The sequence below is a fragment of the Phalacrocorax aristotelis genome, chromosome 17 (assembly GCF_949628215.1).
Source record: "Phalacrocorax aristotelis chromosome 17, bGulAri2.1, whole genome shotgun sequence".
NCBI classification, from domain to species: domain Eukaryota; kingdom Metazoa; phylum Chordata; class Aves; order Suliformes; family Phalacrocoracidae; genus Phalacrocorax; species Phalacrocorax aristotelis.
The window spans coordinates 5508355-5752147 of NC_134292.1; the positions used below are offsets into that span (position 1 = coordinate 5508355).

Below are 243793 nucleotides of genomic sequence, written 5' to 3' on the forward strand. Positions count from 1 at the left end.
TCAATGGCATCTGGTTCTGTGTGCTGAAGTGCTTTGCTGAATTGACGTGCTTGTCTTGAGTCTTGAAGTTACTCATCTCTCTGGACCTGGCGCTGTTAGTAATGAGTCCTGCTCCTGGCTTGGAGACGAGCTCCAGGCTCTTGGGAGACTGGCAAGGCTGTAACAAGGCTGATCTCATTAAAGGGTTAAAAAATAGAGCACACTTCCCAAGGTTATTGGATTATCCTTGGTTGGACTCGTGTAAGCAAAGGGCAGGACATTCCTCATCAATTGTTTTCTGCTGTAACCAAGAAAATATGATTGTCCATATATATACCCCCTACAAAACCTCCTTGCTGAGAGGGAGGTAGAAGCCTTTGGGGATCAGAGACCTTACCCTGCGTGTGCTGTTTTCCAGGAAAGCGTTTCATTACTGAAGTAATGTCTGCTTGAGTAGAGCGCTGAAAAACACACTGCGCCTCTAACATCACAGCTCTGCAAGTTAGCTTGCTCCTGAACGTTATAGGTTTTCCCACCATATCATCTAGACAATGTCTTCCTTCTGTGATAATTGGGAAAACTGGCAGTTGTGGGTCTGTCAAAAAAGGAAACCAGCCTCACGGTCCCCACCCCAACCCACTGCTGAGTCAAGAAGAGTTTACACTAGACAAGATTAATCTCACCAGCTCTTTGAAGACTTTACTGAAGTCTTTCATTTCACTGCTCGCTCAGGCTGTTCAGGAAGATTAGAGTGATTGCTGATGGCTTTGCAAACTGCTCCAGTGGACACTGAGTAAATATTTTTAGGAAGCACAGCTGAGCTGAAAAACACTCCAAATCCAACCTTTTCAATGACGAGCCTTACCTAACCAGCCCAGTCAGAAGGGGAAACACCAAACCCTTGACCACAAATCTTCCTTGTTATCCTTCTAAGGACTAGATTCATGCTTAGATACCTCTCAGCAGCATACCCTCATTTGCTGGTGTCTTCTGTACTGTGCTTCTGGGCAAAATTGGGCAAACATGAGGTCAGAAGCTACGCATGTACATGGGCCTCCACCTTGCTTGGTGTCAGTTTGGGATTAACCCCTCTGGCATGCTGAAGACTCTTAATTAATCAGTGGAAATATTTGGAGATGCCTCTGCTGCTTTTTCTTTCTGATTATTGGAAATTTATTGAGTGATAAGTCTTTAGAGTTAATCTTGTGTACATTAAATGAGCTACCAACCAACCAGCTACATGTTTCTGCCCAGCAGCCATGATATTCAGGATATACCAGAAGGGATGGATATCCCAGTCCAATTTTGGGTTTTTTCAGGATCTGGGTTGTAAGTATGGAAGGGTTCTTGAATTGTTACCTACCCAACTGAGTTTGAGCTTTGTATTCAAACTAAATCTTGCAAATCTTAATTTAGTATGGACTGTCTTAACAGCAAAGCTAGTAGAAGCTTTGCTGTTGGGGCCAAAGCTCTGGGCAGAAATTCAGAGAAAGCAGCCCTCAAGGATAGCAGGCAGTTTCTAGGCTTTGGGAAATAAAGTATTGCCTGATAGTCCAAGGGAGATCCTACCCTTGTGTATCTTCCCTGCTTTCTCAAAGGAATTCAGATATGACAGACATATAATTTTAAACATTCTGAAGGAAATCCAACTTCTTTGTAAACTCTGGTAGCTTCCACAAAACTAGCTGGCATCTATGATGTTTTCCAAACAGATCTCAGATTTGTCCAAAAGTAAAAAATTAGGATTTTTTCCATATGAATATTGGACTGTACTGAAAAATAAACTCATTCCTTCTCAGACTTTGTCAGAGCTTTGTATAATTTCTGTATGTCTAAAAGGGCTGTACCACCCTTCAGTTAAGGTGGCTGCTCACCTCTTTCCATTGCACAGGTGAAAAGATGGGTTTATAGTCTAGCTCTGAGGTCTGAATAAAATGACCTGACTCCTGGTATGCTACACCTCCCGAAGTCAGCTCTGCTTATTTCTCCTCACATCTTTCACTTCCTCAATCGCACACACTAATGATACGAGTAATGGCAAGAACGTTATGCTCATTTTGTATTTACCTCTGGCTATCTTTCCAGCCTGAAAGGTCCCACTAAAAAAAAAAAAAATAAAAGCTGTTATGTCTGAACTGATTATAGGCCATCAGACTTGATGTCCCTTTCAAATTATGACCAGTCTTCAGAGATGGACAGATCTGTGCTCCTGTCTGGTGCTGATGGGTCATGCATTCCTACAAGAGAAAACAGGGGGAGGGCAGGCTCTGGAGCTTGCTTTTTTTCCTTGGGTGAAGGGGACATTTTCTAAATGGGATTTTATTACAGTGACAGTTCTGAGTGTGAATCACCCCATTTATGTGATATTTCCAGCAGCTCCACCAATTATGGCCACCCTTGCCATGAAGAACAAGGAAATTAACAGCAGCTAATGGACTGACAAAGCTTTCAGTGCCAAGTTGCTAGCATATGACAAGGCAGATCAGTCCCCGCCTGCCTCTTTTCTTATTTTCTTCACTGTCAGATATTTATTGTAATAGTTGAAAGGCAGCATTTAGCTAGCGTAGCACTTTCTATTTAAGGTGCTGTGCAGAACAGGCCATTCCACAGATAAAGGGAAAAGTATGTTTGAGGATGATATTGGGACTGAAATGGAAATTGCCTTAAATTGGGTTGGCGAGCATCCTTATTATTCATTGGGATGATTTAAGTACCTGTTTTAGAAAAGAGAAAAGAGAGTAAAGGTGGTGGTGGTGTGGGGAATATTCTAAAACTGAAACTGTTCTCTGCTCTCTCATTAAATAAATTCATAACCCAGCAATGCCTCAGGGAGTTTTTCTCACAGCAACCTCCAGCCCAGCCAAGTTGCAGAAGGACTTTAGGGGTGGTCTGTCTGAGAGCAGGTCTGTTTGGATTAATTCTCAGAGGGCTTCTGCAGCGGGCATCCTTAGGGGGAATATTTGCTGAAATTGAGGACTGCTAATGGCTAAAGAAGAGATCCTTTGCCTCAACCTCTATGTGCAAGTGCTCCAAGAAGCAGGAGAACTCCCTCGTATAGGATTCATGCGGGACCGTCCTGTATTTATGGAGGATATAACAGGCTCTTTGTACATGCTCTTGTGTGATTCACTTTTGTGGAGCAATCTGTAAGCCACATAGGAAGCTACTAAAAATATGAGCAGCCCAGGAGGAAGTATCCCGGACTGATTAATCCCTCTGCTCACTGCAGGGTTCCCAAGAGATGACCATATCCTTTCCCTTTCCAGTCGTTGATGGTGTTTTTATTGTGGGTGCTTCAGGATTTTCATGACAGTACCAGAAAGGTCTATCACAGCAGATGCTGGCTTTTTCTGTGGTCTGGATTGTAGGATTTTACTTGGTGAGTCCACAGCATGCCTTTGGTAGTATCAGACTCCTAAACACTGGCATCTCATGCCCATATTTAGAACCTAAGCCTCCTAAAGCGCTTTTTCAGGTGTACATGCCAGAATTACATGTCATGCATTTGAACTGCAACCAGTTTGGAGAAGTGCATTATTGCAGGTGCTGTGGGGCAGTAATGCTGTCCCAATATTCAGAGCAGAAAATGAGGAACCACAATATCTAACTGCAAATGAACAAGGACTGTGCTTATCAGAGTGTAATTACCCTGATCTGTGACCTTGAGGGAGCTGAGGCTCTGATAAGAAGCCCCTGGGAAGGGTACTCTCCTGTCAGACTGAGAACATACACAGAGATTAGTTCTGCTGTTATCCTAGTTTCTCCTTTATTTCTTCTTCCTTTTTTTCTTTTTCCTACAGAAAAATCTTTGAGGTTTTGTGCCTTTTAAGCTTACTGGGCAGGAGTCTGAAGACAATCACTTTCACATCCTTTTTCTGGCAGGGTCTTGGACATTTTTGGGTTCCTCTCTGATAAACTGCGGGCAGCTGTAGTGTCCTAGTGTCACCTGTGGTGGTCTGCTCTTGACAAGACTTTATAGTTCAACATACTCATATACCCAGTTGCGATTAGCTCTCCAGCCTGAGCATCATTTGATGGGCTGATTGTGTTTAGGGGCCTGAACATACCGTGTATGAAGAGCACGGAAGGCAAAACTGAGATGGTGGTTTCCCCTTGGGCATGTGGATCTTCACACCCTGCTGGAAGCCGTTTAATGTTAGTTCAGACATAGGTTTAATGATACCCTTTCCATCTCCAAACAAAACAAGATAAAATATTTGCATTCTGGGCCATACAACGTAAGATACCTCCTCAGCTGCCCAGCTTCTCCACAGCAAGCTAGAGCTGTGTCCCACCTATCCTATATCATTTTACACTTCGGATATTCCCTTCCATCTCAAAGCATGCTTACAAAAGGTATCCTGTCAGTCTCACAAGGGTGGACAGAATAATGCAGAGCAGAGGCAGTATCTATGCTTGGCAAGTAGTATGGCCCTATAGGAACACCTGCAGAGGGCAGAACAGTTGATGCAAAGGACCGGTGTCCATGCTATAATCATTCAAAGGGCATTACTTTAGGTTACCTCTGGTCGGGTCCCAAAGTCTGATGGCTCAGCAGTGTTTGGGGAGCATGCTTTATCCAAAAGCAGTTCAGTTCATGTGCACCAAGGCTGCCTCACCATGTGAGCTGAAGTGTAGTAAAGAGGAAGAGCTGATATTCAAAAAGACACTTCTGGTCTGAACAAAAACACTGATGTAGGTACATGCATGTAATTGCCTAAAACTGCAGAGCAAATTTTGCTAGAGCCATGAACAGGACCAGGCAGCCTGGTCTTCTGCTCTTCTCTCTCAAGTGGCAGATAATACTCCATGCACCCTCAGAAGGGACAGTACTTCATGGTTCACATATGTTCCCTTCCAATCGGGTCTAAAATATCTAAATGTCTAGCTGGGTCTAAACAAAATTAACTGTATGGATTGGGCCCATGATGGGGGGCTAGAGATGAGCTAGGAAAAAGCAGTTAGGATTTCATATAAGAATATACCATATGAAGAGTAAATAGAAAGCCTTCCATTACAGCTTTTGCTGGGAATGTCACTTATAAGCATTTGTCATAGGATTACTTTTTATTTTGTGTCTACAAACTGTTCATTATAAAAAAAAAAAAAAAGCTATGAAAAGTATTGGACCTGAGACAGATCCAGATAACCCTGAAGCTGAGCAAAATTCAAGTCCGTAGTTTCAGTTTTGAAATGAGAGTATATAGATGGGGTCCTGGATCTTCCTATCATTGTAACATATGGTGTTGCCCAAAAAGAACTCAAGTTACTGGAAAAAGAATTAGCAAGTATATCACAAGAAGCTGTGCAGAACTGCTTTTTTGTGTGTATTTCTTCTAGCGTCTCTGACTATGTGGAAACCACATGGGTACAATTCAGTTTCAAATAACCATGCCTGCTAACCATATATAAACCAACAAAGCCTAGATACAGATGCACACTGCTCACATAAGTTGGCTTCTGTATTAAGAAACAGATGTGTTCCTCGTAGGCTTCCTAGGTTATTTAAATACCCAGTGCCACTGTATTACATATAGCCCTGACATGGTTATTTAACACTACGTTATTGCTTCTCTAAAATGCTAATAACAGTGCTGTGGCCTCCCACATTAAGATCAGCGTGTACGTGGTATTTCCAACATGATAACAATTTAATACCCCATTGGAGCAGTTCAAGAAGGGCTTTTCTAGGAAAGGAGAGGGTGGAAGCTTATTCTTTCTTACCTGCATCACCTTGTGTATGTGGCTTCAGTTACACTTGATCGCTTGTACTTCCCAAAGGCTAGCACTGATTTGTTCCAGGGATCCTGCATTCATTTATAGAAAACTTCTGGAAAGGTGAAACCAGAGAAGACTCTTTCCACAAAGACTATCTGCATTTGGGGTCCTCAGCTGAGAACCCTTCCTTTCTGTGGGCTCATGCTTATAGGGAACAAGCTCAGAGCTGCTTCCTTGAGGGTTGTTTATCAGTCTCAAGAGACTCACTTGCTTTAGGGCCTTTGGGAATCATCTCTCCTTTCTCTGAGGCTTGTATGCAGAGCTTTAGGGATGTAGGCTTAGTAAGCCAACACATGCCCTGAGGGTCCTGAGCTCATCCTGGCCACTGCCACACTGAGGATATTGCCACAAGTCGTGTGCTGGCTGCTCTCGAAACCAACGTTAGCAACGTGAATTGATAATGTCCTGGTAAATCTCAAACTGAAACTGCAACTTTCATTTTGCTGCTAATTGTTTGGAGTTCTTTGAACTCACGTCTGTGGATGGCACTTAAAACTGCCTCTGCCTGGTACTCCTCATAAACAGATGGAGCGTTTGTTGACGTTTCTGTGACAGCTTGAAAACTTGTCTCCTACCTCTGAGCTGAGCCCTTTCTGCCTTGTCCTCCATCTGCCATCTCATTTTAAAACTAGCAGAACAACTCGAGTGAAGCAATTCCGACTTTTTCCATCTGTGCACAGTTAATTAAGAGGGTAATGAGAGCTCCGAATGAACAAGCCCTGCATTAATTCAAGATATGATTAAGGGAAACATCCAAAAATGAAAAATATATATGTGCCTACGTACATACATTTAAATAAAAGTCTGAGTCCCTTTTGTCTGTCCCTGTACTTGCCAGGATTATGGCTATGGATGATTAAAAAAATAAGAAAGATGACTATGGAAAACTGAGTCCATATTCTGAACATGAAATCTGTGTATAAGCATCTCAAAGGTGTAGGGACTATTGTAGCCGAGGCTCTGACTGTTGGGTTCCCTTCCTCCAACATCTGTGTGCGAAGGTGGGTGCTTGATAGTGGGAGAAGTAAATGCTGTTTGCTTTTTCTTTGGGTTTGAAAGGTAATCTACAGAACCAAAGGCACGGAGACCTGCACAAGTCAAAGAATTGCCCCAGCTGAAATTAACTTAAAACCTATGGTTGCCCATGATACCTGCTCCTGCGGCCATCTCTGTGTGTGTTTTCAGCCAGGCAATATGTGATCATATGAATCTACCTTGGGAAATTTTACATCAAGCCAAGACTGTCTTGGCAGTTACTCAATTAGTAATTCCAGCCTAGGCTGAAGGAAGGGGTCAACTGCTTAATTTTCTCTAGGTAGACTGAAGAGCCAGCAAGAAGCCCCGTCAGGGACACAGGAGTATAAATAATACAGGGAGTGAGGCAATCTCAGGTCCTGCAGAATTTAAAATCAGGAGAAGCTCAGTGGTTGGAGGAGGATGAGGATGTGATAATACAGCAGGTGAAACAGGACAGGCAAGAAAAGAGGGCATGAAGACTTCAGAGTGAGGAAGAGGAGAGAGCTGCAGAGAAAGCAGCAGCCAATGAAGACTTTAAGATTTTCCTGTGTACCTCATGGCTCCCTCCAGTTTTACAGCTTGAATTTTGCTTTACTGGGGGTGGAAAAATGAGTGGCACTGAAGAGGCTGAGTGAATTCCTGTTTGGGTTTTTTCTCCCTCCTTGGTTTCTTGCAGCAGCAGGAAACACAGAAAATATTTCTAAACAAAGCCTGAAATTGGCTGTTTGCATTTTGCCTGTGAAATTTCCTGTGGCTCACAAATTGGACTCTCATCCCTTCTCTGCCGGAGAATGCAGACACATTAGCACCGACTCGGCAGAAATCTTGGATGCAGCCAGCAGAAAGGGGCTCAGTTTCACCTGCTAAAGGCTTTATTAATTTTAAAAATGTTTTCTGTGACTCCTGGTGCTCACTCGTTGTGAAGCCTGTTGCCAGACAGGTGCCACTGAGCATAACCCTTTAAAGCCTGCCCCGTGTGCTGTTTGCCAAAGGAGGGTTTGCCCAGCAGCCTGGGAGGCGGTAGATTTGAAGAGCTAATGGCATTTACACACAGATCCCAAGGAGACAGGCAGAGCATAGTGTCCCAGTCCGAATAATTACACAGAGGAACGCAGGGTAGGACATAAGCCATCAAAATACATATTTTTTTCTTATTTCGAAAGGATTTATGGAGCGCTGTGGGAAACAGGGCTGGAAGGGAAATCAAGATATAATCCCCTGCCCCAAAGGAACATCAAAATTGTCACTTCTGTCAGGCATTTGTCTAATCGGTACTCAAAACCTCCCAGAGTGGGGATTTCATGCCCTCCCTGGGCCATCTTTTCTGATGTTTAACTACCCTTGCTGTTAGAAAGTTTATCTTAATGTCTGGTCTGAATCTCCCTGGCTGTAATTTAAGTCCATTACTCCGTGTTCTACCCGACACGGAGACCAAATTTATTCTCCGTTCTGCACAACTGTTTCTGAAAATGGATATCTCCCAAAAGATGTATGTAGAGTTCAGCCTGCAAGGAGGAGCAGGGGCACAAACACTTGCTCCAGAGCACGCTGGTGATGCACTTGCATATCAGGACTCTGCCTGTTCTTCAAGGTGGCCAGTATTTGTACCCCAGCGCCAGAGCTGGCCTGATTCTTGCACTGGTTTGGTGAAGCTGACTGACGCAGTGTAAACCAGATCTGGAAAGTGAATTGCCCAGAGAAGTGGGCTGTCATCCTGGGGCTGCAAAACAAAATTCAGCTGTTCTACAGTACGTATCCGTACTGCCTGCAACGGGACTTGGGTTTTACAGGCTGGCCTTTGGGAACACCTGGTCGTTAGGGCTTCTTGCATTGGGACTTTCAGCAGTTATCCCTGGGAATAACGATGTGCCCTGTGCAGGTATCCAGAGCTGTCACCTTACCCTAGTGACCCAAATGCCGTTTCTGAGGAGAAGATGCCAAACTTAACAGGATTCTAGGACAGTGCATTGCCTCTGTATTGAATGTGCTTGTGTACGTGCACAGAGTACACACACTAAGTGAAATTGAATTTGTATTCTGAGGCATGATTTATTATATTACTGAAGACTTATACTAAATAATCGTATAATTATCTCTCTGTGTGTCTGTATATGTAGGCCAGGTAATGAAAACTTCAGGGTTCTGCTCCCTGGAAGTCCTAGACAAAACCTCTGCTTGGGCAGGCCAAACGCAGGATGGAGTGATGAGCCGGTCCAGCCTCGCGGGGTTTCTAAGCACACAGGCACAGGTAAACATGGATCCAAACACAGCAAATTCCTGGGGTACCTGATCTCCCCACACACAAAGCGACCTGTCCCACTGATCAGAGCTTCAGTCAGACTACAGCTGGTCTAATTCCATAACAATTTATTTTCCATAAATGGATTTCATTTTTCCAGTGCAGTGTGTGCCGTGCTCGGAGATCTAAACCTCCACCACAAACTGCTCCAGTGAAACTTCCCAGCTGCATTTCAGCATTTGAGAGATATCTTTCATACGGCTTCTGCTTAATGTTCAAACTTCTGGAGGGTTAATCTTCTCATTGCATGTGAACAATAAAATGGACAAGTAGTTTTTGGTCAAATCTGAGGAAAACTAAATTCTTCCCCAGGCTGGGAATTTGATATAAGTTTCCATTTTAAAAATAAATAAGTAAATCCCCCACCTTTCTACCAACTAAGTCTCAAACTCCTTGAAATAAGGGCTAGTAATGGAAGTGCTGACAGTATCTTAACTAGAGCAGCGTGAAAGGAGTGATATAATAGTTTATTTCAGGTAATGCCATGGTGATTTTTAATTTACATAATGTCAAAAATGCAATATGTGAACTTTCTGAAAGCAAAAAAGTGGTGATAAAAACATCTATTTATTCCTCCTGCCTCCTTGCAGAAATGAGAGAATGAACAAAGCCACAAGGAAAAACCTCAAGGCCATGGTATTTGCATGAAGCATGCTACACATAATGTACCCTAGAAGTGTTTGAAAGAGAAGCTGACCCCGTACACTCACTCTTGTCTCAAATCATTTGCTAGTTTAATAGCTTAACATTTGCAAAATGATGTTTAGATTCTTTTTCCTTCCCAGCATTAAAATATAACTGTATATAGTGAATGTGAGTGATCTGTGGAGGACTTCCATGTCCCAGAGTCAATCCTCATAACAGTTCAGCATGTCCTAGCTGTGGATGCACAAAGTGTGTTGCACATGGAGAAGCCTGGGGGAGTCTGAGAGTTTTACTAGAGTTTGGGGGTTTATAGATTTGCAGGATTTCTAGGGACTTAAAAAGAGATCTGCTTTTTTCTGAGAATAAATGGTCCTTGTTCCTGGAACAAGGCACCCAAGTGGTATCTTCCAGTCCCCAGCTGTGCCACCGTGGTGAGCTCTGGGTCCAGAGCTGTTGCATGTGTTCCTTAACAGGCTTCTTTCTGGCCACGGGCAGGAGGACAGATTTTGCCCTGGGAGCTCAGCCATGCCATGTGCTGGTACGTGAAGGCTTTGCCTGAGTGAGTGGCCAGGGGGCACTTGCCCCCGTCCCTTCAGCCAGTGGCTGTTTGGAGGACCCTGGCTATCTTAATCACAGACTTGTTCTGAGATGATCCTGGAGGTCAGTAGTAAGTCAACTGTCCATCCCAAACTCTGAAATAATTGCACTGGAGTTACTAAGAGGTGCTGTGAACAGAGAAGGTTCAACCAGCTCCTTCCTGAAGAAACTAAACAGCACTTTGCTATAGTACACTTACTGCTCAGAGAAAGTCCTTTTTATTTCAGAGTAACTGTTTAACCATTATTCTAGAAAAAAAAAATGCTGTTTGGTATAACCCGATGGGTATAAAAACCCAGTTCAGAGTTCCTAATATTGAACCAGTCTGAGTGTCTTCTGGGACTGGAGTTGACTTCTATGGCCCCTTCTGTTTGCAGAGCCCCATTAGACACTGCTTGCATATAGATTATTTTATTATCTCTAGGAAATAGGGCTTAAAGATTAGTGTGGCAGGCGTTGTATAAACACAAGAGAAAGACCGTGTCCTGTGCCAATGACTTCACATGGGGGGGAGGAACAGGGAATGTGGGGAAATCGGTCACCAGCCTCTCACAGGAGCAATGCAGAAGTCTTCCAGTTGGTATCAAGCCCTCAAAACAGAATTTTATCAGACTTTCAACATGTTGAGCCCTTGTACTATCCCTCCACACAAAGGGTAAACTCCATCTTGAGCTATTAACACAACCCAGTGTGACACAATAGAGCTTGCAGCCACTAACGCAGCCTAGTGTGACAAAAATTTTCTGAGAGAAGCTAATAGAAATCCTGGATGATAAAAGAATCCACAGAGTAAGAGAATTCCTTGTGACAATATTATACTTTGAATATCATTCATAAAAATAAAACAAAAGTCAATTGTAAGGTCCAGAACACCATAAAATATGAGTTTGGATAGAAACACTTAGAAGGAAAATTTGCTTTAAATCTGTGTAACCACCTTGAAGCCTCACACATTTACAGTTTTAATCTAGCGCATTAGTGAGACTAGTACATGGGATTTTTGCAATTAGACTGCATATTTTATCACTTCTTCTACTTTCATGCTATATAAACTTCCAGGAAATTACAGGCCTATAAATGTTGCCAGAGCCCTGCCACTGTGGGAGACAGAAAAACAGAGAGACAGAAGCAGTGTGGGTGGTTGCTTCCTTCTTTTTTCTCCCCTAATTGTGTCATTAGTCAATAAAACCAAACCTTTGTAGAGGCAGTTGTAGGATTAGGATACACACGCAGGGAAATTCAGAGCTTGGGTTCCTGCAGAGGGCTCTGTACCTGTAGTCACAAATGCTTTCCAAAGAAGTGCAGAATGAGTCTTCTGCTTTGTTGAAGAGGAAATGGAGATGGCGATGGTAGCATTGACACTGTTTCCCAATGGACTACGTATTGGCTAAATCCTCGCCTTTTGTTAGGCTAGGTCACTGTCTGAGGAAGGAGAACTCTATTCCTCAGCCCTTATGCTTGCTAAGTGCAAAGATGTTCTTCCCCTTTCTGCCCATGTCCTCACATGCTTCTTTGTCTCTCTCCTCCTGTGCTGAGCACCAGTTTATCCAGGCACATCTTCTGTTATCTCCTTTTACATTGCCTGTGAGTTTTCAGTCTTCCTCAGACATTCACTCCTACTGACCCACCAGTTTAAAACTGAGGTGGGCCTTTCTGTATTGCAAAGACATGTTGGCATCAACGTTTGCAGTTCTTTTTAGAGTTTGAGAAAGCTATGCCTTGGTCATGTCAACTGCAGCTCAGCCTTTCCCGCTTGGACTACAGAGCAGGTGAATGTGCTTGTTTCCCATTTTGCATCGGGCACCAATGTTTTAGAGGGTCGATGAGTCCAGGCATGTCCCCAGGTCAGCCTTTTCCTAGTTATTAACGGAGTGTTGTTCCTGACCACACCTCTGTGTGTCCTGGAGAGAAGAGCAACCCTGGAACTCGTTCGCCATTTTGATCTGTGGGGCCTAAACTCCAGGCACTGTGTCAGAGGAACCTTCCACCTCATCCAAAGTGCTTTCAGGCATGTAAGGGGGATTCGGGCAGTTCTACCAAGTCATACGCTGTAAAAAGACAGATAATGCTCTCAGCACAAAGGGATGCAAACAAGAAAAGGGCAGATGCCAGCATTTCTGGAGATCAAGGCACCTCTGTTGTAGGAAAACAAATAAATAAGAGCTGAGCTTTAGGCAAGGTTTGAGTAGCTTTAGAGTCAGTCTGGAATCTGATCCAGTCAATCCAGTGCTGCTGATGCCTCTGGCATTGTAAACTCAGCTCCTTTAAATGTCACTTTGGAAGGTGAACAGATGGGAAGTGGAGTTAGAAATATATAATCGTGTTAGATTTCTTTTAAGAAAAATTCTTTTTTCTTCTTAAAAATAAAAAAATTCTTCCTCGCAAGCCCATATCTGCCCTGTGTTCTCTTCCTTCTGCTCTTTTAAAACTAACAGAATTCTAATCTGGTGCCCTTAAGCAGATCTTTGTCAATTCAAGCCAACAGCTGAAAGAAAGACCCAACTTGATGACCCCTGGGCACTTCACTGAGATAACAGGAGCATTTCACCAGGTGCAGTCACCTGGAGCTCTCAAGTCCCTTCCCGAGTGAAACTTTTAAGGCTGACCCAGTAGTAACCGGACTTCAGACACGGTCATGTCTCTGACGCAGTCAGCAGCCTGGGAAGTGAGAAAGCACCAAGAACTGAAAGCAGAGCATTCCTCAGTGAACCAAAGATGATTTGCTGAAGCATCTCCAAATAATGTGCAAAAAACCTCTCTGTGCACTTGTGTGTGTAGCCAGGAGGTGGCTTGCTTTTAAAACTCCTGGCAAAGCTGTTGCATATAGATTATGAGCCTGCAGATTTTAGAAAATAATGGGCAGAATGCAAAGGCTCTTGCTTCCCGACAGAGGCAATAACCAAATTCCTTCATCTTATCAACCTACATTTTCAAAACTGACAAGTGATTTGGGATGCTAATGCTTCAACAAACTCACAGTTATATAGCCTAAAGAGAGTAGTTTCTCAAAGACAAACCTATTAAACACACTGCACAGGAGCTCCTCCTCTCATGTTCTCAGCTAGCAGCAGTTGTGCCTCCTCCAGAGCTCCTTGCAGATGCAGTGGCACCTGCTGCAGTAGGTGCCTGTGTGATAGAGAGGGGGAAGGACTGGGGAAATGGTGTTCAGTAATTTACATATCATCACTCAAGGGTCACATCCTGGCTTTGGCTTTGTACTGTAGTTGCTCTGCTATAGCAAGATTTGCTATGCAAGCACATGCCTATCACAGGAGTCAGGCACCCATCAATTTCTCATGCATGCCAGACACATGCTCCTCTCAGCCAACGCAGGAGCCTTGGGAACAGAGTGAGTGTCTCTGAGTGCACATCCCTCCCGTGTAGCAGCCTTTATCAGAACTAACCTGCTGACGCTGCTAGGCTCAAAGAGAGGTGAAGATGCACCAGGTAGATGTAAAACCAACATCCTTAAATACTTTTTTAGGTATTTAACTCCTAGTGCTTTATCTGGGACAAGGGGAGCCTTATGTACCAGATGCCAGTTAGCACTATGAAGTCCTGCTCTGCAGCTGCCGCCCTGAGCTGGCACTGCTGCAGGACATCAGCAAATTACCAGTGGTGAAAGACTCGGTAACTCTGCAGTGACACTCGTGATGTTTATTTCCCTTCTAGTTTCTGACTATAAACTGGTGGACATGCCAAAGGATCTGCTGGGAATACAAACTTCCCACTGTCTGGCTGAATAGATAACGCAAACCCTTCCACCCCATCACAGATTTATCCTCCTGTGACGCCCAAGACCGCCCCCCCCCCCCCCCCCCCCGCCCCGATCCTCCTGTCTCCTGTCATTGAAGCTACCTGGGGAGAGAATTGAAGAGGGGAATAAATATAGAATGTGAATTGTATAGTCTAGTCTCATTTGCAGTTTGAATAGCACTCTCATCTCTCACAAACCTACCCATGTCCAGAAAACTTGGTTCTGTGGGGGAAGGTTGGTTGTGGGGGAAGGTGGGTTTGGGTTTTGGTCTTTGGGGTTTTTTTTCCCACTGATTTGTGTCTCCGGAGAAATGAGTAAAGCATTACAGATGAACGTGGCATAGAAGAAAGAACATATGCTGTACATGCATTTAAATAGCATTTATCTTACTTTTCACTGACGTAGTGGTGAAATATGTTCTCTTTGCTTTCAAATTTTAGGGACGAACAGATGGTAGAAAGCTTAGTTTTGGGTATTATGTCCATCAAAATAACCTGTATTGCAAGTACCTCTTACTATAATTGGGGATTTTAGCTGCAGTAGAATCTGGACTCTAGGAAAAGCCTCCTGCAGAAGCAGCGTGCCAAAAAAAGGAAGACTGAATATTGTCCTATTTATATCTTTTTCTTTTCCAAAAAATACAGTCTTTCAATGGTGTGATAAGAAAGATATTCACCTGTTTGGCCCTGCGTTTCCTATGGATGGGATAAAGCCTGAAGAACCCAGTTTCTGATCTGACTCCTACCTCTCCCCATCCCCAAACGCTCTAGCTTACCTCCAAGTGTATTCAGCCTGCGCCACAGGGATGTATGAATAAAGAAAACAAAAGATTTTCTGAAGCTTCTCTTTCAAAAAAAAAAAAAAAAGTCCAACAGGCCCAAGAGTTTCTCACCTATTTTAACACTGTTTGGATATTCCTAAATATTTTGGAATTCCCAAGGCAAGATTAGTTTGGATGCACGCTCTGCCCAGCCACCCTGCTCCAAATAACGTGTTGTGCTAAACCTGTAAGAAGCGAGGGATTCTGGTATTGTACGAAAATTTGTAGTCAAACACCCCAAAGTAAGCCCAGTCCTTTGCTTAAAGCACTGCAGAAAGGGAAAACTTGGCCCTGGAGTTAAGTAAGTTTTTGGGGAGGAGGATCATGTGAAATGTATGTTTATACCATATCCAGCGTGATGGGAACCTCATCTGATGTGTGCCTCTAGGAAGGAAATGCTTATGTACTGCTGTGTTTGTATAGACATGTGAGAGATCTCATTATGGGTTTATATATAGACAGGCAAATTCTGAAACATTCAAAAGCTGTCTTTCACAGTTTTAGAGGATTTTAGTTTTGGGGTGGATTTTTCTCTGAGGTTTTTTTGGGTTAGTATTTTTTTTGTTGGTTTTGTTTTGGTTTTGGCTCTGATCTGCCTGTTCTGCTCCTCAGCACTTTTCCTGGTTCACTGACTCAATTTCTAATCTTTTTGGTCTGTGTTTTTTTCATGAATTTAATACCTGGTCAGCATTATCCCAGCTTCATGGAGGAGGGTATCTTACGCTGCCATTTAATTCTTGCAGCTCAGATACAGGTTAGTTAATTGTGCAGAGGGGATCTTGCAGTGTGTTTAGGGACTTAAAAAAATAAACTAAATCAAAAAATCCCAAGAGGGAAATGTTTAACTCCAGCCACCCTGCTGGAAGGGTGCCCGACACAGCAGCAACATTTTAAAAGTCGCAGTTTGCCAGTAATAGCTGCAGAGTGGCAACAGTGGTTGGGTCCCTTCTCCCTGTGCTTAGGAAAGAAATAACTGCCTCAAGGATGCTGAAAAACAATTATGGGAAGCATACTTCAGACACATCCCTCATTTTTAGAGGTGTCAATCATTTTAGTCCCAAAATTACAAGGTACAATCAATGTTCCTCCCATTATTTTTCCTTCAGGATTGTTTATCTCAGAACCAAAAAAATAAAATTAAAAAAAAGTGGCGAATAGCTATCAGCATACAGAGAAGGAATCCAACCATATTTTATTTACCTACATAAATAATTCTTTTATTTAGTGTAGATTGTATCTCACATTTGGTCCCTGTCAGAATGAGAGCTATCGTTCTGATTTTATTTATCTACATACACTGAAGTGTGCATTTGTTTAAATTAAAACCGGGGGCTCAGAGACCCGTAAAATGTTTAAACATGAGCATAGTTACAAATTGTCTGGTGTGTATTTACCATGGCCCCCTGCTGCTTGATACGAACTTACTTAATTGTGCTTGTTTGCATCATCTGTTCTATAACGCTAACAGCATTTTAGTCGTGTCGTAGGAGCCTATGTTTTTGCATGAGGAGGAGATTGGTTTTTGTCTGTGCTGGAGCAGGTTTAAAATACTGGGTTTGGTTTTTGTTTGTTTGTTTTTTTTTCTTTTCAAAAGAAGGAAACTTTTCTTCAACTTTTTTATAATTAAATACTGAAAATGTTTTTATAGGGATATTTTTCTGAAAAAAATAAAATTTTGAAATAAATAGTATCAATTTTCATCCTTTTTTTTCTCCACTGTAGTTCTGATACCATGAATATCTGTTTTAATCTAAGGTGCTGCCCCTTCATGGTGTTTTAGGTGGCAATAAATGACACCACACCAGATATAATCTCATTTAAGGGGGAGAGGGCAGGAACTACACTTCAGGTGTAGTTCAGTAAGGAGGGTGTTACATGGGTCCCTGATTTAAACTTGGCCAAAAGGCAAGGATACCAGCTTTAGTGTTTCCCTGGGCCAGGAGATGTCATTAACTAGACCAAGGGGGAAACACGTCTTTGTGCTGTGTATGATATGCATATATATATATGATATTCAGTGAATAACGTGGTTATCCTGCTATTCAAGCCACAGAATTTGGCACGGTTTGGCTCAGATTTGGCCGCATGCGCTTGCGCCAGCAGCGGCTCTCACCAAGCACACCACCTCTTTTAAGAACATACAGGTCGAGCACGCTGTGGTGTATGCTCAAAGGATAGAAGGATGAAAGCTGAAGCTGTTTTCAAAAGTCTTTGGCAGTAAGATTCAAAGTTCAGGGAAACGGTAACGTGCTTCCAAGTTCTAATCCCCCATCCACACTAGATTTGCTAGTCTGGAGCATGTGTAGCTAGGCTAGCATTCAAGCAAATCGGGGAGCGTAAGGGCATAAAACCAGCCAAACCAAGAGCCCAGTTGCCAGCTGGTTGGTCTCGGTCACAGACATGGGCCAGGCAGGGCACCTGCCCTCCTGCGATCTCCCACCTACAAGAAATCCTCATTAAAGCATCTCTTTCTGTTTGTGTTTAGTAGTCTCCAAATTTGTTTTCTCCTTTATCAGACCTGTCTGCCTCCACTTGTCTTAGAGAACAACAGGAGGCTGATCCCAGGTGTGTTACCCCAGCAACTAGTCATGACACCACCCAAACAGGCCTTTGTATCTCTGTATACACGTGCGGATCTACATGTGGCTGCAAAAGACCTCCCACAAGTCCCTGGAGATGTTTACCAACCCAACTGATAGCCAGACCTCTGCCGTCTCCCAAAATCCACCTCTCCCTCCCTTCCTCCTCTGCACAAGGGTGGCTGGGCAGCCACAGTCTTTGTTCTCCAGCTCCAGTATGACCTTTTGACCTGAAATTTTTGGAAATTATTCAGTCTCTTTCTTTCCAGTCTATGGAGGTTAAGGGTGGAGGTTTCAGCCGTAAAGGGCTTTATAGCAAACACAGCCTTGTGTGGTCTTTGTAACCCCATTGCTCATCGTAGCAGAAGTAGGTTGGGCCAAGCATTCTAGATGTGAAAGCCACGAAGACTGAGCAGCTCAACTCCCTGTAGTTCATGAGGACCTAGTGTAAATCTACCCTGCTCCACAGAAGTTTTGCTCTTTCGCATCTTCTGAGAACAAAACAACGCTGGAAACAGGAGTTTTCACTACTGCCTGTTAGTACAAGTGCACGCGGTGTTACCCATTACTGCCACTCCCTCCGATCTCTGGGATAAGCAGAACTATGTTCAAATACTTCTGGATGGGTTTTGCAAGAAGCACAAGAGTTGTTAGTCACATCTGAATGAAATGGGGAATGCAGTGAAAACATGCCTATCACTGGTGAAATGTATCGGTCTGAGATGATACCGACATTTCCCTAGTGGCAAACCAGACTTTAAGCCTAAACAAAGTGACATTGTTCCTTTAAAGAATTCTTATCACTTTCCTAACTTGAAATATCTGAAAAACCCTTCTCCTTAACAATTCCAACTGCATAACTTCGACATGTCAAGGTTATCTATAATTTCTTCATTTCCTTTCAGAAGGGCTTCCTACCTACACACTACATCATGCATCTTTTATTACCACCTTAACGTATTTATAAAATATTGATAATTCTTTCCAAATGGCTTTGCAAATGAAGCCATGTGGCATGGTATTCCCTTCAATTAGCTGCGTGTTTACTGAAATGACCCCATATTCAGAAGCTGTTCCTGAAAATGAACCTTCAAAATAAGCTTTTGCACATTTTCAGTTCTTGTGCCAATTTTTGCCTCCAGTTATATTCAACATACACCCTGAGTAATTCTTTCTTCATTCTGTGAAGTTGCTCTCAAATTACACTGCACTAACTGGGGACAGAATGGGGTTAGTGGAGCTACTCTGCTTTTGGGTTTTTTTGGTTTTTTCCCCTGCAGCAGCAGAGTGCAGGGTAGATTTAGCAGAGGCTTGCATTGCAGTAACTGAGAGCGGCAGAGGGTTGCTCTGGATTTGTTCTGGAGAACTGAAGATGCAGTGATGTTAGTCTCCACTGACATCAGCAGAGCTGAGTTTTGAATTGAGCATCCAATGTGTAAATTAACACCTGGAATTAATTTAGCATCGCACTTGCTAATGAGAAAATAGAAATGATAGTTTATAAAACAAAGAAACGCACAATTCAGGGGAAAAAATAAGTGATAAGGGGGGCTTGTTGAAAGGCTCGGCTGCAACCTCCTTCATAAGGCAAGTTTGTTGTTAAATTTAATGGGCTATAGGTGTTGATTGGTAGAGTTGTAAAATGAACTGTTAATTTGCTATTCTAAGAGGGGAGAAGCTAAATTATGCAAATTGCTTTTAAAACTAGTGTGTTCCCAGCATACAGTATAACAAGGTAACATGGCCCTTTCCACACCATTATTTTTAGGACTCTTCCCCGTCGCCATCATTGGTAAATCTTAATGCTTTGAAGTGCTGCAAGGCTTTGATTCCCTCTGGTCTGCACTCCCACCAGCGCAGCTCTGTTAGGCGCTGCTGTGCTGTGTCAGCTCAGAAAAGGGCTCCCTTTTGTCACCTGTGTTTGAGCACCTGCCGGAGTGAGATTTTAAGCTGACAGCCCAAAAGAGGCAGCGACACTTGTTGCTTTCGGAACGACATGCAGGGAGAGAGACCGCGCTGGGAGAATGAGCGCGCCCCTGGTGAGCGTGCAGGCTTCAGGCATCCGCTTCACCGCTGCAGCCGCGCGCTCGAAGACCGGGCTGCGAAGGTGTCAGCGTTTACACTTTATGAAGAATGAAAGGTATCCTGCCAGATCGGGTGTTTCCAGTGCAGCTATGGAAATGTCAGCCCCGGTGAGCTCAAAACGAGCACCTGAAACACACGGCCCGTTAGAATCGGCATACACAGGGCAACGGGTAGAGCTTTTGCTGAGCGCGATATGATAAATAACAAGCGCGTGCCGTGGATGCACAAAGAGGGGTGTCTCAGGGTGATGCTGAAACATATCAGATCTGTTGCGTCGCTTGTCCTGGGCTTTTCGTGCCACAGACGTGGTGTCAGCACCGACCACAGTACTGCAAACTTTGAGACTCTGTCCACTACGATATCCAATTTGCTCATGCTCAAAGTGGGGATCAGGGGACCACATTTCAGTTGAGTTAGCCAGAGTTCATCCTGAGGCCATCTTCTACTTCGTGAGATTGGTAAAGGTAGTGTCCCGACCAACATCTTGGACTTTCTTAGCTGGTTCCTCACATTTATCTAGTGGCCAAGACCATAAACTATCCCTCATCTTCCCAGGTCCCCTACCAGTTTCTGGGACACGCACGGCTCAAAAAACGCTTATGTTGCAGAGCTCTGGGAGCACTATCTGGCAGGGCTGGAGAGGGGCCTCGACATTCACCCGCATCATCCCCCAAAATGAAGGAAACAGGTCTCTCAGGCTGCAACCACTGTCCCAGGGCTCTCTGCAGGCTCCCTTGGCACATTTTTGAGACTTCTTTTGGAACCATAGCACTTAGAGCTGTAATTTATTTTTTAAGAAATGTGAACATCTGGATTCTTCAGGGAGAAACTAGATATACCACATTGACCGTAGACTAGATTTTCTAGCTGTTTCAAACTGGAAGTCTTTGTAGGCTGGGAGATTGCAGCCTAGATGAAGACTTTTTCAATATCCATAAAAAATAACTTCCAAGTGAACAATATTTCTACCAAAATGGCTTTTATTCTTTTCAGTGAGTTAGAGTAATTTGTGCTGGTAGGCGAGCAGAATTCTGCATCTAATATTGACACTGAGGAGAGGTATAAAAGCTATTACACCCAGTGCCAATAGCTTCTCCTTTCTAATCAAAACAATGTCAAATAAGTAAGAGAATAGGAATGAAATAAGCCAGCTCTTTCCAACTCGCCCATCTCTATAAACCAAGCAGAAAAGTGTGATGGCATTTCAGATACTTGGAGCAACCAGCTATGAGGTCTTGCAAAACCCTGTGGTTTTCTTGTGTGCTGTTTGTTTAGGGTTTTTTATTATTGCTATTACCATACTCGCAACTGTTAAGTGAATTGCTGAGGAGGTTTCAGCTGAACATCCAGCAGAAACACGCCTAGGGCAAGAACAAGGTTTATTTATTTAACTTCAGAAACAAGGAAGGGAGGGGGAAATCTCTCTCATACATGTCTGTCTTCAGCTAAGCATTGCTCATCTGTTTGTCTAGCCAACATCCTCAGCACATCTGTGCCTGGCTCATCGGCCCCTGCAAGACCTTCTGCCCTCCTGCCTCGTGCACCTGGGGGCGAGCGGCTTCTGCCAAAATGCATCAGGCACTGCTGAGGGGGCAGCACGGCTCGCGTCTCCCCGTGCAGGGAAAGGAGCTGCTTGGTTTGGAGGAGAGCAGTGGGTCATGCACCCCTGCCCCTCTCCCCATCCCCTCAGCTCTGCTACGAAGAGCCAAGTGCTTGCAGCCCCCCATCCTTAACCCCTGGCTTTTGAAGGCACCCCCCCGCTGCCTCTGCAAGCTCTTCTCCACGACTTGGGCATCCCTTCCCAGCCCTGGTGGAGGGGTTTGCTTCCCAGCCAGCACTGGCGTTTCTGTTTGTGTTGGAGAGGGCAACCGTGCAGGGGAAGGGAAGAAGCTCTGGACTACACCTCAGGAATACTTTAAATTAGGGGTTCCTAAACTTTTTTTTGCAAACTGCTGTTGAAGAGAAAACTGAGCTATAAAGCATTTACTGTCACAACCCAGTTCTGTGCTGTGTTGCACATGTTGGGTAGAGGCACAGGCAAATCCTTCCTCATCTCCTTGTCCTCGTGCGTGGAAATGAGAGCTCAGAGCAGGAGAGAGATGTTGGGCTGCTCCAGAGGAGACAGCACAGGAGGTTTTTTTTATTGTTGTTTTCTTTTCCGTATCGGTTATGAAGGAGTCTGTGTATGCAGTGTGTTAGATGACTCATTTCAACTAGTTAAAACCAAAGCACCTAGAGTGCAGCCATCCTTAGTAAAACTGCAGCTATCTCCACTGAGGCAAAGACTCTTTATATTGCTAAGAAACCATCTGTGAGAGTTGCAGGTACTTTACCAGTTACATCTGCAATAAGATGATATCTATGCAGAAATAACTAAAACCTCAGCTTCTTTCCTCAGCCGTGTCTTGGGCTCACTGTGAGTCCATGGTGGCCCCTCAAGGGCTGCACAAGGAGCCTGATCATCCCATGGCCAGGCCAAGAGCCTGTTCAGGATGCAGACCTCTCTTCTTGATGTTATCCCTTACCAGGGACAGGACTCATGCAGGAGCTGACAGGAGCCCCCACGTTAGCACAGGGGAGATCAGCCACGTGTGCACCTGGCATCACCTGGTGCTGAAGGGGTTAACTCCAAGCGCAGGAGGGTTATAGCCCCCCACACCGCAGATCTGGTATCGGAGCACACCAAGCTGTGTCCCAGAGCAGTGTCCCACTACCTCTGTAGGACCAAGTGCGATCCTGGCTCACAGAGCTCTGCAGCTCCACTTCCCAGCTGGGTTTGAGGCTGCTCTGCTCTCATTCAGACCTGCTGCAGTCTCTTCTCCCTTCATTTTTGACCACCTTCTGTTCCCTCGTCCCTCCCTTCCCAGGGTAGGAGGTGGCACAGGTGGCTTTGGCTCCCCAGTGGAAAAGGAGAGGGGGGTGAATCTGCTTGCCAAGGTGGCTCCTTGTGAGAGGTGCTCTGTACTGCCCAGCTATCGGCATTCACATCCACTTATTCTCCATATCAAGGGGTCGGACTCTCGCAACTCATTTTTTTTATTACATCTTTGATTAAACAATTCCCTTTAAGTACTCCTGCTGATATCAGTGGTTCCAAGTAGCAGGCTCACTGTCAATATTCTGGCATCGTTGCTCTGAGAAGCACCTTATATCTAATACCTAATATTCATTAGGTTCCTCCCAACATGAGTGGAGGACACCAGAGTTCAGCCATCAGCAATAGGCCTGAACTGGAATACCCCAGACTTTCTGGAGACATAATACCTTCATTGACATTTCATTGATTATTAAATACATAATTAATTTTTTTTAAAAATAATCGTTGCCCTGTTATATTTTATATGCTGGTACATCACTATAGTAACAGTATTATGTTATCCTATTTTAAATTATTTTAAATTAATCTATGTATAAAACAGAGGGAAGATAGAATAAATCCCCAATTAGCACCCTAACGAAGCCAGAGCTGGCTACCCTCTACAAGGGAGGCGGTGCAATGGGGAGCTGGGGGGTGCAGGCTCTTCCCTGCTGCACCGCTGAGCGGTCAGGCCACGGTGCCGGGAGCTGTTCAAACTGCTTTCTGTGGTCCCTAAAACAAAGCTATCCACCAAGCATGTCATCGCTCAAAGGGGGTTATAAGCGATTCGAGCTGGTTTACTGTCCAAAGGCGATGCACTTTGCTGTAAAGGAGAAGGAGCACATTTAGCTGCTTAAATTAGGAGCCAGGAGTCCTCCAATACGTTCCTCGCTCTCTCAGCCCTACACCCTTTGCAGGTATGTAGGCGCATCCCTCAGTGGGACGCAGCAGAAATAAGGGGTCTTGGCTTCCCCCGTCCCCAGGGAGGAGTGGGACCAGACAGGGAGTCAGGGACGGCTTTGAGCGGCACCAGCGCCACAGCACGCTTCGCTGTGAAGCAGCCCACTCTCCCCTGCAGTGTGAATATTTCCCTCCTGCACAACACGGGGACGATCCTCACCACTGGAGAGCGTCTGTGGCAGAAGAGAAAGAACATTAATGAATCTCTGCTGATAGCACTATTTACCTGTTTTGCCTGACCTCAACTACTAAACCAGAAGCACAAAATGGCACGTGCTGATGTCTCTTGCTGCTCTGTTCTGCTTGAAGAGGGCGTTTTTCCTCCGCTCAGGTGTATTTGCATGTTTTTCCTCCCCTAGTTTAGTTCCATGTCACTAAAAACATTTCACACAGCAGTGGTGAAATGAGTTTGTGCTGTCTCACTGCCTGCCCTGGCTCCGTCTTAAGGTGATATTTCCTCTTCCGTCACAGTGTGTCCTCGCTGTTGATGGTCTCTGCATACGCGGATTAAGCTGTGAAGAAGTTGGAGGAGGCTACCTGCTTTTTTTTTTTTTTTGGTATATATTATCAAATCCTAGATTAGCCAGACCTGGAGATGGAAGATCAGCCCAAGTGAACTTGATTAGCGGGTGCTCGGGAGATCTGAATTTCGCATACAGTGCTGTGCAGTCACTTGGACTATAATCCCAGCCCAGTGCTTAATGATATAAACAGTGCTAATAACTCTGGGTCACCTGTCTGGGGAAGACAGATAAGGAATTGAAAATTATGCACATTACCATAGGTAATCTACTACCAAATACTGTTGAGTAGAGACCTCAATTTTTATTTTATTCCCCTTATGTTCTTGCCCTGATTGCACAGCAAATAAATTGGAAATTCAGAATTAAAGGGTCTGCTAATTCAAATTGATCTGCAGCCTCTGGCACCCCGTTCCCCACAGAAGGTGTAAATGGATCCTGGTATCCGCCCTATGACAGCAAATCTTGAGTCTTCTCTGCTGCATTATCAGAAATAGGGGAGAAAAGATTATTTTCAGTGGCACCAGGAAAAAGAAAAGTTTGCAGAGGGAGCAGGTGATGTTCTGCTTTATTGTATCAGGCAATTATTTGCTAGCAGTTAATATCCACACTCCTATTTCTGTCCTTACAATCCAAACAGTAGCTTCAGCTTGAAAGTCATGCTTAACTTTTAGGACAAAATGCAACCCATTCTGGCCTTTGGAGGGAGCTGGACCTGCAACAACCTCTGCTGCCAAGCAATGGGCAGAGACTCAACACCGTAGGGCAACTGACAGCCCTTCCCATCACTTTTCAGACCAAGGATTGGTAGGGGTGCACAGCAAGGTGGAGGATGATTTATTTAAAATCTGACCTGGTAAGAAAATCAGCCCCAGCGCCCTAGGGTGAGCTTCGCGGGCATATCTCTGGCCTCTTTCCTATGAGAAGAGAGGGAATAATAAATAAATTAAATAGAGGGAATAAATTAACAAATTTAAATTTCCAGGACTAGAAATTATCTGCCCTTACAATGTTGTAGGCAAGATGTTAACTCTGGGGCAATGCCACAGGCCATCTGGGTTCATGGGACAGTCCCTCCCGTGTAGCCACACAACAGCTTGCGGGAGGTCTCATATGGAAGAGCCCGGGTTGTAGCAGCCCAGCCCTGGCACGTGACCATCTCATTACAGGGATGATATTTGTTTTGCTTTTGTTTTTTTAATTATTATTCCTCCTTACATGGATGTCAATTGCTCTGGGTCGGGTGGAGTCACCTGCCACTTCTTAAGTGAGCCTAGGTCCTGCAGGGTGAGATTGGGATGGAATGCATTATATTTGGGTCTGACTTCTAAGCCCGTGTTCCATCTGCCTCCCACCAGGCTGGAAACTGCAGATGAAAAGTGCCCTTTGAGCAAAGTGAAAATAAAGAGAAAGCAATGCTGTTACTGTAGATTACATTTCTCTCTGCTGCTAGCCATGTGACAGACAGACTGTGTTTCTCTATTTGTACCTGGAATGCTCCAATTTCTCCCGATAGTCTTAAAACCTTATTTTTAAATCTTTCTTTTGACACTTACACAGTGTGACTTGATTCGATAAATAAAACCTTCTGGTGCTGTTGTTCACGTCTGAGATTAAACACTTGATGCTCTACATAAGGAAATGCTTTTGATGGGTGAATTTAATAGCTGGTGGTTACTAGCAGGGCTGAGTTAATTGCAGATGGTTCAATTCACAGGTGAATTGTGGTAGGACCACATAGCCAAGCCTGTGAACACAAAAAGACGCCTCACTTTGGATTGTCTCTGCTGAACATCATGTTTCATGCTGTTCGTGATAATTTGATGGCATTTTATTTACAAGAACAGGAGAAGCAAAGTTACTTTTTCAGTAACTCAGAAATGACACAAACTAATTTTTAAAATTTACTGTGGAAGATGTTTTTTATTGCTCTGGAGCAATGAGAGCCATATCTGAGTCATCCTTCTTGCTGATTATGTCTAGCTGGTGAATAATACTGCAGTCTACCGTACAAATTTTACATCTCAAAGCTCTTAATACTTCTATCTCAAAGTATTTAAGGCACGCTGGTTGGTATAGTTATCTCCTCCTGGCAGATGTGGAAACTGAGGCAGCCGGAGGAGTGGTGTGCACGGCATCACCCAGTGGATCTGCAGCAGAGTGAGGGCAGGGTTGGAACACTTCCCATTTCAGCTTGCTACGCGAGTTTGTTGCTTTATTCATGGTATTAGTAATTATTTACATGGCAGTAACCACTAGGGGCCCCAAAATGGACCCATCTCTCTGGATCCTTCACATAGTCCTGTCTGAGCACAGTCTGTGTCCCAAGAGGTTTCTGATGCCGTAGGAAAGGTAGATAAGGGAAAGCAGGGAATGACTCACCAGCTTTGTCTCTTGAGAGCTGGCTATATAGTCCTGTGTTCCTATATCCCGCTACCGTAATCAAGCTAATAGACCATATATTCCAGCTCTTGGTCTTCTTGTTTAATGTAAGAATAGTGGGTTTAATTTAACTTCGTTATGTGAATCTAACGTTAGGTTTTCAACTGTTCATTTACCAAATTTCTGTGCATGGTGGCTCGAGTTGTCCTTTGTACACTGACTCTGCAGTCACTTTCTGTGGAAGATCTGCCCTGTCCCTATGAGGCTAGTTGGAGAAGTAGAAATTATCCATAGCCCGGAAATGCAGAAACACACGTGCATGCACAACCCCATTTAAAGTTAGGCTGGGAAGGTTAAATGCTGTGCAGTCTGTATCACTGAGATATAATAAATTCCTTTGCAGAAGTATGAGCTTGTCTGAATCTGCAAAAAAAAAAAGTAACAGCATCAAAAACATGACACACAAAGGTCAAGGCAACATTGATCCATGAGAACTATCTGCTACAGTCAGCTCTCTCCTTACGCCAGTTTTGATGAAGAGACTTTATATTTTTAAATGTACATACATATGCATATTTAAACATCTATACAGTTTTAAGGCTTGATTTGTTACATACTGCAGTTGTAGCTTTTGGTGTAAGTTGGTGATACAGATCTTTAAATCCCTACATGTTTTGATTTTAACTGCTTCAGATATTGAATCTCACCCTAGATAAGATCAGCTTGATGCAACTGCACCGGTGCAGGTCATCTAATTTCTAAAATCAACTTTGAAAGTGGGTAAACTGAGGGTAAGAGGAGAGAGGTGACCTGTCCCGTCACGTGAAGAATAGGTGCGGTGGATCCGAGGAGTCCCAACTCTTGTTGAGCTTTTGATCATTTTGCATCTCACCTTTTCTAAGTTCCACTATGAACTTAGAAGAGTTTCACTTTCGTATTGATTTTCCTGGACTCGGTCCCTTAGTTTTAAAACTACTGAAGTGGTAAAACACCTCCTGGCATTAAGGACAAACAAACTCACTGTTGTCATGAATGCTATTGATCAAAGATCACTTAAACTAACAACATTACATCATGTGACCCCTGTTAACCAATTTGCTTAAACTGTCCATGTGCACCTGCACCAATTCCTCTTTGCAAAGACAGGGCAGGATGATACTCATGGAAATTCCTGCAATATAAATAATATGGGTATATTATAACCGTATAGATCTTGGCAAAAAGTCTTGCTTAAGAAAGCTCACACTCAGTCAATTCCTGGAGATTTTCAACACAAATAATAGCTTACAGTATGCAGCCGGCTTCCTGGCCCCCTGCCTGAACCCTTCGCGGTTTCTTTTCTGCTCATGGACTTCTGCATTTATAAGCACTTTCTTTTATCTAACCCTGAAAGTCCATCACGTTTTATTTACCCTTCTTTTAGCTCTACCTATACATTTCCAGCTACACAAAAATCAATAAGTATGTTGCTAATTTTACCTGGAAAAAAAAAAAAAAGAAAATTTACTAGAGATTAAACACAGTTGTTTTCAAAGGCTGGTTTTTGAGGGTTTCTTTTTGTCTGGGGTGGAGGGAGGGTTTAGTCATCCAAACTCACTTGCTTCTTTTTTTTCTTGGCAATCAATGATTGGCACAAGCATGGATTTTATATATCTATGTACTTAATTATGCTACAGAGCCAATATTTTTTGGTAACCATTTTGATTTGTACCTACATTTTATAACAGACAAAAAATTAAAAGATAGTTTGGTTTTCTAGAGCAATTTGTCAATGGAGCCCTGGAAGAGGCTCCCAGGCTGGGCATAGGGGAGTTTCAGAGGGCCTAATCACAGCCTCTAATGGAGGGGGGAAAGAACCCCAAGGTCTTGATACTAGGGCACCACTTTGGACCAGGGACCACTTGGCGATGCTCTGAACATTGCTCCAAAAGCTCAGAGGTGTTGGGTGGGTTGCAGCCATACCCTGTGTCTCTATTTCCCCATACGTAATGGCTGGTTTTTTATATTGACCCCATCTGCCAAGCAATGAGAAGATCTGAGCATTGCTGTGCTTATGTCCCAGCCTTTCCTTCCAGCATACTTTCTACATTTCTTTTACTCTTGTTTCCCTAGATCTGCAATATGGTGTATTTCAAAAAAGATATATATATTTTTTCATTGTCTGTGTACCCAAAGGACAGTAAACGAACATGCAGCATAAATTTAAAAAATAAGTAAGTAAATGAAATAAATATTCCAGAGCAATCAGTCTGCTAGCAGAATCTTTCAAAAGCACAAAAAATATTCAGGGACAAAATAACTCTCAGTCCATTTATTTGATTCGTTCATAAGAAAAAGGAGGAAAAAAAAAATCACTTGCTCTTAATTCTGGATGGAAATGCACTTTGGACCAGATCCTGAAAGATGCTGAGCTCTGAACGTTAGCCTTTGAACACCTCCTGCAATGCAATAAGCACCTTCATCCTTGAGCGAATTCAGTGGAATTGAGCATCCTCAGCATTCCACAGGATTGTGCCTTTTGCCAGGAGACTACCAGCAGGGCTTGGGTGCTCATTTGGAAGGACATACTTCAAATGCTGGCATGATAATAACTAGATCTAGGAGTGTCCCCCTGGAAGTAGGTATTTGCTTTAGATCTCATAGACATTGACTTAATTGTACACTAAATCAGCACTGGATGGAAGGCAGTTCAGCCACAGGCAGACTGCACTGGTCTCTGCTGATACTGTGTATTATCAGCCCCAACCAAATGCTTTCTAAATAAGGTTCATGTTTTGGGCCATAAACTCTGCTGGGTTGTTACTCGGAGTGATCTGTTAACGCATCTCTGAGCTAGATTTCCTTTATTTACTTTCTTCTTTTTTTTTTTTTTGGTGGATAACAATTAACTTGGCAAGGGTTTTTAAAGGGAGAAAAGGTTATTTTACTGGCATTAGATTTTGCATTATATGTGCACTTGGTCAAACACCAAAATATTTAATATCTTTGCCATCTGCCCCAGCTGAATACAATTTATAATTTATTTATTTGCTTTTTAATTTTGCGTTGAGACAAGGTTAAGGGTTTAAAAAAAAAAAGCATCTTTTTTCTTCCAATGGCATCATAATCTTTGGCTAAGACCAAACTGCCTTTGGACATGTAGCTGGTGCCAACTGTCTGGGGTTATAAATTACCTTTTTGGAAACGCTTTCTCCCCTGGACACTTCTGACTGGGCACATCGTGTTTGCAGGTATCAGGAAGAGAGGTTGTGTGGGGGGGGTTGTTCCTTTCGGTCACCGGGAGACCTCGCTAGAGGAGTTCATTAACGTGTCAGGGGTTGCAGTCTGTGCTGATTTCAAACAGATCCAGGGCTTTCCAGGCAGCCGCCGCCTCCAAGGAGAGAACAGCACCGGGCAGGCCGTTCAGGAGCACAAGAAGATATCGGTTGAGGTGTTCTGCCGACTGTCAGCTCTTCAGAGGAAGAACTGAGGGTTTTTAGTGTGTAACACACCAAGAAACCTGTTCCTGGGTGGTGACGGGGGTGTCTGGGCAGGAGCCCAACAGTGCTAGTGACAAACACTTAGGCAGTTGCTTGAAAGCTTCCTTCTGAGTGGTTAGAGGAAGAGGAAGGTGGCATTCCCTGATGAAGAAAAAGGCAACCCCAGGGCAGCCTCTGCTGAGCACGGGGCTGATGGCCAGGCTTGCATGCCGTGGCTGCAAACCTGTGCTATGTAATTTAGCAAGTGTGTTCAGACTCTGCCACTTTTCTGCATCACCTTTTCAGCAAATCCTTACCAAGGGACAGAGAGAGAGAGAAAAAAAACCTATTGTCTTAATCCACCGTAGTGATCAAGGTTCGGTCAAGGGCCAGTCCCTCTCATTTTATCCTAGCTCACTGTTTTAATGACCTCCTGCTTTAGCAAGTTCTACAGCTTGTGTTCAGCCACAGAAATTAATGGGAGTATTCGGAGGAGTTTGGTTAGCTCCAGTTTTATTCACATAACCCTGAGCGTCACCTAAGGAAAACACTAAGTATGTTTGCGAGCAATTATTTGTATAGTATTCGCTCCCCTTCCCATCTCCATAATGTAACCTGATTCACTTCCATGGGAACTCATATTATTCAGCTAAAGTGCTCTTCCAGGAGTCGAACCAGTGCTGACGGTGCTGCGCTATGGTGTGTTATGTTCTTGTACCGTTTCATTATTGTTTTAACCTTATTATGTTATGAGAACCTTTGCGTGGTTTAGTGCACTGGGTAAGTGGTGCAGGTCACTAATGTACCTCTAATCTGGTAATAGAAAATTAATAATGATTACAGCTTCACCATATGATCCCACTTCCCTTTCTGAACACTCCGAGTCACTTCACACCCTATTGCCAACCACCTGTTTAGAGGCTGTACTGTAAATGATACCTTTCCCACATCACCCACCAAAGAGGCATCGCACCCCACTGACCTTCACTTCTACTGATCGTATGATGCGCCTGTCGGTCCGTCATGGGGATTGCACAGGCCTAGTGTGGTCTGTGCTGGTGTTACTAAAGGGAAGTCGTGAGACTAATCTACAGTTCATCATTTCTTGAAGCATACGCCGTTCAGATTGTGTGAACAGAAAGGGCCAGCTTGCCGGCTTTGTAAATGAAGTCAGAAGCTTGTTTGCAGTAGTTATCCCTCTTTTGACTTCAACTGAGCTGTGCTAGTCTGCGTACACTGATCTGGCTCTGACGACTGTTCTTCCACCAGGCTGAAACCATCAGCCTGCAGGAGTGGCTCTTTCCCACATATTTGAAAACTCAGTAAGGTCATCTGCAGCATAGATCCTTGCACAAGAGCAAGTAAGATTTTCCATCAGCATAAATGTGTGTAGCACTAATACTAACAAACTTATCAAGCTGTGCATTGACAACCCAATCCCCTGTGGCAAACAACACGTGGCAGTGTTTCCCTGGACAGAACTGAGCCAGGTTTGTTTTTCAACATTACTGCAACAGGAGGATTTCTTTAAAACAATATTTATTTTCTATCTTCTTCCCACCACCCCAAAAACATTTCCCTAGGCAGAAAATGAAAATAACTGTGGTGTTCTCTGATTGTTAGGAGAACTCTGAGCCTTTATTGCAAGGCGAGACATTCACTTTTGGACAGTCAGAAAAGGGCAATTTCTCCCTGAAAACTACATATATACTGCCTGCCCAGCTCTCCCGGAGAGCTCTAGATTTACTGAGCATGCAGAGCATATTAACTCTGCTCTTGCATGTACATCCAGCAATTTGCAGGCATGTAGCTCTTCACTCAGGGGAATCCCCTTGAAGGGGCATGGCTGGAAGCAGGCTGTCATCACTATAAGATTTAGTGCCTAGCTAGGGGAGCCGAGCTGCCCCCCTCGCTCCGTGCATGGCTCCAGCAGCAGTGCTGCCTGCCAAATCGCCCAACAGCTCCTGGCCTGGCCGGTGGTGGGTGCACGTTAGTGGCCCGGTAGGGAAGGTGCTGGTAACCGGGCTAGGAAAGAAGGGAATGGACTCAAGGCCAGGTGAGTTATCCTGGCAGGTTGCTTTCCTTCTCCTCCATCACCATATTTGTGCCAGTCCCAGGTGCAGTGAGAGCGAAAGGGCCTGAGCAGAATGTGCTACAAAGCTGCGTCAGCAGAGCAGTTCGTCCACCCTACAAGGCACGCAGGCGCGCTGGGAGCATCTCCCAGACCCACACAGCCAGGCTTCCACCAGTGAAGCATCTGGGCATATGAAACGCACCTCTGGCTTTCAGGCTTTTAGCCCCAAATGACTATAGTAGATGCAGAAAAAGCAACGCGTTGCAGCCTCCCAAAGCTTTGTCCATCCAGTGATGATGCTGTATTTCTCTCTTGCAACCATAGAAGAAGACACCCCTTTATTTATAAATTCCCAGACGAACATAATGCTAATTTTAAGTATCCACCAGAATTTCTTTGGACCAAGTGCTGAGACACCGTGGATTGCATTTGATGTGTTAGTTCAGACAGCCTATTGCCAAGTTAGTCAGTCCTTAAATAACAAATGGTCAAAGTTGCTATGAAGAAGGATTCTTCACCTGCCCAACAGACAGGAGCAGCCCATACAGTAGCAGTGCAGGTTATTCCTCTGCTTGCTGTCGCAGGAGAGACTGGTTCTAAGGCCGTTTTTCTTCGGTCTATGTAATCATGGGCTTTTCAATTTAGGACACTACGCTAAGCCAGTGCTTTGGTGTGGAAAGGACTTTTGGACACTGGAATAGGGCCGCCTATCCAACCTTTCAAGATCTGGATTTTTCAGTGCCAAGTCTGTGCATTTAGTTTATCACATGGGGTTTAGTCCCTGCAATTCGGGAGGGGGCAGGAAGAGGGAGAGATTTGAAATTTTGTATTGATTTCAACCAGAAGGTAAATACAGTGGGCTGGATTCTCTGCTGGTTTACACCTCCTCAATGCAATCTCCTGGAGGTCCAATAGGATTGCTTGGGATGTCACTCAGGCTAGAATATGGCCCTTTAATATTTGTACAAAATAAAAAAGGAAAAAAAACTTTTCATTATTTAATATCCATTCTGGAGTTTGCTTTTCTAAATGTGCAAATACAAATCAATAAATGCTCTTTACAGATGTTCTGAGCCATCTCTGAGTCAGAAGCTCCACAGGCTCCCCACAGAGGGAGAACTGCCTCCATCTTTGGCAGCAGCCATAGGCAGGCAGAGGGGGAGAGGAGTTCTTTGTTCTCCTTTCTGCTTGCAAGCATTGTCTATAAAGCATCAGCAGGATATTCTAGGGAGATTTTGTAAAGTAATCCAACACGGAGAGTTCCATTTAGTTTTGATAGAAAGTCTGTAGGAAATGTTCTAGGAAAACCCGTTGAGATTGCTGAGGGTAATGTATCACAGCAAACAGCCTGTTTAGAGTTTAGCAGGCGGGCAAGAGAGCGTGTATTCCTTATGTTACAAATGAGGGCAGGGTCGTATGTGTAGACAAATCAGCCCTTTATTAAAATCCTCTTTAATAGGGCTTTCCTTAGCACAGGTCCCATGAGATTAACAGACCTGGACATGAGAGGCAGTGGCAACAGCAGCCCATTATCTTACTGCTTCGGTGACTCTTGTTGAGTCTGGAGAGACCGACTTCCACTGGCAGTTATGAGCCAAGCAGGAGGGCTTCTTCCCCAGTACTGCTCTAATGTATTGGTGACCACATTGATCCTGTCTTGGCTCAAATTAAAACACACTGTTATTAAAAGCTCTAATTTGAAACATCAAGATAAGGTCAAGGACGTGAGGGCCAGGCTGTGGACTCTCACCATTGGCTCTTATTGAGTGTGTTTAGATGTCACATAGACTGTGTCTTCAGAAAGTACAGGCTTTGCCTCAGGTCCCAACTCTTACCAAGCTGCAGCCTCTTTTTTTTTCCTGCCCCTGGAGATCTGAGACCAAGGTCCTTGGTCTGCATCCCTGCTTGCAGAGCGCACTGCCATTGACTCTGGTTTCTCTGCATGAGCTGAGCGGTAGTAGGTCGCTCCTAAGAGCCTGACCCTTTCACCTGCAGAAGGAGAAAAATTAGCCCCCAATTAATGCTTTTATTCCAGAAGAGCACCAGGGAAGGTGGCCCAGTCAGGAGACCTGGTTTTGCTCCCCATATCATCCAGGAGGACGTATGGTTAAAGGCATATCATCCTGCCATGCCTAAGTTGTGAAACAGTTAATGACACTGACCTCGCAGAGGAAGTGCTGTGAGAGCTGCTTGCCAGCAGTATCCAAGACCTGGCAGGTTCTTCACGTTTGTGATTGTTTAAACTGTGTCAACCTCATAGCTGTCATCTAGGGAGCATGGGAGGCACCGGCTGCTGCCAGCATGACTATAGGTTGGCATTCAGTGAATGAGGAGGCCACCCATGTTAGCACAATCCAACTCATACGCCCTCACACTCACCCTCATTTAGCAGCCTATAAATTATTCCCTGCTCTGCTACCTTTGTGCTTGGCTCGCCAAGACTCGGGAGCGATGTGTCTCACAAGAGTGTAAAACTACACAAAAGCAGCTCACTGCCCCTGCTTGCATTTACACCCGTGGCTTTTGGACATATATTTGTACAAGTCCCACTGCCCATCAGCTTGTGCTTTGCTGAGTGGATGTGCAGGGTCTAAGGCAGATGTCATCTGCACCACACCAGTACCTGGCCCCACATATCCACCTGCTCAGCTCAGCCTTGGGGTAAGGTGGGGCAGTTCCCATCGAAGCCAATGGCAAATAGCCACTCTGTGCCCAGGGATGAATTTGGCCCATTATTTACAAATAATTTAAACCAATTCTGTAAATGTTTGTGTGCCCGAAGGTCTGGGGATGATTTACAGCTCTCTCAAATTGTGTAGACCCTTGATCCGGCAGTGTCATTCACGGTAATGGGATGTCTCAGCTGTCCAAACAGAGACATGTTTTAAATGTTAAAAATGTTCCATGATCGATTTTCTCTGTTTATAGTAAATGCCTTGATTAGATTCTCTTGTAGGTGCTTCAAAGGCAGACTCCAACTCACAGTCTTCCCATATTATGAAATCTAGTTCTTTCTTTGCACTACTTTTTATTTTTCGCTCCCTTAAATGAATTTAGTGCTTCAGAAAGGTGACTGATTGATGGCCTTGTGGACTGAGGCTTTTTTGAAGCAGCATCTAGGAACATCCTTCTGCTGCCTGACCTCCAGGCAAAGGGATGATCTCTGAAGGAAGAGGGGCACGTGAGACATGGATCCCCTTGAGATGTAAGGGGTACCCAGGCCTGCCACATCCTGGCCTCCACATCAAGGTCTCTAGCTTTATGCCTTAATAAAAGGCAGTCAAATGTCTCTGTTTTACATAAAGAGAACCAAGTCTGTGAGAACCAGGTGATTTGCTGGAGCTGGGAGAAATTGCAGAGCAGAGGTAGGAATGAACAAAAGATGCCCCAGTTGAGTACTTTAATCTCAGTTTATTCCTTCCTCAGATCTCTGCATTTCTATTTAAAAAAAAATGCAAGACGGGTTAAGGTATTTTCGTGAAGCCTGCTCTGAACTGGATTGAGACCATCAATTTATTTCACATCCATCACTAACCAGCCATTAAACACAATGGCTTTCATTCTCCCTATTGACCTGATCTGTAATCAGACCTGAGACCTTGAAATGCGAACAACGCTCTATCCTATTAACAGACCCCTGAGCTGTCCAATCCCCCTGATAGTCGTGTCCTTTTCTTTCTTCTTCTTTTTTTTTTTTTTTTTTTTAAATTTTTAATGGAAATAGCTCCACTTTAATCCATGTCTCTCTATTGATCAGGAGATCAAGTCTACTTGATGTGCACTGTGTAAGGTAGTATGACGCTAAGAACAGCTTGTGACTTAGTATGAAAGAGTCAGTCTAACTTTCAGTAATGAACCTCTCTTCTTTAATATTAGTTAATTTTCAACTTTCCCTTCTGAATTATACCTCTGTTCCCCCTCGTCAGTCGATATTATCAGCCTTCCTTCCCCACCTCACAAACTCACTGGCATATGCGGATATTTCATCTAAAATGCCATAATGTCACAGATGTTAAAACAAATAACATGAGCCCTCTGTTTCTCTTGAGAATATCACAGATATGTGTAGCACACAGCGGCAGGACAGAGCCTCACAGACAGAAATAAAATTTCAATAAATTTTTATTCTCCAGATTTGGATGGTTAATTGGCGACAAGATAAAATTTCTCCCAGAACGATGTGATACAGGAGAGGGCAATGGTCTTGTCAGAAGATGCTCTTGTAGTCAAGGGGGTTAAAGGAGCTGTGTTATGCTCAGAGAAGATAATTTCACACCAGAGATCAGATCCCACGGAGAAGTCACAGCACTCTACTCTGTCCCGTTTTCTTTTCATGGACATCAGTTTGCACATTGGTCTGCCAATACCATATTGCTCTAGGCCCTCCATGAGAGGAGGCCCAGGCCTTTTCACTGGCCAATGTGTTAACGTTACATTTTTGTTCATTGCTGTGGTGTATTTTGCAGCTTCTTTCTAGCGAAGTTCGGCTCAGAGATGCCTATCACAGCTGTCCTGCAGAACTGACAGTTTTCTGTATTAGACCGGAGATGTTCTCCTGGTTGAGCTCCGGTGTTTCCTACCACATTAGGGGATCAAGTTGTTTCTACCCATGTCTCTGACTATAGAAATCACTCTGCTTCTCTACTAAATGCTGGCTAATGTCCTTTCGTATCCTTAAAAATAAATATGAGACATCACTGATCCTCATTATTTAATTTCCAAGGACTGTACATTGATTGTTGAATAAAGCTGTCAAGGGTGAATTAACAACTCATCTCTACTGTTACAAACCGACAAATTAAGTTGAAAGGGACCTTAGCTTTTGGATAGTGTTCCAGCATCAACTGCCTTCCAAAGCAAAGCTCTCCGTACAACCAGTGAGTTCTGCATCTTTCTTTTGTTTGGATCATGTCTAGCCCCAGTTTGTGCTGAAACAGAGCCAGGCAGGAGGCGTTCTGGCTGTTTGCATTTCTCTGGGCACAGTGATGGACACACCCAGATGGTAATTTCAGGCCTGGAGAAGGGTCAGGAAGCATATAATAAGCCCTGGTCAGCCAGGTGCAAAACTTTTAAGAGCCTAGACTAGTTATAAAGAAGAGCATTGTTAATGTAAGAATTGATTAAGAATCATGATGAAGCAGAAGGAAGCTACTGCATGTTTGAGTGCATCTGTGTGTGTGCCTGGAAGCACTGCTCATATTCTGTAATATCTCTTCGCAATATGTATTTTGGATACTGCATTTTAAACCCATTAAGTGTGAGAAGCAGTTATACGTGATAGTGAAACCAAGAAATTAACTCCTGTTGCACAACCTCCTTCCATTAATTTATTTATTTTGTAAATTTGGACTAATGAAAGGACTCAAGTTGGCCATCATTTTTTAAGGAACTTCAATCAGGTAAAAATATGCAGCATAGTTTCTTTTTTTGATACTTGCCTCCCTTTATGTTTTTGTGCTGTCCTGGGCTAGCAATGTTTCAGAAAGAATTCACTCCACTTTTTCTTGAGACTTGGTTTGTTTATTGCAACTATCCACAGGGAAGCAGCTATGACTGTGGTTTCTTTGACAAGGGTAATAGAGACCTCAGAAACCAAAAGAAAGCAGCATTAACTCACCGCTGTCTGGAACCATACTGCAGTCTCCTATGTGATAACAAACTCTCTACATCTCATTGCTGTGTCAGACCTTTGTTAATGTGTTCTATGATGTTCCTCTCTGCTTCTCCCCAGCATACATCATCTCTCCTTGTTTCATTTGCTAAACACCATCATGACTATATTTCATTTGTAGACCATGGAGTGTGGCATTATACATGCCAGCATCACCAGCACTGTCTTTACAGAGGGGGAAAAAGAGAGGCAAAATGATACTAAAGTTACACAGTGCCACTCAGCAAGGTCATAGGAGATGTGGAAGTGGAAATAGGTCTTTGTTTCACTGTGACCAGGTGGAGGTGAGATGAAGGAAATGCATTTTGACCAGAATAAAATCAGAACGTATGGGCGGATTTCCCTGCAGGAACAGCTGGGGGTTCACCTGCATCTTTCCCCAGTAGTCAAGCCACACATTGGCTGAGCAGGAAAAGCAAGTCACGTCATCACTCAACTGCACTTGCAGTCATTTGCTGCCAATTTTTTTTCAAGCCTGAGCACAGCGCACTTGGCTTATCTTACTGCCTGGTCAAGCACAAGGAGCCGGAATAATCGGAGAAGGGGAAAGCACAGGTAGCGTCTCCAAATGGCAAATAGCTTCTGATCTGCTGAACGCACTGTCACTCAGGAGTCTCATCATGACAGCTGCCTCGGGCCCTTGTACTGCCTGCAGGGCTGTGCTGAGAGCCCACGGGGGCTCAGCAATGTGTCTTCCCACTGCGGGCAGGAAGGAGGTTTGGGTTTACAAGTGGTACTGAGGTGGGAGAATAAGTTGGCTAATAGTAAACAGAGACAAAAATGTTGCTTTAAAGGAGCACTCTGGAATTGGAAGGGTAGTGGTTGTCTATGGGACCTTTCACTAGTGCTGTGCTGGGACACAAAAACAGAGGGTGCTTGTACAGTCAGATATAACACCTCACCTGAGAAGGTCCATAGCTGTTTTTAATTACCCTAATTTAACTGCTGCTGAAGGTCTGTCCAGCTTCTTAGGGCAGAACTAGGGCATGGCAGTCCAGCACAGCAGGGTCACAGGAGGACGCTACCTCTGAATCAGCTGCAGGTGGGACGTAGGGTGTGCCTTACCCTTACGTACAGGGAGTTTGATTGTGTAAGTGCTCTGAACCTTGGGTTTATTCAGTTTGATTAGAAATCTTGTGACAACAGGCTTTCTTTGTGAGATGCTGAGCAGCACTCCCATCCCTGGCTGCACGATGTCTTTTTAAGCACAACATCCTACGGTGCCAGGACAAGATTTGAAGGGCGTGCTTCCAAATGGCCTCGCAACTGGGAAATGTTCATGTAGCAGGGGTACGTTACGAGCCAGTCATTCTCCTCCAACAGGAGCTTTCTGCCTGAAATCAGTTCCCTCTGTGTTCTGTACCTGTCCCGCTACATGCCAGTGTTATGCAATGGTCCTCATCGCTATTTATTGTCTGTAACTGAACATCTTTTGGGTGTGGCTGGGCTGGAATTTGGGTTTTTGCTGATGCTAGGAAACCATGATGCTTTGTTCTAGTATCTTATTTCTCAGCCTGTATCATTGCTTGGGCTGCCCTTTACTGCGTATCCCCCTTTGTTCCCTAAGGGTCACCAAGGCACGGTGAGGCGGCCAGGAGTTTTGCACAATTTAAAATGTCACATCAAAATAAGGAATTTGTCCTAGCCCAGAGACACAGGCTTGAGATTGCTTATGCTTCACTCTTGATTATCTCTTAGGTCAAGGTCCCTGCTAGCAGGAATAGCATTTAGAAAGCTCCTTGGGCTCTGCCTCTGCCACTGACCTTCTCTGCAGCCTGAGGCAAGTCACTTCATTCTTCAGGATTTCTGCTTCGCCTTCCACCTTTCCACCATTTGCTTGAACGTGTGTGCTTGAGGCCAGGCAGTATTTCTAAGCATGTATATCTTGCCTAGAGTGACAGAGCCCCAAATTCATTTGGGGCCTGAGCTACTGTAGCACAGGAGAATGCATTCATTCCCACCTCTGTGTCTCCCACAAAGTGTTTTGGTGCCAGAATGAAGTGGCATTTAATGAGCAAGTGACTGTCTTGCAGTCAGTGTCAAGGGAGAATGAGGGGCACGAAGCGTCTGCTTACCAGGTATGCCTTCCAGTTCCCGAGCATCAGCTCTGTATTTTCAGAAATAAAGGAGCAAGATTCTTGTCTGGAGTCCCAAGGTGTTCATATAGCAGCAGAGCCTGTAGTCCATGGATCTGTTTGAGCACCTTGCAATAACAGTTGGAGCAGTAATAGGCACCAAAGTGTGCTGGGGGAAGCAGGATTAATAGAACCCAGTGGGAGAAAAGTTGCATCATTATCTGCTGATGACATGATTAGGACTTTTCAACAGAAGCATAGGTGTGTTCGGGGGGGGGTCTCATCGTCTGGCTTAGGCTCTAACCATCATTCAATCATAAAATATTTTCAGGTGTTGGCAGGTGGAAAATCGAATTTCTTTAAGGAAAGATTTTAAGATAATTTGAGCACACTTAGAGGACAGTCAATTCAGAGGGAGGTCATACTAATTTTTAAATCAAGGTGATCTAAAGTCCTGGACTGCAGTCCGTTTTATCACAGCAAGACCCAGAAGTCCTGCTCACAAAGCATCAGACCATGTACCAGACCATGCAGCCGTCTCTGAAAAGGACGCTTCAAGACATACAGTGAATTATAAATTGATGCCCACATGAACATGCATTCCCACGCCCTGCAGTAAATGTAGACCCTGCTTTGCCAAGAATTCCTATTAAGATTCTCTTGTTTCCTTCCTGAAACCAAACAAGAAGTCAGGGGACTTATAGCAGTGGAAAAAAAAAAATTACATTCAGCCTTATTTCAACAGTCTTTCCCAAACTCACATGCTCTGTATCCCCTAATGTTGAGAGGAAGAATAATACCTAATGCGATCAGGGTAGTTACCCATTTTAATAGACAGTGAAGTGTGAACAGGAATTGTGCAAAGGCAGAACTACATTTTGAAGAGGTTAAATATTGTGATAGCTTAACCAAAATAATGCTGACAAAACCCAGACTTCTGACTTGCAACCTGTGACTGAAGTAACTCAGCAGGCTGGAACAAGTCTAGGTTGTGGGGTTTGATTTTATTTATGTTTTTTTTGTCTTGGAGCAGTACAATTTGTAAGTAAAAACCAGAGCTGTTCTCTGGAAGAGTAGCTGCTCCTTTCCCTCCATGGAAGCTAATGGCTCATCTACCAATTCAGCAGGAGTCAGGAGATAGTCATCTTACTGTAATATCTTTTGCCTTTCTCCACTGGCACCTCATTGATGGGCAATTTTTCTAAACAACAGCAAAACTGCAGTGCCTGCTTCTCTGTCAATAAATTCCATTATTTCACATGGAGGTTGGTAGCATAGCTAGAAAATGTCGAAGTGATTACATTGAGGAGCTACAGATCTGTGGTCTGAGCACTCTATAAATCTATGGACAAAGTTTGATAAAGAGCATTGATACTTCATCTGACAAGAACCTGTCTAGATTTATGGGGCTCAAAGCTGTTCGCACTGTCATCCTTGATTCAATTAATGCAAAAGCACTTCCCATCTTCACACTTCGTTCTTGTTGGGCAAAATGTGATCTTGACATTCTTCCCCCACTTTAATGAGCAAAATATAAAGTGATGGAATCAGCCAAAGAATAATAGCATGGCTCTGGAGCTGGTAGGATAATGCAATCAAGCGCTTTCAGGTTAATGTGCTGTGATCCATGGAGGATTTGCTTCAGTGTGGGGTGCCATCAGTTTTTCCCTTAATCTTTTGTAGTCCTAATGATGAGCAGCAAAATCAGATGAAACTGTGGCAGGTTGAAAAAATGTTGTACTTTGCTTTTTCATTTGTTTTAAAGTTGCTCGGATTGAGGCATTGAGAGGCACGGAGAAAGAGTAAGTTTATACTTTTGTACAACTGGGGTGTAGCTTGTGGGAGATGGTCTTTGGTTACAATACCAGGGGCAAATTATGTTGCTATCCTGCTTTTGTTTTGTGGAAGTGACAATGCGATGGGAGAACAGATTTGGTGCAAGGACTGTACTTGTTAAATTATTGTTAAATTATTGTTAAATTATTGTTAAAACCTTGATTTTTTGAGGACTAAGGGTTTTTGTGTGATGAGGGTGTCACAGCGTGGTTTGACGCAGCGTAGGGTTATAGCAGCCTCTGCCTCCTGCTCGCTCTTTACCACAAACAGTTGCAATAATGTCCTCTTGTAACTTGCTCTGGCTTTGTCTTGATTTGTTTTACTGCAAGACAAGTGGCTTTTTAATGCTTGCTGTTGCACTGATGTCTCAGGCCCACTTTTACATCCCTTAAAGTCCCAAAATCCTGCTGGTGTGAGGATTCAGGACAGTTTTCCTGTTGGGATGCAGCTAAAGGAGGGTTAGAGTTGGATATAATATCTGGCATTGGTGTGCATTGCAGTGTTGTGTAGAGGTAGTATCGTGCCATGGAGAAATCATGTAAAGCAATTGACCTGCTAGATTAGGATGGTTTGCTGTGATTTCTGCCCAAGAAGCGGGATTTTCTCCTGACCGTGCCTCACTGAAGTACTGCCATGGCACTTGAGAAGTGCACAGGCTTCATGATGACCCCTGGGGCAGGGACAGAGTCACCCTATAGCGTCGTTGCCGTACCGTGGAGATTGCTTGCTTTCCTCTGACATCATGTAACTCCTCTCTGCTCCCTGACAGGAATACAATTTACTGCAATTTACTATAAATCCTCATAAAAGCCCTTTTCTTGTGACACACTCAGTCAGAAACCCTAAAAATGAGTGACAGGCTCTTCATAAATATTTATGATCTCTAAAAAAAGAGTGAAAGAAAGAAAAGTTAAATTCTTCCTTTAGTGAAGTTTGACAGTGGAGACTTTTCTGCAGTGGCCAGGTCTACCCTTCCTCTGGCACGAGCTGGGGGTGGCACAGGAGAAATGGCCTCGCCCTGCCCAGCAGAGCTGGCCCTGCTCGGGGTAACCCTCATCCCCAAATGCACATAGCTGTAGAGAGCCCAAACCAGCCAGCTCACCTGTGGAGACAGAGCTGTGTCCCATGCACAGCCCTCGAGAAGGCAGCACTGCTCCTTTTTTTGCTCATGGCATGAAATCCAGAGGAAGTGTGGCGAGCCTAGAAGTGCAGGAGGCCTTTAAAGCCCTAAAAAAATGCCCAAAGTAAACAAAGCTGCTTTTCTGACTGCCTTTGCACAAGGCTGCTGCGCTTGGTTGTCTCTGCTGTTCACCATGGGGAAGACAATCACGATCCAAAGAGGGTCCGTCAAGGCCACGTCTCCCAAGAGAAATTAGCCAAGGGCATTTGAGCCCAGCCGTTAAATCCTGTGGGGCTGATTAAGAGTTTATATCCATTTTATTTCACTACTTTGACTTCTGTTCTTGTTCAGTTTATAAATAGTTATGACATTTACTGCTTTTAGTTTGGGAGGAAAAGCAGAATAGGTTTGAACCAAGCAAAGTATCAGTCTTTGCGATGCAGAGTCAAGCCAGGAGAGGAAATTTGAATGCGGTAAATTAAGAGAATGTTCCTCAGATGAAACTGTCTCCCAATCATAAGTCATGTGACAATAAATTTCAGTTGAGTGACAACAATATTAACAAACTGAAAAAAAGATTGATGTGCATCACAGGTCCATGAATGCAAAATAAAAGGGAAAGGCTTGCTAGCCTGTGATAGGCAAAGTATAAATATGTATCACTTGCTTCTAAAGTGAGTTATGATTACATTTTCCTACTTGTACCTGAAATCTGTAGAGGTTATTCATCTTATCCCTATATCAGCCGTGACAGTTATAGCCATGCGGTGCATACGGCATAGATACCTGTTCAGCAGATAAATCAGCAGGCATGAAGGGACCTGTTGTTATCAATTTGATCTTCAGAATAAATATACAAATATGTGTACAGCATTGTTGTCACCGAGAACAATTTCCCTTCTTCTTGCCGATACATTTTTAAGAGGTTGTTCCAAGAGCCACTTTCCGACAATGCCGGAGGGAGATGGAGGGAAGCAATGATCAGGCAGGAGAACTAGATTTATGGACTGTTGCCGATCTTTTTTTTTTTAAAAAAAAAACACAAACAACCCAACACTTCCTTCCAGCATCACTTGTCCTCAGAGTACAATGCTGGCTGGATGCAGCAAGTGAGGGTGGGGAAGAGAGGCGACGGGGACGGTTACGGTCAGTGAACATTTGTAAAAGGAAACCATTCCTGATGAGGCTGAGTGGTATTGCCTCTCAACTGGTGTTAAAGAGCTAAAGGTTTTATGGTGCAGCACAGGCTGTAGTTTAATCCTGATTTACCACGGCAGTTCAGTGAGGAGGAGAGACTCATAGAGGACTCAGCCAGGCAACTCAAGTGCCACCAGGACTGGCTCGCTGTACACAGAGCAGAGGGGCTGGGGAGAGGAAGCCAGGGGAGATTTCTTCCCCTTCACCTGCAAGTCAGATCACGGCGACAGACACAAGGATGTGGCAACACGGGGACCACGCCACTGCATCACACTGAGCAGCACCTGAGCCGAGGGGACATCAGGTCATGTTTGGAGCTGAATGCAGGAGTTAGAGGAGCACTGCCCCGGAGGAGTCCTCCCTCACCGGGCAATGTCTTGGCCAGGCCACTCATCTCAATCATTCCAGGTGCCCGTCCTGAGGATGGGGCGGGAGACAGCGCTTCACAGCCCCAGCTTCTGTCAGCTGGAACATCCTTGCAGAGGTACCGAGTGAGGCAGCACGGTGCACAGACAGCAGCTTCTCCCGGCGTCAGGGTACTGGAAGATCCCAGCAGAATGGGAAGGCAGTGAGAGTGACTCCGGTGCTATAAAAAGGCATCTGCATGTGTGCACTGAGCTGAGTCCTATGGCCCAGGCTATAAAGGCTCACCCAGCTAGAAATGCTGATGGGTTCTAAAATTATGATGTTGAAGTCACTCTCTGCCTCCCATGTGGTGATCGCTGTGTGCATTAAACAGTTTTACAGATGAGGAATTGGAGGCTCTTTACCTTCACCTGCTCAAAATCTCAGCAAGATGCAAGAGCAGTAGCAGCCACGGAGCCAGTCCCTTGCCCTCACTTCATACATGGTACCAAATATCCATGAATATGATGACAATATGAAATAGTTACCATCCTTGACAGCTACATTCTGCCCTCTTACTTTTTTTAAGTCTAGAGGGAAGGAGAGTTTCTCTATATAGTTACAGTTTCCAGGTAAGGCTGGAATGCAATCGCCCGGTGACGTCTGCCTCGGTAGCCCAGGGGAGAAGTCTTATGCCTGAACTGTTTTGTTTTTTAAATGCTGTCTCTTCTGGGGAGGTTTTTGTTACTTAATTAGTACCATTTATTTAGCTCACATCACAACTGTGCTCAAGGTTCCCAGCAAGGATGGAGTCCCAGATTTGCCAAGAGGTAAAAAATACTGTTTCCAAATAAACTGTTACTTGGATAGGTCTTTGATAGTTATAAATCATAACCTTCAGGCTCCCTCCTATCTTAGAGAACTTCTCATCTCCACTTCCCTGTCAGGGAGCCCTGTATTATCAGGCTGTAGCACTCGTAGCTAGACCCCAGGCTGTTACCTCGGATACACTGTGGCTTGGTACCCACCCAGGGTATAAAGTTTTCTAACCCTCTCTCCTTGAGCTACAAAACCAAGATTGCGCCTTCATTTTTACCAGCTGCAAATATTTCTTGAAGTATGGCAAGGCTTTGGTTTTTTATTTCCTTGAGGAAACCTCAGGATTTACTCAGGAAAGTCAGAGGTCAATAGAGATGTGTTTGATTTGGAAATGAGAAGGCAACATGGAAGTGCTGGGGTGGCAGGAGCCTGAGAGACGAGGGAAGCAGCAAATCTGACTCTGAAGACAGCTGAGGACGCCGCCTGCGAGGCACCCGAGATGCTGCATGCTGAGTGTGTTTAACGACTCATAGGGAGAGTAGATGAATCGGGTTGTTTTTTCTAAACTATGATACTTTCATGAAAAACAACTTCTGTCCTTCAGCCGTAAGAGCTATTCCTATTCTTGAACTGTGAAGGAGGAGGAGTGAGCAGGAAAATGCCATATGAAATTGTTAAGCTAAATTCAGAGACAGTACGTTCTGGCCAACAAGGAAGATGTAACTGTGTATCACAGCGTTCTGTTAATGAGGATTCATTTTTAGCCCAACTTGTCTGTAATGAAAACCCCTAACATTTAAATTCCATGAAGCTGGAACTAAGGCTGACTTTAACCTCAGTGTTCTGTACACATTAGCTTTTTGCTATGATGCAAATCGCTCTGTTCAAACAGCAGTAGAGGAGCCTTCCCCTTACCATAATAAGCGGGTAATGCTGACTCATAACTCATTATACCGCGTAATTCCAGACCTCAAATGTGCAGCTTCCCTTGTTGGGAATAGTGTCGCTACAAAGGTACTGTTGTTTTAGTAAAAGATTTGTGAGAAGAGACAACTTGTCACAAATCAAGACTTCCACGTTTGTTATAAAGTGAGGGTAAAAAGGACGTAGGTAGATACACTTGGTTTGTATCCATAAAAATTGGAAAAATTCTATTTTCCCCTGAATTTATTTCCAACTATATTAGTGACTTACATTGCCATGGCAATTTAGGCACCTATTTTGTGTTCTCCAGTACCAAAATACCTTTGAAAATTCAGATCTTAGACATTACAGTGATCATTCTGCAGTTAAAGCTAAAGCAATCCACTGCCCAGTGAGATACAAAGGACAAATCTTGTATCCCCGTGACACTCGAGCATGCTCTAAATCGCCACTTTCACTCACCTGCAGAGTTTTTTGCATCAGTGTAAAACAGGGCTCAAAACAATTGCAAATGGAAAGGGCAGAAGCTGACATGCACATTGGTATAAATGAGTGAAAGTTGCAGAAAAGCACATTATTGGATGTGTCTCCATTCCATCCCCTGCCAAATGAATTCAGTCTCCTTCAAAGGAGGGTTTACCCCCTGAATGTCTGGAAAGTGCTCAGAGGGTCTCGGATGGAAAATGCAGAGGAATCATAAAGTATCGTTGCACTAGGGCTGCCTGGAGAAATTAGGAATCCTAGTGTTAATTAGAGCTGTGTGAATAATTCATAACAGCCGTTTATTAAAAGAATGCTTCTGCTTTTTTCTGTTTGCAAATTGTCCGTAAGCAGATGGTGATTTTTCTGGATTGCGTTCATTATTCAAACCTATTTGCTAAATTATTTGGGGGAGTAAGCTCTGCTATGTGTCTCGCTCAGGAGGAGTTAGCTGGGCGTATTTAATGGTCAGAATTCACCACGACAGTCTTCGTTTTCATTGGGCATATTGATCACCTGGTGTGTTTCTGCTCCTGACTGGATGTGTTAACATTTAGAACAGGGACTCCAGCACGAATACTCATACATTGTATAATGGCTCCTTGCGCTCCCCCATCTGTATGCCACATCAGCCCGCTGCCTCTCTGTTAGGAACTTGCCTTTGCATAGAATTATTCAGAAATGTTTAAATCAGAATAATTATTCCTGAATAGCTCTCTCTGTGAGCACTTATTCTATAATAAGAGTGCTGTGTACCAGTTTAGTCTAATCTGCTTGAAAGTGAGCTAAACTAAACAGGAATAAGGCATGCCAACTGCAAAAGAAGAGGTGCCACAGAATTTAAATTCACAGCTATCTCTTGCTTTTAAACACAAAATACCTTTTTCTGGGTCAAAGAGTGTTGCAGCAGGGGAGGGAGTGCTCTGTAAATATCCCATTCAATGCGCCCACTGTTAGAGAGGAGGTACTCAAAGGGACTTTGAGTCTGACCCCAAACAGTTGGTCTTTCAATATCCAAATTAATTCCCATGTGTATACAAACCCTTTGGCTCAAGTACTCTCTCTGTTTTGGGGGTGCACACGTCCTAGCCCAGCAGCGCCCGGCCCTGGCGCGCGGTGGGGTTAACGAAGCAGCTAGCATCACACCGCACGGGCAGAATTAGGATTAGACACCAGCATCCCACGACCACCTCCAGAGCCCCATTTCTAACCTCTGAATAATATTACCTCTCAGCGAAAGCAAACAGATAGAAATAGAAAGGCTATCAAAACATCGGTGGATAAATATTCCTTCTGCACTGCAAACTGTTGCTTACAGCTAGTATTTTTTGGGTAATGATCTGCTTTTAGATTTTCTCTGAGATGTATATTCCATCTCTTTGACGCTGTCTCAGCCTTATCTCTCCTCATTTTTTTCCTTCCTTAAATCTCTTTACCTTTAAAATGCTCTTTCCCCAGCGGTTACAGACATATCATTGCTGTTGCGCTCTTAGCATGCAGCTGAACAGCTTGGGAAGCAGAGGGAGGCTGCTCGTAGCACGCTCTGCACCCTGGATGCAGCTGAAGGACTGGCTGCAGCTGACCCTCTTCCTTAAGCACCACCAGGTGCGGTGGCACGGCGTCCACCCACCGTGGAGGTAGAATTAGAGCAGAAACTAGCAGCAGGACTCTGCTTTTTAAAAGGAGCTTAAAAATAATAATAATAAATTTTAAAAAAAGAGGAAACTTATCCAAAAATGTCTTTAAAGTCAAAAGTATGGATATAATTTTCTCAGACTCAGCGGGAAGGCTCCCTGTGCAATCACAGATGAGATTTTCACAAGTGCTTAAAGGAGTTGCATTTCAGCAAGAGCCAGGCATCTGCCTGCCGCGGCGATGTTGGGTGGGGTATTTCTCGCCAGACTAGAGCTGCTTAGGTTTGGTGCCCGGCTTTTCCTGGTGAGCTAAGGTTTGCCTACAGCCAAAGGAGGGAGCGCGGCATTACCCGGCAGGCACCTCAGCTACAAGAGATTAGTTGCCCTCTCCTGCAGCAACAAATCTACATTAGATTCCCTAGTGAGGCCAAGAGGAAAGATGTGATGAAAACAGGAAAAGCTGCCTAGAAATGTGTAGAAAAAGTGCTGGACATACAGGTACATAACAGAAGATTAATTTAGTGCATTAAGAGCAGTCCATCCCTGCTGAGCTTCTCACAGGCCGCAAGGAGGGGGAGCAATTAAGAAGATTATGGAAAGCACAGAGTAACTCGCCAATACTTCTGTATCAGTCTTTACTGGAGACAAAATTGTGTAGATACTGGAGGGGGGGCGAGGGGAGTCGTGTTGCAGGAAGTAAAATATGTTCTTAGACATAAGATGTCGTAAGTGATGTTTGAACTAATAAACTTGACAGCAACAAATTGCCAAGAAACCAGGGGGACACTGGCAGTTAGAGAACGTGCATTTTAATGTGTGGCGGCAGCGATATTACGTGCAAAACAAGCCATGCTGCTCTGACCGACAGCTCGGTCAAGGGCTACGCTCCAGCACTGGCATCTGACCCTTTCCCGTCCCATCACTGGCATCTTCTTCCCTCACTCCACACCATCCGTCTTCATCCTTCAGCCGTGCCTCTGTACAGGCTTGACAGAACTTCCCCAGCACTCGCTGGTTGCGTTAGTTCTTCTGACAGCTTTGCACTCTAGCAAAGGCTTAACAAGAGTTTAATTCAGTGTCTTTGGTATGTCCCAATGCCCTGATCCTCTCGCCTCAGTTTCCCTGGAGAAACGCAGTGCCAGGCCAGGCTTTGGGGCCAGACACAGGAGCATGGTCCTCACTCGGTGAAGAATGAAGCAGCAAGGATCCTCGGCTTGGATATACCCTTGGATATACCCTCAGCATCCCGTTCCCTCTATTCCCACCCCTTCTCTTTCTGTGCAGCGGGTGACTGACTCTGACACGCTGAAGCCCCACGAAGGTGTCGCTGTAAAGCATCAACGTGATGCAAAGCTTCGTGCCGGCTCTCCGGACAGAGAGGAAATATTCCAGCCAGAGGCACCGTGCACGGTTGAGAAAATGCCTCCCCAGAGACAGCTGCAAGCCGAGCAGAGCCATGGCTCTCCCCGTCCACGTATTTTCATCAAGACGTTTCCAGACTGCAACAGGGAGTTAAAATCGCAGCTCTGCAGGTCACTCGCCAACCTTCCCACAACCAAGTCTATAAAGAATAGCAGCTAATGTTTCTTCTGTGCTTGTGTTTCCTGGGAAGGGTATGTTAATATAGCCTGTCTTTATTATCCTATCTGAAAAGATATTTCATTTTACCAGTTTTTACTACACAATCTCAATAACTGGAACTTGTTTAAAGGCTCAGTGCTCCAGGAAAATGCATTACATCTTGGCTTTTAAATCCGCCAGCTCCCATTTATTGGTATTAATAATACATCGGGAAAGCTGTTCTTTTTATTTTATTTTGGTCCTCTGAATTTTTTTTTTTTTGGTAGCTCTAAAATCAAATATTTAAAAAAGAAAATGTTTTCAAACAGCATTTCTGTATCCAAGAGGTAACCACACTGCATGCTATTAAGGAGTCATTTGCCGTGCTTAGAAAGGGGGAAAGGCGAAGGAAAGCATAAAATAGAAAGCCGCAAAACTCTTTCATAATCATTTATTAGCCCAAAGTATCCAGGGAAAAAGTTTTTTAATAATAAACAAGATACCTAAATTAGTTTCCATTTAAAGTTTTGGTGTCTTTAATTTATAAACGCTATTTAAGCAGAGAAATGTTGATGAGGGCTAGAGTAATTATTCGCATAAGTGGAAATGCAAAACTTTGGTGCTTCTGCACTGTTCATTCTACTTCTGCTAACTCCACTGAGCTTTTTTTAAGCTCAGCTCACCCGGGGAATTGCTGCCTGCATGTTTATGTATTTACTGTAGAAGACACTTTTTTTTTTTTTTGCCAAGCTAGCATAGGCTTTTTAATCTTTCTCTCGTTTCAGCATCACTATTGTGAAGGAGGAGATTAATGGTCAGCCACTTCTCTCAGGAACACCGGTGTAAAATCAGAGTAAATGGGCTGCAGTCAGTAGAATTCCTCCACTTCTTAAGCATAGCCAAATCCGAATACAACCCCCAGTGCTGAAAGGATCTGGTAACCTAGGATCACCTCGTGTTTACCTTCATCTCTCTCCTACTGCGCTAATCAAAATGGGAGAGAGGAAGTTTGGCCAATAACAATTTTTTTTCCTATGCTGCGTGCTGTATAAATGCAATCCCTGCATTATTATATTGAAGCTGAGAACCTCTAAGCAATTACTTCCCAGCACATTAGTGTCCATGTACTAAATGCTAAAGTGTTTATTCAGTGCATTGCAGGATCAGGTTATTGCTGAGTCTGTCCATCATGCCAAGAAATTATTGCTATAAGTGCTTTAAGAGCGTGGCCGGTACAATGGAGATATAACCAAGCTGAAGGACTGCGGTGCTCCTGCTTGATGTAGGGAGGTCAGGCATGTCTTTATTTAGAGAAAAAAAAAAAAAAAAGAGGCTGCAGAAGTGTTCAGATGCACAAAATCTCATCATCAACCACACGCTGCTGTAGGAACCAAAAAAAAAAACCCTAACCCACAAACAACTTTATACTGAAATTGAGTGGAAATTGGAATAGTGAAGGAAATATGCTTTCTTTTTCAATTCCAGATGCTCATGCAGTCTTTTGCCTGGGATTAAGAGGTCACTTATTGCAGCCTTAAAGGATAAGGACTGGGCTAGATAGGAGAATCAGCAGCTGTTTATTCTGTAAATGTTTGAATATGAATCAAGTCTTCTTTTTCAGAGCTTCACTTATTACTTTTATTTACCAGGATAATATCATAATATCAGAAGTCTAATTAATTCTCCCCACCTCTTTCAATGCTCAGTGTCTCAGTGCTTCAGCAAAGCTGGAACCCTTTAGAGCTTTCTATCTACTGAATGAAATATCCTTGTTTATAGGGATGGCTATGTCTTTATCTTTTCAGCTGAGATTGCCTTAAAATGTACCAGTGCAGAGCACACCGATAATGCCGGGGGAATAATAATTTCTCCATTTTGGGGGTTTTTTTTTTTGCATTTGGTTATCAACTGGTTGTTTAATTCTGTAATCGCCTTTATCATAGTCCTTGCTACACAGTGGTTAATATTCAGGAATGATTCTTCTCTCTTTCAAAAGTTAGAAATATCAGCCTCAGTGAGACAAACTGAGGTCTGAGGCTATTAAGTGACTTCTCCAAAATCACGCAGGGAAGGATTTTAAGGCTCGGATTCAACAGACCTAAATGTGATGTTCAAAAACTGGTGTCTAGTCTTCTCAAGTACTTCTGCAGACCATTTCTGGGGGGAGTTGCTACTCTCTGGAGGTATTTCTGGAGACAACTCTTAGACTAAACACAGCCCTAAAAGGGCTAAAGTTGGCCATAATAAGTCCCAGTCTATGTATCTGGGCTTCTACTGCAGTGACTAAGCCAGAGGACCTGATCTGGGCTAAAATGCAGGCCTGCTCTAACAGGCCTTCGCAGTTGCCTTATTTTGCACTATTTCAGCTCATTTCCAACCACCACCTTCCAGAGGCAAGATGGGAGGAGGGCAGTTTTCTACGGCAAAGGTTCCACCGGCATTTCACTAAGCCTGCAGCTGACACCAGGGACTCCCGCGCCACGCTGGGATGGCTGCGCGCATCCCCAGGAGGAAGAGGACGGTGCAGTTAGTGCTCACAGTGAGGCACCCTGAGTTCCCAGATCAGACGCCGGTGCCACTGTAACCTTGAGCTTCCCCGCGCCGAGATAACAGTCCCTCCTCCAAGCCTTGTCTGTTTTGACTGTAAGCTCTTTAAGTTGGGTCTCTCTTGTAATACTTGCACATCCTGTCCTAGAAAGCTGCCACAGTAACGGCCCTTATCTTGATGAAGGACTCAATGTGCTGCTCTAGTGCGTTGTAATAATAATATCATTAGAAAAGTTCCTTCATATCATCCAGCCCAAGGACAAATGAGATCTCCCTCTGTGCTAATTCAACAAGGATTTTGTTTATTTGTGATTATTTCTGTTGGTGACGCTTGTATTACCGGAATTCATTGTGTTTGCTCACAGCACACACAATTCTTTTTGCATTTGACCTAAATATTTCCAGCTTTTACAATGTTTAGGTAATTCCTAGTAACTCCTCTTAGCTTTTAATCAAAGCTTCTTCCTTGTTATGTCTCTGGTACCCCCAAAATACTTGTTCAGTAAAAATAGCTTGTAATAATATTGCAGCCAAAGAAGGTGTACGAGGGGACTGGCCTTTCCTATATGTATCACGAGAAGTTCTTTGTTGATTATGTATTTGTTATTGGTAATTATTAATTATATGCTGGTTGTTACAGTGCTGTCTTGTTCTATTGGCATGCTATGCATTTTACAGAGGCAAAAGCCATTCTAAGCTAAATGGATGACATTAGCTCAGCACAATGATTAATAACTTTATGATAATGATTTATATCTACTTATCATTGAGCTCTGAGATACACAAGGAAGTCCTATGCACGCTCATTCACACCCTGCTTGGTATGGGAAGGGGTGACTTTGTCACGGAGATTGGGCCACTTCTAGAGCCAAAAGAGGGAGATGACAATTAGTCCCCGTTAATTCGTGGAGGTTGGCTGACCTTGGGCCTCTTGGATTTTTGCAATGTGATTTTACACTTGGATTTTTGAGGAACTCTAAAGATATGCTAAGCATACACAGCCAGCTGGGCTTCCTTGAGCAGGCTGGCTGTCCAAGAAACACAAAGGAGGGAAAATCATGTCCCTTCCTTGGTGTCTGAAGGTCGACAACTAAACAGGAGTCGGCTCTGAAAATCTTGACCCCGCTGCGTCACATCCCTTTGAGCACTTCCGTGCTGGAAACCCTGTGGGAGCACAGCCTCAGCTGTCGGCGCTGCCTCGCTTTAGCGCAGCGGCTTCTCCTCCTTCCGTCCAGGGCACTGGGGGCACGGAGGTGACCCACATGCACTTCGGTGAGTGGAGTCACTCAGGATTTACACCAGCATCCAAACCTTCCTCCTCATGTTCCTTTAACTTTGGCTCTGCTGAGCCAGTATCTGTTTTGGTTTGCAACCTCGGTGTTATTTGAGTGTACGGTAAGTAGCCGCTTGCTGGCAAATATGAGATGCTGATAGCTTCTGAAATCTATATTCCATCCTTGAGATAACAAGACAACAAATTTTTTACATCTTGGGGAAAAAAAAGTGACAGGCTGTTAGGGGAGGAGATCAAGATATGTGCAAGCACGTGACCCCGTCCCTCCACTCAGGATTCAATCATTTCCCCAAGCAGCGTGATAGAGATGTCCCATTTCTCAGAGAGGGGACAGGAGGGAGGGGGACCTCAGTATTGGGACTGGATTGATTTCCCTGTGCTAGAGCAATTACACTTCCAAAGTGGCAAAAAAAATAAATAATAATAAATGAGTAATAAACACCCCGTTTGAATCTTTAAATGAATATCGTATTTTAATTATAAAGGTTTAATTTTCAGAATGGAAAAGCTACTTTTGCACAATTACTGCGTGGAACTTTTAATTAACTTTCAAGAACTTTCTTTTACTTGAAAAAAAATCTAATTAATAATACTTAGGGAACTATTAGCATAAAATAAGCCATGGAAAGGGGGAGAGAAATATAAAACATATATTGTACAAAATTACTTAGGAGAAAGAGAATTGCTAATTCTGAAAACAAACCCAGAGCTTCCAGCTTTCCTAATTCTGGCCTATAAGGAGCTTTTTCCTGAATGAAAGCATGAGAAAGACATGGGAATCACAGGATTTCGAACAGAAAATACTGTTATGTTAATCAGCTGTTGCAGAGACCTGTAAGACTAGGAGAGATGATCTGTTTCACTCGCCAAATGTTCCTTTATTTGGGGGGAATATGACACCGGTAGATAACATGGTTCCAGGGAGACGGTGAATGAAGGGGTAAAGAATGGGATGGGAACCCACACGATGGCTCTCCAAAGACCCCTAAACCCAGCTGCAAAGAGAGGAGAGCGAGCCAAGCCTCCTCGGCTGGGCAGGGAAGCGTGGGTGAAGAGGCAGTATGCTTGTTTGCAACCCGCTGGGAGGACGGGGATGGAGGGGAGCTGCAAAACCGCAAGCAAGAGTGGAGGAAAGAAAGCCTTTCCAAGCCATTGCTCAGCCCTCCAGAAGGAAGGCTGGAGGGGCTACGAGGGTCTGTATATGCAAAATGGCCCAAGCAGAGCCGGCTCGGAGCAGGAGGGGGACAGCGGTATGATGTCGCGGAGCAGAAGTGTATTACTGTGGAACTAAGAGGGCAATTAAGTCAGGGGTCAAGGACACGGGGGGCAGCTTGTGGTAGAACTTGTTGCTTCAGTAATGGAGCAAGAGCAAATGAGAGTCACTTCACAACAATATTTTGCCCAGGCATTTTTTCCACCTGGGTTTTAAATGAACCAGTAGATACAGCTGTCAGCAATTCTTTGAGATTGCTCCAACACAAGAAATCGTCCATGGTCTGACAGTGTTTGTATAAAGGAGGTTGAAACTGTCTAATGTAGCACCTGCCAACGTGGCTTTGACTCAGCTAAATGCACCCTGAATTAAACTGAAACCTAAAACTCCTGGACATAGTGTCCTTTACGGCCAGTTCAGCCAGAGCAAGCTTCCACCTCCATCTCCTATTGAGAGAGGGGAGGGAGGATACAAACCAAAGATCTGAAGCATTCCTTTTTACAGAGGCTGGGGGGGAAGACTGATGTTTGCAGCCCCTTCTCCTAATGAGCTCTCTGGCCAATATAGCTGAAAAATAACTCAGTGAGCAGGAACAAAGTTTGTGGAACAGAAACAGAACAACTTTGGACTGGGGACCTGCCCAAAGACCCCAAAGGCAGAAGCATCCTAAGTTGTGCCTAGGCTGCTCCTGGACAGAAGCTGAGAGCAGAGCATGTGCTGAACCCACCAGCCTTCCTCCTCCTCTTTGCCTAGCCAGCAGGCAGGCAGCCTCCGGGCAGACCGCTGATGTGCCTGAGCCAAGCCTAATGCTGCCACACCAAGCTCAGGTAGGCCAGGTCCCGTATCACCTGGATGGTGCCGTTTGGGTTTCTCTGAAGCAGGGCTGGCACATCTGCTGGCAGGACTAGGCCATGCCAGTCACTGTTGGTACGGGCTGTATTGTTGGGGCTCCATGGTCTTTGGCTAAGGGTTTTCTTTACTGCGGTGGTGTCCACTAAGTGTTGCTACCCTCATTCCTGTAATGCATCCCACATGCCTCAAATATTTAGACAAAACATTTGTGGTAGTGTCAGGGTCCCAGATTTCCCTTCTTTGTTCTTCTCTCCTCTTGTATTTTTGAGGGTCTGTCTTTGATGTCCAGTAGAACAGAGCTGTAAGCTTGAGGGTCTCTTGTGCTATACAGTCACAGGAGGTCCACAGGGTGCCTGGCAGCCTGTGCTCAGACCAGAGGAGCAGCCTGTTCCCCAGAAAGCTAAACATGCAGCAAGCCCGAAGGGCTCACCCGCAGCCCCGGTAGCTTGTCTGAACTGACTTTAAACCACTTACCTCAGGTTTTGTTGGCAGCTTCTTGGATTGTTTCACCACCTGTATTGAGGAGGAATAACCTCAATACGTCATAAACTGAGCTGAAATAACCCAAAGGATATAATCTGGAGGTCACTTAGGTATATCAGCCCCTTTCCATGCAAGCCTCAGTCAAGAGAAGTGAGTGCCGTGTGTGGATGCCCTACGGCCAGAAAGGGGAGAAAGATAAGGGAGGCAAAGAGAGGAAAACATTTACTTGATCGAGTTTACATTTAAATCAGTATAAAAAATAGAGTGGACCAGAGCCCCCACGTGCCTGGGGCATGTGCTGGACCCCACTTATCTCTGCTCCTCTAGTGGACTAGGAACTAGAAGATACGCTTTTCTCTGGAGCTATGAAAACATGTCACAAAATCTGTTCCTTTTGTATTCCAAATAATTTTACTTTGCAAGAAAAAACACCCTGAGCTCTTGAAAAACAACTGCCACAACAACAACAAAAAAAAAAAAAAAGAGAAAAGAAAAAAAACATAACACCCAAATGAGTTTAGATTCTCACATCCCTGCTAGGATGTTCCAAATATAACCACAAAACACAGTTCTTAAGCCCATATTTATTACTATACAAATCTAGTTTAAAAACAGCTCTACAGGGGTTTGTGTTCAGCTGTAGCACTAGATCAGAGTAAAAAGGACATCTTGTTCCAGGCGGAACTGTAATGCTGCACTGACCTCCAGTGGAATTTGAAGAAATACTCCAGCTGCGGAGGTTTCTCTGCAGCCCTCTGGAGCCAAAACTTGCCTTGTTTTGGAGCGTCATGGGGGCATCAATTCGTATCGGGATCAGGGAATTTATTGCAGATTAATGTATACTTAGGATAAATATGTTAAAACGCTATAAGGGGATTTGTTTGGAATAAGGTTTCCAGCCTAAGTCTAGCCTCATCAAATTTAAACTTAAATATGCAGGTATTAAATAAAGCTTTCCAAAATCACTCGGCTTGAGGGGTTTTTAACTGATGGAGGTGCAATTTTCCTCTGCTTTTCCATTGGAGAGTATTTTTAAAGATTATTCGTTTCAGTTTTCCTATCAGAAAACCTTCTCTTTCGGTTTGGTCACCTAACCAAGAAACTCTAATGATAGTCGCTATGTGACCTTTTTTTCTCAGCACTTAGTAGGAGATTTTCAAGGTCAGGCAAAGGTGAGCAAACAACAGAGTGGCACTTCTTAATCTGTATGTGAATGATTGATTGCCCCAATCAGATATTAGACACCCCTTGACATTGTGTCCTTTGATGTCCTGATCAAAGAAAAAGAAGTACATAGTATGCCCAGGATAGTCTCCAGAGTGCCTTAATTTAACCATCCCAAGGTCAACTGAAGGAAAATGTGGCATCTTTTTCTCTGGCCCCACCGCTGTTGTGCTAGGAGCTGTATGTAGGCAGAATAAAAAGGCTGTCACTGACACAAATAGCTCACAGTCTGAATATTAGAAAAACAGTTCAGCTTCAGTTTTAAAAGACAACCTTTTCAGAAAAAAAGGTCCCTTTCCCCTGAAACAGCTAGAGGGCCCTTCCAGGTTGTTCACAAGTTTTCTCTGAAGAGCAATTAGAGAACTATTGTTCAAAGTGTGCTCAACAAGGAGGCAATGAGGACTTCAAAGAAAAGAGGCAGAGATTGATAAAGCCGCTCTAGAAACAAGCAGGGGGGAGTCAGACAGGCAAGGGGACCTGAAAGGAGAAAGAGAACAAGAGAAAGGAAGGCAGTGCTCTGGGGTTCTTTTTCTTGTTGTTGCTTTTTTAAAGCAAGATTAAAAAAATTTCCACCCAAGATATTCAAATAAAGTGAAATAAAATGTTTTGGCTTTGGGTTGTTTAACCTTATTTAACCTTTTTCTAAGTCCTTCGCTCCAACCTTCCTTTAATCTTAGGCCCAATTTTAAATGAAAACTGCAGCTGGACAAGTTGGAGATTTTGATTTCCTACATAGCCTCATGGCATTTGCTCTGCACCTGTCTGCATACTCTATGTGTGATGAGAGGTAAGCAGCAGGCAAGGGGCAGAAAGGCAGGGTATCATTCACCATCTTATACCCTGCTCTGCCAGCAAGCTTTGCCAAAGTTTGGCGAAATTATAATCAGCTGACAGCATTGTTTTTATAGTGAGAGGTGTCAGGCAAGTTCAATAAGTACAAACGCCAACCCCCTGTTTAACATATTGTGAATATGATTTAAGACATGTGTCCAACTATTGTAATACATAGTGATTTTGGTTTTGCCGAGGACTCGCATCCACCTGTAATGAAGCCTTGAAGGGATTTGGGTTTTGTCCCCCTCTGGTATTACACAAGCAATAAAAAATTTCATATGAGATTTCTTGATATTAGTAATACCACAGAGCAAGAGAGTAACGCACACCAGGTGGAGAGACGCTGCGTATGCAATATACTGCGTGCTTACTGGGATATTTCTGTTCAACAGGCAGTTTTTGTTATTGCAATAGGGTCAGTCCAGCTGTGACTTTTCACAGAAATTCTCCCCATATGGCTAGAGCAGTCTGAAACACCTTCTCTTTCACTCTGGGTATAAAACCAGCTGGGTATAAAACTAGAAAGGCCCCGTCACTGGGTGAAGTCCCATTGAATGCTGTAAAAGGGAGGTACTTGTGAACCTCTTTGGAAGCTGCCAAGTTTTAATGCCTGTGTTGTGTTACTTCCTTGGGAATGCATGAAAAATGTCAGTTGGTGAAGCAAAGAAATGGGATCTTTAAAAAAGAAAAGACATAAAATGGAAGAAAAATACTTAATTTACCTTCTAATGATGATACTTTGTGAGGATCAAGGGATCCACAATTTCTAATTGAAGCTAGAAATGCATAAACAGTGTGATTTGGGGTAAAATTTACCTCCACGCCGAGCGGTGGTGTAAGGTAGAGGCAATCTTTCTGTTTTGAGCACTGGCATGGGTTTCAGGAGAGCCAAGTGCCGAGCACGGCGGGTCCGTAACGTGACTTTGCTCCGGGCGCTGCTTCTCCCACCCGCTGCACGTAGAGCCGCTGCCGCGCCGGGGCTGCTCGTCTCGGGAGGGAGCTCGATTCAAAGGCACCACCTCGACTTCTACTTGCTTCTCAGAAAGGAAAATGTTTCTGTGTTTAATGTGTTGCCAGCCTTTGAGCTTCTACTTGCACACTAATTGTAATGCAGGAAGTGTAGCAGGTTTATATAATCTATCATATCTTAATTAAAAGGTCTGCAGCTTCCGCTCGGACGTTGCTCATTTTGGTTTAGCATTACCAAACCAAAGCGGTTGGACATTATTGAAGAAACGTGTCTTGACGGCGCTGAACCAAGACTTCTGACAAAAAAGTTGGCAGAAAACGTCACAAGAGTGACTGTTCATCATGCTTTGCAATAGTTATTTATTTCAAAATGTCAGAATTTTCCACAGACCAGAAATTCCCATTCCTTTCTGCCTCTATTACAAAGTACCTCAGCCTACACTCCCCTACACCCAAATGCTCAGGCGCTGAGTCTGTAGGAGTGCATAGATCAGCAAGATGTGCCAAGAGCTAATGAAAGGATAAACAAAGTTACTCAAATTATTCTTACAAAGCTGAAAAATATGGATGTAATTTTATAAAATTATTTGCTGAGTATTGAACAATGAGATGAGCCCTCCAGCCCAAGTATATAACGTCTCGGTTATGCAGACCCTGGATTCATTTTCCCCACTTTGATGTCATGCTGCATACAAGTATATTGCTGTAATTCCTCCCATCACACGGCATTACTTTTTAGTTCGTTATGGAAAACACTATCTTGGGGGGATATATTTAACCTATTAATTAGTAGGACATGTATGTTGTGAAAAGGTGGCGGAAGATTAAGTTAGAGAAATACCTTCTCACTCTCAAAAGGCATGTGAATTTTTTATTTAAATATTTCTTGATCTGCTTTACTGCTTTAAAATCCAAATTATGTTTATTTCCAGGGCCCCAGTTATCACTACCAGATTGGGTAGCAAAATATACTCTGTTCTCCACCAGTTCATGGTCTTCAAATCCAAGGGTGGGCTTTTTTTTTTAAGCACTCTCTTGTTAAAGTTTCAGTGTTGTTGCAGCTGCATGGTGTTCCTGTGGTCGGTGTTACGTGGGCAGACTGGACTATCAAGACAGCTCTGTGCAGTCGTAAGAGCAGTGCTGGGAACTAGTAGAAGGGTTCACAGCTTCAGTGACCTATAGGCAAACAGCAAAGGCTATTTGTAGGAAACCAATTTCACTTGCATTCACATCAGAGATTTAATTCAAACGATTAGATCACCCTGTCAGACCTAAAACAATATCCTGCCACGTATGCCCAATCAAGAGCAATCAACACAGCCCTGAATTTTGTGACTGTTTATTACAAACTGCCCATAAACAAGCCGCAGACCTAGGCAGGAACTTCAGATAACAAATTAATTTGAGCAAATCTCAGCAACAGCTCCTGGACAACTTGTGAACAGAGAGGAAACTAAATTAATCAGATAAATTATTTGCTCAGCTCTGGTAGAAAATGTCAAACACTTCAGAACTAACCTTTTGGCAGCAGGATTGCTCTTCCTGGATCTATTTAAGATTTCTGCCTTTTGCATTTGTCAACAGAACTGGGAAGCAAGTGTATTTCAATAAGGGTAATGTGTCTTTCTTAACACGTAGGCACAGACCCTCTAACTACCTGCAGCCAGCGTGCAGACTCCTCCGCACCGACGGCACTGGCTAGGAAGCCCAACGCTGTTCCCTGGGCTAAGGGGAAACACTTCTCAGCAGCTTGTAGCTACGCCTGAGCAGAATATTTCTACTGGAACCGATTTTTCTCCAAAGAGCTTTGACTGCTGTTTTTCTAAGGGATATTTCAATGAGATTTATCTGTTCTATGAAAATATTAATTTTGTATTTAGAAATTAGGCGCAAAATTAATTTTTCTTGCTAGAAGTTAAAGTATTTTTATTCTGAGAGGTTGCCACAGTGCCAAGAAGAGTGATAGCTCTGCTGGCTTGCATTACCTTTCCCTTCAGCAGCAGCAGGGCTCCCCAGCCAAGCCTTGGCTCCTGCACCGGTGTGTGCTGGACCCCGTGTCCCTCCCATCCCTGGCACGCAGCACCGGGGGGGCCCAGTAGGGCTGGTTGCCCAACCAGAAAGTTTTTCTTTTGGTGGTTGTTATTTTCCACCAGAGCCAAACCACACCTGCTGTAAACAAGCATAGCACCGCTTTCACCTGGAATGATTGTGGCTTTCAGCCAAAACAAAAAAAATACCAGGAAAAAAAAACACCAGAAAACCTTTCTGTATTGACACAGACATTATTTAAAAAAACCCACAAAGTTTTACAGAAGGAGAAGGAGCATTTATTAGTACGGCATAGTTGCACATCCTGCTTCGTCTGAATCCTCCTGATCACCAGGAGCAATATTCCTCCTCTTGCAGCGGACCCGCATAAGGTCCACGCAGCAGGCAGGTCCCGTCCCTCCCTTGTGCCCCGGGGAGAGCCAAGCGCGGGAGCGCGCGCTGTATTTCATGCACATGCTCACGTTGCACTGAAGCAAGTGCTTTGCCTGAATCGAAGCATCAGTTCTCACCCGTACGTAGCCTTTTACCCTGGATTCCCCGCGACCACAGGTGAGGACACCTTGTTATACACTGCACTCTGCCAGCTCTGTGGCGTATTGATTCCTCATGGGTACATTTGGAGCAGAGTTGTCTCTTTACTGGTTGAAGTAGAGGGTGTTCAATGTTTATTGTGTTCTTGACAAAGTCTGTTATCAGCAAGTTTGAAGTTTGTTGCTATCTTCCAGCGTCTTAGACTAATCACAGTAATGAAGGCATTGAACGGAGCCCTTCTCAGGTGGCATTCACCATTGTTTGCTGCAGATAACATAAAGCTTTCTGATTACAGTCGGCTTTTATCACTTCAGAGCAAATCTACTCCACTGAAATGTGCTAATAAAACCCACGGAAGCAACAAACTGGAAAGAAGTGTTACAGCAATAAAGGAACATGAGGGAAAATGTACAGCTTTTGCCGCTGTTATCATTTTCAATTTATTAAGATCTAACCATTTTTGTAATATGGAGCTATTGCTGGGGGTTAATTTAATCTTCTCTAATACCAGGCTCAGGTCAGTTTTCAGTGTCAATTTAGATGTAATGCATATTTCTGCGTTAGAATCAGAGAAACACCCTCCGTGGCCCCTTGACCATATGCTCTCAACAATCCAAGTGTAAATGTCCAGCACTTTACACATCCATTTTACGAGATTAGCTCCAGCCTTTAAACACGCAAGTCCCAGTAAAAACGATTGGCGTCGTGGCTCCGAGGACAGAGCGGGCTGCCGGCTGCAGTAGAGAAGCACTGAGTTATGACCTGTAGCAACCCATCCACCTGCCACCTGTGCCCCACTCAGCTAACCACCCCATATTTATCTGCTGCCTTTCACTGTAAAGGGTCCCAGAAGCAGATTAGGAAACCGCTGGGCTAAATCCTGAGAACTTCATTCAATCTTTGCTGAAGACAGCAGTTGTTTTTCGTGTATAAGGGTAACATAAAATCCAGTAAAGATTTTATGCTGCCACTGGGGAGGCTAAAGACAGCAGCCAGGAGAGCAACCCACATAAAACATAGAAAGGGGAAAACTGGATCCAAGTATTTGGGCCAAGGCAGGAGAAGGACAATCAGTGTCCTCCATAGCTACACGTAGAAGACAGGACATTAACTGTTGAGACCTCATCTCTGTACTCACACAAAATAAATACTATCAAACTCTGTGCCTGCTTTGGGTGAGATACACTGAACTGGCTACACTGCCAATACGTGTCTGTGTTCAAGTTATCTCCTGCAAATCAAGGACACCAAACCTCCTCCATATCCCACCTCCCCGACGGATACCTGGTTCCATTCAGTCCTGCTGTCCTGTGATCTCTTTTGTTGTTGTCTTTTCTGAAGGATTCAGCTCCTGCTTTTCCTCGTTTGATGTGCTTCCGTGCAGTTAATGCATTCATCTCACAATAGGAGCTGGAGTGGAAAAGCAAGTTACTAGAATACGCTTCCCTTTTTTGGAGCCTTGTAGGCCTCTAGATTTCATTGAGCATTGTTCAGCCTCCGTGGTTAGAGACTGCGTGTGCTCGGACCCATTAACATCTACATGCCCATCGTGGGGCACATGTTTCACCACCTACCTCCTGATTCTTTATAGCCTCCTGGCTGTTTTTCCAGCCTTCATTTTGTTCCCACAGAGGGATGCTTTTAAGAAGGGAGAAGGAATGGGGATTAAAGAGGAGGCAACAGATTTAATACAGGTATGGGACCATCTGAGAACCTCTTGAGACTTACAGGAGGCTTAAGAAGAGGGCTGAGCAAGAAGTGCCATTTGGTAGGAAACACTGAGCCCAGAGACTTGATCTGTCACAGCACTGCCCCGTGTGTCTGCAGATATTCAAAGGACAGAGTGATCACATTGTCCCAGCCCTTATTCAGCCCCCGCCCTGCCTGTGTACAAGTAGCTCATAAGCTCTGCTGTGCTCAGCCTGACATAACTGGCTCCCCCTCCTCTAATGGAGCAGACGGAGAAATTGAATCTTCAAAGAATCAAGTGATTTAACAAGGTCATGTAAGATAGAAGGGGCAGAGATTGAATTTAAGTCTAAAGAAGTCACATTCTTCTCCTATCGCTGGACTCTAATGAGAGCCCCAAATGTGGAGCCAGGGATGACAAAGTTACTAAACAGAAAGGCAACATATAAGCAGTATTTTGTTAAAAACCTTGCACAGACATCATACGTAGTCCCAGTACCTCTGAGAGAGGCCATACAAGATCTAGCAGGCAATTAATGAGACGTTCAAGTCGGTGGGTAAATTAGGTGCCAGCAGAGAGGCTTCAAGCTTCGTATAGGGCTTGGGTGAATGGGAAGGGTGGATGCAGAATTGCAACACAGCAGGGAGGGATGAAAAGTATGCTGCCCCCTCCCTCACCACCACAGCTCCTGGCACAAGCATCTACGTCCCTGTGCTGTTTAATCCCAGGAAATGCTGCAAGATGCTGTTTGTGTGGCCAGTGCGATAACGAATGATGCACTGTGCAGGCCTGAACGGAGTTAACATTGGATTGTATTACACTGAAGTAGAGTGAGGAAAATACCAATCATCTATGAATCTCAATGATTGAGGCTGGGAGAGCGCGTGGAATGGCAGAGCCTTTGAATGCTCTGCCTGTGAGGTTGTGTGTCTTGTTTAGAGCACGCTAAAAGGCATTGCTTGTTGCTGAATCAAGATTTCTTCTTAAACTCACTCCAGTAGCTTTCCTGCATTTGCCTCAAGCCACCGGGCAGAGATCAGGGGTTGCTCCTGACAGAACAGCTTTGTTCTTCCTGTTGCAAGAGCCTCAATACTGAGGATGAGACTGTGTGGGGTGGGAAGGGCTGCAAATGGTCAAGCTGTCCCACAAGAGGCACCCCAGGTACAGACTGAGTGTAGGCAAAAAGCCAGAGATGGACTTAATTAACTCATCCTCTGCTTGTGTTACAGAACACAAAGCCCAGGAAGGCGCATGGGGACCGGGCACAGAGCGCAGAGCAGGCGGGGCAGGTGTGTCCCTTCACTTCTGCACCCTCCCAGTTCCCCAAGCACGAAGCAGTTCAGGAGTTGCATTATAAGCAACTAATGAGATTAATGCAAATGGGTATACTGAGTTATACAACATATATATGCCCTTCACACAATGACGGACACCTTCTGCTACGGTTTATTTTTCTAGTAATCATCAGTAGCACTAATAATTAAATCTCAGAGGCTGTAATGAATAATACATAGCAGCATTCTGTCAGCAAAACAAAAACACTTTAAAAGATTTTCTCCTAAGCTAACATCAGTGCTTATTTCTTGCAATGATTTATTTTTTCTAATGTATTAAGCACCTTTAAAGTTTCCAGTATTGAAACACAGATAGTACCGAGTCACTGAGGCATAAAAAATGTTGGAAACAATTTCAAGAAAAGCAGATGCCACTAAGCTGATCATTTCTATTTGTGCGTTACGGGCAGAGATGAGCAGCAGTCACAGCTAAGCAGGAGCAATGGACAGGAATGTAGGGGCCTGCGAGGAGGCTGAGGTGGAAGGGTTTGAATCCTTCTGTCTGACCTTGGACACATGGATTAGGGATGAAATTAATCTCTTGCTGAAGTTAGGCATCCAGCTGAGGCTAATCAGTGAGGCTTCTCAAAGCAAAGGAGAGGACAGCACCACAGAGCAGCGCCTTCCAGGAGAGCTTTGGTGGCTTTCGGTGGCCGAGGTTAGGTGAAGTGATTTGGGCTGGTGTTATCTGTGTAGGTATCTAACGGCATCGGTCAGGCACAAGCATCTGCTGCTCTGCGCAAGCCCTACTGCAGCTGCAGTCCCACAAGCAAATGAAAGGCCTTTTGCCAAGAGAACATCGGCTGTTCCTGGAACTGCAGATGACAGCGTGTTCCCTCTTACTGCTGCGTTTGCAGGGCTGGGGGAGAAAAATGACCATGTCAGATGCCCCTACTTACGCTAGCCTGTAACAACTGGGTCACGCTCAGAGGGGCTCGTCACTTACGAAGTGGGGCTGTAATGGAGTCACTTCTCAAGGTGTAGAGTGTCTGAAGGCTAAGAACATGGTAGATCTGGCCCTGAAAGAGTATGAGCATTTTCCCCCAGCTGCACTGGACAGTCAGGCAGTGCAAAACCATGTGACAATGTGCATGTTACGGCTGGAGTCACTCAGATGTAAATACCTCGTCTCTGGGGTGCAATGTAAGCAGGCAGTATGGGGCGTCAGACACCTGGTAAACGAAGGGGTGAAAAGCCCTGGCCATGTTTCCTTTTCAAGTACTGAAGATCTAGATGCATCACATAGTTCAGTTGCATGTGGATGTCCTGCTACTTTATAAGTTGAAATTATCCCAGTTCTAAGCAACCATTTGGATTCAAGTCCCACAAGGGCAACAAGTCTGCTTGTGTTATGCACCGTACCAGTTGCCAAAAGGCTAACCAGCAAGGTCCAGGAGCAATTGGTTTTCTCATTGGACTCTACCAAATGAGTAAACCAACTGCAGAAGACAGTAACACCACTCAGATCAAAAGGGACGGATTTAGAGCTAGCAGCAAATGAATTGCAAAAATAGATGACCTTACATAGTATATTCAGAAATTTCTAAGAAGAGAACAGCTCGCAGGAGTCCTGGTGCCAAAGAACAGCAGAATGAAGGCAAATCCCATGCAGGACTCAGGATACCAGTGAGACCGAGCTCATAGCCTCCATCATGCGGCTATAGAAATGCCAATTCAGAGATGGAGCTGGTACAAGAGAGGGCAGCCTCGACAGCGCTGGCATCTTCACTGCATGTGCAACCACTTAGAGACTCTGCATCCACGTTCGCTGGTGGAGTTACATGGCCAGGAGGTTTTGCAGAGAGTCAACCAAAAGAAAGCATTGATGTGAACTCGATCTGAAAAGCAGAGAGGGGACGATTTTCCTCTCTGATACTAGATCAGACAATGGAATCGCCTACCAAAAGCAGCAACTTGTTTAATCAGATATCACAGGGATAAGCTCAAGATAAATAACCCGATACCACAGCTACGAGCACGGCATGAATAACACAATACCCTAGCAATGAGCTCAACATAAATAACCCAATACCACAGCAGTGAGCTCAGTATAAATAATCCAATACCATGGTGATTAGCTTAGCATGAACACTGCGATACCACAGCAATTAGCCTGGCATAAATAACCCAAAATCCCAGCAATCAGCATGGCATGAATAATCGTATCCCATACCAACAACCACAGCATAACGAAGGCAAAAAGAAGACAGGTAGAAGAGTGCTGATATGTGTTCGTTAATACAGTTAGAGGTTAATACAGCAGTATCAGCTTTGGAGCACTCCCAGTTCTTCCCCATGCAGACAGCAAGATTAACCCCTGCAGCCACCCACAAAATCAGATTTGTGGTCTGTGCACACAGTATTTCTGGAGGGGATGAAAACCAGTGGAGGAAATTAGGTGGGTTTGGTGTATTTTTAAGCAGGTGGGATGGACCCAGTCCTGCAGACAGTATTCTCAAAAGCACTCACTATTCCTCTAATTCTGCTCCCCACAGAGTCAGTGCAACTGAAAAACTCCTGCGAGAGCAACTGTACCAGAGCCGCGCATCCTCCAGCTCCCCCAGCAGCCCACACCGCCGGTGCTGCTCCCCGACGCCCTGAGCTGAAGCTCAGTTTTTCCTTCTGGGAGTCCCTACTACGATGCTGCCATGGATCCTCCTCCCTGGCCCTGCCGGCAGTCCCAAGTCCTCCGCTGATGATGAATTTTGCAGTTACCACCCGGAGTCCACCTGACGTATGAGTGCTGGATTTATATGTGAGTCACAAACACATCTTTTTATCCACTCTTAAAAACCAGAAGCGTAATTACTAAGGTAAATATATAATGTTTATTTCCTTTATAATAGCCATTATAATTTCACTTTAGGGAAAAGAAACTGTATGCATAAAAATAATGACAAATATTAAAGTCACCAAAATAATGGAACCAGATCACTCTACTAATCCTAAATTTAAATGCATTAACGATCCTTGTAACATTAAAGGTCTGATAAGCCAAATTAGGTTTCTTGTAAGCATAATTAATCTTCTTTTTCAATGAAGATATTACAAGGGAGTTAATTTGAATCCCAAAGGCATTTTAAAAATTGAATTATATAGATAAAGCAAATATTTGACCTTTTACTGATAATTACTATAAAAAAATCAACATGCAAATGAAGCTTATGAAAACCTCTCCTGAAAATGGTATTACTGGGGTAATAAAAGCCTCCTTAACCAAATGCAATAATTTAATGACTTAAAAGACAGGTAGCCTCCACCTTCATCTATAATTTGGGAGTACTAAATTACAATAGTAGGACCTGCGTTTATTAACAAATAATTGAATGGAATAAAACATAGATGATTATGTCAAATGCACAGATTATCCGGTTTCATTCGTAGGTCATTAAATTTAAAAGACTGCTAGTTTTGGTTCACCTTCTCTTCTGAAATGATTCTTTAGTGTCATTAAATGAGGGTAATATTTATTGATTTAACTTGCCCTCTGATTGGAAGGTACTTTTCCATGGCACTGAATCAGGATATTTTTTAAGATTACTATTCGATTCAGTGGAAACAGTATTCACTCCTTTATCATAAACTGAAGCTCCTAAAATCTCAGCCAGCTGGAGACTCATTGCTGGATGAGTTTAGGAAGGATTCAGGCTCTTCCAAGGTGCCAACGGGTCTCTGATCCCCACAGGCTGGTGGGATTTGTAGAGTAAGACAGGCTGGTGAGGATCTGCAGGATTAAAGTCTGGGTCATCAAACAAGTAACGAGATCACACAGGGAAAGCTTTTTTTTGCCAAGGTTTTGAGCTAAAATGGAGGTTGGTAATAACCAAGACAACATTTTCATGTGTTTGCGCAGCACTTTGCGCAGGGGGAGTGGCTGCCAGGTGCTGTGCTGGTCTATCGATTATTGTTGTCTATGCCACACGTACCTGCACGGACTCGTAGGGCAACTGGATAAACCTGGGGCAGTTTCTCTGAGATCCCTGGCACTGGTCTGAATTCTTGTCTCCTTGTGACAGCTCTAGAGTCTAGCTGCTACTTGCCAAAAGGAACACTTTCGTGCAAGGACCAAGTTCTCATCACATGAGCCATCTAAACGCTTCAACTTGACTGTCATCACACAGGTGTGACGGCTTCATCCTTTTGTCCTTGCAGTCGTCTGAGCAAGATGGCCTTCCCTGTTGAGGTTCCTCAGCCTTGGTGCTTGGTAAGCAAGCAGCTGCGAGCAAAGCCAGACCGAGAGGAGCAGTAAGTGGGCTTTGTTTTGTAGGCGTAGAGAAAAAACACTGAACTTCTCACAGCTGGGTCACTATTGTCGGCCAGGGTTTTTAGTAGCTGGAAAAAGAAAGTAAAAGAACAGCTCTTTGTCACTAAAGTTGCAGCTGATATAACAACTAGGTTGAAATCAACCCTCAGTGTCACCCATAAAAACAGCAAGTCTCCTATTAGCCAACTTTTTGGCATGTGGATAGGCCAGGAAGTAAAGGAAAATTTTTCTCATACGTTGCGTTGCTCCATTCAGTCCAAATCTGAGGCCCAACAAAACGCTAGAACAGAACTAGAGCTCATATTGTAACCATTCTTCCCCTGCTTTCCTGCTAAATTAAGGACTTCAGTCTCCAGGCCTGTCAATCAAGTACCTCTCACAAGCAGAAAATTCACTTTTAAAAAGTATAAAGAAAAAGAAGAGCTCTGCTGACCCTGGCTGCGCACCGGCTCAAGACAATGCATATTGTTATGAGCACGGGAGCATTTCCCTTCGGCACCACGGCGCGGTGTGATGAGACCGCTCTGAAGCGGTGCTGGCCCATTTGGGCTGCATGTGCAGTGAGAAAATGAGCTGCTGTTTCTGAGGACAACAAAAGGAATTTTATAGCTCTAACAGTAAACCGTGTCACATCAAGGAAAGAACGGTTGTACAGCCAAGACTCCTAGCGTTCATTTCCAGCTGTGCCACTGATTCATTGGCCAGCTCTGAGTCACTTAAATGTTGAGTTTCTCAAATGTGATCTTGTAATTTGGCCTCTCCTTGATTTTTATTGTTGTTGAGTCAAGCACAAGTACCAAGTGAGAGAGTTCAACAGTTTTCAAAATAGGTGCTGCTCTGCTGACATGGTATTTGGTGGGAATTTCTTTCCAGGAGAGCAGCTAGACCAAATGGGTTGCTTTTGTGAACTTTTACCTCCAGATATATCCTACTTATGCTTGTGCAGCTTCAAGAGCCCTCAGTATGCTTTGAATGTCCATCCTTAAACTTCTTGAACTGCTCAGTATTAGGATTGTGTTGTCAAGAAAATCAAAGAAGCAAGCAAAGCTTATGTAGATAGGCCTAAGCTCATTTTAAACTAACTTGCTCAGGTGTCTGCAGCCGTCTATCAGCACAGCTTGGGTCTCAGTTCAAGGTATAAAAGCCACCTGTGATATAATCAGTACCAAATAGGATAGTCAACAGCAAGTCAAGAGGTGGTGCAGTCCCTCTGGGGCTGCTGGCTGGCCATGCTGTCAAGCACTTCAGAGCCTGGGAGCCAACAAAGGTCCTCAGTCCTCTAGGCTTTTTTGAAATATCTACCTAGGAACACATAATAACTTGCTTTTGTTCTGTCTGGTTTTGACTTAAATAGTGCTGATGGAAGATGCTCTCCACTACCAATTTTAATCTGTTCAAGGTCATCAGAAGCCTGCAGAGAAGCATCATTCCTTTATTGAGACTTTTCTGAGACAACATTAGCCAGTCTACTCTGTCTCAAGCCCCTAGCCTTTAGATATAATTGCTTTATTAAATGTCACAAATGCACATTTGACTTAGATGATGTCTCTCTCTCTCTCTCTCAAAAAGAGAGAATGTTAATTTAGACACAGAAAATGGCCCATTTGCTGTTGAATTCAAAGCAAATACCCTGTCTCTGACTCTAAACACAGCCCCTTCTGTTGGAGTGTTTGCAGTAAGGGACATTTAAATGGCCTGAAACAAAGTCATTTTCTTTGTCATTATTACACTGGAGTTTTCTATCTCTCTGATTAGATTAGAATTGAATCTGGTTGAAAGAAATTGAATTTGTACATTTCCCTAATCATACAATCTTCAAACACTGAACTTTCTAGTACCAATTAGTCTGTCCTGATCAGAACGAACCTTCAGAGATGTCCCTATTGATGGGAACAAGGAATGAAAAGCTGTTGATGAAAGCGATGATCGATTGATAAACTGCCACCTGCATAAACACTCTCATGCTCTTTTCAGGTGATTGCATTCATGGTATCTTCAGAGCTTCTCTGGAGCTGGTGAGTACTGCAAAGCCTGCTGTTCTGCTCTGTGCTTGCAGAAAATTCACATTCTTCATTCTCGTGGTCATGATGGATGTGCTGTGTCATGATATCCCTGACTTGCACTTGGTTGAATTCTGGTATTTTCACCTGGGCGGACTGGGCAGCAGGAAGCTGCTTTAGCACGCTGGGTCTCGTAAATCCCTTCTGCAAGCAGCTAACTGTCCTTGTGCCCTGCGTGCCTCTAGAAACTTCATCCGGGATTCTCTTGGACGCTCATATTTAAGCACTGCAATAACACTTTATTTTCTGGACACAGAACTGTTACTATCTGTCCTGTTTCTGAACTGAAAAAAACGACCTTTTGTAGCCCTGTGTATGCCAGCTGCCTGCCTTTCTGCGATAGGAACCATCTCTAACCTCAGACTTAAACAACCCAGCTAAAGGTGGCAAAGGGCAGCTCGGGGACATAGCCTCCAGCAAGAAGCAGTTGGGTATGTGGGCACGTGTAAGCATGTCAGCAGCACACACACGATAAAAAATTACCTTAAAAGATCAGTGCCACTTCTCAGCCTGTAGCCCCTGTCAGCTGTGACCCCGCTATGGTGAGCATCACCGAGAGCAGGAGAAGGGACCGGGGAGGGCTGATGAAAGGAGCAGGGGGGAGAAGTGCAGGATTGTTACAGATTAGGGAGTTATCGATGGGAAGTTAATGGCAAGTATTCAAGGCAGAGGAGATGGTTTCTGACAGCCAACCAGAGTTAAATGATTGCTGAAGTGACATTAAATTAGGCTGGTTTTGACACAGATGTATTTACCTCTATGTAAGAAGAGAATCACCTCGCTGGGGCTGGGGTTTTTCTTCAAGTGAAGAGTAGAGACATTAAGACAGTTTTAGTGACTGCTCAAATGGAATGTGTTTTTATATTGAGAAGGGTTGTTTCAAGGAAACATCTATCAAAAGGGGGAAAAAAGGTTTTGGCAAGCAGAAGCACCGTTAGATCAGAACCCAAGAGATGAAGTGCAGGATCATTGCTAGTGGAAGAATGAAAATAAAATAGGAGAACTCCAACTTTGAAACATTTGGCTTCATTACTCTTCATTTCTCAAACAATCAGAAGTGCCTCAGGTCATCTTCGCACAGGTTTGGGTTTTTTTCACCATGTTTTGAACACTATTCCGCAGGGGCACTCTCTGCACTAGCTCAGGTTTGAGCTGCCTTGTAAGCTGACAAGCTGGCTCTCCTTTCCCCAGAGATGAGATGTAGCCCTGTCTGGCCTGGCCCTTTGGCAATGTATAGTACACCTGTAGTATTTAAAAAAAAATAAAATTAACCGTCCCACATAAAATGAGCAGCTAGGCTCCATTTATAATCAACAGAGACCAGGGAAGGTATTTCAAGGGGGCGACTCACCGTGAGCTATGTCTAAGATAAGAGTGCTCAATGGACTTGTCCTCATCTCCACAGACCACAGAGGAACACAGATGAGTGGCAGAGTGGTAGATGGCAATAATCAGATAAAGTGGATCCCTTCAAAGTGGCTAATTCTTTCCAGAAGGCTTGGGAGATGAACAGAAGCCCACAAAGTTGGAGTTTGAGCAAGAAGTCAGTGAGACTGCTGAACACCCTTCAGCTTTCCAGACCATGGAGGAACAGGGGCACTTTTAGCAAAGCAATGTGATGTGGTCTTTGCAGTGCCTTGGAGGGCAGGATGTGTCTCTGACCCTCTGGGAAGCCCAAGCACAGGCTGGGACAGCTCAGGTCTCACCAAAGACTGCTAAAGGAGGCAGTACCAGAGCATCTAGTGGCAAAGTTCCTGGTTTCCATTTGTATATCCAGGCTTTCCACCACCCCGAGGGTCCATTCCATAGACTCTACACAGAGGGTCAAAGTTTGCAGGCTATACTCTGCCTGATGCAGCGACCCGGTTTTTCACAGACACCACAAGGAATTCTGCTCAGCTCCCTGCATAGTGGCTTCTGCAACAGTGCCCTTCAGAGGGAAGTCAAGGGCGGCTTGTCCTACATCATACCCCAGTGATATGTATCAAATGATCTTCATGAACAGTGACTCCCCCTCATGAGAGAATTACAGTGACATTCATTTTTAGCATCAAACAGTGGCTTTGCAGAGGCTCCAGCTCAGAAGCTAATGAATGGAAGTTATTTTTTGCCAGCTGTTGGCAGTAGTTATTTTGCCTTTAATTGTGCGTTTACATGCCTAGGTCTGATAACGGTGGCTGCTGTGGAAAAATGCAGTTTCATGAATAATAAACGGTCCCTTAAAAAAAACCCCACTGTTTTAAATACCAGGAACCCCCTGATCCACTGTTGTCAGCTTTGCAAAGTCTGGCATTCACGAACACACTCAGCATCCTCCTGAATAACGATAATTCATCTGTGCTCACTTCACTAAACTATCATATTTTATGGAAGAAGTTAATTAAATGGTGATTTGCACTTCCGCTGAACATTAAACATTTAATGCAGATGCTCCAGTCATTGCCTGAGCTCTAAAGTGGGAAATGGCTTCAAAACTTCATATTTCCTTAAGAGGTTTAATGATGCTAGATCAGGCTATTTGCATACATACATATACGGGCATATTTTATACCAGCATTTATTGCAAACAAACCCAGCTTTCTTCTTACCATGTTCTCAAGACTATGAGGTGGGACATACAGATTGCAACTGAAGGGTTCTCTCTGGATGATTTGCCCCTGCCACCATTAAATTAATGGGCTCATTAATGAAAGATATTCTAGGAAGGCATTAGAAAGGAACAGTTATCTACAGCAGGTCGCCTCTCCTATAATTTAGAAGAAATTAATTGGTAATAAATTAAGAATTCAAAAAATTAATTCTTGTATAGCAGGAGTGGGGCTTATACACATTGCCTTCAGCTGAAGTGTCACAGTAAATCCTTTGCAAAGTAAATAATTGTTGGGATGGGGAGGAAGAAGAGATTAATATTAATGTGTGTTGGAGGGGCTGACACAGAGGTGAAACGTAAGGCAGCCTTTGGATGGTGTGCAGTGAGTGTTCTTGCTTTCTGAAATACGAATCTCCCTATAAGGTAGTAACATAAAACAGGAGACACTGCTGGGTGTCTTCCATCCTTCATGCTCTGGGTGGCCCTGACAGATTACACCGCTCTTGCCCAAATGGCCCCGTCTGTGAGCAGGTCACACTGACGGGCAGGCTTTCACTTGCTAAGCAAGGGGATGGCTGTCAAACCTTATCTGGGCTTGTTTTTGCAGGACTGCAGTGACCATTTTTGTGCAGAAGGAGTGTAGAAGTGGGCCCTCACTTTTACAGAACTTAGCACTTTTTTTCCTCTTATCCCTCAAGAAAAAAGATGGAATTGCTTCAGTTTTGGAATGCAAGGCATAGAAGTGGAATGATTTCTGGGTTTGGGGTTTGTTTGTTTTTGGTTTGTTTTTCTTTTTGGAAGTCACATGCTTTCAAGTGGGGGAGAGATGGGGAGAGTGTGGAGATGTTTCAACACATCTTCAAAAGCAAAGAATTTTCAATCTCTCCACCCCCAGTAACCATTTAAACAAGCAAAAGGAAAACTTTAAGTTGTTCCATTAATAACACTGCATCTTCTAAGTGCCAAATTGCTTGGGTCTTTCCCTCCTCCCGAATTTGCACAACCTCAGTTTGAAATATAAGAAGCTCTGATTTGTCATTCCACCCCAGGATTTTCAGATCTAAACTTCTTTAGCTATTACACAATAATATCTTTCTCAAAAAGAAGGGCTTAAAGCAGTTATTGTTGCATATAACAAATGCACTTAGAGTACCGGTTATGCTTTAATGTACATTAATTTTAGATTTGCTGGCCTTTTTCCAACTAAGCCTGTGCCTAGAATCTTTTTAGACTATGAAAAATTATTCACAGATATGCCATGCATTAAGTTAGTAAATGAATATAGGTTTGAATTCAATTTGTTTTAGCAAACTACTGTTATAAAGGGTCTACTGTAGCATGAATTATTATCCAGATTTATGCTTAGCATCTGACAAAATGTTAAGCTAGTTTTTCAAGTATCCACTAATTCTAAATAAGGGCGGAACCATGCCATTCCTGCACGGCAGTTCCCAATGCCAGCTTCATGCTCCATCACCTTTTTAACTTGATGCTGTTCCTGCCATTGATATCTTCCATTTTCAGGTGCTTCAGCACAGGCAGGATTTATTCAGAGCCCGATCCATGCTGGCTAGCCTGTTTGGACAGAGGTATGTCACTTTTCAATATCAAATCAACTCAAAAGTGTGTTCTCCTCTGGTCCTCCCATGCCCTACACACGCTTCAGGGCAAAGGTCCTGATCCTGGGTGATTGTGGGCACGCAAACATAACTAAAGGATTTGTATTTCTCAGGATAAAAGGCTCTGCAGCATTTTTGGCTGGGGGAGTAGATCAGTTCCTGCCATGCGACAGCCCACAGTGATCGTATCAGACCGGACCGAGAGCCATTTCCCCCAAAAGACACAGGGGGAAGCAAAGGAACCGATGGGTGCTCCTAGGCACGTAGGGAGGGAAGGAGAGAGGGATATAACAGCTACCTCCCCTTCAGGGACGTTATCCAGTGTGAGAAGCATTGTGCCTTACCAGACCCTTCCTCCTCCGCAGGCAACAAAAGGAAAATGTGGGAGGACAGTCCCTTCTTAGCAAGGGAGGATGCTTCTGCCTCCTAGCCTCCGTCTGGCATCACTCAAAATCCAGGGGGTCTTAGGTGAGCTTTGCTTTGAATACAGACTTTTTTACCCCAACACATGGTGTCTCTGCACTATTTCCACACTTCCAATAAAGGTGAACTTTAAGCTTGCCAAAACTGGGATGGGATGTGTCAGATGCAGGGCTATGGGATGGGGACAGAGTTCCTGTCCATCACAGCCTTCGGGAGGAGTGACAAGACTCTAACACTTCATTGCCACATGAAAAGGAGGCAGCTGACAGAAGGTATCCAAAGGACTTCAAAAATTATGGCTAAGGTCTATATCCTCTTCCAGAGGTCAAGCTATATGAGCAAAGCTGGCTTACTGTCCTACCAGTCATGGCAGCTCAGGCAGTAGAAGACAGCCTAGCAGTCTAGACGGGTTAGCAGCTTCACTGCCTGCTTGAGACCTACGAGGAGGAAAATGGTGGATTTACAATAGAGTTGTACTCAGGCCCTACGCACAGGACTATATCTTCATCTCCAGAAGGGAGCCAGGCAGCAGCATAACGCAACCCACGCACCATTCACACCATTAAACTGCTCTTATAGAGGCCTGAGCATCTGATTAAACATGCACCAGGCTGAGCTCCAGCCTCACCCTGGAAAGAAGCCACCAGCATATCACACGAGCATTGCAAGATTTACAAGGAGCAGATGAAGTCGAGTTCTACAATAGTTCATTATAATTAACAAAGCTGGAATTGCACTGGGCTTTGAGCTGTATATCAATGCTAAATATCTCATTACCAGTGTAAAATATTTATGTCTCATGGTCTTTATCACAAATGCAGTCTCGCAGTTAGTGCGTCATGGTCCAGAAGATGGATTCCAAGGAGAAAATGAACTGCTTGGATTAAAAGGCTGGCAGCCCTGCAGGATAAAATTCCTTACTGCACATGACCCCAGTGATGGAGGGAGAAAAGACAGCAATGAACGCACAGCCTGGGGCTGCAGAATTATGGTCCATGTAGGTTAACACTCTCCACCTTGCCCTCTCGCTGTCCCCTTAGGGCAAGATCAATCCCTGGGCAGTCACAGCTGATGGTGATTTGTGCTTTTACTTCGTCAAGGGCTGACAGGTGCTTCTGGGTCCAGCTCGAGCAGCGGTGGCAATTGCTGGTACACACATGTCCGTGAGTGTGAAGGCTTGCTCTGCAGCACAACCTGCTCACCCTCCAACCTGAGCGTCCTGGGGGATTTCCAAGTGTTGAGGAGGGAAATAGGATGGAACTGCTTTTTTTCCCAGACCCCAGAGGGGTGGGGGTGGGGGCTGCTGGTCCCAAGAGCCTTGGTGAGCTCCCTTTGGGTCTCCTTTTCTCTCTCCACTGGGAAGGATGCACCTCTGCGAGCACAGCCTTCCTCTGGTCACATCAGCACCCCGTGCGCCCATCCCCAGCGAGGGCGAGGCTTCACAGCCACGGCAGACACATGTAAAGGAGAAGTAAAGGTTAATCTTTGTTACTCTTTTTAATCTTTCCTTTGGAGAACAAGGGTCAAGTCCTGGGCGAAGGCTGTAATTCATTTTTGCTGGCTCAGCTGTGCTTCACTGAGGACTTGAATAATTTGGAGGTGTGAATCCTCTGCTGGGACTTGGAAGAGCTGCTTCCCTCCCTGCCACAGGCTATCTGTGCATCTAGGCAAGTCCCTTGATTCCCTTCTCCAAATGGAGGCAAATAAACGTCCTTGTTTCTTGCCTTTGCCTGGCCTGTTGGTGTGGGGCCGAGCAGGTACTGCCTTGTACTCTGCATGTGTTCAGTGACAGGAGCAGGCGAGCCCTGGGCTCCGCTGGGACCTCTGGGCTCCACTCTAGTATGAATAAACAATTTTCCCCTCTGCTGCCTGTTAGTCCAAGTTTGTAAGTAATTCCTAGACTCACTGTGAAGCTCAGGCATGAAGGCTGAGCCACCCCAGAGACCCAGCAGAAATGCAGCATGCTGGTGCAGGTCTTAATACGGGGAAGGAGCAGAGAAGCTCCTGCACCTCCAGTTGCCCACCCACCCAACGGGCAGAGGTGTGCTGGGCTGGTGTCACACTGGCCCCAGCCCCTCCAGCCTGCAGGTCCCCCTGCACCTTGTTAATGGCTAAACCCACGGCCTTGCAGGGAACTGACGTGCTGGCTGGGAGAGGGTCCACGCTGGGAATCGGCCAAGGAGGGAGGAAACAGGGTCGCTAGCTTTTTTCAGCCACATCAACTCCTGCTAGTGGGCGTAGCGGTGCAGTGGATCCCGACCCAGCTGGAAGAGGGCGAGGGGGATGGACTGCTTTGCCCACACCAGCTTTCACAAGCGAGGTGCTAAACTGTTCGCCTCAGCAGCATTTAGTTCCCAAATGCTGGTGTAGCTGTTGCCAACACACTCCAAAAAATGGGGCAGGTTTTTAAATTCCAATCAGCAGCTGAACAGTTTTTGACAGAAGGAAGCTGGGAGCATGGAGGCACATTTCGTATACTTGGGACATTTATTTGGGACATTAGCACCTCCTAGTAAATAGGTATGAACTAAAATCTGTCTGAATGATGCTTCTGATTATTATTTCTTTGGTAGTGGTGCTGTATTTATTACAGTAAATTTCTTGTGTATTTATTGTGTTACGTATTGGAGTGAGACTCTGGGTGCTGAATGTACATGCTAAATGTGATGGCTAATAAGCATTACAGTCAGTATAACTGCAAAACCCTTGATAGGGAGCGAGTAATTTTATTCAAACCTTGGAACCTTTCTCTTGTATTAAATGCAAGAAATATCCCAGGTCCCCACCTTCATTCCCATCTTTACACAGTATTGCTCCATCATCTTTGTTTATTATTTCTTTATTTTTTTAGCATATTGCCCAAAATGCCAATCCTAACTTTTTTCCCGATGATAGCTCTCTCTGTTGGAGATGTGGTTAGTACTTAGATCACTCTGTGCTTTTGCTGGAAGCCTTGGAGTTGTCACTTTGCTGCTGTTTTTAGAGGTGGATGTTCCCTGCCATTTTCAGCAGGTGCAGATAGGCTGCACCGATCCACGTTTCTGAGCTTGGATGCTGTTTATGGTGATGGCAACCTCCAAAGTGACCTAAGAAACAGACGTGGATGGAGATCGAGCTCTAAGGAGCCCATTCCACATTTCATACTATAATATATTGAGTCTTTACGCAAACTCCACAGAGCCAGGATGGCTATAAATCGCAGTTAGACGATTGTGCATTTAATGTTTCTCATAAACGTATAAAGTTTGTCTCCAGAAAGCTATAATGAAGGAAAGCAGATTGAAGCCAGGAAGTGTCTCGTTAGCATGTGATGGAAATGTTAACCAGGAGCCTTTAAGGAGGATGTAATTAATTCCCCACACACTGCTGTGTGAGGTTCTTGGGGCCGATCTAGAAGCAAAGGGCAAATCAGTTGGAGGGGGAGGTTATTCTGCTGTGGGAGAGGGGCTGCTTGGGACTGCTCTGGGTGCTTGCCCCGGTTTTATGGGTGTTGTGGTTGGCCTGGAGTAAGGACCTGCCTGAAACCTGGACTCAGTTCATGGAAACAGGCAAGTCATGTTATTGCTTTCTGCTTCCTCATCAGAGAGCTGAAGGTATCCATGTGCGTTCTGCGAAACTGGGCAGCAGATACTGACGAAACAGGTACATCGTTTGACATCTCTTACTAAGCCAGGTTCTGCTGAACGGCTAGTCCTCCCTCTTCTCTTCTCTTCTGAGTCTCTTTCCCTGCTGCTCTGACACCTGTATTCTGTTTTGCTTGTGTGTTCTGCCCTAATACTGACTAGAGCCTGTCTGGGTCAGGTGGAGTCTCTGATCTTGTTTGTGAAATGTAAATAAACTCATAGTGCTATAAAAATGTCTTATAATAGTAATAATTGTCTGCGACATTGACTCCTATTCTTACGGTGCATTCTCTGAGCTCTGATCATAACGAATGCCAAGCTCCCCGTGCTACAGGCAGTGTGGTGCCTCTGATGCATGGCTGTGGGTAAGAGCTGTGCGCGCGTGCCTCTGCAGGGATACCCGTAACTGCCTCTGGAAAGCAGCTCTGCCGCACGCACGGAAAGCGGAATGAGGGTTTGGTTCCTCCTCGGGAGCGGGCAGAGCAGCGCTCTCTGGTTTTGGTGTGGTCCTGGAGGAACGCTGCAAACGCACGCAGCTGCTCCAGAGACCTCAGCTACGGCTTGTCTTGGTCTGGGCAGCCTCCTTCGGAGCCTGAGCTAAAAGGATGCTGTGTTTTTCTTCAAATGAGCTTCACTTGTTTCTATTTCTACTCCAATCAAAGCAGAGCTTCAATTTTTATGCTGTGTTTTAAACACCTCTCCGTGTGGAACATTGCATTTTTCCAGTGCGAAGGGCTTTCCATCTGAATGGAAATAAAAGTTTGAGTTTACTCCCTTGGACTTAAAGCACCTCTGTTAGTTATCACCTCTGGTTTGGATCCAAGTTTTATCCTCGTTATTGCACTCTTTGCACTCTGCCTGAGGCCTCAGCATTACAACGGAACCAAAATTCCAAGTCCCTGGGAATCTCTATTGACTGTGACTCTTACAACATCTGGGACTCTCCAACCCCAACAGGTTTGCAAGTACAGAGAGACTTTATTTTACTGGCTAATATTGCAGAAAATAATAAAACATGCAAACCAGTGAGACTGTAAACCAAACCCATTAAGCCTGATTACTGTCAATTTGTGCCTAGTACCTGCAGCTTGTAGAAAGTTCTCGCCTGTGGTTAACTAGTAATTGTTGTTTATGTGTTTATTAGCTTGTACCCAACATATGCTTAACGGCCCTTCTGCTCATTTTTTTTTTTAGCTGTGGTTTTAATCTGTTTTTGTAAGACATTGTGGCCACAGCAGTCGCAAACTCTCTTCCCTGCGAGGTCTACCGACCTTGTCCTAAGAGGTCCCTTTTGTGACAGGCTTTGAACTTTTGCCCTCTCCTCTAGCACTGCTTTTGGCTGATGAACTGCAAGGAAGGATACAACAGTGAGGAAAATGGCTACGACAAGAAGTCCTAGCTCAGGGCTGGTCAAGGCGAGATCAAGGCCAGACCCATTAGAGAGGGCTGCTGGACCCAAGCATGGTCTGGCCAGCAGGAGGAAACATTCCCGAGCCAGCTGGGACGTTACTGCTCTTCCCGTGGGAGAAGACAAATTTGGGTTTGTTTTTAAACTGGATCTTCTAGCACCTGAAATGATCTGTATGATGACTCTGGGTGTAGGACCTCACATAGGAAGATGCACCCCTCAAGGATGATTTGGGAGGACTTCAGAAACCGTTTCCTCGAAGTAATTGCCTGAAACTCCTCTTCAGCTGCCACCTATGCCTAGAGCTGCCTGAACCCTTTGGTTTGGGGTCCTGGTGTTTCCTGGGATCCCTTTCAGTCGAGAAATACTGCTGTGCTTACGCTGTCTCTACCCCCAGTTGTATCCAGAAACTAACCCTTTACTTAAGTCTCTGAGGAGGCGGGCATTTTTATCGCATGCATAATAAGACTCTAGAAAATTTGGTATTCCCACAAAATGCTGTCTCTGTAGTCAGAGGGAAAAGTTGATGGTGTAGCTTTTCTGGGAGAATCGGTGCCCTAGTGCAAGGGAGGAGTCCAGGATTTGTTGTGCAAAGAAAGCAAAGGACCTGGCACGCACAAACTAGACCTGGGCACTCGGGTGTAAGGCCTTGCCAGTAGCTGTCTGGTTTCTGACAACTCTGATATTGGGAATACCCTAATTTCAGCATATGGGCTGTCTCTCAGCTCTGCTCTGAAGTCGGGGATCGGTGGTCCTCCCCTGGCCCGCCCAGCCAAACCAGGGAGGTCCCAAAGCTCTCCTGTAGCAAGCCTTTCATGGCAATTGCAGTAGCTGCTCTCTTCTTAACTAAAAAACAAGTGGTTTTGTTCATGTGTTAAATTGAGTCAGTAAGAAATGCAAACTATTACTTCAGTGCCTGCATTTCTCTTATGGGGCTGGAGGAGTGTTACCTTTGCTTAGCTGGTGGAATAGATAGATTCCATAACTCTTCAGGGAATTGATATTCATGTTATTAACTTTAACATATTGGTCTCAGTTCTACATCTTTTTGGTTTAACAAGCAATTGCAGACTCAAAATATGAGCTTGGTTGAAAATGCTGCACCTCTCTTTGGGGTCTGGGGACAGAGTTTTACCAATTAAAGTAGAAGTATGTTTGAACTGCACTGTAGAAAATCAACATCCAAATTAGTAGCGTATAAGATTAAAAATACTAAGGTAGGAGGACCTCACTGGAGACCAGTGTAACCCCACCTCAACAAGGCTGGCTGGGGGAGGTGGTTTTGCTCCCTTTGCATAATGTTTGCCCTTGGGGAAGCTCGAGGCTCTGGCAGAGCATCATCCCTGGGCAGTGCTGCAGCCGGTGTGACTGTGGAGGAGAAACCTCCTATGGGTCCAGTGCAATGGGGCCACAGTGGGCCTCTGCAGAGGGTCGGGTGCAGCATCTATTGCCAATATCTGCAGCCAATCCTGATTTGGGGTGTTTGAGATTTTTTTTTCCAAGCAAGAATGTCTCGGGAGAGAGGTCCCTCAGATGTGAGTCCCGTGGCTCCGGGAGGCTCAAAGGTCCAGCCCCTCACTTTTGTTATGGGGTAGCTGAAGGTTTCTGCCAAAGGCATTCCCAAAAACCCCACTTCTGGGCTTTCTTTTTAGCTTTCCAATTTAACTGGTGTCTTCATGCCTGCTGTCCGCTGCTGAAATACGATGTGTGATGTGCTGGGGATAGTCTTTAAACCAATGAAGCCGTGATTAGAAAAATCTCTCCCACGCTTATGCTGGAAGGTACCAAGGTTCAGGTGCTCCTTTCCTGCCAGCTCAACTATTCTCCCGCCCCAGGAATGACTGTCTCTTTGGAAGGCTCTTCTACCCAGCAGGTACAAAAATATACCTCTCTCACCTTCCTTCTCTGTGGTTATTTTCTGATGTGTTTGCATTTTTCAGCCCTCTGTCCCTCTGTGGAGTTCTTTTCACGAACACAGTACAAAGTTAAGCTTGTCAGGGAGAGCTGCAGTAACATCAGGTTATTTATTAGAATGGGCAGCAATAATCAATAATAGATTATTTGGAAGAAGTTTAAAGCTTTTTTAATGAGCAACTTATCAGGAACCTGCTTCTGGAACATATTTGTTTAGATTTTCTACCTTAATCCCAAGCAGTGGCTGATAATTTTTTTTCTTTTTCTGCTCTCTGGAAAGCACTCACTGATTTGAATGAGAGAGTATTTTTTCATTTCAACTTCAAAAAAAAAATCAACCTTTGAATGAAGCACCCTGTTAGCCTTTGCAGTAAAGGTGGGTTTGCTGTGTTGTTGTGTGGCACTGAATTTCACAGCTGAAGTTCATGTGGCATTTCTAAAACGTTTTCCCATCTGTGAGCGTGGAGGTGTTACTCCTTCCATACCCAGGCGCCAGCGTTGCTGCGAGCTCTTCCGTCCTGCTTTTGCTAACCTTGAACAACGTTCACTTCTGAAGCTGATATACTCGGTCCCTTCCATCTCACCACCCGTATGCATGCAACTGCAGAAATAAAGAAATAATAAGCCTCCACACCATTAAATTCAGGGAACTGGTGTATTTCAAATGCAGAAAACAGAAGCAACTGAAAGTCTTGCTAATTTTTACACTAATTTACACCAGAGGGAATAAGAAGTCTCTTAAATCAGATGCTAATTTTGTTTACTTAACTTCCTAGTCAGCACAGCGACCTTTCATCCATGAGCAGGAACAAATTAGTGCAGAAGTTCTTTGTGGGAGACGGGAGAACTTGCCTCAACCTGATCCTGAATAATACCCAATTAAATGTACTTCTAAACAACTCTGCCTTCCCTCCTAGAAGGCAGTTTCAGATAAAAGAACAAAATGATACACCTTTTATTTGCCACTTTACAAAATCTCTTCATGTAATGCAAACAACCCTAACCCTAGTGTGTCTGATACAGGATTTGCAATGCTCTCAGTTACTGGTGAGAGGATAAGAAGATTATTACCATTTATCGGGGGAGGATAAAAGATCTCCTGTTCCCCTTGCTAGGAGGGGAACGGATTTCCATGTTTATCAACAATTGGGAGAAGGTGGGTGGGAGGGAGATATTTGGGTAACAAAGCTGTAAATACACCAAAAAATAAATCTTTTTGGTAGGTGGAGGAAGGGGAGTTGTTCGTATCTGGTAATGGGATAAGAGATATCGAGCGCACTCTTTGGTGAGATAAGGAGCTTACTCTGCAGTGGAAATGCTTTTTTTTCCATTGATCACAACGGAACGGCAGATGCCAGTTGTGCCTTCAGTCACCGCGGAGGTGACGTAGTGCTGGGGACGGCGCCTGCGGTCTCAGGGCGTACAGGGCTTGAAAGGTATTTGAGATAGATGCATCTCCAGCATCCTCCCTCCTGCCCCCTCATGCTCTGGCCAGACCACAAGGTCTCTCCTGCAAGGAAACTCAAGCTGCTGGGAGATGGCGCCGAGGCAGGAGGAAAAGCAGAAACCCAGACCCGCGCTGTGCATTCCCAGGGGCGCCTGTCCTTCCCTCGCTCTGGAGGCAATGTTCCATTTCCCTAGCCGTGCTCTCGTTGTTGGGTTGATGTAATTTTAATATCTTTGGGCCGTAAGGACGGAAAACTGAACAATTTCCCGGCATTTGTCACACAGTAAATGAAACGGACAGCGCAGCGGCGGGCAGGTTCGCTGAGGTGTAAAGGCAGCTGCCTGCAACACCGTGTTCAAGCACTTGCCGGGAAGAGAAGCGAGGGACGCGGCCGGTGGGAGGAGGAGAGTGCCGCGGCGGGCCCGACACTGCCCGCTGCATCGAGTGCTGAGACGCTGCAGGGGCTGGGTCGCCGTCGGAGGAGGTTAAAAGTCAAACGTATCTAAACATTAAGTCTGTGGCACAAGCCCTGTTTAAAACAGGCTCCTTCCACAGCTGAAGGCTGGCAGCATATTTTAGATATAAAAGGCTTTCCGCTGCAGCTGGAGTGGCGGAGGGGTGACCTCTAAGCCAGCAGCTGCCCTGTGCCGGTGGCACGCGATGTCGAGCATCTCCTGCTGCAGCCGCTGCTCCCCGTGCGCGTCACGGCGCGCCCCTGGCTCGCAGGGAGCCCTGGAACAGCGTCGGGGTGCCCGCGAGCCAGCCTGCCTGCCGCACTGGCCTCAGCGGGACGTCTTCGGGTGGTCTTCCCCAAGTGCAGCCTGGGGGACATCGCTCAGGCTGGGCCAGATGTGGGGTCAGCAGCACCTCCTCTGCTCGGCTGCGGCTCGTGCTGATGTGTCGAGGCCCAGCTGCAGCAGAACCCCATCAGACTGCTCTTCCCCGCACCTTGCATGTGGCAAATGAAATAGGAACTGCTGACACTGGCTAGAAGCAATAATGTAGATTTACACACACCCACACCCCCAAAGAAACTGAGGATATTAGCTACACGGTCCTAGGGATGCTTAAGAGCAGACATCTAACTCCTGTCCTTGCTCTCCTGTACATCGCCACCAAGGAGCACAGCTGCTGTTGCATCTATCTCTGACAACCGAAGCATCTTCCGTGGGTCTCCTCTCCTCCCCGGAGCCATGAGAGGACCCTGGTCACAGCAGCAGCCTGGGCTCGTGAGGGCCCCAAGCACAGCTCCAGTAGTCACGACAGCTCCTACCTTCCCTTCGGAGTGACTTTGTCTGTAAACACGGGTATCTTTATAGCCGTGTAATTCCTGTATGACATTATAGCAGTACAACTCCTGTAGCTGGGGTTTTCTAAAGACAGAAATAAGGAAGCCTTGTGAGGAAGTTGGGGCAGTTTTTTTAACCTGTTAATGCCACTGAGGGAAAGGAAAAGCAGCTCTCCAGCACGCAAAGCTTTCTTCAAACATGTACAGCCATGCAGACGAGACTGTGCCACCTACCCCCCAGATCTTCCTGGTTTTAGTGCTTTGTATCAATCTTGCGCGTTACCGCTCTGTGCCAATGTGTCTGCCTCCAGCTAAAACATCCCAGGCAACTTCAGAGAAGAAGAGTGAGAGAAAGAGATCCTTTCTTTACTTTGGGTTTTTTTTAATCAGCTGCCTAACCTAGTAATTCTAATATTTCTTTTTGTTACTTTGAGTAAGGACTTTCAATGTAGCAGTGGCTCTCTGTGGAAGAAAAACAGCCAGAATGCCATTTTACTTTTAAAGTCAGTTTTCACATGCTTGTTAATTTTTGGCAGCTTCACAGTCTGTCACTTAAATTAATTTTTCAGAGGTAGCCACTAATTGTCTTTATTTTCTGGAGACCCTGGGGTGCAGTGCTCAGAGCTGAGCACTCGGTGACTGAAAGAAACTTGCATTTTCTAACAAAGTAGGTTTCTGCTGACTTGCGGCTTAGGAAGAAGAAACTAGAGACACAAGTGCAGCGTGGAGGCCGGTTTCAGCTTTTGGGTAGTCCCATCACTTCCTGCAAAACAAAAGTGGTGAGGAGGGGTGAACTCGCCTGTAAGCTTGTGGCAGGGACGTGTGAACAGGCTGTAGGATCTTGTCCTAAGTACGTTTTCCTATCGATGTCATGCTGCGTGGCTCCTTTTAGGTCCCAGACATGAAGTCCCACTGCCAGGGGGTCTGTTGTCCTCTCTGGAAGCTGCTTCTCCCTTTAGGACCTGGAGACCATGTATTAAGATACGGCAGGAGATTATTTTGCAACCAGCACTAGCTAATCCTCTTGCATTTCTATCTCCTTCCTCCGGTGTCTGGATGAAGAGTTTGGGAGCCGTCTGCCCGTGCACCCCACAGGTCACTAGGTTTCTTCCTTGGGGAAATGTGCACTTAATCCTCTCTATTGCAGTAGGGCCAAGAAGCCAGCACAGCCCAGGACTGCTGCTGCCGTGTGGTATGTGGCAGTCCTCAGCCCAAAGGGTTCAGACTGGAGGGTTAAATCCATATTCATAGGTCTCCCTCCTACCACGCTGCGGATCCGGGGCTTGGGCTGCCTCCCTCGCAGATGGGAAGGCCAGCAGGATGTTCCTTGGATCCAGATCCAGAGCTCAGGTCTTTTCAGATAAGGATTTAGGTTTGGGCTTCTCTCCAGTTGGGTACAGGCAACAGATTCATGCCTTGCTTATCCTCCCCTTGACAAACCCTCCAGCTCGGAGGATAAGCTCCAAGTCTAACTAGTTATCAAAGGGATCCAGATGCCAGCTAGCCGAGTGTGCTTGCTGGCAAGGACCAGCATTGCGCTTTGGCCTCTCCAAAGGATTGCGGAGTGGAGTGGCAGTTGTGAAACTGCTCCGGGGGGGCTGGCAGCAGACCAGGCTGCCAGTGCATTTATTTATCGGTGACAGAAACTCGTGCACTAAGTCTATTGAGATGCACGAGTTATCTTCTTCATGGATATTGCTCTGTGAATTGGGTGGGGTTGTTTATTTTGTAGAGCTGCGAAATGTATGTTGGCTTTAGGTAGGAGCAGAGAAAGAGGATGGAAATGTGTCCCCTCTGAGCTCCGTTCCCTGTTGCTGCGTGCCAAAGTTCTGTAGTAAAACTCCCCCAAATATCTAGGCTTTTGGTATCCGCACCAGTGCCTGAGGACCTGTGGTGGGCTCTGTGCTGGTCTGGCAGGAGCTCAGTGAAGGTGAAACAGGATGGCAAAACCAGCTGCCCCAACCAAGAGTGGGAGAGGGGAAGCACACTATTGCTTTTCACAAGAAATAAGAGCGATGTTTTGTGTCTTATTTTTTTTTCCCCACCCAGAAACCCTTGCAGGGGCCGTGGCTCAGCCCAGCCTCTGTGCTTGCAGCTCCCTCACCACCCAGCCGGGAGCGTGACCAGCTGCGGGTGCGACCCCTGCTCACCCAGGGGACCCAGGCACGTGGTGCCCACCCAAAAATAAATCACCGCGAGCCCCCTTAGGCGGCTGCTGCCCCGACCACGCGCCCGGCGATGAGAGGCTGCTGGCGAGGCTCTCCCTGCCCTTGCGCCCACAGACAGCAGGGGAGTTCCTGCAGCCCCTTTCCAGATGAATTTTTCTCTCTTGAGCTTAACTCCAGCAAAGGAATGATTTGCTCTTACAGCCTGTTAATGAATTTCTGAAATAAGGAATTAATTACCGTCTGTCTAAATTAGAGTTGTCCTATCCTTTGAGATCCATCTTTTTGATTCTAATTAATTTTAAAAATTACTTTTAGAGTCTTCAGTAGAGATTCTAATTTATTTTACTCTAATATTATTTCTCTGATAAGCAATTTAATTTTTAGATCGGAATCTGCCTAATCTCAAATTTGTCACACAAACTCTGCTCTCTGAGATACTGTTTACAGCTTTTTGGAGATGACGGGTCAGGATGCACAAATCATTCTTCTTTTTCCTTTTTAAACACCTGAATGCATGTGTTCAAAGGAGATTAATTGAAACCCTTTACTGTGCTATGTTTAGGAAAGATCCTTAATATTTTAGAACCAAAACCAAATATTAGTTATAAAGCTTCTCTAATTGCACTTTTTCATGGAGAAAAATGCACGTCTAGTTTGCTTTTCTTAAAAGAACATTTGCTTTATGGGTATTTGCTAGAGGCTGGCAGTTATTTAGCTGGCTGTTTTTATTGACTCGTGTTCTCAGCATCAAGTGCAATGGCAGCTAGGGAAAATTCAAATATCTATTTTATGTTCTTATCAAAGCCACCATCCCACAGGCCGCAATAAACTGCGTAGCAAACGTAATTCTGACTCCTGAATTTGTCCTGCTTGAGTTCGGGGCTTCAGATCATGGTTTATTTTTTATTGTGGGGATTGCAACACCCCAGCTGAGGCTGAGCTCCTGCCCTGCCGAGCCCTTCCTCCCCTGTCTTCGGGCCAAAAAGGCCACGGAGGGCGAGTGCTCGGCCAGAGGGAGCTTCTCACCCTCTGCTGGGGGGCAGTCCCGACGTGGGACCACGGCCAGGACAGACGTGGTGCGTGTGCGAGGCCTGGAGATGAGGGGAGGGCAGCTGGTATAAAAGAGTGGGTCCCCATCACGAAGGGGGTGTCGGCACGCAGCCCTCTCCTCAGCAGAGGAAAGGATGGACCGGAGGAAAGGGTTGAGCACAGCCTTTCCCTCACTACGGGCGTTCCTTTTTTTTCTTTTTCTCTTTTTTTATTTTTCTGTGAAACATACTTGAAATTTGGTAGAATGTTTAAAAATCTATTAGCAAGGGGCAGAGGCATAACTTGAAGTCTTACATTGTCTACCCAAATTATAGCAAGCAAAGCCCTAGAGTGTCCTGGAAGTCTTTCTGGTGCCCTCAGGGGAATTTGGCGTCTCCTAGTGTGTCTCATTTGTGGAGACCACTGCTGCCGCGCACCCTGCCCGGCTGCCCCTCCGCAGCCCCGCCAAGCCCCACACCGGGCTGTGCTACAGACCGTTGCTGGCCCTGGCGCTTGTTGGAGAGCGCTAGTGCACGGAGCGGGCGCCGTTGCTTGGCCAGGCATCCGCTCGGTGTGCAGGGCAGCCGGTAAGACCCTACCTTCCCGCATTTGTATGCAAGCTGGGAGAGAAACTCCTTAGTCATTTTGGACAATTTTATATTATAGTTTGTTTGGGTTCTTAAGCTCCTTCTATTTGTATTTTTTAATTCCCACCTGTGTGCGGTATGGATCTTGGATTCTAAGAATCCCAGATGCTTAGCAGATGGTTAGCTCGAAAAAATAATCAAAGAGGCAGCAAAATTCTGTGTTCATGAGCTCCTATTTATTTCAATCTGGTGTTTTGCCTCACAACAAGACTAATAAGCAATTACTCTAGCATCTCAAATGCTTATGCAGTGTAAATGCATCTGTCAACCAGATTCAACATCATCAATAAAGCTGCCAAAGCTGTTCATAATTCAATGATATATGCTTTGAGCATCTTTTTTGAATATAATTTAAAGATTGCAGTCCTATGATTCCGACATTATTTTCTATGTGTTTAAAATACCTCCAGCTGGAAAGATCCGTGTATGCAGCCCATAATCACCTCTGCCTGTGTGGACCGCTGGAAACCGTGCCATTTGGCTTGCGTGCCGACTAGCTTGTCTGGCTAGTCTCTGACAGGGCTCCCACAAGGACTGCTGGGGCTGCAAGGGTCTTTTGGGGATTTGCAGTATTTCTTTCCTCCTTTCTCTTCTGGTGAAATTCACCCCTGTGCAGAACTTCACCGAAGTGCTGTAAGCCTTACGTGCTGCGCATGAAGGGAATTTGTTAACAGGGACCATGTACTTCGCAATACCCGGGGGGAATTTTTTTTCAGTATCTTTTAAGCCAGATGTTGTCAGGAAACAGGCTGACGTGATCAGTCTCTACATGTATGTACACACATCTTAACTGCTGTTCTGGATTTCAATCCAATTCGACAGAGGTGTCCCAAACATGTTTTCATTAGTGCCAATCATTGTGTGTCTCTGCAAACTGGTACCTTGCCTTCCTTTTAAAATTACTTAGCCCTAGAATCCTGCACGGGCACTGAGAGGCCCCCGCACTGCTCTCCCGCCGCCTTATACCTCCCTCTTCTCCCCTCTCCCTACCACTGCAACTCCTTCCTTCGCTCTGCACCTTGCTGTGCAAACATTGTGTATCGGTTTATCTTAATGCTTGTGGAAACGGAGTCATGCTGCAGAAAAACATAATTTTCATGCCTCAGCTAAAGAAAGAGCAGCCCCACAGGCTCAGCCGTTCATTAGATCCCATCATGTCCATGTGGGAAAGGTGTTTATGGATGTCCCAGCTGTGGGAAAAGCTTCAAACAGATCTTGCGGTTTGCCCTAAGACACAAATCCATGGGAGATGGGCCTTTATTAGTGTCAGTGCTGGTGGGGTGATGCTTTCAACCTAGGGCATCACGTTGAGAAAACAAGGAGTGTTCTGCATGGTAAATGTCAGTTGGTCCCCACAGGTCGCTGGGCTGGTGGGGGGAGGGACATCAAGACCAGCCTGGGGTCCCAGCTCTGACGCCATCAGCTGCCGCAGCAGGTGAATTTGTAATTAGCCATTGGCCGTGCCCAGAGACCTCGGCGATGCTGAGCTCCTGTTGTGCCAAGCACCACGCGGACCCAGGCTAAGATAAGCATCGTCCTCCTCTGCGCTAATGCTTGTACCAGCATGAACTAACAGGTGGAGAAATGCGGGGGGCAGAGGGGGGCCCTTTGCTGCCGGCAGGCTTTCGGGCAGGCTGGCTGGCAGCACAACTGGTAGCCGTGCACAGCCAAATCATGAGCAATTGTCCTGGTTTGCCACCTGCCTATCTGTTATTTTCTGGTTGTGCACATCCAGTTGGGGGGTTTCAGCACCCAGAGGATGGTAGGCTCTCGTTCCTGCGTGAAATAAGCAGGGGACATCAATTTAGCTTTGCCAAAAGGCCTCCCTGGGAAGGGCCGTGCTCCGCTCGCTGCGTGAAGGATTTCGCACGCGGCTCGTGCCGTGTCCGGAGGAGCCGGAGAGCCGCAGCTTAACTCCCCGGTCCCAGCGGTGCTCCGTGCCCGCTGCTGGGCGCGATGCCCAGCAGCTCTTGGGGGCTGGTGCCAGCGCGGCTGGTAATTACCGCTGAGCAGGGTTTGTCACGTTTGTGTCTTGGGGCTGCTCCTGCAGCCCCTCCTGCTGCTGAGCTTTCCAGCCCCCATAACGGGAGCCGCAGGTCCGGACTGACCCGGCTCCGCTTTCCACGTGGGTCTTCCCTCAGAGGGACAGAAACAAACTTTTTGTCGCTGTATAATGGGATTATTGTCACTTTCTTGTTCACCAGCTTTCCGTCAGATGTCTGTGCATGGTGGGTTGCTGTCAGGGTGCTCGCGACTCTTATTTTTCCAAGTGTGTACCCATGTTTTCCAGCTTCAAGTGGAACAGCTAATCAATTGCAAGAAAGTGATGCTAACTGGAGTTTGGCTCCTTCTTATCTCTGCTACCAAATTCACACAGACCCTCTTGGCTGTAGGCTTTTATTGCAGCCCTGAGGAGGGCTTGACTGTTCTTCCCATCAGGATCTCTTTATATGAGTCGAAGTCCTCTGGTCGCTTTGCACATTGACTATGCTAATTTACTCTGCCTCTGTTTTCCAGCTACCCACCAGTGAGTCTCTTTTTTTCTGTTTTGGTTTGCATTGTGCCTTATGCCAGAGTTAATGGAATACAGAGTTCTGAGCAAGAGAGATCCCAGTGTTTTTGGGGTTTTTTTGAAATTTTATTTTAAGTCTGTGTGAATAAGGATCCGAGTCTATCGATGCAGGAGGCAATCCTGCACAACTTTATTTCTCTGCTCTCTCAACTGTGTCAGTTCCTGAAGGGACAAAAAAAAAAAAAAAGAAAAAAAGAAAAAAAAAGAAAGTTAAAGCAACAACGCCAGGAGCAGGAGTCCAAGGTCAGAAAAAGGAAGTGTTTTGAAATTGTTTTTTTCGGAAAGATATGAAGATATGTCTCAACTTCAGGCAAGATAGACCAGGGAGGGTGTGACAGTCCGAAGGGGGAAAGCTGGGTACCGGACACCAGCATCACTCACACCTGCAGGTGACGCCCGGTGCAGCCCTCGGCGTGTCACACCTGCGCTACAGGACGTGATAGGTGTCCGTGTGTCTGTCCTCCTGACCAGAAACCTCAGGCAAGGGCTGAGCCTGTTGGACTCTAGTCCCTGACCTGTGTATTCAACAGCTTTCCGGGGAGGGCCATGTCTCTCCTTGGCCCTCTGCCCTGCCAAAAGCCTGCAGGCAAAGGTGAGGAGGCCGGCGCAGGCTTTCACGTCACCCCCTCTGCGGAGGTGGTGGTGGCTTTACCCGGGAAGGATAGGGGCTGCCTAACGCACAGCTGCGTTATCCTCAGCGCCAGCCCTGTGAAGATTCCCTGTTTTGAGAGGTTTTGGGGTGACCACACGCTAATCTTTTCCCACATCAACAGAAGAACATCCTGGCTGAGGTTTATGCTAAAGTGAACATCTTTTGGCCTAATGTTAGTTCTTTCATTGGCCCTCAGGAACAAGCCAGATTGCTCTGACTCACCTTGGGTTGGGTCTGGGGTTTTTCATTCCTAGAGTCTCTAAAAATTAAAAGTGCTCACCTGATGAATGCTGGGAAGAGGTCAGCTGGCCTGTGTGTGTGTCTCAGCACCGGGCTGGTTTCTGGGGGGGTGTTTTTCAGTGTGTTTCCCTGAGATTCTGTAAATAGTTCCCATCGCTGCTGGAGCCGCGTCCTGCTGTTCCTATGTGCACGCGCGTTCGAATCGGTCCTTTGGAGCCCTTAGTAAAAACAGACTTACAATCCAAGTTTGCCAGGAGCATCCTCTGCCTCGCCCTGTGAAACCAGTGAAGTCGAAGGCTTACCGAAACACCAGCCATAAACGGTGAATCTGGACTTTTATCATTAGGCTTAGGAGAAATTACAAGATCACTTTGGATTCCTTATTTTTACACAGGAGATCGTGTTGCATAATTTTACTCCATTTCATGCTTTCAGAGCAAAGAATTTTTTTTAAGACCATGAAGTAAGCGACAAAGTGAGGGTGGCTCCCCCCTCCCAGCAATCTCTGTTCAGCTGAGCTCTCAGCTGGTAAAGCCAGTGCTTTTACAGCCAAAAGGTACAAGGAAAAAAGACAACAGAAAAATTTAGAACAATTTATGAAGTATTTTACAGAAGAGTGATGTGGCATATATAGGCTGGTTAATAGCGTGGTGTAAGTGTTTTACTGGCACTTGTAAGCGATGCAATCACCACACAAGCTCACGCTAATAAAACCTTTAATCGATGCCTTATTGCTACGGTGTCCTGAGCCAAGCCCTGTTGCCGTCGCTCACCCAACCGATCCCTGGGGAGCCGGTGGGGCTGCCCGGGGACGGAGCCAAGCCGAGGTCCCCAGAGGCTTCCACAGCTACGCGCTGGCGCTGGGCGAGCTCAGGGGCGCAGCGGCCGGAGCGGGTCCCCCGACCCATAACTGGTGCAGCTGTAAAGCTTTGGTTTCCCAAAGCTGGAATAGGCTCTTGCTCTCCTTCACAAGGCGGCGGTTCTTTGCTTTTTGCACCGAGGCAGAGTGCGTGGTTTCTGTAGAAATATGAAGTAGGCCTGGAGGCTGCAGCCTCTGGTGGAGGAGCTGCGGCCACGCAATGCCCGGGGTGGCCACTCGCTGCAGCGCAGGGTGGCCCAGGCCTTTGAAGGGCAGAAGGAGTGTTTAGCCTAGAGAAGCTCCAGGGTCCGACTCTCCAGGCAGGAGAGCATGGAGGTGGCCGGTGAGACTCCGCTCCCGGCCCCGCTGAGGTTGCTGCTGGGAGGCCTCCCAGGGGACGCGCCGGCAGCCGGAGCGCTGCTGACAACTCCGGCAGGAGCTGCAAAATCGCTCCTGAAAAGCGGAGCCTGGAGGGAAAACCAGCCCAATGCCAGAGACCCTGAGGGTCCCCGGACAGCAGAGCATTACAAAGCTGCTCTGGCTGCATAAAATATTCATGATGTTTCTCAGTTTCCCTGTGTCAAGTCTCAGTGTAAATTCCACACTGTTTGTGGAGGTTACCAGGCCAACTCACTTCATATTGATCTTTCTCTCTGCATTATTATCAGATGTAACTAAAAGCAATCAAGGAGCGGGTGCACGCAAGCCTGCATTCAAACGGACACAAATACAAATATTATTCCTGTTCTGCAGGCTGAATTCCATCAGACAAATTGGTTTTGGGGTGGAAGTTAGCCCTGTTTCTGCTTCGTGTCACATTTTTTCAGCAGAAGAGGTAGAAACGTCAGGTTTCAGGGCCATAAGCATCTCTACCTTTACCCCACCAAAAAACAATCAGGCTCCAATCAAAACTTGTCCCCTGTTATCTTGACAGTTGCTGACGATGATGGATGGAGACAGGATTAGAAGTTCAAATGCAAGGCAATCTGTACGGCATTTCAAACCACCTTAGGCTTTTAAGTGCCAATATGACATCTGGTGGACTCAATAACACGAACCGCACTTCAAAACACCTCCACTGTCCCCATCAACCCTTATTTACCATTGTAATAAATTAATAGCTTTCTCCAAGATATTTTAACTTATTATCCCACATGTGCATGTTGTGTGCTGCTCCGTCAGGGATAGGCCATTGAGGGAAATTATAACCGCATGGTTCTTCTTTTTTGTAACCAGCAGTCGCTTGCTATTTTTTATTATCTTTTCTGCCTGGAGGAGTTTTAGAACAAAGTAACTTTTAAAATCACAGTATTTCTGTAATGCAATGTCTGGAGATAAGTTTATTGTGCTTTTACAGCATATAAGTAAACACATTTCTTAAGTATATTCCCATAAAAAAAACCAAAAAGCAAATCCTGCCATGGATTTAGGCAAGCAGAATATTGGTGGAGACTGTCAGAGCATCAGTGCAACCACAGGCAAGGCTGGTGGGAGCTGGTGGGACGGTACAACCTCTTTCTCCCTTTTTTCCCATGCCTTGAGGGCAGGACAGTATGGGGAGGGCTGCCGGACCTGGGAGTTTAACACTGAGCTGCACCGGGATGCTGTTGTGCCAAACGGTACGTCGGGATCACAATGTGGACTTTGCAGCAAGTGACACTGGAGGGAAATCACGAGCGAACGGGCTCAAATTATGCTCAGGGGAAGCCGAGAACGCGCCTCTCCCATTTGCAGCAAGGTTGGTGCACAATGGAGGTATTTAATTTCATATTACATGGCTGCTGGAGAATGCGTAATTTGCTCTGATGACTTGAGGCAAAGCAGGTTGGTTTTTCACATCTCTGACATCATTTTTCAAGGCTGCCAACATCACTTGCTGCCTTGAGGGCTAGCGCGGTCCAGAGCAGAGCACGCGGATAGCTGCCCATGCCCCGGCTGCATCTCGCGGGCGCCGTGGGGAGCTCACGCCAGGTCAGCCTGCAGCCGGGGCAGGAGGAGGGGGCAGAGGATGGACACGGCACCCCTGAGCTTGGTCCAGAATCGGACAAAGTGTCAGGGCGTGGGCTCTCCGAGTCGCGCTGGCCCCGCATAGTGCAGATAGCTTAACGAAGCCTTAACGAACTGCTGCTTCAGTGTTTTTTGCTTTTGCAATTCCTGTTTGAGAATGCACACGGTGCAGTGCAAAAATAAAGATTGCATCTCATGCATAATGCATGCTCCAGCAACCCGCTTCAACAAATTACCCAAGTAAATTCTTCCAATGGGGCTGGAGGGAAGAAGGAGGAAAAAAAAAATCATACAAGTATCTTTCTAAAGAAATTACAAGATAAACACATAAAAAATAGGCACGCAGGCCTTTTCTAAAGAGGGTTCAGTTCAAAACTTAAAGGTTACGTGGTTGCCGAGTGCGGAGCAGCAGGTCTGACCACATGATGGGGCAGGGAGGCAGCGGGTCCTGCAGCCCCTGGATGGACGGGGAGAGCCCGGAGTGTCCAAGGGCTTGATCTGGTGGTGCTGGGAACTTCTTAGCGGAGTGACTTCCTGGGTGGGTAGGTGGGAAAAGGGGTTACTTGTTGGTTATTTATCACTCTTGATTTGCTGGTTTGTAAAGCCGTGTTGCAATTCTACATTGATGCTCAAAGCTAGATTTTTGTGCTGCTTCTCTGGAGACAGGAGTGAGCTGGGCCAAGTACGGATTTTGTGCGGCAGGACGGAGAGGAGGGGGCCAGAAAGGGGGTGGGGGGGCCACTGAAGTGACTTGAAATCTTTGTCACCAGCCCCGGAGCAATCTGGGTTTCCCGCACCGTTGCCAGTTGCTGCTCTACAGCCTGGAGAAGCTGGAGGCTGCAGCCTCTCCTCCCTGCAAGGGACTTTTTCCTGCAAACAGATGCCACAGCCTTTCCCTCTGCAAAAAGGCATACGGTAAGTGACTGAGCTGTGTGTGCACGCTTCGCCCCCTGCTAGATCGGAATTATTCACTGCAGGATGGCAGGAGGCAGCATCCCGCTGTCCTTCTCTGCGAGCTCTTCCCTCGGGAGCGACGTGCCGCGGTCGGTGCCTCGTGTGAAACCGGGATGCCGAACTGTGGGTCCAGTGTCAGAGTTTGTGGTGCAGAGAAACGGCGTTTTAGGAGAAGACGGGGTTTGGTGTGCTTCTGCTTCGCCCTGGAAGGTGAAGGTTGGCCCATCACCCCAGCAGGGTTGCTGAAGCGAGCAGAGGCAGGGGTTTGGTGCTGGGCTGCCTGCCCCAGCCTCGGCAGGGTGCCGCACCTTGGAGCGGTTTCTCCTCTGGAAGGCAAAGCCCCTGAAGAGGGCCTGGGGGGGCTTTGCCTCGAGGGCGGCGTTACTGCAGGCAAAGAGCCGCACCAGAACTTCAGCAGGCGCTCAACGTGCTGATAACGGCACCTTGGCCGTAACGCCAGTGGCTTCCGGATCGTTCTGTTTCAATGTAGGGCACGTCTTAAGACTGTTTGGGATTGGGCTTTTTTTCATTTGAGTAATAAAAAGTCAGTAAGCCCTGGCTCCAAATCTCATCTTTCTAATGTCATTCACACTAATGAGCTCAGGCCCGATCCAGCGAGGTGTGTTTGGATTTATTTCAGCTTCCCGCAAGCAGGAGACGTGTGAGACGGGCAGCAGCACAAACCCGGAGCGGCGGCTTTGTGCTGGAGGATTTGCGGCCGCAGGAACGTGCTGGGCTCTGCACAGCTTCGCCCAACACCAGCTCCCAGAGCTGCGGCCCCACGTCTCTGCGAGCACAACTTGCTTTTGCCATCTAGTGGCTATCCCAGAAAGGCTCAAAAAAGGACCTGGGGAGCCAAGGTGGAGATGGAAGAGGTCAGGAATGGAAAAGCCAGGGAGAAATGTATGGGGGGAGGTGTCTGTGCTGTCCAAGCCGCTTTTTTTTCCAAGTTACAGACACGAACATGAGACCGGCGTGCCAGGCTTTGCAGAGCACCCTGCTGGTACAGAAAGGCTAGCGTCGGGGTTCTTCAGCCTGCGCGGCCTGGCCAGAGCGTGGCCTCCCCGGTGCGACACCGCCAGCGACGCGGCCGCGCTCGGCTGGGCGTTTGCACCGTCCGGCGGCCGAACGCCCGCCACGGGCCGCAGAACCCGCACCCGGAGGTGCGAATGGCTGCGCGCAGCCGCCTGGAAGCCGTCGCCGGGGTGTGTCGGGGGCTTTAATACCCACGGTAGCACGGGCGCCTTGGCACTGGCGCGGTTCGCCCTTGCACGTGCGCCTGCTCCCAGCGAAGCCATGCCTCTGCTTCTACGGTCATGCTTTAACCCGCAGCCCACACCTGCCCGGGGTGGAAAAAGCTCTGGGTACCCACGGCTTTGCACAGCTTGTGTCCACGGAGGGGCCGGGGGCTGGCTTTGGCTGCTTCTACATCAGGCTTTTGGTGGCAGTAGATGTCTCAAAAGTGCTGCCGCTTTCTTTTTCTATCTTTCTTTCCATATTGTCATTCCTGCTGAATTTGGAAGCGATGACAGGATTCGCCCTCTGCCTAGTTCAGGAGTGTTTAAAATAAACCCAGTGTGTAAAGAGGGCACGTTCCTCTGCTCGGCTTTTCATGCCAGCACCCTGCCCCTTTCCCAGGAGCCGCCGCGGAGCCGGCCCTCTCTGCCCCGGCAGAGGGCACCCCGCAAGGCCCCACCGGCCCCCTGGCCAAAAGGGAACTGGCAGCTTTTGTTGCGATTAAAATACCACACGGATCTGCTGCACTTTTGTTTTGAAATGCTTGAATGCATTAGCATTGATTTATTTTTAATACAACCAACCACCTGTGATTTTTTTGAATACCGTTTCTATTCGTCCTCTTTGGCAGAGGTAATTCTAACGCTGCTGTTGCGCTGCCCCGGAGCGGGTCGGCGGCACCGGGTACTGGTGTGTGTCTGAAATGCACTGCTCTGCCCCAGCGGCACGAAATACGGCCTGTATTAGGTGCTCCTACATAGCTGCGCATGTGGTGGGGCGCCTGAGGCGATGGAAAAGCCTTTTCTTTTCTCTTTTTTCCCCTTAATTTCACCTGGCCTTAGCACCCGAGAGGAGCGAGGCCGCGGCCTGCCTACTGCCCGCAGGGCTGCAACGGGAGCCGAGCGGGCCAAGGTCGCCGGCCCCGCAGGTCGCCCCTTCCCTGCTCGGCTGCCCGCAGGAGGGCCGCAGCTCGCCCGGCTCCCGCACCCACGGCACGGGCAGGATCGCACCAGGCGACCGAGCCCCTCCTTTAAGTCCATTTGCTTACGCGGCTTATTTTTCTCCTGAATAATTATTTTTAAAGGAAAATTTAATTTTGTTTAATGGGAACACAGTTTAACACTCCATAAGCTTTGTCTTCCGCCGCCCTCCATCTGGTAAGCTTTTTCTTTTTCTTTTTTTTTTTTTTAATTATTTTTAAACCGGCCCAGTAAATCGTGTGTGTTTAAGAGGCACTTCTCGTTCAGATGAAGTACTTTGATCTCACAGGATCATCTGTTTTTAAAGAGCTAATGCTCTGCTACCTCCCACCCACCCCGCCACCTCCCAGGAGTGACTGTGCCCCCCGACCTGCCCCGGCGCCGGCTCTGCTCTGACCCGCACGGGGCAATCGGAGCCCCTCGGAAGGGAAAAGGGGTCGGGAGCAGCGCTCTGAGAGGGCACAGCAGGGACTGTTAAGAAGTAAGTGACAAATCATCTCAGGAAAGGGAACCATTTCATGTATTTATTTATTTATTTTTAAGTACAGATGGTGTGGGGGGAAAAAAAAGGCCGTGGGAAGACCAAGAGACGGGGTGTACTATATATAGCCGTACAGCTGCTTCCTTCAGGTGTTGTAACTCAAAAACGTAGGATGATTAATTTTGAAAGTCGAAATGTATAGCAGATTCTGATTACATCTGAGTGTCTATAATTTAGCTACTTAGTAAAATTAACTTGACGTTTTTAGTGAGCTGCGAGGACAATAATGTGTGAAGAGACTGAAGAACAGGTTCGCCTGCATGCTCTTCCCTTACCTCCCCCCTTTTTCTTCCACTTTGCAAAGTTTATTTTTAACTTCTCCAATTTTTCTGGCACCTTTCCTCGACCTGGGCAACCGCGTCTACCTCCCGGCGGCGCAAGGGCTCGCCCGCCACGGCATGAGCTGCGGGCTCAGGTCCGGGCTGCAGGCTGGGGTCCCCGAGGCGTGCAGCCCCTCGGCGCCTGACCCCTCCAGGAAGGCTTGGGACAGCCGGGACAGCCACTTCCATGCTTCAGAGAAGGCCCGTTGCTGTGGCCGTGTGACGAAAAGCAGGTCACAGCAGGCAGCGCAGCGACGAGCGGCTGAAGGCGCTCGGCTTTACGGTGCTTCGCGTTACTAAACGCGCGCGGGCACCGCGGTGGTTGGGGGCCCGGGCTGGGAGCGGGGCAGCCGCGAGCTGCGCCGTACCCGCCCGGGGCTCGGCCCGCGGGGATGCTGCAACACCTCTGACCGGTTCATACCAAGCTGCGGGTTAGAGCCGCTTGGCGGTATTCAGTGTTAACATCCAAACTGTTGGGAAACTAATTTGAACAACCAAGGGGAGCTAGTCGGACTCGCCTCAGCCTCTACAGGCGCTGCACGCGCTACTCGCCCAGCCGCCTAACAGCCGCACCTCGCCCCAGCCCTGTTTCAACGAGCACGAAGCCGTGTTTTCCGTGAAAGCCATCACACGTTGGTCGCCTTCTAGGGCGCAACAGCCAAGGACCCAGTACAACCACAACTCGGTGAGACGTCCCAGGCCCGGCGCTAACCTTCTTGGATGAGGGGGGCAAGTTGTCTCATGTAACGGGGACCATCCTCAGCCTTGGGAAGGAAAAAATCACGCTGTGTGAACCTCATTTAGTTCAATAGAGCTGGTGCACCATAAAGTCTACTTTAGTAACCAACAATTACTTTAAATTATGGTCTTGTTAGGGTTCAACGAAACTATTTTCGCCGTCCAGCCGCGCCTGCGGGAGCTGCGGGTCAGCCGGGCTGCTGCGAACGGCAGCGCTCGGGCAGCTCCAGCTGGAGGCCGACCAGCAACGGCACCGGGCAGGACGAGCGGAGCACAACTAGGCGGGCGTTGTGCTGGTGTTCCCTGGCCTTGCCAAAATGCCGCTACTGCAAGTGTCAGCATGGGAGGCAAAAAGCCACAGTGAAAGATTTATTTAAATGTAAGAAATCTTTCTCAGCAGAAAAATGGATTTCAAAACCGTCTGGCTGCGTCCCTCGGGGCCTTCTGTGCTCTGCCCGGGGCTCGGGCGAGGGGGCACGGGGGTGACGTGAACGTTTTGCCAACAGCGAGGTGTTTTTCCATCGGGGCTTCTCAAAAGCAGGTTCCCAACCGCCCCCCTTAGCGGCGACAAGTGCTTGTACCCCGCCCCACAGACGCTGCTGGGAAGGACGGGATTAATTTGAGCTGAGCTCTGCTGTGGAGGCTTTGCTCAAGAAGGGCTCAAAGTCTGATGGTTCAAACAAAACACAAGCAGATTTGTGATTATTTTTCATTTTAATTGTCTGATTCTAAGTAATATTTTCAGACCTAGCATCAATCTAAGTTTCTAACAGGGCAATAAGCTGCCTGACGCTGAGCTTTCTTCCAAAAGAATCTTCCAGATACATTTAAAATGCTTTAAAATATCGAACATTTCTCATATTGCTACAAAACAGTGACAACTGGCAGAGGTTGGGTTTTTTAACCTACATTCTTTTAGCAGCAGAGAAACGGGTTGGAAGGTGGAGCACGTTCTGGGTTCCTTCAGGACCTGTTTGGCTCTAACAACAGGTTTATAACATGACAAGTACAAATATAAAATTTCAAATGAGCCACCTTTAAAAAAAATCTGGATTTTTCTTCAATACCTCCAGTACCTTGCTTCTGTAATAAATATTAAAAAATGTCTTTTACATTACAGAAAACGTTAAATAAGTTATTTACCAAAAGATTTCTTTTTTTTTTTTTTTTTCTTTTCTGCTTTTTGGTGAAAGGCTGATTCCAGTAAGAGCTGAACAAACATTTTTACATCAATAAATAGTAAGGCATAAAGAAGCAAACAACGGTCACAGGACCGGTCCTTATTAGCGGAACTTTCTCCTTCAGAGAATCCTTTTTTTGCTGGTGCAGGAAGGTGATTTTTGATTCTCCGCTGGTGAGACCTGGTTAGAAAAGCAGTCATTATAACGCTGCAAAAGGATCTGCAAATAGGAGCTTCTGTGTTCAGCAAATCTTCAAATTAAAGTCATAAGACTTCTGTAAGCAGAAAGACTTCTTTATGTCATCACTTTCCAGCTCAGGTGGGCTGAGACGACAGCGCCGCAGCTGCAGAGGGGGGTGTTCGGGGCGGCACTGCTCTGAGGGCAAGGGAGGGGAGGTTCAGGGGAACGGTTAGAGGGAATTTTAAGGAGGGGCTGGGAAATGTACAATCACTCAGAGTGAAGCGGTGAGAGCAGAAGGGTGGGATTTAGGAATCAAGATGTGTATCTCGTCCTTCTGGGAGTAAAGGCTGAACCTTCTGGGAGAAATCAAATCTGAACAGTGATTACTTAAACACTCAAACTAATTTAATACGCTGCATTAGCACGGAGCTGTTTGCAAAAGCTTTGCCTGTTGGGTCTGTATTTTTTAAAAAAAACGGCACCGCCAGTTACTAGCACATACACAAGCTTTAAATTCGGGTTCCTTTTGTGAACTTATTCAGTAGGCAGGTTATTGGACTGTGATCTGCGGAAGATAAACTACTGGAGGAAGATGACAGACACGTACATTAACTTAGGGAAGGCATCAGAAAGGAGAGGGTTTAGCTGTTTATGTGGTTAGTCACAAAACTCTAATTTAAACATCAAACACGAATATTTATCATACTAAACTGCTGTCGCCCAGACGTGATTAGGCAGCAAACCTAATGCAGGTCAGACTAATCCTGCAAAATGCTACCGACACAGCAACGCATACTTCTAATGAGTATATACCAAGGAATTAAATGCAAGCAAAAATTTCACTTACTTCCAGGTTTCCTCTAGCCTTCTTCAAGACATCATGAGTTAAAACCACTGGAAAGAAAGAGGAGATTAAAAAGAATATTGCACAGTCTTTCTATAGTCTTAAGACCAAATATGAAATAATGTATGACCTCCCATGTACACGACGGGCAGCGACGAGGCAGTGGCGCACAGCCCCCTGCCACCACTTCAGCTTCCTTACCACAATCCAGAACTGCTGCTCCCTCCCCAGCCCTGCTCAGAAGCTGAGGCTGACGTACAAGCAACGCCAAGCTCAGGGCAACGCTGTACGAGCAGATGGAGCTCGGGCAGAGAGGACGAGTCACTCAGGACCACCAGGCCGGTCCAAAGCAGTGCCAGCACCAGAACGCCGTTTCCTACCCCCAGCCTATGTTCCGTCTAGCCCATAATCTGCTTTAGAGATCAAAACGTCAGGGAAGCGTTGTTGAAGTTTTTCTACCGTAACAGGACCGACACATGTGAAAACACACAGAGCTCGTCACTACATTTAACGTGATGGGCATGAACAGCCCCCTGCGGTACTGACGACCTGGTGCCCTCGATCTAAGTCATCGAGGGAAGACTTTCTGTTAAGTGTGAGAGGAGACGGTGCATGAGCTAAGCACCATTTGATCTCTTAGGAAGCCTCCCTGGGCTGGGGAGGGGGCGGTCAGCAGGAGCGGGGGAGAACGGTGCAGTGGAGAGGTTACGGGGGACGATGGGCTGGGAAGAGGACAGATGGCAAAAGATGTCAGCCAGCTCCTCCAGCAGTTCAAGGGCAAAGCAACCTACATAGGCTTAGGGGAGATCGTGCCAGTGGCTTGCTCTGAAGGGTTCCAAGTCCCCTCCATTCATCCAGCTGGTTTGCCTGTGCGGGGACAGCACGAGACCTGTGAACGGAGGAGGGGATGCTTCCAAACAAACCTGATATTTAGAAATGTCAGGTTAAATATGTGATTCTCTAATCTGTGTCAGCTCCGTAACTGCTGAAAAACACCATTCGCAAGAACCAATTTAATATTCCAGTCTCAAAAATAAACAATTTAGCCATAATAAAGATTTTTCATTACAATAATAAGAACCCAGCAACTCCAAGGGTATAGCTGTCATGAGATAATTATACCCTTGGCAGATTACTGCAATTTGGCACTGCATTGTTACATGTTCAGAGGTTCAGATGAGGTTTATAAGCAATGAGTTCTCTCACCAGAGAAAGCACACAGACGACTAGGAGCCACAAGAATGTTCCAGTCTCTGCCTCTAAATATATTTAGGAATGCTCAACCAAATAACGGAGGGAACGTGAATATCCTCAGCGGAGGGGCGAGCTAACAGGGTGTTTGGAGAATGAAGGCAGGCAAGGTCACCTACTGCAATGCCTTCACTCTCTTACTAGCAAAAGGAGGAAGGAAGAAATAACAAAAACAAGTGTAAGCATCCTAAAAAAATCCAGCCGCTTCGTACGATCTACCGGCTTTGTCGTATGCTTGGTCAGGAATTTGTGTACAGATGCAATTTAGAAACATTTCTGAAATTGCTCTTTAAGGCAAAGGTAACCTGACATCCGTTAATTCCCATAATCAAGGAAACTTACAGAAAATCTTATCTAGGTCTTTCTGTGTAGCAGAGTGCTCTCTGCTCATAAAGAACTCTGCTAGTAAATTCATTTCACCTGGCAAACCAGATTTTTTCTAAATCAAAAATATTAAATTCAGTACATGAAGAGAATTTAGAGGATGTGACACTAATAGCAAAGCTGCCGCTAGTCAGGTAGCACTTTGCGTTATGGATTTCAGAAAATGCAGGCTTCATTTTATTAGGACCTAGTTCAGATGAGGTTGAATGCCCTGAAAAGGAGTGAGCAAACTAAAGGGGAAATGTACTGTATTCTTTCTGAAAGTATGGCTGGGTGGGGTGGCCATGGGGATAACATTCTGGCCATAAGGGTAAAATCTCTGCCGATTTACACTCTGCTCAGCCCTACTGAAATTACCCACTGCATCTGAGATGTCACTGGAACTAGGAACCAAGCAAAGTAAGCCAGTAAATCTACCCTAGGGATATTATTTGGACAGACATAGTAGCATAGCTTTGATTTTTATATGACAACGCCAGACTGAACTATTTAATGTTAAAACCTGAACAAAACGTAATTTTGGATTGAATGTAAGTAACTTGTGCATCACTTAATACAACAGGTCTGGAAAAACTAACCAAAAACCAGCCTATAAATGCTTAAAAAAATCTGCAGGCAGAAGATACATGTACCTTAGATAGAAAAGTTGCAGGCTACGGAGCAAGGTAACATTTATTCCTCTACACTGCATTTAAATGATCTGAGTAACTTAAAGTATTACGGCCATTCTCATAACTTTGGTATGACATGTAACAGTCTAGAGGAATTACAGATAATACAAGTGCCATCCCAGCACAGACGGAGTCATTTAGCCCCACCTCTTAGGAGAAAGTAAGGCTAGATTTTTTTCTTAAGAAGAAAATTGAGTCCTCCTCCCGCAATACACATACTGCCATAGCATGAAGGTAGAGGAGAGGTTACCTCCCTTCAAATCTCTTCTGATGAGTGATTAGATCTCTTATTAAAAGTCACCTGCCTTACACAGCTACAACACAGCCCACCTCCCACTTGTTTTCATGTTTCCACGTAATCTTCTAGATATGGCTGCTAAAGGTAAAATATTATTTCACAGCATGTCCTAATTTTTTCTTTAAAAAATGCCTCATAGTAAGCTTTTGTTTCCCTTGTTCTAAGACTTCTGTTCTCTTGCACATCTCAGTCTGGTGTAGAGCATTGACAAATCTCCTTTGTTGCTGCCTCCTTCGGCTTCTCCCAGTATTCAGCTACCCAGTGCAATACACGCGACAGACAGGAGCCTCAGAAAATCTAAAAGCCTAATTCCGCATTTGTCAAGACTGAGGCAAAATCACAATTTTGAGAAGGACAATGTCAAAAACTGCGCCTGGAATGGTCTAACAGCAACAGAAACTGTGCCCCTGTCAGGAACTGTTGTAGGATAGAAAACTTGGGGAATGGCAGTACCTGAAAGGGAATAACTCAAGTAATTAGTGGCAATTAGTGGCAGCTGCATGGATTGGCAGATCGTCAGCGGGTTGTGTAAAACCATGAACTGCTTCTCATGTTATTCTATGCAGCCTTTTGTAGTTGGGCAGCTTCCTCCCATCTGAATGAGGCTCCACCAGTTCTGTACAGTCTGAACCTCACCAACTGTTTGCACCAGCAAGCGAGTGCACGCAAGGAAACGCCACTCAGAGCAACTGCATAAGAACAGGTGCCCAGATTCCTTTTGTTGCTTCTCCAATTTTAGAGGTAGCTACAGGTTACGGAAACAAAAAAAGAACCAGTAAGAAAGCACACACTTACAATGGTCAAAGATGACCTTCTCCATGTTTTCCTTCAGCTGGTTTGTGGAGTGCAAGCGTTTCACCGTGCTGTGTAACTTCTTCTCTTGCTCAGACAGTTTCTTACGTAATCTAAGTATTTCTGCTTTCATTCCTTCATCCTAAATTGATGTAAGAAAATATTATATTCAAGCATTATATAAAAGTACTTTGTACATTGTTAATTGCTAAGTACTTTTGTACAAGAGGCCTCAAGCTTCCTTAGAGTATGAGCAACCTGAAGGAGTGAAACCTCACTGAGTGCCTCTCCTTCCACATTCGTGTCCCCAGTGGCATGATTCTGTGACACCTGCCAAGAGACAACGACAATTCTTCGCTGGCTTTTAGTGCAATTAATTTTTCTGCTAGTCTGAGAGAAGTCTTAACACCAGCACCTTTTCTTGTTTTTAAACTTCCATTCCTCTCTTTTTTTGGTTCCCCCCCCCAAACTGGAAAATATAATGAAGGCCAGTGCCATGGGACCAGCAAGCCCTGTCTGCCCGGTTCAGAACCTCCAGCTTCCTTCTCCAGCATCCTCTTAATAGGTGATAACTGCCTTTTGCTGAAGGGCTGAAAAGCATTGTACAAATGACCGGATGCTTTTATTGCAAAATCATTTGACAGCATCATTACTCAAGGTTCAGTTTTCAGCCCCAATTCTGACTAAGCTATGGTTAGTATCTTAAAACAGGACTAGGAGTAGCCCTGACACAGCCTGCTGGTATCGCTGATCTGGATCCTCGTGAAAACTTAAGCTTGGATGTTTTTCTTCTTGTTGTGCCACTTGTTAAATAATAGTATCATCTGGAATTTGCCCCTAGCATTTAGCTCTTCAGAAGAACTGATTACTCACAACTCCTATGGGGCTGAAGAGAAAGCAGTGAATCCTCAGCATCTTTTAGAATCGAGCTTCAAGAGATACTCTTTCATATACTGCATTTAAGACATCAGAAGTATTCTAATATCCTTAAGATCGCTCAGGATGCTGGGTAACAAACTCCAGAAAAGGTTCTGTTGGACTCTAATTAAGTGCAGTCCTGGGAACTCAGATCCCACACAGACTAAGGTCAGGTTTTAAGTGGCTGATCAGATCAAGCAGGTTTAGATCAGTGCGAGAGCAAAGCATTCGATGCATCGCACATACACTGAAAGACCTGTGTGTGTACCTGTGTATGGTATGTCCAGATACTGCAATCCAGGCCAGCATATAGCTATGTAGAATATACACATAAGGATAAAAATGGAAGTGTACACGCTTGCCAAGACATCCCAAACAGGGAGCTGAAACATCAGCGAAGTATATAGACAGCACAGTTCATTCTTACTGCTTTTGGATTTTACACATTTAAGAACGCGAGAGAACAACAACAAAAATGTTATTAAAATTATATATAAAAATTTACTTTCCTAAAGTTGGGGTTTTTTTCCAGCAATACCCTGCCTCCCTTAAGAAACACATACAAAAACCGCAGTGAAAACACGTTAGATTTATTTTAAAGCCAGAGTTTGAAACAGTTTCATTACTGAGTGGTGGTACCATGACAGTATAGATAATTCATTCCTCATTCCATTTACTTCCATTCATTTGCATAGTGCAATCCTTTTTAGTTAAAATGTCATAAAACTTGTCTCAGGGTTTTGTCACACTTTTAAAAAAGCATCCTATTTTACAGCTTAGGCATCAAAAACGTAAAAGGAAAGTGTAGCTCAGATTACATCAAAGTTGCTTAAGTTTCTGTTGTTACCAGTATATGCACAATCACATTGAACTTGGCTCTATAACAGGGAGTCCAAACCTTTTCTTGTTGAAATGGAATGTTTGCCACCTGCCTAGGTTCCCTGAATATCATGTAACAGGGTTAGAGATTACATCTTTGATATAAAGTATTCTGTAACTAAACACCCCGGTGTACAATATGGTCAGGATAGAAAGCCAGCACACGTTCAGCCTTTGCCTTCAGAGACGAGAACTAACTAAATCCATGTGTCCAGAGGCTGGGCATCCTGGGCTCATGATTTTCAACAGATTTTGCCAAATGACATGTTCCTAACTCGTGTGTCTTCCTTGACAGGTGACAATATTAAAAACAAACAAACAAAAAACCTAAAAAGAAAAACACACACACACACAAAAAAAAAAACAACCCAGAATGAAACATAATATTACCTGAGTGCCATGGGTAGTACCGTGTACAGCTTTCAGTGGAAGGGAAACCCTCCAGAGAAGTTTCAGTAAACGTGCAGCCTCTTCTAAAATCTGCTGTACCGTGTGAGTATTTGCAGATAAGCTGTGCAGTGATGCCTGGTCTGGTACCTACATTATGGGATTAGAGACGTAATATTTTATGCTTAAAACTTTATGAAAATGTAATCCTAATTAATGGTTTAAACCCAGTTGGTGTGATTTCATACTGAAGATGACGTACACAGCTACTGCGTGCCACAAAAGGTACCTTGCTAGTTTGTTAGACTGCTGAATTATGCATTATCTGAGAATTTCAGGAAGGGAGGGGATTCATCCTAATCAATAGCCATGATTAATAATAAATAATAGATTATATTTACTAGGCTTACTATGCCACATGGTAATAGTTGGCAACTCTCTTCTTTCTCCATTTGCATTCCGCATCACATTATTTGAAAGTCAAATGATTACAGACATCAATTTAAGCAATATAGATGTTTCTTCTTTAGCAGACCCTTTAAACTGTTCCATTTAATGCTAAAATAACTATCAGGACACACATAAAATGTTTTCCTCTGCTGACAGATGAGAAAACCAAATTGAGGAAATTGCATAAATGTCAAATAAAGGAGGGAAAGAATGCAAGGGAGCAAATGAATTGCCAAAGCAATGGTGATACAGAAGGGGGAAGGGTAATGAAAGAAAAGCATTCACAGTTCCTGCCCCGTGCAGCATATCTTTTCAATACTTATTTAGCATTGTTATCTAACCAGAATCCTCCTGTCACATAAAATATCCCATTTGCTAAGTAGTTTGAAATGTCAGTGATGTAAAGCTTGATAGGAAACTGCAAATTGTGAAACTTACTGCTTTTATCTTTACACCAACAAAACAAGTTAAAAACTTACAGAGAGATTACTTTTTCAGTCATTATCAGTATCTTAACTAGGTCATTTGAAAATATATGATACTTCACAGAGTCTTAAGTGTCATTCAGCCATCATTTTACTGTGTGAGCACACATGAGATACTGCAAAAACAGTTTCAGAATTGTTGAAGACTGCATCTTCAATAGCTTTACTAATTATAACTAGAATTTATCCATGCAGTAAAGACCTTCTGGTTTTTGAAGAGCAGTGAGCATGTTTTTTACATCATCTATATTATCATAAAACCATAGGGGTGAAAAGGACCTTTATTAATCACCTAGTTTACTTTCCCACTCCAAGGCAGGAAAGCATAACATGTAATTTTTCAAACATTTGTGTAATCTGTTCTTAAAAGCGCCTCCAGGAACAGTGTCTCTATGCAGCCTCCATTCCAGTGTTTCGCTGTTTTTACCACTGACATGTTGTTTTAAATGCCCGATCCAAGCCTCTCCTGCTGTGGCTTAAGTTTCTTGGTTCCTTATTAGCTGCCACAGACATGTACAGATTGTTCCTTCCCTTTTGCTGACACTTGTAGGTAGATCTGTCTTACTGAATCCACCCCACATACACTATCAGTAACTGTATCCAGAAATTAACAATATTAAATAAGAAAAAATTAACATAAGTAACCACTAGTTGTTCTCCTGATTCTAGAGGAAAAGAATTCGTATTATTCAATACAAGGCAAATATTTTACTGGTATAAGAACTATTATGTCTAAGACTACAGCAAGAGCACCATGACCATATCACTGTGTCACACGTGACACGGAAAGGATGAAACACTACGTCTTAGAAGACGACGACAGTATTTGATCATTAATGAGATATTTATGTTTCTAGACTAGCTGATATTGCTGAAGTGTCCAACTGATACCAGGAAGTGGAAAAATATTAAAAACCTCCCTACTATGAAACAACCCTCATTAGCATACATCAATCATTAACGTACAGATATCACCTGGTGTTACTAAAGGGCTGAATACAGGTAAGTGGGGAACTTTATCTCCCATATATCAGATTTCTTTTAACTGTCTCATATTTCCTGGGTTTATCCCAAGCCTTCATTACAAGAAAATCTCCTTAATTATTTTAATCTTGAGGTGACTGACACGTACCCCTAGTTTAAGTCCTTTCTAAAGCATTTTGGAGTTTTATCTGGGGATTTTGTTGTTGGTTTTGTTTGGCTTTTTTATCGTTTCCAGTGTAACAGTCACCAATTCCCATAGTAAAAGCAAGTAGTTTCACCTTGTTTCAAGTTGCAAGTAAAAGCGAGATTGCTTATTAAAGGACCGGAACTAACTAATTTATCCGTAGCCTCATTAACCCAGAATCACAAATAGGTGCCTGCATCTAGATGAGACTTGGACCATCAAGGTTGAGGTGTCCTGACAGTGTTATGCAGTTAATGGTGCCTGCTGCACCATTAACCTAGTTCTTCGCTTTTGTAACCCATGCGTTTCACACCTCTAGGTAAAATCCACCATCCTCTAACAGCTTTCACTGTTTACCTTTATTCCATGCTCCTGCAGTTTCGTACCAGTGACCTCTCTTAAAGAAATCTCCATTTCTGCTAAAACCTGTTGACCTTCTGAAATCTGTTTCCGCAGAGCATTATAATCCTCAATCAAGCCAAGAACGTGGCGCCCATTTCTGTCTGCCCACATACGATGTCCAGGCACAAGGCGAGGGGTACATGCCGTGCTGGAAGATGAAGTGCTGCTGCAGTGTGAAGTGCTGTCTAAATCATCTTTAGAGGCTGAGTGCGTACCTGGGACAGAAAAATAGCTTCTTTTTTTTATCCTTACATGTAAAACTAATCGACACTAGACTTCTCTTAAACAGCAAGTCTGAGGTACTGACAACATGCACATTTAAGATACTTTTGGACGTACCTGTTTTCGCTAATGAAATGCAATGTCCCTGCTTCTGCAGCTCACAGATGTTTCTGCTGGCAGTAGGGCATTTGCAAAGATTTTCTACACACAAAAACGGGACAAGGAGGAATATATCAGTAGAAGTTAACATGCATTTAAAAAACTTCATAGTTCTACTTCTGTTCCTTTTTTTTTTTTTGCTGATGCTGCACTCAGATTCAAGAAGCAGGAGAAGACAGATGATTTTCTAGTACCACGCTATGTATCTTCCGGTCTTTACCTACATTAATCATTTAGCATCTATCCAAAGTTCTAGATATCTCCCAAAATCAAGTCATAGTCAGAAAATCTAAATACAACCTGAGGAAGATACTTTAATCAGCAAGTGTTAGCTTCCCATGTACTCCACCAGAACTATGACACTCTTCACGGCTATACCATACTTAAGACCATACCTGTATCCCCGCTCTTCACACCTTCCAAATTCCCGAAGTACCTATGAGTAAAGACTAATCACAGTACATCTAGAAAGCTAAAAAAATTCAGCTGTTGACATTCCAAGGAGTCTTTCTGGTCCATATCCAACCAAGCTATTATAACTCTATTCACCATTGTCTTAAAGAAATAACGAGCTTCTCCAGCTCCTACCTACTCTACCTCAAGCAGGTCAAAAGCACCATCTAGGATTCTATCTAGCAACTAACCAGGAACAAATGCAGCTTGGAGGCGGTGGTGGTACGGGTTCCCCACAATAGCTGTTCCCCACCTACCTGATCATGACTGGCCCTAAGGAACCATCCCCATACGGAGCACACGGCTGTAATTTAGTGTTCAAGTATAAACTGCACAGAGAACAGCAGCAACCCATGAATGTTATCTGCTACGTTCCACATCTTTCTTTCACGTACAGAGTAGTGTAGAGTTATGCTTGTTATGTATTTCATCTGAAGTATGACCTGATTGGACCCGATGGACCCACAAAAGAACTAAGGTAGTAAAAACCCCTGTGGTGTCTCAGGAGCTCTCACACTAATCCTCTGACTGGTGCTGTGGCTCCGTGTGGTGCATAAGATTTAGTTAGGCATGTTCAGGTGACCCAAACAGCCCCATTATTATTGCTTCCCAAAACACAAGGTGTACTGGACAGGGAGTAGGAGAGGTGGCTTTATGTTGGATGTATGGAAAGCTGCTACTACGCAGAGTGCTTTAGCAGCAAGGAGGAACATTCTTGTGCCCTCTGTATCCTGTGTACCTCTATACTGGGACAATAAACTAACCCTGAGTGTAAACACTACCTTTTCCCTGATTTGCTAAAACATATCACTTAACAGTGATTGGAATAAAGGTAAAATATTCCTCAAGGGCAAAAAGGGGACAACTGATTTATACAAAGACCATTTACTGCACTTATTGATCATTCTGGAGTAATACAGTCACTCCTAGCAAACACTATAGAGGTCTGCATTAAAAAAAGGAACCCCAGGTAAGCAAAATTTATGGCAATCTAACGTAGGCATCCTTCCATCCCGCAGACTCTCTGCAAATGCTTTTCTTGGAGAAGCAAGTGACAGTTGGGGGCTATAAGACAGCGCAGTGTGCATTTCACCTCCCCATGCACTAATAGCTCTAACTGGAAAGGGCTTTGAAAGGCCGATGGGCAGCTCCCAAATGTACAGTTGATGATGTATAAGGCTTTAAGAGCATCTTTAAAGGACAAGGCACAGGTTCCACAGTATAACAAAAGCATGTATGGCACAGTACCATTCATTCCCGCATAATGCTGAGATTCTTGTTTGAAAAGATAGTTGATATTCACAGCTGACACTGATCCCACTTCCTCTTTCTTTTCTTTTGAAAGCTGTTCCTCTAATTTTTCATGCAAAGACTTGTTTGTCTCTATGCTTCTTTCAAGCTGCACTCGCAAACTCTGTATTTCAGTCAATAGTTCATGTAAGTCAAGTGGATTATTCTGATCTTTTTGTAGTTCTTCTGATGCATCACATCTAGGATCTGAGACAATTTCAAAATAAACACTTAACATCTTTAACAATTAAAATAATATTAGCCATTATCAGAATGCTCAGCAAGTAAATTATAGCCAGCTTTATCCTCAATATTAAGAATTAACTACGAACAGCATTAAGATAATGGTTTGACAAAAAAGCATGTCTTAATTGCTTCTACCCTCGAAAGATTTAAAGAGCCGAAAATTATTTTTCACTTTGTCCATAAAAGCTAATAAGTCTCACGCCAAAAGCAAAAAAATGTAATAAAAAGAGAATGAAGAGGATTTACAAAGGTTGAAGTGCATTAATGCACAGGCTGGGGAACGTAACGGGAATGGAGGGATGGAGCAGAATTGGGAGTTTAATTTTATACACAGAAGAAAAAAGAAAAGAGTGATCACCTGGCAACCAGAGGAACAAATCTGAACCTGAATAAAGCTGTTTGTGTTTTCATGGAAGGAGGTCAGTACACACACAGTTCCATGTATTCTTTCATGCTGGAATCAAACTGTTCTCCAGACAGTGGGAAGGGGCTCAGCTGCATGAGGAGGGTGCTGCTACTCTCTAATTACATTGCCAGTTCTGTGAGGAGGCTTACTTCCACCCCTGAGCCAACCCTGGCTTAAAGCCGTATGCTAACAGGGCTCTTCTGCAGCAGCTAGGCATGAAGTACAGCGACAGCAGGGCATACTATTTAAAGTAGCAGGGAGAAAAAAAAATATCAACTTTTATGAGAACTTCCAATGGCAAATTTGCTGGATCCTGTAATGAGTATGCAGCTGTGAACAGCACTCCACTTCTTTACCTAACCATACAAGAAGCTATGTGGTCGTAGAGCTTCTTCAAAAGGGTCAGGAAGAACTCATGCAAGTCCCATTCCTACCCCTCACCTTTAGTGACAGAAAAGTGGACAGGAAATTACTAAAGGTCTCATTCAGAAAACAGTGCCAGCGCTTCTCCCCAGCCATAGGGAGAAGACACTATCCTCATATTCAGACAAGAGAAAGCACAAGCTACCTGAATAAGCACTGCCTGTGAGGATGCAGCAGCATGTATTTAGATGGCAAGTAAATATTTAAGATCTCCATGAAGCTTATCCAGCCTGAGCCACTGAATCGTCAATATTTGTTTTCAGCTTAGCTAAAAAGATAAAGGAAATTTGGGTGTGCCTAGTCAGAACATAGCACACATCTCAACCTCACAGTTGCACTCCTAAGTAAAAAGCAGCATGTTATCACCAAGCCGTCAGTTCTACTTTGCATAGCAGACACAAGAAGAAACAAAGAAATAGTGACCTGGCCCCAGTGCCCTTTGACAAGATCGTATTCAGAGAGGGAAGGGTTGCAAAGGTCAAGGGTATAGAAACAATTGTGCATTTATACCTGCCCTCTTCCTTCTTGCTTCTTCCAACTTCTCATAAACCTTGATCTCAGTTCGGAGCGACTGCAGTAACTTCTCGTTCTCAGACAGCTGACATTGCTTTATATTAATTTCTGTTTGCAACCTGTTACATGCCAATAAATGGCAAAGTTAAGTGTTAAATTCTTATCTTTTGTTTCAAAATATAAAATCCATTCCCCTTTCCTCCATAATTCTTCCCTTGCCTTTTGAATATATCTATGCACCTCATTAATGGTAATGGCTATGCTATGCACATGCTTGTCACATTGACAATTTTCTTCTCTAAACGAATGTCTAAATGCGGACAGAATCAATACCTGTTTAATTCATTACGACTGCTGTAAATCTGACATGTCAGATATCTGGTTTCATCCTCCTTTTGGCCAATTTGTTTTTGCAACCTTTCATTTTCTTTCTTGATGCATTCATAATCCTCATGAAGATGCTCAATGATTGCATTCTTTTTAGAAAGAGATTCTCTTAACTTTTCATTTTCCTTTTGTTTATCTGAAACAAGAAGAAACACCAGGTATTTGCAATGCCCATAACCCACTAAAGCTATGCTTTTTAACACAACCAGCTTTTTCAGAGACTGTCAGAAAATAACAGCTGTTCTTGTGAGCTTTAGGATTTCAGTATTTCAATTTTCTAATGACTTTTTCTAGATGCATTTTTCTGTAACGTGCAACATTTAACTCCCAGGACTCACAAAGGCTTGATAAAAACCTGTTTACAGCCTTTACATGCCAAATGCCCGCAACACCTCTTGGAATTTGGTCAGAAGGATCGTATTCAACAACTAGTGTCAGCAGGGTCCCAAAGCAGGCAAAGGAATTTTGCCAATCCTCACAAAATAATGGATTTGACTTCTCTTTAGGAAGAAAAGAACTCAGTAGGATTGTTCTAGGGCATGTTGCATCCATGTTCCTCCTTGTCTCACAGAAATCCCTCTGTCCTCTCCTTCCCAGCCCTACCCATCACGCGAATGTATCGTATCAGTCCTTCCTTCTCAGCACAAGCTATTACCCCAGACCCATTCTGTGACAAAGAACTGCTGGCAGGGGCAACTGAGCATTCCCTGGCTTCTGGGGACCCCAAGTTTTTTGTGACCCTATATTTAGCATTGGAAAAGGGGGAAGCAACCTTGGCAAAGACTCAGCAGGGAGGAATCATTCCTTCTCCCAGTAATCAACAAATCATTCCCACATCTTCAGTAGTCCTGTTGAAAATGTATGAAAATGGTAATCCTCATGTGCTGTTAAAAATGTGCATCATCAGTCTTTCACTACTGAAAACTTAAGACTAGACAGAAAGCACCTGAGACTAAAACATGCAGGAGGTATCTAAGAGGCTTTTCTTTCTCTAGTACATCCAGGAATAAAAGGAAAAGAAGATCACGAACTCCAGAGATACTAACATTATTTTAAAACAGAAGGGCAGCAAATGCTGTGTTCATCATGGTGCTTATAAAAAAGAAACCCTGATATTATCAGATCATATTGTCAAATGTGGAAACAAACAAAAGCAGGGACATATTAATTAAAAAAGCAGAACTTGAATGAACTGATAAGCACGAAGAGGCACTAAAACAGATAACAGAATACATGACTCGGGAAGAAGCACCAGTGCTTTCACACAAACGGTCTGAAAATGTGAAGACTTATAACCTAATTGTAGCTTACACTGCTTTTAAGAACCTAGTTGGTGAATTGTTGGTTTTCTTGGGGGGAAAGAAAGAAGGAAGACTTTTAATATTCTCTCTTCACAGGTGTGAAAATGAGAAAAGTTTAAAATTAATCTCAGAGATCACAAAGACTCCCAAATGGATTCCCTCAGTTCTGCTCTAAATTGTTTCCAGAAAAAATGACTTGGCCTGTCCAGTCAACCCTCTGCAGCAGATTTTTGAACCTTCTGAACGCCTCTGTAGTGAACAGTTTCATTTGCAGCAAAAATGCTACATGCGGGGAAAAATGAGCAAGAAAATGGTACTAAAAGGCACAGGGGGAAAAGGATAAAGAATGTATAAAAAGAATGGAATGCAAAAAAAGAATGGAGAAACTAAAGTTAATATCATATGGAAAATGCTACAAATAAACAGAAAGAAGGAGCATTACTGCTACTCCTTTATCGTTGTTAGCCCCAGTTTTAATGTTTATGGCTGAACATGGAATTTCAGGGGTGGAAAGAACGGTTAAGTCAGTTTAATGAATGGGCTCTTAATATATTTTATTGTTCTCTGATCTGAAATGAGTTGCAGTCTACTCCTGTAAAGCACAGTGTTACAGTTTTACCTCTGGATCCTTTTGCTAGCATCGCATTCAGAACTTGATTTTGCTTCCTCAGGAAATGTATTTCAGAAGTCAGGGAATTATGCTGCTCTGAGCCATGGATAAAAATGTTTGCAGAACCTATAAATATATACACAAAAGATGATTTATGAGTCATCTCTAGGTCATTAAAGATTAAATAGTTATTATTAAACAGCAATTTAAAAAATTGCAGAAAAACATGTTATGAAAGATATTTCTCCCCTGTATATTTTGAAGGTTATTCCTACAGACTGAAAGGCAGTTCAGGTTAATGCCAAGCAATCCAAAGCCCTGCATCACAAGTACCTCTCATTGCTGGGCAACCATTCCCAAAACTGCAAAATTATCCTTGGCAGTCTTTACCTACAAGCTAAAATCCCAACAGGACAAAGTGCAGGAGTATTTTGTGACATTGGTATTTTTTTAAAATAATGCAAACGGCGTGAAGGTTTACAATGTATTTCAGTCTTGCTCTGTTCATACTCTGTTGTATTTAATGACACGATTGCAGAGGACCACCAAATTCTACAAACTCATCCACAGTGGGTAATGCAGTCTGGTAATACATGGTAATAGAGTCAATACATTTGTTACCACGCCAGTCTAGAGCATAAGGCTGGAGTCACTGTCTTTGCCTCCGCTTACGAACTCAGAACCCATTTATGACCACAGGGATGAAGACTCATCCCTCTTAAATTCGTGTATTTAACATTTAGATGTCTGAGCCAGTGTTGACCAACCTACTGCTTCCATCAATAGTCATGGGGAGAAACAGGCACCTCCAGAGAGAGACTCATCCGATGCATCTTCTACACACCTCTCTGTGGATGAGATGCCCTGTCCTCTGAAGAGACATACTTCTCTCCAGTGCCTCCACGAGAAGCTCTGGGTAACAGGCACAGATTTAGATGCCTGACTTTTAGAAACCTTAAGGCTGATGAATCCTACTCTGAGGATCTTACTGCGCTAGTCATATGAATATAAGCGGTAAATTGTGTACCAGTCAGTCGAATTCCAGCCTAGGTAATCCTCATAACGTCCTGTATTTATGCTACTCATCCCACAGCGATGTGTAATGTTACAATACAGTCTGAGAAGTGCCACATTCCACTCTCAAGGTGGCTGCCTCTGAAATGCAAGTCAAGTAATTACTGCCCTTTATAACCTCCTTATAGTCAGTAAAACACTTCAGGACCCACCAGAATTAACATTACTATTAAAAGTATTTTTCAGCTGATTAGTTATCCTAGTATCTCCTACGCTTTAAAGCTTGAGATAACTGTATGAGTGTCAACTATTTGGTTAATAGAGAAATAACCAGCTGGCAAAAAAATTATCTGAATGTATGAAGAGGGTGCCTTTCAGCTCTGGCAGTTCAATTCAATTTTATGTGCTGCACTTCCTCTGAGTAATCTCATTTTATTGTAATCCCAATTGAAGCTTTTACCTACTACCTAACTGGGATGTAGTGTGCCATGGTACGCACCTCTTGTCGTTACTGAGACTCAAAGGCTCTAGAAGCCTGGCACTAATGGCATTTTACTATCTATATGTTAAAGAGTTGAGGTAACTATGTGAACTCAAAAGGCTTTTGCCTTTCAGATTTTAACAAAGCAATTCAACTTGAAGTGGCAAGGCTTGATGGGCTCATCTTGATTCTAATTTAATTTATTGCCCATCACCCAGCTTTATCCTATTTGAAAAGTTATGCTATCACAGTTCTACTGAAAGGCTTTAGAATATAACTATTAGTTATCTTACATAATAAGGGATAATGTAGAGCCAGTGGTAATAAGGCCACAATCGCGCAATTTGACCCACTACTGAGACTACTACTTCTGTGCAGAGCCCTGCTGACATCAATTACGCTCTCCATAGATGCAAAGGTCCATCTAACCAGAGTAAAGTGGAGCATCAGGGCTACAATTGCAATACACTTGAGTTTTCATTATGTTTTGTGCTGAAAAAGTGAGCGCTAAGGAAGCATACCTTGAAGGTTTCAAAGGAAACACTGACTGAAAGACAGGCACTATTGAAAATCACAGCGAAGTGGAAGGAAATAGTCATAAATAAAGGCATACTAAAGCCAAAGATAAGTCTGAGTAGATACATTAGTTTCTTATGGGTTAAAAAAAAAAGGCAAACAAAAGCCCCTTTTAATGTTAACTGCCATTAATAACATTTGAAATCTAGGAAACTCAAAATTAAACCACTGATTTTATTTTGAAGCCTAACATTTGAAATGATTGAAGCAATTAGTTTAGTTCTACTTGCACTGCAAACCTCAGCTCTATAGTAACGATGTACTCATTACCGGCACTTGAGTCATTTATAGAATACTACAAGCCCAGAGGCATTTAAATACTTAGAAAATCTAAGTATTAAAAATATCATGGCAAAAATAGTGGGCAGATGGGTGTATATACATCATGTAATATTTATCAGACAAGTAATATACAGACATGTAATATTATCAGACAAAAATAATTCTGTGCATTAGCTTTGGTTGCACAAACAACTCAATATCACATGAATTTAACAGGCTCATCAACCATTAGGTATGTTACTACTTGGTTTTGCTTTTTAAAGGAAAACAAACTAAGGATATTAAGTTGAAAGTAAAACGTTGTTTTGAATTATGATGTCCCAAAGCTAAAATCTGCTTCAACTTCACTTAGGAACTTCTTACACTGAAAGTCAAAAAAAGCCCATCCCTTAGGAAAAAAAGTAGCATCGTTACTGGCAGAGAGAATATGCGTATTTGACAATACGAAAGAGATCTTCAAAATGGAGAGAAAGAGGAAGCACTGAAAGACCATAGTAATAAAAAGGAGCTGTTCTAACAGGTAGCTGCTTTTTTCCTTTCTTTTCCAAATTTCCCCTCCATGCCTTGGTAGATGCACTAAGGCAGCAAGAAGACAGATGGAAGGCATAAGACAGTTTATAAAGAAAATATACTTTCACTGCATTAATGGATGCCCTTGCCAGAATCTTTATGAAGCTGTAAAAGAGTTGGAAGTGTTTCAGTGTGGTTATTTCATGAGAACAGTATGCCTTTCCAGCAGCGTAAATACTTCATGAATGAAACGGATGCTTTTTATACACCTTTCCATCACTGTAAATTATTCCTGAAAGCGAACTGCCATTTGCAGGTAGTCTCCATTTAAACAACAACAGAAATGGATCATGGGGATGATGTAAAACATAATGAATCTAATGTCAATATTAGTGAAACTGAGTAAAAGGAAAGCATGTAGGTATTTATTGCCTGCTTCCACCCTGAGTAATATTGCATATTAATCAATTGTCCTACCGGGGGAAATGTGGAAAGGAGAGCAAGAACAGAGTAAAGTGTGGGAAAGTATGCCTGGTATGGTGTGCTTGAAAAGGTGCTACAAAAGCATCCTTAGTGAAAGCCTGGCTACCCTCTTGTTGAAGTTTTAAATGCACCACAGAGCTTGGCTTTCAAAGATGCTGAACACTAGCAACAGCGAGCAGTGACTCTGAATTTGCATACCTATTTTTAGTATTTTTCATCCGCTGCTTTATATTAGATTGGAATGAAAACCAACTTTACGTTGAAATTTCCATCAGCTTCTGTCAGGTGGTTCTCATTAAAAACTTACGATGTCATTTTGTGTAGGACACGTTTATCACACCAATCAATTCAAATGACAAGCTGAACACCATGGCCTAGGCTCTGTCTTACAGATGTTTTGTCCCTGTATGTAAACACAAGCTGGCTTTAGAGCAGTCACAAAGTTCCAGAGAAGGCAACTTCAGCAGTCCTGTTAGCTGCGCTGCGCTGACCGCCCCAGGCACACACAGAGGGCGGGACAGGAAAGCTAATTCCACAGCATTCCTGCTTTGGATCAGTAGCAGCAATGTCATTTAGAGCAAAGCACCTCCTGCTCTATTCATACCGGGTCCAGGCCCCAGTGAAATTATGTTGATAAAATGGGCTTCCTCTCCTGCAACTGCCCCTGGCTGGACATGGCAGAGAATTAAAAGAGGATGGCATCCTATCCAAGACCATTACAACAGTAACTGTGTCCCAAAGGCACCAAAAAAACACCCAAACAAAAAACCACCACACCCCAAAAAAAACCCCAGGCTGTTTGCTGGTAACAGAGCTAAAAGGGTCTTACAATTCTCTGTATGAAATTCACCCACAGCATCATCAAATGTCATAAAACTACCTGGTAGTCTTGTTCTCTACAACACGTGCAATTGCAGGTTTGAGGCTGTGTGGGTGCACCTGCACCCCACAGATCTGCGCATCGGTACCAGGCATGCTTCAAGCAATGGAGTCAAGGAAGAGGCACGTTAGATCTGTATTTATGCCACTCTACAGGCAGCGTGGAAAAGCTACGTCTGCTGATGGAGCTCAAGATGCAGCCGTACTCAGAGAAAGGCACATCGTTTTCCAGCTGTAAAGGGGTGGGGCTTATTAAAAAAAAACAAACCACAAAACACTTCCAGCAGCATTTGATCCCTCAGGCTTTAAGCAGGAAAGGTAGATTTAATTTGTCATGAAATAAATTCTTACCTTGATCTAGTTCCTTGTCTGTTACTTGTCTCTCAAGCTGTGTCCTCAGTCTCTCATTAGTTTTTATGGAGTATTCTAAACGCTGTCTCAGGATTCGGATTTCTTGCAGATGCTCCATTAATAACTCTAAATAAACCAAGAGACCACTTCTTATTTAGAGTAAACGATTGTATTCCTTTACACCATGTACTCCTGCCAAATCTAATGTGTGTTAATACTAAAAAATGATACAGAGCTGTTCAAAAGGGCAGACATTAAATATCTGAATCCACGCCAGTCTTTTTCCATATAGTACCCAAACCGTGCATTCAGTGAAAACTCCTACTCTTACCCTTTTACGTTTAACTTAAACAATGGTCCAGTTCTAAGGCTCTTTAAATTTTCTCTTCCTACAAAACTGTAGTAGATAACAATTTTATCTAGTTAAAAGGTTCCCCATACCGGGAAATGAATCCGAAGTTCTGCAATGCAGTTTCCCATTCAGGCTCGATGCACCAATAGTATACATTTTTCCTTATAACAATAGGAGGCTTACCAGAGTAACTCAGATATAAATTTTACTTTGACTTACACAATGCATACTGTAATAAATAAATCTGTTCCATCAAGTTTCATTACCGTACCTTTTCCTTCTTGCTTTGCCATTCTACAATTTTTCTTCCATTGGCTGTAAGTTTCAGCTCTCCTCAGGAACTTATCTGTTCTAACTGTCACTATCTCATTTGTCAGTTTATCCATGTCATACACTCCTGGTTTACTCTGCAATATTTTTCTCCTGAACAGTACGTGCTCCCTCAGCTGTTAAATTTTCATCGCTGCCTATAACAAACTACTGCAAGCATCACTTGTGCTTAGTGAAACTATCCAGGTCAAACATGACACCACTTATTAATTATGCAGCACTTACAATTCTCAAGGAAACACAACACTGGCTTTTATAAAATTAGAAAATCTCTCTTTTTCAATGTAATAATCTCTTGACAATTGTCTATTTTCCCCTTATAACTTGTCTATTTAAAAACCGTCTGGAGTACTGTAAAAGATGATAGTCTAAAACAACAAAGACACAAAATATCATAGTTAATTTTGTTTCAAACAGGAGGTAGTTCAAATCGTTGCCATCTCTGTATGCCTTATTACTGAAATTGCAATGATTATGCAAGATACTGGAAAGCTGAAGCAGACAAACATTCTTCATTATTTCTTAATTAGTTCCCTTGTGTCTTATTTATCACATTTTCCCAATATCTCGTGAATCTTCAGTGGGGAAAAAATTACCTGGGGGAAACTTGTTTGGCAGAAGCGCCAGTGTGCCATGCTGTCCCTCCAGGTCATGCCTGTGCTCAGGTGATCCGAGAGATGACTTTTCTGACAAATCAAAGTCAGACAAGCTCTGAAGAGCAGATGGTACAGGTGATTCATCCTTCAGTTGCTGGTACATTGTGGTGTTCTTCTCCTTATCCCTTTTGTGCCAAACAATATGTTTTAAAATATAAAAACTATTTTATTACTTTGGAAGCATGACAGAGCGCACGGTGCCAGATTTACAGGACACAGGTAAAGCAAGTGAACTTATGCGACAGAACGTGACAAAACACTACACATCGGAGGTATATATCAAGACTGAAATTCGGACCTCCCTGAAGACAGCAGGAATAATCAAGGGACCTCCAGCCTAGCGTTCATGCTCCAGCACTAGGTAGTCACCTTCGCATTAGGGGACCTCATGCTGCCTTGAACAGGCAGCTGAGGATTTCTGTAGCACAGAAGAATCCCAGGCTGGCATAAAACCAACATATGCAGCACAACACCACCTGCTGTCTTCACCTTCAGCAAAAGGGTGTTTTGAGAATGAAGTTCAACAGTGTTGTAACTTCAGTGATCCCGAGCCAGCCCCAAGGTCACGGAAACCGAGAGTTAGCTGGCTATCCCTCCTAGCACTGCTGTCAGGATAACGTCCGGACACACACAACAGCGTATTATGGCACGTTTCGCTTGTTCATGAAAGGAACGAATCCTGGTAGCATGATGCTTCCTCTGAGCATCTCAGCGGTTTGCTGAGAAGTGGGGAAAAAAGCCTTAGTTTGTTTTCTGTGGATATTTTATTAACAAAATGGATATTAATGAAGCAGGCAACATAAGCAAAGCCCTCCCAAAGCCAAAACACTGGAAGTTGTGCTCTGTAAACTTCACAAACAACCATATGTTTGATAAACATTCAATTGCACTCTTACCTTTGAGCTAATTCATGAAGCATAGTAACTCCTGTACCTATTGATTCTCCTGCAAAGCAGAAATATCTGATTAAAAATGGTATTGAGAATTATACTTTTTGCCCTTCCATCTTATACTATTTAAATACAGAATGGTAAATTAATGAGAATTTAGAGATACTCAACACTGTGTATTAATGTCAAATGCTGTACATGAGCAAAACTATTTATAGCCCAGCAACAAAGCAATAGCTCTCTCAGGAGTTTGAAAAAAATTACCAGGTACCACCGGTGCCAGATTTTACAGCTTTGGTGTTTCAGTTAGCATACCGATGTAAAATATTCTGCTATATGGTGAAAGGATTAGGGGTACATGCCACTACTTCTTCAGTAAAAGTTATATAAAAACAATTCCATCTCACTTGGATTTTGCCCACCCAGGGTCAGGCTCGCCAGTTACCCTCAATAAAGGGGCAGCGCAGCATTCCCAGTGGGGTAGTGTGTGAGCACAAGCACAATTCAGTGCAAGAGATCTGGACTCAGACACTGATTTGAATAAGGAAATAAGAGTTTTGTGGTGTCACCTTGGTTCCCCATATTTTAAAATTTTTGTGCAATTAAGCCAAAGTGGCAGGCAAGAGTTGCACAGCTGAAATTTCAGGGGAATGAACTGAAGGTCAGGATGGAAATGCAGAGACAGACGGTTGTTTATGCTGCTTCTTTACAGTCAATTCGTAGTACGCTGGGTGTTCTTTATAACCCTACAAACATCATTTTATTTTAATGTGTGATTCAATGCAACACCATTGTGTTAGATATATTGAATTGTTTCGGTTGTCAGTGACTTTTCATAGTATATAGGATACCATCTGTTGGTTTGGGGATATTTTTTAAAGGCATTTAATGTTTATTCACTACACAGTCTTCTCATTTGTAATGCAAGGAATCTCTGCAGCCACTGAAATCATTGAATACACTCAATCTTTTATTACACTGCTATGACACACTAGCCATAATACCTTTTCCTTATATACAACTCCTTTTTCGAGCAATCGAAATGGCAACATGCTGCCACTATCTTTAATGAAAGGCAGGATACAGATCATTGTATGGCTGGGCCTGAATGTTTCTGAACAAAGTGATCTTCTAAAGCCAATTTCAGGGAGACGTAGGGGTCAGGGTCCCTACTGCAGCCCACCTCAAGCGTCTCGCTGAAAATGACAGTTTTGAGGCTGACATCTGCTGAAGTATTGCTAGTTGCTTGGCTCAGAAAGAGCAACACTGTGCGGACAGGAAAAGGTCTGTCCTGCTGAATTTCACTCATGTTAGCATCCTTTTTCCAACACTTTCTTCAAACTACAGACCGAAGGCAATACGTATATGATATACTCTTCCTTCAGATGACAAATGTCAATGTTGATGCTCAGTTTACAAAACGTGGTTGCATTTTAGCTCTCTGTTATGAAAGATAGCATGCTTTTCTTAGGCAGCTAGACTATTTGGCAGCAAGGTGAAGGTCTCTCAGGAAAATAATTAGAAATGTCAGGAATAATACACCTCCTGATATGGTCCCACTTCTTAGACATTTAAGGCTTTGCTTTTCCAGCTTAATGCTTTGCCAAACAATAGATGGGGGAACTGGGATGAACAGTCAAAGGACAAGAGCATTTTCAGGTGTGTAAGCTCCCATTTTTCAGACAATATGCCAGTTCTCACTGATAATTAAAAGGGCGTTACTTACTGGTACACATTACAATGTCCTTTCCTGGGTATACACTCCATTCAGCACTCAGCTTCCTCTAACACCAGAACAATACTCTGGTTGACTTGGCCTAGGACCCCTGCTGCGGAGGCCCTTGTTCTATTACGCCCTACAGAAACCCTGAAATACACGCTGATTTGCAATAGCGCAGTTTCTTAAATTCAGGAGCTACTCAAAATTCTGGAAGGAATTGCTCTTCTCTGCCTTCTAACCAAATAGATTCTTCTTCTCTGCTCCCTTACTTTAGTTTTCTACATGCACCATTTGAGTGGGTTTCTCCATAAAGTCTATGGCTTTTTTTCTTGGTGCATCCAGCGACAGATGAGTTTACACCTGAATACAATTTAACTTGGGTTATTTCTACGGGAATATCAATAATGTGCCAATCAGCATGATATTACCTTCAAAGTGTCCAATGCAGGGTTCCTTGCAGTTTCTTTAAAGGCATTGGCCATAGAAGATTGCCTAAATGGACTACTATACAATAATGTCTTTTCTCACTCTAACACAGCCCAGATCTCTGCACTGCATTCACCTTTCTTGCAAGTGACTACACTTTAGGGAAAAAACTTCACGAACCTGTAATTTTTCTTTTTAGTTAAACATAGATTGCGTTAAAAACTGACTGCAAACCGTGCCCGTGAGAACGCTTCAATGGAGATATCTGGTGCTTAGGCTCAACAAAGCCAGCCAGGCTGTTTCCTGAAATAGAAGATCCTGAGCCTATTGGTAACTAAACTTTTACTAAAATATAACCACTATATTTTGACCAGTTAAAATATGCATGCGCTAAGATAAACAACTCAAAATGGAAGGTGCCAATACAGAGGACAACTACAAAAGTAAAATCCAGTTTTGTTGGAGCACTGAAATTTTGTTTTCCAAGACAGTCCTCCCTATAAATAATTTAAAAGCAACCAAGAGGAAGTAAGGCTTCCTTTTCACTAAAAAGAAAAACAAACCAAAACCCTTCAAATTCTGAGAACTTTAATATATCTCAGACAATAAGCACAAAATACTGCTACTTACCATACAGGAATTTCCTTTCCAGCTTCTCAAACAACAGTACACTTTGATTCAGTTGTTCACGGAAGCCTTCAGCAACATAATAATCTACATCACTGGCTTGAAGCAGTTCCTCAAAAGCTTTAATAAGGCTCGTCAGATGTTGATAGTAAGCGACACAACCACTGCGAATCTCTCTAATTTGTTGGCGTTGAAAGGAGAGTTCTCGAGCTTGTGAATGAACTAATGAATCATATCTGAGAAAATGAAATTATCTTTAGAGTAATTTTCTGACCATAAATAACATTTAAATATAAATAAAAACTGAATTAAACTTATATTTCAAAGCTATAATTTTGTATGACTCAATTTTCTTTTAAAACGCTTTTAAAGCCACAGTAAGAAATGAATTGTCTCTAACTGTTGAGTTTTGTATTTTGGGCATAACTTGTGGTTTATTATCCTTCACTTAACTGCTTCATTTATAAAATGGGCAGAAACTGAAGTGAAGACTTTTTTGTCTGCTTGGAAATAACCCGGATGGCATGCAAAGGTGTCAAACTAAGTAAGAGTGAATGCATGAAAAGAATTTTTAAGAACACACATATTTTTCCTGACTGCTTCGTTGTTTTTCTTTTTAATTCACTACAGAAGAACAGATGGAGCTGTCCCTTCTTCTGAAACTTTCCTGCCAGGAGCACGATATTGGACTTTCCGAACTGATGGTTTCACCCAAGCTGAAAATTCTCCATGCCTCTGTATGTTTATTACCAGAGACGTGATCATGACAACCCTGTAGTGTCCAAACTCTTGTACTCCACAAGCCAGGATATAAATTTAAACTAAGATCAATAGACTTTATTCTGCACTTGCAAATATAGGCATCCCCTATACACTGCCACTGTCTGTATCACAGACAGACTTCCTTCTACAGAACCATACATTAGGGGGGAGAAAAAAGGAGACTGAAAAGATGCAGGGAATCAAGCAAAATGTGGGGCATAAACAAAATCTACAATAGTATGGGTTGTTACAGAATTTTTATTGTCGTTTGTATAGGAATAGATGTGTAACTCATTTTTGGGTCTGTCACTTGTGACTCATGTAGTTGTCCTAGCAGGCGGCCGTAAAAGCCTTACAGCGACCCATACTGTCTCATTCCTTAATTTACACAGTTAGATCCTCCTCTGTAAAATGGATGAGATATATTTTCAAGGTATGTAAATTTATATGTACTATGTAGCACAATTGTATTTTATGATAGTAATCCTAAGAGATATACAATAGTCCATGCTAGTAGTTGCTCAGTGTCTCCAAATGTTTCTACTCAAGCATTCTGAAGAAAGCCAACAGGCTGAATACCTTCCTTTGCTATACTTCCTGCCATCCTATGGGCTCTCAGGACAGTAACGATATTAAAGAAGGGAAAAAAAAAAACAACGAGGGGTGGGAAGTTAAAAAAGGTTTGGTCTTATGGGACGCCATTTTATGTCTGTGATTTGTGTACATGCTAGCCAAAATGCCGCCCCCAGTCTTATCATATAAAAGCCAAGACTGCTACTTTCCAGCCCCTGTGAATGACTGTCCAGCTTATGAGCTTATGCTATAAACTTTCATTGATTGATGTCTATATTTATCTACTTTCACATCCTTCAAAAGAAGGCATTAACGGCACTCAACTGCAAAATAAATTAAAACTAGAGCACATACTTCTTATTTTATACATAAATTGGGGTCACACCAACAGAAGGGCTAGCATGCATCTGTCAGCCAATTGCCCACAGAAACATTGCTGTCTTAAATGGGGTGTTCCACTTTCTTACACTTGTCACCTGAAAAAACCCGAGTGATGCAAATGTAATACTTTGATTACAGAGTCAGCCCTTCTCACAGAGTAACCTGAGGAGATCTGAGACTGCTCAAGAGAAGATGTCTTGCAGCAAGGCAAGTTGTGGACCTGAGGTATGGGGAGAGACACGGGCGTCTGGCATAGAGTCGTTCCAGAGGATGACACGAGCTTATCAGGAGCAGTTCTGTTTTAAGAGACATACTGGTTTGTACTTCAAAGTGTCTTTTAACTAAACGTTTCGGTTGCTTTATGTTAATGTTAGTGAAATTTAGCCTTTAGTATAACAACAGGCACCTATGTGAATAAAATTATCATATCACCTCCGTATGTTATTTGGTATTGCTGTTTACAAAAAAGGGAACCTGAAACAGTAATAGCTTTACTCACTTGGATGGTGAGGTTTCTCTCAGTTTGTTCTGAAGATGACACACTTCATCAAGATGCATATTTGCAATTTGCTCTTTTTCAAGTTCTGCCTCATTTACTGATAGTAATTTCTTAAGGTTTTGTGTTGTCCATGTATCAGGTGCTTCTGAAGACTCTGAATTCCTGTTTTCAGCGTGTATCTCGTAATCCATCAGCTGAGGTACGCTAGAAAATGTTTTGATTTCTTGCATAGCTGTATCTTGCACTTGTGTATCATTTCCTTCCATGGGCAAGGCTGTGTCACTCAAAACTATTTTGGAAATACCACTCGATAAAAACTGGTCAGAGGTCTGTAAATGAAACATGAACATTTTGTACTTTTCAAGCTCAGACTTCATATTCTCAATTCTTCGTTTCAATTCTTCTATATCATCTACGACTTCACAGTCATCAAGTGCATCTCTATTTGTTACACTCAATTTGAGAGAACGCCAGCACTTGGAACCTGAATATGTGGTGGCTGAGTCGATGTCCTCATGTTCCACAGAATAAAGCTCTTCGTTTATCTCCTTTAATGAACGCTGGATATTCACGTTGCTAATGTTATGATGATTTTGCATTTCTGAAAAACAGGAGGTTTGCGTGTGAATATTAATATTTCTTTATCTGACATTCTGTACTTAACAGCACTGGAATGAATGCATTTATTTCTGTAATAACAGAATAAAAATGCAGAATAATTACAAACTATACAATATTAGTTTTGGACCTTTGACCTCTTTGTAAGATTTGACCATTAATTCACCTTGCACATCAAATATTTCAAGCCCCTTATCACCTTTCAAATAAACAATACTCAAATCTGCTTTCTTCTCCCAAATGGTTCAACATTACTTTTGCTACATGCAATCGCGAATCAGACACCGATGAAGCCCAGGCCTTTCCAGCCACAAAGATGTTAACCTCAAACATAAGGCACTGAGATCGAAAAGTAGACTCTATGACTTTAAATGGTTCTTCCTAAAACTTCTAATTAAATATTCTTTTTCTCCTCACTTCAAAAATCTATACAAAACCAATCGGAGCATAAAGTCAGTGGAATTTTAAAAAGATTATCAACAAAATAGTAAAATTTGAAAAAGGGGCTTTAATAACTTCTTTTTAAAATGTGTTCTAAACAAAATCCGTAAAAATGTTCAGTGTTAAAGGTTTTACTGGCACTCATTTGGCATGCACAGCACATCCTTAGTTGACTTTGCCATTCACAAGTAATGCAATCACCCCAGGTTCAGACCAATAAAAGCTATATATTCCTACATATATTCCACATTTATAGTTCTGTGTACGTTGAGGGCTGTATGTCTAAGTATCTAAGAAAATGGTTATTTTCTGGTTACCAGTAAATTAAATTTTCCCCTTCTATTAGCTCTGCTGAAGATCACTAAGAATTAGAAACTCGCTTTTGGGACTCATTCATTGATCTTGCAGAGGTCTTAATACTTTCTCATTGGTTTCCATGGAGAATTCGAAAGCCCAGGTTCAAGCTCTAAATCAGTACAAAATCTCAGAGAGGGGGACATGGGGTGGTGCAGCTGTATATGAAGGCCCAGGTGAAGCCCAAGAACAACAGAATAAAACCAAATATAACCTAAAAGGTGGGAAAAAATTGAAGCTGCAATACTGGGATATCAAGATATTTGAAATTAAGACCAGGTGTTGTTCTCTCCAGTACACAGGTTGCTGCACACCGTTATGTATGGCATTCCAAAAGCGACAGAATCACAGGACAGAAACTCTTCCAGGGAAACGCCTGTGTATGAATTCAGGAAGACACATTGAATAAGGGAATGCAACACTTAAGTTCATTAGCTTTCCTCCTCCTCTACCAGTTGGTGGCTGCAGTAACACAGATGTCAGAGAAGGTTGCGCACTGAGAGCAAAAAAAACCCAGATACTGGATGAACTCTTAAACTCTGCAATCCTGATTTCATGCAAACACTCCAGAAAACAAAAACAGGAAATAAGAAAAGATATTAGGGAAGAAATATTTCTGATTAGAATACTGGTTATAGTTTTTAATGAAACACTGCCCTTTAATTAAAGGGGAGCTAATAAGCTCGCTGTGCATATACGTGTCCACACACACGAAGGGCACACAGAGAGCACGATCCTGAAAACCAACCGAGCGGCTTCAATTAAACTACTTACACAAATAAAATTAATGATGTGACAAAGGACTACAAAATTGGCCATATGCTCTGTATTCTATACACAACATATTAACCAGGTTATTCAAGCCCTCACGAAAAAGACTAATGGATGATGCAGAAACAGGTAATACACAGTATTAAGCCTATTTACATTTTCATTAAACGATTCCATTAAGTTTCAACCTAGTTGAATGCCTTCAAATAATTCAGATAAGCAAAACTCTATCACTCAATTGCTTCATTCCAGTAGTTCATAACTAGATGCAGAAGCAATAAGTAACAAACATTTAATTCAGAGAAGAGTTCAGAAGCGAGGACATTAGCAACAGAGATCAGAGTTAGGCATACAACTCATTATTTTTACTGGAAACCAGACTCATAAATCCCTGTGGCCCTTCTGAAAGCATAACCCTTAAAAGACCAGGTTGGATTCTTAAAGCAATTAAACCATGCTAGCTAAGAAAAAGAGACTTAAAACCCACAAATAATGGCAAGGGAGACAATTACCTGCAGTAATTTACAATTTTGCACAATTCAGAAGGAACCAGAGTCTTAACATTTCCTGTTTGTAATATTATGCCATATAAATGCTTTACCGTGATAGTTTTGCTGGCTTTTGTCCATCGCATATTCATTCGTGTCCCCTGTACCCAGATCAACACCTTGCAACTCCACCTGGACCTCCCTATTATCCAGTTCGAGCAATGAGTCAACTGGAGAACAGTGGGGGAAGATAAAACAGAAGTCAGTGACTGCAAAAAAAAATTAAGTGGGGACAGTTTAAAACAAACAAACAAACCAAACCAACCCTGGTTCTCTGACAATTTGGAACAGGCAAATCATCTAAGGGAGAGGAGCTATTGAAAATGCAGTACAAACATTACTGGTCATATGAAGCAGTGTTTGCACTTATTTTTGTGCAAATACTTGAACTAATTATAAGGATAACTGCAACGAATGTGAACTGCAAAGGCTTCCTACCAGCAAATGAAGACAAACATTCACAAGTCCCCTCATAATGTAACAGTTAATCAATTTTTTAGTGCATTTTTAAATGTTTTATGTTAAGCTTAGAAAAAAAGGCTAAAAAGTTTCTCCAATATCAGCGTTCATCATAAAGTAATCTTCTGCAATCTCCCGTTGCATCAAGTCTCAGAGTCACTGAGCGTGCAGTACGGCTGTTACCCAGAACAAAGAAGTCAGTGTGGAAAGGAAATCACAGGACTGCAGTCCTAACAGGTTCTGATTTATTTCAGGATCCAATTCAAAAGTACTTCCCTTCTCAGAATTCTCCATGGATTTTGTACCTACCAAAACTAATTACAGAGTCGTATCAACTTGAGTATTTACAGTAAAGTTGTGCCGTATCTGTCCCTTACCACAATAACGTTATCATTAACAACAAAGCCTCTGCAGCCTCTGTATTTGACAGCGGCTCACTTGCTGCTTGATTGAATCTCATTTCTTATATTTACACCCCATCTCTCCCTCACCTATCCTTTACACCCCTACTCAGTTTTTAATCTGCTAAACACATTTTTATTTTTCAAACCCTCCAAATCTTTATATAACACCCACTGTTCTCTACCTTACAATTTGTTATACTTTGCTGATCCAGATACTTTGTCAACAATCGAGTTTAAATTAACCTAGCCACGCTGGAAACAGACACTGATGATTGACTGATCAGTGGAATAATGGAAAAACTTATTTATGCAGCATAAACAAATACAGTATTTTTATACTCTCCTGTCTCCCTTACAGACAGCTTTCATTAGATTTGGCATCATGTAAAGGAAATTTTTCATTTACCGAAACATTAACATATATGTGTGCATGTGTGGGCACCCTGTGAAACTGCCATTCTTTATATACTTTATGCCATGTATACTAAGCACTTTCTATTCCATACAAAGCTGTTTTACATTCTAGTGGCAAAGATAAAAGAAAAAAGAAAGGTTGTTTTCAAGATCTATATATATTTGCCTACCCGAGAAAATCATAAGAGTAAGCAGCATTGTACGTATGTAAAAATGATCTGGTTTTACTTCCCGCTACAAGAAAAGAAGCCACTATTTCAAGCAGCATTACAAGTCATTACGTCTGCTCTTTATTTACCTCTCACTGGTGTGCTTTCCTGTGCAGGCTCTTCTTGAAGGTTTGCAGTTACAGACTCATTCAATAACAACTCTCCATTTGTTTGTGGCTGAAATTGTTTGTTTTGTGCTTCACCTGCTTTCAGACCTTCATAAGGTACCCTGGTATGACGCTGTATTTTTGATTCTGACTTCTGCATACAGGAGTTCAAAGCCGCATTCCCTAATGGTCTGGATGATTTTAAGAGCACGGGCAGACGGGACTTCTTGGGCAGGTAAGCAGAATCAGTCTGAAAAAGGCATGGAATAAAATGGGGCGTTGGTAGCTCGCAGGTAACGGTCAAGTAAAGGAAGTATAAACAAATATTTGAGGAAAAATAAAAATCTTCCAGTAAGATTAGTAAGCTGTCACATTAAACAGTTTTGGAAATAAGATTGCAATACCCTTGCAATGTGGGAAACAAACCTTCAGAGAGGGGAAAGAAAAAAAACCTATCTCACTGGTTCAATTTTTCTGTAAGTGCTGCTTATGTATCCACAGCCACACAGTGAATGACTTCTAGTTCATGAAGCGAGACAGCAAATTCAGCATTGACTAGCAAAGGCTTTTAATCAGTAGGTGTATTAGTTAACCCTGAATTTGTGTGTGCCCTAGGAAAATAGTTTCTCACCCAAACTGACCTCTCTAGCTGCCACTTCCCAGTCGCCTGATTTATATCATAAATGTCTGACAGCCCAGTAACTGTTTCCCTTAAATACTGGGTTGTTTTTTTTTTAAATTGAGGATCCACCTAATTTTTCACAAATTCCTGAATGTATTTTCCTTTCTTTCTTTTGCCTCCGTCCAACAGGCCCTACTCTGTACCAGCCTTCTTTCATACCTTTGAGCAAATCAACATAGCTTTGCATCAGCCACGGCGGAAATTTATTCTGCCGTAAAGAAATTCTTTATGAACAAGAACAGCGTCTTCACCCATCCACTCCATACGCTGCTTCCACAGGATTCCGTTTCCTATTGTGACGGACATTCCGTCACTGGAGTTGGGGGAAGAAGTTAAATTTCTGAAGTCACTACATTTTAGCCTCTCACCTTTTGAAAACTGCATAAAATGTGCCTTTGTTTAAACCAGAGAGCATAAAAGATCTCCAGAAAGATAAAAACATGCTATATGTTGATGAGAGTTATGGAATTGTGTGTAATAATAATAAAAATCAATAATGGCATGTTCAGACAGATTTAGTTTATTTTTTTGCTGTTCATTTGCTCCACCAGTGTCATAAGTTCCATAATTTCTTTTACCACCCAACGTATTCTGAAATACCTTTCCACATTCGTTTCTTAGCAATTATAGTCCTTACACAATTTAAAATAATAAAAAGCAAGTTCTATTTTCCTAATGACATACTCAATTCCTTTCGTACATACATGAATACAATATCATTTGGATGCTGAAAAATAAATCCAGCCAGGGTGAACTTCCTGCTAGTTTTAAACTGCACTAATAATGTCGAACAATTTCCAGCTATCTCAGGGCTGCCGTACAGACATATACGTCACCCAGATTACCCAAAGTCCAGTTCAGCTGGCTACAGGAAATTATTCACAAAAGCCATTCAGAAGCAAAAGATACACTGCATTAGTCCAAACAAGAAAGCTTTTAAAGAGACTGACTCGGGGATTGCATTGAGGTTGCAGCCGATTAAACTAGTGAGGAATCTGGAAAACGATGACTCAAAACCACGTACTGAAACTCAGTGAAAACAGGAACTTGAAAAAAAGAGAATTGCAGAAAACTCTAGGTATTCCCTGAGGAGGGCAAACAGGCCTTTACGTGCCTTCAGAGGGAGCGCCCTTCATTCCTGAGAAGTAAGACCAGCAACCCCAAAGACATCAGTAGTGTCCTTAGGCATCACAAGCAGACCTTCATTAACAGAACCAGCTAGGTCCTCGAACCCCTTCCCCCTCTGCTACCCATCTTTACTCTTCCTAACTTCCAGCTGCCCGCATCTCTTCAACTGTTCCTGAAGTCAGCTCTCCTGGATAGCACCACGCGGGTGAGAAAGCACATCCTCCCCTTTCTGCCTCAGACTAGCCAAGGCGTCCCAAAGATGCAGGAACAGCTACCACAGCAGGCAACCTGCCAAACACGACCGACCACATGCCAAACAGACTAAGAACATTAACAATAGCCCAAGAACATTTCCATTATTATCCTCTTTCCTCCCCAAGCATAATTTTTTTTAAAGGTAGAGAATTTACTCCCAATGAGGAAAGCTTACAATACTAGGACCGTACCTGAAAATACCTGTAGCTATGTAACTTGTTCGGTGAAACAAGACTTAGTTTTTGCAAGTTAGTTACGTTTTGATTTTTCAGGGGTATCATAAGCTATTGCTAAGACTGGCATGAATTTCCTAGGGTGTTTGCCAGGGACCAGCCATGTGTGCCAAAACCATTTCTTTAAAATCCCAAACTACACTGAAATGTTTATACCTGTGCAGAACAAAGTCTTATCGCCATCTCTTGATTTACAACCTCTTCCTTCAGTGAAATGAATCCAACAAGAACAAGCCACAATAAAAATGAGTTGCTTCCTCATTCCTAGCTCACAGAAATCTCTTGATCACTAAAGTCATGGAAACCATTCTTTGCAGAAGGTGCTACAACATTTTCTATTAGCAGTGCACAAAATCAAAAGCAATACTCTCCTTTGTCTGCTCTGCAAGAGTGAAGATCTTCAAAGACTTTTCAACTTCACTTCTATAACTGCTACTGAAACAATACACATGAGCTCTTTAGTAGACACTTTTCCCACCTCTTTGTTTGGGATTACAGAGTGCCTACATACAAAAGACTTGAAAGCTTATCTGGCACAAGCAAATTACGTCTGTACTCACGGAACAGACTCTGTGCACTTAGGTTCCGAACAACCATGAAGAACTGCACCCACAGTTTTACAGAGTACTACTGGTTGTGCTTCTCTAAAAGGATGACACGATGATAAGATGTTAATAAAAACCTAAAATTAAGATTTGAGTTTGTTGGCATCTACCACAAGCTCCTCACCGGCGTGCTCTCAGACAGCGTGCAAGTCTTCAATTTTCTAGAACGCATCTTCCATTTAGACTTAATAAACTATCAGTTCAGAATGCTCTGGTTCTGCACGTTATGAACATCTGTGCAGAGATATAAGGTAGTACAGAATCAGGCCATTATGCTATAAACCGTCTCTTTTTCCAACAGCTCTAGTATTTACTAGTATCTGGTCCCGGTGAGGATTGAAATTCAATTAATTAATGTTCTAAAGCACACTGAAGTATGCGATGAAAAGCTCTGAACATTAAGAACAATTATCTAAAATATATTTGGCTTACATCTCTTTTTTCCAATTTTAAAAATTACACAAAAGCAAGATTTAATATTAGAAATGAAACATAATTTTTCTCTTTTATACATCTATTCCCTAAGCACCAAAAAGAGAATCTTAAATAAACTTACTTCATTTGTTCTCCTTGTAAAAAAAACTCTTTCATGCTGTTCGCCCTTCTTATACACATTTTCTTGCTGATGTTCTCTTTCTGCATTTAATCTTGAATATTTTGTTTTTTCTTCTGAGGCTCCTTTTTTGCCTTCATGTTTGAATCTCATGACATTACTCTCTAAAGTCATTGTTTGTGTAGCTGCATCTTTCAATTCCACTTGCAACAACTCAATATCCTTATTAATCTGTGGCATTGCGTCTGGATAAAGCTTCTCTTTCCCATCAAAATTTGATTTCAATTCTACTTGCTGCTTTAAGAATTTATTGACCTGCTTAAAATGTTTGAGTTCAGCTCTTAGTTGAATAATCATTTGCCTAAGATCTTTTTCATCCTTATTCTCTATGTCTTCACTTGAAGATTCTCCCTCAGTTGTGTTCAGATGATCTAACAGTTCATTTACAATTTTCATTTGTTCTTCTCTGCTATATTCAGGGAAGAGGAAAGAAAAGGTAATAATTTAGATTTTTATTTAAGCAAACAAGAATACCTTCTAAGAAACTCTTTTGCAGTGTCCCGACATATTTGAGATTCCCAGGAGATTCTGTCTTACTAATGAATTACTAACAAAGAAAATTTTTGAAACCTTTTCACAACATTAGTTATATCATAAATTATCTCATCAATGCTTTTCTCCTATTTATCACCATATATGCTCTACCACCCCCTCCCCATTCGTGAACAGATACTAAACCTCTGGTAGATAAATCAATTGCTTACATAACACAGCAATTTAAGAAATATTAATTGATTTTAAAAAAAGTTTACACTCTGGTTTAACTACCTTAACAATAAAACTCTACTAAAACCACAGGAGACTCTAGATGTCGGGTTTTTCTGAAAAATCATGTATTTCTAATGTAACAGGGAAGATGGAAACTGAGAAAGCAGCCAAAAGCCTGCAAAAACAGCTCACTGCAGGCCACCAAACTGCCCCACAGATCATTAGTGGTCCGTAGACACAGTTTGGAAAGCAATGTTTTAAGTGAAACTGAAGGCAAGTAAGAGACATTTAAAGCATAAGCAAGCCCTCAAATTCTACAAATGATTTCATGCATCCAATAGAGAGCTGTTTGTGCCACTAAACATATAAACGAGCATTTAAAACAACTGCATTTGTACAGCTCGCATTTGAAATGGTAGAAGCTAACTAGGCTTTTTATGTCTTTCTCTGGCATCTAATGTCATTAGTGAGAATTAAGTTATGCAAAGTACAGGCTCATCACCAGTCAATCTAGTCATTTATACTTGAACACAGAAAAGATTACACACTAGAGTGGTAAAGATGATGGCGCTGGAATCACTCATTAGCAGACTTTTAAGTAAAGTTAACAAATAAAACAATGTTATCTATTCTTCTTCTAAGAGAGTAGTATCTCCTCATTTACCACTAACTACTGCTTTGACAACTAAGACCATTTATGCATGTTGGAGGGTTTTAAATAGTATTGTAAAAATATAGAATTGCTTGAGTAACGTCAAGCACGGTGCATGCTGAACACAGAGAACAGGATTTGACCTGTGTAATTCCACAGGATGTTCTGCTACCAGCATCGCTGAGCACAACGTACATGGAAGGTTGTTCCCATGACTCTCCAGAAACTACTACGGCTAGCTGAAGGAGCAGCACTGATGAGCACTGGAAAAGTCCCGTGATGCTGTACAGTCATTACAGTGTGGAGAGAACTAGGAAAGGAAAATGAAAATGGTCTCCAGCAAAGCTCTAATTCGGTTTTCAACCAGGAGGTTAAGTAGCATAAGCGTGACATTGAGGGAAACTAGTCAGGGTGTGGTTTCTCTAGACATGCTTTTCTTGCTTGTTATTGTTCAGTTTCTATGGTAATGAGCATTTCAGCTGGGCATTGATCAAACCATACTGTAACCCACACACACTTGAAAAATGCTGGTTACACTAGGGCTTATACGGATTTAGTTACACAAATATTTTCTCCTAAGTACTTACAAGATGGTTCGTCTCAACACAGTCCTACAAGCGATTACAGCGGAATAACCCATTAGCCCACTGCAGGGCATGGGCACAGACTCCCTGAGCTGCTGACAGAGAGCGACCCTCCACCCAAGCGGTTCAGATGAAGAAGAAAAGGCCACAAAGCATACAGTAATGTCCGTCCAACGCTGTCAGGCAGTCATTGTAAATCAATTTCCTCCACCCTCCGTTCCTTACACGTACAATTTTTGGAGCAGCACGGCGTCGTCCCCTCCCCCACACCACCTTCCACTGCCCTGTGCGCCCAGGTTGGTTTTTTTGTTTTTTTGGTTGTTTTTTTTTTTTTGAGAAAAAAGTACTACCTATTATCATCTGAGCCCTTTAACACTGCTAGACCCTCTCCTGAAAACAATCAGTCCCTACAGTAAATCTCTGTATATCGGTAACTTTGGAGAGTTTTTTTTTCTTGTAATGGATTTTTCATAAGGATTTCTACTGATAGTGTGTTTCCTAATTACCTAATTGCATGATAGACTAAAATGGCTCTGAAGGCGCCTTGCCAATCTCTCAGGTAAATTAGACAGTGCCATTATCTAAATTCACTTTAGCAAAATTACTTTATTCTCTTCTGAAATAGAAATAATGTCAAAAGCAGTGCATATCCCTCATACTTACGTAGATTCCAGTACAGATGTTCTATTTTCTCCTAAAAGAGATGTGAGCAAGTTCTCTTCTGTTTCATGTTCACTCATTCCTATTCTGCCGAAGTGTTTGCCAGTTGTATCATGTTCAAACTGCGGCTTATTTGGACTCCTATAACGCCTATCTTTGCAGAAACTCTCTGAAAAGCCTGATGGAGTTATCTGTTAAAAAATTGCAAACATTTTCTTATTACACAAGTATGCAACGTTCTACTAAATTCAGGGCTGTAATCTTCTTGTAAGTGGGTTTTTTAATTCCTGATGCTTTTTATCTACATTAAGAAGCATCCACAGACATTTCACTTACTATTTATTAATAAAAAACTAATTAACATCTATTTCATATGATTAATTCATAGTGATAGTAGTTAAGTAGATTTCCCTGAAGGTCTTTCTCTACGAAGAGGTAGGAAACTTCTGGAATGTGGCCTGCAGATTGCAGCTAACTTTTTAGTAGTTCACCTGTCTTTACAGTAGCAAATTCTGTCCTGGGGTCTGCAGATGTAAGCCCTGATGGCTTGGTCAGGATGCAACTTGAAGCATTTACAAACTCTCTACCTTTTGTATGTAACACCAATAGACACGTCCCAGGACATTTCTACATGGGTGTCTCCAGTAATTCAACCCCCGTTTAAATCTTCTGTATCAATTACACAAGAATTTACACTGGGCTCATTTGGATATAGTTTCCATCAGCAGACATCAGCAGTGAGAGATTAAGATGCTTAAGAGTCAAGAACACCTTTACAATACACCACTTACCTGTTTATTCAGCTCAGAAGGAAAATCCAAAGATACCTGAAGGCATACCTAGTAAACAGGAAACATAGAAATTACAAATTTCCAAGAACACATCATCATTATTCTTCAACATTACCAATCAAAATGCTCCCTTTCGTGTCATATTTTAGCATGTTATAATTTTTAAACCAGAAAGGTTCAACTTTAATTACACTCTGTGATCCTCTAAGGTCTCTTATAACCTGGAGTATTTCACGATTCCATGATGCTTCATATTACATCGCTTTTGAATGACAGAATAAGAGGACAGCAGATTCCTGTATGTATGAAAACGCAGTCAACAAGTTACCAAGACATCAAGTATTTCAACCCTGAAGAAGGATCTACAGTATCTTTTCCTCAATCATAGCAGCAAGTGGATCTTATACAATCTGTACCATAGGCCTGACTGCAATGGAGGCTGAAGATCAGTGCGCGCGTATGTAGAGAAACACAATTTCAAGGGACTTTCTGTCATCCCCATTAAGGAAGATTATGAGCACTCAAACAAGAGAAAACAAGGACCAGAACAAAAGCTATCCTGATTGCAAAACCCTAGGAGCAGAAAAATATAGGAAAAAGCTTTCAGAAACTCTTTAGGGTAACAATTAGTTGAAAGCAAAATCAGACACCAAGAAAAGTATGCTTTGTCTGCAAAGGACTTTGTGTTCTAAGAAAATAAGAATTTTTAAAAAGCATGCAGAGAAAAGAGTACGCTAACATAATGCACCCAGAGCAGAGGCCTACCTGACTGACCTTCTCAGAAAATTGACTGTTCTGCATCTTCCTGTCATTGTCACCGTCTTCAGTCTGCAGCACAGGCTCCTCTGTTATTTCAAGACACTACACAAAGTATGGAATGATGTGAAAATGTAGCACAAAAAAAATACTGTGATATGAAACATGCATAAATAAGTCAGTGACATGTCTTAAAAGAAAAATAAAAAACGCCTGTAATACAAAGTAACAAACACTGAATTAGATTTCTTCAACAAGATCAAAGGAAATTAACATAAAAACCAGGAATAACTCATATTAAATACAGTGAAACTTTATCTTATACATTCCTTCAGTTTTATTTAACCTTTTCTCCTCAGAATTTACAAAAAAATATTAAAAAAACTTAACCTCATCTGGCAAGGGCCCTCTGGATCTTCAGTCATGTTCTCATTGTGCCTATTTTATTTTCCAATTTCCAAAATTTATTTTCATTTAGGCTCTTCTGCAGCATCCAGGAAATAGATGCTTTTGAAACAAAGCACAAGTAAGCTTGCTATACACGGAAAAGATTTACTGTAACACCGCAGGTTACAATCTGCTTTGTCTTGCCTAAATTTGCCAATTTGTAGCAAATGGTGCCAAATCATCTTTTCTCCTTATTTCCCACAGAACCCAACCCATCTCCCATCACTAATATTTCCTGAGCAAAGAGGAAGAGGAGGATGAGGAGGAAGACTCTGCTTTTTCAGTAGCAGAACCCAAGTTCCTGACATCACCGTAACTGACAGCAAGACCCTTTGGTTTGCTGGATGTTCCACCTCAGCCACAGATCTGCGAGCAAGGGACGAGATGCACACGCTGCTCCTCTCTGAAGACCACCACTGAGCCGCCTTCACTTACACACACCTCATGGACGTATCTTCATCTCACAACTCACCTCCTTTACTCAGTTTCCTCTGGCGACAGAGGACAGAATTTAGCCTTGCTTCTGTCAGTCTAATACTGATCATAAGAAAAACTCATCTTTACAAAGAATTATTATACCCAGTAGCCGCATCCTGGCGCAGCCTGACAGACAACAACCCGAGCACAAGAGAAGTCTTTCACGCCACTTTGGGATCCACCATGTGTGACCTGCTGTTACCACGTTCCACCACCCTCCCGTGGTAAGACCAGATTAGACATTTATATCATCCTGTTTTATAGCAACATTTCCCAGAAAAAAAGATAGATGTATAGGATCTTAGCTGCTAGAATCTCATTTAATAGTGGAAACGTGCAAGAGTGATGGTAAATACCAACGATGCGATGCCCAGTGTGCCTAAACCACAGGCAGGATACAGCACAGTGGATTCAAACTTGCGTCAGATAAAAATTTTAGTCTTAAAGCACTTATGGCAATAATACAGCGCTGCTGTGTGTAACAGCCATATTTTGGTGTAACTTGGGCTAAAGGAAAATAACCTTAAGAGAAGAAAAGCTGAATCTTGAGCATAGTTAGAGAAAATTAATATTTTACGTACAGAGACTCAGATAACAGACCGGAAGGAAAGAAACTGGCATCTAGGGGTCGTGGGTGTGGTATTTATAGCTTCGATGGATATACAGCCCACTGCTGAAACTTATGGCATGAAAAGAGAAACCTGTTTCCCCAGTATCACATGCTGGAAAGGCTTGACTCACAGCTTGTCAGTCCCATTGCAGACAAACAGGATTCTGCAGGGAGCGTTATTTTTGCTTCCTAAGAACACCAGGAATCGAATGCATGCGTGGGCTTTGATTTTTTTAATTGAGTATGCACAGAATGTATGCTTTTATGTGTATATATATATTTGAAATAAATGAGAAAAGCCTTTTTATCTTCCAATCCCTAACAGTATAAGCAACATTAATGGTTTTAAGTATGACTTTTAAAAGGTAGCAACCAGATGGCTCAGCGTATCAATATATTTGCCTTTTACTATTAGAACTCTATATTGAAAACTAACCTCTGAGTCATGATTGAATTATTTTGGTATTTTCATTCAGACTTTGTTTTCTAGGACAACACAAAGTAAAGACAATCTGAAAACTAGAAGACGACACACATAGGATTGTGACATATAGCAAGGGCATGCATCGTGAAAAAAAATCTTTCTATTGTAATCACAGGACGCCAAAAGTCCAATAATGTTAGCTATTACAAAAAAATCTGTTAAGGTTTAATCTTCCATGTGTAGATTCCAGTCAAACCACGTTTGTGCATTTGTGTCTTAAAATTAAACTTATTTGCACATATAACTTATCCACCTAAAGCAACTACCTTTTATGACTCAATGTTTTTTAGTATTTGCTTTTCCCAGGCCAGTATTTGGCTTATGAAGTGACGCTTCTTAGAATGGAACTATTACATAAGACCAACACACACTATTACAGCAAATTACTGCAGTCTGAGGCTGGTCCTATGGTCCTGTGTCTGAGAGGCTGAAAAGAAACTTTCTGTGCTCCGAGGAATACAACCTAATGTTCAACAAGATATTAAAAGAAAATAAGTGTCTTAAGGCCAGAAAAAAAAGTCTATCAAGAATAAGCTGCCTGTTTAAAGTATTTCCTTGGAGACTGAAAACCTCAAGAATGTTTTTCCTAAATGAATCTGTGATATGCTTGGTTTGCAAAGATCCCTGGAGCCCTGAAGGCTGAAATCACTGAGGCTGCTTCTCTCAGAGAAAGCAGATGTTCAGAGGACAGTACAAAAACAACCTTTTTCACTCCTCCTCCTCCCTCCCTTCCAAACATGAAGCCAAGAAACAGAGTACTAGGGGCTGTCAGACCTTTGGGAGATGCCCTGCAGAGGCACCGACATGCAGATGCGTCTTATTTGTGAAGGAAAAGAAAGATGGGTTCATTTTAAGAACCTGAGAAGGACACATCTTCCCGTGTCTGTCCAAATTCCTCTTATAGCACATATGTTAGTGTCATCTCAGCACTACCTGACAATAAATTCTAGCCCAAAATACACACAAGAAAAGAGAACTTAGGTTTTTTGACAATGGTTATTAGTATGCAAAACACACGGTTGTCACAATCCATAACCCGAAATCCAGGCTGTCATTTATTGTCAAGACTGATAAAATGGTACCTTTTAAATTAAAAACTTTTAGTTACAGATCCTTTCACTTTTGAGCTCCATATACTATTATCATTTGGCACAGGTTAAAATACAATATTTTACTTTCCTATTTCCTCCACCAGAATTTTGAGGCTTATTTATATTTTACAAGCTTCACTCTTTGTCACTCCACATCTAATTTAATGTAGACAGCTTCTTAAGTAAGTAGCCCGATATGTACTTTTCATGCCAAGACAAATGCAGGAGCGCACAGTGTCTTGTCATGATAATTTTAGCACAGGACATTAACTCCTTTGGAATTAACTGTGGCATCAGTGGGGGTGCAGCACCCTCTGCAGGACGACGGGGCAAATTGCTAAAAATATGGACCTACAGAAGGTGCATGCACTCTGAAAGAGATTGCCCACAAGCTTTTCATGCAAACCTAGTTCAGTAGCATGTAAATTCATTATTTTAATAAAAAGCCATGGCACACCTAAAGGTCGATCTATAATTTAAACATACTTCAATTAAAGGTAACATGAGTATGTCTTAAAACTGAAAAAGCACTAATATTTCATGGCTTCTGATGATTGCTTCCAGTGCATCTGCAGCACATACGGTAAAAGACATGACCCTTTTTCTAGAGTCCTGCAGAATAAACTGTCCTGCAGAAAAATCAATACCACAGTTCCAGAATTAGGCAATCCCTACACATAAATGACTCAAACTGTTGTAATTTTTTGTTCAAGTTTAATTCAGAAATTCAAGACACAAAATACCAGCACCATCATGATTCCTTTTATATTTTTACCTTCCTATTCAATATGTGGTGCACAAGAACAATGTAACTGAAAGCAAAAACCACAACACAACATAAAGAGAAGTACTACTGGCCACATTTCAAGTAATACTTCACAACAAGCTAGAAGGCTTCCTAGAATCTAGGAGAGCATCGTGAACATCCTTTGTCATTCACACATAATAAGACACACAGCGACTGGGCGCCCAAAATGCTTCTCAGTGGAAGTATTTTGCCAAGACCTCTTCTTCCCCACAGCTAAAAACAGTCTTGGCTTTGGGCAAAAGAAAGAAACACCCACCAGTGATTACTTCCTTGCACCTACCTACCACAACACTGGCCACTTCATATAGTTCTATATTCTATGTGAAGGAACAACCATGCAGTTAAGCGACCCAAGGTGTTATTCTTTCTTTTTTTGGCTATAGTGAACCCTGGTTGTTTTGCAGATGCAGAGGAGATATGAGCTAAGCTCTTACAGAATTAGACACAGCAAGAGAATGACTCTTGAACAGTAGGCAAGCAGACGTTCACTAATAGCTAAAATGTTACATAAGACATTGCTTGCTTTGTAAAATTAACTATTTCCTCCCCTTTCAATTGGCAAAACAAATATATCACAGACCCAATTAATATTTTAATGTGTAAGTTGTTTCCTTAAAATCAACTTGACACATCACTGAACACAACCCTTGCATTGAGCCGAGTCTCTGTTGTGCTAACATCTTAAAGTTGTTTACATCATTAATTTAAAAAGTTATTATAAGGAATTAGCAACCTAAGCCCCGAGGGTTTTACACTCATTCTGCACTGATGTGAATGACTCCAAAAGGTATAACAGAAAGTCAGATTCACTACTTTAACACAGAAAACCTACCTCACTGTGGTTTAATATTTTTAGTGCTTCCTTCCCTTGAGAATCTGTTGTAGAAAATCCAAACTGTTTTTTCTTAAGTTCTTGATTAATTGACTGCAGATCCTTCACCATCAAGAGAAGGTCAGTAACCTAAAGAACCAAAGGAAGAACAAGCAAAACCAGTAACATCCATACTGGTATGAAAACAAATGATGATACGTAAATCTCCTGCTAAATCTAAACTGCAGAGCTGGAAAGCCTGGGCTACAACATCTGCTCATGAGGCAATCTCTCTATGTAGGAAAAACAGAATTATCTATTTGTGAGTTAGTGTTCAAGAAATTTTAACTTGTAAGACCATCTTATTAAGTTGAGGTATCAAGTTTCACAAGAAGAAACCTGAGTGCACCTCACACCAACAGGCTGATTTGAGAAGAAACACTTTAGTGCAAGGGAAAACAGCACTACAGGGGAATAGTAGCATTCAGAAACAACCTGTCCTTCTGTCTCAAACACCCTTTACAAGTCGCTATCATTCTGAGGAGTTTCAGATACAAAATCTGAATGGACTATCGCGTTCAAGACTCCTGAACAGACATTACTGTTACAAAGTTGAGTACATCAAGAAGGCAATGTTTGAAGAAGAAAGTGAAATCTTTTTATTAGACTAATTAATATATTTGGAAAAGACAGATCAGTCTTCAGGCAAGAAATGGCATATAAACATCTTTTGCTAATGAGTGTGTCCCTGAACGTACTGAAGGGAATGTGTTCAAAGATAAAAGTGGTATAACCCCAGAACGGGACTGGGTCACAATCTGGGGCTTTTTTTTATTTAAACCTGTTCAGTGTGAGGCAAAATTCTTCCCTTCAGATTACCCACCTCCAGACTTTGAACACCTGCCTACAATTCGGCTGGCCATGAGAAGTATAAAACTTTACTTATGTTCACTCCCAAACAACCATATTCAAAATAACTCCTTACCAGAAATTGGCGCATGGATCAGCAGTCGCTGCACAGGATAAGGACTCAGAAGAACAAGTTCTGAACTCTGATACTGATTTATTTATGAGAATGGTCTGCACGTTTAATGTCTGTGAATTTCAGTTCTCATGTAGAATGGTGACAACATTAACTAACCTCAGGGCATTTTGTAACAGGCTATACGTACCAAAAGAATTGTAAATCCTGGGATGGAGTGCGGTATACAGAAGTATAAATTATAGACACCACTATTATGTTCATGATTAATAAAAGTGTATGGAATACTTGCTGTAGGATACTTAATGCAAGTACTTTTCTTTGGAGTTGGTACACTACAAGATGACTAAAATATGGTACTGAGTCTGAAACTTGAATCCAGGTGTCTAACTATCCTAAAATCTTTGCAGCAAGCCACCTATCTTTCAGCTGAGTCTGAAGCTCATGTGGCATAACAAAGAATAAAGAGTTCATAAAAGGTGGATCACAAACCACAGAGATGAGAACTTCAAATCCTTTTAGAGTTGCCCAACTGTACCTAAATAAACCTTTTTGTGAGATGCACAAACTATAAACAAAGCAGAATTAAGCCATTAGAAACAGTAAATAATAAAAAGCCAATACCTTTTTCTTAAGTTCTTCAACAGACAGATGGTCTATCTGTAGGTTGAAATGATCTTGCTCTCCTAAACAGATACTCATGTAAGATGTTTGATCTCCACAGAAAGACAGTGTTTCATCTGTCAAAATAATCAAGGACAGGAATTATTTCAGAAACTCTATTTGCAGGAAAACCCAGCACAAAATGCAAAGACAGGCCTTTTCAAATAAGAACCTACTAGTAAGTCTGTGGGAGGCCAGTTAAAATGTTTCATGCCCCAACATAAGCTTTCTGTTTAAATGAACAAATTTTGTCCTCACATTTCTTTGTCCTTGTGACGCATAGACATGCTGTATTTTCTGTGGTTATCAGCGTGAGTTGTGAATGTAATGCTGAGTTATAATTTGCATGTTTAGCATTAAAATCAGAAATAATTTTTAGGAAGGATAAGTAAGGCATGAACAGTCATTCTGTTTTAACTATATTTTTATGAACATGAACTCAAGGTCTCCAGGCAAAAAGCCGGGTTAGACAAAGTTATTGAATTCATTTTGCTTTTGGGTCAAAAGATTGCGTTAATTGAATTGAAAATAGCTACTTATTCATTTCCTCTGTCATTGCAGGAGCAATTTGTTATGTTTCAATAAACACCTGTTCATTTACAATATAGATGACAGTTAATTCTATAAATATACCTCATCAGATAGGGAGAAAGCATATCTAAATTAGGACAAAGAAGAGACATCCAAATCCTATTCCCAGCTCTGACACTATCCCATGGCTGCTGCAAGTACCCAAAGCTTCCCAGATGTACTAATTTTCAGAGCTTTCATTCCTAGCAGCCTCACCCTCAGCACAGCTGCTCCTGAACACCCAGGAGTATCCACAAGACCCTTTGGCCTACCCTCGTTGCTCATCATCTCTGTGCTTTTGAGGTTGGAAACCTCAAAAACCTTTTGTCAATTATCATAGTTGTCAAGGGAGTGATGCTAAAATTGAAAATCTAAGTTTAAAGGGGTAAGTGAGCAGACTTTTTGTTATTTATATATCCCCTATAGAATACAACAGATACATCTGTATATATGCAGTAAACTATATTTAACAATGTCCACTTACATTATTCTTTTCTATATCTAAGTATATACTAAAAGCATCTCCAAAGAAGTACAATAAAAAAGCTAGAAGATAAGTTATATTTAAAACCTCTACTATTTCAGAATTACATAATAACAAAACCTCTAGCTATTTTTTCTGTCTCTGGAAATACTACTTCTGTTAGGAGGTGTCTGGCCATTTCCTGAGACACAAACTCTTTACCAAAGTATTGTGAAATAATTACATTCCATGGTCAGAAAGAGATCCCATGGCCACAGATTTATTCAAAGCCAGGAATCTCTGACTTCTGCAGAAAACGGTAAATTCTATGGGTACAAAATTGTAGGCAGCTTGAAATGATCACTGCAGTAGAATTGCTATAGAATTACTAACATTTGCTGCATGGAAAGAGAAAAAGCTCTCCGTCTGTATATGCCCTGATTGCGCAAAGACACTCTGTTACAAATCCCCCAAATAATTTCCAGTATAGAAAGCTGAAAAGAAGTTTTTCACACCTTCTTCTACTCTCAAACATTTCTTCTCCATCCCAGCAAACTGACTGTAATAAAACCAGTTTTCTTTTGTGCAAGATCATCAAGAAAAGGGATGGGCTGCACATGTATACAGACCTTGTCGGTTTTTCATGTCCTTAATCTGATCTTCTAAGACCTTCTGCAGATTCCGATTAGCTAAAATGTCTTCTTCTAGTTGTTTTCGCAACATGAAAATGTTGTTTAGTTCCGTTTGCAAGCTATTTATACTGAAAAAAAAGGAGAAAAAAAAATCGTCAAGCTTCGATGCAAAGCATTTTGTTGTGCACTTCACCATCTTTTATACATCCAGGCTTCCACAAAGAGCCAGTTTCACATTAGCCATGGCTGTTTTTCATCACACAGTTACATCATTTTGATGCACAAGAATAAAAAAATCCCTACATAGAAAGATGAGACTAAACCTTTACATATATGTCCTTTTCTTGCTGTTTTGAGCTGTGCTGCTTGTAAGTCAGCTTAAATACGACAGCTCTGTTCTACCAGCCAACTTCTGTGTAATTCTTTTTACGGAAAATCAAAATTACTAACTTCTGAAAAGTATGCCAGAAAAATATTATCACATATTGCTGATGGCTCTGGCTATTCCATTATCCGGTGACCATGGAAACTTTGCTCCCGTGCTACAGAACTATAGTATATAATCTAATGCTCCACTTCAGAAAAGAATTAAAAATCGTGTTTCATTGAAAATATGATCCAGACACAACTGTTATATTTCTTCATTTATCCGACAGTCTGTAAAAAGACCTTTTAAGGTCTAAATCGTCCCAATTATCTCCAATGTGGTGTAAATGCCAAAACTTACACATGATAACTTGCCAACATGAACTAATTCTTTAGGCAGCTTTCTTCCAAGATGACCACTAAAGCTCTTACTTTAGCATCAGTTGCTGTCCCTCAGGCCCTACGGTGTCAGCCCCTATAGCTGTCCCTTGCTAGATCTTCCCCATACCCTCCAACAACATCGACAAGACTATTCTGATCAGTCTATAAAAAGACTTAAGTATACTAAAAACTGAAATTGTGATAAAATTAAATAAATTGGATTTTGTAACAAATAAATAACAAGGTGTTACTGAACACATTGTATTATTTATTTTCACATTTACTTCGCTCAGAACCACAGGGTTTTAAGATAAATTAAGCCGCTGTAGAATTTCCAATCCACTGCACTAAATGCTAGAGAATTCAGGAATTTTGAAAAAAAAATTAAATCCATCCTACAGGAGACTATAAGGAACATACAGCACATCACACTTGCATGAAAATAACAGCATACTGTAGAAACACATTAATTAAAAGACAGCATGTATGAAAAGACTCTCAGTCTGTCTTCTGACAAGTGTGCTGTTGTCAGTGTTTTCGGCACAAAAAGCTATTGCTTTAACCAATTCTCCCTCGCTCAAGAGTATCTTTGAAGAAAGAGCTCTTAACTGCTCAGCAAAAAAATTAAGAATAGAAACAAACTGACATATTACCAGAAGCTAAGTAAGCACATTTTCTACTTTTCATGAGTTAAAGGTTTTATAAGAAAAAGCATTGATTCCCTGCCTGGAGAGACAGGAAATGTCTTGGTCCTGACATCCAGTAGCTTATTTTGAAAAATAACCATCCAGGTTGTTTAAAATAAATAATGCCTAAAAGAAGATATGTCAGCAAGAAAACAGATGTTTGCCTAAAATCCATGTCACTGCTGATGGCAATTACACCAATGAGGAAGCTGAATTTATCTGCAGGGCTCGTTTATCAGCTCCCCAGATCTTTGGGGGTTCAAGCCTTCCTTGATGAGATTTACAGCGCGTCTCAGCCCACAGAACTAGGAGGAGAAGAAACGAGAAGACCTGCCTCCAACTTCCAGCTCTGTTGTTGAAACACGGCACGTCCTCTGCAAATCAGCGTGTTACATGCACTACTCTGTGCGTCCTGTAACTCCAGATCAAGAAAAAAGAACTAATGATTCTGCTCCCGATTCTTCTACAGAAGTGGAAAACTCCTATTACCCTAACGATTACAACAACTGTTATAATTTTCCTCATTTGAAAGATATTCTAAGGAAAAATAGTATCAGAGCTACATCGCTTTGTTGTCATTACTAGGTAAGAGTGTTGACAATCGCCATACCCACAGAATGTGTTTCAATGGCAGGTCACACCCTCCATATGAAATATTAAAACAAACTGGCTTCTTCTTTCATTTGGTGATTGTTCAACAGAGAAGTCACAAAAGCCATTGCTCTTTTCCCAGAGATAAGAAATAATCTCCATAATCTGACTTCTATCACTACTTCTAATGAAAAATATTCCAGTATCTAAAAGAGCTTCTGAGCTGTGGCCAAGCACAAGATGGCATTACTACTAATGGGCTTAATTCAAACACCAGTTCTCACCTACTTCAGTGCTACTCACTTTATGGTTTCCAAACTACAATGGTCTATAAACCAACTGCAAAATACAAACACACCTTCCCACAAAGTTGGCAGGTACGAGCCATTGTCTTCAGGCAAGAAGAGCCAGAAGCTAGCTCTCAAATGCTGCCAATGCCTAATGAAGATATTTGTAATCATAACCGTAAATTCTTTATAAAACATTTAGATTTGTTTTACCTAAAGGCTAAGAATTTCCTTCATTTTATCATAACATCTCCTCTTCAACTGCCAAGCAATGATAGAATACAAAGTAGGCCACAGATTTCTTTCGAAAATATTGTGTTCTTTGATGTTAAAAGGTTAAAACACACTTGCTCCTGCCATATTTCTGAATGCTTTACATCAAAAGCATACTATGCAAACTTCAATTATTCTGTTTTGTTTAACCTTCTCCAAAGTCTTACTGGCTTATATTCTCATCAAAAGTCTCACAGTGCCACTTTTAAGATAAGCGTTATCTGTATTTTAGGAGTAAACCATGGCAAATTGTCCAGCACCCAGTAGTTCACTGCAGTTTGACTTTTCCCCTATACTCCAGCACAGGACACGTACCTCCTGAAAACCGAGCTGCCTGCTTTGGTACCTAAATGGAAATCTGGCTCATATGAGATTCCAATCCAAACAGAAATATTTTCAGAAACATTTAAGCAATTTAGATAATACTACCACACTTACAGAAACAGTTCTCTTTTACGGAGGCTGCTACAGCTAGTTTATGCCTTACGAACAACTGGCCTGTACAAAAATCACCACTCCAGTTAAGCCGCACCTTTTTTCATAACTCCTGACTTTTGCCCTTTGAATTTAGCTTATCCACCAAAATAGAAGTAGTACTTACCTGTCTGATTCTTTGAAGGTCCTCACTAGGGTAGAATAAATATTTTGCTCCTTTCTTAAAGCAAGAATCAGCTTTTCATATTCAGCTTCTTTATTTTCCTAAATTAAAACAAAACATAATAAGCTTACAGTGTAATTTTTAAGTTCGCACGTCTACAACTACATGTATATTTGTGTCCTGAAGAAAACGTGAAAGAAGTAGAAATCCAAATTTGCTGAACAGGACTGCCCACCTCTAATGCCTCAGATGAATCTGGAAACTATTCATGATACTCATAAAGAGCTATTATTAAAGGAGGCAAATAGTGTTTCACTATTTTCCTACCATAAGTGAGTCACACATCTAAACAGGGGTTCATCATTTTCATCACAGTCTAAAAAGCTTTTCCCCCCCACCCCCAGCATCCTTACTTCCAAAGTGTACAACCCAACGAGCCAGGACCAACCTGGCAGGTACCCATTCAGGAGCAGGGGAAGGGGAAGGGAGAAGGGAAAGGGAAATAGAGAAGTCCAAGCCCAAAGCACACATTTCAGAAGATCGCCCTAACAGTCCTCTCTGTATCCTGGACAAAGCTGGCTTTCTTTGGGGGAGGGGTTTCAGGAAATTCTGTCCCATTTCTGAACGAAAAGGACCGTATCGAGCTGACAAATAAAGGACAAACATGTCAGATACACACTCATTAAGTCAGCTTTCTGCACACTCAGCTGGGTCACTACAAGCTGATGCTTTACTTGTGTAAAGAAAAGAATATCGTTTACCTGCAGTCTTGCTCACGGGAGGTATATCATCAGTATTATGATAATAAATCCAGTCTCTTATGCTACATGGTCAGTTAGGATCCACAAAGTTCCCAAGACTTTTTTCACTCCAAAACAACCACACAGCCACTTTTTCAGCAGGAGTATTTAAAGGAGTATTTGCTTGCATTTATTACATAAAAATATCTAAGATATCAGCTGTCTCAGAAGAGAGAATAACTGGGATATCTATAGGTGAATTTAGATGTACTAATGTCAAACACATATATTGTGCCTCTGTTTGAGAAGAGCAGTAGGCCTTGTTGCTTCTCTCAGTTTTCTTTTTCAACTGAAAACTGAAAGGAAGAGCAAAGAAAGCACCACAGCTAAGGGGGAATGTTTATGGCTCTAGCAAGACAAGGCAACTCTGGAGAGCAAGAATGAAAGGTAATTCTATTTTCTCCATATTATAACCTCAAGATTGGTAACTAAACTCTCAAGAGATACTACATCATTAGTGAACAGATCATTAACAAGGAAGAAGTCTACACACAGGAGTTTTAAGCAGCTGTTATTACTCCAACTGCAATTCTTAAGGAAGGAATTGCAACAGAAATTCAGCTACAGTAGAATCTCGTTACTTCACACTAACGATGCAAAGACACTGTTAACAGTACAAAAGCAAGGACAACTGTTGTTTACTTTTAATTATTTACTCTCATACTTCACAGTATGCTAGCAAATGTTAAATAATATTTTGCAAGTGTAATCAAGTTTTGATCAAATTACTCCTGTGAAGGTAATCTGCACGTCAGACCTTACTGCAGGAAAAGCAGCTTCTACCACCTAATGCTACAGATCATTCGAAGAAGTGACCTTGCCTTTGTACGCGTGCATCATGTTCATCTGCCATCGTTCCTAACGGTAGCTGTATTCTAACAAATGGTTCCAGGTTCTAGTGCAATTTATACATTAAATACTGCTCTGTATATGAAGTGCAAAATACTGAGCTTCATATCAAGTTTATTATCTAGATAAGCAGAGGAGGAACACACAGCAATGGCTTCTGCTGACTGAGTACTGAGGAACACAAAGGCAAACAGATGGAGGTGGGTGATCCAGAGTCCAGTAAAAAAAAAAAACAAACACACACACACACACACACACACACACACACACACAAAAGTACATCTTACAGCCTGAAGAAGGAGTCTTATCAATGTGTTGGAATCTCAGCGTTTCAAGAACTGCCACTAAACATAAAATACACAGATTGCGATTTAACTTGGAAAATGTTTGATCACAATGACATTGATCAATTATACGGAAAGCAATAGGAAGAAAAAAAATCTTCTGACTTAATTTAGTCAGTTAACAGTCTGTTAAAAGTTCTAGTGAACTCTTCCATATGTCTGATACAAGCCTTGCAATTATTACTGAAGACACTACAGAACTATATCCTAATTAAAAGCTCTTTCTGAAGCACTGGCAAAGTAATGTCACTCTGAAGAGTTTACGGTACAGAAATTAGATAACAGTTGTTACCAATTGTTCAGGGTCTATCGCTGCTGTATTAACAAAGCAGCGTCATACACAGAACCATGCTCCCCCTTCCTAAGTTTCTTTACGAATTCACATATTAGTTTAGTTCTACATTTGCACCAGAATCTCAGTAAGCTCATGAAATCCTCCCAACTCTTTTCTTTTCTGCAAAACAGGAGACGTGAGCTGTTTCTTAATTTCAAATGTCACAGACTATACACAGATTATTTTGAACTCTGAATTCAAGTAGCTACCTAGGCAGAGGTTAGCAAAATCATGAAGAAATGTTCTTGATTTTTCAAAATCTTTAATGAATAATAAGGATGAGAAGATACAGCATGAACATCTCTTCTTTTTTCTACATTATTACTGTCTTTTCTAAATAAAGCGTAGGAGTGAATTATTCCAATCAACTCCCCAATGGTACACAAAACATAAGGCAGCTCTGTAACTTAAATAGACCATAATGCTGTGGGAGTTAATGAAACATTAAACCTCTTGACACATGGTGTGAGGGAAAATGTGTTACAGGAGATAGCTGCAAGACATCCAGGACCATATTGCAGTGAAGGATTTATATTCCCATGAAAGGAGGCAATCTAATACATTAAAGTCTATATTTAAGTCTGAAATACTATTGCTAAACAGCAGTGGTGGAAAACATAACTTACGTTCATTAAAGGTTTCTCAAATTGTAAGCAATGAAAGTAAAAGGTTTATACCTCCACAATAAGTAACTTATCAGCAAAGTCACAAGAATATCCAGTTGCCTCAGCGAACACTCTTTTGCTTACAGCAACCATCAGGATCATTTCAAAATCTCTGAAGGTTAAAGGATGAAGGCCATAACCTATACCTTCTCACTGATCCATCCATCCGTCCGTCCATCCATCCATCCCATCCATCAGCCCCAGAACTTGGTAATTTCTTCTAACATTGCAGTAAGCTTTATGTATGGTCTACCATAAATGAAGCAATCACTAATAAGATTAAAATTGTTAGGGACCACTGAGTCACATCTCTAAAGATGAAAATTACTATGGCAAAAGACTTTGTTGATGACTTTTAGAAGTCGTCATCTCAACCACAGAAAATGTCACAAAGCTGCTGGTTCTGAGGAACTTATGGCCCTTCTTGGAGATATGCAAGAGGCAAGACTACTGGACTATATACTCCAAGTATCACTTCATCAGGCTAACTCCTTTGAGATTAAATTTCCGCTAATATGGAAATGGCGAGCTACACCAACCACATCCGTTCCCGTCACCAGGCCATGCTCAGTGTCACAGGTAAAAAGCATCACGTAGAAGAGTGTGAGGACATGGATATTGACAAAAAACATTGCTGTTTTCAGCTACAAGCAAATCTCATCACATCAGAAATTGAACTACCACCTTGTTTCTGTGTTCACAACATCAATTTCAAGAGACTGAGAGCAACAACTACAACGCACTGATCACTATTTAATAGAGAGGACACTTGTATTTAAAAAAAAAAAAATCAACTACATCACTTTCCGTAATCATGGCGACTCAGCAACAATGTGCAGACTGCATCAATGTCAACAGCTAAGACACCTCTGCAGTACTGCAACAATTGCACCAATTCCAATTCTCACAACACCCCCCAACTGCAATGCTCTGGCTACATCAATAACTTTCATGCATTGCCTGGGATGTCTCCAGCTGCAACAAATTAGACATCACAACTGTATGCACACACTATTCTTCAGTTCCCTGACTGCACAGTATTAACTCCCTAAATACAGGAGTAATTATAATCAAAGTCAAATAATGTGCTGATCATACAGGAATTAGAAAGTGCCTTGTGTCTGCAGAAACATCATATTTGCCTTGCAGTGTATCAGCTAACTACATTTCCTACTCCACCCTCAAGTGGTATATAAGCTCCTTCTCCCAAAAACAGACATCACGGAAAGGCTACATTACAGCAAATCCAAGAATTTTTTTTACACATAGAGAAATCAGTTTAAGAGAATTAAAACTCCTATCACTGTGGCCCCTTCCTGCAGTATACGCTATGGCAAGATTACACGTGCATCACAAGGGAACCCAGAAACACAGCTCAAGGACTGAACAAGAGCCACTTTTCTCAATTTTGCTGCTTTTCTCAGTAAGAAAATGAACCACAAAGGTCTAAAAATCTGTGTTAGAAATATATTTACCTAACAAGTGCTCCAACAAAAAGAGCTTTGTAACTATAGGAGTATTGGTTGCAAGACAAGAGCATTAAGCACAAAACCAACTAAAGTTTCCAAAATTATATGGAGTCCATTGCACTCCTAAATTCCTTGGCTGTAAAACATATTTCATTCTGAGACTTCATAGATACCAGACTCAGCAGTTGCATGACTAACCTAATTATCAGTGCCCTCGCACACTCTCTCTCTAGCCCATGACAGTGGCTCAAGGATCCAAAGTCTAATTAGAAACTGTCATTTATCTTCCCTGGCCTGGCCAAAGCACCCAGCAGAGCTTTGGATGTTGGTTGCTTTAAAATTTATCGTTACATTAAAATAAAGTAAAAACGTATGATGAAAGAGAGAAAGTTCTGCATGTCTCAATTCAGTTTCTTCAACTTTAAAGATCAGTGAGGCTCGAAGAGCTTGGTTTCTGTACTCTCTGGTGGGGAGGATCCAGCTGTGCATTTGTTGAGAGTTGGTGCAGCACTGTAAAGTCATCAAAGAGCCCAAGGCAGCCAGTGAGAGCAGAGCTCTGGATAATCTGTGTCCAAAAACTTATGATTAATATGCCAAAGTGGGTTCTTACAGGAGATATCTTACACAGAGGTTAGGCTGAGAGGACAATGGGTTGTGATTAGGTATTGTTCACAACCACTAAGTGAACCAGCAATAGAGAATAGATTGTGATTAGAAGGTGGGTACTGGGTTATTACCATGCATGGCTTCGCTTGCCACTGTTCTCTCTCCTGGTTATACACCTGTATTGGAAGTGGGGCGTAGAGAGGAAGGTTACTGTTTGATTTTCATTAGTTCTGTATGATTTTCCATCACTCTTAGGTCCCTTTGTGACAGAAGCTACGTGCATGCACTGCAGTTTGTTTTACAGAGGTAGAATTTCTACTCAACCTTTCACAGACTTTATTTTCTCTGCATGTATATTCATATATACTTTGCTACACTCTGCACTGACACCCTGGCAAACAGTGACGCAGGTCCTATACTTTGAGCTTGTCATATCACCCAGACCCAACGTGTGCTTGCATCTACCTTGTTTAATAGTAGTGCTCATACCACATTAAGCATCTCATCACTAGTGTGCTCAGAATGTGACACAGTGCTCATGTTTCCTTTGCCATCAGCTCACTTTATTTTAAACTTCCTTGAGAAAAATCTCATCAATGACTGATATTAAAGTTACAAAATTGCTTTCTCCATCATTAGTACATACTAGTCTAATTCTTTTTACTTTGCCTGATGCTTTTGGAGACGTTAACATACCAGGCTGCAACAACACAAAAAAAGACAAGAATCGTACCTTCAAAAGCAGCTTGCTTGTTCAATAATCTGTACACAATAATAAAAAAGCACTGATGGAGTTAGCAAGTGATTCAAAAACTTCTTAACAGTACCAGTTGTGTGAGGTTTAACAAGGCCCAGTGCCGGGTCCTGCCCTTGGGTCACACCAACCCCAGGCAACGCTGCAGGCCTGGGGCAGAGGGGCTGGGAAGTGCCCGGCAGAGAAGGCCCTGGGGGTGCTGGCTGACAGCCGGCTGGGCATGAGCCAGCAGTGCCCAGGTGGCCAAGGAGGCCACCAGCCCCCGGGCTTGTGTCAGCACTGGTGTGGCCAGCAGGAGCCGGGCAGGGATGGGGCCCCTGTGCTCGGCCCTGGGGAGGCCCCACCTCGAATGCTGGGCTCAGGTTTGGGCCCCTCGGGACAAGAAGGGCCTTGAGGGGCTGGAGCGTGTCCAGAGAAGGGCAGCGGGGCTGGGGCAGGGTCTGGAGCACAAGTGTGCTGGGGGGCGGCTGAGGGGGCTGGGGGGGTTTAGCCTGGAGAAGAGGGGGCTGAGGGGAGCCCTTCTCGCTCTCTGCAGCTGCCTGAGAGGGGCTGGAGTGAGGGGGGGGCTGGTCTCTTCTCCCAGGTAACAAGTGATAGAACGAGAGAAACGGCCTCAAGCTGTGTCAGGGGAGGTTTAGATTGGGTATTAGGAAAAACTTCTTTAATGAAAGAGTGGTCAGGCACTGGAACAGGCTGCCCAGAGAGGTGGGGGAGTCACCATCCCTGGGGTTATTTAAAAGATGTGCAGACATGGCACGTCAGGGCATGGTTTAGGAGACATGGTCATGTTGGGGTGATGGTTGGTCTTGATGATCCTAGAGGTCCTTTCCAACCTTAATGATTCTATGATTCTATTCCTGTATTATTTCCTTTATTCTTTACTTTAAAATAGTTTTTTTCTTGCCCTAGATATATCTTCACTCCTACTTATATTTTTTATCCTCACACTCCATTTAGCTCCTGTGGTCACTAGCTCTGTGCAATCTCTCCCCGTATTTACCAGAAGTACACAAACTCTCCTCTGCTCCTCACTTCAGAAACGCATATCTCCTCCCACTCAGGAAATGTGTATACCCTAACGACCACAAAAATCTACCTCTTTATGGCAGGCAAAACATTTCATACACTTTCTGAGCATAGAGAGTTTAGTGATACCATATAAATTCATCAGAGTACATACAGTATTATGTACTCCTACGATGCCAGATCAATACCACCACAATCACGCAACTCATATGACACAACTATTAATAAATCCATTGTTATCTTTTTAATAATACAGAACATTTTGACGTGGTACTGATATGAAGGAAATACAGCCCCTCGCTACATGGGTGAATCACAGCGCGTATGAGTCCACACCTTTGAACCCAAAGTCAAAATTCTCTTCAATTTGAAGTCAAGATATTTATCTGCAAATGATCAGAGTTACGAAAAACTCACCTCCAACTCTCTAACTATCTTGATGATTGACTGTTGAGACTGTGCAGCACATTTTTCCTTTACTAAGCGCTCATTTTTCAGTTCAAGCTCTTCATTGGCTCTTAGAAGGTTCTTGTACTTATTCAGGAGCTCCTGCAATTCTGCATCCTTTTCTTTAGCTGTTCCATCAAGTTTCTAACAAACGAAAACAACGAGACAGTCTTACAAAATTTACTCTAGTTTTATATTGCAAAGTGGACACACAAACAAAATTCATGAGAATATCCAAGGCATATGTTCTTTACATACCTCACAAAAGAAGAGCGCGATTTAACATTATACAAGCAAAAAAAGGTTGAACAGAAGCTTTCCCCAGCTATCTAATCGTTTAAGTATTAAAAAAGAAGTCGAGGCATGCACCTTGGTCTCCAGGTACAGAGCAACCCCAACTATTACTCGTTGCATGGCTGGCTGAATACCATCAGTACTTTCCAGGGTTATACCTCCAGCTATAAAGAAACCTGAGCAGGGGTCTGTTAACATTCAGGCTGCTCCCTTCTCACATACGTCATTTTGAATGAGCTCCAAAAAAAGATAAAATACTTCAGTATCTACACCTATTCCTCAACTTCTAGTTTCTGCACAATAAACTGAAAATCATAGGCACTTCAGAGCTTTTAAAGTATCTTACCACAACAGTGAAAATTCTACGGAAGTATTAGTAAAGCTTTCTTCCTCCTCTGTCCACACGCTTCATAAAACCCTAACAAGAAATCCTGTTGAATGCTACACGCTCTATAATTATATGTCTGTTCTGCAAATACAGTATTACAAAAAGTGAAGGATTATCATCAAAACCAACAGTAGCTCCAAATACAAATGTGATTTTGTAATAATTCATCATACATAATCAAATGATAACTTTCCTTTTTTCTTTTCAACTTAAGTCTACTTACCTGAAGCAGTAGATCCTTTTGATTGACATCGTCTGTTAGCTGCTTGAGAACTAGCTCTTGGCTCTGCAACTTCTGATTGCTTTCACTCAAAAGAATATTGTAATGATGTTCCACTGCTTTTTCTTTCTCAGTCATTTCACCATGTAATTTCTCTAGTTGATTTCTAAGGTCCTACAAAAAAAATGAAACTGAATATTTAGCAAATTAACTTTAAAAAGTTTAAGACTAACAACCCACGTTATTAGCTGAACTTTCCATTGCTTTAAATCACTCATATCATTGAATAGTCTAGAGAATGTATTTAAGCAAGTACCTTTCTCTTGGCATCAATGAACACTATTAAAGAAAGAAAACTTTTCGATGAGGTGTCAGTACTGTATTCTAAAAATCTAGGTTGTTATTGTTTAAATGCTTTTCAGACAGAACAACTGGACTCCAAGGCTGTTGGGAACATCATGCACGTAGATGTTGTCGCTACCAGAATGAACACTCACTTCTGTGTCAATTTACTCCCTTGCTAGAAATAGGAGAAAATTGGTTACGGGTAATTCAGTTTGTCATTTACTCTTTTTCTCATCACACCATGAAAATTCTAGCACTAACATCGTATTACTAGTTACTTTGGCATCAAACAAAGGTCAGAAATGTCAAAAGAAAATATTTTAACAAGAGCACAAACTTCAAGTGACGCATCAGGTCAGTCTCATGATCAGAAGTTGTGAACAGAACTTGGTCTTGATTCTGACTCTGTTAATTACTTCCTGCAGCTCCAAGATAACTTGTGTGATCTCCACATCTGAGCTCCCCATCAGAGAAACATATACTTCTTGTTTGTTTTGCTTCTAACACAGAAACAATCGCTTTCAATAGCCTTATGCAGTAGCAAGTCCAAAAGACTCTGAGATTTATTAGGATCAGCGCAGACTACTGCAATGTAAAAAGCAGTACCTCCTAGTTTGCAGGTCACACACTTGACACACACCAGTTATAGCTGGCTCCTCTGCATCCTACACAGATCCTCTTCCACTTCACTTGAAAGTTACATTTTCAGATGGTGGATTATCTATGGGGTTCCAAAGTCTGACCACCTGATAAAGCCTTGGGTTCCAAGCAGTAACACCAAGCAATCCCTATTCCTCACATTTTGCTATGAACTGGGACAATCACTCGATGAAAATATACATGAAATTATTAGCATGTAATTAATAGCCAGTTCCATTTACAGAGTGGAAAATATGCAAGAGCACAGGGCAGTAGAAAAATCCATAACATGGCTTCCACCTTCCCTCCCACCACCAGTGTCTGTGTCTCTTCAAACAGTTTTGCTGATTTGTTGGAAGTTTCAACACTGTCAGCTAAAGGAGGCACAGCGTGCATACACACTAGCCTCATTTTATAAGCTTTTACTCTGTAAGAAGATCTAGAGTATTTACTGCCTGGATCGTGTGGAGAAAGAGAAGTAGAAATTTGTAACAAAGGAGCTGTTGTCTAAAATTAAACAATTAAAACTGACAGAAGACTCTCTACTATCTAAACTTCTCTTCAGACCCAAAGAAGCAGGTAACACAGCCTACATCTTAACATACAAGCTTTCCATTTATTCCAAAAAGGGGCCCATTTGTGAGGTATCATAAGCCCTTTAAATAGTTTGCACATATGGCAGTCACCTATAAATTTTACATTTACCTCCACTAGGATTTAAAATTCAATAGTTGTTTCTTATTCTAAGTACAAAGAAATAGTACTAGTGACACTTTAATTGCAATCTCTTTACAAACTGTTTTACGTCCCTTCCCTGACTTAATTACTTTACTTCATGCAGGTTCACATCAAATCCTTAACATCATTTTACTACTTCGGTGTTTTACTTCTGTTTATTTTGCACATTAAAAACAATTTGTCATTCACAATGCCTTTTGGTTTACTTGCTTAATTTTAGCTTCGTTACCAGTATTCAGCTAAGAAATCCCTAATAGCTTCCAAAAAACCTCATATGTTATTCAGTTTCAAAGAACAGTTAAGCTTAGACCTTCAGCTCTGCAAACTAAGAGAGTTAATTTTTTCAGGACCAAAAGGACTTCTTGCTTGACTAAGAAAACTGAAAAATTACAGAATCAGGCCAAAGTTTTGTCTACATACACAAATTCTTAAATACACTTCTCTTTCTTCCTAACTACTAACTACAACCTGTGGCGTAGCACAGCTCTTTTGACAGTAGTGTAAGGTCTGGTAACTGCAAAGTCTTTTGGCTTCCAGTCATGGAGCTCTTCATGTGGGTCACACTAAGCCTGTTCATACACAACCCAAGAATTGGAAGCAAAGGATCAACTGCAGCGTTATGATTTTCACTGCACTCAGCAAAGTTCACTCCTTGACTTTCTGTTTTTACATTGGTTTTATACTATTACATCACTGAGAGGCTTCAGGAACGCTTCTGACCTGTCCTATAGCTTCAAGTGACCAACACTCTGTGACTTCGCTTTATGATAACCACAAGCAGCTTTAAGATGATGATAGACATGCATTGACAGAAAAGATGCTGCTGCAATAACAGCACTACACCCCCTATTACCTAATCTGTTGTCTTGGTGTACAACACTTGTCAGGTACAGAAACTATGCTTCTGCCTTTAAAGCAGCAAAAATATCACGTCTAGGTTCATGCAAAGAGGCAGACTGACAAGGCGTACAATGGTGGAAAAAGTAACAACGCCTGTGAGAGACTTGCAATTTGCAGATACTTTGCCTCTACTATTTCTGCCCCCAGAGTTCCCTAAATCCTTCCCAAAACAAGCTAGAGTTGAGACTGAAAATTATCTTCTTTGCATGAGCTAGAATGCTGTAACACACAAAACTATCCATCACTATAGCAGGTTGCTTGAACTCATTGACCACTCAAATTATCTCGGAGAAAATCTATTGGATTCTATACATTGAGTTGCAAGGATAATATAGTACCTACAGCTCTCAGAGCATAAACTTTGCAATTCCCTTGCAAACCTTTTTCCCCGAGAGACTTTCCTATGATTAATGATAGCTGAACTAAGAAAAATGAACATGAAACACTATAATATGGCAGACCAGAGCAGATACCTCCCCTCCTTGTCAGATGGAAAACAGGTTGGTGAATAATTAAGTCATGAAGCTCCAAAACCTCTCTCTCAGGCTAAACTACAGGGTAGGAAAACTAAATAACAAATTCTGCCTAATGAGTTATTCTGCATTTCCCCAACCAACTGATCAAATATGAATACCCAGTAAATACACTCTAATTGTCTACATTTAGGTCTGGGGAGAGAATGGGTACTTGAAGTGTTTAATCAGGTAAATTTGAACAAAGACTTTGATCAAGAAGCACTGAATCTCTGTTATAGACACAGTAACAGAGTGGACACAAGCAACATTAGGGATGAGTTGATGTTTACTCCTCATCAGCTGTATGTAAGAATATATGCCCAAAAGTTTCTTGTTTTGAAGAGCTTAATGTGATGCTGAACTACGGCCTAACAGGAGCTTCTGGAAAGTACAGAACTGAAAGAGTTTTTGCTTTTAAAGTTGACCAGGGCCCCCACACACCCTGAGGCAGGGATGCAGTTGAACACCTACACCCATTGCTCCAGAAGACTCCTAATGCTGGGCACAGTCTGCAGTGTGGATGATCAGCTCACATGTAGCAGTCGTAACTAATTTAGTTTTAGTTTAACCTCCCTCCATTCCAGGACCATAATGCCCAAATCGTCTCCAGACAAACCTGTTTAAGAACAGGGCAGAAGTACTACTTCTGGATCATTAAGGTTTGGGGTTTAAAATATATATATGCAAAAATTAGGATTATCCCAATTACAGTGTAAGAAAAGTCATCAAAAATCTCCCTGAGTGAGTGAAGAGCTAAGACAGCAGTTCATTACAGATATTGAGGGCATTTTATACATTTTTGCTAGTTTTAATCTAATAAAATAGGAACACTGAAATAGGTATCTTGGAGCATAAATAGAACACAATTTTTAAGGCTGTCTCATAAAAAGTTTGCATCAGATCACTGAAGTGGTTTTCTATTTGTCAAAGAGCAAAATATCACAGCATATTTTTTTACTCCCACATATCTACTACTTAATGGGCAACATTTCACAGGCAATGTTGCTATATCCAAGTGTACTAGCAACTCTGAAACTGAAGCAGCTGTTCTGCAATGAGTAGGAAATAGGTTAGGGATATAATTTCTAAAAGACTGCTCATCTTTTGGCAGGAATGCTTTTCCCTAAGGAGCTAGTCATTTACGTGAAAAACTTGGACATAATGGAGTCAAACAGGCTTCTGTAATACAAGTAACTTTGAATCCCCTAGCAACTCCTTACTCAGTTCTATTTTTCCTGTCTTTCCTATACTGAGTTATATTCTAGTTCCCCTGAAAGATGAAAAAGGTTCTGAATAGAGAAGACAGTTAAATATAAAATACTTTAAATCAATAAAATATGTTCTTTGTGGCTGTTTTACTGACAGGAGCGATCTGTTCTTTCTCTGCTTAACCTCAACACCCTGAAGAAATTTCAAAGCACACCAAAGATAGAGACTTTGTGACGGCTGCCTAACCACAGTTGACAATCAACCAAAAATGCAAGTTAAATTGGGGGCAGGAGGGGGGAGGGAGGGGAGGACAACTTATTTGTTTGTAGGTGAAGAGACCCCTCTACCGGTTTTAAGTGATATTGCAGGGACAGCAATTTCCACGTATACCTGCTTTATTGAGATCCTTATTTAATAATTGAACCAAAACACTCACTGAATAAACACAAGCTCATTTAATCTTTTATGTAATTTAATATAGCAGGAGACTAATCCCTAGCCAAAGAGGACCAGGCTTTGCATGCGGTCAGGACTCTAGGTGAGAAGACATTAGAAAATCCATGTGACAAGACGTACAGGTTAGAAGCACGTTTTGTGCCAAACACTCAGCAGAAGGTGCACCCTTTTTTCAAAGGAAGAAAAGAAGAAACGCAATCATCCACTTTTGCATGAGCTGTGCATGTTAGCTAAGCACGTCTGCTTCCAAACGCCTACAGCAAGGTAAAAACCCTAAATGGACTATGAAGCAAGTAAAATTAATGAACAGACACAGCACATCATTTTTTATGTTAAATTGTGATCAACTGATCCTGTGCTTTGGGAATTTTACAAGGAAAAATTATTAAATACACAGGCTTTACAGTGACCCTGCTATGATAGCAAAAAGCAAGCTGAAGCTTGGCTTAAGGTTGCAACAACTGGCTACTTACTCCTGGTCTGTATTAGAACTTAGAAGAAAGTTTAATTAAAGTAGTGTAATTTAAGATAATGTATAGATATGTATGGCGACAAATACAGCAGCAGCATAAAGCTTACATTGTCATGCACGGTCAGGCTCTCCCATCACAAGAACTGAAACCAACAGTAACCACTTACCACTTATAAAGGCTAATGATTTTTTCTAGGACCTAAGACTGCCAAGATAATATTTATTATTTTTCTATGCAGACTATGTGCCCGAATTTTCCTCGGTCGTCTTAGCCACATTCTTTTGAATACTGGCTTTAGGCAAATTCCTTTACCTTTCCAAAAAGCACTCAAATTAAAAAACTAATTCTTAGAAAACGATGTGCTAGAAATGCTAAATTCTTTTTAAACTTTATGAAATAAAGGAAAAAAGTGATATTAACATTAATGGTTTTGTCACTCCTGCTCTTCTGCAGTTGTGCTTCATCCAGCTCCTTCTCCATTTTCTCTCTTTCTAAATTCAGATCATTGAGCTCTTGATCGGTCCTTTTAATCCTCCTTTGTAGTTTACGATTCTCAGCATCCTTTGTAAGGTTTTCTGAACGCAGCTCTGCTAAGAGGGTCTCTTTTTCCATCAGGAGAGCTTGATAATCCTCAGCACCCTGAAACATAATGCAGCATTCAAGCTCTGTAACAGTATTCTGTAGAGACTGGAAGTCTTCACTCCTGTTGTGTCCAAACCCACTCCCCCGCACCTCTTTCCGGTACTTCAAAATTATGGTGCAAAAATACAGCGAAGTGACAGTTACTCACACAACAGGGAAAGTGCTGAAAATTTTCTCAACTAATGTACACAGCTTTCAGTGCCATTCAGCACAGGATAACAAAGACTTAGATAACTAAGAATTAGATAAAGGTTGACCTGCAAAGGAGTCCAGAGTGCAAATGAGACCTTATTATTATTATTGGTTCCCAAAGCTCTTATTACATAAAGCTTTATGCTTTTGGGTCAGTTTGAATCCAGGCTAGGTCATGTAGTTACCAAGTCACAAGCATATTTCCTATATGAAATAGCAAGTCTGATCTGTGTTCTTCCCCAAACTGTTACAAGTGGCCTCCTTGAAGCTGACAACACAGAGGACAGGAGCAGTGGGCTATGCAGCTTGATCCACTCAGAGAACTGCCTTCAACTCAAGTTTAGAGCTAGGTAGCAGAGTAATGAGGAAAACGGCTTGCTCTGTCACCCCCCATGGAATACGGATTCTGTGGACAGGAGGGATTAGTTGCACACTTTTTTAACCTAGAACTTCTCAAAAATAATCAAGCTTTCAAAAATGAAAAGATTAAAATTAGAGTACTATTTCAAAGCAGGACTTCCATGGTATGAAAAAGCAAACATAAGCTCTAGATTCACACACAGACCAAAACAACCTGAAGAAACAGGATATACTTTAGAGCACGCTTAAAATTTGGGCTTAAGTGAACTGGAGGTGCCCTGTGAGAACTACACATTGCTACTCCATTAGACTCTGAAATCAAAAGGCAGTAGTCAGTCACCAAAGCTTTAGGTGTGTGTACTTCAGAGGCAAGAATATCAACCTCTTCCATTCCTGATGAACTAAGGGACCAAGTGGATGAGCAAACATTGTAACAGAAGATTCATCTAATCAGTATTAATTTTACCAGACTTAGTCTTAGACAAGTTGGAAAACATTTCAAGAGACATTATGCTGTCTACTTTAATACCAAATTCATACTTTCTCCCATTTTACGTTAAGACCTTTACAATGCATAAGTTATCATCATTAAGTCCCTTCTCCTCCACACACACGAAAGCATTACTAAATCACATTTTCACAAACAACACTCCACTATTTTATAAACAGTGATTTCACATTTATTATATAAATAAATCCAAACAAGTGTCTCCTACCCAGATCAACTCTGCAAACATGAAATGTGCTGTGACCATACTTTTGGAAAAAACCAAAACATTCTTAAGTCAAAGCTCAATATTATCTCAACTCCACAACTGTTTGTGCTTTTATTTTTAACTAATTTTGCTTTTACACATTTCTCCCATAATTATTCTCAGTTGTTATAGAAGAAAAAAAATTCAAGAAATAAGATAAGCAATCTGACATGTTAATGCCTTATCATTTAAATAATTTGTTTTGGGAATTTTTGTTTCAACACAAGAAAAAAAATAAACTTTTAAAACTACTTTCAAAGATACAAAGCACTGCCTGCTGTGTGGAATTATGGAGAAGGGAGAAGCCACACTGATTACTTGCTTCTTACCTTGAATTTTTGGATGTGTGCTTTGTGAGTTGCCTCTCTTGCCTTTGCCAATGAAGCATTTAGGTCTTCAATTTCAGAACCAAGCTCCTCATTCTTTAAGTAAAGTAAAATTAATGCTATGTAGAAAGAGTTATTTCCAAGTGATGGTGATTCAGTAATAGCTATCCCATCTCATTATCCATTCATCCAACTACACAAAACAAATACTTCAAAGAACAAAAACACCAAATACGTCATAATAAATCTTGTATAAATAAATTCTTGTTCTTACACAACACACACTAGGCTACCTATCACGCAAGTTAAACGTTTCCCATTCTTCCACAAAATCTGAATTTCAGCTGTCGCTGACCTCTCCCATTTTAGTTGTCTTTACGACAACTCTCCACTTAACAACATAACATACTTCTCATACCTTTTAAGTGATGCTCAGAGCTGATAAAAATCAGTGTGCAGCTGAAAGCATTTTTCCTCAAAGTACCAATTCGGGGAGAAAGTACCAGTTAAGGATCTTTTTCCTCACTCCTCCGGTCCAAGAACCCAAACTCTAAACAGAACCGCTTACAGATACCACAGCAGCAATTAAGGACCCACTAGAAGTCTCCTAATGGTCACAGTGAGATGGTCAACTGCTGCCACATACACAATGCACACAGTCCTCTCCCAATGGTAGATCTATAAACCAACAAGATCATAATCATCATACCTCTTTTTCCTTTGCTTTTAATGCAACAGTTAGCCCTTGAATGGTTTTATCCCTTTTCAAACCATTCTTCTTTTCAACAGCAAGCTCATTTTCTCTCTCTTGTAGCTCTTCTTGAAGTGACTAAATTAGATTATGTGAAAGTTGCATTAACTTCCCACTAAGAGATACTGTAACTGCACATTAATAACTACATTCTCACAGAGTTCCTATATCTTACTACTCAGATTACTAACTAAATGCAGTCCCAAAGTGTGAGTCATCATCTTAAAGATGTGCCTGGAATATAGCATAAGACGCTTTATCTCGTGGGCTGGCCATGAGATCAGCTTCAATATTTGATGAACGTGCCTATCAGCTTCACTGAAAATTGCTCCAAAAACAAGGGGAGCCTTCCTGTCATCCAACATAAAAGAGAATTTACCAGAGGGCTTGCTTTGCTTCCTTTCGAGTAAGGGCCTCTCTGTATCTATGAATGCATAACAGAAGAGATGCCAACCTGCACTGAAAGTGGTTGAGGAAACAGAAACAAAACTAGAACTTACCTGAAATTTTTTTTCAAAGGAATTTCTCTCATTTTTAAGCTCCATTCTAATAGCCTATATGGACAAAACATTGTTATGGTCAAGTAAATTCCTTCTAAATACAAATATAACTCATTAAGCATTACAACAAAGCAAAACGAGCTTAAAATTCGAGCGGGCGGAAGCACAAAACTTAGTATACACCTTTTGGCAGGAATATATAGAACCAGTTGCTTCCTGGAAGTCTATAAATCTACCTGAGCACAGTATGAGCCTATCCGAATTAATAAAAAAGCCACAAACAAAAAGCCACCCACACACCACACAACATGTTCTTCCACGAGGCAGGACAGCTGTACTTGCTGATTCAATAAAAACACATTTTTATGTGACATTTATCTTTGTCAGCAAGATGTTTTATCATGGGAAATTTTAATTAGCACTTTTCCTTGGAGAGGTTACAGACTTATTTTTTTTAAAAAAGCAGTCATATATAAAGTCAGAGTTCTGCAAAGGTATTCATCAACATTTTTTGGGCCAATACTGCATCCCAAAACAATCATACAGTCTGTCCACCTCCTATGAAATGGTTAAAGATGACTCTGTTTTCACCTTGACACGCAAATACTCTTGTGAAACCAGGGTAGTTTTTCCTGACATATTAATTGCAAGACCACCCTGAACTGAAAACTTTTAATTCCACTAATCAGTCCAATCATAGAAGGTTCTGTTGTCTATTCTTGACGCAAACAAGAAGTGTGTAGGTACTGATCAATATTAAGTTCCAAAACAAAAGGGAAGAAAATGTCTCAGAAGCATGACAGCCTCCAGGATGACTTTCTTAATTCTGCCAGGTTTAATTTATTAAGGACAACAAGCCTTAAGACCGCTCTCTACATTTCAGCTTTCAGGTTATCTGTCTTCCTGTTTAAAAGGCAAGTGAAATAAGACTGACTCTTAGCACCTTTTGTAAGTTAAACGCTAGACTTTAATTTTATTTCATGAGGTTTTTTTATGCCTACCTCCCTTACCACAGCTTTTTCTCCAGACCATAAGAGTAGAGACACTGTAGGTATGTAAAGATACTTCCCAAAAATAAACTATCAAGTCACTTGACTTCTACAAAAGTTTGTCATCTATTCAGGGATCTAATAAAATCTAGCATTTTTTATATATACTTGTGTAAAGCGATTGCAGTATCTATAATACAGGCATAAAGTAAATGGAAAACATGACGTCTCATTGAATGAAAGGTAAGCATGGATAATAAGGATGAATATTGACCACCAAACCACAATATAACCAATGAACGCTAAGGAAATTGAGAACGGAGGGAGGGAATAACTGTGGAGAGAAATATTTTTAAAAATTGCCTTAAGTGACTCACATACAATCATGCACAAAACCTATAAATATCACGTGTAGGATTTTAAAACATGTAACTGTTCAGTTTCCTCACCTCTAGCTCACTATCTTTTTCATGCCTCAAAGCAATGGTAAGTTCTCTGATTTTTTCTGCTGGTAAGTTCCCATCATAAGATCCACTCCGAGACTTTTCCTCTTCAAGGTGTTGAATTATAGCTTCTTTACTTTTCAGTGACAGGTTCAGTTGCTCTATAAGTCTAAAATTATAAGATTTTTAACATTAATCTTACATCATCTACCACCAGTTCTCCAGTCATTGCAGTAAATCTTGCAAACAGCTTTCCTAGGCGAAGACTCCAGACAATAGTTGTAAAACTTCGGGGAATACTTTCACCACCTCTTCTCCCTCCAGAGAAACCAGAAAAGGTGCCGTAGCTTTAAAGCAAGCAGCAAATAGAGTTGAGCTAGCTGCAAAGTGCTCATTCTTATTTTCCTCCAGTACTGTTTCAAACGTCAACATTTATTTTAGTTACTTATTTTGGTTACATTGTCCTTTATAGCACACACAAAAAGCTTATCCATCTATTACACTTCTTAGCACATACAGCACCGTATCCTTATGTGCCATCACTAAGTGTCCCTCAAGTACCTAGTTTTACTTGATTTTATACCTAAGCTGGTTCTCATTTCACATAAGCAAAAAAAACAGTTAGGTCAGCTCTATCTTCTTTGTTCAATGCTTATCTTGACACTTCCAGTATTCCAACGGAGAAAAACAACAACGCTTGAGTTTTCTGACAGATGTAAGGGTTATATGTGAAAACTTTCTGGCATAAGTTGCCAGCTATGATTCTCTCCATATTTTGAGAGAATGAGCATCATCCCTTACACAGTGAAAGCATATTTAACACTATGAATTCCAGATGTGCTACTCCCAGACAAGTTTCAAGCATTGCACGTTAATATTGTATTCAGTTCAGGAAATCACATATTCTCTTCTTCCATTGGCACTACATTTTTCCATTCCTGTGAATACTTACACTGATCTACAAGCATGTAATTATAGAAAATCCTGCTCACACTGGATCACCAGCGGGTGGGATGGAGAAGATGTTCATCATACTCCACTCACACTTTAGTGATCCAATCCTGACAACTTCTTTCCACACTTTAAGAGCTCTTTTCACATAAACTATAAAGCTGGCAACTCAAGTACCTCTGAAAGGGACTGGATTTTTAACTCCTTGCCAGCTCAAGTCACTCAGGAGAGCAACTGTGTTCACACAGATAACTAACAGACAGAAAAGAGGAAGACAGGAAAGGAAAAGGTGAAAGGAGGGAGATAACGTCAGAGCCAAGTTAGAATTACTGTGGTGGCACACAAGGTGGAGTATCAAAACTATTAGAACAGTTTCATAATTTTATGCCACTGTTGATTTCAGGATTGTAGTTTTCAACCTGTATGCCTTTAGAAACGCAGTCTGGGAAAAACTGCAAACCTTGCTTTGGTCCTGCCGTAATATAAAACCTACCAAGTGAAAGCCTCAGGCCAACATAACTTTGTTACCAGGGTAGACCAATTATGCAGTTACTCACAGAGCAGTTACCTGCAGGGTTCAGTCACAGACAGGAAAGGACACTCCAAAGTACAAGGAATCATAATGATCTTTTAATCTCCACTCCGGGGTCACATCCCCAAATCAACTAAGCTTTACTGGGAGGCTCACCAGGCATGTATTTTACCTTACATCTCAAAACAACAAAAAAAGTCCTCCACAAGTATTGACATTTGAGTTTACATATTTTCCCCACCTAAAGTTACTGAACAACTCGCACACCTTTCCAACTACCTGCCAAAGACAGCAAAGCCAGGGCTTTGCAAAGCACAATCAAAACCATGAAGTTCAAGCATGCTATATTTCTCTTCCCATTAGATTTACGAACCTCAACAGATGCCTCACTGGGACTTTCATAACCACCATGAAAGCAGGAAGTGAACACAAATAGTAGAGTCTAGTTCTATTCAGCGATGGTTTCAAGAAAGCAGCAAGCAGGAGGTAAGTCAGCAAAGTTACAAAGAGGCTCTAAAGCAGGACATGCTCATGTCACATACAGACTCCTCGCTGTGTTCATTTCATAGCTGAATAGGAAAGATGGCCAGTAACACTCACTCACGTATGTGAGGGTAGGATCAAACTATTAAAACATATATCAATGTCAACTCTCCACACTTTAAATGATAAAGAATTCCAGAGGTTAGAGGCATCAGCAGCAAGAGTTCCGACCTGTCCTTCTCAGCTCCTGTAATTATATCCAGATCCTTTGCAGGGGCATTCGTAAGCGAAGAAAGTTTCTGCTCAGTAGCTATTCTCAGAGCTTTCTCCTTCTCTGTCATTGCGATGGCTCTTTCCACATCTTCTTGGGCAGCTTTAAGATTCTGTAATTAAAAACACACAAACCTGATGCCTGTAAGAACAAAGTTCTCACAAAGTTTTTCACATATTGAAGTATCTTCTACCAAACATATGTTGGTGTGTTTAATTTAGCAACATTTACCAAGTAGTTCAAGGGCTTTGCTTCTCAACTCTTTGCGCCTGCATTTTCAAGATAATCCATTTTCTGTGGTACATAAAGAAGGGAAGTTTGTTTCAAAGAAATAAAACAAATACCCTAACTGAGAGCAGAACTGGAAACAAAAGTTCCCCTATGCTATGGCTTTAGATTTAGCTATTATAATTCGACTTTGTCCCACTGTCCTCCCACTATCATAATAAAGAGCTCCACTTAAAGATGTTAAAAAAAGGGCTTCTTTTATTCAGAGATGAAATTAATATTCACAGGCTCGCGGTAGCTAATTGGAACTCTTCCCAACATCATTATAAATTCTTGCGAGATATTCTAAAAGTATGAACTGACGTTTTTCTCTTGAACAGCAATGGAAATAGAGATAACACCCAGAGATTCCAGTCAACTTCCTCTAGTGACCCAACTCACGGAGATAGGGAACACCAGAACACAGACACTTGTCATACACAACATAAATTTGTTTCAGATCTTCATTTTTATACCGTAAGCTTCCCTGCTGCACTCACTGAATTTTTCTTTCTACGAAATGGCAGCCTCCTTGTAGCCTAAAAAAGTTATTCCCCTCTCTCCTTCAAGTCTATACTACAAAGCATCTCTCTTTGGGGGAGGGTCCTACACCACTAGATTTCACCACTCCCGCCTCTCCTGAAAAGCTGTTCTGACAGCATTCATCTTTCAATAAGAAACTCCGAAGGAAATTAATCTTCGTTAGCATTACCTGGATCTATATAATTATATGATGCTACATAAACAAGTGACTAATACTATTCTGCGATGTTTACACTCATAAGCATAATAAAATTAATGTCAGAGTCTAACACTATCTTCAGGCTAGAGAAAATACTGTATCACCACAAGATTAGAATATTTGCCCTTCTGCCTGTCAGGTCTAGGAAACACCAGACTTTCTGCTGTTCTAGTACAGAAGAAGTGATTTAGGAACTTCCCTACCTATCCAATAGCACGAAGAACGCTTTGGGAAATCCCAATTCCACTAAACTGAAAAAAAATCATAGACATTCCCCCCTTCCTCCTCCCTGAAGAAGCTCACTGCTTTATAAATACTGCTAAATCATCCTGCGAGAAAATACCATCAAGAGATTGCTACCAATTTCTTCCATGACCAAATCATTCTTTAGGGATGGGAAAGCAAATATTGGAATATACCCACTGGTGATATTTCTAGTTACTTACAAAAAGAGTACCAGACACCTCCTCCCTTAAAGGCAGCTATAAAATCCCACACCTGCAGCTCAGTGTATACAGTCAACAATGCAAAACAGCAAAACAAACATGAGCTTATGTATTGCTAGAGCTTCACACAAACATTTCCAGCACAAGCCATTCAGTACCAAATTTGTTCTTTACAAGAAACAGAACTTCTCCTTGCTTCTGAGGAATTGTGTCACACGCAGAATTTTTTTTGCCTTTATACTACAAAATGAGGAAAAAGTGAACAATTTCCCTGTAAAGAGATCAGCAACGGGTCAACAGTAAATATAGGAATAAACTTTCTCAACCACAGACAGCAAGGAATTCAAGAAAAACAATCCTGCGGAACAGCAGAGCGTTATGCAAAAAGTCAATGTAGTGACAACAGAAGCCAATAACATTTGGCCGATGTGGTTAGCCTAACAAGAGAGTGCAAGGCATGCCGGCACCACACAGGGAAGCGCCCACTGGCTCACCCACCCAGAGCCTGCTGTCACAAGGTGGCCTCTCTCAGCCTGTGACGAACACACGGGAGTGGAGAGACATCTGAGGTTCTGGGGCTTTCTATATTGCAATACTGAGGTCCCCTATAAAGATGGGAAATTACAGGAGTGCTTATGGAGTGGTTTCAGCTATTTACGAAGCTGAGACCTGATCAGCAGAAGTGTTTGAAATCCAGCCCCTCTTCCTCTAAACAGGGATTGCAGTTCTGAGAACAGCCACCTCACACTGGAATTCAGGAATCAAAGGTTTGTGCTGACTGTACCTAAATACCACCAAGAGGTACTAATTTCCTGAAGAACTGCTATCCTCGTATTTGACAGTTCAAGAGCAGGTAAAAACACCCCCACTTTCATTGTTGTTGTTGGTTTGGGGTTTGTTTTTGGTTTGTTTGTGTTTTTTTTTTTGTCTAGTTTTGCACTGGCTATTTTTCCAGGAAAGCTGAAACTATTTTGAAAATGTAGGTAGACCACAGTATCAAATCTCAGACAACAGTACAGAGACAGTAGTGATTTCTAAGTATTCCTTCAGTTTCGGCCACTCACCCCTTCCAGAAAGTTTATTCTGCTAGTCAGGATTTCTTCCATTTCGTGCATCTTCTTTTGTGCCTCTTCTTTCACACGCTGTATTTCGGCATTACCACCCTGGGCCAGGCTTTCAACTGCCTTACTGAAAGACCGTAATAGAGACAGAAATCCCATTGCACGTCAAAGTGGAAAACATGTAAAGTGCAAGTGGCTGATAGATTATGCACAAATGTCATCCACTTTATCTGTACCTGCTTATCACTTTAAGATTAAATACAAACATCTACACACTATACAGTGATTTTGGTGGTATAGTCTGAGAGTTCCACACACAAGCCTTGTCACAGTAGATAAGCACTTTATATGTATGATGAAAAAGTGTAATATTCCCTTCATATTTTTAAAGCTTCCAAATACAGAATCAAGCCTTTGGTACAGTTGATTTTGCTACAGAAAGCAGCGTTGGAATAAACTGAAGATACACAGCTGCTCAGACTTCTCCACTTGCCTTTTCAGTAATTGTTAACACCTTGTAAGAAAAGAACAGCTAGAGTTTTTTTACTAAACAAAGGGTGACTGCTTGCTTATGATTTCCCCCTAAATTCTTCTTCCTATTATGAACTTGTGCAAGGTTCCATGCAAAGCCCAGCAAAACCTTTTGACAGCTACCTGGAGAGACTGAACAAAAATGAACCTGGTCCTTAGGATCTACTTGAGACTAGGTCTCTCTGGATTACTGAAAAAAGGCTAATTGGTAACAATTCAATGCCACATGAGGTAGGCCACACAAAGAAAATGCCATTGAAACTGAGGCCCACGTAGTAGTCAGTCGCTGTCAGTCATTGCAGCTTGGATTACTTTTCAGCCAGACATCTACAACAAAGCAATTTAACAGGCCTACAGCCATGCATTCTATCCCCAGAGCATATTCCACCTTGCCCACACCATAAGACAATGTAGCACTATGTAGTTTTTAAATAAGTAATATTTATTTAGAAAAAAGGTTTTAAGAGAAAAGCAGGAATTTCAAGTGAATTCATTTTTGTAACACTGAAAACCACAGGATTCATTCTAGACGAGTTCTGAACTGCTCTCAGCCTTACTGAGAAGTGTTTTGTGTACTGTCTTCCCAATCCAGTGCTGTAAAAAAACAAAAGTTCACCTACTCAGACAATTAAGCCCTTAGCTTAACTTCTACAACAGGAATGCTAAGCCATTCCCAACTAGGGGTCATTTATTTACCAAAAAAATACAGTAGAATGAAGGATAACAAAGTCGCACCATCCAGTATAACTACATGAACATCATTGTGCATTTAAGAATTCACACGTGTAACTTCTGTAATGAATGAAGCAATTCCTAGATAAGTGCCCTTAAATACTATTTTGGTATCCTCAGATTCCTAAAACATCAGGAAAACAAACAGAATCAAGATCCTGGAAATCCTAAGAAAGAAACCTCAAGAAATATACTAGTACTTACGAAGCTTTGATGAGTAGTTTCTCTCTCTCCTGCAGATCACGCTTCAGACTTTCTATCTCAACTTTCAGCTCAATGTTCTAGGACAAAATAATAAAAGTGGAGAGAATTCAGAGGTCACCCTACCCAAAAGTTATGGGCAGTGTGTAGATCACTTCTTGCCTGGACCAGCAAATACGAAGTATCATCGGGCTAAGAATAGCATAGAAACATTTTAGCTTTTAAGGGACATGTTTTGCAAGGTTCAAGACTTTCAGAAACCTTAAGAAGCATTTAGGATCATTGTAGTCAAGCAAGACAAATCTCCTACACACATCCTTAACTACTATAATGTGAAGTAGGGCAGATCAACTTGGGAGTTTCTAGCATTTCCATGCCTGTTTTTTCTTTGAGCTACGAGATATTTTCTTTTAAAAAACTGATTGCATCAATTATCAAGGTTTTTAATAATCTTAAAGTTATTTTGCTTTAGCCTGAGAAAACTACTCATGACTTAAGCACGCATTGTACAAGGAACTACTTGGCCCGCAAGCTGACAGGTACCATTTCAATACATTAGCAATTACAAGGCAGACACCCGTGTAGAAGACAAGGACAGAAGAATAATCTGCAATATTCAGCTGAAACCATGACCTAGCTAGACATCAGTGTACTTAACTACTGCAGCAAGCACCAAGAGAGGCTAAAGTTTCCATTCTATTACAGAAAAGAGACCCAATACAGGCAGCTGTTACAAACAACATGCTACTGCATTACCAAAATGACTTCTTTTCCCTTCTAGAATGCAGGCGCCAAAGGGCATAAGAAATGCTTCCTATCATCTGTAAACCTGAAATAACGAGACTGCAAGACATACCACTCGACTCAAACCCTTCTTCCAACTTAAAAAGGTACCAGTTTTTTCTACCAACTGACATAGGAATCAAACGGATTTCCTGAATCCTGTACAAATACACATTTTTCCAATTTAGAGCAATAAAACTAGAAGCCATACACAACCCTAATACAACTTTACCTACATGGTTCAAAGGAAGCAGCTTTGAGCTGGAGTGCCCAAGCAACCTCTAAGTAGCTGTACTGACATCTGATAAACCCAGCAAAGAATAGCAGGGTGAACTGAGCTGCTCAATAGTGGAAGGCAGAATAACTACATACCAAATTCAGGGGGAGCGTGCTGCTCCTTCTATTCCCCATTCAGTACATGGCTTCACTAGCACAACTACCGAAGATTCGTAACCACTTACTGGAAACACAACATCTCAATCTGCCCCTTAACTACAGCCACTCACACATTTGAAAGTAATTTTTCCACACCTTATAAGAGTCATTTGAATTTAGTTATTACTGAAAAGGATTAGGCCAGAATAAAATACTTATCATACCAAAATTTCCAACAATAGAAAAAAAGACTCAAAAGCTAAGTAAAACAGGAACCTCCCGACAAAACAAACTCTTCAAAAAGAGATATAATTCTATTAAATTATTCAACATGCATACGATTTTGTATATTTCTTCAGTAGGACCATCAAATTTCTGCTGCATTCGCTCCTCCAGAAAGTATATACGAAGTTTCAGGTTGAAGTTTTCTTTTTTCAGATCAGTGATTTGCTGTGAAATGAGAAGGAAAAGAAGCAAATTATGCCATGGTTGGTTTCAAACCAAGTGAAATAAAGAGTGAAAACTACTATCATTTGGTTTTGCTCTCCACAGTCCAAGAGTAGGGATCAACCCACTGGAAATGGTTAAACATGTACATATGTGTGGGTGATACCCACTCGAACATATTCAAATTGTGAAGGTGTTAATAACAACATGATACCCAAGTCAAAATAAGAAATCCTTCCGTCCAAGATAGCATCACCCAGGGAGCTGCAAATACTCCAAGCCCTTCAACAGGTTTCTATCTTCTCCAGCTTCAGCACGTATCACAGAACATGTTTTTTCCCCACCATGCCAGCCCAGGTGTAACTTTTCCCCCACCACCTCCACTCCTCAGCTTAACCAGAAGAAATCCCACTCCAGCCTACCCCTTCTGAGTTTTTTGAGGTTTCTTTCTTGGGTTTGTTTTAAGATATATAGGTACATTGGCACACACATAAACTTTGGGTGTTTCTGTAAGATGTTATCATTTGGCTTGTATTTACTTTTAGCCCTGCAAAACTAAGACACTAGCACCTAAGGAAATAACATTTATAAAATAGTATTCTTTAAAAATTTATAATACATGCTGTTGTGCAGAGAGTGCTCTTTAGAATATTCCTTCTTTAAGTACCAAAACATTGACTGACTTCACACAAAAAGAATCCAAGAGAGTTTTTAAAATCTGAAAATATTAAGAAGTGCTTTCTTCTATAAAATAGAAATTGAACAAAATATAAGATGTCACATTGAAACAGAAGTATTTTCTTGGCAAAAGCTTGGGATGGTTCCTTATTCATGGGAAGAAAAGCCACAAGCACACAAGGCACGTGAGCCCAGTCGAACACCAATAAAACCTTTATCCCATCCTGTATTTCACAGCACTATTCTTTGTGAAAAAATTACTTATGGTTTTTAACCTTCCTAGCAGAAGCAGTAACGCAGTTGATGGTTTCATTAAAGAAAAGAGTCTCCCTCTAAATCTTTTTTAAGAGACCAAGCATAAAACATTCATTCAAATAAGACTTGTGTCCCCTGCCAGATGCTTTCAGCAAAAGGAAATCTAATATGTAACAGAGCTACTAATAAAATATTTATGTAGGCTTTTCCAGAATGGTATAACACCGCTTGTAAAGATTATTAGCAATACAATTCTTAAAATATTTGGCTCCTGACACCCAAGATTATTTTCTGTAACTGCACTGAGAACCTGCATCTGCAAACAATTCTTCAGTTTAATAGTCTTTGCCCAGCAAGATGCCTCGTCATTATTCACAGAAGTAAACATCACCCAAACAACTGAAAATATGCTTGACTACACAAACTTTGTGGCCCATTCACACATCCTGAAGAAGCCTGTCTTTAGAAGCAGTAGCAGTACATGTATTTATCTTTGCTTCTCTCCAAGTGGCTGACCACAAACAGCAGTGGATATGAACTTGAACTATGGAAGCTGTAATTGTTTAAAGCACGATACCCCCTGAGCATCATGGAGTACCCTGAGTAACTGGAATGACTATTTTGGAACATTCAAATAGATGTAAGCATGAAAACAACAGTTTTGTACTTCAAGTCACAGAGCCCAATTCAGAATAAGCAAAGAAATTAAAGATTTCCTAAATGAAGCAAGGCTGCAGAACTGGGCTAGATCCTGCATGTCTTGCTGGCAAATTCAGCACTACTTTCGACTAGCGAGAGCAGGCCTTAGAGCGTTTGGTTTTGTTTGTTGGTTTTTGGGGTTATTTTAAGCTGTCAGTAGATCATTCCTAACAGCCAGTCTGTTTGTTCATTCAGAAGAAGTCCAAGTGCTAAAGACACTCTGAAAATATATCAGCTGAACAACTTCTACTTAGTCTTCACATATTCAATACACTTCTGACTCAAAAGGAAAAAACAATTTCAAAAGAACCCAGCATTCCTTAATTCTACTCACATGTATTTCAGTGGCAATAGAATTAAACCAAAGAGCTCAAGGGTACTATTTTCAAAAGGCAAACAAAACAGACTACACCATCATAAACCAAGAAGTGAAACAAATGTTGTCTCTGACATTCAGTTTCTCAGAGGAAAGTTAATTCAGGCAGACTACAATTAAAAAGTTATAGCTTAATAAAAGACAACATGTAAAATGAGAACAAGAGAACACTGAAAAGGGGATTTTAATAGCAATCCTCTCGATTTATGCATTTAAGGACTCAGTCTTAACTCCTTTATGCCTTTTCATTTCTGTATTTAAAAAAGGAACGATAGAAGCAAAATAGCACACACTACTTGAAAAACCAGGACAATGCAATACACTCTACACAGGATACTCCACTCTACAGAGAGCACGGTAGCAAATACCACTTGCCTAGCTCAGTTTAGCTCCTTTCCAAGTCTGCACAGAGCCACTTCTATGCCAAATGGCATCTGTCAGCAGAGGCTGTGGTTTCACAGCACACCAGTTTTTTCCAGCAGAGGCCATTTTACAAGACAGCAAAACTCTTAAGTGGGTTTGGGGAGACAAGAAAAAAACTTACAAATATTAACACTTAGTTCCCTAACTTGATACCAAATCATCCTTTCTATTCGTGGACATTTAATAAACTATAACGATGTCCTCAATTAAATATGCCTTTAATTTTGCCCATGTAATCACATATTCTGTCACAAGGTGGTTCCCCCCTATACTGCAAGAAAGTGGAACACACCATAAATACTAAAAAAACCCGACAACTCTAATATTAACTAGCTTGGCATTTTCTCCAGGTCTAAACATAAAAGGACCTTTCTACATGGATCCACTCTGTAGCCCATTCAAGGTCATTACATCCTTCCTGCTCTCTCTGAGCTGCAAGGCAAGGAGGTCGCTTTTTCATTACTTCCTTCTCATATCCTGTATCTCATATAGCCTCAAAGATCAGCAACTTCATGCAGTAACATATAAATATATATATATACACACACAAACCATCTCCAAGCAGGAGATATCAGGAACTTTACCCACTAATTCAGATTTGTTTTAAAGTGGGATAAGAACAGCCTTAAGATGTCAGTCCAAAAGCATCTAAACACAGCTACTACTATTGAGTGCTTGGCAAATAGTAAAAGGACAAAGAAAGTAAATGCTCCCTTTGTTACCTTTAGCCTTCCAGCTACCAGCAGTCTTAAAGACTCAAAAACAGAAGTTATAGAAATATCTGTGTTTAATGGATTCTCCTTCCTTTACTTGAATGGATTTTTGAGCTTCATTATACTGCTGGCATCCATAAAAGCCTACGAGGAGTTCTACAGCTCAGTTTAACGTACCAGGAAGCCAGAGGCCTGTGGGGAGACTTTCTCCTCTACATCACACAGAAAAAACAACAGATTTTTCCTCCCTTCTACAACTTTTTCCCCTGTGCAAACAAACACTGCAGATAATAGAACACTTGCAGAATGTATATTCTAGACCAAGGTCTTTGGCACATATCACAGTTCAAGATTTTAAGCACATACTAATGCCAAGACAGCGTCTGTCTGCCCCAGCCGACACACGAAAGTGAAACAGATACAGACTGTCAAAAACATCCTTCATCGAGGCTTTCCACAGCAAGCTTTAAAGTCTGAGCAAAGAGCAGAGCTTTCTCCTTAGAGGGATGTAAGGCCACAAGAAACTGAAAAAGTTCAGAAGAAACACGCATTTCAAACATAACAATGTTACAAAAGGTAACAGCAGTTACTAAAAACTGCAGACGCTTGAACACATCATAAAGACAGCAAGCCACAGAATTTATCCGTAGCAGTCATGTCAGGTTCCTGATTGCTCTCCCTTCTACAGTTTCATCACGCAATCATGCAAAGTTGAGTTAAACAATTTAAAACTTTTTATGGGGCAGTTGTCCGGCAACACAGCTCTATCCCAAGCAAACCGTCATTCAGCAGTTATAAACAGTTGGCTTGTACAATTTAAATAACCTACAAAACTAATATCTTTTAAAAAAATCTGATGTTTTCCTTTACGTCCTAGTAAATGCCAAAACCAGGTTTATCTACAGAACTGCCACAATGATACTAGACCTTTACAACAAAAATATTCCAAGCACAGACATATATACATATCAAAGGTATTATACAGCAGTAAATTAATTAAAAAGCCAAATTCTGAACCAGTCTAAACAAAAATAAACTCAGTGCTTCTCTGAATTAAATCAATTGCAGACTTGCAAACCGAGTTCTTATGTTTCTGGTTATTTTATGAACTTTTGAGCAAAGGGTGCCAATTTTTGTTTCGCAATTTAAGAGCGGCAGTTGGATAGTCTCAACAACAAATTTTTGCCTCTGTTTTTGAAAGCAATACTTAAAAAATAGAGGTCCAAAGCACAGAAAGGCAGCTGGTCACACCTCCAACAGATCTGTGTTGATTGACACAGGCTAAGAACCTGACACAAAGAGCCAACACGTCAGCCAGCATGTTACAAATATCTTGGCCATAAATCTGTCACCGAGACTTATATTAAGAGTCTGCTTACATTTTCATAGTCCTTCATGGTCCGAGCTCTGGTTGGTGAGACTGTATCTTCTGCCACATCTGGTAACACTAGACATTTAAGAAGACAGAACAAGCTCAGTCAGTGGAATCTCTAAGCTAGGCTTCAGTTTGGAAACAGCAAAGGCCTACGCTAATCTAATCATAATAAAAGTATAACACCTTTTGAGAAGCGAGGGAGGCATTTTTTGCCCCTTGTTTACATTACATGTTAGTGCTACGAAGTAGTTAGTATCTAGATTTCTTTCTGATCACAGTAAGCTATCACGAAAGCTCTGAAATTCCAACATCTCCCATTTAAACCAAGATGTATGCTGAAATTAAGCTATATGAGCGGCACTCTCAAAAATAAGTCCTCAGAGCAACTACAGAGGAGCCCCGTATTAGAATTAAGTCCTATAAAACTAGTCGAAAGCAATTCAAATCTTTCAGTATCTTCAATCACAGGACAGGCCTCCACCTTAGACTCTGAGAAACCACAGACAGAGGAAATGGCCACTATCTATGTTCCTAAAATATAATCCCTCCTGAACATACATGTGCTTAAACTTCTGTTTGTACACACATTCTGTTATAGCCACATTTAACAGGGCTGCAGAGCTTATTTGCATTCAAATCTGTAGAAGTAAACTTTTAATCAGAAAAACTAGATTGTAAAAAACATGTAGCACTTGCATCATCTCAAACATAAAGGCGGCATAGCTGAGGACTCAGACTGACTCTCATCCTAACTATAAGAAAATATTTCATTTGAAGTACCTCCAAAACTGTCATGCAACTATGCAGAGCAGTCTTTAAAATAATCCAAAGAATACCAGCCAGTGGTTGTTAAATCTTCACATTCTGATTAATTTCACAAGACAGCTTTCCTAGAGCACATGCAGAATACAGTAACGGTATTTTGCAGCACTGGTATGTTTCTTACATTTGCTTCTTTTCTCAAGCAAATAGATCTTCCCGGTGAATCATCTAATTTATCTTAGTTTCAGTTACCTACTTCATCTCTACAATGAAGTCAGCAAAGTTACGTTGCTGGATACATGCGTGTATAAAGAGAAATCAAAAAACATCCACCTCAAATTTACATAATGGACCACAGAGCAGTTAACGACACGGATACCACGTTTCAAAATGCTGCTATTCAGCCACCTTTAAAATAAGTGTTTCAAGCAGGTCTCGCGCACCTGAAGATGAACAGAGTTACACGGTCATCATATAGAAAAACGTACTGAATTACAGCTTCTGATGAACAGGAACTAGACAGGAAGGCTTCTTCATGCTGGAATAGATAAAAGCTAAGATACTGAGCCTAGATCAGGTCCTCAGGCAGGAAGTAACCGTGAAGAGCTGAGCTAGAAAACCCAATGACACGCAACACGCAACTTCCCTAAAACTGAGCAGAAGATGAAGCAGTACTGCCTCGCTGCATGGTCGAAGGATTTTAAGTACATATTCCGCCAAACCGCTGATCGTCTTATGTAAGGCCCACAGCGGTAATGACCACGGGCAGCAGGAGCTGCAGCGGTCGCTGGCGGTTTATAGTCTTAAAACGACGTGACTTACAAAAAACTGCATCACTTAAAAATATTTCCTGCCTTGTTTTTTCCCTGAGGCATTAAGTTTTTACCTCAAGCTTTCGAGAGCCGCGCGAAGCGCCGAACCCGCGGCACCGGCGGGCGGGGCTCCCCCTCCGCCAGGCGGGACGGCGCGGTGAGGGGCTGGGGTCCCTCGGGCCCCCTGGGACGGCGCGGTGAGGGGCTGCTGGCGCCGCGGGGGCCGGTCCCTCCTCCCTGCGCCGCACAGGGGGCTCCCACTCACCATCCGGCCTTACCTTCGCCGCCGGCCGGGCCGGGCCGGGGGTCCCCGCGGGAGACGTCTGGCAGCTGGGAGACGGTGACGCTGCGGAAGGAGGAGGACAGCGCTGAGGAGCCGCGAGCCCAGCGGGGTGTCGCCCCCCGGCAGCCCCAGGCCCAGCCCCGCCACACGCACCGGTGGGGCGGCGGGCCCGGCGCCTCAGCGCAGCGCCCGCGGTGGGGCCGGTCCCCGTCCCACGGCCCTGCCCGCCTACCTGCCCTCCAACGCCAGCGGCAGCGTCAGGTCTTCCCCCTGCAGCGAGTCCATGGCGCCGCCGGCCCGCGGGTCCCGCCGGCGGCCAGAGCTCCGGCGCCTTTGTGCGCGGCTTTGGCGGCTCCGCTGGAATTCAAACGGCCGCAATCGCTTCCGCCATCTTTGCGTCGACGGAGGTGAAGCCGCTGAAGCCACCGCGGAAGAACGTACGAGGCGGGCATAATGGAAACTGAAGGGGAGCCGCCATGTTTGCTGCGGGCGGCGGCTGAAGTTGGGCGTGCTGGCGCCATGCTGGATGAGGGCAGAGTGGGGCGGGGGGTGACGGCGACTGCCAGCTGGGCAAAGGGAGAGAAAGCCATCGGGCGCCATCTTCAGTGAGGGAAGCAGGAGTGACGCCCGCCGGCCGCCATCTTTTTCAAAGCAGGGCAGGCGGCGATGTTAAGCCGTTGTCTTTACTTCAGCCGCCTCGACCCGGGTGGCTTCGGGCCCCGCTCCAAGAAACACGCGTTTGGAAGAGGCTTTTGCTGGGGTGCGCTGGGACCCCGGGCTTCTGCCAGGCCTGGCAGAGCCACTGGAGCTGATTGTTTCCATGTCCTCCAGGGTGCCAAACCGCCATCAGACTTAGGGAGAAAAATAATTACGCTTTAGTTTCAAATTATAGTCACTATTCTTTGTAACTGGCAGGGGTGAAAATCAGGGAAGCCAGCTGTGACCATAATCCATCCCACATTGAAGCAGGCTTGATTTTGAAACAATCAGGGTGGGTTTTTTTGTAAAGCAAAGATGTGCTGCAGCTCTCCCACTTTTTTCGGGGAGAAAATGCAGTTATATTGAACATTTCAGAACAGCCACAGTTGAAAATGCTAAAGCGAATTAAACACTGCCGTTGTTTCCCCTTCTACGCACGGCTGGGCCTGAGGCGGCACGGCAGGGCCTGCCCCGGGGTGACTGCGCCAGGAGCAGGTGGAGCCCCAGACCTCGCCTTGCCTCTCACGTTCTTCAACTTCTTTTTTAATTCATTATTGGAAACCTGTGCATAGGGTTGAAATACTTCCCTGCAATATTTACAACCTCAACTGGGGCATTATGCTAGGACTTAACTCTCAGCATTACCTGTAACATGAGGAAGCTCCGTTCCATCAAGATGCTCGCTTGGCTCAGCCACAGGATGATGTGCTTAAGTGTTAGATTTGGCTTCCTTTTCAGTATTGAGTGTGTCACGTTTCACATACTCACTATCATCTCAAGGGGATTCTTACCTGGCTAGAAAATAGGACATCAATAAGGGCTGACCACGGGCCATGGTAATTTTGTTGTTTTATTATTCCAAATTGTCATGGTGCCACGTTAGCTCCATTTTCTCCAGGTACATGCTCCAGCTTTACTCTCTATTCAACAGGTGAAAGTTGTAAGCCTATAAAATGCCCTAGACTGTTGGTAGCAGCCATTGCAACCACTGTATGTGTATGGTCACGGCAGGCTTCCCGTCCCTATTTGTCTTTCAGTTTTATGGGTACAAGTGCATGGCAGAGCAGGTGTCAGTGCCCCAAACTGCCAGGAAATGCCAGGCACTACCTACCGTGACTAAGGTCTTAATCTCATCTCCTATCCAATTGGACATGCCTGATGCTTTGCACCTGGGGTCTGGCGACCCTAAGAAATATTCACCTTACATGACCGGGTACCCTTTTGCGGTGGCCTCACCTTCTGCCAAGCTGAAGTTCAGTTTGCAAAATCAGGTCTGCCATACGGCACCAGGATCTGATCAAACAGTCTGAAATGCAGCTTCACGTGTTTACGGAGCAAATCTTCAAAAAAATGAATGAGTCCACTTACTGAGAGGATGATACCAATTCGCTCTTAAGGTGTTACATATTTGATGTATGCCATTAAATCAGCATCCATCAGCCACAAGTACAGTGCAAATCATTCACTGCTTGCATGCTCTGGGCTGGTGAAGAACCTCTGTGTCTGCAGAGCCACGGTTCACATCCCAACATACTATCTTTCAAAAGGAAATCAGCAGGGGCCTCCTTTTTAAGTTTATCACTTCACAAAATGGTTGTCTGGCGGACAAAGGCACACAGATACATACATGTATACACACACAGACATGACGGAAAATTTCCCTGGGTTACTGCATTGCCCAATGTTTTAAAATCTGCAGCAGCACCGAGAAGCTGTGAGGGGCAGAAAGGGCTGGGAAATGTATTGTTTAGAAGCAGTTAACAACTTGCCTTCTGATAATCTGCTTAATGTTGTTTAACCTTATCTTAATTAGTAGTACATTTGGGGAGATTATACTAAATCCTTGTGCGAGGAAGCCATATTGGAATGGTGCTTTCCTACTTTACAAGGCAGTCTGAGATCCTTACCTCCTCAGAAACAAAGTACTAAAGGGACTCAAGGAAAGAAATACTTACAGTGAGTGTAATGGTATGGATGAGTTGACCACAAACTCCCAAGAAGCAAGATGAAAGCCAGCTGCTCAGTGCACTGCGGCTGAAGTGAAGTGGTGGCACAAGGAGGACGGACGTCACCCCCAGATGAGCACGGGTCTTCCTTGCCCCCCTATTCTCAAGTCCCTGATCTAGGGACCTGGTTCAGCGCTCAGTTATGCCTCCTCTGTTACAGTTCAGGGCAAAACTCCTAAGCTGGAACAGACAAACTGTTCTGCTAATGCAAACCAGGTCCCAGCGAACTCTCTGGAATTTCACCAGCGTGGCCCTTGCTTACGTATCTTGCTCAGTTAAACATTTGAACGAACACCTAGGTTTAACTGCTCACTTAATCGATGCTGACTTACCTCTCTTCAAGTTCTTTGCGTAGTAAGGGCCAGGGAGTTAGACATAACATTCAGCAGGAAAGACTAGCCTTTAGCATTTGTATTTACTTCTGCACCAAAAAAATCAATTTCTTAACACTGAAAAGTGAGAAAGAAGTGCAAGTTTTCCATAGGTCCTTTTGCAGACACCGCCAGAACTATTCAAAACTATTGACGCCGCAGATGTGGATTTCAGAGTGTCTGATAACATAAATCTCGTTTGAAAGACCCATTGTGGTCACGAAGGAAAACCCGATGCAATATCCTCTTCCAATTTCTAGCTTTGCTCTGTAGGTTTCATTTGTGATGACTGCATACATCTCTGACAAAATGTGTCTATATGACTGTTACAGACAATAATGGAGAAATACACATTGACTGTCTAGCCACCAAACCCGTTAATGAAAGTAGTTGAAAGCTGGAATGGTTAATAAGCAGATACAAGAGATCATAGGGCTTATTTTTCAGATGGATTATCTGACACGGAATGTCAACTGTACGTATGAATATCTAATGTTAAAAAACAGTTTTGTGCCATGGTTCTCATCTCACGTACAGGGTATAACGAAGGAATAATTCTCTTGGAACAAATGTCATTGCTCGGATGAGATCAGATTCAATCCTTCAGGTTTCTTTCAATCCAGCTCTGGTTGCTACCAGTGGCAAGACTCCTGCTGAACTTTAATGAACAAAAAATAAATGCAAAAATCCAAGTGGCATAGATACAAATTATATACATTTATTTTTATTCATTTTAAATAACATTCTTCTGTATAAATTCTGACATATATTCAAATCATACACTTTTTTTTTTTTTAGAAATGCATTTGTAAGCATAGCATATGCTTAGGAGACGCCTTATTTGGATGTGTAGTAAGACTGATGGGTTTCAGTTGGGAGCAAGTACAACTTGTAAGGCCCACATTTTTCTTATTTTAATCCATCCCTCTGACACACGAAGAGCAGAGTCCTGTGGGAGCTCATTTTAAAACTTCACTTTAGAGAGAAATGTATTTTTAGGATTCAGCTTATATCCTTTATTGAAAGGAGACTGTGCAAACTTCCTGCCACATTTACATTGCGTGTAACATTTGAGATAAGGACGCTGGACAGCAGTGGTTAACTGGCCCGGGATACCTGAAGGATGCTGAATCCTCTTTCATAAATGGCTTCCAGTGTGCTAAGTTTGCTCAGCCTGGTCTAGGGGAATCATCATTCCAATGGATGACATCTCCTGCAGCTCCCCAGGGCTAGTGCTCCACGCAGTTACTTCTAGCTGCAGTGGCACATAAGATTTGAGATCATCTATCCACGTTAACCCAATCACGGATTTGCATGTCTGTTGCACTCTGTGCTTACCAAGTGCTCTCCTAAGCTGTGAGCCGCCCAGGCCGCCCCGTGCCTTTGACACATCATTGCTTTTTGCCCTTTAACCGCTCCATTATATCCTCTTGCCTTCTGTTACTTGACTGTGGAACTGAACTCACCCCATCCCGACCAGCTGGATCCACAGGGCCCTCAGGACCCTGAGGACCATGCCTTGAGAGCTGGTTTCCCACCTTCACCTGGCCCTCACCTGCCTTGTCGTACCTTCTCTACGCTCTACAGCTACCGTACCGTGCCATCGACTGCCCTTCTCTGCAGCAGCCACGCCGCTGCAGCCAGCCAGCGGCGCGCCCCGTTAGAGGGTGAGGCATGGTGGCCCTTCAGGAAAGCTATGTGTATCTGTATTGCCACATCGGTCCTAGAAGTCACCCAGATGCCTTCCCCTTGCCTTGCTAGCTTCTGGGCTGGGCCTCGATGCAGCCCTGAAAGTCTATTTCTGGTTTACCTGCCCATACCCCAATGTGGTGTAGGGGCAAACCTCAACATCTCAGGCGCTTCATGACAACTTATAGCACATGGCAAGTCCCGGTGGCCTTTAGTGTCCTGGCACAGGTGTTTTAGCTCTGCACCCCTTCGAAATACAATGCCAACCTAACTGACTGGAGATACAGCTAGCCCAGCTTCTTCCTCACCTCTTGCAGTGCTCCAGGGACAGCTGCGTGACTGATGGAGAGAGCAAGGAACACCTAATCTCGCATCACCAAAGTCAAACACAAAGCTGTTTATTCTTTTTTTGCTAAGGCATCGATCTCCTTTTATTAATGCCATTCCCTTAGGCTAAAGGCCTGGTTGGCTGGAGATGGCTGGTATTTTCCTGCTGACTCGTTTTGCCATCTGACAAGCATTGTCCCAGCACCACATCCTTGCTGTGCTCCAGTCCCTGCTATGAAGAACACCCTGTGCTTTCCTCTGCTGTCCAGACCTGGGCAGCCAGGTCCCCCCTGCCCAACCAAGCTTCCCATCACATCTGCAGGGGCTAGCTACATCCCGACACCCAGACAATAGGCTGTCCCACCCCCCCCGCGGACTGACTCTAAGGCATCCTGACCACCTCCTCTTTTCAAACCCAGGGCTCAAACACAAAGCATGGAGAGGTCAGAAGCAGCCCCGATGCAAACACCTCCGGTGCTGCGGGAGGCACGGGCTAGGAGGGCTCAGCACCTGAACTCACACTCTGGTTTTGCAGATGGTCATTGTTTCTACAGTCAGCGAAAAAATCAAAGCCTATTCCTATTACAAAGTAGCCCACAGTCATACCAAAATTTGAGGAAGAGGTGTTTTGTGGCAAAGAGTAAAAGATCTACTGAAATACTCTGGGATATTAAAGTGAACAATGTGTCCTTCACTTTGCCTGCTAGCATTACTCCCAGAAGCTAACACTTCCTACGTTACCTCTCCCCACCCTATGAAGTGACCAAGTGCAAGTGTATCACTAAATCAGCATGGCTAAGTAAATACAACTTTTAGGAAATCTTCTGTTTTGTCACCACTCTGCTTTTTAAAAGTCTGATGAGTAACTCGAGGGTTAGAAATACCCAGACTTTCTCCTCCAGTCCTCTCCCGTTCTATAACTAAAAGTAAGATTGCTCTGAATGGCATCAGCCAAATTTATTACCAAAACTATGGGCAGGCAACGGGAGCTCTTCCACAGGCTCAGGCTTATATGCAGTATCACGTTCTGCCCTCGCCATTTCCCTTGGTCGTCCTCGACTATTTTCCTTCTTACTTGCCGTGCCTCATTTTTAAATCAGGCAGCAAGTTTTTGAGGCAGAAATGGCATCTTTGTGCATGTGTTTAGAGCACCTATTCCCCCCCAAAAGTCTCCAATGATAAGAAAAGCCTCCATGCAGCACCAGAAAGCAAATAAATAATCACCACATTCTTCCTAACGTTTCTCATCTTGAGAAATATTTACTTTTGCCTGGCCCTGAGGATGCATCAGTCAGCTCCTGCTGAGCTTCAGCAGGTACTTCATTTATCCTCAGCATCAATCGCTTGCAAAGCACCAACACGCACAGCGATGCAGCTTTAGTTCTGAGGTTGGTCATGAGTTAGGTGAAATACTTGTTTCACGCCCTGCTTAAATGTAATGGTATTGATTTTTATGGGTTGGACATGGCAGCTCCCCAGCACAGGGAGGGCACAGTGCCTGCCTCGAGGCATGCACACACGCTGCGGGTAGCAAGCGAGGAGCTCCGGGGTGCAACCTCCCCGGGCTGTGCTGCCCATTAGTTGCTATTCCTCTGCTAACAGTCCACCAGCCTCCCACAAAAATCAGGGGAATCCATAAAACCTAAAGTCCCCTGTAGGTTTTTTTGACAGCTGATTCCCCATCACCACCTTGTGCTACATAAATTTCCCGAAAGCATCCATGCACTTTTAGCTTTTAAGCCTAGAAGCGCACATCAGCTCCTTGAAGCTCTTCGGCTGAAAGCCATTTCCACTCAAATCCAGGAGATTTTTGTGTTTGCCCTTCAAGAGGCCAGAAGGCTGCGCTGAGCCCTCCAGCAAATCTCCCCCGTCACCGTGTCAGCACGGGAGAGATGGTAATGAGATCCACTCGCATGATGAGCAGCCGCTTCGGAAAAGCTCGGCCATCGAGATCAGGCTCTCAGTGCATTCATGACAGTGTATTTGCATTTTGTATAAAGATTTAAAAGCCAGTAACAATGGTACATCCAATTTTTGGACACCTACTAGGCCCCAGTCATGGCAACACTGGTATTCACTCTATATTTAAAGGAATGGGAAAATTTGACAGATGCAAGTAGGGAGCACTCACATTTTCTCTAAAAAAAATTATTCAATGACACTAGAAGAAAAGCTTTAAGCAGTCCGTGTTTGCCAGAGTCCCAGCTCCAACAATATTGCCATCTAATTTACAGTATTTTAAACAATCCTCATTTTTTTTTTCTTTTTAAACAACGCCACTAACCGCTGTACAATTAAAATCTAGATGATAAAATATGACTTGGGGAATAGGGGAGGTTGGGGAGGGGTTCATGGTTTTCTTGTTGGGTTTTTTTGGTTGGTTGTTTGGTTGTCCTTTTTACAAATAATTACAAATACAATTCCAAGAAGATATATTACATTTTATATACAGAACAGACCGGTTCTATCAGGGTAGGGTATTAAGCCTAGCTTTTATTTTTACACGGCAACCCTGAGATGTCTTGTCGTCTTCCCTTGCACAGAAACTATACAAGTTCATTAACTCCTCCTAGAAAAAAAAAAAAAAGGATTGCTATGTTTTAATAGCATCATCACCCTGTATAAATACTCAGAAAGGGAAAAGCTGAGTCTCTTCCCTAACTCCAATATTTTCATAATTTTGTTTTTTCCTGTTTCCCTGCTTAGTGGAAACTAATAACAGTGACTTTTTTCAAGCGTGCAACTCCCTCCTCTACTTGCCTTTTGGTAGCACAGCGATCAATTATTTCCCTTTTGTTGACCTCCTTTTCAAACAAATTTGTATCAGGAACTAATACGAAGCTTTTACAAAGGTCTGTTTCCTGAAAATCCACTGTTAATTCATGAGCTGATTTTCAAACTAAAGAGTGCAGACATAAGTGTTAGGTTGGCTGCAAATCAAGTAGCTTCTGATTAATCATGGGGGGCTGTTTTGTCCACCCCACCACCTGTTCATTAAAAAAAAAAAAAATATTTTCAGATCAGCATAATCAAGTCCTTAACAACAGTGAATTCTACACGTCTTTATGGAGATCAGGACACTGAATGCATCTCGCCGTATTACCCGAAATTCAGATGTACTACACTTTTTTCTGTTCACCTGCAAGCTACAGCGTGCCCAGCGTAAGAGGACGTGAAGAGCAAACTCCTCTGCGTGGAGCCTTGGCACGGATCCTGATACCCCTTCAACAAGCCCTGTAACTTTTTCTAAGCCAGCTTTGGAGTAGGTGGATCACTTCTTCTAAGCTTTATAATTATGCATGGGAGTCGTCAGCGTTAGCTGTCCATTTGGTGCGACTTCATTCCCGTCATCTTCCAACAGCCCCGAAACATCGGCGTTGGGTATGCTGTCGTGGTAGCTGCTAAAACTGATGTTGTCCTCTTTGAGTTCAATGGTCCAAAAAGGAGCGTTAAGTTTTCTGTTTTGATACTCACGGTACATGTAGACAGCACCCACAAAGCCCATTAGTAGGACCACGACAATGATGATAACTGTCAAAATAATTATGTTAAACTGAGTCCATGAAACATCTGCAAAAGCAGAGGTACTATTGTCAGAGGAGCTCAGAGGAAATATAGTCTGTGTAGTTGTTGGTGACAATGTACTGTTTATCACTGCCGTTGAAAACGACGTTGCCTTGCTGGCATTTGGAGCAGAAGTTGTAAACTCCCTTGTTTCTGGGCCAAGAGTGGCTTCTACAAAACAAATAAAAAATGATCAATAAAAATATGCGAAGCTGGAATCAAACACAAACAAAAGAGATTTGACATTGATCTCACAGTTATTAAGGCAACTAAGTCTATACTGTTAAAGCTAGTATTTTTTCGAAATAATTAACAAAAATGGTTAGCCAGGGTTGGGTTTGGGTTTTTTAAATAATTCTGTGTGCTAAGTGCTCATTGACTGCAGCGTTCCTATGAAACGTCCGGTGGTGGATGGACAGTAGCCAAGATTCAGTGTTAGATACATGAGCTCATGACGAAAGCAAGCCACCCGGCCCAGCTCAGAGTCAGCCACGAAAACGGGGCTCTACCAAGCTCAGCAAGAGTTTGGACATTGAACCTAACGAGAGCAGAGTTTCGCTTGTCTGCGTGGGCTGCACAATCAGGCTGGGAGGACACAGCGACTCCAGGAGCTTAAACCTTTCACAGTTAGTACGTGAGATGTAAGATTACGTTCACGGTATTATTATTTCTGCCTTACCTGTACAAAAGATCAAAAATGAAAAAATGAACTGTGAGTATTCTGCTGTCAGTGTTTACCAATGGGTTTCAATATTTACCCTGCTTTATGTAAAAGGGCAAAATAATCCCAGTCCTGCTTTTGAACGAGGAAGTCATACACACATCTCCCAGAAACCCCCAAGTCTGCATAACCAGAAGCAGGAGGTAAAAAAATGACAAGACAAGAAGATGGTGAATGTTCTTATGAAGCTTTCAAACAAAGCAGAAGCCAGTTTGGATCCTGTTTTGGTTTCAGCTGCTGGCACATGTCTACATATGAAGGATGAGAACACGGAAACGACCAGACTGTACCACAAGCACCATCTTCCTCTGCAGCCAGTTCCCAGGCACAAAATAGCCAAGAACCTGCCTTGCTTCCAGCAGACATCGGGCAATTCTTTTCTCAGATCTAGGAGTCAGGGACAAGTTAACGCTGGAGGTCTCATAAGTGGGATACAAATTCACTACACCTTCTTCGAACCAGTTGAGCGATAAGGCCTCAGAAAGGGCCATGAAAGCCTCAGTGTTAGGCTCCCAAACGTAACTTATAAACTTATGAAGTGTTTTCTTCACAGGAATAACCTGATCTATTTTAGATTCTCAAGTTCAGGTAACAGGAACCCTCCAGAAGCTGAAGCCTCAATCAACCAAAATATTCTCTACATCTATTGCTCCACAGGCCTCTCTGCACCCTCTTTCCCACTCTCTTCCATTCCTCTTCCAGCTACCAGAAATACAACTTCATTTTAAACCCACTTACAGCTGCAATTACAGCTGATGGTGCTGTGCTGTATTGATCCAGCTCTCCTGAACAGAACGTCTACTAATTATGACTGAGGAGGAGAGTCACTTCCAAAGGACTAATTTTGCACTAAGTTGCATCTCCAATGGCAACAGGAGCTGGAAATATTCAGCACGTCTCCTGCCACAGGCCCTCAGGGGAACTCCCACGAGTTAACTTTGGGCTGTCGTGTTCCCAGTTCAGGCAATGGGGAAAGAAACTCCTCTAGAGGGGGCATCACACACCTAATTTAGGCTCCTTCTCAGAGCCCCTCCCTGCAGCAGCTCCTGCCTTAGGTTGATAAGGCTACTTGGGGTGCTGAATGCCAGACGGCATTTCTCTATGGGATAACAGGCAGATTTTAGCAGTAGGAAGCAACGTAACAGGAGCAAGAGGTTCCTGGATACAGCTTTGGGAGAAGGGCATGAGGAATTCAGTCATCCTTTCCAAATTCCTTAATCAACACTCAATCCTTGGCAAACCCTGCCAGTAGCTATAATTAGAAAAAAAAACCAGAACAGAGACAATGGCTGATTTACCAGCAAGGAAACAGGGCTTTTCTGGGCTTTATTTGTGAGTCAGCATCAGCTAAGTGATGGCAAGGGGAACATGGGTGAAAACATTTCCTGGAACTGACCATAACGTCATGGTGAACCCAGTGCCATGCTCTGACCGCGGACCGTCGCGTTCGGGCCGTGATACAGCGACGCCTGTTTCCGCTCACCAGGGCCGTGCCAGCCCTCCAGATGTCCTCAAGCAGCTCCTTGAGAGTGGCAGCTGTTCAGTCAATGGGCTGCTTTGGCAGCTTTGACATGAGCGTCATATCCAGCTGCTTGATTGAAATGCAGCCTTTGCAAAGCTTCTGCTACCTCCTGCAATGAATGAGCACCAGCAGGAGCCGGGGCCGCGCCAGCAGCCCACGCGCCAGCTCTCGGGGAGGGCTGCAGTGCTCGGCCAGGTGGCACGGTGCCACCTTGCATCACTAAATCCTTGCTGCTGTGCCTCACCATCACAGCAGGAACACCATCCACCCAGGGGTCAGAAACACTGACTTTGGTCATCCCACATGTCCTGTGAATATTTCTCTTCATCAGCCTTGAAAGCATCAAGACTTTGGTCAGGTTTAAACACCCCGAACAGTCCCTGTGGATACTAGAGGTTGGTAAAAAAACATGCTGGCTGTCTTCAACCGCGACCACTTAAGAGTCTCAGACTCCAGCAATTTCAGCTGCAGATCTGGCAGGTGAAGATTTCACTCTAGAAGCCACTCAGAACCAGGCCACTCAAATGCACTAGTGGTTTATGTCAATCTTAACCTAAAACTAGTTAATGCACGGTACCTCACATGCCAATTTTTAGGCAAATTTTGTGTAAGAAACTGGAGAGAAACCGTACACCTTTTTAATTGCTTAACAAGAAAGGGAAGCAACAGGTGTCAAGGAAACAGGAAAACCAGAATAGCGTGTCCCAGTCCCTTTGAAAATGGACCGTCTCTCCCCACATCAGGAATGGCCTGTAACAATGCCAGTAAAAATAAAATGAATGGTGAAAACTGCAAGTACACAAGCAAAGCCATACATATGGATTTTAATAGAGCAAGGTCACGTAGCTCATTGCACAAAGACAGAGCTGTGCAGGCAGAGGTAATGGATGACCCGACGCACAGCTGCCATTTCCAGCCCTGTAACAGGACAGTTACAGCTAATGAGCATTCAACTTTTTTGTATCGATCATCTCCCCATGCAGAGGAGGACTCTGTGGTTACACCTCCAGAGAGCAGCATGGGAGTGAAAACCACATTAGCTCCTAATGGAAGATCTGAATTAAATCTCTGTTGGAGACAAGGACAAATTTGGGCCCAGATACCTTCCTGAACCCTGGGTTCTCTGATCGAACACAACGCCTGTAATGTTTCCATGCATGGAGCTGGAGACCCACCTTGTGGACCAACCTCCGATAACCACTGAAGTTGCAACTTAAGAACCATTTTATCTCATTTCACTATAAGGCCTCCTGCTATGGAGGCTCTAAGCACCAGAGCTAGTTTGCATCTGAGATGCTGTATTCAGTGTCTCAGATGTGGACTGAAGACTGATGAGAGACCCCCAGAGCAGGGCCCAGTAAATTCCAGTGTTAACTCGCTGCTTAAGTTTGGATCTCACTTCTCCGAGCTTTATCTTCTCCAGTTAGAAAGGGGAAAAAATAAACAACAAAAACCCAAAGAGTATCTAAACTTGGTCCAAGTAGTTATTGTTTGCAGAATATGAGGAGTGACAACACTTATTATAAACACCCTTTCTAGGGAACCAGACAGTGCTATTGAATGGACTAGTCAATAAGGACAATTTCCTGGGCACTAAAAGATCAAGCAATAGGAATGTGAAACCCTACATTTAAATACACTGCAAGTGGTTTGTGTTTTCCAGCTCGCTCACTAGAGGTGCCCGCCAGTCTGGGAATCGGGGTGGCCACAGAGCTAACTTTCAACCACAGATTTCAAGGCCAGTAAGCACCAACCTGTTATAAAGGTCTGGTTTTCTTCCCTGCACCCCAGGCCAGATGAATCTAAACCAGTTTGAACAATTAACAGTATTCCCTTCCCAGCCTTCAGGCAGCTTGTGCCCACCTGAGGCGCACAGCAAGCTTTGACACCGATTTGAGGAGCATGTTTTACCTTTCCTGGTGCAGTTGGTGCCCTCGGGGTCTCGGATGTAGCCGTCCTCACACTCCTCGCAGTGAAACCCAGCAGTGTGGTACAGGCAGCCGATGCACTCCCCGCTATCCGGCTTGCACACTCTGGGCGACCGTGCTGGGTCCACGTTCCCGTTGCATTTACATCTCACGCAGATGCTGTCGGAGTTGTAGTAGCCGTTGTCGCACTGGTTGCAATTTGGGCCAGTGTACCCAGTTTTGCATTTGTCACACCTTGGGGCAGTTTCATGAGGCTCTGAGGAACACAGAAAGCAAAGCCGGTATGTGCCACAGCCTCTTGCAGAGAAACACCCACAGTGGGATTTGTTCTGTGGGACCTGACCTCAAGTCACTATGACAAAAATCAGCAGCTACTGAGTATAAACCCTTCTCAGATTTGAAGCTGAAAATGTAACTTTTGAACTGCAGCAGTTTCTCTGTTCCTAGCGGGGGGCGGGAAAGCTTTGGGGGTTTCTGATCCTTGTACCAGCCTCACAGAACATGCTCGGCACATTGCTAAGGAAACAGGTTATAACTCCTGAACGCTTCCATCTCAAACAGACAATTTCAGAAAACAGATGCAACTATATCAGGGATGTTGGCAATCTGCAGGAACATTTTGGCCTGTATGAAGCCAGAAGAGGCTTGATTGCAAAACCGAGTAAGGAAACATCAAAAAGAGTCTTACATATATTTATTATAGCTATGACTTCTCATGGTTACACCAAAATAGAGCAGGAAGATTGGGTAATCTCTGTTTGGAGCCCCATGGAGATGTTCAGAAGAGGGCTCACAGAGGCATGGATGGCTACGCGGCACTGCTGGCCACCTCCTGCACCTCTCCCTGCCTGCCACAATCCCAGCAGCTTCTCTCTGCAAAACTTTGCGTGTTCTACAGAGCAAACTGCAGCCTGTGGCAAAGCGTTTCTGATGTCCTCCGCTGCTCTCACAAGAGGCAACACAAGCGGCAGGGATGCATCACGGCAGGCGCTGCTTCCAGCGAGGCGCCCAGGTTCCCGCGAACGGGATGTTCAGGGGCTCTGCACCGCCTCGCCAGGCTGATGCACGCTGAGTGGCAGTTTAATCGAAACGCATTGAGAAGAGCTACGCCCATTATCTGAGGAAGCAAACCAAAATGAAAGCCTTACGTATTCGACAGGTGCCGGTCGACGCCACGGTGGAGCACGGGCAGTGACGGCAGGTGTGGGCAGGATGGCTGCTTCTGTAGAAGCCCTCCTTGCAGAGCTCGCAGTGTCTTCCCTCGGTGTTTTCCTGGCAGTGCAGGCAGGTGCCTGGGGAAGGGAAAGGAGCACAAGCAACCGCTCAGCAGCAGGAACTGGAGCAGAACATTTGGAGCAAGAATCTGCATGGAGTGTTCTCAATTATCAGAGCTCACAGGTGATTTTGGATGCCCTCTGGCCAAAACATGATCCTGGCCTCTCATGACCTTCTGATGGCTGTCCCCACCTCCACACACAAGCACATAAGGTGAAAAAGTAGGGAGCTCCAGCAGAGAGGCCCACAATTCCTCACTTTAAAAGGTCAGTGCAGGTTAACACATGCCACCAATAGTAAATGGTACTCAAGGAAAGGGGCTTCAGTTTGCATCTATGCCAGTGAGCCAGGGTCTTGGTGCTTCAAATCCCTCACTCTCATGAGGGGTCCCTCCCCTCTATACCTCTGGCCTTTTTTGTGTACAGCCTCTTCCTACAGCGCAGAGCTGGTGGGCAGGGGTAAGGAAGTGCCACCGTCCTGCTTTGGAGGCAGATGGCTCCATCCCACCAGCGTGGCTTTAGCTCCTCCATCTCCATTACAGGAGGAGCGTTTGCTACAGGCACGAGGCAGCAGCAATTACTGACCTTCCCGGAGAAACAGAGGAGAACTGGGGGTTCACATGAGCCACCTCCCCTTCCTGGGGTAGCCCCTGCATCAGAAAATTGACGTGCTGTGTCTTAGCGGAGGCTGTGTCCTAATGGCCCTCTAAATTGCATTTTGGTACTGCCGTGACCAGAGAAAGAAAAATCTCCATAGTTATAAACACGCAGCCTCTATCAAAAGCTCATCCGTCATCAGGAACATCCTGTAATTCAGCAGGCTCCTTGTCGAGGCGGCAGTGACCTGAGGGAAGCTTATTTGGTTAAATCCTGTGTACAAGGCTCTGAAAAGGCAACAGCCACCTTCTAACAAACCAGGGCAGCACAGAACAGTTTATTCACTGCGTATATAAGCACTGACAGGAGATTCACTGAGCTAATCTAGCAGTGCTGCAGGGGTATGGAAAAGTCTCATATCAGCATTAACCACAGAAAAAAAAATCCTGAATTAGGTTAATGCTGACTGTTAAAAAACCAGATTTCCTTATTAATATTGGAACAATTTGGCTCCCTTGCAAGCCCAACACGCTGCACAGCTCCTCCTCTTCTCTTTCCACAGCGATGACTCTGCAGCTGAGCATCCCTGAGCAAGCCCGACGTGCCCTTGCAGCCAACCCTCGCGCCCAGGGCAGGAAGCAAACCCCAGCAGCTGCCGCCTTTGGGAAGCGGCTGATTCACCCCAATGACTAAGGACACTTGCTCGGCGTCAGCTCCCACACACTGTTTGCTCTTCACCCAACAGCTTGTCAGACACGAGCCGGTGGTTTTTGTGGGAGACATCTCAGGATTAGAGGGGAAAATTATCTGCTGGTCTCGGTTTCTCCAGTTGGAAACCTCGATCAGCTGCTTCAGCAGGATGCCGGGGACAGACCGGCTCGTGGAAGGTCAGCTTGCCCCATCAGCACTAAGGGTGCCCTGGACCGTGCTCTGCAGGCGTTGATGGTGGTATAAATCTGGAATTACACTTGCATTTTCTATACAGTCTTGGTCATTTCAGGACGAATGTCTCCCATCGGCAGAAATTACTCGCATTTATCCACACCAGCCCTGCAAAATGGCTGTGTTTCCAATGAGTCAGCAAGTTGCTCAGCCATGTAAAGCATGCATGGGCTTGCGATCAGGTATCGCTGTGGAAAGCCTTAATAATTAATAGCACTTCCCATCCTGATAATGCCCTGGGGAAGGATCAGACCTCACAGTACCCCAACTGGGAAGAAGCAACCAAACTCACTGCCCAGACACAACACGGGGCCCAAGGGTCGTGCCGAAGGAAGCGCTGTCGCCTGGGGAGCTCTGGCTGCCCAATTTCCAGCACAGTCATTTTCAAAATTCCTCCTGGCCAGAGCAAGGGCGAGCGAGGCCATGCGGAGCCGGCTGCGGAGCCAGCAGAGGGAGCCCAAAGTACGGCATTAATGCGGAAGAAACCTTGAAAATCTGACAAAGACTACACACAGTTGATGTAAAGCTGGGGAGGTCACACAAAGTGCAGTCTCTAGAGCAGGCTGAGAGCACTGTGTTACTTATTAGATGTCAGATGTAATTTTTAATCGACTGTCCTCTGTTCTGAATTTGGTGGGTTCCCCCCCCCAGCAGCAAATAAAGCAGATGGAGGAAATTTTTTTAAAAAGGGATTTTTGTCCAATCCCTTTCATTAATAGGCCATTAACGAAAAAGAGGGTTTTTTCTTTGCAGCACTGCAGTCAGCGCTGTACAGCCCCAGCAGAAGCGCTGCTGGAACAGCCCCATCCCGGAGGCAAGGGCTGCACTGGGTTTTGGCTTTTCTGGGATTTTTGGTTTCTTTTTTAATCAAGAGCAGGGGGAACATTGAGGGCGAAAAAGGAAGAGCAGATTATCTTACTCCTTCACAAAACCCACGCACCCATCTCCGAATCAGTAGCGCAGCTGATGTGCGCACAGCTTTAGGCACAATCTTATACACTTCTATATTAGCAGGACAGAAGCACATAAAGATCACATAGGAATGAATGCAATAATTCATCCTCAAGGAGTGCAGGTGTGGTGCCCGCCGCTACCCGACACCCACAGAAACACTCTCTGCCGAGCAGGATCAGGACGTTGGCCGGGCACAGTCAGCACCGTGGGCGCCCCTTCCTCTGCTGCAAACACACAGGCCACGAGAGAATAGACACTAGTGCAGAAATTGCCCAGAAATACCATATCTGATGAGCTCTGCCTCTCTGCCAGCTATGCAAAAAACCCTGCAACGTTTTAAAAATCATTGCGCCTTTCTAAGCTCCTGGATAAAGATTACAGAACTGCATTTCAGACTGGAAGCTTTGATAAGAATTTGGATTTTGAAGCACGAGTTTTGTTGCTACAGTGGGGATTGCGCAGGCAGTCGCAGAACGTTGCTGCTCCGGGATCCCTCCTTTCGGTGGAAATGGGAAAGCAATTAGGTTCCCCCCTGCCCTCCCATAAGCTATTCAAGCACAGGTGCTTCTACATTTGCTCTCCATCAACATCTGTATGAGTGAGAGACAGTCAACAAAATGATCAAGGAAAATGAACAAGGCAAATTTATAAAAAGTGGGCAGTATTAATTAGGTGCTGCCAGTTTTTTCCAGCACTAACCATGTTGTCTGTGGCAATAACAGTCACCTTACGTCAGTGCCACTACAGTATATGTTTCCAGGTAAACAGCAGTTAAACAAAAGCTCCTTAAAATCCCGTGTTGTGTATTTGTGTAAGTGCAAAGAACAATAGAGCACTGATTTCCAATAGAGACTGCAGAATAAAGGCTCTGCACTGCAGCCTGGGGTAAATAACGCGGCCTTTATTGACTTCTTTGAGAAGAGGACTAGCTCCAACCTTGCCACGCGTTCTCTTTTCGTTTTTAAGGTAAAGAATCTGGGTACTCAAGGCATAAAGATGCAGCTGAAGAGGATGAGAGCAGAGGTCTGCTGAATAAAAACGGCAAAAACCAGAGAAGACAGGTGAAGTCAGTACCCACCACGGTCACAAAAGGAAAGTTACCTGTCAGGCTGTCGCAGGTTTTGGAGCGGTTGTTGCACTGGCATGGCTCGCAGGTGGTTTCGTTAAACCTGTAGTACCCGTCACTGCACCGGTCACACTTCAGGTCCGTGACACCAACTTTACACCGGCACTTCCCAGAGCTGCACAGAGAAAAGCCAACAGTGAAATTGGGATGTGCTGGGAGGCATCCAAAGTACCAACCTGTGGCCAGTGTTCTGGGCTGCCTTTCTGGAGTGCGGAATTCTGCACAAAAACGCCCACTGGAAGCAGGGCGTAAAACCCATGGCCAACAATTTCCAAGAAGTGATGAGGAGTTCAAGGAAGGCTGAGTCTCTGCAAAACCAGTTGCCCTGACAGCGGTTCCAGCCGGGCACCAGAAATCATCACTCCTCTGGAAAGCCTTGGCCTATAGCCATCCCCAAGCATCAGCCCCCAGCAGATGCTCTGACAGCCCCTCTCTGGTACCAGCTTCATCAAGCACCTGCCCCGGGACCTGCAGGACGCTGGGACACCCACGCTCACAATGCCTGCATGATAAAAGAGCACCCGCGTGGACGATCACCTCCCTCCGCGTTGGTGCTGAGCGGTACCCCCCCAGATTTTCAGGCCAGCGGACGGTTCCCTGCTCACCACCTGCTTTCCCGGCTCTCCCCCAAGAGCCAGTGGCAGCAGCTCAGGTGTCCCGCTCAGCTTTCAGCCCAGGCGGCCATCAGCCACCTGCACCCCCTCCGCTTCTCCTCCATGATCCTACTTACCCCTTCCACGCAACATCCCTGCGGCCACCCGGGCAAAGCCCCTCTCCCCAGTCAACTTCTACCCAGTAGGAGCCAGGGAGAGAGAGACAAGAGAGGGTTTTCCCTTCCCCTGCGGTTTCCACTGTAGCTAACCCCAGGCCCAGCCTGTTTACTTGGGCACTGAGGCTGGCTGCGGTGAGGGTGGAGCTCTGCACAAGTTAAAATAGAGGGTATTGGTGTTAGCTGGCATGAGCAAATACCAGGAGGCTATAAAAAGCAGGGGTTACCCTCATTCCTTTGGCTTTCCATGCCAGTCCCTCCACATACAGGCTTCAAAACTATTGCTTTCATAAGAGACTTTACATACCAGCAGCATTTAGGCTCAACCCTCAGAGAAATCATGGCTATGAGTAAAGTGCTCTTTCCCATCCACCCCCCAGCACGGCGACTGCCGGCTACGGCTCATCCCACCTGCACACCAGCCCAGGACAAGAGAGCACAGAAATGCCTCTCCATCTCCGACAGCCCTGGGGCGACCTGCAGGAGACCTCAACCCCTGCGTGCTGCACAGGGAAGCCAGGACAGCAACCCAAATAAACGTGATTTGGTCTCCTCCAGGAGACGGATTTATGTGCAGCTGCAGCGGGCGAGGCGGGTACCGTCCACGGGGCACCCCCGCACGCTGCTGGATGCGCCCTCCTCGTAGCCCCTCTGTAACCTCCACCCTATTCACCCACCTTTTTCATCCACAGCGTTTCAGGGTGCGGTGTGCCTGCACAAAGATAATCTATTGTTCTCCCTCGCTGCTCCTGGGGAAGAACGAGCAAGGCACAATTTGCTTCTAAAAGCCCCTAGAAAAATCTGCTGATTAAAACTAATAGAGGCTGAGGCTCCAAACGGCTTGATGCGCTGTTGATGTGTTGTTTTTAATTAAAATGCATTAGATCGCAATGTTTTGGGGAAGACATTGCTTCTGTCAGAAATTAACATAATTTAGTATTTCTGTTGTTCGTTTGCTTGCCAAAGGAGGAGGAAATCCTCAAAAGCACACCAAAATACGGAACGCGGCCCAAGTGGCTACACAACTAAAGAGTTTCAGAATACAAAACTTCGGGCATATTTACTGGACTGGCTAAAAGAAGGAAAAAGAAACGCGGTGTTTCCTTGCTCTCCAGACCATTATCTGGAATTGCAGCAGGCACATGCAGAATTCAAAGAGATGCTGTTAAGCAGCTCAGTACATTTGACTTTTAAAGAGCTTTTCACAAGACCTACCATTAATCCAAATGTTGTCACAGTGTTTAAAACAAGAGCAAACAAAAAGCAGTTTGTTTTTATTTGCTTCTGACCACTACTGGACATGTACTGCTGTAAGCAGGCAGGGAACAGGCAAAGCCAGGCAGGGAAAAAAACCTAATTTGCTGGGGATCTGATATTTAGCCTGAAAACTCATCTTCTGGGCATGTGCCCTATGAGCAGGGCTTTACAGGATCAAGCACTGGAGCTGTATAATCTTCACCCTCCCAGGCTTCCTCCTGGAGCCCAGGGTGCTCCGTTTTACTCTCTCCTGTCCCTCGATCAAGCCTTTATCTTAATTCCACCCTCCTCTTCCTCCTGGCTGGCACCCTTCCATCCAGACTCCCACTTCATTTCTTTAAAGGAGGTTTATTTCCCCAGTGACTCTGCTAGAGCTCAATGCAGCATTTTGGCGCAGCCTCCCTTGATTTTACACGTTAGCTTAAAAATAACAGGAAAGAAAGCTATTTAAAAAAAAAAAAGACGGTTTTGGAAAGTTTGGGTTTAATGCCTCTCAAGCAGACCTTTTCTCAACATGTTACACATGGCACAGAGCCAAGTCCTGCATGTGCAAGAATTAAATCACTCAGCAAATATAAAGCTTTGCCTGTGGTCATTGCTTCCATAGAATAAAGCCCCCTTACAACACTCCTTTTCATAGCTCCAGTCCAGTAAAGACTGTCAGACACTTTTTAAAGCAAAGGTCAATGATATAAATGCATTGAAACCACAAAAAAAAAAAAGTCCTGTTAACAGACCAATTGTGCCCATAAAAATCCAGAAACTTGAAAGAAAAGGCCCACAGTTTAATACTTGCACAGTGAGAACTGAACTGGATTTTGAGTAACAGCCAGGAATTTCTTTTTTGGGGGAAGTGGGGGGGAAGGAGGGGGAAGGGAGGAGGGAAGCATTTAAATGCAGCAACATCAATTGCTCAACTCCATTTCAGATGATTATTAACTCCACTAAAGCCAGCCAATTTTTAGCTCTCAGAAAAGAATTGATGGAAGGATGTGTTGGGGCAAAAACAGACTTCCAGTAACAAAAGCCTCCTGCCAGCCTTGGTTTCTACTAGATTTTACAAAAATACTTAAAAGACTGTGTAGGTAGTGTATATCGCCATCACATTATCCATCAACTTTATATAGGTCACCTAACGATTAAAAACATCAACAGCACAAGAGATGCTGGCAGAAGGAGCAGGCAGTGATTAGCTGGCCAGCAGGGATAGGGGCAGACCACGAGCAAGGCTTGGATCCGATGCCGAGTGAGCCGACCCTTGGGGCTGGGGGCTACACACCAGGCTGGGGACCCCTCCAAGGCGGGAGCTTGTGCATCTCATCGCCTGGCAGCTCCCAGCCTTGGGCTTATGTTGCACCTTAGGAGCTGCTGTCTCGATGCCTGCCGGGCGACAGCCTGGGGCTGGGCAGCACCCGATGGCAGCAGGAGGCGGCCACCCAGGGCAGCAGGGTGCCAGCAGACACCGAGGGCAAGGGGGAACAGCCTACACCCCACACTACGTCTGCAAAGGCCAGTCTGATTTCACTTCCACCCCCCACAGCCCCCTTTACTCCACCCAAGGGGAAACAGCCACAGGATGCAGGAAATCCCATCACCCACCAAGCGATTCATGCCACTGGTGGCAACAAAACGTTGCCTGTGGTGGGATTTTATGTGGGACCGCAGCTTTACAGCTACACAAGTTATGAGGGTACAACAGAGAAACCCCCTCCGTGCATTGCTCTGGGTGCTGTTATACGATGACTGCAGATAGTTTTGACCCTGCTTGGAAGTGTCCTAGAAGCAGAGCAGAAGGAATCACAGAATCATTAGGGTTGGAAAAGACCTCTAAGATCATCAGATCCAACCGTCACCCCAACACCCCCAGGCCTCCTAAGCCATGTCCCCAAGGGCCACGTCTACACGGTTTTTGAACCCCCCCAGGGATGGTGACCCCACCACGTCTCTGGGCAGCCTGTGCCAGTGCCTGGCCACTCTTGCAGTAAAGATTTCCTTCCTAATACCCAGTCTAAACCTGATGCAATTTGAGGCCTTCTCTCATCCTATCGCTTGTAACTTGGAAGAAGAGACCAGCTGAATGAACAAGAACAGGGGACACCTCCAAAATCCCAGCTCATGCCTGGCCTGAAGCTGCAGAGCATCATGCAGATAATTTTGTGCCAGGTCTGATGGCTGGGGGAGGACGCACGGATGGGACAGGCTCCCCTGGGAGCTCAGGCAATGCCCTAACCCTGCACTGCTCAGCACAGGAACTCGAGGCCTCATTACAAGGAAGCAAAAAAGCAGCATTAAAATATCTGTGATCTGAGACCAACTGCAACGCGCAGCTGCGCCTGCGGTGAGTCTCCCCGCGTTGTCCAGCGTGAGCCCTCCTCCACAGAAACATCCCTAAGTTAGTGAGGACATGACAGACACAAGATGGATGGGAAGACGGAGGACCATAGCCGTAAGGGCTGTTCGGAGGCATGCTGTGCGTGGTTTAATGGTGTAAGAGAAAACCCTCAGCAAGCTCTAATCATTTATTTTCTTCTTTTTTTTTTTTTCCCCCTGAGGAGGAGGTAAGGGAGAAATTAATTTTGAATGTTTTCCCAGCTGACAGAAAAACCTGGATGCCCAGCTGCTGTTGAGAGCCCAGGGCCTTCCTGACCAAGTCAGAGCCAGCCAAAACGGTACAGCCCCAAGCTTTTGTGTCTTTAAAATGTACGAGACTGCTAAGGTGCTGGAGCAGAGTCAGAGGACAGAGCCCCCACGGGTCTCAAACCAGGGCACCCCATGCAGATCAGCCACACAAAACCCCCCACAGCTTTGAAGGGGAGTTTTGCCCAATACATTTACTGCCTTCACCTCGAAGCGCAGAGCGTACATACGCACCCCGCGCGCCCCAGCATCTGCCAGGACCACGTCACTTGCCAGGAGCATCCCCAGAAGAGCCAGCGAGGGGCCGCGCTGCCCTGGGAAAGAGGAAAGCGAGGGTCCTGCTGGCCCTTCCCCGACCTGGCGGCATCTCCAGCTTCACCTGCTGCCCCATCGCCTCCCAGCCGCTGCCTTGTAAACCTCGGGTTACAGATACGCCCATCACTCATCCCAGCAGGGCCCGGAGGTCTTCCTGTAACATATACGATTAACAGCAATGACGGTGCTCTGTATGAATGAGGAAAAATGGGTTGCTGAACTACGAGCATCTGTAAAACAACCCTCATGAAAAGGCTTTGTCACACTTTGATGGAATAAGACAAAAGGATGCTGCACAAGATTAGGAGGATTCAGAAGAGATGTCACTAAAAATGGTGCGTTTCTCCAGCGAGCCCAGCTGCTTTTGTGCTGATTTTCTGTGATGTCTGACAGCAGCCAGGGGATAAATCTCTCTTACATTTTCTGAGCAACGTAGAAAAGTTAACATTTGAAAGCTAAGCGCTCCAAGACGCTTCCATGGAAAACCAACGCTCTCTACACAAACCCTGAGCAAACCAAGAACCCTCATAACCCACGTCCTGATTTTCCTTGAGGTCAACTAATTTGAACGCCAGCATGTGGGGATGCAGAGAGCAGGAAAAAGCCCCATGTTGGGTTTCACCTCCCCGCTCCCTCGTCTCCAACCAAAGCCACCAGCAGCCCAAACGCTTCGGTGGAAGGGCTAGCGCGACCGCAGCCGAGCCCCACGCCTGCCGCCCCGCTCAGAGCTGCCTTTGTGGAGGGCAGAAGAAGTGGGGCTTTATTGCGGCGAACATTGGGCCATTGTGCGCCGCATTCCTCACTTTGTGCCGGGGGACGGCATCTGTTTATATGGCAGCCCTCGACTGAGCGGGGACACTTCACAGCTCTGAAAGACCATTCTGTAAATGTCAAAGGGCCACCTTGTCTGGCCACCGCCGCCTCTGCGGCCTCGTGGCCCCTGCCGAGGATGCCCCGTGCTGCTGGGAGAGCCGCGGACCTCCAGCCTGGGGCTGTGCCGTCTCCTCCGGGTGCCCTCCCGGCACCAACCAGCGGGACCCTGGCTGGCTGGGGAGGGAGGAAGCAACGGGAAGAGCATGATGGCCCCAGAGAGCAAGGTTGGATGGGGACCTCTGCAGCTTCACACGAGGAAGAGCAGCAAAAGCTTAACCAACTGCAACATCTCAACCCCAAACAGTGGGTCCCCAGAGCAAGGGGATGGGACAGGCAACCTCCACGCAGAGGAGGACACATCAATGGGGAAGGCGGCGAGATGGGGCTGGTCCCCACTGGGCACACCAGTTTTGCCCAGCGTAGTCCCTCCATCCCCCAGGCCTCTACTGATGCCTCCTCACAGGCAGCAGAACAAGGCCCGGGCAATAAGCACTGCCTGAAATCAGGCTGGGCACCACCTCCCCCGAACCGGAATTCAGACATAAGAGCTTAAAAATTTGAGCCAATTTTTTTTTTCTGAGGGCAGTCAATGTTTACCAGAGCAGCGAGCCTGCAGACCGACCACACGGGAACAGCAAAGAGGCTGGGAAATCGACAAAATAACAGGATTTCCGAGAAGCCATAATTATTGTAGGGGAGATGATAACAGTCTACCTTTCCCTGCTGCTGTGTCCAGTCACTCATTTATTTCCCATCCCTGTCTGCAACTGAATAAAAATAGGGGCAGGTACAATATTTACCTGCTTGTGGGGGAAGAGAGGAGGAGAGCTAATCAGGTGTGAAGGATATAAGAGCCTGTAATAGGAGTGAGATTTAGATAATTAAAGCACGCATAAAAATATGCTCTAACGAGGTATTCTTCTGCTTTTATGATGTCCACATGTAACGATTTCCGCTACAAAAAAAAAAGAAAAATCTGTTCTCTGCAGTGTGATGCTGACAAGGCATTACTGGGAGATAATGAGCCACCGCTTCTGCTCAGATAATCCATAAAAGGGAGAACAGTCTTTTTAAAATAGGGGAAAAGGGTTTTTTTTTTGTTTGTTTTTAAAAAATAAGTCCTTGAGGAGTTGGGTTCCCAAGGTTTCATCTCCGAAGGGGAGCGGTGCCCAGTGTGGTTTACTGGACTGCCAAAATACAGTAGAATGGCAATGAAGTTCCCACGCAAAGAAAAAGACATTTCAGAAGTGTGATGACACTCTAAAGACAGAAAATGAAGATTTTCTCTATGCAAAATAAGAACTCTACTGCCTTCCCCCAAATAACCTCCTGCGGCTGGGATGGGCAGAAGCCCTGGGAACATGAGGTCTCATCTCACATCACTGCCACGAGCACTCTTCCTGCCCAGGCTGGTGAAGCTCCACTAAAACCTTGAATTTCAACAGATCTGCGTTTTCTGACTAACAAATTCTGCCTCGTGTAGCTTCATACGACATGATGCTCAAGGTACATCTCGTCCGTGACCCACCTGGGTGCTTCCCAATGCTATCAGGACCGATGTTCCTTATTGCTTTTCCCCCCACAAGGTCTCTCTGCATCTTTTCACATCCCACCATCTCTGGCAAACCCAGCCTGCGGCTCTCCCTGTCCAGCATCCCCAAGCTCCTTCAGAAACCCCAGCCCTTATTCAAAGACCTTAACAAAGAACATTGTCCAGTGCTGCTGACCTTACTCTCACCAGCAACACTCTTGCAAATCCATACGAGTGAGGGTCACAAGATCAGCCTCTCCGAAGAGAGGCCCACTACAAAGGAGGCATACAGGATAGAGACTGCCCAGCTAACAGCACTGCTTTCAGCCTCGCAGCACCCCTGCTCCAGGGGACAGCCATGTATAAATGTTGTCAGGGACGCTCAGCCTTATTCTTTTTAATATGAACATAAAACATGAGATCACCTTGAGGATCTGAATTAACACTTTGGCATTTATAGGCATGCTTTTTTTTTTTTTTTTTAAAACAGAAATGAGTGACAGGAGCGCTCTCTAACACGCCTTATGCCGAGCCTGCAGCACAAACCGTGCGTGAACCGGGATCACACGCCGCAAAGCTGCCTCCCCAGCCAGCAGTAAGGAGGCTGCTCAGCTGGCGAAGGAGCAGAGCACCGCACACTTGTGCAGTGTGCTCCAGGGCAGGACATGGACCAGAGCCAGCATCGCCTCCGAGCAGCGCATCGCAGCCTCTGCTTCCCATCGCCCTTCTGCTTGTGGGGAAACTGAGGCACAGGCAGAGGGAGAAACTTAAACTGATTTACAGATCCCAATTTAACATGCTTCTCTCTTCATTAGGGACAACGATAGCATTGTATGTGTGTTTAGTTTACAGATTTATTTATTTTTTTAAGGGAACTGAAAAAGCCTAACCCAGATTAGATGTTAACCAGGTTTAGCTAAACCATATGGCAATCCTTAAACACCCGCAGCAGCTGCAGCTCTCCTCTTGTTCCCTAGCACAGGTAATGGTACAACAGGAGTTGCACCACCTTGTCTTCCCTGGGACCAGAATAAGTCAGTTTAACACGCAGACAACCTCCCCAGGGAATTAGGGAGCTGAGGGCTGAACCCTTCTGCCAGGCAGCAGCGTCTCATCGCATCCTCTGCTTCACAGCCCTTCTCCTCCGCTCACATCCCAAATCTTGGGGCGCAAGAGCAGCTGCGTGGGGACATTTGCTCATGGGCTAAACACGCTGTCCCTGCAGCTGTGGGGCCACGCTTTGGAGAAAAGCCACAAAGGCTCGCGTGCTGGGCTAGGAAAACCTCGAATGAATGCCTCGCAAGAGGTGAATCAGGGTAACACCACCTCTCACTGCCTTCACTGGGGTGCAGGACAGCCCTGCACCAGCAGGTGAGCCAGCGGGGCCCGGGACCGCTGGGATGCACTGGGCTACCCTTGACCGGTTTTACCCAATGTTTGCAGAGCAGTGCAGGGTTGGCCAGTGCTGTTAGCAAGGTAAAAATAAATAAATAAATCAATAAATAAATGCAGAGTCATTCAAAATCTCCTGCTCACCAGGAGGATACCACACACTGCCTCTTTCAGGCTGGGCTCCTCCTGTGTGCAGTCCTGCTCTTTGAAATAAATCAGCCAGAGGACAGGTTTACACAGGAAAATTACTTCCGCGTGCATTTAAGCAGCTGTGCCTGTGCAGCGCCTCACGTCGGTGCATGAAAGGCTCCCCCTGAACCAAACCGCTCTCCTCTTGCCCGGAAAACGGCGACCACGTCGCAGGGCTGCCGTGGGGAGCAGCCGCGGTGCCACGAGTCAGCTGGGGACACGAGCGGCATTGTGGGCAGAGCTGCACCGCAGGACGCGGAGAGCCGGGGTGTGCCGGGCGCTGCAGAAACACTGCGAGGAGCCCCAGTGCTCCCACCGCTGCCCGGCCGGAGGGGCTGGAGACCACCGCCCCCCCCCAACTGCCTTTGCTGCCCCCGGCTTGGCTCCTTGCCCAGCCGTAGGAGTGGGAGATGAGAGTTCAGGCAGAGGATTCTGCTCACAAAAAGAAAACAGAAAAAGAAATGCACAGGGGTGCAAGCCTGGGAGATGTGGGCTGGCCAGCCTGGGCGTGGTGACCTTCTCCAGCAGCATCGCCTTCACCTTTGCCTCCTCCACCAGGTAGGATGTTCTTGCTCCCTCAGAGGGCGGAGAAACCGACAACACACCTTTCAGCTCAAGGTGCCCAAACCATGGCGAGAGATGTAGCTGGTGGGGAGCGGCTCCTGGCTGGGGCCACGTCGCCGGGGGCTGGGGCCACCACCAGGCACCCTCCCCACCCAGGCGCCATCCCGGGGCTCTGCAGCAGGAGCACAGCCCTTCCAGCTCAGCCCATGTACCCACATGAGTCACCGTCCCCATTCTCCACTACTCTGTGACCTTGACCATGGCCCTTGAAACTTCAGCTTCTTTCTCCACCCTTCCTCTATGGACTATGAACACTTCCACAGCTATCTTTAGCAAGCATCTACACAGCATCCAACCCAGCAAACTGTGGTTTTATCTGAGCTTCCTAGGCATTACCGCAACAGGGACAAGACACTCCCCTCTCCGCGATGTGTCAGCCCTCTCCAAACAGCCCAGGATTGCACCCAGCCCCACAGCAAGCTGCAGCTTCAACCACACACAGCTTTCCATCTAACAAAAAAAAAAAATAATCACCCAAACCAGAGCACAGAAATCCTCTGCCATCCCAGAGGGGGATCTGTGTGGATCTCCCCAGATAATCAAATTTAAAACACCACCAAAATAGATCTTTGATTAGTGGCCATGGACTCCATTCATAGCGACAGCATGTCAGGTCAATGTTCACTCCCAAAATCAACTGTCTGCCTCGGGAAAAGGGTTTTTTTTATTATTATTTATTTTCATTTGATGGTCTGCATTTGAGGTCTAGTTAAGAAACAGTGTACTTGGGTGTGCCATCTGGCCGGCCACAGAGCATGCCTAGAAATAATACTAATAAATCATCACATGGTGGTGCTTCAAAAGGCAGTTTTACAAAAGCCTGGGCAAGCTGATTGAAACTTATCAGGCGTGTTTTGTGTGCCCGGAGCGCTCAGCCTTCAGGCAGTCTGTCTCTCAGATCAGCCACTGCCAAAAAGGGTCAGAGTCCAAAACTATGCTGCTGTTTTACTGAGGCTCATCTGAACAGCGGGCGCTTTTTTCTTAAGCCAGCACGCCAGAATTACCTTGTGCAAGTTAGAGTTGGGTTGGTCTTTACTAAATAAATTTAAAACACAACTTACAGTATTTTTAATGTCAATGAAACAGAAGCTGGTTGCTGGAGTTGGGCAACGCCTGTGTGCCCCGTCCCAAGCGAGGACTGCCGAGAGGGTCATGCACCGCTCATCCAGCGACTCAGCGGCAGGTAGACACCAAGTGCAGAGCTCCAGATCCAATACTTTCAGCACAAGAGCCAAAAATCTCATCTCCTTGCGGTGCAGAAGAGGCTGTCCCATCCGTCGGGATGGGCCCCAACGCAGGGACACACCCTGGGCTCCTGCCCCGCCGGATTTTGGATCCCACTCCTCTTCCCCATACACATCGCTACGCAGGAGCCTGCCCTCTCGCAGCCATACTGATACCCCCAGCCCTACAATACAGACAACTGACCTAATTTTCCTCTTTTTAAACACCCAAAGGACATCTCCATCTGCAGCAAACCCCACTGAGCAAGGAAGAGAAACACGGAGCTCTGCTAACATCAGTCCTCCTCCCCAAGCCTTCTTACAAGTTTTGCCTGATGCTGCCTCTTCTAAACGCCTGAGGATCCGCATCTCCCACGTCCCTCAAGGCAGTAGAACGGTGCTGGAGATGAGAAGCTAGGGAGGTCCTCTGCCGTTTCTGGGTCCATACACGTTGGGGTTGGGTGCAATGGCTCACTACATGTATGGACTCCACCTCATTCTCCTTCATGATTCAAAGCATCTCACCTGAAGCTCCCAAGGGTGCTTCTTGGCTCGCTCCACGCAGTGAGATATGGGGAGATGTGACCCACATCCATGCTTTGCCTGCTGCCCGGTGACTCAGAGTCAGGGCAAGAACACTCCTCCCAGTTAACCCATTTGCTCCAGTAGCACATCTCTCTTCTTCCAGCCAAAGATAAGATTTGCCCCATCTGCCTTTCTGTTCAATTTGCCTTTCTAGTAGATCTGACCAAATTCAGATATTCTAGTCCACGGCAAACGCTGATGCTTTAGGACACATCTTCCCATACCTAAAACAACCACTAAAAAAGCAAGTGAAAAACTCTACGCTTCCCACCCCCAAGAATCACCTTTTTTAGTAAGAAGGTCACTCTAGTCAACTGGAGCATTGCTTTTAAGTTCTGATTTTTCAGAGCTTATGCAAGCAGAAAATGCAGCATTGAAACAAAAAGGAAGGACATCAACACAGGGTTTGGGCGTTCAGAAAAAAAAAAATGTATAAAATAAATAACAAACAGCATGTCCCTGCAGAACATTTCGATTCTGACTCAGCCCCAGCCTTGGCAGGAAAACGCAGGTGTTCAACACACACTGAGCCTGGAACAAACCCCAAAAGACAACAAGGCTGATGGTAGCGCAAGGCAACCAGCGCAGAAGCCCACTGCATCCGCAGCCAGGTATCGCCTCCCTTGCAGGGCCCTGGAGGAGGGTCCGGGGTCTCAGGGAGCGCCTTTGCTGCCAACTTTCTGGTACCCAGGAAGGCTGGAAGTTGCTGCAGGGTGGTTTGATGGGGCGGGGGGGTGTCTCCTCCAGGGAGAGACCCTGCGTCTCACTGCCCTGCGAGCGCAGGCGGACGACCCAAAGGGTCTGGCTGCTGCTCGGACCATTATTTGCAGGACTAAAGCGAAACCCTCAACTCGGCAACGAATCTGTAATGACTGACAGATCACTGAGGTTGGAGAAAAACAAAAATAATTGCATGCTGGCTTTTAAAAGGCAAAACATGAGGGTGGGCAAGGTGACAGGAAGAGGAACACATTCATTATACGAGAGCTCAAAGCATCAGCTACAGCGGCTTTCTTGACACGGCAGAGGAGAAGAGGCGGCTGCGTTAAACACCAGGCAAGGCAGGAGCCGACACTTCTGTCGGGCTGCTGCTGCGTTCGTGATGCTCGGCAAGGGCAGCACACAAAGCTCCGCTTGCCTCCGGTGTAATGAATATCCCTTTGTTAAACGAACCTCCCCGAAGCTCCGAAGCTCCCCTCCCGAGCTCAAGCGTGAACACAGTCCTGTCCGACAGGGACTCATGGGATGGACGAAGCATTAGAGGAGAGGTTCTGCTTCCGTACGACTCAGGAATGCAAGTTAAGTCCCTCGTGGGCTGCCAGGGCTTTTGCCACAGCTATGGATATTTTTATAATCCAGATCTTAAAAGAGAGGAAGAATATGCTTCATGAATTTTTATAAAGCCAGCTTCCTTCCTGCCTTTCTTTCTTTTCCTTTTACTTTTTTTTTTTCAAACAGTAGCACCAGATGACAAGATCCATTCTTGCCTGATCTGCATCCCGAACCCCAGAACGTCGCCAAATCCCAGCGCTGTGCACACCGTTCCCCCGGGAGGCTCAGCAAAACGCTGCCTTACTTACTCATCGCACTGGGCGCTGCTGGAGCCGGCGGGGCTGCAGCCGCAGGGACGGCACCGCTGGCTCCTCTGCTCCAGGTGGAACCCCTCGGCGCAGCTCTCGCACCGCAGCCCCGCGTAGCCTTCGAGGCAGGGGCACTGCCCCGTCGTGCCGTTGCATCCGGCCGCGCTGGCGCTCCCCACGGCGCTGCAGTTGCACGGGTCTCCTGCAAGGGAAAGAGAGGCTGAAATGGGTGTGCTGGGGGCACGGCACTGAGCAAGAGCCTGAGCGGGGCCAGCGTCACCATCAGCACGGCTGCCCTCCCTCTGCTTACCCCAGGTTGCAAACATCGTTGCCGTAAGGGTGGTATTTGCTTTAGAATGTTGAGATGATAAAAAACGTATTGGGACCACCCTGGGGTTTGAACCCCCATGGTTCATCCTTCAAGTCTGTCAAAAAGAGAGCTAGAAAGCTATGGGTGTAACTACTTAAATACACATATATGTAGCTGTGTATGGTGCCTGTATGCACGTATGCATACACACTCGTGGTCATCTGGTTACCTGTCTCCAGGAGCTGCCAAGTGCTAGCTGTTGTAATACTAGGATAAAACCAGCAACATGTGGCAGAATCACTAATCATAAGATCCTCCATTTCGCGCCACTGGAGCACCCCCCATTTACCAACGGGCCGGCCTTTACAAGACAGGACACGCACAGCACACCTCCACGGTGAGTTGGCACCAGCATCTCCCACTCCTGGAGAACGGACGCAGGATCCCCCGACCGGGAGCTGAGGAGCTCCAGGCGTCTGCGCCGATGGCAGGGGTCCTGACTGCACCAGCCCGAGCTCCCCTGAAAATCTGTCCTCAGGGGAGCACTGAGCACATGGAAATGGCTTTAAACGCCGGGGCGGCGGAGCTGGGGCCAGACAGAGACCTCCCAGCTACCGCCCCTCACCACCTAAACCGCAGCCGGCCACCTTCAGCCCCGTGGCAAGCGGGGACACCTCTGGGGACCCACACACGTGCCTTGGGGACACTCATTTACAGGGATGGTGGAAAGCACACACCGAGCAGCCGCTTTTTAAAGAGAGGAGCAAATCCTTTGATCAAGTGATGAATTCCCAGCCCGCCTGCACATAATTTCTTGTAATACTTTAAAGCACCAAATGCACCAAAGAGAACAACCTCTCCCCGGCAATTTGTTTCTGCCAAAAGCTTTATCTCCGTTCCTTCATTGCAAAATATTTAGTGTCTTAATAATTTAAAGTCTTTTTCTGCCAAGGGTGAATTGTAAACAAGGATTATTTGCAGAAACCATGCGTAAAGCATCAGGGGCTTTACGTAACCGTTGGTATTTGTTATTCCCTGAGAAAAGCCAGTATTCAGGGCACTTCTCGGAGAGGAGAGGAGGCCAGGTCCCCATCCCAAGAAAGCTTTACTTAAACAAAACTCAGATGATGCAGAGAAGACCCAACACCAATGCTCAATGTCAGCACTCGTATTTCAGATTATTTAATATTTATATTGCGCGCTTGTGCCCCAATCCAATGGGAAGGACCTCAGCAGATTGAACCATGCTTAAAACCCAGTGACTAAATAAAGATTAATTTATGAATATGTAAGTAATCCACTGAAATCAGACCACCCTGAAGACCTCAGAGTGCCTTTGAAAATACGAGCCGTAAGGTCTCCCCCATCACAGCAGCACTGTAAAGGCTCCCCAGCGTCCTTGCCCTTGGGAGCATGCGCCGGTGGACTGCAGCAGAACTGGAAGGCAGATTATAGAGCAGTTTGGCAAACATGTTAAATGAACATAAAAACACAATTACAGGCTGACTTTTCCAGGAACGCTACAAGCCGGGTGGGAGGAAGGATCCCCTCTCCCCAGGAAGGGACCGTGCGAAGCCGCAGGAACTCTCCAACCAACAGACAGCCAAGGCTGCGGCACCCTGGTGCTTTTCCTTTTTCTTCCAACGCACAGAAGTATGAGTTATTTAGCTTTAAGACCCCATCACTGCATCCACAGTATCCCCACGAAAGTAATTTTGTACCTACACACCTGTGAAATTGCACCTAAATTTTCTTCAATCTAAAGTAGCAAATAAGACAAACACCTCAAGATCTGCAATTATCCACTTCGACATCCGCTTCACATAATGCACTAAATTGCTGTCTGAGCTATCCAAGCCAAACCGTATCGATTCGGGCACTTGGGCTGCTACCAGCCAACAGGAGCCACAAAAACTTGTGGAGCAAAAGCACTTTGGAGATTGTCAAACACACATCAGAACAAATTTACCTTTCAAAGCTCATTGCGTGCAGTGCCATTAGACCCGCTAGGCTTGATTTAGAAAAAAAAAGCATTGTACCAGTTCTAGGGGCAGTGTGAGACGCTGAGAGGGCAGGTCCAGCACAGCGGGGATGAGCTGCTCCGTGCAGACCCCCCTCGTGCTGCAGGAGCAGCGCAGCCAGAGCCAGCGCCGGCTGCACTCCCAGCCCGTCCCAACGCTACAGCGGCACCAGCCAAGAGCTTAACTTCTTCAGCTGGAGAGCAACGGGCACTGCAAGTCAAATCCCCATTCAAAATGATGCTGTTGGTAGGGGAAAAAAAGAAATCTATTCCATGCCAATGCGGGCCACCCATAAGCACTGCCCTGCTGTGCTCCTGCCCTCTCCCTCCAGCAAACCAGCAGCGATGCAGCATCCAGCATCCATCTGCAGCTCGCCAGAGCCCAGAAGGACACACGGGCACAGCCGATACCTGGCCACGCTGCTGTAAAAACCAAATGGCCTCATCCACTGTCAGGGCCTGAAAGATCCTTAGCCGAGACAGGGCCGTGCTGTAGCAGCTTTATGGACATGGTTTTGCGGCCATGCTTGCACTAGGGGAAAAAGGAGGGCTGTCCCCAAATATATTGTACTGACCGGAGAGGGGAGAGCCGATTCTGACAGCGTATTTCCTTCCAAGAAAATCAGCCGTGGCAAGAAAGTTAAAAACAGAAGTCAGAGAAAAGGGGCTGCATACACTGGCAAGAGCCTCACGTTTCTTCCGCCCTTTATCGAAAGACCTCAGTCACCCATCGGAAGGGCCTGGCCATCGCCAAACCAGGGTGCAACTCACTGGGAACATCACCGCTACTTACGGGAGCCCCCCACGCGCTGGGCAGCGGCGGGAGGCGGCGGCAGGATCCGGCCGGGCCCTGCGCCCTTATCTGAGAGATGCAAACACTAACAGCCTTGCTGGAAAAAGCAGCTGACTTTGGGTTGATCTTGGCAATGGCATCAGTTACTAAACCAGGTTTTCCTTCCGATGGTAGGACTGTTTGTGCACTGAGACACTTCTGGAAAGCTCTCCGCTTTCCAAAAACACACACAGCAACTTCCCAATGCCTTTTTTCTTTTTCCCTGCAAGTCTTTGCCCATTAAAATCGCACAAAGCCAGGTCAAAACCTGGAGGCAGCTCAGCCTCAGCATCCGCACTCAATGGCAACGCAGATGCCACCAGCCCTGCGCACGCCAGTTCCCTGGGAGAGTGAGAAATGCTGCAATAATCCAAAATAACACAGGCAAAAAGCAGCTTTTTGCTCACAGGCTGGTGGAGCGGTGGCTCCAGCTGCCTCGGCAGCAACGGGGGAGGCTGGTTCTGCTGCCGGTGGGGGCGCGGAGCTGAGCCCCTCTGCAGCGGGAGCCATCGGGAAGCTGCAAAATCGCCCCTGAGTACATGGGACGGCACCACAGGGCAGATACGGAACACATCTCCCAGAAGGGTCGTTTCCATGCAGGCCCTGCCTCCCCAAAACCACCCGAGAGATTTCTGGGGAGGGACGGGGGCCCACTTCAGGGAAGCAGCTTCATGTGGAGTCCCCCTCCTCGTTGGACCCAGCGCGGCTCGTGCATCTGCCTGGCTGATGCAACCCAAAAATGCCCTAAAGCCCCTTTGGTTGGGCAGCGGAGGAGAACCAGACAGCAGCATTAAAATCCACTGCCTAGCGCTGTGTCGAGGTTTGACATGATGATGTACCAGACTATGAAAACCCGAGGCAGAATTTAGAAGACGCTTTGTTGTCCGGATGGCAGCCAGGTTCAAGGTGGTGAGAATAGTCTACAGCCAGAAAAGGAAAGCAATAATGAACATCTGCCTTAGACTCTGGGAACCAAAGATGATGAGCTCCACAGAAGATTAGGGAACATTATCGTGGCTCCTGACCAGAGACTGAGTTTTGGAGCCATTGCTGGGTTTTCTCAAGCACATGTTTTGCTTTTGAAGGTAACCTTCAGAAACACCTTACTGAGAGCTTTTGCGAACACAGGGGAACGCACAAGGGTGAGCGAACCCCAGAGCTGCCCCACGCCAGGATGCTCAGCCACTGTTGGAGATGATATATTGAGGTTAGGACAGCACCATCAGCAACAAGAGCCAAGGACAAAGACCTCTCGGGGATGGGGCACTGGCCCAAGATCCAGCTCCCGGCTCTCCCCAACTTTCTGTAGTCGCTCACCCTTGCTCTGCCTCAGTTTCCCCATGTGCAGAGTGTCCATCCAGGGCCTCTGAGCCCTGCTCATCTCTGCCCCTGTTTCCCCATTTCTAAAACATCGAGCTTTCCCTTCCCCACATAGCACCGTGCCACAGCTCAAAGCTCTGGGCTAGCAGCGATAAAAACCACCACCTTTGCTCGCAAAGATGTTGACAGGCTTTAATTAATTAACAGCCCAATGACGTTTTGAGATCCCAGAATACAGGCACTATAAAAGTGTGTATCGCTGCCACATGTTACTCCTTCAAACAAAAAAGCCCGAAACACCACTCCCTTCATGAGCAGTATTTTAACCTTTACTTTTCATTGCTTAGAGGCAGGTGGAATGAAGGACATTCCCAGCCTGAGCCAGGTCTGCTGTGACACCGTGTCCTTTCATCTCCCATCCCCTCCCAGTACTTAAGTAGGGCTCATTCTGGTGTGAAAATACCTTCCCGAATTGTTTTTTCACATCTTTTCAAACTTGCAGGATTTTAAGTCTTCGCACATATTTTAAGCATGATTCCTTCTCCCATCCAAGCCACTTAATGAATGAATAATTTAAAAACAGGTGAAATATTTACAAATGGTAAAATAAGAAATCACTATGAAAAACATGGAGACGTCTATATGGAACCGTATTTAGGGACCTCCTGAAAGAGTGCAAATCCTGAAGGAAGCCCCTTCTCACTGGGAACCAACATGGAAAATCCAAGATGCACATCTTTTGTTAGACGAGCACACAGCTGAAAGAGCAAGCTGTGAAGTCCCAGGGATGCTATTTATTGTCTTGCTTCAAAAACATCCCCAGGGAGACAGCCATTTTCTATTCTCTGGACCAGGAGATGGGGGAAAATTTTTTTTTTTTAAATATATATAACCTGAAGGTACTGTTATGTGTTTGGGTACTAGCGCTGCCCTGGCAGCGCCGGGAGCCAGAGGCGCAGCACCAGGGAGGTGTCTGCAGCGCAGTGCTGGCTGCAGCAGGTACCGGCAGGTATCCCACTGGATTTAAAGTAGCTGTAATGATGCAGCTTAGGGCATCTTCCTCCCATTTGTTGGTAAAGGCAAAGCCAGGCATCCTCACCTCCTCCCTCCATCGTTCGCACCCTAAGTCCTCCCCAGGCACATGTGGCTCAAGGCGAGCAGCCCACAAGCCCAGCCAGGCCGAGGAGGCACTCGCTCCCTGATTACCAGATGCTTGTACTTACACTGGGTTTACACCGACGTAATCTCGGTTTACACCAGTCTGACCTCCCAAGCATGAAAAGAGCACTGACTCAACATCCCATTCATTTGCACAAGGAGGGTGAAGGTAGTTATTCACTGCACACCACAGCATCCCATCCCTGGAAAGGCTCTGTCTTGGTATTAATTTAGCACTTTTCCCCCTCTCCTCATACTTTATTCCCAAATTCAAGTCCCACCTTCTCTCCCTTTTCCCTCATTTCCCCTTCCCAATCCCTCTCCAGGCACCATTTCTGACAACACAGGAATAAAGGGATCGGGCAGCAGGTTTAAAAATCTATCCAAGGCCATTTCCTTTCCCCTTATAATTAAATTGTGGAACTCATTGTCAGGGGATGTTCTGGGAGCCAGAAATACCTATGGCTTCAAAGGAGGACTGGATAAGCTCACAAAGGACAGGTCTGCTGGTAGCTGTTAAACACGGGTCTGGAGGAAGCATCCTGATGGGAAAGTCCCTGAAACACTGGCTGCAAAAAGTTGGGATTATGCCCTGTCCTCTTGGCATCTGCTTCTGGCCAGCCTTGAATGGGTGAAGCTTTGGTCTGACCCAGCCTGGCAGTTTTGTTTTTCCCCGTTTCGCCTGCTCAGGGATGGTGCAGCTCCAGTCCTCCCCACAAACACACAAATCCCCCTTAAACAGTTAGACATGGCTGTTTCCACTGGGAATTTTTTCTTATTAGAGCCAGAGATGCAGCTGTGCTGCACCGCTGCTCTTTCCCCCTCACCTCTCAACAGGCTATTTCCCTTAACCCCGAGAAGATATTTCATCCTCTCAATACAATCCACCGGTGGGCTAAACCTCCCCCAGCAAAGCAGACGAAGGTCGGGATGGTGCCATCCCAGCACGGGATATACAATAACGAGAGCATCTGTGAGCCTCGCCACAAGCTGCCGCCTGTTAAAAGAGAAGGTCCTATTTATCCCAGCCCTTGTAAAACAACCTGCTGCGCTCCAGCCCATGCCTTCCGCATCTCCGACGCCACCACCTCAGTGTGGTCAGTTCTTGCCCTGGACCGCCTTTTGCATTCATCTCTGTGTCTCCTCATTTGGGCAGCTGAGTGCTACCAAGCTGATGCCGTGGACACGGGAGATTTATTCCAGGGTAACAATGGCTTCGCCTTCAACCATTGCAGGCAGCGTGCCTTCACCCCATGGCTCGCAGCAGATCTGGGAGGGTACAGGCTGGCTGAGCTCTCCCCAGGGAGCTGAGGATCATCTCATGGGCTAAGAGCTCCTGCAAGAACGGGATCGGAGATGAGCTGATGCTCTGTAACTTCTTAAAGAGAGGTACGCTGCCAAGCGCGAGGCTCCATTCGCATCTAGACGGCACTCAGCACAATATAATACCCAACTCTTGCACTACGGAGGTGCATTAAAGTGCTCAGACCTGTAATTTATTCTCACTTGAGGCCACAATGCAAAGCCAGAGTGGTAGGAAGAGGATCTCTGCCTACCCCTAAAAAACTTTATATACATATAGAAGTGTCTTCTGTTATTCTGCATTCATTTTATTACTGAGTGCATCGGATTCAGGGCACTTACGGACTCCATCAAGCTCAGGGCACTGCAGAGTCAGGCGTGCTGCTGGTGAAGAGAACTGCATCGTTCACATTAATGCAGTTAAGAGCTTTAAACGAGTCGCTTTTGTTGTTTCATAAAAGGATTGTATGGGTCAACAAGAGGGGAAAATACCAGGATTTCTCAATGCTTATACATCACTTATAATATCGTTAAAAGATTAAATGTATTTGTTGAGGAAAATTAAATCAGATTAAATCTCTCTTATCACTTGGAAAGAAGTACAAAGCCACGGTCCCAACTTTCGGGGTCACCAGCAGCCACACAAGCACTTCTCATCAGCGTGAAGCAGGCAGGCTTGGGGTTTCAGCCAAACTCCCCACACGATGTCACCCCTCTGCATTGGCTTCGCATTTTCAAAGGGATGCGGCATCGCTCCCCACTTCGGTTCGCAGCCCTCTTACCCCACCAGCCGTGACCAAGGCAACCGCTCCTCTCCTTCGGCTAACCACAGCCAGGAAAGGCCGCTTTCTCCTGGGATTAGTTACCTTTATTCCTTTCCTGCACCTGCAACTGAACATACAGGCATTTGGTTTCTGAGAAGTTCCTGAAAGCTCCTCCCTGCAATGCAAGCACTCAGCAGTTTTGTTGCTTTCCCTTCCTTTTTGATGCTAAACAAGTTAGCAACTTGTGCAGCCAGCTTTGAACCAGCTCATTCCCCAGTAAACGTGCATCAAAGTCAGACTCACAGGTGTAAAGCTGTCTTGGGAGACTAAAGGATCAAACCCTGCAAACACAGGCAAAAAAAAAAAGGAAATACAGATTCTCATTAACTTTATATTCTTCCTACACTGGGAGATCCCCAGCTCATGGCACCGCCAGGGCTGACAGCAGGGCAAAATACCCGAGGAGCTCCCATCGACGAGGCATGATGTCAGGAGAAGCAGGAGAGGTCCAGTAATTTTTAATAACCAGGTTATAATGCAGAAAGCTGTGCAGGAGGGATTACACAGCTGCAGCTGAAGAATAATTCCTATATAACAATAAATTTCCATATGCAGACAAAAGCCTGTGGGTCTCTAAGCAGACTGCTTATGAAAGAAGGATGTGGCCCTAAAATGTTTATGATACAAGAAGCCACAGTAACTTCAAATAGATCAAATAAATGCTTGGGGATTAAAACCTCAGTTAAAAAAATGGATCCAAGCCTTTTAATTAGTTTGAAAATAGTTCTGTTAGTGTTTTACTTTAGTTGGTTAGATTTTCCCACTAATATTTCCACAAACGTCTGCAACATATAAATATTCTGTGTTTCTGTTTGAAAATCTCTGTGTATTTTTTACCACCCAGCGTGTGACACAGCCAGCCCAGCTCGGGGTTTAGAGATAAACAGGATGAAACGTAACTTTGGCAAATACCTCCACAACAGTACACAGCAACCCTGGCACCTCATACCCTCCTTACAGACGTACTCTCTGCAGCACCTCTCAAGAAGTTCAATCGTTTTGTCAGCAAAATGCTTTCGTTCAAAGATCAAGACACCTCACGCAGGACGGGGCTGGGAATTTATGAGCAGACTTCAATTTTATTATCTATCCACCATGCCCTAGCAGCGGAAGGGATTAAAAGAAGCTGCATGAATAATACGAACTATAATCATCTGTTGAAGTCTCCGTGTGCTCGGATCCCTGCAAAAAGTAATTAAAATCAAACTTTTCCCTGTGCTTTGGGGAATTGCAGCTAATGAACGAACACGTTAATTTATACAGGAGCTTTAAAGGCGCTACAAAGAAAAACCCTGAATCATCCTTTCAACTGTTTGTATATGGGCTATAAAGTTGTGTTGCATGAAAAACCAGCAAGAAAATGGGTTAGGAGATGAGTTGGAGGATGAGCTTGGATGAACCCCCCTTTTATCGCTTCCCAACCCTCCCCAGCGAGGCTCCCAGCTCGCAGCCAGGGCTGGCACTTGCCTGGGCAAGGGACAGGGTCTGGGTTTAGCTCAAGCTGGCTCCTCCAGTCCAGCTCCAGGCCCTGCACTGGCTTGCATGGACGTGAAAACCCAAGTTACTTTGCCTTCACTGCTGCTGCTTTCCAATTTAAAAAACACAACTGCAGTGCAGACATCCCCCAGGACGGACCCTGCAGGGCAGGATTTAGGTGCATTAATAGGATCCTATGGGGAAGCTCTACCCTTGCCCCTCAGGAGGTGTTTATTCAGTGGTCCAGGAAGCCACGGGTCTCCAGGCATCTCCCAGGCCACAAAACCAACCCATCTGGAGATGACAGCAACGACGGCACGAAGGAGCAGGCTCTTCTCCGGAACCTCCATCAGCCCAGTAAGCACCAACCCCTCAGACCCGTGCAGTGACCAGCCCTCCTTCAGAGGGTTTGTTCCCATTTGTACAGCCAAGAGAAACGGGGGAGCCAGGCCCTCCAGGTCACTGACGCTGCTCTGCAGGGCAGCCCAGGGATAAATCACTCTGTCGAGGAAAAAATCCCTTGCTCCTTAATTTTTGGCCCAGCCATGGCTGGAGCAAAAGAAGTGGGAAAGCCCCTGCGTATGTTTGCATCTCAAGCAGAGCAGCAATGTATGAGCTGAGAGACTAGCATGACATTACATCTTTAAACAGAAGGCTAATAAGGCCCTTTTAAGCCTGTAACTTTCCATATTAAAAAAATTAATCTCTCTTCTTTCCCGCAACACTGGTATAAATCAGTTAAAGCCCCACATATCTATCTCATGCCGAGATAAAACGGGCAGGTGACGCCAGCCCAGGCTCAGAGCCTTGCAGAAGGAGGTTTGCCTCGGTCCCAGGGACGCACCCGATTCCTTCCTCAGTTTTCAAAAGCCAGATATTTTTAGACGCGTCTCTGCAGTGCATGTCCAAACCTTTCACGAGCTGCCTCCATACAGCCCGAGATGTGCTGATGTGCCATGACGTCCCGGGGGGAAACGCTGCATCCCCATAAATTAAGCAAAGAAAAGGATTTGTGCATCCTTCTCGCTCAGCAACAAGCTGCAGGCTCCTCTGGGTGACATCTCATCGAGGGCACTGTAAAGCTTTTGTTTAAATAACAGTCAGGTTCACCGCTCAAACTCATTGCAGCAGAGATAAGCAAAACTTTCTGTTCCTGACGCACTTGACAGCATCCTCTCGCCCTGCTGCGGTCGGAGGCACCGCCTGTCAAACAGCCGCAGATCTTCCTTGGCAGCAGCCGCCTGGCTGAGAGCAGATGCTCCAGCAGGACAGCCCTGCCTGCGCGGCCACCCTCCTCCTCCCCAGATAAGCTGTCGCAGGTGTCTCGGAGCAATTCACACCCCACGGCACCAGCACTCCCTCTGACACCTTTTGGAGGCTCCCAAGGTCAGGCAGCAGTAACAGCCAGGTGTGGTGTTTAAGACCCCTCCTCTGTCCCCTTTCTCAGGGATTAATTGACCCAGCCCAGGGGTGCTGGTTGGGGACCCGCAAGAATGAGCTCACACACCACTAAAAAGGGATAACAACAACAAGGTGCTACATTAGGGCAACTGGGTGGTTCCTCCAGCATTGCAACTGGTGCTGCTGGAAGGCAAGTGGTGTGGGATAAAGCAGGCGAACAAGGCAAAGCTAACTGGAAAGAAACATAAAAGCAAAGAGCAGGATATAAAATGCAAAGCAAAAGCCAGCGGGCTGGCAGGAGGGGGGAAAGGGAAACCAGTTCTGCAACACCCATCTTCCACCAGTACAAAGACAACTCTGAATGAAACCATCTGACCACTGCCCGGACAAATAAACCCGAAAGCTCAGCTCAGCGTTTGGCACGCCACATTAGCCCTCATGCCCAGCTGAAACAGCACAAACCGTTTGAGGCTGCCGAAAGCCCCGTGACATTGTCAGGTCTGTACGGGAGAGCTTTGTCCTCGAGCCACCTTCTTCTGGTGTTAATCTGTTGTGACCGATTCAGACACTGTTGGTGCTGGTATGAACCGGTGCAAAACACTCAGGTGTCCTCAGCCGAGGCTCCCAAGGGCTCCACCTTATTAAACGCATTTTAAGGTCCCATCCGTCAGCTGCCTACCCAGGGTGGTGGGTGCAGCCACCAGCCTCACCCCACAGCACCTAACGGGTCTCCTGCCAAGCAGCAAGGACCTCCAGCAGAGGATGGAGAACAGGCAGTGGTAACTTCTCAAGCCACCACAACTGGCCTTGCTCTGGATGACTCCTGTAGAACAGAGGACTTTCCTGCTGCCAAGAGCCATCAGTGAAGGTAAACCTTTAGGCAGGTTCACACAGGACCCAGAATACCTGAGTTTTGACCATCTGAGCAGCAATCTAGAAAACATAGAAGGATGCATTCTCTGTCTTTACTCCTGTATGTCATATCAAGGCTCACCCAGGAGCCACGGTGCAGAGATGATGCCAGTGCAGGGGTGTAGAGCCCACTCCATGGGCTGGCACGCAAATCCTGGCCTGGCTTTATCACCCTATTTTCCTTCATGTTACCAGCTCTGACCATCGCCCGGTGAATATCAAGACACATTAAGGCAGCATCCCACTGGCAGGAGAGCTCTGTGCTCGGAAGTTAAACAATCAAGTGATTTCTCCTTGCTAGAATTAAGAAGCAAATACTTCCTTACAAGGAAGTCCAATAAGATGCAGATTACAGCCACTAGATACCTTAAACATATAGCAATTAAGGCAGGCATCACCAGAGACCTGCGCTCTCCATCACTAAGATGGTTACATACTGCAAGTCAACAAGGGCAAATCTTCTTCAGTCCCAAGACCCCAGGTGAAGCATGCAGAGGACTCCTTTGCTCCACTAACAAAGCTGGGGCTTGCCACCTCCTCTTTACCCAAGAATTTTCTTGCACAAACTCAGTAGCTGTCGCTTGTTCCCCCCTCCTGGGCTGCCCACACTGCCAGGGCTCTGCTCCCAAGGAAGCCGCGCAGGCTGCAAAGCAGGAGCTTTGTCCATCTCACAAGAAACTAATCTGCCCAGCTACAGGAGCTGCCTCCTGCCTGCACATTTGTCTGAGAGAATAAAATTACTTAAAATGAAAATATGAAAATACATTGCTGCAAGGTGTGCAGCCTTCCAGAGCCTTTTCCCCTCTGGACCTTGCCTCTGACGGGCCTGCAGATGCAATAGCTTCTCCTTCCCTGAGTCACTGCAATTAACTCCTTGTGCTCTCAGTGTCAAATTCACCTTCAGCAGGAATGGATGCAACCTCCAACCCCCTCCTTCCAGACCACCCCAGACGCAGCTCGGTGCTGACCATCCCCTGAACCACCCACCCCAAGAGCTGTGTGGGTGCAGGCAGGTGGGTTTGGCAGCCCTGGGGCCATCGCTGCCCCAGGCCCACGGGTGTGCTCACACTGCCTTCGAGAAGAAAAGGCCGTGTTCAGACTGCTGTAAAACCATTTTTTGCTTAGTACAGAAGTCATACAGCAGATAACACATCTGCTTCAGCACCCTCAGCTGCTGTGGGTGAGACCTGCACCCAAGGGAGGTGAGATGCTGGGGCCTGTGACAGCCTACATCCCTCCACGTAGGAGCATCACAGTACAAGCTGCAGAGCTGGGACCTCTGGGGACGTTTCACAGTGAGGTGGCAAATACACATGGCTGATCCCACTGCAAAATGCAGCTTTTTTTGGTAGCAAAGACATAACCCTATTTTTTCACACCAGGTGCAGCCATGGTATAACCAGGTGCTCTGTCGATGTACAGAGGGAGCTGCAGCTTTCCCTCGCCACTGACACCAGGCAGAGTTACCAAAGCTTGGTCCAACACAGGATAGACGTGATAAGTCATCCTTTTTCTTTCTCTCACTTAAAGCAGCCACTCTTTCACCGGGAGGAAAGACAGAACACAGGTGGAGATGCTAGCAGCAATGGCACAGACGTGCAATCAATATGAAAGTGCTGGGAACCATGTCATCCCCTGGCAAGGCATCAGCAAGAGGCAGGGGAACACTCTGCATCTCCTGGAAGCAGCAGATGCTCCCTCGGAGCGCTGCCACAGCCAGCTTTGGGGCAGGCACAACCTCTGGAGAAGGCCTTCACCTTTGGGGGCAGCGCAAATATCATACCCAGGTTTCCCTCTGAGTGAGCAGGAGCATTTTTTTAAACTGCTCCAATCGTTCCCTGAGATGTGACATGCCTTCAAAGGGAGATTTTGGACATCCATGAGAAGTGGAAGATGTACCAAGGGGGTTCACGCTGCTGCAAGACAAGAAGCAAGGTCAGACCCTAAGCCCCGCCTCAGGGCAGGGCCCGATCCTCCGATGCACCCTGTGGACCACGGGACCAGGCAGACCTGTGTGTCCCCCCACCCCGTGTCACCAGACAGTCCCCCAGCTGCACAGGTACCTCCAGGGTGGAGCACAACACCCGCCTTCTGCCCAGCTCCTCCAGAGCAGACCTCCCTCCTCTCTGCGGCAGGACAGCCATGGCGGTTAAGATGAACGAAAGCCTACGACAACATGAGCAGTTCCCTTTAAATAATCTCAAGTCAAAATTGCTGAATTGTCTTCTCAGCTGTTTTAGCATGAGGTGATGCTCTCTGCAGACACAGGGCAGGGGGCCACCATGCACACCTCTGCCCACAGGCAGCAAGAAGCATTTTTACAACTTTTTTTTTGCCTTTTTAAGGAGGAAGAGAGGGCAGACCTGCTTTGGAGGGTTTTAGGCTATTTTATGTTTTAAGCTTGTGGAGAAAATCTGGAATGAAAACTTTCATCAGCAACTCCAGCAGGTGCCCAGGGCAATTCCTTTCAAGATTCAGCTCCTCCACCGGAGGAGCAAAGGGACAGACCCGTTAACAAAGGCTTCTTTTATCCACAATGCTAATAAACACTCACTGAAAGCGTTAATAAAAAGAAGCTTTACAGAGCCTAAGCTAAGACCCCCGTCCATCTTGGCTCGTTGGATTTTCAAGCCTGGAGATCAAGCGAAGCCCCAGCATCACAGGATTCATTCCCAATACAATTTCCTAAGTTTTATCTACTCTAAATAAACATATTTAAAGGCAGAGTTTTATCCATCACAATGAGCAAAGTATCTTTCTTCCTCCCTCGTTCACTTGAAAGGCTGTGCAGAGTAAGGGAGAGAGGACTTGAAGGGACGAAAACCTTTTGACAGTCTGAAGCCAGCGAGTCCCGGTTCTCTCATTGCTCCCGAGCTCAGCTCCAAGTTTAATAAAGGTGTTTTGTCTGCTTGCTTAAGAAGTGGAATTACCATAGCAGAAACTCCAGTGGGGGAGAGGGATAGTGCGAAGCGTGAGTAATCACAACTGGTTTCAGGCAGGCTTTGCCATTTGGGTCCTGTTTCAAGGCTATGACGACATAGTGCTACGGGCTAATCTGGAGTTACCGTAACTCTTGCCAGGCAAGGAGTTGTAAGTTATACTGTGCTGCGAGCAGGGAGAGCTGCGGGGATAGGGCAAAGAAAATGCCTTCTGAGCTGGGAAGAGAGGTTTCCTCTCCATAAGTTTTATTCTCTCACTTTATAATGCAACCTTGTGCTTGCCCCGCTACACTTTGCGCAGGACACAGTGATGCATTTTACTTCTAGCTCACATCAGGTGACTTTAATTCCCTCTTTGAGAACTTGTTTCACCTTTGCTTTCATCCAGCACCAGCCAAATTGGGTTGCAGATAGAGCAACCATATGAAATTTGCTGGCAAATCCATGGAGGAGAAGTTGAGCTTTCAAAGAGGGAACTGATACAGGCCAGGGTGCATCATGGAAAGGGGCGCTACAGCACATCCGATAACATCTGCTAGGAACACGCTGAGCAGGAACCGACAGCAGCAGGGGACATCTCAGTGCATCTAAGCTACACTCCAAACCTTCCTCCATCAACTGCAGGGATGGCATAAATCGAGAGGACAAACCCACCCCGTGCACACAGAGCAGGGACAGAGTCCATGCACAGGGGGTTTCTGAGGGCAGCTGCCAGCCCCTGCCTCCCGCTCACCTTTGCTTTAAAACCCCAAGTCCTGCAGCAGATTAATGACTTAAAAGCCAATGTGCAGCCTTAATTGAATTTCTCTCCCCTTAGTCATCACACTGCTGCCGACACTGACAGACGCTGTAGCTCCGTCCAGTCCTGGCTCATGCATCAGCCACGAGGCATTGCCTGTGTTTATTTCTAGCAATAGTTCACCTTCAAAAGGAAAGTGTTTCTATTAAACAGCACAAGTTCAGCAACCACAAATAAACAGTGATTTAAAGTCTAAGCCAACTCTCTGAAACCTTCACAGTAAATACCAGGCCATCCAGCGGAGTACAACAGGTAGCAGCCCTGCCCCACACAACAGCCAAATCCTCTTTAAATAGGCAAAACCTTTAAAAGCATGACTGGGTGGACAGAGGCAGCCAGGCACAAGATTTTCAGGCATCCTGTGCAGCGCTCCCCATCTCACCCACAGCTTTGGCTCTAAGCTAAGACCAAGTCTGAACCAAGATGCTAAACCCAAACTGCTGATTTGCAGGGTCAGGGCCCAGCCCCACCAGCAGCTCCGCACCACCCACATCTTGCAACAAGGACAGCATCACTGGGAAAGAATTATCCTCGGCAAAGGCAGCGTTCTCAGTTTTGGATTGACAAAACCAAGCCTGATCAAGTCAAAGATGCTCAAAACCACAGAGAGATTCTTCTGTAGCCAGTGGGTCAGCTAGAAGAGGTTTGTTAACATTTCTATCCCAATCATTTCCCAATTTTTGAGGGCTTTATAATGACTGCTTTGGGATTGTAGAGGGAGGAGCGGTGCCTCCTCTTCCATCAGCTCTGCTGCCGAAGAGAAACCCTGCAAAAAGAGCATCTGAGTCCCACCTGCAAAGCGGCAGCCAAAATCCTCCCAAATCCAGGGGTGCTGCAGGTATCCAACACAACCCTGGCAATGCAGAGAGGCTCTAGTTCAATATGGCCAATATTGCACACTGTTAAATCTATTACCCAGTATTACTTATACACATATATAGGTGGGAAAGGTATCGGCTCTAAGGCAAGGGCCGCTTAGCTCTTGTATGTACATGACACTGGGCACAAGGGAGGTCCCGAGGAGAGATCGAACTGACAGGTGGTGGAGCAGAAAGAGCAAAGCATCAATTTCCCGGCCCAGAAGCTTGAACTCACCTTCTAAACATCTACTGGAAAGCTTTCAAGGGATTTTTTTAAACCAGAAGTCAGTGGCAGCCACTGCTTTAGGCACCCCTTGACACCAAAACTGGGGTGCTGGGAGGAAAGGCCCTGGGCATGGCACTCCCTCCATCCCACCCCAAAGCTCACCTTCTTCTACAGGGGAGCCAGCACTACCCTCGTACCCAACTGTCCCTTCAGAGATCAGACCATTTCTTGTTTATTTTTCATTTTAAATGGATTAGACATGCACAAAAGCCTCCCTTGAAAGAAACATCCAAGATGTGAAAAGGATGGGAAGATCCAACTGCGAGGCGTCAGCACTAATCCATGTCAAAGGGCATGTCGTCAACAACTTACTGTAAACTTCCAGAAGGGAAAAAATAGTCAGAATAAAATAGTTAAGTACAGACGAATGTTTGTCATTCATTATCTGGAGTCAAGCTTGGATTTCTCAACAACATAGCCAGGCCAAAGCAAGCACATTAATAATAAAACATCTTTTACACGGAGCTACGCGCCAGGCATGCAGCCTGCCCTTGAAGGGAGAAAGGCTGGAGGCAGGTGGAGGCTCTGTTTGCTTTTCTCTGATAACAGGTATTTAGTTTTCTACGTCACTTCATTTTATCGTAGCCTGAAACCCGGTTGAGCAGCCCAGCTCCACCCCCCCATCTGCTCCCCGCACCAGCTGGCACCGCGGCAGAGGGGATGCTGTGCAAGACGCACCGATGCCACGCAGCCCGCCGGCTCCCCTGACCCAAACGGGGGTCCCCCAGCCCTGCCTGGGAATTGGGGGGCATTGCTGGAAAATCCCACAGGGCAGATCTTAACACAACGCAGCCGTTCACAAGGGAGGGAGTGCCGGGCAATGAGACGGCTGCACTTGTGTCCAAGTCACACAGGGAGCTTAAAAACAAGGCAAATCCCCCCCCCACCCCCAAATCCTTCCTCAAGCACTGGGACCAGGAAAAAACCCAACTGACCACAGCAGGGAATGGCAGAGCATGAAGGGACTGCTCTTATTAGCTGGGGAGGCTCCGGCGAAGACATCTCCTTCATTGGCACAAAGCGAGCAAACACCCAGGCCAGGCAAGAGCCGACAGGTCGGCATGCTCCAATTCAAACAATCCTTTTGTTTCAATAAACAACCTGGAGCAAGTTCTCCACCTTGTCTGGGTATCGTGGGGTCCTCATTGCTTCCCAGCCCAGCTCCCCTCACCCCTCGGGCTGCACTTTGGGGTAGGAAGGGGTGGGTGCACAGAAGCAACCCCCCTTCCGCAGGCTCTGCCAGCTGCGGGCGTTGTGCAAGGCACCCTGCCCTCTTTCATCCCACAGCACCGCCCAGGTGTGGGTGCCTCTGCCCCATTACTCACACATCTGCAATCAAGACGTGTTTCAGGGGAGCAACTCGGTTTGCAGGAGCCACATCCAAAAATCCTGCCTGTTCCCTCAGTGCCCGATGCGGCGCGTCCCCCCCACTTTCCCCCCAAATAACAGGCTCAAGGCAGCGCTCAGGTTAGCACGTCTCTGCTTTGGGCAGAGGAAGGACACCAGGAAAAAAGTCTGTAATGTTTGCTTCTTGCCTTTTGTCACTGGCAACGAGTTAGAGCAGACAAATATATATATATATATATATATAAAAATACATGTATTATAATACATAGGTATATTTTTATATCTATATCTTTGAAATAGAGGGCAGGAGCAAAACTGAAATATTGAAGTTTTTCATGGAACAAGGAGCTTTGAAAAATTTGGAGGGAACAAAATGTCAAGTTTAAACTGTTTCCAATGGAAAAGGCCATTAAAGGAAAAGGGATCTTCTGCATAAAGATAGATGTTTTGCTGATTTTGACAAAAAGCCCTGTTCAGAGGAGGGAAGAAAGGCTTCCTTTAAAGGTTTTTATCTAGCATTGCTTTGCATCTTTACAGCGCTGTTCATGAAAGCACCCTTGCAAACCTGTTGTTGCTGGAGCACGATGCACCCAGGGAGGAGGTGTGTCTGGCCACACGCTGGGTACAAACAGGGCTTGGGGGACAACCCTTGCCTGCACCATGAGAATAAGGTGTTATAAAAGGCAAGGGAAGAGAATAAATTTAAAAGAAAAAAAAAAATTCAATCAACTTCCCCTCCTCTGTTTTGCCCCCAGGGAAGGGAAACGCTGATCCTCCAGCTCACAGATGGTCCTCCTGGAACAGCCTCCTGGTTTCCACCCCACTGGCCATGTCTGGTGATGAGGAAGATTTTGGAGGAGGGATGAAGGACATCAAACTGCCTCCCCAGCGGCAGTGCCAGGAGCACTGCACGTGCCGTGCGCGCCACAGGATACGCCACGGGATGCGATGGGTATTTCCCGGACTGAAATGTCACCTTCACCCACCGGTCCCTGCCCAACCACGACCGCATCTCACACCACAGAGGAGGAAGCTGCGGGTCGAGGACGCACCTCCCCGGCAATTAAAGTCATTTTTTTAATAGCAACCAGTCCCAGCCATCCTGTGACGGGCCACAGAAAATATTAATTACACCCCTCCAATTTAGACAGGTTTCTTTCTCATTCAGACATCGCCGGCCCTGAGTCACAGCCAAGCTGAGATTCAGCAATCGCAGGTAAGGAAGAACTGAGCATCACCGAAACAGTTGCTTTTCCACCTCGTATCTCCCCGAAACTTCAAACGAGCACACACAGGGCGATGAATTTAGAGTAATGCCACCAATAAAACGTTCAAATTAATAGCAATAAAGAGTAAATGCTCCATACGATAACGGCAGAGCCATGCTTGGGAAAACGATCTGTGAAAGCTTAAAACCCAGAACAAGATGAGACCACTGGGGAAAAAAAGCAACAAAAACAAACAGTCCATTTCAATATCCTTTTCATGAGCAACTAAAATGAACCCAGGAGCACGTCAGAGACTAATCATTTAGCACAGATCAAACAGTAGAACTAGCACATTAAAAATACATGCAGCATTAATCAGCTACGCAGAGTTATATGCCATCATTTCCATAAATAATACAGGATCAAAGCAGCCCAAGCAGCACTATCAGTTAATATAGTCAGCCAGTCAGTCAAAATAGAGTAAAGCTGCCTGAAAACTGCAGCAGTATGATCTGCCAGGAATAAAGCAGATTCATCTGAGAAGTGACATGACCAGTTAAACGGGTAAAGGTTACCGCAGCCTCCTAATTATACAGAGGTGATGCCACAAATTAAAAGAGAGAACTAAAGGGTTAATACAGCTTCAAAAAATATATTTTTTAAAAAGCTTGGGGAATGTCAGTGTATATCTTGTCAGTGATAACTCCCCTGAAGAGCCAAGGTGCAGAGGAGAGGTGGGAGCACCAACTCTGCCAGGAGCATCCCCAGTAGCACCAGTCCCGTGCCAGGGCTGGCTGGTGACAGCTGGAGCAGACTAAACCAGAGCCCCTTCCCCGGAGGCAGGGCAGTGCCAGAGGGGCTCTCCTTCACCAAGGAGAAATATCCCAGCTGCAGAAACCATCCTGCCTGCTTGGGGTGAAGGCTCACCACCACCGGCCTTTAAATATACATAGATCTACCCATGCATGTCAAACGCCTGTGTCATTAAGCCTTTTGCTGAAAGGCTGCAGAGCCATTTAGCTGCTGATTTTTAAAACAGGCATGTGGAACAGCGCGGGCTATAAATAGCAGAGATGCTTGCCTCGTCATGTTTCTGGTGGCTTATTTATAAGGACAAGGGGCAACTGAATTAAAAATGGTGAAAATAGCGAGCTGGGCTTCTCTCTGGTTTTGAGGGCAAGCTGCCTCAAGAACAAAACCTTCGAGGTTTTGCTTTTCTCTTTTTCCAGGCAAAAAGCAAACACCCATCTTTCATGCTCAGACTCTGAATCGGTTACATTTACAAGGCAAATTTTAATTCATACAGCAGGTGTTCAGAATGAAAAAAAATCCTACTTTAAGCAGCACAAGAGCAAACTACAGCTTCGCATTAGTTCGTGCAGCTCTGGGGAGGCTCCTCATTTAATGAAATGGGATCTGTATGTGTATGGAACAGGAGCAGACACCCCAAAAAAAAAAATCTTTTGGGGGGGGGTGGAGGGGGAGTCCCGAAGGGGTTGAGCAGAGCTACTGCCGAGTACGTTGCCTGTCCGGCATCACAACTCCACAGCAGTTCGTGTGACAAAGGGCGACAGGAATTTTACATGGGAAGATCCAGACAAGCATCAGCCAGAGGAGGAATTCAGCCTCCAACAAAAGAGCCGCTTCGGGCAGCTCAAACCGTCCCCGGCCGATTAGCTCTTGGGCAGCATGTTTAGATGGTCTATTCTTCGCAGGCAGCTAGGCGCAAGCCAAAAAAACCACGTGAACTGAACATCCCTCGCTCTGTATTTGGTGCCTTTTGAAATAGCTGGTGAAAACAAGGGGCAACAGCCAGGCTGCACCAAAACCCACTCGGCCACAGGACCCCAGCTGGTTGGGATGGGATCTGCTCGGCCGCAGGAGGAGGAGCTGGACCACTTTTCCAAGCATCCGTGGCTGGGAAGAAGCTGGGAGAGAGGAACTGTGGGAGGGAGCAAGTGACTGCATCAGAGGAGGTAAAGTCATCACTTCTCCAGCATCAGCAGCTGTGGAACAGCCGGGACCAGCACTGTTGGGAGGTTTCCCATTGAATGGGGGGGAAGTTCTGTCTAAATAAACAAGATGCAATTATTCCAAGTCCAGAATGTCTTATTCAAAATGCTTCCAGATTGACGAGTTTTAATTAATGAAAGACCCCTCCAGACAAGCCATGCTGGGATCTTGGGATCGTTCCCCCCAGCATGGACCCAGCAGCCCCCAACTCAACACTGGGGACGGATTTAGCCCCAAGTGCAACAAGGACATCAATTTTATGGGGCAGCCTGAATGCACAGGAGCCTCAAGCTGACTGGAAGCAGAAGCAAAGCAAGAACAACCATCTCATTTCAGTCTGACCCAATGCAAGTGTTAAATTAAAAAAAAAAGCAAATAATTTCCTGTGAACCAGAAATCCTGGTTTTCAGCCAGTTTAATGAGACCAAATTGCAACCGGTTCTGTTCTCCTGGAGTAGTGGAGGCACACGACCCCCCCAAGGCAGGGCAGATGGCTAGATCGCAATCTAGCCTTTAGCTCGTAAAACATATTAATACCCCCAACCAATTATAAAGTGCCAGACTCTGCTCCCCCCGCCCCGGCCCCCTGCTCCCACCAAGCGATGCCTCACTGCACAGGGCGGCCCCGTTGAGCCCAGACACGCAGCACGAGCCGGGGCAGCAAAGCCTGTAGCTTTCCAGGGCCGCTGAGGCAAGTCCAAGCCCTTGCTGCAACCTTATTTAAAAGCTCAGTAAAGTCTCAGGTGCGGTCTAGGTGCTTGCTGCACAGCAATCCAGCTCCTTAACATTTTCTTTTAATTTTAAGTGCTCATCAGAGGTAAAGCAGAAGGCGCCTTCCCTTCCAGCCAGATGGCTGCAAAAGAAATCCCTGCCTTCAGCACCCAGCATCGGCATGAGTTTATTTCCAACGCTAGCAGATACATCATGCCACTGCGAAGATCTTGGCTGCTTCTTAGAAGCACCAGCAAGCACCTTGGGTCTGCAGCTGCACTTCCTGACAGTCAGCTGGCCTTCGCTCTGCAAACATTAGCAGCAGCACAATGACTTAGCCCCTGCGTATTTATAGGCCACGGGCTCTTGTCAAAAACACCCTCTGAAATCTTTCCCCGACTTCAGCAGACTTGTGTCCAGGGCCTCTGTTGCTCAGGGACGGCTTGTTCTGTGCTTCTCTGCCCACAGCCACAGGGTGTGGGAAGTCCTGGATGTCCCTGTCCTCATGCTGCTCACCCACACACAGGTGGTGGGGGCAGACTTGGGGACAGGCTTGATGCCTACCACCACCACCTATCTGAGAGGACCCCAAGAGGCTGCAGCCACCTGCAAGGACCACAGTCCCCTCTGGGATGCAGTTATTCGGCCCTTAAAGTTACACCTTGGCGTAGCCCATGAGATGGTGCTGGCATGGCTGCAGAGCTCATCGCTCCCTAATTGCGGTGGTAGCTTCCCCTCCAGCACAGCCCAGTCCATGCTGGGCAGCAGGCAGGATCGAGCTCAGGGTTCCTCCCTGGGAAGAGGCAGGGTGCACCTGCACCCCAGCAGGATGCTCCAGCAGCAAAACCAGCCACTGGTCAGGAAACCCACCCAACGTTCACCAATGCATTTCCCGGCTGTTTGGACAGTCACAACCTTCGCACCCCATCCAAACCCCAATCTGTGTTGCAAGAGTCATCCCCTGGGCTGGTCATGCTCTAGCACCCTGACCACTGGGTGCTGCCCAACTGTCCCAGCCCCTGGGGATCACAGCCGCCCTTGCAGAGCCCGGGGGACCGCTGGCATCGGCGAACGGGGCCGGGACACCTCCTGCCCACTACACAGCTTCAGGCAAACCGCTTTATTTAGCATTCCAGCAACTTTGCTGCAGAGGCTGGCAGTGGCCTCCCCACAGGCTGGTGTTTGGGTATTACTGGGAGCAGGAAGATAAATCGCTTCAACACAGCATGCAGTAGCAGTCCTATTTTGCATGTAGTGTTTGCAGAGCGGCAGCTCAGTGGTGCGATGATGGCCGAATCTCAGCTATCATTTAAAAGGAAGTAAAATCCCAGCTCCACTCCCTGCAGAAGGAAGCTAAAAAACAAGACCTTGGATGCTCTGTAGGTCTTTCCAGAAATATCCTGATTTTTATGAGCATCGCTAGGTCCAGGGTTCTCAAAATCTTGAGTCAGGACAGTTGGATGCATCTGATTCAAGAATGACTCAGATGGGAGTGTGGAGGCAGGGAGGAAGGCAAGTGAATGACATTTTCTGCTGTGGGCAACATCCCTTTATTTTAGGCTCAAAACCAGAAATCCCACAATTTATTACTTCATTGAAAAAAGGCTCTCTACCCTGGCTGCTCCCATGCTGATCCCAAGCAACATAACCATATTCCTTATTCTCAGCCTTCATGTCTGTAACTTAATTTCCATTTCTTTAAAATAATGTAAATCCCGCTGACACCTTGAAAGCAAGCTATCTCAATAACCACATTGAACACAATCCCAAACCCTCAAAAGAAGAAAGCTTAAGCTGCCTTCCCGAGCAATGAGCAGGACAGCACCAGCTCACCCTCCCTGGCTCCCCCCATTTGCCCCACGTTGGGTCAGAGGCAGAGCAGGGGCATTCAGGCAGGTGCCTGCATGTGAGCCTGGCATGAGAGGGCAGGACCCACGCTTACACCTAAAGAGATGGAGGTTTTAAGGCTGCTAAAGACACCTACTGCTCAGCCCCAGCCTTGGAAACCCAACCTGCTGCTCAGGCATTAAACATTTACATGCATCCACAAGAGAGCCCTGTGTCAAGCTAAGCATGGGGGAGAAGCAGATCGTGGGGCAAATCCAGGTGGGAGTACCTCTGCAGAAGGGCTAATGGCTGGATGGGAAGAGGAGAGGAGTCACCCAGAGCTGCAAAAGGAACCAGCATTGGCAAGATGCCCCACAACTGCCTTCAGTGACTGGTCTGTTCCTGTCCCGCTGGGATCCGAGAGCTCCCAAGCCCTCGAGGAGCACAGCCCTAGTGTAGCAGGGTCTGGCTGTTGGTGGCTCCATGGCTTGGACCAAACTTTCCCCGACAACAGTACTTCTGGTGGTGTAGGGAGCCCTCACAAGACCCAGCCCCACAGTGCCTCCTGCACACACAGAGCACATGGACCTTTCTCCACACACCCCACCCAAAAGTAAAACCCTCCACCTCTCCAGCGGGATGATGAAAAAAATTAAGCTGCTACTCATGACCGGGACCACTCCTCACCTTGCTGCCTCCCCTGAGCCCAGCCAGTTAGCCAGGCCAGCCCTCCATTGCCCCCAGGGATTTGCCAGGCTCCTCTTTACAAGCTAAGCCCACCAGCTAATCCCACCCAAAGCTGCAGCCACCATCCACAGGGGGGCTCTGGCTGCACCTCCTCCACCTGGGCTGTGAGCATCCAAGCAGGAGACGGCCCCATGCCGGCAGCTGGAGACCCATCAGACATCATTGCACACCCTGACTCAGCTTTCACCCATTTCCGTAGCAGGGCAGGACACCTTCCCGTGGTTAACTGCTCCGAGCAGCCGGGCCACCTGCATTTCCTGCCCTGTCATTGCAGCAGAAATTGCTCGTTGTCCCCTCCCACGAGGTGCAGAGGTGAGGAGCCAGACTCAGGGTCACGTCTGGGACCTGGTGACCCAGAAAGCCAGGTGAAGCATTACAGAAACAGCGGGGAGGAGAGAAGGCAATGGCTTTTGAGATCTGAAACACTTAGTACAGTCTAAAGATGCCCAAAGCCAGGGTTTGGGTGCAGCTCTTCTGCTGACCCAGCCATGGCATGGGGGCAGCGAAGCTGTGCAAGGAGGTTTGGGCTGTTCAGTCCCACACCCGTCCACTGCATGTGGGCCTGGAAGAGTCAGAACAAAATGTCCTTCCCAGAGACCCATATTGTTCAACACCACCCTACAGAAATGGGCAGAATAGGGAAGTTTTGTTCTTTAGGCAGGGAAAGTCCAACCAGGACCACAGCGGCCGCATCTCTGCTCCAACACCGAGCATCCAAAGAGCGGCAGTCCCTAGGCCAGCTCTCCCAGCAAAGCTCCAACTTTTGCTTCAAAATGAGACTAGTTTGTATAAAAGGAAGAGGCAGAGTCTCTGTGGCGGGTGTTAGAGGCTTTAGCGATAAGGCAGGGGATACTGCTAAGCTTGTCTCCACAAACATAAGGATTAGCAATTTACTTCTCTTAAAAACAAAATCCGGGATTTTAACATGATCACAGGCTTGGAAAGAAAAATAAACATCATGGAACTGGGAAAGGGAACTGAGAGTGGAGGCAAGCAGCAGCTTGGCAGTAGCTGAAGTACTTCTTAAATCAGAATGAGAAAAATGCATTGAAGTAGGAATTTAGATCTTGGTAGCACTGAACGAACACTGAATGTGAGGACTCTCACACCAATTTCTTACCAAAAATAATGGCATCAACATTAAAGAAAGCCTTTAATAACATGTGTGAGAAGCAGCCTTTTTTGTTTCATGCAATAAAATGCATTAATTCCATGTTGAATTGAAAAGTGAATGTTGAAAATATGCCTGAATTAAAGAAAAAGGAAGGTTTCAGCTATACCCATGGTGCCCACCAGCTTTACTGTGCCTTTGGTACTCAACACCCTTTGGGAGTATATCTCTGCACAGGGCTCCAGCAACACTTGGCAGATGGGGTCAACATGAAAAAGCCCCACGTAACACCCATAGAGACCAGCTCCCGCACAGACCACAGCCGTACCACCCACCCGTGCCACCTCCGTGAGCTCCCACATCACACAGGGATGTCATGCCGAGCCCAGCATCTCCTCCTGCTGCTGCCTCATCCCCCCGGGTGCCCTAAAGCCCACCCAACCCGCAAGCATGCCAACAGTCCCCCATCAGCCAGGGTTAATCTCAGCCTGCCGCGCTAACAAATAACGTGCCCATGCATTCCTACCCTGGCCATCACCGCAGCGTAAGGGGGCCAGAGAGCAATTTGGAGATCAGGCGGCTGTAGCCATTAATAATTAGCACTTAAACTTCAAAGGGTGATGCTGGCTTCCACAATAAAAACTCAGCACACCGAGGGATGGTGAGGAAGAACACTCCTGCGCCACAAGTGAGATCCAAAACGCAGGAGGTGAGAACAGCCCGTGGGGGGAACTGTGGAAGCGCTGGGATTAGACACAGCCTCCAAGCTTGCATCCCTGGCACCTCCTATGGCAGCAAACATGAAGGGGTGTTATGTGAGCACCGTATACGGCCATCCGAGAGCATCCCAAAGGCATCGCTAAGCCAGCCACCTCATGCCTTGCAATACCATTACATGACACTTGTCCTGTAGGAACAGGATGCACTTGATAAAGCCACTGGAGCTCAAGATGGAAGAGGTGATGCCTTCTGACACCAACAGAAACAAACACATCGCACAAGGTCAAACAGAGAAACACGCGCTCAACACGACGCAGGGGAGGCACGCGGATCCCCTGTTTGGCACCCAGAAGGTCCCTCTGCCCTGCCCGTGCCAGGTGAGTCGCTGAGCCAACAAGGTCTGATCGTGCCATGACAGAGGAAATTGCTTTTGCTTTAAGAAAACTCAACCCCTCCTGCGTTTATCAGTAATTCCTAATCTTAAGCCATCCTATCTCTTCCAGAGAAAGTAGAGACATAAACCTCAATGGAGGAAAAAAAAAAAAAAAGGGGAATTAAAGTCTGAAAACAAGAGACTCCCAATCTTCAACTGATTATATTTCTAGCCAAATAAAACCGGTTGTTTAATCCACTTGTTCAGACTGCTAAAACTAGCAGAACAGCAGAATATATCCCTTTCACATCAGAGGAAGCTCAACACACTTAAGCCAAACATCTTCCAGGTAAGGATAAAAAATACATACAAAAATGGAAAGAACCAGTGCTATAGCATTTCCATATGCCTGAACATAAAGCTTTGGAAATCACAGAATGATTCTGAGCAATGTAGAAGAAATGTAGAGCAAAGCCAAGGTCTCCAGTGGGCAAAATGGACAAAGCTCCATCCATGGACTCCAGCAGAGTTTTGTCTACTTAATCTATAAGTAAACTGGAGTCTCGGCTTCGAAGACCATCGGTGTTTTCATCTCCTGGCACCATCACTCAGCGTTACACCCAGCAAGAGCTTTGGCTGAAAGCACGGCCCTCCAGCCTGCCCCTCACACTCTTCACCGGTAACTATTCCCATCGCTGTAACACTTTCCTCAGCCCTGCACGAGCCCCTGACTACGACAGGGGCAGGATCAGGCCTCCCACAGGCTGCACCGGGACACGTTTCCCACCGCAGAAAAAGCCCACGGCTCTTCTCTCCCCTCGCAGGGCCATCGGGTACCACGCCAGGGCCAGCTCTTCCCAGCACCCGCTGAGCTGCAAACGCGCCTTCAGACCCAGGTGAGACCGTGGGCTCCAGCGACACCGAGTTATCGTTACCCCGTTCTGCTGCCGGCCCGAGGACGCGGGATGCCGGGGTGCCTCGGTGCTTACGGAGCCACTCTGCCTCCAAGGTACCACCCGGCGATGCTCGAGGCCAGCATCCTTGGACACTGCCCCGATGACACGGTGATGGCAAGGACGCACGTTAAACTCCTCCGTGGGGAGCGCGGCGCACACTGGGGATGCTGCGTGAAGGGTGCTTTGGGGGGCCAGTGCCAGCACCGGCCCCGCTGCTCCCCAGAACCACCAGTAACACCTGTAACACCACCGGGAGGGCACGGCTTTGGTGCACCTGCCCCGCCAGGCCCCAGCCCGGGGTCGGTACAGCCTCGGCACCCCCGCACCTGAGCCCTGCGTGGGGGTCACTGCCCGCCCCCAAGCCCCCTCCCCGAGCCCCAGCCCCGCACCGCGCACAAGGGGTTCCCGGGGGTCCCTCCTCCCGCCCCGCACGGCGGTCGCTGCGGGCGGAGGGGGCCGGGAAGCCGCCGCGCCCCGCCAGGGCGCCCCCGGCCGCGCCTTTGTCCGCCCGGCGTGGGGGGGGGGGCAGCCCTGTCCCGCTCCCCGCCAGAGCCCGCGGCCGGCGTCCCCCCCGCCCCGCCACGGACACGCGTGGGCCGCTCACCTGCGGGGCCGCTGCCCGCGGCTGCCGCCTCTTCCTCCTCTTCTTCCTCCTCCGCCGCCGCCGCCACCTCCTCCTCCTCTTCCTCCGGGGGCGGCGGCGGCGGAGCGCTGCCCCGGGCGGGCGCGGCGGTAGCGCGGGGCCGAGCGGGCGGAGCGGTGCCGGGGCTACCCTCGGCGGGGCCGCCGCTACCGCTGCCGGGCTCGGGGGGCGGCGCGGCGCTGGAGGGCAGCCCGGCGGCGGCGGCCAGGAGGGCGGCGAGGCAGAGCAGGGCGAGCCCGGGCGCGGTCCTCGGCCGGCGCCTCATGCTGCGGCGCGGCGCTCCGCCATTCATTCATTCATTCATTCACCCGTCCGTCCGTCCGTCCATCCAGGCGCTCCTTCACCCTCCGAGAGGGGCCGGGCGGCGGCTCCCTCCCGGCTCCCCCCGCCTCAGCCAGCCATGCCGCGCCGCTGCCGCTCCCAACGCCCCGCAGGCGGCTCCCGCCGCGCCGCGCCCCGGCCCGGCTGACAGACCCGTGCCCGCCCCGCCCCGCCCCACCGCCGCCCGCCAATCAGCTCCGCGCCCGCCCTTACCTGACGGCAAAGTTTGTGACTCTTAGTCTGCGGCGTAGCCAATCAGCGGCCGCCGGGGGCGGGCGGAGGGGCGGGGCGGAGCGGGGCGGGCGGGGCGGCATTGTGAGGGCGGGGCCAGCGCGGGGGGAGCGGGGCGGGCGTCACACGCCTTCCTGCTTTTATCTCGGTGGATGGCTGGGCTGTGGTTTTGATATACATATTTTTTAAAATGTATATTTTTATTATTTTTGTATATAATATAAAAATATATAGCATATAAAAACGTAATATTTTATTTTTTTTTATTAAATCCCCCCCAATTTCGCGCAACAAGGAGGATGGCGGCAGGACGCGCAGCGGGGCACAAAGCAGGCTGTCAGCTCCATCCCTGCCAGAGCCACGCTTCCTCCATGCACGAGTGCATGTCTCTGGGGGGCTCCAGCACGTCTGGGGGTGTCACTGTGCCCTCAGCACCCCCTCCCGTCCCCAAA

The 243793-nt window shown here is 44.6% G+C and overlaps 2 protein-coding genes across 2 annotated transcripts; both read right to left on the bottom strand.

Moving 5' to 3' along the window:
* Nucleotides 1–101218: 101218 nt before the first annotated feature.
* Nucleotides 101219–184604, bottom strand: CDK5RAP2 (CDK5 regulatory subunit associated protein 2). Its single transcript, XM_075112262.1, is given in 40 exon segments — nt 101219–101429; nt 102277–102323; nt 105673–105811; nt 107857–108003; nt 110314–110573; nt 110698–110781; nt 112441–112689; nt 114068–114189; nt 114404–114593; nt 116378–116494; nt 120945–121070; nt 122223–122407; nt 123179–123227; nt 125949–126181; nt 128161–128761; nt 130946–131062; nt 132468–132735; nt 135945–136410; nt 138609–138796; nt 139397–139444; nt 140162–140257; nt 144902–145030; nt 146487–146602; nt 148188–148318; nt 151376–151473; nt 158637–158810; nt 159572–159742; nt 165264–165482; nt 167122–167214; nt 167828–167947; nt 168370–168423; nt 169808–169970; nt 171999–172150; nt 174558–174681; nt 176022–176098; nt 177516–177626; nt 182147–182214; nt 183995–184062; nt 184232–184467; nt 184470–184604. Coding segments are annotated over 40 exon segments (6216 nt in total). The 5' UTR covers nt 184590–184604; the 3' UTR covers nt 101219–101369.
* Nucleotides 184605–187772: 3168 nt separating this feature from the next.
* On the bottom strand, nt 187773–243172 carry MEGF9 (multiple EGF like domains 9). Its single transcript, XM_075112263.1, has 6 exons — nt 242751–243172; nt 214695–214896; nt 201695–201834; nt 197975–198118; nt 196810–197082; nt 187773–192826 (listed from the first exon to the last, which is right to left on the bottom strand). Exons 1-6 carry the CDS (start codon nt 243079–243081, stop codon nt 192372–192374), a joined length of 1545 nt encoding a protein of 514 aa, XP_074968364.1. The 5' UTR covers nt 243082–243172; the 3' UTR covers nt 187773–192371.
* Between the last annotated feature and the right edge of the window lie 621 nt (nt 243173–243793).

What these genes read in the sequence shown, in the direction of transcription:
- MEGF9 (XM_075112263.1), bottom strand. Translation starts at nt 243,081, where the DNA reads ATGAATGGCGGAGCGCCGCGCCGCAGCATGAGGCGCCGGCCGAGGACC. An exon ending in AGCAGCGCCCAGTGCGATGA is followed by an intron (nt 201,835 to 214,694) that starts GTAAGTAAGGCA and finishes TTCTCTGTGCAG; the next exon opens with CTCTGGGAAGTGCCGGTGTA. An exon ending in GACCGGCACCTGTCGAATAC is followed by an intron (nt 197,083 to 197,974) that starts GTAAGGCTTTCA and finishes TGTGTTCCTCAG; the next exon opens with AGCCTCATGAAACTGCCCCA.